The sequence below is a fragment of the Balaenoptera physalus genome (genome assembly GCF_965194825.1).
Source record: "Balaenoptera physalus genome assembly, chromosome: 5".
NCBI lineage: Eukaryota > Metazoa > Chordata > Mammalia > Artiodactyla > Balaenopteridae > Balaenoptera > Balaenoptera physalus.
In genome coordinates, this window is record NC_138884.1 from 63,679,016 (window position 1) to 63,956,612 (window position 277,597).

A 277,597-nucleotide genomic window follows, 5' to 3' on the forward strand; every position below is an offset into this window, starting at 1 on the left:
CTCTGCAATAAGTGTCCATATTCATCTTTCCTGAAGGGAGGTAGATACTATTTGTCTTACAGGAGCGGGAGGAGAGAGATACGCTAGGGTTGACTTGCCTGGCTCCTCCCTTTGTGGTACTCCAACTAATCATCCTGTCAGTTGCACCTGGGTCTAACTCCTTTTCCTAGATTTTATCTCGAGGCATGGAGTGCTTGTGTTGATGGTCTTACCTCCTAGGTTAGAACTTTCCCAAGAGAAACTTGGACTCTGACCTTTCTCTTGTCTGCTTGTATTTTTGAAAGGTCAATTACTATTTCTGCAATTCTTTTTTTGTTTGTTTTTTACTATGGCTATTTTATTTATTTTTAATATATATTTCCCTTAATTTCTATGAATTTAGTGTAAAAGGGGAGATCATATCAAATGTTTACCATTTTGAAACTGGAAGTCTGCCCTCCACCCCTTTTTTTTTTTTAAATTATTATATTTGTTTTGTACTTAATAATATGGTCAAATAATTACCCATGGAATTATCTCAAAAAATAAACTTAAAAAACCTAATTAGATTTTTCCTTTGTATTCCATATTTATTCCTTATAAACTTACCTCAGTCTTCATTCCCCAGATCTAGTTTCCCCCAAACATACACATACACATCATACACTTATAATCATATACATTTATTACAGGTAGATCTAACTATAGTTTGAAGACATAACTCTTCACTAAAGGATGATGGAGAAGCAATGAAGGCAGATCTGGTGGGTATGGTTGATAGCATTAAAACAGTTGACTTTTAACCTATGGTTAGTCATGGCTATGGAACAAAGGTGGGTGAAACATTCATTCAGATTTTAAGTTATTTATTTATAGCTTGATAATATTTTTCCTTTTAATTTTTCCTAATGCCTAAATATTAGGGTTTAGGGGAAGAAATCATTTTCTTCAGACAAAATAACAGTCCCAAAAAGCAAAGTTTTTCTTGTTTTCAAAAACATCATTTTTAAAGTTATTAATAGAATAGATCTATTATTAAAACATTTCTTTTTAACTGTAGGTATTTGGCACGGAGAGTTTAGCTGTATTCAACCTTGTTGATTTGTTCCTGCATTTGTGCAATTTTATTTATAGGTTTTCTTCAGTTCTTATATATCAAAAGCAAGTGAGAAATAGACTCTGTATGTGCATGTATTCTGAGTTTTTATTAACTGACTGAAAGAGGCTTTTAGTTTAGAAAATAAATAGTATTTGTATTGTATCTATCCTCATAGCTATTATTCTACATCCAAGTAAGTACCTTGTTACAGCTCTTATTTTTTACCTCTCAAAGTAATGACAATGAAAACGTTTATCATTTGACACCTGTCTCAAATCCTTAAGTATACCATACCCTAGATAAAATGTCTACTACTGGTAAGAAGAATGAGCTTTTTATGGGTATGATATCAAGAACTGACAAACAATATGGAATAATGGAGAACACACAAAGACAGTTCCCAGAAAAAGTTCTTAGGGATTTGTATTTCTTGTGCTTTGAATATTTTGATAACTAGCCTAAAGGAAAGGATCTCAAATCTCAGACCGGTTTATGGAAGGGACCACTCACTGTCATTATGGCTCCATGAGTGTTCATGGAAAGTCCTGTTTGGTGGGACTTATGCCTTTTTCTTACATACAAATCCAAGTTCAGTCATGCTTCTCTTTTACTTAGACCTCTTACTTCGATCCTCTATGGTTCTCAGGAATGCTGCCCTGCTGCATCCTCAGCCATTCCTTTCACTAATTTCTCATTTGTTCCCTATCCTCATCCCTGATATAGTGGTTCTGATTTTTTGACACATTGTTCAAACCTCCTACTTTTGTCCTCAGCATACTTCCAAAACAACCTCTGCCTCACAGATCTTCTGTCTTGAAAGTCACTGCTAATGTCCCCTTAGCCTGATCCAGCAATCTCTTTCTGATTCTCTTTATGGACTCAGATCTGTAGCCAGATGGCCTGTGTCCTAATCCAGTTACACTATTTACCAACCGGGAGACTTGGGGTACATTATTTATCTTCTCTAGGCTTCTGTTTCTTTATCTGTAAAATTGGGCTAATACTTGTTGTGAGTGTTAAGTGAGCTAAACGTATAAAGAACTTAGTATAGTGCTCAGCACACTATAGAAAGTTCTCAGTAATTGGTAACCATTATTGCTGTGGTTGTAAATTTTTCTCATTCATTTGTTCAGTAATATTTATTGAATTCCTATTACATGCTAGGCACTGGAGCTATAGAGAAAGGGGTCTAGTCCCTGTGTTAAAGAAGATCATAGTCTAGTTAGGAAAATATACAAGGAAAGAGAAAGTAATAATGATGTGAGATGAGAAATACATACAATGAACCACCAAAATTGACATTGGACCTAGATTTACTGATATGGAAAGATATCCATAAAATATTGTTAAATAAAAAATAGATAAAAACCCATTTTTATTACATGTTCTATTATTTTTCCTCTAAGCAATGCTGAGCACCTGAAATACTTCAAGTACATGGTAGGTACTGGGAATACAGAGGTGAGTAAGACAGACATACATATGGAGTTTGTAAATTTGGTGGTGGGGAAACTGGTACTGAACACGTAATTCCAAGTAGGATGCCTGCTATGAAGTAGATGTAAGAAATGCTATACCAGCTTTTCCAGAGCTAAACTAGATTAGAAAATCACTTCTCTGAAAATGTAACGTTTAAACTGAGATTTGAATGATAAATACAAGGTACTTCCATGAAGTGCTGGAGTAAAAGTGTTCACAGCGGAGCGAATAGAATGACAAACTCTAAGGTGGACAGAGCATGGTATGTACAAAGAGGTGAGAACTCCAATGTGGCATGAGGAGGAAGAGGTGGGGAGAGTGGCATATAGTAAGTATGGAAAGGTAAGTAGCGACCAGATCTTTCCTGGCTTTTACAGGTTATAGTAAGGGTATAAAATCTTTCCCTAAAGGCAATATGAAATTTTAAAAGACTATTAAGGAGAGGAAAGGTTTGAATAATCTATAGTTTAAAAAAGATCATTGCCTGCATTATGGAAAGTAAGAAGGGGCACAAACCACATAAGGAGGAGGATATATAGCAAAATGTGTTCACTTGTGGGCACAAAGTGAATATCTGGGATAGTAACAGATTTGACTAATTTGATTCTCTTTAAACTTGTTTTCTATATTTTTCTGAAAATTTCACAATGGATCAGTATCATTTTTTTAATAGTAAAAATCAATAAAACATATATTTAGAATGCTAATACAATATAATAGGTGCTATAGCTAAGGCAAGTACAGATTAGGAAGGACACCTAATCTAGACTAAAGGAGAACACCTACCTAGAAAAGGTGAAAGATGAATTAACTGCTGAGGGATGAGTAGTTCAGCCAGACTAAGAAAGGGAAAAGAGATCTTCTTAATAAAAAGCAGAGCATTTATAAAGATATGTTGATTAAAGGGAAGGTAGATCAGAGTGCAAAGTATGCCATGACCAATGATGTGGCTGAAGAGGCAGGCAGGGGAAAGGTATTAGATATTATGCTAATAAATTTAAAATTTATTCTTCAAATGGTAAATAGTAATTGAAGAAATTTTAGCAAGAGAGTGACATGGTGAGATTGGCATTTGAGAATGATCATCCTAGCAAGTGGGATAATGTACTGCATGAGAACAAGATCAGATACAGAAAGACCAATTCAGAGTTTGACTCATGTATTCAATAATAATAGTACCAAATGCCTCATAGGTAATAACTATTAGATCAGGCATTGGAGAAACAGTGGTAAACAAGGGAGCTCCAAGGTGCAGAATGGCTCATCAAGAATGTTTCTTCTACTTCCAAGAAAGCAAGTTAATGACATTGTATAGTACATGCTCTTAACAAAAGATCATTTTCCCCCCTTTCTTCTTTTAAAATAAGATATTTTATTATAGGTACTCTGTCTTTGGTGTGTTTTTATTTGTCCTTCTGAATCCACTGTCCATCCTTCACCCCTCTCTACCTTATTCTTATTCTTCTCTATGCCTTATTCTTATTCTACCTTTGTCCTGGGAGGCAGACCTGTTTAGACAACATTAATAGATTCTTACATCTTCTGACTTCCATTTAGTTTCAGCCAATAGGGAGGCATAGCAGTAGATCAGGGACGTGGTAAAGGATGAGGTAAGGGTACTTACCTCCTGGATCCCTCCTGCAAGTTTGCCTTCTGTGTCCTTCAACTGAAGGTCACTGCTCATCTCAAGCCAAATCACTCTATGTGACTCTTTCTCTCCTTTGACTTCTGGCCTAGGGGCTACAGCTTAGCTGTTACAAAATCTCGGGTTCCTGCATTATACCTTATAATTCCCCCACATCCACACCTTAGAAAATAGTCCCTTTATAAACAATCCTCCCTGAAAATAATCTATTTAGTTGTGCCATCTATTTCTTCTTGGGACCCTGATTGAGAGAAGAATGAATTCATTGTCTAATCCATGACTGATATTTTGAAACTTCACAGTAGAGTCTGACTCAGCTGTACTGAGGGATATCGTACAGAAAGCTTGGACTTGAAGAACACTGAGCTCAAAACATTGTATGAGGGAAGGTCTAAAAGACATGACTTTATGTAGTTTCCCATTGGGCAGGAGGTGGGCGTTTTTGGTGGCACGTGAATTATGCTTGGTGAAGACATTTTTAGAGCTATAAGCATGTCTCTGGATATGTGATAAGCAATGGAAGAATAGATAGTAGTGAATATCCACTATGGTTCTATTTTATGCCAGTAATTTTTCTTTTAATCTTATATTCATAAAATATTCTGGATTAGGACACTTGCTAATTCAGCAAGACTTTTATTAGAACAAAAGAGTATGATAGGACATAAATTTACCTGTCTGGGGACTTCCCTGGTGGCACAGTGGTTGAGAATCCACCTGACAATGCAGGGGACAGGGGTTTGAGCCCTGGTCCGGGAAGATCCCACATGCCACAGAGCAACTAAGCCCGTGTGCCACAACTACTGAACCTGCACTCTAGAGCCCACAAGCCACAACTACTGAGCCTGTGTGCTGCAACTACTGGAGCCCGCACGCCTAGAGCCTGGGCTCCACAACAAGAGAAGCCACTGCAATGAGAAACCCGCGCACCGCAATGAAGAGTAGCCCCAGCTCACTGCAACTACAGAAAGCCCACATGCAGCAATGAAGACCCAACACAGCCAAAAATAAATAAATAAATAAATAAATACATTTATAAAAAATAAAAAAAAATACCTGTCTGTGCATGAAATCCAAAATGATATGAGTAATTGAGATTTTGACAACACTCACCTTAAATTAAGGCAAGTAACTGGGGAAGTAGCACAGATGCATTCAAATTTAGTAGAACACAAATATTTGCAATATTTATGGTTTAATCATGTTCTTTTTATCATGATATGGTATTTGATATGACTATTGAAGTGACTATTCATATTTGAACTATTGTCCCTTTTCACATTTTCTTCACCCATACTAGGAGTCCTTAATAATGAATAAGAATGTTAGGGTTAAAAGAGAAATTATTGTCTAGTCTCTTTAGATAATCCTAATCCTAATCTCGTAATACAATATCCTTTTTGAAAAGATTGCATCCAGTCAAAGAATAATTGGTTAACATGACATATCAAGCTTAAAAAACCCTAAATGGGACCTTCTCAATACCTGTCTTTCCCTACAATAAGCAGAGTTTCTTGAGAGGTCACTATTTTCTGACCCTTCTGAATGATGCATGAGTATACCAGGAAGACAGTCATAACAAATCTCTTGACACTGAGCCCTACCTTTTCCTGCAGCTCAGTGGGAAGGAACTTTGCATAGCATCCTATATGAGGTGGCAAAATTGTTCTAGTATTGGCTTATAGTAACCTTTTCCCTTATTAAGAGTGGAAAAGAAGACAGTACCATGTAAAACTTCCCATGGATTCACAAGAAAGAACTGCTATCTTGGTGTCAAACCTTGAACTTAGATAAAATGGTTTTGGACATTGTTGCTATCTTATTATAGTGGTCATTCAATGGAGGGGTCGTCCTGCCTTCAGAAAGGGTACTGATATTTAGATCATGTCCTTAATGGATTCATTGATAAAGAACTTCATCCATTTGATAGTACAAGAAGATTGCAATTAAACTTTGGAGATGTTGGAAAGGTATAAGTGCACAATAGAATACTGTATGGGTATTCAAAATGATGCTATAGAAATGAATTTGTTGACATGGGCAGATGTTCATGATATATATACTTAAGTAGACAAAAAGACTAAACTGAATGAGTTAGGATGGTTTTGGCAGCAAGTAACAGAACATCCAACTCAAAATGAGTTTAACATGATGTATTTATTATTATAATTATTAGATGTGTTAATCCAATTGATCTAGTCCAGAGATAGGGCAGGCTTTACGGTTAGTTGATTCAGTAACCTAACAATGTTATCAAGGAAACTACAATAGGCAGAGCTTGTTTCTCTTTGCTCTATCACTCAAAATATCTGCTTTATCCTCCAGCTAGTTCCCCAGATAATTGTAAGATGGATTCCAGGTGCCATTTGGTATAACTACTTGATTCCTCATTAACACTCAGATGGAGAAGAAGAGAATGGCTGACTATCACTTGCTGTAAAGACTGAAGAGGAACCTTTTTAGAAGTCTCTAGCAACCACTTCCTCATTTATCATTGGCTAGAATTGCATCATATTCAGATTTCTAAGCTCATAGTTGGCAAAGGGAATGTGACTCTCTTTAGAGTAGTCAGGCTCACTCACTGAGCTAATATCAATTTCCCAAACCAGAGTATTGCCATTCAATGGAGTAAAGGTGAAATGCATTTGGAGAGTCAAATACAGTTTTAAAAATATCTATCTATCTAATGTCTATCTTTGAATAGAATAGAAAATTAATCCCACAGTATGATAGCATTGGGCAATGGAATTACATTTCTTTTACATTTTTTTCCTTTTCCTTACCTGTATGTAATAGTCTTCTATAACTAAGCATGCATTGTTTTTGTCTCTTTAACCTTTTAGTATGGAAAATTTCAAGTCAATCCAAAAATAAAGGAAATAGTATAATGAACCCTCAAGTATCCATCACCTAGCTTCAACAATTATCAACTTATGACAAATCTTGTTTTATGCATTGTTTTTGTAATAAGAAAAAAGTTGATTTTAGTTAAAAAGATGTTAAGATCTAGTCACCTACTTATTTTCTCTAACCCATAGAATTCACCTTTATGCAAATCAGTAAGATTAAGCTAAGGATAGCCCAATATTGTTCTTACCAGGTGCCTGAGATACTTCTCAAATTTTGCCCAGTGTATTTCTTTGAAAGTTTGGTTTTGCTCAGCTTCTTAGCCTGCCTATGCTTCTCAGAAATTTGTGCTGAAGTATCCCCAATATCAAGCGGAAAAACACATGACTCTAGGAACTTGGCATCAAAGTAAAGTGGCTCACTTGAAAGCATAGAGTTCTTTTGAAATTTCATTTTTACTTTTAAAATCCGTGAAAATGTGCATTTTAGTCTATGTTTAATAGAAATAGAGTGTTCTAAATTACTCACCGTTGAAGAAATTTGATACTGTAGGGAGATGGTCCATGTTGGTCTTATGGCTTTCTGTCTTCCGAGGCACCCTGACAAATACCCCTGTGAACACAAGGTCCCCAGTTTGAGAGGCACAGCCTTTTGAGAGGCGCAGGCTTTTTTTTTGCATTTCAGACCCTGATTCTTCCCTTTGAATTTGTTTCCTTGCCTTTGAAACCCCATTCTTTTTAAGGACTTCGGAATTCAGTGTTCTTGCTTTTCTCCACTGCAGACCTCCTCAGTTAGTGTACCCTACCCTAGGGACTAATCCTTAGTTGTCAGGCCTACTGACTCACCTTGGCCAGGTCTGGCCCAGTACCCTGTAGGAAGATCTTGGACCCACAAAAACACAATGTTGAAGATATGTGTTCGTTTAACAGATCTTTATTGAGTGCCAACCATGTGTCTGGCACTTAGGTCGGCCTTGGGAATAGTGTAGTTAAAAGAAAAGACACAGTTCACTGTCATTAGGGACACAGGAATATACAGACAATTATAAAATGGGCTGAGAAGAAGTGCACATAACATGAAGTATAGCATCCTATGAAGCTCAGAGCAGGGCTCCTTAAGTGGCTCAGGAATGTCTTCCAAGAATGTGATGCAGTATAACGAGAGGGGAGACAAGGAAGGAGTGGCTTGGTGGTAATTTTCTATATTTGAATGAAAACGTACTCAGGTTCAACCACACAGAACGGTTTCTTAGAAGTAAAGGGATAATCAAAAGTGGCATTCAGTATGGGAAATTGTTTCCAGGGCTCCTTTTACACTGATCCAGAAAGAAGGGACTAGCACAAAGACTTTGATTACTTAAGGGGAGAAATTAGAAAAAACAATTGTATTCCTTTCAGACTGAACTTTTTGGTCAACATCTTACAAGTGTATTGTGTATTTTATTCGAGTCTCAGTGCTATTTACTCGTGCTGTTTCTTCTTCCCGGAATGAATTTTCTTTGTATCTTGGTGAAATCTTAATCATTGGTGAGTCTTTGGCCTTCTACAAAATCTCTGCCAAGCAGAATCAGTTGCTTCATTCTTTTTCCCCTTAACCCTTTGTTTCATACCACAGGTGGAGCTTCCATCCCTATCTGCCTCTCCTCCTACGCCTTCCTGCTTGCAAAAAGCAATTAATCATTCTACCTTCTAACTTCAGAGCTCTGTATAGTATTTAAATATAATAAATGTTTTAAAGAAATTTGTGTATTAAACTGATTAAAATTTAGTTTAATTTTCATAGTCAACTGATTATTTTGATTACTCTATCATTAAGACTATACTCTCTCGGTATTCAAAAATTTTGTTTATTTTTCCTTTCTTGTTTCTCAACAAAAGAATGAGGTAGTGGTGGTGACGTTGGCATTTGTTCTGAAATCATCTTGATTAGGTGAATAGGATGTGAGACTGATTTCTCACTGAGTAATTCAGAAACAAACACACCCAAGCAATGGTGAACTCCTCTAAGGTGGAGATAGAGGGATAGGCCTGTCCACGCAGTTAATCAGGGCTGAGGAATGGGGTTGAATGAGAAAACAAGTGAAGAAAGGCCTGTGCCTACCCTTTCCATGCTCTTCTACAGATGTAGTCCTGCACCTCAAGTTACTTAAGCAAAAGACTGTCTTATATTTTGACTTTTTCTTTTCCACTGTTAGCCCTCCTTTCTCTTCCATTTCAGGTATATATCAGACACAAAAATGCTGTAGAGTGACTCTTGGTACTGGATGTTCCCCCTTAAATCTTTTTCAGACCATGAAAAAATGGCATAGCAGTTCTGACAGCCTGTTCAGGTGTTCTATTTTTAATAATTTGTATCTCATACTTCCACATGTTCCACACAGAGGGCAGATCTCATTATCACTTGTGTATTTTGTTATAACTTTATTAGGCCCAAACAGAGCCACTAATAGGTAGGAAAACATATTACTGTAATAAATTAGGATTTGGGATGGTGACAGGAAGTTGTGGCTTTCAGAGACCAAAATAGCCTTGTTTGTGATCCTAGAGGAAAACCAAGAGTTGTTCACTTAGGGCCAGTTTTAAACAAGCAGAACATCGTATTTTACAACAATATTTCTGGTAATTTTGCAAATGCTTTTGAATGATCCTGCTGTACTAGGCACTGTGTTAGATGCTTTGCAGAATAAAAGATGAATAAAACAAAGTTATTTCCTTAAAAGAGACTGCAGTATCAGTTAACCTTTCCCTTCACTGTAATCAAAATCATTTGTAACTTCCAAAGAGAGATATATGTGCCAAACACAACCTGCTAGAACTTATTTAAATAGCTATTCTAGGTTCCACAGTTCAAGTTCAATTAATTTAGCATCACTTAACCTCATTTAATTTGGACACTTCTAGTATTAGAAAATATCTTCTATACTATCATCCATCAAATTATTAATATTGTTAAATATCTTCTCCTATCTCTTTTTTAGAATGAGGCTTACATAAAACTATAGGTAAATTTGAAAAAGAAACCAACTAGGACTTTTTATCTTTGGATGTTGAATAGTGAACTCCTCCTCTAAGGCAATTTAGATAATTTACATATATATGTATATGTATTTATATATATATTCTCCTTATGATTAGCCTTATAGATTCAAAAATGGCAGTACTTTTGGTCTTGAATTTAATGACTTATCAAACATAACTTAAAGCTGGAAAACCACCAATCTAGAAGGTAAAAGTGTACTATTAAATTATGGTAGTTAACTCAGCCTATAAACTAGAACTAGACTGATTTGGCTCAAATCCAAGATTAGACACCAGTGTGTCACCTAGGTTAAGTTACATAAGTCCTGTCAACACAACCAAAAATAAACAAGTGGGACTATATCAAGCTAAAAAGCTTTTGCATAGCAGAAGAAACAATCAATAGAGTTAAAAGGCATGAGAGAAAATATTTTCAAACCATTTATCTGATACAGGGTTAACCTTCAAAATACATAAGGAACTCCTACAACTCAAAAGCAAAAACACTAGTAACCTGATTATAAAAATGGGCTAAGTATTTGAATACACATTTCTCTAAAGACATACAAATGGCCAACAGATATACAAGAAAAAACATCACTAATCATCAGGGAAAAGCAAATCAAAACCACAATGAGATATTACCTCACACCTGTCTGGATGGCTATTACAAGAGCAAAAGACATTGGTTAGAATGTGAGGAAATTGGAACTCTGTGCACTGTTGTGAGAATGCAAAATGTTACAGCTGCTATGGAAAAAAGTATGAGGTTCCTCAAAACATCAAAAATAAAACTACCACATGACCCAGCAATCCCATTTCTGGGTATTTATTCAAAAGAATTAAAATCAGGGTCCCAAAGAGATATCAGCACTCTCATATTCATTGCAGCACTATTCTCAGAAACCAAGACATAGAAACAACCTAAGTGTCCATAGTCAGATGAATGGGCAAAGAAAAAGTGGTATATAAATACAACTGAATACTATTCACCCTTAAAAAAGAAGGAAATTCTGAAATGTGTGACAGCATGGGTGAACCTTAAGGACATGATGCTAAGTGAAATAATTCAGTCACGGAAAGACAAATACTTTATTATTCCAATTATATGAGGACTCTAAAATAGTCAAATTCATAGAATCAAAGAGAATAGTGCTTTCCAGGGGCTTGGGGATATAAGAAGTTACTAATCAAGGAGCATAAAGTTTCAGTTAAACAGATGAATAGTCTCTAGAGATGTGCTGTACAATATTGTACCTAGAGTCAACAATAATGTATTATACATTTAAAAATTTATTAAGAGGTAATATCTCACATTAAGTGTTCTTACCTTAATAAAATACAATTTCAAAAAATTACATAAATCTTTGTATCTCAGTACCCTTGTCTGCAAAATGGAGATGGTAATAATGCCTATTTTATAGGGTTGTTGTGAAGATTAAATCAATAAATGTGTGAAGTCCTTAGAAGAGGCTATGGAACAGGTAAACACTCCATAATTGTTACCTGTTACTATTTTTACTTGAGTGTGAGGGCCTACTCCCTAATTATACCAGTAGTCTCCTACTGTGACACAAAGACATTGGGTACAAAAAAAAATCCTCAATAAATAATTTATCCAACAAGTATTATTTTTTTAACACCTTTATTGGAGTATAATTGCTTTACAGTGTTGTGTTAGTTTCTGCTGTATAACAAAGTGAATCAGCTATATGCATACATATATCCCCATATCCCCTCCCTCTTGCGTCTCCCTGCCTCCCACCCTCCTTATCCCACTCCTCTAGATGGTTGCAAAGCACCGAGCTGATCTCCTTGCGCTATGTGGCTGCTTCCCACTAGCTATCTATTTTACATTTGGTAGTGTATATATGTCAACGCTACTCTCTCACTTTGTCCCAGAATACCCTTCCAGCCCCTGTGTCCTAAAGTCCATTCTCTACGACTGTGTGTTTATTCCTGTCCTGCCCCTAGGTTCATCAGAACCACTTTTTTTTTTTAGATTCCGTATATATGTGTTAGCATACGGTAGTTGTTTTTCTCTTTCTGACTTACTTCACTCTGTATCACAGTCTCTAGGTCCATCCACCTCACTACAAATAACTCAATTTCGTTGCTTTTTATGGCTGAGTAATATTCCACTGTATATATGTGTCACAACTTTTTTTTTTTAACATCTTTATTAGAGTATAATTGCTTTACAATGCTGTGTCAGTTTCTGCTTTATAACAAAGTGAATCAGTTATACATATACATATGTCCCCATAACTCTTCCCTCTTGCATCTCCCTCCCTCCCACCCTCCCTATCCCACCCCTCTAGGTGGTCAAAAAGCACCGAGCTGATCTCCCTGTGCTATGCGGCTGCTTCCCACTAGCTATCTATTCGATGTTTGGTAGTGTATATATGTCCATGCCACTCTCTCACCTTGTCCCAGCTGACCCTTCCCCCTCCCCATATCCTCAAGTCCATTCTCTAGTAAGTCGGCATCTTTATTCCCATCTTGCCCCTAGGTTCTTCTGACCATTTTCTTTTTTTTTTTTTATTCCATATATATGTGTTAGCATATGGTATTTGTTTTTCTCTTTCTGACTTACTTCACTCTGTATGACAGTCTCTAGGTCCATCCACCTCACTACAAATAACTCAGTTTCATTCCTTTTTATGGCTGAGTAATATTCCATTGTATGTATGTGCCACATCTTCTTTATCCATTCATCTGTCGATGGACACGTAGGTGGCTTCCATGTCCTGGCTATTGGAAATAGAGCTTCAATGAACATTGTGGTACATGACTCTTTTTTTTTTTTTTTTTTTAATTTAATTAATTTATTTATTTATTTTTGGCTGTGTTGGGTCTTCGTTTCTGTGCAAGGCCTTTCTCTAGTTGGGGCAAGCGGGGGCCACTCTTCATCGCGGTGTGCGGGCCTCTCACTTTCGTGGCCTCTCTTGTTGCAGAGCACAGGCTCCAGACGTGCAGGCTCAGCAGTTGTAGCTCACAGGCCTAGTTGCTCCACAGCATGTGGGATCTTCCCAGACCAGGGCTCAAACCCGTGTCCCCTGTATTGGCAGGCAGATTCTCAACCACTGTGCCACCAGGGAAGCCCCATGACTCTTTTTGAATTATGCTTTTCTCAGGGTATATGCCCAGTAGTGGGATTGCTGGATTGTATGGTAGTTCTATTTTTAGTTCTTTAAGGAACCTCCATACTGTTCTCCATAGTGGCTGTATCAATTTACATTGCCACCAACAGTGCAAGAGGGTTCCCTTTTCTCCACACCCTCTCCAGCATTTATTGTTTGTAGATTTTTTTGATGATGGCCATTCTGATCAGTGTGAGGTGATACCTCATTGTAGTTTTGATTTGCATTTCTCTAATGATAAGTGATGTTGAGCATCTTTTCACGTGTTTGTTGGCAATCTGCATACCTTCTTTGGAGAAATGTCTATTTAGGTCTTCTGCCCATTTTTGGATTGGGTTGTTTGTTTTTTTGATATTGAACTGCATGAGCTGCTTGTATATTTTGGAGATTAATCCTTTGCCAGTTGCTTCATTTGCAAATATTTTCTCCCATTCTGAGGGTTGTCTTTTCGTCTTTTTTACAGTTTCCTTTCTTGTGCAAATGCTTTTAAGTTTTATTAGGTCCCATTTGTCTCTAGGAGGTGGGTCAAAACAATAATTTATGACCACAGCTTCCAGAAAGTGGCCCCTTGAAAAGTGACAACAACTTAATTGACAACATAAATTGCTGTAATTTATGTCATAGAGTGTTTTGCCCATGAAGTAAGTCAGAAAGAGAAAAACAACTACCGTATGCTAACACATATATACGGAATCTAAAAAAAAAAGTGGTTCTGATGAACCTAGGGGCAGGACAGGAATAAACACACAGTCGTAGTGTGTGGCCTTAGATCTAGGTCTTTAATCCATTTTGAGTTTATTTTTGTGTATGATGTTAGGAAGTGTTCTAATTTCATTCTTTTACATGTAGCTGTTCAGTTTTCCCAGCACCACTTACGAAGAGGCTGTCTTTTCTCCATTTTGTACTCTTGCCTCCTTTATCAAAGATAACATGACCATAGGTGTATGGGTTTATGTCTGGGCTTTCTATCCTGTTCCATTGATCTATATTTCTGTTTTTGTACCAGTACCATACTGTCTTGATTACTGTAGCTTTGTAGTATAGTCTGAAGTCTGAGAGCCTGATTCCTCTAGCTCCATTTTTCTTTCTCAGGTTTGCTTTGGCTATTCGGGGTCTTTTGTGTTTCCATACAAATTGTGAAATGTTTTGTTCTAGTTCTGTGAAAAATGCCATTGGTAGCTTGATAGGGATTGCATTGAATCTGTAGATTGCTTTCGGTAGTATAGTCATTTTCACAAAGTTGATTCTTCCAATCCAAGAACATGGTATATCTCTCCATCTGTTTGTATCATCTTTAATTTCTTTCATCAGTGTCTTAAAGTTTTCTGCATATAGGTCTTTTGTCTACTTAGGTAGGTTTATTCCTAGGTATTTTATTCTTTTTGTTGCAATGGTAAATGGGAGTGTTTCCTTAATTTCTCTTTCAGATTTTTCATCATTAGTGTATAGGAATGCAAGAGATTTGTGTGCATTAATTTTGTATGCTGCTACTCTACCAAATACATTGATTAGCTCTAGCAGTTTTTTGGTAGCATCTTTAGGATTCTCTGTGTATAGTATCATTTCATCTGCAAACAGTGACAGTTTTACTTCTTCTTTTCCAATTTGGATTCCTTTTATTTCTTTTTCTTCTCTGATTGCTGTGGCTAAAAATTCCAAAACTATGTTGAATAATAGTGGTGAGAGTGGGCAACCTTGTTTTATTCCTGATCTTAGAGGAAATGGTTTCAGTTTTTCACCGTTGAGAATGATGTTGGCTGTGGGTTTGTTATATATGGCCTTTATTATGTTGAGTTAGGTTCTCTCTGTGCCCATTTTCTAGAGAGTTTTTATCATAAATGGGTGTTGAATTTTGTCAAAACCTTTTTCTGCATCTATTGAGATTATCAGATGGTTTTTATCCTTCAGTTTGTTAACATGCTGTATCACATTGATTGACTTGCATATATTGAAGAATCCTTGCATTCCTGAGATAAATCCCACTTGATCATGGTGTATGATCCTTTTAATGTGCTGCTGGATTCTGTTTGCTAGTATTTTGTTGAGGATTTTTGCATCTATGTTCATCAGAGATATTGGCCTGTAGTTTTCTTTTTTTGTGACATCTTTGTCTGGTTTTGGTATCAGGGTGATGGTGGCCTCGTAGAATGCATTTTGGAGTGTTCCTCCCTCTGCTATATTTTAGAAGCCTTTGAGAAGAATAGGTGTTAGGTCTTCTCTAAATGTTTGATAGAATTCACCTGTGAAGCCATCGGATCCTGGGCTTTTGTTTATTGGAAGATTTTTAATCACAGTTTCAATTTCAGTGCTTGTGATTGGTCTGTTTATATTTTCTATTTCTTCCTAGTTCAGTCTCGGAAGTTGTGGTTTTCTAAGAATTTGTCCATTTCTTCCAGGTTGTCCATTTTATTGGCTTATAGTTGCTTGTAGTAATCTCTCATTATCCTTTGTATTTCTGCAGTGTAAGTTGTTACTTCTCCTTTTTCATTTCTAATTCTGTTGATTTGAGTCTTCTTCCGTTTTTTCTTAGGCTAAAATTAGTCTGGCTAATTTTTTTATCTCCTCAAAGAACTAGCTTTTAGTTTTATTGATCTTTGCTATTGTTTCTTTCATTTCTTTTTCATTTATTTCTGATCTGATCTTTATGATTTCTTTCCAATGCTAATTTTGGGTTTTTTTTTTGTTGTTGTTCTTCTTTCTCCAATTGCTTTAGGTGTAAGGTTAAGATGTTTATTTGAGATTTTTCTTGTTTCTTGAGGTAGGATTGTATTGCTATAAGCTTCCCTCTTAGAACTGCCTTTGCTGCATCCCATAGGTTTTGGATCATTGTGTTTTTGTTGTCATTTGTTTCTAGGTATTTTTTGATTTCCTCTTTGATTTCTTCAGTGATCTCTTGGTTATTTAGTAGTGTGTTGTTTAGCCTCCATGTTTTTATTTCTTACAGTTTTTTTCCTGTCATTGATATCTAGTCTCATAGCATTGTTGTCGGAAAAGATACTTGATACAATTTCAATTTTCTTAAATTTGCCAAGGCTTGATCTGTGACCCAAGATATGCTCTGTCCTGGAGAATGTTCCATGAGCACTTGAGAAGAAAGTGTATTCTGTTGTTTTTGGATCGAATGTCCTATAAATATCAATTAAGCTCATCTTGTTTAATGTGTCATTTAAAGCTTGTGTTTCCTTACTTATGTTCATTTTGGATGATCTGTCCATTGGTGAAAGTGGGGTGTTAAAGTCCCCTACTATTACTCTGTTACTGTTGATTTCCCCTTTTATGGCTGTTAGCATTTGCCTTATGTATTGAGGTACTCCTATGTTGGGTTCATATATATTTATAATTGTTATATCTTCTTCTTGGATTGATCCCTTGATCATTATGTAGTGTCCTTTTTGTCTCTTGTAATAGTCTTTATTTTAAAGTCTATTTTTTGTGATATGAGAATTGTTACCCCAGCTTTCTTTTGATTTCCATTTGCATGGAATATCTTTTTCCATCCCCTCACTTTCAGTCTGTATATGTCCCTAGGTCTGAAGTGGGTCTCTTGTAGACAGCATATGTACGTTCTTGTTTTTGTATCCATTCAGCCAGTCTATGTCTTTTGGTTGGAGCATTTAATTATTCATATGTATGTTCCTATGACCATTTTCTTAATTGTTTTGGGTTTGTTATTGTAGGTCTTTTCCTACTCTTGTGTTTCCTGCCTAGAGAAGTTCCTTTAGCATTTTTTGTAAAGCTGCTTTGGTGGTGCTGAATTCTCTTAACTTTTGCTTATCTGTAAAGGTTTTAATTTCTCCGTCAAATCTGAATGAGATCTTTACTGGGTAGAGTAATCTTGGTTGTAGCTTTTTCCTTTTCATCACTTTAAATATGCCCTGCCACTCCCTTCTGGCTTGCAGAGTTTCTGCTGAAAGATCAGCTGTTAACCTTATGGGGATTCCCTTGTGTGTTATTTGTTGCTTTTCCCTTGTTGCTTTCAATATTTTTTCTTTGTATTTAATTTTTGATAGTTTGGTTAATCTGTGTCTTGGCGTGTTTCTCTCTGGGTTTATTCTGTATGGTACTCTCTGTGTTTCCTGGACTTGATTGACTATTTCCTTTCCCATGTTAGGGAAGTTTTCAACTATAATCCCTTCAAATATCTTCTCAGACCCTTTCTTTTTCTCTTCTTCCTCTGGTACCCCTATAATTCAAATGTTGGTGTGTTTAATGTTGTCCCAGAGGTCTCTGAGACTGTCCTCAATTCTTTTCATTCTTTTTTCTTTATTCTGCTCCCTGGCAGTTATTTCCACCATTTTATCTTCCAGCTAACTTATCTGTTCTTGTGCCTCAGTTATTCTGTTATTGATTCCTTCTAGAATATTTTTAATTTCAGAAATTGTGTTGCTCATCACTGTTTATTTGCTCTTTAGTTCTTCTAGATCCTTGTTAAATGTTTCTTGTATTTTCTCCATTCTTTTTCCAAGATTTGGATCATCTTTACTATCATTACTCTGAATTCTTTTTCAGGTAGTTTGCCTATTTCGTCTTCATTTATTTGGTCTTATAGGTTTTTACCTTGCTCCTTCATCTCTAACAAATGTTTTTGTCCTTCCATTTTTTTTTTTTTGATGGGTGGTGCTGTATTCCTGTCTTACTGGTTGTCTGGCCTGAGACCTCCACCACTGGAGTTTGTAGGCAGTAGGATAGAGCTGGGTCTTGGTGTTGAGATGAGGACCTCTGGGAGGTCCAATTGATATTTCCTGGGATCTGAGGTTCTCTGTTAGTCCAGCAGTTTGAACTCAGAGCTCCCACCCCAGGAGCTCAAGCCTGACCTCTGGCCTGGGAACCAAGATCCTGCAAGCTGGTCATTGGAGGTTCCTCCCTTCCCCTTAGGTGTCTGTGGTCCCCTACTGGTGCCTGGTAGGTGCCCTAGTTATCCAACAAGTATTTGAGTGCTTATGTTTCAGGTGCTCTATAGGTCCTAGGGATAGAGTCAAAGAGAACAAGATAAAGATTTCAGCTTAAGGGCTTTCATTCTAATGAAGGAAATTGACAATAAAAAAGAAACACCTATATATAAATAATTTTAACAATTAATAAGTACTTTGAAGAAAAGGCAGGCTAATGGGATGAGGAGTGATGGGGGATATTAATGGGACAGACTGTTTCAGATGGAATGGTCAGGACTCTTTTGAGGAGACGATATTTGAGCATAGATATGAGTAAAGTGAGAGAGTAAGTGCTAGGAAAATCAATGAGAAGAAAATTCTAGAAAGTGGGAACAGCAAGTATAAAGGCCATGAGGCAGATCTGAATTCAGGGGTTCAAGAGCAAACAGAAGGCCCATCTAGTATTTGGAAATGAGGTAGGAGTAGCCAAATAATTTTGGATTAATAATAGATATATTCACTGAATCAACAAAAATGATGGAACATTATGACAAAAAATACCTCAAGAAGTATAAAATCTTATAGAAATTAGGGGATATACTAGATATATTTGTAAACAAGATTTTAGCTTGTTGAATAGGACTTTTTCTGTTGCTTATAATTGAAAAGAACAGCTAAGTAATACCCTTCCTATGAAAACCTCCAAAGAGATGCTAAAAATTGGGGTCAGTCACTGCCCTCCACCAAGGGTAGGCACACTGTGAGGTAAAATAACCTGCTCTCCTAACAACAACCAGCAGTCAACTCCTCATATGTATAAAGAGAAAACTAGGGAGAAGAGTGGTAAGAGCCAGCAACTCCTGAAGATCACAGACCTCAGAGGAAAAGGTTTCTCCTCTTCCCAAGGGAAAAAAAGAGATTATTCTCTTCTCTTCCTGAAGCCAAATGATGGCAGCCCATTGGGAGAATCATGTGTAATGAATGTCTGTGTGTCTCTGCAAGAAGCAAGAGAGGTCAACCTGGAGCTGCTATGGCAGAGCCCTGTTGTGAAAGTCTTCTTGGGGAAGTTAAGCATTTGCCATCTGATGTTTAAGCACCACCTGTGAACCAAAGACAGCTGCTCACTTCTAGTCTTCAGATTTTTGAAGAGGAGAAGCCCACTGCATTAGCTCACATTAACAGGGAAGTAAGGGACTATGGTCTGGAGTTTGTTCCTGAGAGGGAATACATAGCCCCCTCTAACCCATGCTGGTTTTCTGTGGCTCTTGGAGGGTTCAGAAGATGATGTCAGTGGTTACTTTGACTATATTTGAAGCAGCATAGAGGAAAAGAAAGGGGCAGGATAGCTGCTCAGTGAGGCGAGGGAGTCAGGAGCAGAACCGGTGTCAAAGCACAAAGTGGACATGGTTACCTTTCCCTGAGGGATTCCTCAGTGATTGGGAGGCTGGATAAAGCTGAACACCATCCAAAGAAAACTAAGCACATCATCAGCAAAGAACTCTCGATAACAGAATCTATTAGCAGTAGACAAAACTGGATTGAAACAGAGAAAGACCTGGGATGCTTTCCCACACCGACACATAGCTGATTATGTAAAATTTCCATTACCCTATCTCCCCTGTCTGACCCCAAGCTAGAAGAAATAAGCAGTGAAGAGGAGGAGCCAGACCTCCTTCCAACTTCTCTACTCCAAGCAGCCAGCATCATAGTTTATGCCTGTGTTAAGGGGAAAAGGAGGTGATCGTATTTGTATCAGATTCACTATTGAAGTTTTACACTAGACAAAGGTTTAAAATTAGACTATAATTAATAGAAAATGATCGTATGTACCAAGATTTCTTTAAGGAATATGAAAAGGAGATTTGGCACATCATGGATAGACACTTTTATTGGAATAAAGATTAACCTATTTTGCATTTATGCACCTATTGAGATACATTATATAATTCATCAAACTATGAGACATAATAATACAAACTACACAGGAGCTAATAAGGAGTCAAAGTGCACTAATCTAAAATCATAGTCTCATGGGGTTTTATGTTATTTAAAAGTAAAGTTTCCTCTAGCTCCTCAGTTTTGATAAAGTATCGATATTGTCAATTGCCTCTTTGGTGTAACAAAGTAAATTAATCTTCCCTCAATCAGCAATGCATAATCCTAACTCTCCAGGCCTTTGTCAAGGATATGAACTCAGAATCTCCTTTTCTGTTCTTATAAAGGTCTTCTGAGAGAAGTGATATTTAGGAATGTTCATCTAAGGAACATAGTATCCCTAGTTAAGGTAATTCAAGTTCTACCTTTGGATCAAGCTAGACCAAAAAGTTTTTTCTTTTCTATAATGAGAATTGTCTAAATTTCTGTTGTTATCCTTACTGCCAGGACGTTCAAAGCCAAATTGCCAGCTCTATCAAAGCAAGTATAAACAATATAGAGAGATAGGATACTTGCATTTGTAGTTTTTCTTGAATTTGATCCTTATTTTATCAATATATTTATACATCTTGGGGTGTCTACTTGCAAAGAGGTAGAGTGTAGATAAATAAATTTAATTCATATCTCAGGAAGAGTCTGTTCAGAAGACTGAAAGGTGATCCCTCAACATGAAATTGATAAATCTTAAAAAATGTTTTTTAAAGACTAATTAAAAAAAAAAGTTTTAAAATTAAGATGTGTCCAAAAATGTTATCCTCATTCACTCACTAGTTTAACAACATTAACTAGTCTATATTGTATATCCCAATACATTAAACAATAAAAAGATTGTTTTAGCATTGTTATTGTCTGTTAATTGTAAAAACCATGTCTCTGGTTTTTGCTATATGTATCACTATGTATTGTAAAGCTTAGCAGATCCTCATGTCAATGGCCAGGAAAACTATCCCTAGCATCATGGAGATAGTTATAGCAGGTGCAAAACATCTTATAGAGGACTTTTTGTTTTTCATTTTATAACACTTTATTTGATTAAAAATTTGCCTTTTCTGTGTACACTGGAATGCTTTATTCCCTATGTATTTTACAGAGTTACAATCTCTCATTTTAAATATTACCCCAAAAGTAATTTCAGAAAAAAAAAGGTTTTGTGAAACTAAACTTGACTTTTAAAAAACCATATGGACAAACAACTCTCAAACAAAACTGGATTAATAATATTTCTTGCCTGTTTAACTACATGATAGATTTCTTGTCCCTGTCCCCTTTCTCAAAAAAAAAAAAAAAAAAAACATCATGTGGAAACTAAGCTAGAGAAAAGATTCTTCCCTAAGGCAGTTAAGGGAAAGGGAAGGGCCAGAAATTTCTTTGGCAAACAATTCTATCCATAGCCATTTGTGTGTAACTGTTTTGCTTCAAGTACAGTACACTCTTTGGAGGGAAAGTGAGATGTTGTTCAGAGTGGGAGTGGTACTCTCCAACCAGCTGAAGTGCAGGAAGTCATCTACAGTCATCTACAGTCTCTTCCCCATGCTTGCGGCTGCATCTTGGAATCAACTCTGCCAACCCTATGAGTGCAATACCAGGTTAAAAGCCAATGCTAGTTTGGCTGAGATAGTCTCTTCCACTGCAAAACAATGGATAAGATGGGACTGCGAAACAACCACTACATGATGACACTCAATAAAAAAGGTTTAGGGGAGATAAAAAAAAAGGATTTCAGAGACAGGGACAGATAGGCTGGTGAAAAACAAATCACATTTTTGCTAAGAAAATTAGATAAAGGAGAGTGACAGAATGGTGATAGCTTGTTCTTCAGAGGAGCTCTGCATGATCTCTTTTTGCTGAAATAGAGGCCAAAGGTTAATTAATTATATTAATGCTCTTTGTTTTCTCAGTTTAAACAAACTAAGGTGCATGGGTACCTTCAAAACAATACATGATAAGGGGAAATGGATCCACAAATGACAATATAGCTATGTTTACTCTGATAACTAGCTCATTCACTAGTTTAACATTGGTCTGTTTGTCACATACAACCCAATAAACTGGCCAATGAAAGGATCACTTTAGCATTACAGAGACATAATCTAGGTATAACTTTGAGGGTTTCCGTAAGTTAATCGGATTACTATCCTTAAACATCCATGCATTGATATTATCAGGCATAAAAGAACTTGGTTCAAGCCAGGGGGCTTGAACCATCCATGACTAGCCACACTGGCACTATACCTCTTTAGCATATTCATCCTTGTGGCCATCAGATGCTTCATTGCTATGACATTGCTAAATATGTAAAGAACTATGGAATAGTTTGTTGGCTGGTAAAAATGCCTGTGGTCTACTTGCTATTTTACTAGTTATGCAATGTGACATATCTACTGTGGGTTTCTAAGAGACTCGAATCCACAAATATATTCCTCCTGACTCTGCTTCCACATTGCACAGAAGGACACAGGGAAGACAGATTGTCCTATCTCAGACACAAAGAGGTGGATAACCCTGAATACATTTTCTTCACACCATAGTTTAGGGCAAAGGATTGCAGAATAAAATTTATGATTTCAGAAAAACAGTGTAAAGAAAATAAATATTTGAATGAAAGACAAATTTTTGCTCTAAGATACTTTTTTTTTCCCTCTTAGAGATCAATTAATTTAAAACTGATTGGCTTTGTTTTTGTATCCCATAACTCTAAGAATGACTTTTTTTTCTTTTTCTTTAATTTTGAATTTTATTTAATTTATTTTTTTATACAGCAGGTTCTTATTAGTCATCAATTTTATACACATCAGTGTATACATGTCAATCCCAATCGCCCAATTCAGCACATCACCATCCCCACCCCCCCATGGCTTTCCCCCTTTGGTGTCCATACATTTGTTCTCTACATCTGTGTCTCAACCTCTGCCCTGCAAACTGGTTCATCTGTACCATTTCCCTAGGTTCCACATACATGCGTTAATATACGATATTTGTTTTTCTCTTTCTGACTTACTTCACTCTGTATGACAGTCTCTAGGTCCATTCACGTCTCAACAAATGACTTAATTTCGTTCCTTTTTATGGCTGAGTAATATTCCATTGTATATATGTACCACAACTTCTTTATCCATTCGTCTGTCGATGGGCATTTAGGTTGCTTCCATGACCTGGCTATTGTAAATAGTGCTGCAATGAACATTGGGGTGCATGTGTCTTTTTGAATTATGGTTTTCTCTGGGTATATGCCCAGTAGTGGGATTGCTGGATCACATGGTAATTCTATTTTTAGTTTTTTAAGGACCCTCCATACTGTTCTCCATAGTGGCTGAATCAATTTACATTCCCACCAACAGTGCAAGAGGGTTCCCTTTTCTCCACACCCTCTCCAGCATTTGTTGTTTGTAGATTTTCTGATGATGCCCATTCTAACTGGTGTGAGGTGATACCTCATTGTAGTTTTGATTTGCATTTCTCTAATAATTAGGGATGTTGAGCAGCTTTTCATGTGCTTCTTGGTTATCAGTATGTCTTCTTTGGAGAAATGTCTATTTAGGTCTTCTGCCCATTTTTGGATTGGGTTGTTTGTTTCTTTAATATTGAGCGGCATGAGCTGTTTATATATTTTGGAGATTAATCCTTTGTCCGTTGATTCGTTTGCAAATATTTTCTCCCATTCTGAGGGTTGTCTTTTAGTCTTGTTTATAGTTTCCTTTGCTGTGCAAATGCTTTGAAGTTTCATTAGGTCCCATTTGTTTATTTTTGTTTTTATTTCCATTACTCTAGGAGGTGGATCCAATAAGATCTTGCTGTGATTTATGTCAAAGAGTGCTCTTCCTATGTTTTCCTCTAAGAGTTTTATAGTGTCTGGTCTTACATTTAGGTCTCGAGTCCATTTTGAGTTTATTTTTGTGTATGGTGTTAGGGAGTGTTCTAATTTCTAAGAATGACTATTAAAGAAATACCTTGAGTGCATGAAAGGCTCCATTCAGTGGATAATTTTGTATAATGTTTCATTCCTCCTTCTTTCCCTGTTATTCTTCAAATTTATATTAAAAGGTAAGTAATATCATGAAATTTGATAACACACACTGTTAATGCTCTTTGCGTAGGGTGAATGAAGGCCTTCCACTCATCCTCTATTTACATATCCTTAGTCTCTGGTTTTCTGGTTTTCTATAATTTCTAGCTTATATTCATAGGGTTTTAAAAAAAATTCATGAAAGCCCTCTCATTCTTTTCATTTACATGTTCAGGTATACATAAACTTAAGTAACAGGACCATAGGAAGGATTTATTTGAGTTTGGAGTCTGGATTTTGGTAAAGAGAAAGAGTCATGGGGTTCTGTTAAAATGAGTCTGACAAGTCTTGGCCCAAAGTCACTGAGGAAGAATATGTCTTCCTTTGAAAGCAAGAGTATAATCAATATTTTCATAAAATATTAATATGAAGTAGACTATAGTATGTCAAGCCAGTATTAACATTTCATTAATGAGGATTTCATTTTTTAAAGGCTATGTAACAAGAACAGATTAATCTCATAACCTGGAAGTTTTTACTTCATTATTGTTTCTTCTTTATTTCTGGCTAAATTGTACTTTCAAGTGAGTAGACAGAAACATGATACTATATATTGAATAACTTCAGGTAAATATCCATGCTGTTCTTCAGTGTTAAGTGATCTCTTGGCTAGAATAAAAAGGGTAGATGTGATGCTCTCTCTACTCCCAAGTACAGTGTGCGCCAACGTAGAGGTTTCTTGAGTTACTGTTAGAGAATGATTCTAATTCTTGGCAGCCTAATCCCACACTTCGGTATGGATCCCAACTTCTACATCTGTTCAGATGAGCCATTGGCTAAATGCATCTGTTCAGATGAGCCATTGGTTAAATGGCTGTGTAGCAGTATTCAACGGTATTTATTTGTCTTCTTTATGGTGATTTTTAGGACTGGTCACACATACCCCCTTCCTCCTTCATTCCCTCTCTCTTTTCCATGCATATTTTTGAGAGCCCATATGTCTTAGGAATAAAGTTACTGTCTGTTAAGAATTCACAGTCTACTGGGGTTGAGATAAAAATAAAAAATTCTAGTACAATATGGTAAGTGTTATGATACCATGAGAACACAGAGGAGAAACACCTAATCTAGTTTATGGGGATTAGGGGAGGCAATTTAAAGATTATACTTGACACAAATACACAGATGTTTGCATATCCATGTGTCAGCACACATTTTAAAAAACTAGGTTATTATCATTTCAGAAATAAGGTAGTAATGCCTCAGTGTTGGCTGATATGCCTGTCTCTACCAGAGTAAAAGAAACACACTCTTAATTGGGGGTTAATATTTGCAAACTACTTCACTTTTCTACTAGAATGGTGGCACATAATTTTGAGATATTAATGCTTTTCTAATCTCTGTTGTATTTTCAACAGCTGACTTATAGTAAATACCAAAATAAAACTTTTATAATATGCATGGTAGAGTGGAAAGCGTGTCAGATTAGTTTAAAAAAAATAGGTGTTAGTCCTATATAGAGGAAGTAACTATGTGATTTTGACCAATTTAACTTAATTAAACCTCAGTTTCTTCATTGGAAACATGAAGAAGCTGAGCAAGATGATTTAAAAATTTTTTTTTCTATATTTAAACATCTGACTTTTATTGAAAAAAATCTGGTTTATATTAACATTTTGAAATCATTATAATAATGATCTGAAGACAATAGATTTTTAAGTTCCCACTCTTAGGAAGTGCTTATATTATTTATGTTCTCTCCCTTCCTATAAAATTTGACTTTATCTTACTAGTCACACAGTTCCCATCACACTAGCCAAGACCCGTCAGACTGGTTCTAGTTAAATCATCAGTGACTTCTTTCTTCACCTCAGTCTAGCCTACAAAGCTGCTGATAGAGCCTGGATACACACACTTGATGGCAGACCTCGGTCTCCACAGGATCATTCCTTTCTGGTCAGCAATGTATCGGTGAGTTTTCTTCTCTTTTCCTTTGTCTAAGTTAACTTGTTTTAAATGGCATGAACCACACCAAGGAATGTGTAGATCTCCAATTTATATTTGTTTAATGTGGAAAAATACTTTTGATATTTAACATGAAATTATGTCAAGAAATAGGTTTCTCTTCTTTCTATACTAGTGTTCCCTGTCCTCTTGTGTCCCATCCCAAATGTTTATGTACTTTCAGAAGAGCTCAACAAAAGATAAAGGCACATGGTGTTTGACAACTGTCTTTTAGTTTGTTTTGTTTTGAGAAAAATAGAATGTGTTTTTAGCTTGGGTTTTATTTGTCCCAAGTTATATTATATTATATTATATTATATTATATTATATTATATTATATTATATTATATATTATATTTAATACTCAAAGTTATACATGAGAAAAAAATCTAAAACCATGAAGATCAAACTTACACTTCTTTCTGTAAGTAAGTAGTATAAACTAAAAAAATTATATATGTTTTAAAAGAACAAGAAACAATTTAAGAAGACAATGTGATTAAATTATTATAGTTGGATTTTTAAAATAAATCCAATGATGTACCTGGCCACAATCAACTTCTCTAATAGAGAAGTCATAATTATTCTGAGGTTGTTTTCTTTAAAAGTTAGAAACTAAACAGTAATAAGATTTCAGTGTACCAGTTTGGGCTCTGAAAATAATTTTATCTTCATGTTAAAAATTCATTTTCTCTGATTGAGATATTGGCATGCTCTTTTTTATTAATTTCTGTTTTGAGAAGGAAACAGTTTGAAAAGTATAAAGCTTCTAATGGAATCTTAATAGTGAAAAACACTCAGGCTCTGTAGTTGTTAGGAAGAAAGTTCTACATAGTCCTCATGAGAAATTTAATACTCTCTATATTTGTTGATGAATCAACTAAGAGCTACAGACATCACAAATTAAATCAGACTTTTCAAGGCTTCTTGCCTTCTGCAAGTACTTCTCTATAATCCATGAAGGTTTTGTGTCCTACCCTTTTTACCTGGATTATCTTTAAGAACATTACTATAGAAAACAGTGCTTTTATTTAAACATATAATTTCTATCAAACTCAAGATTCTAAATTGATTTCAGGCTTTGTCTATGCTAAATCTGAGTGAGTCTGGAGTTTCTGTAGGGGAGTTATAATTCAGAGGTATTGGAAAGAATTTTTCTGAGTATAGTCTCTAATTTGAAGCAAAGACGTTTTCAGTCTTGCTTCAGAGTAGATGGAAGATACCTTTCAAGGAAAAACAAACAAACAAAAAACTCCTTCCTGATCTAAAAATTGTATACAAAGTGGAGCATATCAATGTTTGAGTCGGCCTAGGAGATGTTCAGAGAATGGGCTAGAGTGAAAAGGGATTAAATTTATTAGCACATTTGCTGGAATAAGTGTACCAACAAGAATGCTTTGAAAAAAGAGGTATATTGAGATATATAGGCAATTCCTTTTTAAGGCATATCAGAAACAGGTGGAGAGTTTTATCAAATGGCATGTTCCTTCCTCTTTGACCAAATTTTTGATAGCCCCTTCCTCACTCCACCTGTTCTAAATGAAAACCACTATGTTAGAATTTAAAGTTAGAAGAAATTTGGACCAGGTAAACATTGTTCTTCAGATGCTATCGTTTTCTCCAAACTCTGATTTTATACTATCCTTTGAATATGAAGAAATCAACACATTAATTTTATAAAAACACATACAACAGAAGGTTAAAGAAGACTTTTTCAGGTATAAGTTTATAGGGAAGAGATTTGAGAAGAGAAGAATATATTTATTAAATACATTTATTATTGATGGGAATGTCTGCCAACTGTATTCACCAGCAACCATTGACAACCAGCAACCACTGACAGCAGACCAAGTTTGTAGACATTAATATCTACATATGTTTAGATAGATGAAGGTAAACTGAGTAATATTCAAATGAAACAAAATGGACAACTATAATTTTTACTTGGTAGGGTAAGCATTATCTCTCAACATGTGACCCATGGACCCCCTCCATTAGATTCACTGGGTACTTATTAAAAACAGAAAAGTCCAGTTCTCATCCAAGAAATTCCCATGAATCTCTGGTTGAGGCACGGGAATTGTATTAAAAGTTACACAAGGTAATTCTTATTTACTGTACAGTTTGAGAAGAACTGATACAGTACAAAGCCATAAAAAAAAAAAGGAACTTGTAAGATAGAAAGAAATTAAAGCAGAAATGAAATATGTCAGTTTTTGAAGTGGTAGCTCTTTGTTTTATTTAAACTGGTATAATTATACCTCAATGGGAGGTGTTCTCTCGCAGTTTACCTTTTCCTCCAAGGGAGAAGAGTAGTCATTTATGCAACATAGTGATGATTAAGGAAAAGAGGATAATTTCAGAATGTCTGGAAAACTGAAGGGAGGATACAGACATAATTTGGGTAGTTTGTGTCAGACAGGGAGGGTGGTCTTATTTGGATTAAGAATCTATTTGTTTACGGGAAAAATCTCAATGTAAAATTAATCTATTGCAGCGACCTCTTCCTTTTTGCCCTGAAATTAGTCAATAGATAATGATACTGAAGGGTCCCTCTACTGAGGTGTAGGTCCAGAGTTGCTTTATGATAGTGCTCCAAGCGTTTAATGCTGTGCCTCACTTCTCCTTCGGCTAAGATCAGTCCTGGTCCATGTAACAACTTTTAATGAGTTCTCATTGTGTACTAAGTTCTGTATGGAAGAAAACTTTGTTGAGCACCTATTATGTATTGCACATTTTGTAAAATGCTATCTGATTGAATTTTGGCAATACTTTGAGAAACCATTATTGTTATCTCTCCTTAAAAAGATGAAATAACTGCAGCTCAGATTGTCCAGGGTTAGTAAGTGTTGGATCTAGAACCTGACCTTGGCATTTCTGGCTTTAAAGTCTATGTTCTTTCTACTGTAACACTCTGTCTTATCATGTGTGGGAAGCTAAAAGAAGAGTCTTTGGAAAGTTTGTCCTCTAACAGAGAAATGGAAAACGTGCACACATACATATACACACACAGAGAAAATGTGTATGTATGTGTAGACATACATGTTTATATAATGTATAGGCAAAGAAACAGGTCAATACAGGTTAATATGAAAGAATGCACATATATGCTGAAGAAGGAAGGGTGGTGGTATAATTTTACTTTCATTGACAGGTCTTTACAAATGTTTTGAAGAATGCACAGACTGCCGTTATTTAATTTTCTTAAAACTGTCTCTGTATTTAAACAAGATAAGAACATGACCTAACTTTTCCACACTATCTCAAAGGTGATCGGTGACTGCGAGTACAGCACTTCAATTATATCATCACTGTTTTCTAAAAAAGATTGCAACATTTGCTATTGTGTGAAAATCAAGTTCATCTTAGTGAACCATTTCATGGAAGGAATTCATCAGTCTGTTATAACTGTCTAGTGAACCTTTGTTATTTTTTCATTATTGTCTGCTTCCTCCAAAAAATCATTGCTTCAATATAATAAGGGAATAAATAGAAACATTCAAGAAAAAAAGCAACATCATGTGCCTCCTTGTCAGCACTGAGATTTATAATTATGCCTGATGCTTTTGTGCTTGAGCATGGGGCTATTGGGCAGTTGTGGAGCAGGTCTTCCAAGATGGTCGGTGGCGAAACGAGTGCTCTGTCTGCGTTTCATGGCTTTGTCAGGGTTAGATTTTAGAGGAACTCCACTAAGTACGTCTCAAAGCACACTCCTTTGGACGTATTCTCATCGAAGATGGTGGATAAGAATTGTGAAGAATGGTCTCACGGTTTCAAGCATAATTTGATAGGTTTGAAATGAGTGGATTAGAGGGTAGGAAAATTTTAAGAGGTTGAGAAAAAAAAAAGGGCTGCAGAGATACCAGGTCACGCCAGAACCTGCAAGCCCAACCTTCTCCCAGGTACATATATGGCCTGCATGGTTGAGCAATTTCTGAGATTTTTAGAATAGTAATTCTGAGATGATAGAACTAAGCTTAGGGGAATCCAAAGTATCAGTCACCATTAAATTCTACCTTGCAGTCTTTCAACATTTTATCTGAAGATGTCAGATGATGTCTTTTTTTTGAAGCTGCAAAAGCAGATACAGAAGGATTTAGCACTCTGTTTAAAGTTGAGCTATGAGTCAGTGCAGAACAAATAACAATTGCTATCATTTGTTTCACATGTACTGTGTACCAACTACTGTTCTAAAATAGCATGCGCGTTTAATCTTTATAACAAACAATGGTTATATTATTATACCCATTTCACAGATGAGGAAACTGAGGCTCAGACAGTATTTGCCCAGAAGTGATATTGGCAGAACTGGGAATTAACCCAGGTCTATCTGACTCCAACCCATGCTCTTAATCACAATGCTATAGCAACCCCACAATTCCTCCTTTATCTACCTAGGTGATGCTACTGCTATGCTGCTTTAACTGTCTTATTGTGTTAAAAGATATAAAAGTTATATTTACAAGGAACAATGTTATTGTTCAATGGATAATCTTCTAAGTAGACCTCCAAGGCTTGTAGACAGGAAGCATCTCTGTGTTCTATAAATTAAGGGATACCACAGTCAAAGATTAGGTAGTTTGCATGTGGTCACAGGAATGGGTGAGTCAGTCAATACTAAAGCTCGAATCTGTCCTCCCAGTTCACCTGTGTACCGAGTCCAATGCTGTCAAGTAGAAGAGTTAAACCAACACAGGTGTCTACCTGACCCAGGAAATATTATTGTTACTGTTATTACTATTACCGTTTGAATTTGTATAGACTTATATGGACTTTTAAAAATTGGTTATTGCACATTAAAAGCTTAGCAGGTCACAGTAAAATTCAGAGTGTATATATAGTAGGATATATATGTATATACACATATATAATGTATGTTCTTTACACATAATTCCAACATATATTCTTATTTGATACCTATCAACAACTGTGAGGCAGACAATTTTAATATTATCATGATTTTACAGATAGGAAAACCAAAGATTAGGAAGACTGAGACTTCCAAATCCCTGAGTAAGTGATTGGTAGAACTGGAGTTTGACATACATTTCTAACTCTGGTTCTGAACTTTCTAATACTCCCTGCTGCCTCCACTACATCATGATCCCTGGAATCACAAGCGTTCCCTTGGTTAAGCAGAGATAACTTTCCTTTCTCTTTAAACAATTAGCTTAACCCTTGTGTCTCAACTTTCCTAGTCTAGAAAATACCAAAGATAATAAATAATACGTCTAAAATATTTCAAACCAATCTTTCAAACCTTACAGTACATTCAAGTTGTAATTAAGCACTTGGATATATATTACTGGATTCAACAGCAAAGCTAGATTTGGGCTTCTTAAGTAGAGTTCTAAATCCTTGCACAAAACTGTATACGTCATGGCTGACCATTGGCTTGATGTATAGATTCTTAGAGCTAGAAAGGTCCAAAGATGAGTAGTTTTACACATTTTCTTTACCAGTTGAATCCCTTCCGCACATAAGGCTAATGCAAGCCCCTGCTGCGGGGAGCAGTGTTGCTCTGGATGGAGTGGGAATAAGGCTTGGGAGCCTCACCTGTTCCATCTTCTCCTTATCCCCTCAGTCACATGAGGCAATTTGAGGGATTTTTCAACCTGTTTTGAAAGCAAATTAATTCCTCATTATGAAGGAGGAATAATGATAAAGCCAACATTTGCTGTGCATGTCCTGTGTACTTGGCATAATGCCAATTGCTCTATAAGTGTTATTCCATTTAATCTTTAGAAGAACCCTATTGTTAGGTTCTATCATTATCCCCATTGATGGGAGGGGAAATGTAGACTTAGAGAAGGTGAGTAACTTGCTTGGAGCCATCTAGCTAGTAAGAGGTAGAGCCGGGGCAAAACCCAAGCTGTTTGACACAAAAGCCCAGACCTACATCCACTAAGCAAGAAAATAGAAGTCATTTGCTTAAAGTCGTAGAACTTTTTACAATGAGATCCTCAATGAAAACTTGGTCTCCTTATTTATTAGTATCAGATTTATTACTTGTATCTCAAAATTGTGCAGCTAGAAAATATTAAGTAAAAATATTTTATTAAGTAAATATATTTCTTGAATGTCCTCTTCTCCCAAAGATAATTACATTAAAAAAATCACAATTTACCTTGATTGCAAGTAATCTGTCTTGCATATTGCAATAGTATCAGCTTAGATATGAGTGACAGGAAGCTTAGGATAAGTGGCTTACATAATATGTCATTTTATTTCAGTTTAATGTAAAGCAAGTCTGGAGATAGTCAGGTAGGGGCTGATAGGGAGGTTTACCAAGTAATTAGGAATCTAGGCTTCTACTGCTGTGCTGTCCCATCAACATGAATATATTTCCTCTCAATCATGGTTTAGTATGGTTGCCTGAGCTCCAACTAGCACATCAGGATTCTACCCACTGGAATAGAGACTCCATTGGTCAGAACTTATATTCACAGGGAGAGTCATGGATAAAGGACATTATTCTATTTTCCAGGGGGCCATATGCTCAACCAAAAATCAAAGAGTCTATTATTAAGGAAAATATTTGGGATAGGCACCTATGAGTCTCTAGCACAGACATGCTTAGTTCGAATGATGAGAGGTATATCCTGTTGTGATGAACAGTAGGCAGATGAATATATGGGTCTGAAGTTTAGACAAGTGATCTGTATTTATAGATTTGGTAGCCATCAGCATTTAGATATGAATTAAAGATATGGACATTAGTGACTGAAAATATTTAGTTCTTTTGGATAAAATAATACTTTTTAAAATAAATTTATTATTTTTGGCTGTGTTGGGTCTTCGTTGCTGCGCACGGGCTTTCTCTAGTTGCGGTGAGCGGGGCCTACTCTTCGTTGCGGTGCGCAGGTTTCTCATTGCGGTGACTTCTCTTGTTGTGGAGCATGGGCTCCAAGCGCTCGGGCTTCAGTAGATGCAGCGCATGGGCTCAGTAGTTGTGGCTCATGGGCTCTAGAGCTCAGGATCAGTAGTTGTGGTGCACGGGCTTAGCTGCTCCGTGGCATGTGGGATCTTCCTGGACCAGGGCTCGAACCCACGTCCCCTGCATTGGCAGGCGGATTCTTAACCACTGCGCCACCAGGGAAGCCCTGGATGAAATAATACTTTCATAATTTTATGGTATTTTCACAGTAAATTCTACCTTATTCTAATATGAATCTGAGCATATTTCACTGTTATTATTAAAATATCAATATATTAAAGTATAATTAAGTAAATATATTTATATTAAGTAAATATATAATGATCAACTTCACAAATTTGTGTTCCATCCAAAAGTTAAGACTCAAAACTTCCATTATATTATAGGTCAGCAACTGAGGCAGGAAATTCATTAATCAAGAAATCCCTCTTTTGGAAGAATAATACAAACACTAACAGTCAATACATTTCCAGTTGTCCCTCATTGCTAAATTAATTCAGATAGGGTTTTATTATATACAGAAATTTCTAGATTATCTGAGGGATTCTTTGTGTATGGCTTACAGTACTTGCCAGGGAAACAGCAGCCAGGAGAACACCACACAACCTAGCACATGTTGCAGCTGGCACACTCCAATTTTAAGGCCCATCAGTGGCTTGCACAAAATGCAGTTTTACAAGTCTAGGAATTTTAGAACTGGCTTAGGATGCAAGTAGTCAAGAAACTTAATGACTTCCTCATATGAAACTTGGATTATTTCAAATGACTTGCAGACTCTTAATTTGACCATTCCAAATGATCTGGCATGTAGCCATCAGAAAAATAACGTGAAAAATTATGTTAAAGTTGATTGTTTAAAAAGTGCTGAATTTTAATTATAATAATGTTGAGCATTTTTAGGTTATTTGAGGCATGGAAGGCGAGCTTTGGTGGAAATTAAAGAGCAGCTAGATCAATTAAAATTCTCATTGTTTTCTAACAAATGAAGAAAATGAGAGCGTACTCAACATCATTTAAGTTGGGGGTTACAGGATGCTGGAACTTCCATGATGTTGAATATGCTCTCAGATTTCTCATCTGAGAAACTTAGGACTTAGATGAAAGGACTTAGTCTTTCAATAAAAGTTCTAAGATGGAGACACAGGTCACTGGTCTTTCAGTTCAGAGTTATTTCCACCATATCATGCCAACTTTCATTAGAGGCATCTAGACAAAGTCATGAGAAAGATTTGGTAGAAAGATACCTAATGTTACAAAAAATTTCTGAAAGGCAGTGCCAGACATTAGCAGCTTCAAGAGTGTCTCTAGCTCAGGTTTCTCAACCATTTTTTCTTCTGATACACCTGCCACAACATAGTCACACACTCCCTGTTAATGCTTTTTTTTCCTTCCACATTTTAAAGTGCATACGATTCCCTATGACTAGCTGCAACGGTGTCTCTTGTCAACATTTCTGTGGGAAACTGCTGCTTTTAAAATTGCTTACTCAGATCATTTTGACTTATTATCTTGAACTGCAAAGAGTGTGAAGAAAATAAAGCAAATATGTTAGTGTAATTAAGGGTTAAAGTAGCTCACTTTATAATTCTATAGACCCATACCTAATTACTTAATAATATCTTTAATTTTTTTGCACCCCATCTATCTGTGACTGTAAATTTCTAGAGGTCAGGCAGAGTGCCAACCTAAATCTCAGTTTGTAGTTTCCTGTGCTGCATCATATCTGGCTGGGAACTTAATAAAGAGCTAGATGATAACACAGTGGAGATCAGAGACATTCGTTATGGTTGAATTGTCATTAATAGTTATATAACACACGTGTTCAATAAAAGCCTGATGATACCATATTTGTAATCACAAATTCCTTTTAAAGTAGGTGGGAGGAAAGATATTATCACTTGAGTTTTATGGTTAGTTAAATATAGGAGTCGTTAAGCTATGGGTTTTACCTAAGTTAACAGTCAGTGGTAGGGTTTTCTTTCATTCCCAATATTTATTAAAAACTTACTATTGCATTAAGCAATACTATGCTTATTAAAAACTTATTATGGTACTAAGTAATACTATATTTTTATGTCTATGATTTCAACTTGTAGGTACTTTATAATGTGAAAATGCCACACAGAGCCATTTCAATAATTCGCAAAGTGTTGTCAGGTATTTTAAAAAATTATCTTAGAGCTTGGTATAAATAATTTCACACTGCTTCCCCCACATAAAATTGCTTTTACTGAATAGTCATTGGTGCCATTTTCCAGTACTGAGGGGCATACTAAGAGTATTATAAAACTAATTTTTGTTTCTATGCTAAGAATTATGTGGAGAATAGAGTTCATGATATTACACAGTATTCTTTTTATTAGAATCTGAAAGAATTGTATTGCGGCTAAGTAATTGATCAGTTTTAATCTTATGGGTGACATGAAGAATGTACCTGAATAGGGTTTAGTTGTTTTCTTGTTTAGTTTTGTTTAGTTTTGCTTTTGAGTTGGCTGCTAGAAAGCTACAAAGTTTGTTGTCTGACTTAAGGAAATATCTAGATAGGAATTATGATACGTAGTTTTAGCACTATTCTCATTTTGTGTTTTCACTTATGTTTTGCTTTATTCTTGCATCTCTATGTTTAATTTAATACCATATATGTAAATGTAATTTAATACTATATATCATTTAATAATTATATAAATGTAAATATGTATCTTTATAAGCTACCTTAAATCAGTCTAGAACAAAGTAGAATATAAATAAAAACATTTAGAATAAAAACGAGTTTCCCACCATTTGTCTTGGTGCTATAAAAAGAAAACGGAAACAGTTGTCTGGTAATTAGACTACCACCTTGTTATGATTGTAACTTCTCTTTGAGAACTCTTCATAGTTATTATGGTAGGGAAAGCACACATAATTCAGTCCAAGGGCCTGGCTGATGCTATCAGACACTTTATAGGTATGTTTGTATAACAGTGGACATGACAGCAGTATGTTATTTGTAATTTATTTTTTGAATTTTATTTTATTTTTTTTTTACACAGCAGGTTCTTATTAGTCATCAATTTTATACACTTCAGTGTATACACGTCAATCCCAATCTCCAAATTCATCACACCATCCCCACCCCGTGCCGTTTTTCCCGCTTGGGGTCCATACGTTTGTTCTCTACGTCTGTGTCTCAATTTCTGCCCTGCAAACTGGTTCATCTGTACCATTTTTCTAGGTTCCACATATATGCATTAATATACGATATTTGTTTTTCTCTTTCTGACTTACTTCACTCTGTATGACAGTCTCTAGATCCATCCACATCTCAACAAATGACCCAATTTCATTCCTTTTTATGGCTGAGTAATATTCCATTGTATATATGTACCACTTCTTCTTTACCCATTCATCTGTCAATGGACATTTAGGTTGCTTCCATGACCTGGCTATTGTAAATAGTGCTGCAATGAACATTGGGGTGCATGTGTCTTTTTGAATTATGGTTTTCTCTGGGTATATGCCCAGTAGTGGAATTGCTGGATCATATGGTAATTCTATTTTTAGTTTTTTAAGGACCCTCCATACTGTTCTCCATAGTGGCTGAATCAATTTACATTCCCACCAACGGTGCAAGAGGGTTCCCTTTTCTCCACACCCTCTCCAGCATTTGTTGTTTGTAGATTTTCTGATGATGCCCATTCTAACTGGTGTGAGGTGATACCTCATTGTAGTTTTGATTTGCATTTTTCTAATAATTAGGGATGTTGAACAGCTTTTCATGTGCTTCTTGGTTATCAGTATGTCTTCTTTGGAGAAATGTCTATTTAGGTCTTCTGCCCAGTTTTGGATTGGGTTTTTTTTGTTTGTTTGTTTGTTTTTTCACACACACAGACACACACACACACACACACACTGTATTTTATTTTTACAAGAGATAAATAAACTGACACCAAGCATTGTAAATGGATGACCACAACAAAAGCAACAATGATTGCAATTACCAAACACAAAACAAATTCATGCTATGTCATAATATTGACATTCAGTCCAGTAATCCTCCACTGTAACAGCTCCTTTACTTTGCAGTGAAAATTGATTTATATTTTTTTTGCCTCTGAGTCCTTGTGGGATTTTTTCTTTTTATTATTCAAACAGAAAGTCACAAAAATTATAATCATCCTCATCAGTTCACTCAGTCCCATGTAATTAATTTTTTTTATCTTGATCTTTTGTTAACACTTTTATGAATTCATCAGCTTTCCATTAGAGTTCTGAAAATGCTTATTCATTCAGTTCAGCAGTATAGTCAGTTACCAGAAACCTGTACTTGTCAGAGTCTTTTCCATGAATTCCTTGAAGATGAAACCCCTTTATAGGAACATATTTGCAAAAGCATCAGAGTGGGTTGTTTGTTATTTTAATATTGAGCTGCATGAGCTGTTTATGTATTTTGGAGATTAATCCTTTGTCCATTGATTTGTTTGCAAATATTTTCTCCCATTCTGAGGGTTGTTTTTTCGTCTTGTTTATGGTTTCCTTTACTGTGCAAAAGTTTTGAAGTTTCATTAGGCCCCATTTGTTTATTTTTGTTTTTATTTCCATTGCTCTAGGAGGTGGATCCAAAAAGATCTTGGTGTGATTTATGTCAAAAAGTGTTCTTCCTATGTTTTCCTCTAAGAGTTTTATAGTGTCCGGTCTTACATTTAGGTCTCTAATCAATTTTGAGTTTATTTTTGTGTATGGTGTTAGGGAGTGTTCTAATTTCATTCTTTTACATGTAGCTGTCCAGTTTTCCCAGCACCAATTATTGAAGAGACTGTCTTTTCTCCATTGTATAACCTTGCCTCCTTTGTCATAGATTAGTTGACCATAGGTGCGTGGGTTTATCTCTGGGCTTTCTATCTTGTTCTATTGATCTATGTTTCTGTTTTTGTGCCAGTACCATATTGTCTTGATTACTGTAGCTTTATAGTATAGTCTGAAGTCAGGGAGTCTGATTCCTCCAGCTCCGTTTTTTCCCCTCAAGACTTCTTTGGCTATTTGGGGTCTTTTGTGTCTCCCTACAAATTTTAAGATTTTTTGTTCTAGTTCCATAAAAAATGCCATTGGTAATTTGATAGGGATTGCACTGAATCTGTAGATTGTTTTGGGTAATATAGTCATTTTCACAATATTGATTCTTCCAATCCAAGAACATGGTATATCTCTCCACCTGTTGGTATCATCTTTAATTTCTTTCATCAGTGTCTTATAGTTTTCTGCATACAGGTCTTTTGTCTCCCTAGGTTGGTTTATTCATAGGTATTTTATTCTTTTTATTGCAATGGTAAATGGGAGTGTTTCCTTAATTTCTCTTTCAGATTTTTCATCATTAGTGTATAGGAATGCAAGAGATTTCTGTGCATTAATTTTGTATCCTGCAACTTTCCCAAATTCATTGATTAGCTCTAGTAGTTTTCTGGTGGCATCTTTAGGATTTTCTATGTATAGTATCATGTCATCTGCAAACAGTGACAGTTTTACTTCTTCTTTTCCAATTTGGATTCCTTTTATTTCTTTTTCTTCTCTGATTGCCGTGGCTAGGACTTCCAAAACTATGTTGAATAATAGTGGTGAGCGTGGACATCCTCGTCTTATTCCTGATATTAGAGGAAATGCTTTCAGTTTTTCACCATTGAGAATGATGTATGCTGTGGGCTTGTTGTATATGGCCTTTATTATGTTGAGGTAGGTTCCCTCTATGCCCACTTTCTGGAGAGTTTTTATCATAAATGGGTGTTGGATTTTGTCAAAAGTTTTTTCTGCATTTATTGAGACGATCATATGGTTTTGATTGTTCAATTTGTTAATACGGTGTATCACATTGATTGATTTGCGTATATTGAAGAATCCTTGCATCTCTGGGATAAATCGCACTTGATCATGGTGTATGATCCTTTTAATGTGTTGTTGGGTTCTGTTTGCTAGTATTTTGTTGAGGATTTTTGCATCTATAATCATGAGTGATATTGGTCTGTAATTTTCTTTTTTTGTAGTATCTTTGTCTGGTTTTGGTGATGGTGGCCTCATAGAATGAGTTTGGGAGTGTTCCTTCCTCTGCAATTTTTTGAAGAGTTTGAGAAGGATGGGTGTTAGCTCTTCTCTAAATGTTTGATTGAATTCACCTGTGAAGCCATCTGGTCCTGGACTTTTGTTTGTTGGAAGATTTTTAATCAGAGTTTCAATTTCATTACTTGTGATTGGTCTGTTCATATTTTCTATTTCTTCCTGGTTCAGTCTTGGAAGGTTATCCCTTTCTAAGAATTTGTCCATTTCTTCCAGGTTGTCCATTTTATTGGCATAGAGTTGCTTGTAGTAGTCTCTCAGGATGCTTTGTATTTCTGCAGTGACTGTTGTAACTTCTCCTTTTTCATTTCTAATTTTATTTATTTGGGTCCTCTCCCTCTTTTTCTTGACGAGTCTTGGTAGTGGTTTATCAATTTTGTTTAGCTTCTCAAAGAACCAGCTTTTAGTTTTATTTGTCTTTGTTATTGTTTTCTTTGTTTCTATTTCATTTATTTCTGCTCTGATCTTTACGATTTCTTTCCTTCTGTTAACTTTGGGTTTTGTTTGTTCTTCTTTCTCTAGTTCCTTTAGGTGTAAGGTTAGATTGTTTATTTGAGATTTTTCTTGTTTCTTGAGATAGGCTTGTATAGCTATAAACTTCCCTCTTAGAACTGCTTTTGCTGCATCCCATAGGTTTTGGATCATCGTGTTTTCATTGTCATTTGTCTCTAGGTATTTTTTGATTTCCTCTTTGATTTCTTCAGTGATCCCTTGGTTATTCAGTAACGTATTGTTTAGCCTCCATGTGTTTGTGTTTTTTACGTTTTTTTCCCTGTAATTCATTTCTAATCTCCTAGTGTTGTGGTCAGAAAAGATGTTTGATATGATTTCAATTTTCTTAAATTTACTGAGGCTTGATTTGTGACCCAAGATGTGATCTATCCTGGAGAATGTTCCATGCGCACTCGAGAAGAAAGTGTAATCTGCTGTTTTTGGATGGAATGTCATATTAATATCAATTAAGTCCATCTTGTTTAATGTGTCATTTAAAGCTTCTTTTTCCTTATTTATTTTCATTTTGGATGATCTGTCCATTGGTGTAAGTGAAGTGTTAAAGTCCCCCACTATTATTGTGTTACTGTTGATTTCCTCTTTTATAGCTGTTAGCATTTATCTTATGTATTGAGGTGTTCCTATGTTGGGTGCATATATATTTATAATTGTTATATCTTCTTCTTGGATTGATCCCTTGATCATTATGTAGTGCCCTTCCTTGTCTCTTGTAACATTCCTTATTTTAAAGTCTATTTTATCTGATATGAGTATTGTTACTCCAGCTTTCTTTTGATTTCCATTTGCATGGAATATCTTTTTACATCCCCTCACTTTCAGTCTGAATGTGTCCCTAGGTCTGAAGTGGGTCTCTTGTAGACAGCATATATATGGTTGTTGTTTTTGTATCCATTCAGCAAGCCTGTGTCTTTTGGTTGGAGCATTTAATCTATTCACGTTTAAGGTAATTATTGATATGTATGTTCCTATGACCATTTTCTTAATTGTTTTGGGTTTGTTTTTGTAGGTCCTTTTCTTCTCTTGTGTTTCCCACTTAGAGAAGTTCCTTTAGCATTTGTTGTAGAGCTGGTTTGGTGGTGCTGAATTCTCTTAGCTTTTGCTTGTCTGTAAAGCTTTTGATTTCTCCATCGAGTCTGAATGAGATCTTTGCCGGGTAGAGTAATCTTGGTTGTAGGTTCTTCCCTTTCATCACTTTAAGTATATCATGCCACTCCCTTCTGACTTGCAGAGTTTCTGCTGAGAAATCAGCTGTTAACCTTATGGGAGTTCCCTTGTATATTATTTGTCATTTTTCCCTTGTTGCTTTTAATAACTTTTCTTTGTCTTTAATTTTTGCCACTTTGATTACTATGTGTCTCGGCATGTTTCTCCTTGGGTTTATCCTGTGTGGGACTCTCTGCACTTCCTGCACTTGGGTGGCTATTTCCTTTCCCATGTTAGGGAAGTTTTTGACTATAATCTCTTCAAATATTTTCTCTGGTCCTTTCTCTCTCTCTTCTCCTTCTGGGACCCCTATAATGTGAACGTTTTTTCATTTAATGTTGTCCCAGAGGTCTCTTAGGCTGTCTTCATGTCTTTTCATTCTTTTTTCTTTATTCCGTTCTGCAGCAGTGAATTCCACCATTCTGTTTTCCAGGTCAGTTATCCATTCTTCTGCCTCAGTTATTCTGCTGTTGATTCCTTCTAGTGTAGTTTTCATTTCAGTTACTGTTTTGTTCATCTCCTGTTTGTTTGTTCTAGGTCTTTGTTAAACATTTCTTGCATCTTCTCGATCTTTGCCTCCATTCTTTTTCCGAGGTCCTGGCTCATCTTCATTATCATTATTCTGAATTCTTTTTCTGGAAGGTTGCGTATCTCCACTTCGTTTAGTTGTCTTTCTGGGGTTTTATCTTGTTCCTTCATCTGGTACATAGCCCTCTGCCTTTTCAACTTGTCTATCTTTCTGTGAATGTGGTTTTTGTTCCACAGGCTGCAGGACTGTAGTTCTTCTTGCTTTTGCTGTCTGCCCTCTGGATTATTTGTAATTTTATAAGTAGTAATTTATTTGTATTTCTTTAAAAAACATAGCAATGAAAACATATGATCCATGAGCATGTATTCAAAATTTTAGTTCCACCCTGGATATTTTAATAGTCTTGTTCTAGACTATAATAAGAATCTAATCTTATAAGATTGAAGATCTCACCAATGCCAGCTGATATGAGTCTTCCACAAAGCACAAAGCATCTGAAGTTTTTGTGTGAATAAGACAAGCAGGCATAATCTATAAGGTAAAGAAATGAGCTAGTGCCAAATACACAACAAAAACTGAATAAATATTTATTAACTAATATTTTAAAACTTAAGCACTGACTTAGGGAATTAGTAATGTCATAAGGTACTATGCTGTTTCTTCATTGTGGTATCTTTCCTTATGCTTTTGTTTGGATATTGTAATTATATACAGACACTGAATGACCGCAAATAAGAAGTGTCTCCTGAAATTAATGTCTCCTTATTTTCATTTATCACTTTCTGTACTATGATAACACTTTACAGTAGATAGATAAAATCATATTTGCAAAATTATATATATATATATTTTTAAATTTTATAGCTACTTTATTTATTTATTTATTATTTATTTTTGGCTGTGTTGGGTCTTCGGTTCGTGCGAAGGCTTTCTCTAGTTGCGGCAAGCGGGGGCCACTCTTCATCGTGGTGCGGGGACCGCTCTTCATTGCGGTGCGCGGGCCTTTCACTATTGCAGCCCCTCCCGTTGCGGGGCACAGGCTCCAGACGCGCAGGCTCAGTAGTTGTGGCTCACGGGCCCAGCTGCTCCGTGGCATGTGGGATCTTCCCAGACCAGGGCTCGAACCCGTGTCCCCTGCATTAACAGGCAGATTCTCAACCACTGCGCCACCAGGGAAGCCCAAAATTATATATTTTAAACAGGTGAAATAGACATATTAACCACAAAGCTTGATTATTATATAAAGTGTTTTATGGAAATCAGGCTTTACTTAAATAGTAATTATTCTTCACAATGTCTGACCTTTCTTTTCTTTTTGTAATATTCCAAGTTATTTTCTAAGACTAAGGCAGAACAGAAGTGCTTTGAGAGAGGTTGAAATCCATATTGTGGTACTGACAAATGGTCAGTTCAATTTGGCTTAATCAACTTCAATTCAATCCCCTCTGTGAATATATATTGAGCATCAGAGTGGTCAGAGAATAAAGAGATAAGTAAGGCACAGACATTATCCCCAAGAGGCTCAAACTGTATATTATGATGTGATACTTAGGGGTGAATATAGCTTACTGAAATAAAGGGGACTTTTCTGAACTGGCTCTTAAATGCACAAAGGCTTTTATGATGCAAGCAAATTACAGACTCTGAGTTACTCCATATAGGAGGCAGCAGGAACAAAGGCAAAGAGCTAGAAAGCTCATGGGGAAGAGGGGTAATGCCAGGCTAACTGAAGCCAACTTGGGTTTCAAGTGATCTCAGCCACTGGATCTATCACTTCCAGAAAGAGCACTTACTGTAATGGACAATGATTCAGAGATTGGGGAGGCAGACGAGAAACCTGTTATCGAGCTGCACGATGAGTTTTAGTGACAATTATCAGAACAAAGTTAGTGGTAATGGGATTGGAGACACACTAAATTAGATTTGCCATGCAGTTGAGACTAAAAAATGAAAAGACTATTATAACTTCCCAACACAATTATCATTGACTTGTAGGCTATTGTTTATGTCAGCCATCAGTAAACTATGGCCCAAGGGTGAAATCCAGCCCACGACCTGTTTTGAGCTTGAGTTAAGAGTGATTTTTATACTTTCTAAATGGTTGAAACAAATCAAAATAAAAATAATATTTCATGACAAGTGAAAATTATACAAAAGTCAAATTTCAGTGTACAGAAATAAAGTTTTATTGGAACACAGCCATGTTCATTTGTATATGTATTGTCTGTAGCTGCTTTTGCAGTACAGTGGCAGAGCTGACTAGTTGCAATAAGGAGTGTGTGGTCCAGAAAATCTAAAATAGTTACTATCTGGACCTTCACAGAAAACTTTGCTGACCTCTGGCTTAAGTAGTTAATGATGCATTAGCATCACCAGCTTTATAGATACTGTGCCTGTGTTCATTCAAAACAGCTCAGCTGGACTGAGCTGGTGAAACATTCCAACTAAGAATATCAGCACTGTTTACCATTACAGAGAATGGGCAACGAGTTGGACATCTACTATTAATCGGTCCATGGTGGTGGTGTTAGGAAAGCGTTTGTTCTGGTAAACTTTCCTCTGAAGCACTGTGAGCCTTGACTTATGGTTCTCCAGTGCTTGCCATGTGGTTTATTTCTGGTAGTATGTTTTTTCCCCTCCTCTTTTTGTTGTTGCTGCTGCTTTTCTTTCTTATACTATTCTAGAAAAAGACACATTAAGAAGTGATAATGATAATGCACCTCTGGACTTGTCCTCTGGCAATTTGGAGCTTATAAAAATATAACCATATTTTAACTGCTATATTCACCTGCTACATTCACTGTCTAATTACACATCCTCAACTGAAAAGAAAAATCATAGAAAGAAATCTGATACCACTGAAGCTATTAGAATTTATCCAGTCTGTCTGAAGGTGGTTTTACAAGAGGAGGTTCATATAAGTTTCAACAGGCCCCAGTAATGATTGGACAAGTGTTTATGTGAAGGAAGAGGTTAGTTACACAAGTGTCTGTTGATATGTAAAATAGATTTATTCCTCCATTTTACTAACTTTTTTTAGCATACTTCTACTACATCTAATTTGGAGCAATTCAGTATGGAATCACTTGCTGAGAAAGCAAACAAAAAAAGTGATTAAGAAACAGGGTGAATCAGTTTGAAAAGCAATCTCATACAGACTGGGAAGGGAAGAGATAATGTTTCAAATGAAAAAAATCTCAGTAATGTGGTCATTACCATTATTATTAATAATTAAAATAATGATGATAATAATAATAGTCCTTACTATTTGTACAATGATTTTCTACTGGGCAGCTCAAAGTAATGAAATACTTCATCATTTTTATCTCTAAGAGCTCATCAAGTTAGTAAGGGTCTGGAATTCTTATCCTTGTTTTTCATATGGAGAAAATAAGGGAGAGAAATGAATCTGCTGGTACCACACTATACAGTAGGTTGGTGGTCAGAATCAGAAGCATACTCTCTTAACTGTTTATTCAAAGTGTTTCTGATGGATTCTCTTTTTTCTTTATCCCATACTATCCCTATTATTTCCCTCAAAGCCACCAAAGACAGAGCAGCCCTAAAATAGTGTTGAAAGGTGGGAGACAGGAAAAGAAGACACAGCAGTACCTCAAACAAGATAGTGATAGGAACTCCATGAAAAGACATGTGTAACCATCCTCGTTACTTTCTCTCTCTCTTTTTCTCTCTCTCTCATTTAATTCGAAATCATGATGTTTCTTTTTTTTTTTTTTTTTATAAATTTATTTATTTATTTATTTATTTTTGGTTGTGTTGGGTCTTCGTTTCTGTGCGAGGGTTTTCTCTAGTTGCGGCGAGCGGGGGCCACTCTTCATCGCGGTGCGCGGGCCTCTCACCATCGCAGCCTCTCCTGTTGCGGAGCACAGGCTCCAGACACGCAGGCTCAGTAGTTGTGGCTCATGGGCCCAGTTGCTCTGCGGCATGTGGGATCTTCCCAGACCAGGGCTTGAACCCGTGTCCCCTGCGTTGGCAGGCGGATTCTCAACCACTGCACCACCAGGGAAGCCCGATGTTTCTTTTTTTTTAAAAAATCCATCATAACATAAAAAAGTACATAAATTAAAATTAAAGTTGCTCTCTTACTTCTGTTATTCCACTTCTTACTGTTAAAAATTTTGTGTGTCTTTCTATATACTTCACTATGCACCTACACATATAGTTTTATTATGTACAAAAACTGGAACATAGGATGCATATTATTCTGCAATATTTTTTCATTAAAATATATCATTGACATTTTGCATGTTAATATGGGTAGCTCTACCTCATCAATTTAATGGCTGCATTGTTTTAATTTTCTGTCTTGATTAAGAGTTATTGTAGAATAAATAGAACTTCTCTCTTATATTTCACAGTTCTACATATTCTTTTGACGATTATATCAATATCAATTGTTTCCTACATTTACAAATTCATATTCTTCATCTGGCACGTGTTGAAACTAGTTGAGAAGCCCTTCCCTCCCCATATTCCCTCCAAACTTTTGCTTATGTCTGCTATATGCATCTCCTTTCTTCTGCAACAAATGAATAGCAAGCATTCAGGGTTGAAGGAACAGGAGTCAGTTTATAAGTTTCTTATGCATGTTTTCACGTAAGAAATGTGCAGAAGAGAAGTGGAGAAGTCTTTTTATATTACAGTAATTGTCATTCTAGGAACAGGTGCTTGGAATCCCACTCAAGGGAGAACTGGAGATGGAAGAGATTGGGGAGACAAAGATAGTTTCCTCGGCTACAGCCCCATGGGGATATAACAGAAATAAGGGAGGAGACCAAGTAGAATCCCTGGAGCCTTCCACTACATTCCAGTGACTTCAGCAGGGTAGAGTCATGTGGCGATGACACTGTTGACTTCTGCAACAGTGTTCCCGCCAAACAGGACATTGAGACAGACCCAAGATGGGATGATGGTGTGCCAGGGACCAGAATGATTATGCCGCTTCCTGGTCTTGTATCATCAGGAAACGGAGTTCCCTTGATTTCTGTAAGCAACGATTATTTATTGTGAAATGCTTCACAGTTTCCAAGAAGTTTTCACATTTATGATCTCATTCTGGGTCCCACAGTCAACCATGTGCTTTAAACAGAATGGGTAGGCTGTCTCTTATTGACAGATGGACAAACTTAGTTCAGAGTCTAAATAACTTGTCCAAGCTGGTAAGGAAAGGGCTGGACTTGGAATTCTCTTTATTCTGAAGAAACCCCAGGTGCTCCTTCAGGATAACACTGCCCTTTCCCTCAGTTCTTGTACCAGACTGCTCTGAAGATAAGAACACATGCCTTGATTCTACCAACATGCTAAATACCTCAAGAAATTTAAAATAACAGCATCGTATTTAAACAACTTGGCCAACTCTGACTTATTTCATTTTCTCTAACTTTTGAGTTTGTTTAGCAGCTATTTTAACACAAGGGAACGGCAACTTTACTAATCAAACAAAAATCAGGTTGATCAACATTTTTCAGTAACATGTATTTTTGAAGGCAGAACAAATGGGAGAGGTTGAGGAAGTTTCATGCAGAAGGGATTTCCTGCAGCGTTGCTGAAGTTTAGAGGTCAATATTAGCTCAAACACTCAGGTTCTTTAGAAGAGACCTCTAGTTATCTCTTATGTGTATCCTCTAAGTTTGTTTCAGAAAAATAGTAAGAGAATAGAATTAGAAACTCTGCCCTGAACCTAATATGGTTCAAACTGTAACATATATCATAGGCCATTTAAGATTCTACAGTGGAAGTGCCTGACTTAGTATCTTGCACATAGCTGGCTCAGCAAATCATAGCTAACTCTTAAATAGCACTTTCTACATGCGAGGCACTGTTGTAGGCACTTTACATACAGTAATTCATTTAATCCTTACAATAATCCTATAAGATTGGTACTATCATTATCATCTTCATTTTTTAAAAATTATTTATTTATTTATTTATTTTATTTTATGGCTGTGTTGGGTCTTCGTTTCTGTGCGAGGGCTTTCTCTAGTTGTGGCAAGCGGGGGCCACTCTTCATCGCGGTGTGCGGGCTTCTCACTATCGCGGCCTCTCTTGTTGCGGAGCACAGGCTCCAGACATGCAGGCTCAGTAATTGTGGCTCACGGGCCCAGTTGCTCCGCGGCATGTGGGATCTTCCCAGACCAGGGCTCGAACCCGTGTCCCCGGTATTGGCAGGCAGATTCTCAACCACTGTGCCACCAGGGAAGCCCATCATCTTCATTTTTTGAACGAGGAAACTGAGATACAGAGAAGTCAAATTACCTGCCTAAGGTCAAGCAACCAGAGCCAGGAATGGCTTCAGCAGCCAGGGATTAGGGTGTGTTCTAAGACAAAACAGTACTCTTCCTTCTAACTGAGTGTCCTGAATTAGTTCCCCAGGAATATCTACTTCACCTAAAGAGTTGGTATGGGTGTGCACTGTAATATAATCCATCTGTTTGCTTTCTTTCTCAGGCCAGCTGTGGTGAGGGCCAGGACGAGAGCTTGTTTGGAGCCCTGGGTTATTGGCCTCATCACCTTTATATCCCTGATTGTCCTGGCAGTGTGCATCGGACTCATCGTTCATTATGTGAGATACAGTAAGTATGGGTTGCCCTGGCATCATGTGATTTACCTCAAATATTTCCTGATTACATACATGTTTTGATTTGCCTCAAGCTGATTCATTCATTACTATAATTTGTTTGCATAGCTGGTACAAAGAACTCTTCACCTGCCTTGTTACTCATTTAATACTCACAAGCCAAGGAGGATTCTTTCTTCTATCTTTGATGTAGCAATGCTTCCTGCTGGGAATAGCATGCTAGCTTTCATATTCATTAACAAGCAATAATCAAGTCTTAATTAAGGGAAAACCATAGGAAAGCTACAGTCCAATGTTTGGAGTTGTTTGAGGTCATAGGACAATCATCTTGATTTAAAATAACTCATTGAAATCCTGACAGCTCAATAAATTGTACAATCAGGGGTCATAGGGAAGTAGGCTTTATTTTGTACTAGTAAGTCGGGAAAATGCCTATAGTAACATATTGTTGAATAAATGCCTATTCATTATTTTAAAATCATCTTGGTATATATTACAAGTGATTAAAGAAGATAGGATATGCTGAGAATATTAATTACAAAGAGGTTCACTCTGCGGTAATCAGGTACCTCCCTGCTAGATGAACCCTGAACACTGCTATGTTATTAGAAAGGTCCCCAGGGTACTTCAGAACTCTTCTTCTAGGGCATAACAACCCTTCTGAAGTTTCCTTCTTACTCTGTCTCAGGTTTTAATTAGTTGACTCCACTTTGACCTATTTGTTTAATATCTCCCTTAGTGACTAGATAATGCTTTGATGTTCAAGACCCTGTAACCAAAGAAGCTAATCACTCGATTCTAATTTAATTGGGAATTTGCAGCAGTTGCTTTTTTGTAAAGAGAGATGGTGATCTGTAAATTGGTTATCTTCTACTAGCAGACACAAATCCAATCTTACTTTCCTAAACAAGGTGGATTATTCCTGAAAGAAAAAGTATTCAAAGATTTTTTTTTCGGGGGGGGGGGATAGAATTTGCCCATATGCAGGTCTTTGAATTTGGACTATCTGCATTTTGATAATTTCTCTGGAGCATGTTTTTTAGTATAAAAAGAATAGCTAAAATAACTTTATAATTCTACAGTTCTGTTCTGAATATATTAAGTCCCATTATGTTGTAAGCATCATTATTCCTCTCCATGGATGCCTATGTTTTACTCATTTTTTGTATTTCTAGAACTTATTAAAGAACTTATTAGGCACATATTAGATAATTAATGTTTACTGAATACTGAATGATAAAAATAAATGAATCATACCTATGATATTTTCTTTGGGTATATTTTGGTTTGTCTGACTTAACAAGGAATTCCTAGTCATGTTAGGGATCTTATTACTTCAGTGAGAGAAAATGTTCTTACTACTTCTCCTTTGCCTCCTCCCAAGCCAAGTATTATAAGGCTTACAAATCTTACTCATATGCATACAATAAAAACCTGGTAAGATTTCAGTAACCTGTTCCTGTGTACCTTATTGTTGGGATGATAAGCTGAGTAATACACAACGTCCGCTGCCCACACAGCACACCTGAATAAACAGCAATTGTTATGATATGTGTTATTGTCATATTTGTGACCTGTCTTTTGTTTAGAGATGTAACCTAAGAACAGAGTAGATATAACATGAGAATTTAGGTGCTGGCACGCCTAGGTAACCAAACTGAGCCAAACGATTCTATTGTAGAAACAGGCAGATAAAGATTGAGGTGATCAGACTGCATCATTTTGGCATAAAACCCAGGACAGCATAGAACTGTGTGTTCAGTTTTTATCCAGTGGCCTTTGGGACTGCGTTTCTGTCCCTTTTGTGATTTGAATGACAGCAAGTGAATCTATTATGAACATCATTGTAGGTTATAGAATCACAAAGCTGTTAGAAAATTATCAGCAAACTCATGTTCATCCTTATTTTTCTTTTCTGTTAATATTCTCAATAATATTTTTCAACAACTGCACATGCTGTATAATTCTGGTAACTGGAAATATGTTTTGAAACATAGCAACCTATTTGAGTCTATCAGGCAAATTAAAATATTGACTATAGATAAGTTGTTCATTTGGTTGAAGCATATAAAATTGCTGATATTTGACCATTTTTAACCTATATAAATGGCAATTTGAAATAATCCAATCTAATAACTGAAAAGAAACAGGTCTAAGGATGTAGAAGAGTATGTTCTCCTCCTCTTTAGAACCTTACTATTCAACATGTGCTTAGGTACCAGCAACATCAGCCTCATCTAGGAGCTTGTTAGAAATGCAGAATCTTGGGCCCAACTTTATTTCTTTAATTTTTTATTGGAGTATAGTTGATTTACAGTGTTGTGTAGTTTCTGCTGTACACCAAAGTGAATCAGTTATACATATTCATACATCCACTCTTTTAAAAATTATATTCTCATATAGGTCATTACAGAGTATTGAATAGAGTTCCCTGTGCTATACAGTAGGTTCTTATTAGTTATCTATTTTATATCTAGTAGTGAGTATATGTCAATCCCAATCTCCCAATTTATCCCTCCCCCCATTTCCCCCTTGGTAACCATAAATTTGTTTTCTACATCTGTGACTCTATTTCTGTTTTGTAAATAGGTCCACTTGTACCATTATTTAAAATTCCACATATAAGCAATATCATATGATATTTGTCTTTGTCTCACTTCACTCACTATGACAATTTCTAGGTCCATCCATGTCACTGCCAATGGCATTATTTCATTCTTTTGTATGGCTTTCTTATTCCACTGTGTATATGTACCACATCTTCTTTATCCATTCCTCCGTCGATGGACATTTAGGCTGCTCCATGTATTGTAATAGTAAATTTACAATACAATACAATTTACAGTACAACACAATTGCTATTGTAAATAGCACTGCAATGAACATTAGGGTATGTGTATCTTTTTGAATTATGGTTTTCTCCAGATACATGTTGGGCCCAACTTTAGACCTAAAGTAAACTATTGGTCAATATTTAGACAAATTAAAAACGTTACTTGAAATTGTGTATATTGTGATCTGCTTGCATTTCAGGTCAAACAGTCCATTCAGGGCAAGGGCAAGGTCATTCAGTGAAAGAGAGGGAGGAAGGCAAATCCTCCCTAGACCCTCATTTGAGTGGCTAATGCTCAGGAGACCCTGTCCTTTCAGTGTCATCCATCTCCTTTATGCATAACCAACCCCTCCCCAGGCCTTGTCTGAGTCTGACCAGAGACTTCCCTTTCTGTCCCAACAAATCCTCTGGATGGCTAGAATGTTCTTTTGGAATTTATTGGTAGTTTTCTTTTTTTCTTATATAACTCTCATGTAAAACTAGAGATTTCTCCTATAGCCTCAGTGAGTGTATTTGGCTTTTTCCACTCCAAGAAGCAATATATAATGAAAATTTGTGCTTTGGGAGTTAGACCTTAGCTTGAAACCCAGTTCAGTCTTTTCTGGCCATGTCATGTTGAGGTTGGGCAATTTATTTACACTTCTGAGATGGTAGTCCTTATCTGTTAAATGTGGATAATACTACTTTCTTATGGGGGTTGTTTTAAATTGAATGAGATACGCAAATATGCTTGGGACACAGGTGTCTAATGTTAGTTTTCTTTCCCTCCGGGGTTTAAGTGAGGGAAAGGATGAGAAGCAAGAGAACAACTGAGATTGATGAGGCACACTCCATTTTCCTATCATAACCATACGCAACCATCGTGTTCTAGATGCTTGGCACAGAGTCTCTCACAGAAAAGATAGTCGGCATGAATATTCATGGAATGAATCTTCTGAGCTCTGTGCTTGCTTCATGTACAGGAGGGTAGAGGAAAAGCTGTGTAGCACTAATTCTTCAGCAGACCAAAAACATGGGCTGCTTGAACTGGATGCAGAAAGTGGAGACAATGGCTAAAGAAACAGACAAACCAATTCCTATGGCTGGTGGGAGAAAATAAATGGAGTGACAAGGGAACCAGGTGAAACTAAGTAGTGTCTCTGGAGGGTTATGTCCGGTGGCAACTCTACCTCCTTAAACTTCTATATACTGAGCTCCTAGCATTTTAATCCCTACCCTCATCTCCTTATCCAAAATAAATATTCTTACACTAGAGTCCCTATGGCAAGAATTGATGTGTAGTTTATGGAATTGGAAGAAATCTACTTTTTAAATATAAAAATGCATTTACTCTTGGGAAGCTTCTGAATCTATTCCTGTTGATATGCTCAGATGGTGTGACTTACTGCTTCTTGTGGCTTACTCAGGAATGGATAACACATGACTAATTAGCCTACAGGAACACCAAGCATTTCATATGGCTTTTATACTCTAAATCTTATGATGATGAACGTTGTTGTCTTTTTTTTTCTCTTTTTTTCTGCCTTCTCTGGTTTATTTATTTATTTATTTATTTTTATATTTATTCTTGGCTGTGTTGGGTCTTTGTTTCTGTGCGAGGGCTTTCTCCAGTTGCAGCAAGCGGGGGCCACTCTTCATCGTGGTGCGCGGGCTTCTCACTTTCGCGGCCTCTCTTGTTGCGGAGCACAGGCTCCAGACGCGCAGGCTCAGTAATTGTGGCTCACGGGCCTAGTTGCTCCGCGGCATGTGGGATCTTCCCAGACCAGGGCCCAAACCCGTGTTCCCTGCATTAGCAGGCAGACTCTCAACCACTGTGCCACCAGGGAAGCCCACGTTGTTGTCTTTTATTTTGAGATAACCATGAAGGTCAGAACAGGATGATGGAGATGATGAGCAGGGTAGGGCATTTTTTCCTGTCTCAGTCTGTCTAGCAACTACCAAATGGGGAAATGATGATGCTTTACACACATCTGATAAAAAGTATGATGAGTTTTTTCCTCTACCCTTGTAGATCAAAGGACGACCTACAATTACTATAGCACATTGTCATTTACAAGTGACAAACTATATGATGAGTTTGGAAAAGAGGCTTCTAAAAATTTCACAAAAATGAGCCAGAAAATTGAATCAATGGTAAGCATTTTATTCCCATTTCTAGAGTATTTGCTATCACTTTTTACCATAATTTTTAGTATCCTAGCTTCTCAAACATCCATTCAACTGACCTTGTATATCTTGCAAAATGGGGAGAGGCCCTACCTGAGAGATATAAGACAAAACTAACAATACATGACTTGGAGGAATATGCCTTACAGGGCTAAACCTCGTGACTTTTAGCCATTTCTTTTTGTACGTCCTACTCACCCTTCCTTAGCTAGTGCTACAGTATTGATCAGCAGAGTCTAGAAATTCTGAGAATATTAGGGTGACCCAAAATACAGTTGTTGTATTACTGATTTCCTAAAGAAGAGACCTTTAGCAAAAGGACACAAGATTGAAACTATTCAGACACATACTTGAGAAGTATTTTAGTATTTAAAAACATCCAACCCTGGACAAGTTTTTGGTACATAAGTCTATAGGAAATCCTTGGATATTCATCTTTATCCTTAGGGCATCAATATTCATCCTGAGGAATGAATTGAATATTTTAAATAGTGGAAAATTTAGCAGTATAGGCCAAAAGAGCAAGAGCCTGGGTGATGACTTCTCTTCATTGTCAGACTACTTAGAGAATAATTTAGACTTTTCCTGGTAGTCTGTGAAGTAATTAGTGAAATGATGTGATGGAAAGCACCCTAAACTAGGAGTTGGGACACCTAGTTCTAGTACCGTTTACTAGCCAGTGATGTGTCATTGACATATCTCTTTATCATTCCGGAAAAATTCTCGTATGTGAAAATTAAGGCACTAGACTAGAAAATTTCCAAATTGTCTTCCAGTTCCAATATCCTGAGTGAGAACAGAATGGCAGTGGCCCACCTGGAAACTGCCTGGTAGACTAGGAGCTGGAGGATTTGGATACTTTGCTGAGGAGAGGGTCAAATCGTGGTTGTATTTGTACTTGTAAACACCAAACCAGGGAAATAGCAAATAAGCTCTTTTTAAGGAGCTATATTTTAGGATATATATACATATATATGTACATATATCTCCTTAAAATATAACATATATTAAAGGAAAGGAAATGGAACTAAAGAGATCAAGTAAAGATGCAACTATTTTCCTTGTTTTTTGTGCCATTCACTAAAATTTTTATAAGATCCAGACTGACTTAAATATATAGGAATATAAATAGGACTCTAATACTCTTAAAAATTAATAATTTTGAAATTGTTTGATAAAAAAATAAACCTTTAAATAAATATTTCCAAGTGAATGCTGTCATTAGAGAACTCATTTGAATTGTGCTGATTTGTCTCATAATTGAAGTAACTTTCCTTGGGCACGAAGACTCAGAAGTCAAACAAAATGTAAGAAAGGATAAAAAGGCTCATTGTTTCTGTCAGTCAATTACCAGCTTGTAGTATCTGTGTTTGGTAAATATCCATACAGTGAAAACAAGAAACACTTGATGTGTTTATCTTGACTTTTAATTTAAAAATTTAAGTTGGTTAGAATTCTTATTTGTAGTAGTAAGAAATACCTCCATAAAATACATTCTTCCACCCTATTAGAGTAAACCTAATAGGAGGTATTAGGCTATGTATCCCAGTTCACCTGGGCCTTCCTAAGAGCATCTTGAGTGCTGAACTGAGTGCAGATTATGACAGGATATTTGGTAACTTTTTCACCAGGTTTGAGAAACATGTGACACCATTATGCATTCATTTCCCCCTTCCAAGTACTAATCAAGCCCGACCCTGCTTAGCTTCTGAGATTAGATGAGATCCAGCATGTTCAGGATGGTGTGGCCATAGATTGTTCTTATTTTTATGACCTACCACTTGACAGAGTTTTTTCATTTCCTTTGTTTATCTACGGTAACAGTCTGTATCTCACGGTGTGGATGCTTACTTTTACTTTTCAAAACCCAATCTGTTTATTGTCTTTTGTCTCTTTCTGAGTGTAACACAGAAGATGTCACTCCTGGCCCCCCTACTATGGTCCCCCAGCTCCTATAATTCCTAAGGCAGAGTTCAGTTGAAGTCACTGAGTAGAATACAAAAAGAGATTCCTCAAGTTCAGCACATTGTGAAATGTCAGTCAATGTGTTTTGTTTTTAAGTTTTTTAAAAATGTTTTTAAGCTTTGAATCAACTTGCAGAATTTCAGAAAATTATCCTCGCTGACGTATTTTGAATATTTTTGGAACAGGTGAAAAATGCATTTCATAGATCTTCATTGAAGCAAGCATTTGTCAAGTCTCACATTATCAAGTTCAGGTATGTAGATCTAAAATGCTGACTTCTGAATATAATTTAAAACTAAAGCTGTTAACCTGGTCAGTAATAAATACTGTTTGAAGTATTAATGATATGATATAATTCAATTCAACAGACGTTAATTTGGTACCTGTTCTGTATAAGTCATGGGTTACAATGTGCCTTACTCATTCTTTAAATTCAAAAGATAGCATTTGCAAGATGATTTTGAGGGACAGAAGTATTATTGGTGGTTATGTTATAGAACTGTTTTTTTGTTTGTTTGTTTGTGTGTTTTTTGGAAACCCTAATTAGTACAAGTAGGGACCTAAGCCACATCCCTCAGTTTAATAGCAAATAAGTGTCCTATGTAAAATAGTGTAGTAGATGAGATTTTTCTTCTCCTCTTGGTTCTCCTTCCTACCAATTTTCTTTCCTTTCTTTCATTCCACTCGTTTTTTCTACAAATATTTAAGATCTCAGATCTGATCATCAACCATCAATAAATAGAATCCAGAGCATAACATTTTAAGCAAAATACTATATGAGGATCTTAAGTAATGTATTGTCTTAATACAAATTATTGGTATTTTTCAAAATAAAACAAGAGCTATTTCCAACATTATTTCAATGACAAAAACTCCAAGTTACTTCTCATTCTATTACTTAGTTGACATCTCTGAGGTGTTAGTTTGCTCACTTTCTTCTGAAAATTCCATACTGTTTGGTGTTTGAAATTTTACTTTTTCTTAGATCTTCTTCTCCAGTTCTTAAATTTTCACTCTCTCAAGGGGACTTCATCCACCCACAACATGGTTTCATGTGCTATTGAAACCCAAGTTTCTATTTCCAATCTAAACTGTTGTCCCGATTTTTAGAACTATATGCCTGCCCACGCACACCTCCACATGGAGGTTCCACAGAAAATTCTTAAACTCAAGAAAAACCCAATCACACTAATGAGAAACCTGGAAGTCATCCCACACTCCTCCCTTTCCTGGGCCCCTCGTACTTTATGAATAACTAAGTTCTACCAATTCTGTCTTCCAAATAACTTTCTATTTTGTTTACCCCTTCATCCCAGAAATCTTGCTACTCATTATTCTTTCTTCTGTTACTACAATATGAGAAGAGTAATTTGTTGGAAAGATAAAGTCAGTCTTAGAGATGTTGATTTGAGGTACTAAGGGACCTTACGAGCCTGAAATATGCATCTGACATAAGGGAGGAAATGGAAACTGAGGTGAAGACATAAATTTGCTCAACATCAACTCAAAGTATTAGAAAGTGTGGGTGTCAACAGAATTTCTCAGAAAAGGGGTAATGCAAGAAAAAAAAGGATGATGAAGAAAGCTTGAAGAACGACAGTATTTAAGGAAATAGAAGAAAATAGGGAAATAAGGAAGGAGGAGGAAAAATGAAGAATCAAGAGAGGCACCACTGAAACTAACAACAGAACGTTTCAGGGAGTGAGTGGTCAGCATCCACAAGACTCCTGAGACGCCAAGTAATGTGACTAGAAAGAATCCATTGGAAATGTCAGTGAGGAAGTCATTAGTGTTCAAGCAGAGAAACAACTGAGTGGAACAAAAGGGGAGGATGCAGACTGCAATGAAGTAAATATGAGGCAGAACGTAATTTACCCATTTAAGAAGGTTTTCTGTGATATGAAGGTGTGAGATAAATTGTATAGCTGGGGTAGAGGGAGAGTTTTGTTTGTTTTTGTCTCTATTAGCCAGCCAGTATAGGAATAGTTTAAGAGAAAGAAGAAAGAGTAAGTAATAGATTATAGGGTTGCTGAGGCAGTGAAATGGGATGAGATATATAAAAATAATCTCTTTAAAGTCCTCTTTGTTTTTTTCAGATTACAAAAATAATAGAAAATTTTATAAAATTCAAATAACACAGTATTACAAAAAATAGAAAGCGAAAGCCCCCTCTCCAATAATTTCACACCCAGAAATGATACGTTTTGTTAACAATTTATATTTAACATTTTCCCAATGACTGCATATAGATCTATTTCATTCTTTAGCTGGCTGTATAGTATTTCACTACAAGTATATGTCAAGATTGATTTAGCCAATGCTCTTTTGATGAACAGTTGGGTTGTTACATATTTTTCAGATTTAAAAATAAGGTTATGACAACATATGTGTACATATCTCCTTGCACACAAAAGAGTGTATTTGAAGATTAAACTTCTAAAAGCAGAAATGCTGCATCAAAGAAGATGGATAATCAAATTTATAACAGATAAACTGCCTTCCAAAAATGAGATTCTAATTTATATTCCCACTTTCAGTTTGGGAGCATAGGAGTTGATGCAGTATACAGTGAGGAGTAAAATTGTTTGGGGTTCTGGTTCAAGATGGTGAAGTAGGAAGAACTGAACTCACCTTCTCCCATGGACACACTGAGTCTGCAGCTACATAAGAAACAATTTTCTCTTAAAAAAAAAAGTTGGCTGAGTAAATACTACACATTGGGCAAATGAGAAGAAAACCACATTGAAGCAGGCTGGAGACACTGGGACACAATCTTGTCATAAACTCCACCCCAGCAGAGCAACCCACACCAGAAGAAAACTCAAAACCCAGAGATTCTCCCTGGTGACTGAAGGGTTCGAACCCCTTACCAGGCACCTCAACTTTTAGGACGTACACTTGAGAGATGAGCCTCCAAAACATCTAACTTTGAAAATGAACAGGGTTTGAGTCCTGAGATCCACAAAACTGTAGCCATCTGGGAGATGCCTCCTTAAAGGGCCCATGTACTTGGACTCACCCATCCCAGGGCCCAGCACTGAGGCAGCTTATTGCACCCAGACTAAAAGGGAACTGATTGCATTTGAAAAGAAGGGGTAGAGTAACTGACAGAGAATGAGAAAGTGTAGTCAAGGATGATTCCAAAAAAAAAAAAAAAAAGGATGATTCCAAAGTAGTAACTCATTCAAATAATGCTAAAGCTAGTTAACACTCTATCTTGGAAATATAATCACGTGAAGTCAAAACAACTTGCTCAAGCTTTCTAATGTCCTTAGGATTGGGAGTTGTTTAGGAGAGCCTGAGGCTGCTTAGGAGAAATCACTGGATTTAACTAAGCCATTGGAAATTAAGCCTGAAAGCCAAAGCCAGAGTTGATTTCATATTTACCATACATTTTATTTGATAATTTTGAATGGTTGACAAGAGAATTGTTTTTTTATATTAATAACCCAAGTATTTAACTAGATCCTGTGGTGGTAAAGGAGATCATGAGCATACTAGTTAGTTATCAGAGAGGCTGAGATGGGAGTTCTATATATGGCAAACAATAGGAGTATAGAAGAAAACAAATTAGATCTTTTAAAATTACATTTATGGATTTGTTTTGTGTGTGTGTTTGTGCTTCAAATGAATGATAAAGAAAAAAATAGAGTTTGATATTACCATAAATCTTATTTGGAACTTTATTTTTAAAAACCATCTTTCCCTCTTTTTTTTTTTTTTTTTTTCCTTTTTGGTCCACAGTCAGGAGGAACATGGATTGTTGGCTCATATGTTGCTGATTTTTAGATTTCCCTCTACTGAGGATCCTGAAACCATAAGTAAAATTATTCAACGTGTTCTACATGAAAAGCTGCAAGATGCTGTAGGACCCCCTAAATTAAATCCTGAATTAGTTGAAATTAAAGGTAAGTTTATTTCCTATTATGTAGTTCAATTCTCTTACATAGAATAGCTCCATGTTAAGTCTGGTCTTGCGCACTGATTTTTTAAAAAGTTTTTGGATGTCTTTCATTGTGGGGATCTTGTCACCAACAGAATAGTTCTTTGGGACTAAATTGGTTCTAATGAAGTTTTAAAGTTTTTAATACTACCTTAAACTTTCACCACCCATGCAAGTCTGTCATTAACCCCTGAGCCTGTGTTCTTTTTCTATATTGGGGCTTACACTTTAGCTATAGAATCCAATGATAAATGGAGAAAGTGGCTTTGTGTATTTATTCCTCTTCTTTTTCTTGTTGCTTACTTTTTATGTTCTGAGTATGATGGGTGGAAAGGTTCATGCCATCCACATATTTGCTTTCAAATGTCATTAATAAACCTTGTTAGCTTCTTTACTTAGGCCCTTTACTGATGAAAAGTTTGTAATTTAGTTTTTGGTATAAATTATTTTTGGTATATTTTACAACTAATTTGAAAAATCTGAGGTTTTTGTTTTTGTCAGGGCAGGGGGACAAGATAAACAGTGATAGGTCCTCATTACTAGAAAGTAAAAAAAAATAGGAGATCCTCAGGGGAAATAAAAGACTGGTTAAAAGCTAAGTCATGTGCTATAGAACAATGCTAGTCTGTAGAAATAGTGTGCCAGCCACATGTATGATCTTAAACTTTCTAGTAGCCACATTAAAAAAGTAAAAGTAAACATGTGAAATGTATTTAAATAATTTATATATTTAACCCAATATATCCAAAGTAGTACTATTTCAACAAGTAGTCCATGTAACTGACTACTGGTTGAAATACTAATGTAATTTACATTGTATTCACAATGTAATTTATATTGACAAATAGCCCATGTAAATATTATTCATGAGATTTTTTTTTTTGTAATAAGGCTTTGAAATCTATTGTATATTTTATATTTACAGCGCATTTCAGTTTAGCCACATTTCAAGAGGTCACTAGGCGCATGTGGCTAGTGAATAGAATATTGGATATGGCAGCACTAGAAACTACAGAATAGGGGACAAGTAGAAAGAATGAATACAAGTGCTGATGTAAAAGCTGACAGATGTAACTAGAGGCCTAACCTGATGGTCAGCCCCTCTACTTGCTTAGAAAAGGAGGCTCACTTGTCAGGGCCAGCTATGTAATTTGTGGGGTCCAGTGCAAAGTGAAAGTGTAGAACTCTTTGAAAAGCAATTAAACAATGCTGTTAAAGGTATTAAGATATAAGACTTTGTTTTCTTTCATGGTCTCTCTCGACTTACCATGGCATTTTTATTTGTTCATTAATGATATTCTAAGTGAAAAAATCCAAACTTTAAATTACTAGCATGAGTTTTGCTGTTCACCTTTATATTGTGAAATGTCAACTTCAAATGTAAATATAAAAGCATTTAATTTTTATTCGGAATCATGAAAATTATACAACTGTATTTCATAGCTCATCCATGCATGTATTTCGGTTCCATGCAATGGAAACACTACAGAAGTCTAGCTCAACATTTTTTATTTCCCTTCTTGATACAGGCACGTTTTACCAATGCTTTCTACCTTCAGCTTATGTGAGGAAGAACCAAAAGATCCTTCTATGTCATTATTTTCAGCTGAAGCTGTTGGTTAATACAAAAAAATAATGGGAGCAAGAAAGGATATGAGAGGGTCCCTTAGTCATTCATGTTTATTAGAATGCCATTGCCTTCTTTTGTGTTCTAAGCAAGTTCTGGTTCAAACAGAAAACAGCCTCCTGAGACTGTCACTACCCTCTGCTTACACAGTGGTAGACATCACACACTTATCTCATACTCACTTTGAGTTTGCTAAACATTGTGGGTCCACTGGAATTCTTAGTTCCTAGGATATTGTGCATGATATATACAAACGGGGTAGCAAGAATCCATGGGCACATCTATTGTGTATATCTCCTCTGCCCATGCCATCTCTATTATCCTGTCAAACTTCACTCCCAAACATGTTATGAGATAAAATTATTATGAATTTTAAGACAGTGAGCATTAAACCAAGTGAGAGGTCATGCTGAGAGCAGGACTCAGTGCAGATACACAAGTCACACACTCATGAAGTCAGCCCAGTTAGTAGTATTGTAAAAAAAAAAAAAAAAAAAAAAAGAAATTCAACTAAATAAATTTAAAAATCTAATTGTCTTTATTTAATGATTCACAAATTGTGCAGTATTCCGCCTTAGCAGATAGATAGGAGCTCTGAGGAGCTGTACAAAATGGAAGCCTTTTATAGCCAGAAGGAGGTGAGACAAGGAAGCTTTCTAACGGAGTGGACTGTGTCATGAAAGGGCATCTTCATTTGGGAGTAGGTGGGGTCTATCAGACAGATTACTTCACTGGTGCCGCCCAGGTAATTCCAGATTGACTGATTAAAGGTCACATTCCTGAGACACGCTGAAACTGCAATTAGGCTAGGTATTAGGTGGTTTGCTGATGTAGGACTTAGCACAAGTCACTCCATTTTGAGTCTCCTTATTTCTTTTTTTAACAGTATCAACATGCAAAGCCATTTAAAGCTTGTGTTTCCATATTTATTTTCTGTTTGGATGATCTGTCCATAGTGTAAGTGGGGTGTTAAAGTCCCTTACTATTATTGTGTTACTGTCAATTTCCCCTTTTATTGTCATTAGCATTTGCCTTATGTATTGAGGTGCCCCTATGTTGGGTGCATAAATATTTATAACTGTTATATCTTCTTCTTGGATTGATCCCTTGATCATTATGTAGTGTCCTTCCTTATCTCTTGTAACAGTCTTTATTTTAAAGTCTATTTTATCTGATATGAGTATTGTTACTCCAGCTTTCTTTTGATTTCCACTTGCATGGAATATCTTTTTTCATCCCCTCACTTTCAGTCTGTATGTGTCCCTAGGTCTGAAATGGGTCTCTTGTAGACAGAATGTATATGGGTCTTGTTAAATGATACAATAGACCAGATAGATTTAATTGATATTTATAGGACATTCCACCCGAAAGTGGCAGAATACACTTTCTTCTGAAGTGCACATGGAACATTCTCCAGGATAGATCACATCTTGGGTCACAAATCAAGCGGTGGAAAATTTAAGAAAATTGAAATTGTATCAAGCATCTTTTCCAACCAAAACGCTATGAGATTAGAAATCAATTACTGGAAAAGAAACTGTAAAAAAACAAACACATAGAGGCTAAAAAATATGTCACTAAATAATCAAGAGATCACTGAAGAAATCAAAGAGGAAATCAAAAAATACCTAGAAACAAATGACAATGAAAACACAATGACCCAAACCTGTGGGATGTAGCAAGAGGGAAGTTTATAGCAATACAATCCTACTTTGAGAAACAAGAAAAATCTCAAACAGACAATCCAATCTTACACCTAAAGCAACTAGAGAAAGAAGAACAAAGAAAACCCAAACAGTAGAAGGAAAGTAATCATAAAGGTCAGAGCAGAAATAAATGAAATAGAAATGAATAGAACAATAGCAAAGATCAATAAAACTAAAAGTTGGTTCTTTGAGAAGATAAACAAAATTGATAAACCTTTAGCCAGACTCATCAAGAAAAAAAGGGAGAGGACTCAAATCAATAAAATTAGAAATGAAAAAGGAGAAATTACAACTGACACCACAGAAATACAAAGGATTATAAGAGAATACTACAAACAACTATATGCCAATAAAATGGACAACCTCAAAGCAGTGGACAAATTCTTAGAAAGGTGCAATTTTCCAAGACTGAACCAGGAAGAATTAGAAAATATAAACGACCTATCACAAGTAATGAAATTGAAACTGTGATTAAAAATCTTCCAACAAACAAAAGTCCAGGACCAGATGGCTTCACAGATGAATTCTATCAAACATTTAGAGAAGAGCTAACACCCATCCTTCTCAAACTCTTCCAAAAAATTGCAGAGGAAGGAACACTCCCAAACTCATTCTATGAGGCCACCATCACCCAGATACCAAAACCAGAAAAGGTATCAGAAAAAAGAAAATTACAGACCAATATCACTGATGAATATAGACGCAAAAATCCTCAACAAAATACTAGCAAACAGAATCCAACAACACATTAAAAGGATCATACACCATGATCAAGTGGGATTTGTCCCAGGAATGCAAGGATTCTTCAGTACATGCGAATCAATCAATGTGATACACCATATTAACAAATTAAGGAATAAAAACCATATGATCATCTCAATAGATGCAGAAAAAGCTTTTGACAAAATTCAATGCCCATTTATGATAAAAACTCTCCAGAATGGGCCTAGAAGAAACCTATCTCAACATAATAAAGGCCATATATGACAAACCCACAGCAAATATTCTCAATGGTGAAAAACTGAAAGCATTTCCTCTAAGATCAGGAAGAAGACAAGGGTGTCCAATCTCGCCATTATTATTCAACATAGTCTTGGAAGTCCTAGCCATGGCAGTCAGAGAAGAAAAAGAAATAAAAGGAATCCAAATCAGAAAAGAAGAAGTAAAACTGTCATTGTTTGCATATGTCATGATACTATACATAGAAAATCCTAAAGATGCCACCAGAAAGCTACTAGAACTAATTGATGAATTTGGTAAGGCTTCAGGACACAAAATTAATGCATAGTAATCTCTTGCATTCCTATACACGAACCACAAAAGATAAGAAAGAAAAATTAAAGAAACAATCTTTTACCATTGCAACAAAAAGAATAAAATACCTAGGAATAAACCTACCTAAGGAGGCAAAAGACCTGTACTCAGAAAACTTTAAAACACTGATGAAAGAAATCAAAGATAACATAAACAGATGGAGAAATATACCATGTTCTTGGATTGGAAGAATCAATATTGTGAAAATGACTATACTACCCAAAGCAATCTACAGATTCATTGCAATCCATATCAAATTACCAATGACATTCTTCACAGAATTAGAAGAAAAAGTTTTACAATTTGTATGGAAGCACAAAAGACCCTAAAGATCCAAAGCAATCTTGAGAAAGAAAAACTGAGCTGGAGGTATCAGGCTCCCTGACTTCAAACTATACTACAAAGCTATAGTAATCAAGACAGGATGGTACTGGCACAAAAACAGACATATAGATCAATGGTACAGGATAGAAAGCCCAGAGATAAACCCATGTACATATAGTTATCTAATTTATGATGAAGGAAGCAAGAACATACAATGGAGAAAAGACAGCCTCTTCAATAAGTGGTGTTGCGAAAACTGGACAGCTACATGTAAAAGAATGAAATTAGAACACTCCCTAACACCATACACAAAAATAAACCCAAAATGGATTAAAGACCTAAATGTAAGACTGGAGACTCTAAAACTCTTGGAGGAAAACATAGGAAAAACACTCCTTGACATAAACCACAGCAAGATATTTTTTGACCTACCTCCTTGAGTAATGGAAATAAAAACAAAAATAAACAAATGGGACCTAATGAAACTTAAAAGATTTTGCACAGCAAAGGAAACCATAAACAAGACCAAAAGATAACCCTCAGAATGGGAGAAATTATTTGCAAATGAAGCAACAGACAAAGGATTAATCTCCAAAATATACAAACAGCTCATGGAGCTCAAATCAAAAAAACAAAAAACCCATTTCAAAAATGGGCAGAAGACCTAAACAGACATTTCACCAAAGAAGACATACAGATAGCAGTGAGGCACGTGAAAAGATGCTCAACATCACTAATTATTAGAGAAATGGAAATCAAAACTACAATGAGGTATCACCTCACACTGGTCACAATGGCCATCATCACAAAATCTACAAACAGTAAATGCTGGAGAGGGTGTAGAGAAAAGGGAGCCCTCTTGCACTGTTGGTGGGAATGTAAATTGATACAGCCAGTATGGAGAACAGTATGGAGGTTCCTTAAAAAACTAAAAATAGAACTACCATATGAACCAGCAATCCTAGTACTGGGCATATACCCTGAGAAAACCATAATGCAAAAAGACACATGCACCCCAATGTTCATTGCAGCACTATTTACAATAGGCAGGACATGGAAACAACCTAAATGTCCAATGACAGGTGAATGGGTAAAGAAGATGTGGTACATATGTACAATGGAATATTTCTCAGCCATATAAAGGAATGAAATTGGGTCATTTGTAGAGATGTGGATGGACCTAGAGTCTGTCACATAGAGTGAAGTAAGCTAGAAAGAGAAAAACAAGTATCGTATATTAATGCATATATGTGGAATCTAGAAAAATGGTACAGATGAACCTATATGCAGGGCAGGAATAGAAACACAGATATAGAGAACAGATATGTGGACACAGGTGGGGAAGGGGAGGGTGGGACGAACTGAGAGATTAGGATTGACATATGTATACTACCATGCATAAAATAGCTAGTAGAACCATGCTATAAAGCACAGAAAGCTTGGTGCTCTATGCTGACCTAGATGGGTGGGACGTGGGGTAAGTCGGGTGTGAGGGAGGTCTAAGAGGGAGGGGATATATATATACATATAGCTGATTCACTTCACTGTACAGCAGAAACTAACACAACATTGTAAAGAAAATATACTTCAATTAAAAAAAAAATGCAAAGCCAGAATTTTCTCTAGGAAAAGCTTGAAATAAAGAACAGGTTATTGAAATAGGGAGACTAGTGGTGGTGGTGTTTTATTTACTTAGAATAAATGGTCACTTCTTCCTCATTTTTGTCATTTTCTCCAAATATAGCCAGAATAGAGAAAGTCAGAAAGAAGCCTCTCAAGAATACAGATTTTTTTTTTTTTTGGTAAATCAATACTATTAAATACTAAAAGAAAAATTAACTTTAAAATATTTTGCATTTAGAACTCCCATCTTGCCATGTTCTAAGAAAATAGGTTGGGCCATTGGAAATCTACTGAGTCAGGAAATTTGAGTTCTTAAAGTTTTATGTATCTGTCAGTTGGTTTAGTGTTTGGATAGTATTAAGACCTGATTGTTGACAAGTCAACAAACTAAGGAGCCACTGGCTAGAGTTGAATGACAATTTGAGGGCAAACTGTCTTGCTAAAACTTCAGCAGAAAGAAGACCTGGAAAAGGATAACATTTGCTTTTAAACGGGAGTAAGGACAAATCTATGGATATGCCACTGGAATATGTTATACAGATGGAACTATGCCTATGAGTTTGGTAAAAAAAGAAAATCTGAAATAATGGTCAATAAAAATATCATCGCATCTGGGGAATCAATACTCTGGTTTAGAATAGTATGTCCCCCCAAAAGGCTGGACTACCTGCATCTTATTTCTGGCTATAAAAGTCAGATTCCTGGGTTTCAGCACAAAGCTACTGAGTCAGAATCACTGGGAAGAGGAACAGGAATTTACAGTATAAAGATGCTCTCTAGGTGACTTTTAGCCACACTAAAGTTTAAGAAACACTGTTCAAATCTCCCTTCTCCCCAAGACAATGAACGTATTCTATCTATGATAAACTAACTGTGTTGCTTTTTTTTTTAACAACATAGAGATACTATCTAATAATGGAATTGAGCAACCTTTAGTATTTGAAGTACTCAGAGGCATTATGAAATTCTGATGTGCAAACCCTGTTCTATTCACCATTTCTGTGTGTTTCAGAAATCAACAAGACAGAAACAGACAACTTTCTGAACAATTGTAAGTTTAATATATTTATTAAAATTGCATTACCTGAATGAAAAAATTTAACTCTAGATTAGTTAGGTTTTGTTGGTATTATAGGGTCAGAATAAAGTTTGATCTGTGCACAGCTCATGGTATTTTATCTTATTTCTGAGGCACATTTTATCGCAAAAGGATAAAAACTGGGAGGACTTTGGAATGGATGTATGGGGCTTGTGGCAGATGTGTAGTGGAAGAGAGTAGTACAGTTGTTAAAGAAAAGGCAAAAATACTTCTCAATGTTTTGATTGCAGATATCTACAATATATTCTCATGAACATTTTGTAAAGATTATATAAAAGTAATCTGTATGTTGCTATTTGTCAGCTAGAGGCAGAAATTTAGTGTTACTCTACACTAAATAAAATCTTGATGTTATTAATCCCTATTGTAAAAATTGCAGACAATTATGGGGTTGGAGTATAGATTGATGAAATTATTGAAGGCCCAGATAATATCTTCACCCATATTTTAAAAAAATACTGACTCAAGGCTTAGTGTTTCCTTTCCCCTATAGCAGAGTACCCTACCATGATTTAGAGAATACATTTGATATTTAACAGAATTAGTACAAAATACATTTATGTAAAAAGATGAAAGGAAGTGTGTTATTCACCAGCTCAGAATGTTGGTTAATTCACAAACTTAACTGAACATAAAACCAAAGGATAATCCCATTACCTAAATGGCATATATTTTTGTCACCAATATTTAGTGGGAACTTGCTATTTGCTAGTGCTGTGTTAGTCAATAGGGATATAAAATGGATTAGATTTACTCCTTGCTTAAGGCAGCTCATACTCAAATGAGACTAGATATATGAGACTAATGCATAAACAGAATTCTAAAATAATAGTTCTCAAACAGGGGCAATTTGGCCCCCAAGTGACTCTGTCCTGTTGTGGCATTTTGGTTATCATGATTGTGGGGGGGGGGGGATGCTATTGGTACTAGTGTATATAGGCCAGGGATCCTTTAAACATCCTATTACGCATGAGACGGCCCCCCACACAAGGAATTATCCATCTAACAGTGTCAATAGTGCCAAGATTGAGACATCCTGTTATAAACAATATCCTCATACTAATATTAGATATATATACATACAATAATATAAACTAATATATATTAATCTATTATATAGAGACATATATACACACAGAGTATTATTATTGTTATTATTATTGTTATTGTTACTATTATTTTGATGTAAGCATCAAGAAAGTCATAAGTAATCCAGTCTGGAGGCAAGGGAATTATTAGGGAAGGCATCCTAGAGAAGGTAATGACTGATTTAAATCTTACAAGACGAATAGGAGTTAAGTAAATGGAACACTACAGTTTAAGCAAAGGTAAGAACAAGAGAAAATACGTGATACTGTTGGAGCACAAAGTATAAGAAATTTGAGACGCAGTAACACAATTTGATTACTTAACAAACAACTGCTAACTAACGCATCATCTCTTTTGCAGGCTGTGGGACACGAAGGAACAAAACTACAAGACAGAGTCTCAGGATTGTTGGTGGGACAGAGGTACAAGAGGGTGAATGGCCATGGCAAGCTAGTCTGCAATGGGATGGGATCCATCGCTGTGGAGCAACTTTGATTAATGACACATGGCTTGTGAGTGCTGCTCACTGCTTTAGAACGTAAGTCCTGAACCTTGAGAATGACTAAGGGTAAGCAAAGTGCACTGGGGCTTGGCAGGAAGGAAATACCTCATGAGAGATGAGTTTAATACAAATTAAAGATCATATATATATGAGAGTGGGAAACTCATAAACCTTAGTAAGAGGTTTTATAGTTTAGAAATGGAAATGGTACCAAAGTACATGTAGATAAATTATCCATTGACAACTACACACTAATTTATCGAAGGAAGCAGCAATTTGAGAGTCATCTATCAGAGATGGAGGCTAGGTGGATTGTAGGTTTGACCCTGATAGGGAAATTCCACGTTGTAAGAAAAAATTAAATATGAAGAAATTTGGTAGTAACAAATTATACAACTGAATAGGTCGACTAGTTATATTTCAAGGAATTTCAATTCAGTCTTCCAACCCAGTGCAAAATGCCTACAGTATACAGGATGAGTAATGCTTTGTTAAATTATTGTATAACGTTTTCGATTTTCAGAGAAATGTGTGGATAGGCAACATGGTGCACATAGAATACATTCAGTTCTCTCATTCGGTACAGGATATGCTTTCCATATGTCCCCTGGAGTCAACTGATGCCCAGAAATGTCAAAAGGTCCTAGGATCTGGAGTGGGTGACTCAGCATGCTGAGTGGTGTGCATATCCTGAGAAACATGCCAAGGTGGAATTTCCACCTGATCTGACACCTGAGCCTTAGATTGGAAAGAATTTGTATCTATGCATAGAAACCATCATTTTAAAAAGAAAACTTATATTGATACTTTTACACTAAATTATTTAATATAAATAGTTATATTGGTAAAAATGGTAAAGTAGGATTTGTTCCTCATACTTTCTCCTCAGGTATAAGGACCCAGCCAGATGGACTGCTTCCTTTGGAGTAAAAATAGAGCCTCCAAAAATGAAACAAGGCCTCCGGAGGATAATTGTGCATGAAAAATACAAATATCCATCACATGACTATGATATTTCAGTTGCAGAGCTTTCTAGCCCTGTTCCCTACACAAATGCAGTACACAGAATTTGTCTCCCTGATGCATCCCGTGAATTCCACCCTGGTGATGAGATGTTTGTGACAGGATTTGGAGCACTGCAAAATGATGGTGCGCATCTGAGGAGAAAGTCAAATCATAGTAATTTAATTTGGTATTCTAAGGCATTTAAAGAATGGAATGCCATTACGCCAAAATATGTTTGTGGGTTGGTCATATGGACCTGGGCCAAGTCAGGCCCTACTTGTGAACTAAGTCATTTAGAAGACACATAAGTTCCTTCAGGCCTTAGGTTACAATCAAATGCATCACTACCACTATAATAATTGTGCTTCGTAAGGTGTCTGAAAGAGTAAATATATCTGAAATTTTTACTAGGGTATTAACAACATAAGAGATTAGGGATCATTAATACATACACCCAGTTGTGAAGATCAGAGAATCATAAAGCCATCATTCTCCCCTGCTGAGATTATCTTCTAAGCTTAACAATGACAGAGAAATTACTTAAACAACTGGAGGTTCTTTCCTAGGCACCTAACTTCATTTAAAATAGTTAGAAAAGAATTCATTTCCCAAATTTTACTGTATCTGAAAAAATACATATCCTAAGATTCTATGCCACCACCTTAGCCAATAATTAATTATAAAAGACTTTCTTCAGGTTTATAGAATATATGTAGATTTATAAATATGAAGTCTATTTTTTTCCTTTAGGAAGCAGTCAAAATCACCTTCGGCAAGTACAGGTGGATCTCATAGACACTAAAACCTGTAATGAACACAAAGCTTATAATAAGGCCATAACTCCTAGAATGTTATGTGCTGGCTCCTTGAAAGGAAACAGAGATGCGTGCCAGGTAAGTGGTTGGCTACATAACTTTTTCTTCACCTTTTATTTTTAAATAATTACAGCTTTACAGGAAGTTGCAAAGATAGTACAGAGGGGTCTCATCTTCCATCACCACAGAGGTCTGTCTCCCTTTATAATAACATCTGTTTCCCTCCCCCAACACTTTACCATCACTAACACCCGGCAATCACTAATCTGTTCGCCCTCTATAATTTTGAGAGTGTTATCTAAGTAGAATCATACAGTAACCTTTTTTTAGAATTCCATTTTGATTTATTTATTAGTGTTTTTGACCAGACTCTCTCTTTGTAAGAAAATTGTGTGGTTCCTCTAAGTTAAATACACATAACTTATCACAGTCTACTGGCGTTGAGATTTTACTAGTTTGAGTGGGGTTTAGAATAGAAAATGTACCTCCCTTTAAGTCTCTTTAACCCTTCCTCACTTATAATATTAAATATTAATAAATACAAATATTAAATATTTCCTCTCTATATGCTGAGAGCCACATCAAACAATGTTTCTGCTTCAAGTGCCAAATGTAACTTAGAAAACTCAAGAGGAGAAGGGAAGTCTATTTACTCATAATTTGTTCTTTCTTTCCTTCTGGTTTTCTAAGATTCTTTTTATATCATTTCTTTTCTGTTTCAGAAACTTCCTTTAGCCATTCTTTTAGTGTAGATCTGCTAGTGACAAATTCCCTTAGATTTTCTTTGTTTGCAAAATTCTATATTTCCTATTCATTTCTAAATCATAATTTTGCCAGATATAGAATTTAGGATTGACAGTTTGTTTTTTTTTTTTCCCCCAGCACTTAAATCATGGCCTCTGTGATCTCTGATGAGGAATCTGCTGTTATTAGAATTGTTTTTCCCTAAAAGATGAGGTGTCATTTCTCTCTTGCTGTGTTCAAGGTTTTCTCTTTGTCTTTAGTTTTCAGAAGTTTGATTACGTATCTTGTCATGGATTTCTCTGGGTTATACTGCTTAGGGCTTGCTCAGCTTTTTAATCTGCAGGTTTATGTCCTTTGACAAATTTGGGAAATTTTCAGCCATTATTTCTTTGAAAACTTTTTCAGCCTTTCTTTTTTGTCTCTTTCTGGAACTCTAATAACAGGTACATTAGCTCTTCCATTATGGTCTCAGAGATGTCTAAGCTTCTGTTCTTTTTTTTTCCACTCCTCTTTCTCTCTGTTCAAATTGAGTAATTTCTATCATTCTGTCTTCAAGTTCATTGATTTTTTTCTTCCATCATCCCCATTCTTCTGTTGGGCACTTCTAGTGAGGTTTTTTTTGTTGTTGTTGTTGATTATTGTATTTTTCAGTTCTGAGATTTCCATTTGATCCTTTATGTATGCTATTTCTTTACTGAAACTTCTAAATTTTTTCATTTATTTCAAGCATGGTGGTAATTGCTCATTAAGACATTTTTGTGATGGCTGCTTTAAAATCTTTGTCAGATAACTCCAACATCTGTGTCATCTCAGTGTCAGTGTCTATTGATTGCCTTTTCTCACTCAAGTCAAAATTTTCCTGGTTCTTGGTATTGAGTGATTTTCAGATGTATCCTGGACATTTTGGGTATTATGTTATGAGTCTCTGTGTCTTCTGTTTTAACAGGGCTCCTCTGACATGACACCAGAGGGGGTAGGGAAGTGCTATCCTATTCCCCACTCATTGTCCTCTGACACCAGGGTGGTGAATAGTGCTTTGTTACGGCTGGATGGAGGTGGAATTTCAGGCTCCTCACTAGGTGTGGGTTTTTTTGGTTGTTGTTGTTGTTGTTGTTTAAAGGTTAGAGAAACTTATTAAATTTAATTTTCTTTAAATATTTTCTTTTCCCCATCCTCACCAACTTGTTGGATGAACAGAAAAACCCCCACCCCTTCCATTTGGGGGATTCCACATGTAAAGCCTGAGATAGTGAGGATGAAGTATCAATATAAAAATAACACTCTGGATGGGGGCATCTTGTTACTGCTACCCTTGTGGTCTCCACTGACCTCATGGGGTAGTGGCCTCATCACTGCTTGGCTCTCCACTAGGTCTCTTCTGACATCACCCTAGTGGGAGAGAAAGTTATGCCTCCTTACCATTGGGTGGTAGTCCAGGCTCCCCAGCTGGTCACCACAGAGGAGGCAGAGGAAGGCTTCATCACCTGGCAGGGATGAAAGAGTGGCTCCCCACTCAGCCTTCTCTGACATAAGTCTGATGGGGGATTGGGCCTCATTAGATCCTGGTAAGGCTGGAAGTCTAGGCTCCCCAACTGGCCCTTGCTTATGGGGGTTGGAATGGGGCCACAGTGTTTTCTGTGATAGGCTGGAGTGTTTACTCATCACGCAGCTTCAACATTATCAACTCATGGTCGATCTTATTTCATTCCTATATATTTTAACCCCCCAACCTTCTTCTCCCCACCCTAAACTCTAGATCTATTTTGAAATAAATCACAGATGTATATGATTTCACTTGAAAATATGTCACCTATTCTACAATGCCATTTTGATAATAGTATTAGATGTGAATGTCTCGTAAATTTGGGGAATTAAAGAGGAGGAACCAAGTTTAGCCTTGTGATTATGATATCCTGCTTTTCTATTTCAGGGGGGACCTGGCACTCATTTTTCCCCCTCTTTTATGTCTACTCTCCACAATTTTTGCCACTTTACTGCCTCCATATATTTTAATATCTCAAAAATCATTAATGACTTTATATGCAAAAACCTTTACTTGGGTCTCCTACTCCTTCCCATCTCAGTGGCATGTGGCTACCTCCTCTTCAAATATGATCTTTTTTTGGGTTCCATGATCCTGAAATATGGTGATTTTCCCCTCCCTCCTTCTCCAACAACTCATTCCTGGTTCCTTATTTTGGTTTCTCTTTCTCTTCCTCTTCCTCTCTCCCTCTCTCTAAGCCTGGCTGTTCCTCAACACTCATTCTTTTTCCTCTCTATATACTCACTCAAAGAAATTATCTTTTCTTTAAGTCAGCTGTCACTTTAATGACTTCCAAACCTACAACTCCAAAATTAACCTCTTGCCCAAATTCAGTCTCACATTTTCATGTACTACAAAACCGTTTCCATTTATATGTTTTAAGTTGTTAGTATAAGACTAAAATTTATGTACTTACCATTTTAAATTCAACAGGCATCACGAAATGTTACCTGTTTTTTCATTTCAAGTTTCTCATTTATGTGGTTGGCTTTCATTATTCTTGGAAGCTTCTTTTACTCTTAAATCTCCTTCACATGTAATCAATTAAGTCATAGAATATTTTTCCTCTATACTATTTCTTCCAAATTTATCTCTTTGTCTTTATTCTTTCTGTTAAAACCCTACTCTATTCCTTCATTACTTCATATCTTGATCACTAACATTGGTTTCTAGTTTGGCTTCTTCTAGTTTTAAAAGTTTCTGTTGTGATATATATATATATTCTTTTTTAAAAAATTTTTTATTGGAGTATAGTTGATTTACAATGTTGTGTTAGTTTCTGCTGTACAGCATAGTGAATCAGTTATATCAGTTATACATACACATATTCCTTTATTTTTTCTTTGGCTATTTTGGGTCTTCGTTGCTGCAAGCGGGCTTTCTCTAGCTGCAGCGAGCGGGGGCTACTCTTCGTTGTGGTTCTCGAGCTTCTCATTGCAGTGGCTTCTCTTGTTGCGGAGCTCGGGCTCTAGGCGCGCAGGCTCAGTAGTTGTGGCTCACGGGTCCTAGGGCGCAGGCTCAGTAGTTGTGGTGCACGGGCTTAGTTGCTCCGCCGCATGTGGGACCTTCCCGAGCCAGGGATGGAACCTGTGTCCCCTGCATTGCCAGGCAGATTCTTAACCACTGCACCACCAGGGAAGTCCCATACACATATTCTTGAATAAACTTCCTGTTATGTTTCTCACTAGACCCACTCACTAAAAATAACTGAATTTATGGTAAAAATAGGGTTAGATACAGACCAACAGACCCCTCAAAGGCTATGCAACTTTGTAACCAGAGAATTAACAACATCGACAACAACAAAAATAATTGTACCTTGAAAAATAACTTAGACAATGTAGGTAGACAGAATGCCCAGGGTGGCTGGTGGCTGACTTAAGGGAAGTTAAAAATGCACAGAAACAACAGAGTAGAAATACTGACTTGCTGAGGCTGAGATAATGCACGTGGGAGTATAGCTCTGGGCAGAGGAGGAACTCCAACCTGCCAGGACCCAAGAATTAAGCAAGCCTGGGCTGTGCCACTCTGGGCGGGGAGAGGGGTTCCTCAGCACAGACACTCTTAACATTTTCTTAAAATAGAGCCTCAAAGGCTTCCGCCTGTGCAATAGTTGAGCTGAGGCCTTTTCTTCTGATGGTTGCAGTTCTACTCCCATTATCCTGGCTCCCCTGCCTAAGACAAAAACACATATAAGCCATGAAAACTTCCACCTTATCCTGATATAACTTCCCTATTCACCAATCGCATGTGAGCTAACTAATGTTAACAGAACCCACTATATCTGTCTCTATTTGATACTTGCTGGCATTACCTTAGTTTTCAGCTTGTAATGCTGTTAGACTCACTGCTGTCTTTTTTTCCTTAATTACTTTATTCTCAGACTCATTCACTCTTGTCTCTTAAACAAATTTAAGCTTTGTTGTCTCTGGCAATCTTCTATTTCTTTTTCCTAATCTGCTATGTCTTCACATATGCCTGGGTTTCAATTATCAAAGTGATTTGTTTTCAAATAGCTTCATATAGTACATTTTATTTCTATAAGCAGATTGTACACTGCTTGAGAGGAGGGCTCATGTGTTTATACTCTTTTTACATCTCCTACCACATATGAGAGTATAAGTAAATACTTATTGGTTAATTGATTTAAAAATTACAAACACATTATTTTTAATTGAGTTATTATTAGTATTAGTTAATATTTTTATGTGGACAAAAGAAAATTCACAAGGAAGTTAGTATAATGTAAGGGGAAAAAAAGCATAGGCTTCTGAGTTAGATCACTCTGCATATTGAATAGCATATGATATCAGGAAAACTGCTTAACTTCTGTTGGCTTCAGTTTCTTCACTGCTAAAATGGAGAAAATGAAACCTAACTCCATGTTTTGTTGCCAGAATTACATGGGTTAATGAAATAATATGTTAATTAATAGTTTCATATAGTGCTGAACACTTAGTGGGTGGTCAGCAACTAGAGACCCCAGGATTTTTCGGGAAGATCAGTCAGCACCTTGTTTTTATGACCTGTATAAAGAAACAGCCCGCTGGCTGTTTTTCACAAGGCACAAACAATTGGAATTTGTGGTTATATATAATATTTACTAAGTTCTGTTTCGCGCCAGGCTCTGTGCTGAGCACATTGCATATGCTGTCTTGCATAATCTTCAAAATTATCATTGAAGATAGGTATTATTAGCAGCATTACAAATAAGCAAATTAAAGGTCTTAGCCAGCTTGGAAGGGCCAGACTTGAGATTTAAACCCAGGTGTCTGACCCTAATGTCCATACTCTTTATCAGTAATAAATTCTTCACCCTTCTTTTGGGAGCTGTGTCAAACTGATAAAGAGTATGGGCAGTTATTTTGTCAGAAGTATCAGACTAGTACTGTCCTGCCAAGAGATGGAGTCTTTAATCTCTGTGTACTGAGCCCTGAGTCTAAGCTGTTCTCCAGGTAGGGGAGCGCCTCCTTTATGTGAATTACTGGCATAGATAGAAAGCATTGCTTCTTATTTGAGCACACTGAAGATTTTTGAAAACCGCCCCTTTCATTAAACTCATGTTAGAAAAATAGCACATTTCTCTGTGATAAACTGAAATACTAATTACCAATCTCTCCCTTCTCCTTTAGGGTGACTCCGGAGGACCACTGGTTAGTCCAGATGCTAGAGATATTTGGTACCTCGCTGGAATAGTGAGCTGGGGAGACGAATGTGGGCATCCCAATAAACCCGGTGTTTATGCTAGAGTGACTGCCTTCCGGGACTGGATCGCTTCCAAAACTGGTGTCTGAGAGAACAACCTAGAAGAATGGAACACATTTTTGTGTAGAGGCCGTTCTTAGAGATATAGAATTGCAGAAGGAGTCATGCAGATCACCTGGATGTGACCTATCGAACTAAACTACCTGCTATTTCCTTCCTACCTCTGCTTCACATAGCATCCTGCTTCTGCCAGATGGATTCTGTCTCAACTTGCAGTCACTTGTTTCCTAGGAGTTTTCTGTCATCAAATTTTGGCTTGTTGACATAAATTTCTCATGCATACATACAGTTTGAAGTGATCCCTTCCTTCATTTTCCCAGCTTCTCTCATCTCAGTAAATTTCCACTTTCAAGGTGCAGGACAAAGAGTAAAAGGAAGTATGAAAAGGAAAGAACTACATTTTTACGTACAGAAAAGTATTAGGTGTTTTTTTTTCTTTATGGAATGAAGAAAATGATCTTAATCATTATGAAAGCTCAAGCAAACAGACAGCGGCATACCAAACACTTCATGACGGCAAAAGAATGGGAACTAAAGTTAAGGAAACAAAGAGAAGCCAAGATACAACTTTATTTTCATTTCCAGCCAACAACAGAGATAAATGTGGGGAAGATTCTGTTTTCTTGTGGCCTATAATAATTATACAAACTCTATATAATGTACTTATTCTAAGTTAAAGCAAATAATATTTATTTAACATTGCACTACTGAGAATGTCAATATATAATAATAAAAAATAAATATCATCAATTTGCTTGATATTATAATATAATAATCCATGAGAAAGGGGAAGATGGGGAAAATGTCACCAATCAATTTATTGCAAATTCTTTTAAAGTCTGAGGCTAGAATGAAAATTCACTTAAGAACAACCAGCATACCTTATGTGGTAAGATTTTTGTATGGTTGGATAGGAGGAAATAAAAACAGAATCAGTGCAAACTACTGAATGAAATGGAATTATCACCAAGTGCTTGTGTATTTGTATTTAAAGCTTTTCCAAACTGCAAGGCCTTGAAGGGGAATAAGGTCCAGGTGTTAGTGTGTAGCCGTAGTTGTGCAAATGAAGCTAGAGGTCAGACCTCTATTTTGAAATGACTGCAGATTCCCCTTCCTACCACTCCCTCCCCCTCCTCCACATTTCCATTCTGTGCTTGGACCATGGGCCTCTTATACTCTTCTGGGCTCAGAGGGAAGACCTCATCACGAAAGCTGCCTCCTGCTACCTCTAGCATGACACTGCATTGCTCACTGCCTAGATATAAAGTTGATGAGAAAAAGCCTAATATCAACCACCTTCATAATTTCAGCTTTGGTAAATTATCACTGAGTTGTTAGATACACAACATTCAAGTGATCTGGGCACTATGAAGTTAGGATGGGTGCCATGGCGTACGGGCCTGTTGGTGGTGAGATTTCACGGAATCTTTCCATTACCCTTTCCTCATTGTGTATAGCTACTCATGTGAGTTCTGTATTGTACCGTAACCACTTTGAAAAAAAAATTAGTAGAAAAAAATTGACTTTTACCAACCTAAATAACACTGGTATATGAACAGATAAAATTTAGGGACTTGGCTAAAATAAGGTAGGAAATCTGATATGAATTGACAGCGTTAAATATTTTGCAAAAACATATTTCATTTAATGAACTCTTTTGAAAAAAATTGAGGAAAATGTTGAATTTTAAACAAAGACTTAAGTACATGTCAAACTTAATTTCTCTCAGTGTTCTGTAAATTGGTTCCCCTTGTTTGAGTATGTTTGGCAGTTGGGCCTCTAGGTAGCACCCAGGTAGATACAGGGAAGCAAGCCCTTGGGATGTTCAAGTAATAATGAAAACTGTAGTAAAACCGAAAGAATACAATTCATCTTTGCGAAGGCATTTAAAAATGAATCCATATGAACTGACACCATGAGTAGTATTTTCCAGATTTCTGGACGTGACTTTCCAAATTAAAATAAAATTTATAATGTGATAATGAGGAATTTCTTTGGCAAACAAACTTGAAGAGATTTAAATTAAGGAGAAATTTTAGAAGTTTAATTTCACAATGGCATCATATTTCTCAGAGAAATATCTTTGATATTTTCTTTTACAAAAGATTTGAGAAATAGAGGTTAGACCACAGTGAAAATATGAGCAATAGTTCAAATTTTATGTGCACAGAGAAATAGATAATACAGTATCGTATTTTTAAAATAACTTTCTTTGAAAGATAACTTATAAAGGGTTTCAGCATTCTTGGACATGTCTGCTTTAACCATCTCGTTGGAAAAAGTTAAGAAGTCATGACTGAAATAATATTTATTAACTGTGCAAGAGGGCAGGACATTTCTCAGCTACATCTTTTATTTCTCTTCCCACAGTACCTAATAAAATGCTCTGTATATAATAGTCTTTCAATAAGTGTTGTTGAACTGACCTTTTATTTTTGTATTATGCAGAAAATATAGCTTTGTTATTATTTACACATTGATTTAACACATTTTTGACCGGAGACATATTACGGCCACAAGCGTTAGTTTCTGCAAAAATCCCCCGGTTAATAATGTGTTAAGAAGTAATTGCAGATTTTACATTGTGTGACTTAAGCCAGTTATTTTAAACACACTAAGCCTCAATATACTCACTTATAAAACAGGGATAATAATATTTACCTCAAACACTGTTGTAGAGATTAAAATGAGATATTTTAAAGTGCTTAGCAAAGTTCTCGGAACATAGTAGGTGCTCAAGAAACGGTGCTATTATAACTGTTGCTGTAACTACAGTCTTATTTTATACGATTGCTACTTGATCACAATAGCTTGAATAAGTATTTTCAAAATGAAGAGATGAGTAGGTCAACAGAATGCGCTGACTTCTTGTTTAATTCTAATTCTACAAAAGAAGTTTTATTGGGATCATTCCAAAAGAGATTGTCAAGTTGTTCTCTGTTATTCTAATTATTCATTTCAACTTTAAAAAATGATAAACCTTATTAACCATAGAGTTACTGGATTACATGAAGATCTACAGTCTAGTTCAAATGATGCCTCCTCCATGAAGCCTTCCTTGACTCCCTCAAGTGGAGATAACATTCTTTTTTCTGAAATTTCTTACCACTTGAAAACAACATTTTATTTTCAGATAATCATAGACTCACACAGAGTTGTAAAATGTAATACAGAGAGATCATGTGTATCCTTTATCCAGTTTCTGGCAAAGGTAACATCTAGCTTAGCTATAGTACAATATCACAACCAGGAAGTTGACATTGAGACAATCTATTGACCTTTTGACATTTTATGTTTTTAAAACACGCAGTTATTTGCATGTGTGTGTGTATTTAGTTCCATGTGGCTTTATCTCATGTATGGATTTGTGGGCCACCACCACAGTCAAAATGCAGAATAGTTTGATCACAAGGACACCTCATGCTACCCACGGCCATCTGGCTCCATCCCTACCCCTGTTCCCAGTCTTTAACCCCTGGCAAACATTAATCTGTTCTCCATCTGTATAATTTTGTCATTCCAAGAATGGTATATAAATGGAATCATACGATATGTAAACTTTGGAGGTTGGCTTCTTCACTCAGCATAATTCCCTTGAGATCAATCCAAGTTGTGCATGTCACACACACACAATAATTCATTCTTATTTTATTGATGTGTAGTATTCCACAGTATGGAAGCACTGCAGTTTGTTTAACCATTCATACGTTGAAGGGCATTCAAGTTGTTTATAGTTTTTGGCTACTATGAATAAAGCTACCATAACACTTGTATGTGGGTGTGTAGGTTTTTGTGTGAACCTAAGTTTTCATTGTATCTTCCCATTTTTTTCTCAATCTTGTATAAAGTACTATGCAAACACACATCAATTGTCAACCCTAACCTCCTTTGGTGTACAAATTTTACATTTACCACTGTTCCTGGTGCATCATCCTATGTACTTACACACTTAGAAACTTCGCAGGACCAATTATATGTTCAAATACAATAAGACTATATCTTAATAATAGTGTTATTATCTTAATATCTTTTCATGTAAACATAGGGAATTTAATAATTAAATTCTGTGACGTTCAAGAAATTCACGAAACATTTTCAAAGAAACAACTTTTAGCAGAAAGGCAGTGCAGCAATGATGTTTTTTAACTCTAGAATATTTCTTTTGTTAGTTCTAGCACTTCTGGTGGTGTAAATTAACAAACACTACTGATGTTCGGGTTTCTTCCTGCAAAATGAAGCAGCCATACCATGGATTGGGTGACTTTAATAAACAACAGAAATGTGTTTCTTGCAGTTCTGGAGGTTGGGAAGCCCAAGATCAATGTGCCAGTTATAAGATAAATAAGTACTAGAGATCTAATGTACAATATTATTAATATAATTAACACTAAAAAGTAATTTTATATTTAAAAATAAATATGAGGACAGTGTTAAATAAATTGCACTCAGGGTGCCATTAAAAATGGATTTTTTTGACCTAAACAGACATTTCTCCAAAGAAGACATACAGATGGCTAAGAGGCACATGAAAAGATGCTCAACATCACTAATTATTAGAGAAATGCAAATGAAAACTACAATGAGATACCACTTCACACCAGTCAGAATGGCCATCATCAAAAAGTCTACAAACAATAAATGCTGGAGAGGGTGTGGAGAAAAGGGAACCCTCTTACACTGTTGTGGGAATGTAAATTGGTAGAGCTACTATGGAGAACAGTAGGGAGGTTAATTAAAAAACTAAAAATAGAGCTACCATATGCTCTAACAATCCCACTCCTGGGCATATATCCAGAGAAAACTATGGTTCAAAAGGATACATACACCCCAATGTTCATTGCAGTGCTGTTTACAATAGCCAAGACATGGAAGCAACCTAAATGTCCATTGACAGATGAATGGATAAAGAAGATGCGGGACATATACACAATGGAATATTACTAACCCATTAAAAATAATGAAATAATGTCATTTGCAGCAATATGGATGGACCTGGAGATTATCATACTAAGTGAAGTAAGTCAGACAGAGAAAGACAAATATTATATGATATTGCTTGTATGTGGAATAAAACAAAATGATACAAATGAACTTATTTACAAAACAGAAGCAAACTCACAGACTTAGAAAACAAACTTATGGTGACCAAAAGGGAAAGGTGGGGAGGAGGGATAAATTGGGAGTTTTGGATTGTGTGAATACACACTACTATATTTAAGATAGTTAACAATCAAGGACCTACTGTATAGCACAGGGAACTCAGTATTCTGTAATAACCTAAATGGGAAAAGAATTTGAAAAAGAATAGATAGATGTATATGGATAACTGAATCACTTTGTTGTATGCCTGAAACTAACAAAACATTGTAAATCAACTGTAGTCCAATATAAAATAAAAATTTTTTAAAAATGGACTTTTTACGGTCCGCTCTGCGGCGGGCCCAGTGAGGCCCCTCGGAATTCGGGGCAGCCGGGAACTCGGCCTCCACCCTCGCAGCCCTCTCGCTGGGGAGACCCAGGCTGGCAACGCTGGGCCCTACCCTGGAAGGGCTCAGAGCCCGGCGCCTGGACTGGGGACTTGCTGCACTTAGGCGTAAATTGCAATCGATTAGGGATCCTTTCTCAGACTCAAGTTAGAAGTGAGAGTTCAGATAAGTGAGGCTGCCACTGCTGCTTTGAACACCTCAGAAGGGGAGAATGCATTTATCAGGAGTGAAAAAGAAGAGCTTGCTAGGAGTCAAAGAAAATAATAAAAAGTCCAGCACTAGGGCTCCTTCTCCTACCAAACGCAAAGACCGCTCTGACGAGAAGTCCAAGGATCGCTCTAAAGATAAGGGGGCCACTAAGAAGTCAAGCGAGAAGGATCTTGGCAGGGATAAAACGCGAAAGAGGCGCAGCGCTTCCAGTGGTAGCAGCAGCACCAGGTCTCGGTCCAGCTCGACCTCCAGCTTGGGCTCCAGCACCAGCACGGGCTCCAGCAGCGGCTCCAGCTCATCTTCAGCATCGAGCCGCTCAGGAAGTTCCAGCACATCCTGCAGCTCCAGCTCCGGCAGCTCCCCTGGCTCTCCGAGTCCTTCTCAGCGCAGGCAGGACAGCAGGCGGCGTTCCCGCTCCAAATCCAAACCACCCAAAAGAGGTGAAAAGGAAAGGAAAAGGCAGAGCCCTTCCCCTAAACACACCAAAGTGCACACTGGAAGGCTCACCAGGAATGTGACCAAGGATCATATCATGGAGATATTCTCCACCTATGGGAAAATTAAAATGATTGACGTGCCTATAGAAAGGATGCACCCACATCTGTCTAAAGGCTACGCATATGTGGAGTTTGAGAATCCAGATGAGGCCGAGAAGGCGCCGAAGCACATGGACGGAGGACACATGGATGGCCAGGAGATCACTGCCACTGCTGTGCTGGCCCCCTGGCCTCGGCCACCACCACCCCACCCCCCCCAGCGATTCAGCCCTCCCAGGAGAATGCTGCCACCACCTCCCATGTGGTGCAGGTCACCCCCACGGATGAGGAGAAGGTCGCGTTCCCCTCGGCGCAGGTCCCCCGGCCGCCGCAGCCACAGGAGCCTCTCCAGTTCCAACTCCTCCCGATAAGCAGGGCCACCGAAGCCCTGCACTGTGACTTGCATCCCATCCAACTCACTTTTGTCACTTTTCTAGCCGAAGGAGGATCGGTAGGAAAGAAATCCCTCACTCAGGGGCAGGCTTCGAAGGTGAAGGCAGTAACTGCCACATTTCCCCTGGCGGCAGAGTTCAGGCTGCAGGAGTGTTGTTGCTTTGGGGTTGTGCTTATAAAGATGCCCTCCAGTTTTCTGGCTGGAAGGCTTCCACATTTCTAGCTCCTGAGAGTCAGTTTAGTGGCAAAGCCAGCAGGGATGAGCCAGGGGCTCCAGAAGGTGGTACAGCCCCAGCCCGGCAGCATGTTTTCCCATTCCACAGATGACCTGGGGCTGATCCGGTGGCCTGCTCATGCCCTAACCTGTTGGCCTGCAGGGTCCCACAGGAAAAGGTATGCTCTTATGCAATTGCCGTTCCTGTGAGCCTGGCCCTGCTCCCTTGCTTGAGTCCTCTTCTAACCTCTAGTGCCAAATACCCAAAATGGTTCTTTTCATGTGTACTGATGTGCACACACACATACACACACACACACACACCCAAGTCTCCCTTTCTCTCTGAAACTGGTAAGCTGAGAGTCACCTCTGTCAGATCATCACAGAAGCCCCCCGTTGTGTTGGTATTCATGGTGGTCGTGGAGGTTACCTTGGCAATGTGTACACTGCTTTTTTGGCTTTTATTGTACAGTCAGTACTATACATTTTCTGTTTTGAGTTTTGTAACTTTGTATGTAACATTTTAGGTAATATTGTGTTTGTACTTTGTTGTGTAGAGGACAGAATTGTGTTGAATAAACCTAGGATAAGAGTGCAAAAAAAAAAAAAAAAAAAAGAGGATTTTTTTGCCCACAGAGATATATGCAGGTAGAACTCTAGATGGTGCTACTAATCTGCAAATCAGACTTTCAGCCAGGAAAGAAGACCTGCTGGTCCAGGTGGAATAATTCTGAGGGGACAATTAGAATATCTATACTTAAAAACTATGATAAAAGAAGAGAATTCAGACTGAGCTCTGACCACCACAGCAACAGTCAGCTCTACCCACCACCAGAGCCTCTCATCAAGCCTCTTAGATAGCCCCAACCACCAGAGGGCAGACAGCAGAAGCAAGAAAAAGTAAATCCTGCAGCCAGTGGAACAAAAACCACATTCACAGAAAGACAGACAAGATGAAAAGGCAGAGGGCTATATACCAGATGAAGGAACAAGATAAAACCCCAGAAAAACAACTAAATGAAGTGGAGATAGGCAACATTCCAGAAAAAGAATTCAGAATAATGATAGTGAAGATGATCCAGGACCTCAGAATAAGAATGGAGGCAAAGATCGAGAAGATGCAAGAAATGTTTAACAAAGACCTAGAAGAATTAAAGAACAAACAAACAGAGATGAACAATACAATAACTGAAATGAAAACTACACTAGAAGGAATCAATAGCAGAATAACTGAGGCAGAAGAACGGATAAGTGACCTGGAAGACAGAATGGTGGAATTCACTGCTGCGGAACAGACTAAAGAAAAAAGAATGAAAAGAAATGAAGACAGCCTAAGAGACCTCTGGGACAACATTAAACGCAACATTCACATTATAGGGGTGCCAGAAGGAGAAGAGAGAGAGAAAGGACCAGAGAAAATATTTGAAGAGATTATAGTCGAAAACGTCCCTAACATGGGAAAGGAAATAGCCACCCAAGTCCAGGAAGTGCAGAGAGTCCCATACAGGATAAACCCAAGGAGAAACACGCCGAGACACATAGTAATCAAATTGGCAAAAATTAAAGACAAGGAAAATTATTGAAAGCAGCAAGGGAAAAATGACAAATAACATACAAGGGAACTCCCATAAGGTTAACAGCTGATTTCTCAGCAGAAACTCTGCAAGCCAGAAGGGAGTGGCATGATATACTTAAAGTGATGAAAGGGAAGAACCTACAACCAAGATTACTCTACCAGGCAAGGATCTCATTTAGATTTGATGGAGAAATCAAAAGCTTTACAGACAAGCAAAGGCTAAGAGAATTCAGCACCACCAAACCAGCTCTACAACAAATGCTAAAGGAACTTCTCTAAGTGGGAAACACAAGAGAAGAAAAGGACCTACAAAAACAATCCCAAAACAATTAAGAAAATGGTCATAGGAACATACATATCGATAATTACCTTAAATGTGAATGGATTAAATGCTCCAACCAAAAGACAGGCTTGCTGAATGGATACAAAAACAAGATCCATCTATATGCTGTCTACAAGAGACCCACTTCAGACCTAGGGACACATACAGACTGAAAGTGAGGGGATGGAAAAAGATATTCCATGCAAATGGAAATCAAAAGAAAGCTGGAGTAGCTATACTCATATCAGATAAAATAGACTTTAAAATAAAGAATGTTACAAGAGACAAGGAAGGACACTACATAATGTTCAAGGGATCAATCCAAGAAAAAGATATAACAATTATAAATATATATGCACCCAACATAGGAGCACCTCAATACATAAGGCAACTGCTAACAGCTATAAGAGAGGAAATCGACAGTAATAATAGTAATAATATATTACTATTACTATATGTAATAAGTAATCGACAGTAATAATAGTGGGGGACTTTAACACCTCACTTACACCAATGGACAGATCTTCCAGAATGAAAATAAATAAGGAAACAGAAGCTTTAAATGACACATTAAACAAGATGGACTTAATTGATATTTATATGACATTCCATCCAAAAACAGCAGATTACTCTTTCTTCACAAGTGTGCACGGAACAATCTCCAGGATAGATCACATCTTGGGTCACAAATCAAGCCTCAGTAATTTTAAGAAAATTGAAATCATATCAAGCCTCTTTTCTGACCACAACGCTATGAGATTAGAAATGAATTACAGGGAAAAAAACGTGAAAAGTACAAACACATGGAGGCTAAACAATACGTTACTAAATAACCAAGAGATCACTGAAGAAATCAAAGAGGAAATTAAAAAATACCTAGAGACAAATGAAAATGAAAACACGACTATCCAAAACCTATGGGATGCAGCAAAAGCAGTTCTAAGAGGGAAGTTTATAGCTATACAAGCCTACCTCAAGAAACAAGAAAAATCTCAAATACACAATCTAACTTTACACCTAAAGGAACTAGAGAAAGAAGAACATACAAAACCCAAAGTTAGCAGAAGGAAAGAAATCATAAAGATCAGAGCGGAAATAAATGAAACAGAAACAAAGAAAACAATAGCAAAGATCAATAAAACTAAAAGCTGGTTCTCTGAGAAGATAAACAAAATTGATAAACCATTAGCCAGACTCATCAAGAAAAAGAGGGAGAGGACTCAAATCAATAAAATTAGAAATGAAAAAGGAGAAGTTACAACAGACACTGCAGAAATACAAAGCATCTTAAGAGACTACTACAAGCAACTCTATGTCAATAAAATGGACAACCTGGAAGAAAAGGACAAATTCTTAGAAAGGTATAACCTTCCAACACTGAACCAGGAAGAAACAGAAAATATGAACAGACCAATCACAAGTAATGAAATTGAAACTGTGATTAAAAATCTTCCAACAAACAAAAGTCCAGGACCAGATGGCTTCACAGGTGAATTCAATCAAACATTTAGAGAAGAGCTAACACCCATCCTTCTCAAACTTTTCCAAAAAATTGCAGAGGAAGGAACACTCCTAAACTCATTCTATGAGGCCACCATCACCCTGATACCAAAACCAGACAAAGACACTACAAAAAAAGAAAATTACAGACCAATATCACTGATGAATCTAGATACAAAAATCCTCAACAAAATACTAGCAAACAGAATCCAACAACACATTAAAAGGATCATACACCACGATCAAGTGGGATTTATCCCAGGGATGCAAGGATTCTTCAAGATACGCAAATCAATCAATGTGATACACCATATTAACAAATTGAACAATAAAAACCATATGATCATCTCAATAGATACAGAAAAAGCTTTTGACAAAATTCAACACGCATTTATGATAAAAACTCTCCAGAAAGTGGGCATAGAGGGAACCTACCTCAACATAATAAAGGCCATGTACGACAAACCCACAGCAAACATCATTCTCAATGGTCAAAAACTGAAAGCATTTCCTCTAAGATCAGGAATGAGACAAGGATGTCCACTCTCACCACTATTATTCAACATAGTTTTGGAAGTCCTAGCCACAACAATGAGAGAAGAAGAAGAAATAAAAGGAATCCAAATTGGAAAAGAAGAAGTAAAACTGTCACTGTTTGCAGATTACATGATACTATACATAGAGAATCCTAAAAATGCCACCAGAAAACTACTAGAGCTAATCAATGAATTTGGTAAAGTTGCAGGATACAAAATTAATGCACAGAAATCTCTTGCATTCCGATACACTAATGATGAAAAATCTGAAAGAGAAATTATGGAAACACTTCCATTTACCATTGCAACAGAAAGAATAAAATACCTAGGAATAAACCTACCTAGGGAGACAAAAGACTTGTATGCAGAAAACGATAAGACACTGATGAAAGAAATTAAAAATGATACCAACAGATGGAGAGATATACCATGTTCTTGGATTGGAAGAATCAATATTGTGAAAATGACTATAACACCCAAAGCAATCTACAGATTCAATGCAATCCCTATCAAATTACTAATGGCATTTTTTACGGAACTAGAACAAATCATCTTAAAATTTGTATGGAGACACAAAAGACCCCGAATAGCCAAAGCAGTCTTGAGGGAAAAAAACGGAGCTGGAGGAATCAGACTCCCTGACTTCAGACTATACTACAAAGCTACAGTAATCAAGACAATATGGTACTGGCACAAAAACAGAAATACAGATCAATGGAACAAGATAGAAAGCCCAGAGATAAACCCATGCACCTATGGTTAACTAATCCATGACAAAGGAGGCAAAGATATACAATGGAGAAAAGACATCCTCTTCAATAAATGTTGCTGGGAAAACTGGACAGCTACATGTAAAAGAATGAAATTAGAATACTCCATAACACCATACACAAAAATAAACTCAAAATGGATATAAGACCTAAATGTAAGACCGGACACTATAAAACTCTTAGAGGAAAACATAGGAAGAACACTCTTTGACATAAATCACAGCAAGATCTTTTTTGATCCACCTCCTAGAGTAATGGAAATAAAAACAAAAATAAACAAATGGGGCCTAATGAAACTTCAAAACTTTTGCACAGTAAAGGAAACCATAAACAAGACGAAAGACAACCCTCAGAATGGGAGAAAATATTTGCAAATGAATCAACGGACAAAGGATTAATCTCCAAAATATATAAACAGCTCATTCAGCTCAATATTAAAGAAACAAACAACCCAATCCAAAAATGGGCAGAAGACCTAAATAGACATTTCTCCAAAGAAGACATACAGATGGCCAAGAAGCACATGAAAAGCTGCTCAACATCCCTAATTATTAGAGAAATGCAAATCAAAACTACAATGAGGTATCACCTCACACCAGTTAGAATGGGCATCATCAGAAAATCTACAAACAACAAATGCTGGAGAGGGTGTGGAGAAAAGGGAACCCTGTTGCACCATTGGTGAGAATGTAAATTGATACAGCCACTAAGGAGAACAGTATGGAGGTTCCTTAAAAAACTAAAAATAGAATTACCATATGATCCAGCAATCCCACTACTGGGCATATACCCTGAGAAAACCATAATTCAAAAAGACACATGCACCACAATGTTCATTGCAGCACTATTTACAATAGCCAGGTCATGGAAGCAACCTAAATGCCCATCGACAGATGAATGGATAAAGAAGAAGTGGTACATATATACAATGGAATATTACTCAGCCATAAAAAGGAACGAAATTGAGTCATTTGTTGAGACGTGGATGGATCTAGAGACTGTCATACAGAGTGAAGTAAGTCAGAAAGAGAAAAACAAATATTGTATATTAACGCATGTATGTGGAAGCTAGAAAAATGGTAAAGATGAACCGGTTTGCAGGGCAGAAGTTGAGACACAGATGTAGAGAACAAACTTATGGACACCAATGGGGGAAAACCGCAGTGGGGTGGGGATGGTGGTGTGCTGCATTGGGCGACTGGGACTGACATTTATACACTCATGTTTATAAATTTGATGACTGATTAAAAAAAAAAAAGACAATAAAATTATGTCATTCTGTTTCAGAAGCATGGATGCAAAAATTGTAAACAAAATAAGATATGAAACCCAGTGACACACAAAATGTATCATATTTTATTTGCAATCAAGTTGAGGTTATTCTAGAAATACAAGGTTGGTTTAACATTTAAATATCAATTAATGTAATTAACAATATTGGTCAAATAAAAGTAGAAAAATGATATGATTATCTCAATTAATGCAAAAAAAAGCATTTGGTCAAATTCAAAATTCATTTATGATAAAAATTAGCAAACTAAAAGAAAACTTCTTTAATCTGATAAAATGATAGCAAACATCCTATTTAATGGTGAAATACTGAAAGCTTTTCCCTGAAATTAGGAACAAGAGAAGGATGCCAGCTATCAACCCTTTCTATTCAACAGTGTACTAGAGTTCTATGATGTAAGACAATCAATCAGTCAAGCAACCAAAAAAAGAAAAAAGAAAATATAAGCAATAAAAAGGAAGTAATAATACTGTTTTTATTTGCAGATGTAGGTGTATGCTAAAAATCCAAAATATTATACAAATAGAGGGCTTCCCTGGTGGTGCAGTGGTTAAGAATCTGCCTGCCAATGCAGGGGACACGGGTTTGAGCCCTGGTCCGGGAAGATCCCACATGCCGCGGAGCAACTGGGCATGTGCGCTACAACTACTGAGCCTGCTCTCTAGAGCCTGTGAGCCACAATTACTGAAGCCCACGGACCTAGAGCCCATGCTCTGCAACAAGAGAAGCCAGCGCAATGAGAAGCCCGCACACTGCAACGAAGAGCAGCCCCCGCTCAACGCAACTAGAGAAAGCCCGTGTGCAGCAAGGAAGACCCAACACAGCCAAAAATAAATAAATAAAATAAATAAATTTAAAATATATATATATATATATACAAATAGAAAAAATAAATGAATTAAGTTTCCTCAATACAAGGTCAATAGACAAAAGTCAATTGTATTCTATATGTCAGCAATAAATATAACATGAAATTTAAGGAATAATACCATTTACACCAGGATAGAATAAATCAAATACATGAGACTGAACCTATGAGAACATGTATAAGACTTCTATTCAGACCCTTGTGAAACACTATTGAGAGAAATTAAAGAAAATCTAAATAAATGAAAGAATGTACCAAGTTCACAGATTGGAAGCTTCAATATATTAAGAAGTCAATTCTTCCCCAATTGATCTATAGGTTCAATGTTATATCAACAAAAGTCTAGAGATTTCTTTTTGGAAATTGATCAGTCAATGTTAAAGTTTATAAGTAAAGGCAATGGACTAAACATAGCCAAGATAATTTTGAAAAAGGAAAACAAATATGGGCTTACATACCAGATATCAAGTGTGAACAGAGAAAAACAAAGTGTTTTCTACAAGGATTAAGTCATAATCCACTACATTCGCTGACCTACTGCAATCTGAGAAGAAATTAAGAGGATGACAGGCTGAGGCTCTCTGTGTTTTGGACAAGCAGCCCCCTTAGATAGTTAGATAAACATCTCCAGAAGAATTTTAATAACCCCGGATTCCTGCATCTCCCCATACATAGAAAAGCACTAAAATTACTGACTTGAGATACCTGTTCTTTGTGATACAGTAAACTTTTATCAAGATGTATGCTTGATTGCATGTATTTCCTAGCCAAAAATCATATATAAACTGGTTTCTCCCTTACCTCTTTGTAGCAGTTTCCTCAGAGCTAACTGAGTGGCTGTCCCCAGGCTATAGTCCTCAGTAAGACCTTGAATACAACTTAAACTCACAACTCTTATGTTGTGTGTTTTTCTTTAAGTTGACACAGGACATTCTATAACTTCAATAATTAAGGTGGTGTGATATGGCACAGTAATAAAAAAATAAATCAAAGAAACAATAAAAAATTCAGAAAGAGACCTGCATTTGATTTATACTTGATTTATAACAGAGGTGGCTTTGCAGGGCAGTGGATAAAGAATTGCACATGCATGATTTCAATCAGATGTACAGGGTCAATTAATAGTCATATGGAAAAAAATGCACCTTTACTCCTACTTCATAATATACACACAAACGAATGCAATGTGAATTGATGACTTAAGTGCAGATGGTAACACATTAAAGTTTTTAAAATAAAACATACAAGTATATCTTTATAAAAGGCAAGGAATTCTTCAACAAACTACATATATATACACATAAAATATTAACCTTGAAAGGAAATATTGACAAATTTTAAACTAAAATTAAGAAATTCTGTTTTTTAAAAGTCACCAATAACTAGTTCCACTTCCAGCAATGGTGAAATTTCTTATATCAAGCCCTTCTAGAGTTAATAGTTATAAACTTTGGAAAAAATATAAAAACCATATGAAGGCAGTACAGAGTGACAAAAAACTGATAAAAACTGTCTCAGAGTCAATTCATGAAGGGAAGGGACTGTACTGGGTAAGATTTACATACATATGGTTTCTTGCCAGAGGGCACTGGCCAGTCCAGGTGATGTAGAGGAGCTAAAAAGTTAAGCAGAAAGCCACAGTCTTACTGGCTTTAAGAGTCAGAACACAAAAATTGGGGCTGCAGCACGGCTGAAAAGTGAAGTATGTGAAATAATGATCACAATGATCATTCTCACTGGTAATTAGGGAATGAAAATATAAACTGCAATTAAATAGAATTTCATTATATCAAAATGATGGCAATATTAGTTATGTTAAAATTGGTACTTTGTGGAAAGTCTTCTGTCAGAAACTTTTACATAGTTACAGCTGGTTTCAGTTGAGGAGGAAGAAGCCAGAATGATGGAAGTGGTCAAACACAGAGTTAGGATTATCCTGATTTACCACAAAGCTGTTTCTTGGGTGTACATTTTAAGTGACTATTCCAAGACTAGGCTATTACTTTTTTCTAAATAGCCAAGTCAAGGAAGTTTATCACCCCCTGGATGACTCCTATCTTGAAACCATAGAAATACGACAGTCATTAACACTAGTCGGACAAGTTTCATCTTATTTGTTCTCTATATTTCACCCAGCCCATAAAAACAAACCAACCAACACTGGATGTAGCACATAAACCTGTGAAACACTGATCATCTTAAAAGCTACACCAGAAGGCCCTTATTTTTATTACCACTATCATCACTGTCATCATCAATCACTACCCTTGTCCCAGACATCACCACCACAATCAGAACATTATGTTCAGGTAAATGGGATTTTATTTGGGAGATTAAGTCTAGAAAAGCTAACAGGTTGCTACAGAGTATTTTCTAGTTTTTTGTTAATTGGCTGCTTTTTATAATTTAGATTTTTATTTCTGGACCCATGCTATTATTTCTGAGGTCTAGAGGCCCTGTAAAGTCTCTGGGAAAGTTTCAGAAATTTGGAAAAAAATAATCAAAGTTCAGCAAAATTTTGCTTACTTTTTAAAAATAATCACTCATAAGAATACTACCATTTTTGTTCTCTAATAGTGTAACTAAAACCATATTTTCTAACTTGAATGTTTTTTAGAAATAATTTTAAAATCTGAATGCCATTATAGATTTTTAGAATAATGTACCTTACAACACAGATCCTAAATTAGCACTTGACAAACTGCAGTGGGCCCACAAAACTTAATAGATTTTCAAGTGAGTTCCTTTCCACGGACTCTCGGCTTTCCTCGAGTTCCAGAAGAAAGCTGTTGGTGGAGGCCATTTGCTTCATTTGATCATTAATTTCTTTGTTCCTTATTCACAAGCCTCTCCCTAATAATTTAAAGTCCTCTATGAAAAAAAAAAAAAAAAGGTTTATCTTTATATGATTTGAGGAATTTTGCTTTGGAATTTTTTTTAACACTCTTCACTGTATAACAGAAATCAGGTTAATCCAATTCAAATGGTTGGAAATGAAGTTTTAATAAATTAAAACTACTGTTTGTAATACTTTGCAGTTTAACTGCTAATGCAGTATCAGAATGTGGTTATAGGGAAGTCTAATCTAGGAAACGATACCTGGTATGGGCTGTAGGAGATAAATTAAAGTGATATTGATGTTTCAAAATTGTGAATAATGTAGTTACCATCATTTTTTAACATTATTGTAATTTGATTAAGGTGAATGGTTGATTATACTAGAATAGCAATGAGCCCTTCTTTGAAGTAAATTCAATCCAAAAGTGAGTCAGGTATAGTTTAGTTAAGCATATGGAGTTGGTTAAATTCATTGAAGATTAATTTTTAACCTATTCTCTTTGTTAAATGAGGGGTTCATCCAAGAACTCAAATTCCTACCTTTAAAAAAAATTATGGCCAAACATTTTTTTGATAGATGAGAGAGTAAATTGTTTCGTGAATGGACTATTTTGGATATTTAGAACATGATTTTAACAATTTGAGCTATTATTAAAAAATAATAATCAATCTTTAGAGTCCATACATCATATTTACTAGAGGAGAGATTGAATAAATCATAAACTCTTGTGATCTTTTAGATATAAAAAATCTCCTTAATTGTTTTTGACAGGAAGAAATTCACAATGAAGGGGAAAAAGCAGTATCAGTGCTATAGTCAACAATATGTATTCTTTAGAACTTTCAAGAACATCTAAAAGGGGTCTTCCAAGAAAAGCATTTTATAAGCTGTAATATAGTGATTATTTGTATAGAAACCATCTCAGCTACTTTCTGTACTATGTACATAACTTAGGCTACATAGTGTTTGAGTCCCTCAAACTAATATTCATGTCTCAGAAAGACTAAGCTACCAGGCTAAGTTACAACCAGCTAATCCAAAGCAAATTTGAGACTTTACTATCACAGTAAATTTTTCTACTCATTAGAAGACACAAATGATCAGATATTAATAAGGTTATAAATATTCTTATTATTTACTTTAATTGTGTACTCCTTTTAAAGTGTGATTTATCTAGTATAAGAGGATGAGATTAAACAAATGAATTCCAGTATAAAAGCATACATGGAATGTGGGGAGTTTCTTTGAAGAGCTTTGAGAATGTTGGCTCAGGGAAACATTAATTAACAAGTCATCAAAAGAGATAGAAGGAAGAGTAGGATTAAGAACTGAGAACAGAACAGAGAGGAATAAGACTGGGTGGAGTTGCACAGGTGTGGCATAGGTACTTATTACTCATTTTTAAAGGATCTTCTCTACCTAAAAGTTAATTAGTCCTGGAGGGATAAGAACAAAAATGTTCTCCTGCTCATAGGAAATATCTAATTTGCCAAATATATCCACTGCTTACAAACTCTTCTGTTTTGTAAGTTTTATTTAGGATAATGAAGAGATTGAAGAGATTGAAGACCTAGTTGAGGCTATTTTGAAACTTTAAATCAGATTTGTGTGTGTGTGTGTTACAGCTCTTCGTCCAAATGGACTATTTCATGACATCATGTATTTCAAGATATGAAGAATAACTAATGTCCAAACCTTATAAAAATTAGACTAAGGGTGGCCATATGACCTAACTCTAACCCTAGACCACTCTATCTGTATGATGCCAAGTTACAATATTTTCTGATTATTTTTAATCTAATTGATTGGTTTTGATGATGAAACGTATCTGTTAAATTATGTTATACAAATAATCCTTGTTTATTGTCGAAACATTAGAAAGTATAGTTAAAGAAAAAGTAAACAAAAAGAAAAAAGTCTACCCATAATCTTATAACATGGGAAAGTTGCAATTGACATCATGTTTTCTTACACATTTAATTAAACATATAAATGATGTTATATATTTGTGTTTATAAATCTATATATGTCCATGTAGATGATGTGGCTTTAGTTTGCAAAGATAAAATCAGATCACATGTAATGTTTCGTAACTTTCTTTGGATAAATAAAAAAAGCAAATCAATTTCTCCTCATCAACATGAGTACACAAACCATGCTATTTTGCTCACTGTTGTATCCCTAGCAGTTAACATAGTACTCCAGGATGATTTGTTAAATGAATGAGTATTAGGGTCTATCCTCTTTGACACATTTGAGGCTTCTATGTTTTAAGCTAATATAAAGACCTGATGCATAAGTTATAGATTGTGTTGTATGAGTTGGCAGAGAGACAGGTAGATTTAGAATATTTATCATCTGATTTGAGCCACTTTCCTCCTTTCGTAGGTACAACATATCTTCCCAGAGAAGATCTTGGCCACTGTGGATGACAATCCTTATTTTTCTTGGAGTGATGACAATCTTGGCAGTAACTTCGGTCTCCTTGTCCATTTTCTGGCAGTTGGTCAGTATTGACACTTCAATTTTCACCCTTACTACTAAATCTCTTTTAACTCTTAGAAATTGACAAGAAACAACAGAAATGTTAAATTTCTTTATGGAAACTTTCTCATCTACTTACTACTTTATTTCAACATAATAACTTTTTATATTATTTGACACCAAAGTTTATAATATTTTGGAATCAGATGCCTCTTTGATCCAGTCTATAAGTTATATCAACAGCTATGGGAGCATGGGCAAGACTGAAATGCTCAATACTTTGATGTCAATATTCATTGTCAATTAAAGTGCTTATATAGTAGGTTTGTAGTTAAGTTGTACATCTTTTAGCAAATATACCTCAAACTTTGGAGATCCCTACTCTTCTTGGCTCATTTCTGATATTGGTTGTTAAGATATAATTGATAAGCAGCAATGGATAATCCACTAATGGGTCTTCTAATAGTGGATAGTCAAGAGTAGTTAAATGGCTGAATGCTCATACTAACTTGATCTTATTTTTAATAACTTTTATTAACCCTACATCCAGAAAAGCATGTTTTTCCAGCTTATTTTTACCTTTCAGAAAAGTAAACCCTTAAATCTGTGTAACCATTTAATGTTTTTAAAGAAATTTGATATCCATTATTCTGCTTGATCCTCATACTAATCCTTTGAGCCTGGGAGGGCAGGTTTTACTATTATCCGTTATTCTCATATGCAAGAAACTGAGGCTCAGTAAAGCCAAGTGACTTCCTAGATATCACAGGCTTTTAAGTGGCATAGCTGAGCACAAACCCACATCTTAATACTTTAAGTGTATTATTCTATTGACTTTATCATGATTTTTCTGTTTTATTCCTCTGAAACATATCACCCTATACAATAATGCAATGTGGATACATTTTGCTTGATTCAATGAAAATTCCAGTTCTCTTCCAACCTAACCTCTTCTCCTTTGCTTCTTCCCAACCATCTTAGTTTCAAATTTAAAAACTTATCCTTCAGAAGCATAGTGGTTGCTCACAGTCTCTTGCCTGCCATGTCTACCCACAAACTCTCTGTAGTCTGAATCTTTCTATCCTCTTCTTGACTCTACTCATTAAAAACTAACTTTATTCACATAATTTCCTTATTGATAGTGCTCTGAGTTTTCCAAATCAAACTCTCATAAAGAAGCCCTGTCAGCATGTTAGTGAGGACCAGTAGCTTAACTAGCTATCCTTCCAAAATATAGTTTGCATTTAACATTGTTTCTTCTTCTGGAGAAACAATGACTTAGTGGAAAGGAGTGATGCAAAAGTGAGAACTACAGGAATCCTGGCTTGAGCAGGAAGTGTGTGGGATGAGAATTTACTCTTGAATTTCTCTATATGATCAACTACCTACAATTTCAGATACAAAGCTGGACGAGCTTATATTACCTGAAGTTAAATTAGTTGAACTGGGCTTCTTGAAGTAAAAATAGACACTCAAACTCTGTTGTAAAGGTTGTTTGAAGTCATTTTGGAAGATGGGTTTACTCTAGGATTCTGGCTTAGGAGCTAACACAATCTTTGTTAATATTGAGAGTAACTAGAGTTGGATGAGAGCTAGGGGAATCTCTCATTCAAGTGGTAGTAAATTAATTTCCCTGTCTGAGTATGTATATCCATTGAATATTAATTTTGAGATAAAGATATGGAGAGACTTGAGGTCACTTCCTATTTTAAAATTTTCTAAGTATTTCCTTATTTCACAGGAAAGACTTACTATTACCAAGGTGATTTTCATATTTCTGGAGTCACATACAATGATAATTGTGAAAAAGCAGTTTCACAAGTTAGCACAGATCTGAGCAAATATATTGAGACTAAGGTAAGTCAGAGATTTATCTTACTAATTTTATTATAAATTTGATTGAAACATGTGGTGGCGTTCTTTGTTTTTTTCTCTTGACAGATGTCTGATGCATTTCAAAATTCTGGTGTATACAAAGAATATATCTACTCTCAAGTCATGTTTGATGGAAGAGTCATGTACCACAATGTTCATTGCAGCACTACTTACAATAGCCAGGACTTGGAAGCAACCTAAGTGTCCATCAACAGATGAATGGATAACAAAGATGTGGCACATATATACAATGGAATATTACTCAGCCATAAAAAGAAACGAAATTGAGTTATTTGTAGTAAGGTGGATGGACCTAGAGTCTGTTATACAGAGTGAATTAAGTCAGAAAGAGAAAAACAAATACCGTATGCTAACACATATATATGGAATCTAAAAAACAAAAACGAAACAAAAAATGGTCATGAAGAACCTAGGGGCGAGATGGGAATAAATACACAGACCTACTAGAGAATGGACTTGAGGATACGGGGAGGGGGAAGGGTAAGCTGGGACAAAGTGAGAGGTGGCATGGACATATATACACTACCAAATGTAAAATAGATAGCTAGTGGGAAGCAGCTGCATAGCACAGGGAGATCAGCTCGGTGCTTTGTGTCCACCTAGAGGGGTGGGATAGGGAGGGTGGGAGGGAGACGCAAGAGGGAGAGATAGGGGGATATATGTATATATATAGCTGATTCACTTTGTTATAAAGCAGACAGTAACATACCATTGTAAAGCAATTATACTCCAATAAAGATGTTTAAAAAAAAAAGGAACTTATAAATGAGTTGCATGAGGCCTGTGGGCTTGAGGGTGTTTATCTCTACTATAAACTCTTTTGTCTGCACTCTTGTAGTCAGCCTACTATGTTAGCTTTGCCAGATGCATATCCTTGATCTTAAATTATCTATAGCAGTGGTTCTTAAACTGTGAGCTCTTAGGATCGATTTATATTCTTCAAAATTATTAAGAACCCCAAAGAGCTTTTGCTTATATAGGCTATAACTACTGATATTTATCATATTAAAAGTTAAAACAGAAAAATATTTAAAATATTTAATCCACTTAAAATAATGATAATAAACTCATTACATGTTAATATAACAGAATTTTTATTTAAAAAATAGCTAGATTTTCCAAGACAAAAATATGAGAAAAATGGCTTGCTTTATAGTTTTGCAAATGTCTTTAATATATAGCTTAATAGAAGACAGCTGGATTCTCATATCTGTTTTTCTATTAAATTTGTTGTTTTGGTTAAAGTATATGAAGAAAATCTGACATTTACACAGGTATGCAGTTGAAAAAGGGAAGAGTATGGCAATAATATTTCTAGATATTCTCCATTGAAAATATTACTCAACAAGTGGTAGTTTCTTCCAATGTGGAATTTAACCTTATCAATGAACTTTTGGTGCTGTTATATTAAAATCCATTAGAATACCTTGTATTTTGAATGAATCTTTTATCCATAAGTGATTTTGTTACAGCATTTATTAGTCATTTTGAGTTATTCATATGTTCCAAGTATTGACAGCTTTCATTATATAATACCAAAAAAATCATATTCATCAATATCAGAACCAACCTCATCATAAAGTCTTTCATTATCTGGGGGCTGCCAAGTTCACAGAGGCACATATACATTTACCACAATTCTAATTTTTCACAATAAATCTCAAATTTTATCATTAACAACAAATATTGTTAGTTGTTTTCCTTGTTTACTTTATACATTTACTTTACTTTATACATTTTCAAGATAATGTCTACCAAATACTGATTCTAAATAACCATAGTTTTCAGTCATTCTTTTCAAATAAAATGTTGTTGCATGACAAAAGTGGTGACTTCAGCTTATAAACTGTACAATTGCTCAAGTGCTTTCACTCAAGATAGCCGTTTTAATTTAGTATGCAGCAAAAGTGCTTATGTGTACTTCTCATTTTGTCATTTAGAATATTACAAAGACAGATATTGAGTGTCAAGATTTTATACAATTTATAATTTTTAATGTTTCATTCAGGGCATTCTTGATGAAACTTGATATTTTCCCCTGTGAATATGTGGCAGTGAAAATACTATGATACAATGACTCCTAGTATAGTTTGATTCCACTAACTTGATTTGTTAAAGTACTAGCAGTTTTAGTGGTTACTGCTTTCACACCATTGGTTTGATTTCACAGACCTCTTGAAAGGATCTTAGAGACACTCAGGGGTTACCAGACCACACTTTTAAAACCACTGATCTATGCTAATTGTTCTCAAGGGAAGTGTACATAACCAATTCCAAAATAATCTTATCAATCCATACAAAACCAAAAATCACTAATCTATATACTCATGTATGACAGAAGCATGTGGAAGAGGCAGTTAACCCAGAAAGGGGGATGAGGGCAATCAAAGGTTTATCAGAGGAAGTGCCCCTGAGATGAACAAGAAGATGAACAAGAAAAATCCAGGAAAAGACTTCCTGGTAAAGGGGTGGAGGTGCTTGGGAATGGCACCCAAAACAGAGAAAACACATTGTCAAACACCGTGACTGGACATAGCATCGTGTATTAGTCAAGATAGGCTAGATTATATTGTGCTAATACACGCCTAAATCTCCATAGTTTAGCACATCAAAATTTTTTTCTCCCTCATTGACTATTACCAGTAGGACAACTCTCTAAGGCAGCTGGATCAGCAACCCAGGCTTCTTTTGTGTTGTGGCTATGCCATGTGAACATGTGGCTCCAGAACCCATGGCAGAGGAGGAGAAAGCTGCTAATAGCTCCACTAATAGAACTGAACAAATATCCACTAATGCTCCTAGACCATTAGCCATAAGCCCTCAAATGTCCCCTTCTAACTTTAAGGAGGCTGAGAAATGTGAGAGAGGGCTTGGATATTTGGAGAGCCTTACATTTCTATGGCTTAACCTATTTCCTTAAAACAGATCCCTGGCACACACAATTTCTAAGAGTAAAGAGTTAAGGGCTCTGTTAATCAACCAGAATGATGACTAGTAGAAAGATCCACACTGCAGTTTCAGACCAAAAAGGAGTATAAGTAGAGGAGGGGAGATCAGATAAAAAGCGAGAGATTCTTTATGGTATAAAGATCAAAATCTCCCTCTGATATCGGAGAGCTAACTTTTTTCTTTAAATGGGTAAAAGAGGGAAAGAGAAACAGGTACTATGTAGAGAGAAGTCTAGAATTACACAAATTTATATCATAATGCTAATAAAAAAAGTTATACTAAACTACTATGTAGTTTGTCCCTACTGTGTCAAATATGCATAAAAAGACTAAAAGGAAATACAGGATGATTTCAACAATTAATTCTGGTGATATTTCTATTTTCCATAATGAGCATGCTTACATTATAACCAAGGGAAAAACTTAAGTTTCATTTTAAAAATGTCAATCTAAATGATACATTTTCTACAAATGAGTCTGATATTGAGATGAGATATTCATTAATACAGTGAACATACTTTCCCCCACCTTAAGTTGGGATGTGTGGCTTGATATAAATTTGACAAGATTGAAAATTTTGCATTAAACAGTCTTGGAAAATCATATGGCTGCATAGCCACAAAGAACTGAAAAGCTGTAATTATTCTTCTTTAAGCTCAAATGGGACATATTTATATATATGTATATATACATAACATACATATAATGTATATATAGATATACATATGTATATATGTACATAATGTACATATATATATTTTAACATACATCCTTGCTCTCCACAGAGGTGTTACTGAAATTTGTGTTAATCCAATTTCTGTAAACTGAATTATGTTTTAAATTACCAAAATAGCTTGGTATTTAAATAATGCATTATTTTGGATTATTTTTCTGTAAAAGATATATATATATATATATATATATATATATATGTATACACACACACACACACACACACATATTTGCTTAAAGGATAATAAGCATCTCATTTTTACCTCTGAAATCTGGGCTTTTTTTTTTTTTTTCTTTCTTTTGCAAACAGGAGAGAACACCTATGTTCTATCATTTCTCCCAGCAGAGCACTACAACCCAAGCATCATGCTTCACAAATTCAATCTTTACTTTGAGTAAACGAGGAATATAAGCTGAGATGATTTGTGCATATTCTTATCAATTTGTGTCAGATGTCAAGTGTGTGGAGACAGCTAACAGCCCAGAGGGCAAACAGTTTTTAATGAGGGTGTCATCACATCTAGGGAAGGTTAAAAATGGTTCTGGGAAGAAGCACAGGTTAAGTTCATTTTTTAAAATCCACTCTTGCAAAGGACAATATCAAGTTCCATGATAAATAAAGATATATCTATTACATAATGGATTCTGTTCTAAAAAACTCATGATCTAGTGAAGATAAAGTATAAATACCCAGCAAACTCAGATGCAAGATAGCTGTAATAACTGCCAGTTTTAGACCTCTAAATACCATTTCATATCTCTGGACACCCCTGAGGCAGACGCCCCTGCAGGAGAAGACAGGGCACAGCGGTGCATGTTTCTTCTTGCACTTCATGCCCAGGGGACAGCAATTTTTGAGGAAGTCAGTGCAGATCTCTGAGGGACACGTAGACATGCCTATAGGGACAGTAGCTGTTACTGCAAATCCCCTGAGGCAGGGGCAGTGCTCTCCTCAGTTGCACCTGCCCAAGTGGATGTTATAAGTGCAATATTCCTCCTTCTTCTGTTGCTTCTGCCTGGCCTACCAGACGATGGCTGCCTGGCCTGACTAGCCAGGGAGCAGCTGCAGGTGCTGGTAGGCTCCAACCCACCTGCGTGCAGGAAGGGCCTGCTGCCCCCAGTGCAGGTGGACCACCAAGTATTTTCTGAATTTCTATTTGTTCAGAACAATAAACATCGTTATTGAATCTGTTGAAGAAGTACAAAATATGTTTGCTGCCTACAAACTTGGGGAGTATAAACTAAATACTACATGAAATACCAGTGGACAAAGCAAGGCAGAACAAAGTTGGGAAGTGTACTTTCTGTAAGCATTCTAAGATGGTAAAATCATATCAAGATGGAATAGTTGTCCCAGAATGATTTAAAGCATGGATGTCAGAATCATCAGACCTGAACTGGAATTCTGTCCCTGCTGCCCAGCTGTATGAATTAGACAAGTTTCTTAAGCTCCACAAGTCCCCATGTCTTTGTCTACAAAGTAGGAATGATAATAGTACCAAGGCTCATAAATAACATAACGAATGTAAAGTATTTAACACAGTGCCTAGTGCCCCACCATACGCGTACGCGCGCGCGCGCACACACACACCCCCGCCCCAAATGGTGATCTATTGTTAGAGAAGCTTTAGGGAAGTTTAGGCCTTGATGTAAAGGGAGAATCTGGACAGGTAGAAACTGTGCGAAAAGGCTGGCATTTTGGGTGAGGGGAATGATGAACTTGAACAAAGCAACGATGGTGGCACATTTGAGCACACTAGGAAGGAAATGCACATTAGGGACCATAGGGATGGGATCTGGCATATGGGGTTAATCTAGAGAAGTGCCTCTCAGTTTTGGAGCCCTAAAGGAGGGAGTGGGATATGTAGCTATCATAAGGAATCCTCAAATCTATTAGTGCTCCAAACAATGCCTTAAAGTGAATAATATGTATTACTTCCCACTTCCAAATATGTATAGATGCTATTGAAATTCATAAAATATAAATTTATTTAAAAGAACTGTGGAATTAAAGCTATTTTAACATTTATCAAAGAATACCATTCTTCAGGTCTCAACTTAAATCTCACATCCCCAGAGATTTTTCTCCTCATTCCACTACTTGAAATAGTGCCCAGGCCCTCATCACTTTCTGCCCTCATTTGCTTTGTTTTTTAGCAACAAAACCAACCTGGAATGATGTGTTTATTTGTTTACTCCCTGTCTCCTCTCTTTGTAAGCTACCATGAAGGCAAGGACTTTGTCGTATTCACTACCAAAACACCAGCACCCAGAACAGTGCCTCTACATGGTGGGCCTCCAGTAAATATTTGCTGAATAAATGAACAAGTCTACAAAATACTAGATTCAAATGCATGCTACAAGGCAAATAAATTATGTTATATGCATCATCTTTGTCTTCTCAATGAATAATTTAAATTAAAATAGCAGCAGAAGACTCTTCACTTCCTCTTTATAGTCATCATCAGCCCTTTGCATGAAATGACAATTTCTTATTAATATAAGAGATGTCACAGAAGAATTGGCCCAATTATGACACACATAAGAGGGAAATGAGTCTTTGTTCTAAGAGGCTGCAGCTTAATCATGTGAAAGAATATTGCTTTTGAGATATAAGTATATGACTTAACTATTCATTTCAGTGCTCAAATGATAAAGACATTAATCAGAGCTTCCCCTAACCTCAGACAGGTTAAACCTCTGCCATATTATTTAAAATTAGGTAATATGTATTGTCACTTGGATGCCTAGTCATCTATTACCAATACATTTTGAACTCCTGCAACCCCAGACACCTTAAGAAAATGATTGCATGTCATGATATTGTTTAAAGGCATGATAGAAACAAGATCTGTTATTATATATTAAACAAGCAGGTCATCAAAGGATATACTGAACATTTGATGAGAAATTTGGTGTGATCCAAAGTACTCAATATATAGTATTATGTCAGGAGGCATCTGAATTTTTAATATCAGTATCATATTATTGTTCCCTGGTCATGTTTATTCATTTCCCTGACCTTTATTCTGACATAATTAGATTACCGCTAATTGTAGGGCAAAAGTTGATAGTTCCATTAAAGTATTTTATGTTACTGAGCTTCCACTCCCAAGAATTTGACAGGGTGGTTTTCACTTCATTGTCTTCCTATGAGAAGAATGTGAAAATAGTGGTCATGCTGTGCTCTTTTCTTCTCTCTAGTCTGATTTAAACACATTACATTAGCAAATTTGCTCTGGTTATTTGGCCACAAATGAACAGTATGCATTAGTATAAATCAAAATAGTAATCAAATCAACAACTACACATGGGATAACCTGTTTATCTATATACTCACCTATTACTACATCAGAGTTTCTGATATGTCTGTCCCTAAAACATCCTAAACTCTACCTCTTGCAAATCAAGTAAGATTTTTTACAGTGCTAATGACTTGAATAGTTGCATGTATAACTCCCTTCCACCCACCAAACCATCGGTTAACCTACGAAATTTGTCATGGTTCTCCTAGTAGGACAATCTCATCTACTTTCTTGGAGCCCAGTAAATATGATTCTTCTGTTCCTCTTTTATCTCTCAATAAATTAACTTTAGGTAAGTCCACAAAGATTCTGTTTCTGCAATTTAAAACTATTGCTGATTTTTTTAATAAGGTGAATAGGACTTGACTCTAGGCAGAAACCCTAATCACAGGGGATCTTAGGATCACCAACTATCTTAGTCTGGATTTCTTAGAAAACAGATCCTGAAGCAGAAAGCCTTACTTTGGGGGGTTTGCAATTCTAGGGAAGAAAGAGTGAGGGAAAGGGGCCAATGAGCAGGGAGGTATGGAAAGCAAATGCAATGAGGAAGATTACCAGTCTGGCTAGAGCTTTATATCAAGCTAATACAATATCTTCAGAATATCTACATGAGCTACTGTGTTTCTGCATAGACTGACCAGGGAGAGAGAGGAAGAAGAGTTTATCCACCTTCTCCTATCTGCCTTTGAACAAAGTTCACCATGTAGTGAATCAACAGTGACACACTTTTAGGTTGTACCACCTGGTCCTTCCAGTAGCCATGGGAAATCTAAATCCCAAGACAGCAGTGACAGCATTCATAACACCAGCCACACTGCATGAGGTGAGCTAGTGAGCAGAAGCGAGTCAGTGATACTGCCTACCTGTCCATGTATAGGCTTCAATCTCACAGACGCAGCTGGGCAAGCCAGTGCACCTCCTGTGTGTCTCAGGCAAAGGAAGAGCCCAAATGGGAAGCATGAGGTGTAGTGTAAAGAATGAGACGACATGTTGTCAGTCTTGCTTGAGAATCCTATGAACGAGGGACTGGGAGCAGTCACCTCGATGTGACTGCCTGGCCAAGCAAGCAGAATACCATGAAAACATGGCTCCCACCATAAAGACATCAGCAAGCTTTCCTCCAACAGAGTCTGAAATTCCTCTTCTACGGTCTATGCTAATGTGTAGGTGCCAGGAAATCTGGAGGATTATTAGGACCAACCAGAGAAAACTATGGTCTAGAATCCAAAGGTTGAACAAAAACTGGGTCTAGTCATAACCCAACAGAGCTGGAAGGGAGTGAGCTCATGAAAGAGTATTGCGGCCATTATAAGAAACACCCCCCCCCACTATTTATGGAAATTAAGCTTGTAAAAGAAGTAGGGGAATAAGCCACCCTTAATTCTTACCTGTTCAAACTAAGTTCATTAAAGATATCCAACGATTTTACAGTATTCACTAAAATGAGGCAAAGTAAACCAAAGCAAGTAGTACCCCAAAGAATACATACAGATGGTCAACAGGCACATGAAAAAATGTTCAGCACCACTAATCAGAAGAGAAATGCAAATCAAAACCACAATGAGCTATTACCTCACACCTGTCAGAATGGCTATCATCAAAAAGACCACAAATAATAAATGTTGGGGGGGATGTGAAGAAAGGGGAACCCTTGTACACTGTTGGTGGGAATGTAAATTGATGCAGCCACTGTGGAAAACAGTATGGAGGTTCCTCATAAAACTAAAAATAGAACCACCATATGATCCAGCAATTCCACTCCTGGGTATATATATCTGAAAAAAAATAAAAACATTAATTTGGAAGGATATATGTACCCCAGTGTTTATAACAATATTATTTATGATAGCCAAGATATGGAAGAAGTCTAGGTGTCCATCAACAGATGGATGGGTAAAGAAGATGTGGTATATATATATATATATATATATATGGTATACTTACACACGTGTGTGTGTGCGCACACACCCACACCCACAATGGAATACTACTCAGCCATAAAAAAGAATGAAATTTTGCCATTTGAAACATCATGGATGGACTTGAAGGGTATTATGCTTAATAAAGTAAGTCAGACAGAGGAAGACAAGTACTGTAGGATATCATTTATACGTGAAATCTAAAAAATAAAACAAACTAGGGCATAGAGCAAAAAAAAAAAACCAGACTCACAGATATAGAGAAAAAACTAGTAGTTACGAGTGAGGAGAGGAAAGAGGGGAGGGGCAAGATAGGAGTTTGAGAGTATTGAGAGGTACATACTACTATGTATAAAATAAATGAGCTACAAAGAAATATTGTAAAGCACAGGGAATATAGCTAATATTTTATAATATCTATAAATGGAGTATAACCTTTAAAAATTGTGACTCATTATGTTGTACACCTGAAACTTATAGAATACTGTAAGTTAACTATACCTCAATAAAAAAGGAAACAGTACCTGCACCATGGGAAATGTGAGGCACTGTGAGGTAATGAAAAGAAAACTACTTGGAAGTAAGAAAAACTGGATTCCAGTCCCAATTTTGTTACTCATATTGTGGCTTGAGAAGTTTACTCAACTTCCCTGATCTCAGTTTGCTTTCCAGCTTTGTGCTGTACACTTCACAGTGATGTGAGGATTAAAGGAAACGAAGTACTGAAAATGTTCATTACAGCAAAAGGAAATCAGCAAATCTTGTTTAAATCAGAAACTGCTCTTGAACTATATTTTGTCACAACTTTTTTTCTTCTCCAATATTTAACTTTACATGCAAATATGTATACTAGTATCTCTCACCATCTATGTGACATTAATTGGTTGGATCTTGCTATGAATTAGTTATTTTGCTTTGAATTAGTGAATTAGTGAAAAGTTCAACTGAGGTGTTACAAACATTCTCTGAAGAATGATTGTTCTCGGGCATCAATATCTGGGCACTGACAATTACTCCTCAATAACAGTATTTAACTATTTATTGGGCACTTCTTATGTAACAGGTGGTAACCTAAGTGCTTAATATAGGTAATCTCATTTAACTTCCTAGTAGCCCTATGATGTAGAAACAGGTCAACTACATAATTTGTAGGGCCTAATGAAATGTGAAAATTTGAGGTCCCTTAAGCTTTTTCCTCTGAAAACATCTTATTACTGATAAAACATAATAGGGATATCGGTGTTGCATGAGTAACATTATAAAATAATAAATGGTAAAATATATAATTATTGCTATCACAATAAATAGCAACACTTTGTAATATAATTGTTATAAAAATTTGGGGTTTACTTTTATAAAAACTCATTTGTTAGCTTATTAAAATTTATACTTTTATCAACCTTGTTTTCAACTGGTATAATTAAAATTTATGTCAGTAGCTCTTGGCAAGATCACAATTTTTTGCTTTTTTAAAAGGTAAAAAATTTAGTTAAAAGTTTATTTTAAATAAATGTAATTTTTGACAGTTGTAGGTTTACAGAAAAGTGCAGTGTCCGTGTCCCCACACAGTTCTATTGTTACCATCTTACATTAATATGGTTTATTTGTTATAATTATTGAACCAATATTAATACATTATTATTAGAGAAAGTCCATACTTTACTCATATTTCTTCAGTTTTTTTTTTCCTAATGTCCCTTTTCTGTTCTTGGACCCCATCCCAGCTACCATAGTATATTTAATTGTCATGTCTCCTTAGGATCATTTTGTCTGTGACAGTTTCTCAAACTTACTTTATTTTGATGACCTTGATAATTTTGAAGAGTACTGGGCAGGTATTTTGTAGAATGTCCCTCAACTAGGGTTTGTCTAATGTTTTTCTCATGAGTAGATTGGGGTCACAGGTTTGGGGGAAGAATACCACAGAGGTACAATGTCATTTTCATTACATCATTATGTGCCATTTACATGATTTATTACCGTTGATGTTGACCTTGTTCACCTGGCTGAGGTAGTGATCGTGTGGTTTCTCCACTGTAAAGTTACTCTTCCTCCTCACCTTCCCAAAGGGTCCTCTTTGGAAGGAAGTCACTCTTTGCAGCCACCCTTAAGGAGTGGAGAGTTACATTCCACTTCCTTGAGAATGGAGTATCTACATAATTAGGAATTCTTCTACATGAGAGATTTGTCTCTTCTCCCTCACTTATTTTTTTTTTCCAAGCATTTACTTATATCAGTATACACTCATGGATATTTATTTTGTACGTTGAGTTATAATCCAATACTTTGTTGCTCAAATTGTTCCAAATTTAACTTTCGAAGCTCTTTTTTTTTTTTTAGTAAATTTATTTATTTATTTATTTATTTATTTTTGACTGTGTTGGGTCTTCATTGCTGCACACAGGCTTTCTTTAGTTGTGGCGAGCGGGGGCTACTCTTCATTGCCATGCGCGGGCGTTTCATTGCGGTGGCTTCTCTTGTTGCGCAGCACGTGCTCTAGGCGCACGGGCTTCAGTAGTTGTGGCATGTGGGTTCAGTAGTTGTGGCTCGCAGGCTCTAGAGCGCAGGCTCAGTAGTTGTGGCGCACAGGCTTAGCTGCTTTGCGGCATGTGGGATCTTCCTGGACCAGGGCTTGAAACCGTGTCCCCTGCATTGGCAGGTGGATTCTTAATCACTGTGCCACCAGGGAAGTCCTAGAAGCTCTTTTAGTTGCCTCCTGTGTCCAAACTAGGTGACATACTACCATCACTTTTTTTGTTTTGTTTTTTGGGGGGGTTTGCTTGTTTGTCAGCACTTTCTTTCTGGAACTACAACGTACTGTAGGCTCATCTTATGTATTTTCCTGTCCCAGTTCTAAACTCAGCCATTTCTTCATGGAGCCCTGGTGCCTTTTATTGGAGAATGGTATTAGAAATCAAGATCTGGGAGCTAAGTATGTCTGTGGCTACTGTGTTTCCTTGCTTCTAAATCCTCTCAGCTGAAAGGAGGAGGAAATATGCCTACATATATACATACATAGTATATACATAGTAAATATATGTTTGTATACATATGTGTTATACACTATTTATACATATTTACAAGCATAATGTATATATAGTAAATATATGGGTGTATATGTATATATATATCCAGTGTATATGTGTCTACAAATATCTCTCTGTGTAGCAATTTGTATCCATATTAAACTAAACATGAATTCATAAATCTAATCCATTACCACACGGATCATTCTAGTCTTAACATTTTTGAGAATTTTTAATTTTGAGAAGGCTCTTTTCACTGATGCGACTGCTACTGGACCTCTTAAGAGTATTTTATACAATCTGACATCATTTAGATAAATTTCTAATAAATTATTTAAAAATATATGTTTTAGTATCTCTAGAGCTGATGAGTCTCACATAACTAAAAAGATTTTTCTAACAAGAGTTAACTTTTCATAGAAATCAGTTCTGAGTAAGTCTGAAATTAATTTTAAATTCAAATTTATACAATGAAATTTTAATGTTTCTTCAGACATTTCTTGTAACTTGTGGAGGCCATACAAAAAATTGAAAGTGGCATCATGATTGTATATAATTCAAAGTGCCTATACAAAGAAAACTTAATTTAAAAATTGTTTTTCATTAATAATCACTTCATTCAAAGTACCATGTGAAAATAGTTTTCTTTTCCATTGAATGCAATGATCTTTAAAGATAATTTCTATTTCTAAGACTATAGGTATTTGTTTTGCAATGGTGGAGCAGTTTTCAAAATTGGAGACTCTATACTTTTTTAAGAATTCTAATAACTCCCTGATATACTTTATTGCAAGGTCCATGTGTATGACTTTATTTTGTAATAATTTACTGGGAAAGTTTATTGATTGAATGCTTGCAGTCCTTCTGACAAAGCTCAGGCTAGAGAGTTAATATTTGTGCAGACTTTGCAGGGAGAGCTCTGGAACAGAAAGATGAGCTGGTCTTCTACCACCGTCTCATCCCTGCGTCCATGTGAGGACCTTTCTTGGGCAATGGCCACTACCACTGCTACTGCTACCTCTATTGCTGCTGCCACAATTGTCACTACCAACCTGAACCAAGGTCCCATTCTGGCAGCCCGCTCAGACATGCACATGTGCTCCAGACAGTGAAGCCCACAGCTTGTCACCTATACTGCCTGTGGTGCCTTGGGACTTGAACCTACAGATGTGGACACTACTGCTTGATCACAATCATATGTGCTCACTGTTACCCAGTGTATTGACTCTGCTCATGCACATGTTCACAGTTAAAATAACTAAGAATTTCAAGATGGCACAGTAGAACATTAAACCAAGTGGGAGCCCTTCTGGTAGGAAGTGTCCTGTAAGACTATACAAGTTGTACTCTCATGAACCTGTCAGTAGGATAGAGACTCTTAGTAGCCTTATTAAAAAAAAATTAGAAAACTAAGGTTTGAAAAGTCATCTGCCCAAGGTTATATAGCTAGTAAACAGCAGAGCTAGGGATTAAACCCAAATATATCTAATCCAAAAATTAAATTCTTAGTTATGTGCTGAGCCATATAGAAAAGCTCACTCCGTCTTAAACTTCTGGTTGGTCACAGAAACTGCTGATGGCTTATTCTGTTGAAGCAGTAGCACTGTCTTTCTATAGGGTAATGTCTTATTCCTAATTCCAAATAAAAATAAAAATTAAAAAAATAGGTCTGTGGTACTGACATCTGTAGTAGAGTAAATGTTATAAAATGAATGAATGGTGGTGGATGTGGCTTATTCCTTCAATTACAGTGGTGGAGGAACCATATAACCCACACTCCAGGGGTGCACTAACCAGATTTGAATCCCAGTGGGGCCACTAACTTACTAGGTGACCTTGGGCAAGTTGCTTAATTTCTCTTTGCCTTTTCCTCCCACCTGTAAAATGGTAGGAACAATAATACCTACCTCATAGGGTTTTCACTGAGAATTTAGTGAGTTAATTCCCATGAAGCACTTAGTAAGCTGCCTGGCATATATATTTAAGTACTTAATAAATGTTAGCATTTGTATATCTTTAAATTTTTATAATAATTTTATATTTGTAGGTATGAGGGGTGAAGAGAAAGAAAAATTCGGGCATAACTCAAAATTTTAACAGTGATTACCTCCAGGTGATGAGATTGTGGATATAAAAGTTTTCTTTATACTCTTATGTATTTCCAAAATTTTGTGTAACATATATACCAATATTATTATAATACAAAGAAAAATAAATTCTATTTTAGAAACATAAAATAATATTTCTTACACATACTCCACCTGGAGTCATCTACATTTCATCCCTGTCTCTCTCCACACAAGCACACACAAACACACACACACACACACTCATGACAATACACATCCAGAGAAATATATTCACAGATCAATCATACTCTGTTTAATCTGAATTTCAGTAAACAAAAAATAGTTTTTTAGTATAAGTATGTTTCAACTATTGCTTGTCCTTGCAAATAAATGGCTCAGCTGGGTTTCAAACCTGGGCTGTGCAGCTGTGGAATGTGGGAGGATGTTAAATATGGCATAAAATATACTTACACTAAAAAAATTATTTATTGCTTACATGAATTTCAAATTTAACCGGGTTTCCTACATTTTATCTGTCAACTTAACTCCTTAGGCCCCATTGATAGACTAAAGCTGATTTTCCTCCCTTTTTCTAACCAGATCTAAATATAATCAATGGAATGAATTTTTTCAAATCTTTTGATTAGAGTTGGCAGCTCAGTATTACTCAACAAAAATAAAACAAAATGCTTCAAGATTCAAACATATAATTTTTGCTCCCCCTCCAGCCCTGAGTTCTTATTCTATCATATACACAAACACACACAAAACCACACACTCAGGAACATTTCCCTCCTTCTCCACCACCTCATCATCTCCTCATCTCTTCCTCATCATAATGACCCACAATTTCCATTCTTGTGGTCTATAATATTTTTTTAAGGGAGTGAAGGAAACAGAACTAAAACATCACACTAAGGAAGTAAAGTAAAATAGTTTGAATCAGAGGAACATATCCTGTTTTTCTTGTCCCTTGTGTCTGTGAGGTGTTTTTTCAATTACTTTGTGAGTCATGGTCCTTCCTATGCTTTGTTGAATCACAGATAGTCCTTAAGTAAATGCTCTAGTGTCAGTTGTTATACTGATAAAGAACTTTTTTTTTTTTGAGAGCTAAATGAGCCCTGAGCTGAGTTCTTCATTCCTTTGCTGCTTGCTTCTTTGCTTATCATTTTCACTGGTTTCTTTTCAGCTGAAGATTCAGACAACTTGGTTAGTTAAGACTGTGACTTGCAACTTACCCCAGCTGTTCAAACTATTTATCTTGGTTGTATTTCCTTTTAAATTGGTCAACAACTGTTTGCCATTTGGGTTTCTACACTATCTTCTTCCCAACCCCATCTTTCTGTGGCATTCCCTCTTTTTAGACAAGAGAGTCATTTGAATTTTCAAAAATTGCCCTTCAGAAATGCTGACATGAGTCAGTCATTTCCATCAGGAAGTCACCAGATAGACCTGTGAGGTCCCCTATTTACTGGCTGGGATTTGACAGTTCTTACACCTGTGGAAGTAGACGCATAGGCGAGAGAGATAAGCAGTCACAAATACCACTTCTTCACAGCCCTTGCTTAAATTATGGAAAAGAAGCATATAGAAAACTTTAGTACAGAAGAGACCAACATCTATCAAGATCTCTCCTCAAATTAATAGCTGACATAGCACAATGGATAAAGCAAATGTTTATAAGTTAAAATCTTGGCTCTACCACTTACTATCTGTGTGACTTTGAGTTTATTAACCTCTCTGAGCATTGATTTCTTCAACTTTTAAAAGAGGATAGTAATACTTACCTCCAAGTGCTCTTGTATGGACTAGAAATGATATAAAAAAGCCCATGACACATGATAGAAACTCAATAAATAGCTTTTATCTTGATTATTATGGTCTCCTAATCAGAAATTTAAGGTTGAAAGTTGTTAATATAATATTTTCTTATATAAGTGGAGATACCATTGCATCTGTTAATTTCAATGTTTTCATGATTTGAATGTGTTCAATATAATTGTTCTATGAGAAAATGAGAGTAACAGTGATGTGTCATTTAACTAGTCCAAAAGGGCTATAAGCCATATGTAATTTCATCACAAGAGAAGAATCTTTCAGTGTTACTTACAATCTTAGTCAGGAAAAAACCCAAAGGTACTATAAATGTCAGTCTTGTTTTGTTCTCTCATACTGATCTTCCCTGTAGCCTAACTAAGATATAAATTAAATACATTCATATTGTGGTGGCTGTCTCATACTGTAATTACTTAATGACGTTCTACGTGTATGATTTTTGACTGCAGACTTATAATTTTATAAATCTAATAATTACATTATTGCCTTTAAGAGAGGAAAGCAAATGAGAGTTTATTATCCAAGAAAAAATCCTGAGAGTTTCAGAAGCAAGATCTTTATACTAGAACACTCTATTTCCAGTAAATTTCTTGATTAGAATTCCCTGTGACTACAATGATATATCAAAGGGTAAATCACACTTGAACATGGAAGCCTGGATTCAAGGAGGTCAAAAGAATGTCCAGTTGAGGGTCTAGATGGGAGTGGGGGTAGCAAAAAAAAGGAAAATAAAACAAGTGACTAGAAAATCTAGTGGTTTCCACACTTTATGAAAAATAGGAGATAGTATTACTCTCCAGAAGAGTCGACTCAGTATACTATAAAAAGCACAGTATTGTGGGATGTCAAGGATGGTAAAGTACATATAATAATATTTTTAAAATTACATTACAGTGCTTTTATCTTTTTTATTCTTTTGTGCATGAACAACCCCCTATCCTTGGAGCTGGAATTTTTACAGTGAAAATTTTGTTAAAGAAAGATGCACCTTTTAAAATCCATAGTAGGATTTGTTTTAGTTGAGAGAAAACAATAATTTTGAAAGCCAAGCTTTGTAAAGGAAGAAAAGTATTTTCCAAATTCTTTTAGCTCCAATTATGACTTTTAGAGCCAGGCCTGGACAAGATCATTAAATTACTTCCACAGGGTAGACAGGATATTTCTTCCTTCTTTAAACCAAACTTTGAGGCTTACTGCCTCAGGGAAGGAAGTTATGAAGCAAGGTGATTCTACATTGGAGAAAAGGAGGAAGTGAACACTCCATTCTTTCTGATTGGGTAAATTGTGTGTGGAGGAGGTAAGAAACAGAGTTGGGGAAGAGAGGTTAGATACTGTTCCTTCTTGAGGTAGAATTCCATGATGAGTGGAAAAGCAAGTAAAAATAGGAATGGGTGAGCCCAGAAATGCTGGGACTGTAATAGCAAGGGGAAGCTATGAAGGTCTAGGAGAAGCCATGTATGTGGCCTTGCTGAGCTTGATAAAGGAACGATGTTGCACACTGACAGAGCAAGGTAAGTCTATAGATAAACCTGAGGCTTGGGACTTCCCTGGTGGCACAGCGGTTAAGAATCCACTTGCCAATGCAGGGGACATGGGTTCAAGCCCTGGCCCGGGAAGATCCCACATGCCACGGAGCAACTAAGCCCGTGCGCCACAACTACTGAGCCTGTGCTCTAGAGCCCACGAGCCACAACTACTGAGCCCATGAGCCACAACTACTGAGCCCGCGTGCCACAACTACTGAAGCCAGTGCGCCTAGAGCCCGTGCTCCACAACAAGAGAAGCCACCACAAAAGACGCCCGCTCACCACAACGAAGAGTAGGTCCCACTCACCACAAGCAGAAAAAGCCCCCACGCAGCAACGAAGACCCAACGCAGCCAAAAATAAATAAATAAATAAAATTATATTAAAAAAAAAAAAAAACCTGAGACTTATTCCCCATGGCTTATTCAGGGTACAAGGGGAAAAGTTGTTCCCATGTATGCCAGTGATGAAATGTGGAGATACTGAGACCTGGACTCAAAGTGGCTACAGAAAGAAGGGAGTCAGAGACCTAGAGCAAATGGTCAGGACCAGACTACAGTGGTGGGTGCCATCATGGTATCCCCAAGGCTAGCTGGGCAAGAAAACCTCACAGTTGACCAGTCCATGGACCAGACCAGAGAAGAGAAAGGGTCAAGAGAATGCCCATGACCCTGAGGTCCCCACTGCTCAGCTGCCTTAAGTCACAAACACTATTTACTCATATATCAATATATTTGGAGAGAAGCAGGGGAGGAGTAAGAAACCAAGAAATAAAAATAGAGTAAAAATGAACATTTACCTGAAGATCAATCTTTAAACCAGCCTAATAGGAAGTTGAACTTTGAATTCAAGAAACTAAGCCATCCCAGTTAGGGCATATAAAGTAGAAAGAATTTAAGTGAAAAGACATAGGTATTTCAGTCTCACAGCACACTGCCCAGGGCAAAGGAGCATCCGGGGAAAGATGGCATCTTTGACAGGAAAAGAACATTAACCATATTTCTTTGCATATCTGAGTGTAGTGAGTAGTGTGGATCTCAGTACATCTTCTAAAATAAATAAATGAAGAATGGAGGAAAATACCTAGAGCTGAATCTCAAGCTACAGTCCCTCCTTGTACCTACCATCTCTATTGTATGATATTTATGACATATCTCCAAGTTAACTTTGCACCATATAAAAAGAAATCAAGGGCAATAATGAATAGATCCCCACAAACTTAATCTTTTACAAGCATCATTTCTCAATGGGGAGAAATGGGGACTCAACCAAGTCCAAATCATTTGATCATGAATGCAGAAAAAACAAACAGCAGGAAAAAAGGTCAGATCTAACAAAGCAAGCATCTAAAACATGAATTAATAAAGAGGAAATAGTGAACACTTGACCCATTCCTAATTTTTAATTTGATTTTACATGAACATTAAAATAATGATAACTATATCACTTGATCATCAATTGTTTTCTTCATAAACGTAAAAGTCTTGAGATAGCCATTTTACAAAAAAAATTCTATTTCTTAAACAGGATTTTTTATATACTTAGAAAATGCACAATTAATATTTGAGTTAGACAAATTATCAAACATTTTAGAATCTGTTTTATAGGTTATAGAATCTAAATTATTAAAGAAATATGGAAGACCACTGATTTGACAGGATGTAAGCAAAACTGAAAATTTTCAAACTTGCAGCTACAAGTTCTAGAAATTTAATACAGTTACATAACTCAATTATACTTATCTGTTAGTATTAACATAACCATAATTATCCAGGAATGTTTATTGTGTTCTAATAGACACAAAATTGTACCAACTGCTTTTTAAAGTTAATTTGAAAAGATACAATTTCAACAAACTCAGCCAAGTTGATTCCTGTCCCTGAACTTTAGACGATTATCTTTCCTTCTTTTCTGTTATGGAAAATAACGTGAAGACTGTGGTTTTCTTTCTGGTGTCATCTTCATTTGGGTTTTCTCTTTTTTTTCTTTTTTAAAAAATAGTTTCAACATTAGAGAAAGTTGTAAGAATATTACAAGAAATGTATTTTCTCTGCACCATTTGTAACATGCAGTCATCATGTTCAATCACTCCAGTGTAGGTTCTGTAGGGTGTATTTCCTACAAAGTAGTGCATTGTTCTAGAACAGTAAAATCACCAAAATCAGGAAACTAACATAAATACATTACTACCTTCCAATCCAAATAGCCCATTCAAGTGTCATCAATTATCCCAACCACATTCATTATAGCCAAGGGACCCAGAATCACATGTTGCATTTAGTTGTTTAGACTCATTCAATCTAGAAGAGTTCTCCAGTCTTTCTTTGACTTTCATGATTTTGACATTTTTGAAGACTATAGGTCATCTTTTCTAAAGGCTATTTCTCCAGGTGAGTTTTTGCATTTTTGGCAGAAATGTCACAGAAATGATGTTGTCGTGTTCTTGTTACACTGTATTAAGTAGAATACAATTTCATTTTGTCCCATTGCTGGTCACATTAATTTTGATCACTTGACTAAGAACGTGCCTTTCAGGCTTCTCCACTGTAATAATATTTTTAACTAATAGATAAATTGTGGGAAATATGTTTAGTCTATGCAAATATTCTGTCCTTCATCAACCTTTACTTACTAGATTTTGTATCCACTTATGTTTTTTTGCCTGAATCAATCATTGCTATGATCGTTGCCAAGAGATGATTTTTATAATTAAATCATTCTTCTCACATTCATTGATGGATATTCCACTATAATGTAAAACTATTTCTTTTTTCTGTTTCTAATAAAGAAACATGAATGTAACATTTAGTTATTTATAACAGTATTGCTTTGTAGCTTCCTATTTTACTTAATGGATTATAATCTGTTACTATAATCATTTATTTTGATACTACAATTATCCTAGATTTGACCAGAAGGGACCCCTTCACTCTGGCTTTTGTGCCTTTTTGACATGTTCCTGTAATTTAGTACTTCCATAATTTCTGGCAGGACAAAATGTTCCAAGCTCATCTTGTACTTTATGTGAGTCAGCCTTGGAGTCAGTTGTTTCTCTAAAGATCCCTGGTTACCAGAGTGGAGAATGGTATTTAGAAACCAAGATCTGAATGCTAGATGTGATCATTACTATTTGGTTATTGTTTCTACCAAGCCCTCTTAGTGGACAGAGCTAAAGAACATATGTATATCTATAACTATCTATGTATATGTATATATATATTTACATCTATATTTCTTTATCAATATATTAAAAAGTATGAATTCATTGCAATACCTCCAACTTCAATCCAAAATTGCAAGGTTCACTCAAGCTTCCTCCCTTTTAATAGTTGTAACTCTTTTTTCCTACTGTGAGAAAGCTAGCTCCTATTATCCTTGGTATTAGTCAAGCTACTATTGAGTAACCAATTACCTGACTCCTGGACAGGCTGCTGCTTCTGCTTACTACTTTCCACTCCTGAGCCCCCATGTGAATACACTCTGCTGGGCTCCAAACTTGAGCCAGGCTGCTGCCACTGGCACCTCCCTGTATGGATGCCCTCATCCCAGTTGAGCTCTTTTTAAGCCTCCACATATGGACACCTACTTCACCCAGACCCATTTAATGGATTTGGAAGTGAATTATTAAAGGAAGAAGGAAGGAAACAACCAAGGAAGGAAAGAGGAAAGCAAGGAAGTAAGGACGGAAGGGAGAAGCACATGCTTAATAGATTTTTAAATCAAGATCATGTTAACATTTAGAAAGACTTGAGGAAAAAGTTTGTACTTCCCCCAGCAGTATATGAGACTGTCTTCTCCCATATCTGTGCTAAGATCTGATATTAAAGAGATTTTTAAATGCTCATTTAATGGATACAAATGATATATCTCTAAATTTAGAATTCCCTGATTTCTACGGAGATTACATATTTTCCCATGTTTATTGGTCATTTTTGTTTCCTTTTTTTCTTGTATTTTTAATTTACTAGAAAATAACAATTCTTTATAGAAATTTTGCTCTAAAGCTAAGTAGAGAAATAAGGCAATGGCTTGGGGCGGGGGGTCCAAGGATTTTCTTTCTTTCTTAAAAATGGGTTTATCCAACATGTTTGTATGCTAAAAGGAACAATCCAGTACAAAGTAGAAAAATTTCTTATGCAGGAGAGAAAGGCCATCAATTGCTAGAGTGATATCCTCTGATAGACTAGTGGAGATCAGCTCTAGGGTCCAAGAGGAAGAGCCTCAGATAAGAACAATTGATCCATGCATCCACAGAAGGGGGAAGAGGGCAGAATGTGTGGATTCAGATGAAAGCAGATCACAAGATGAGAGTGGAAAATTCACTTATATTTCTTCAATAAATTAATAAGGCTATCAGCTGAGTGAGAATGAGGAGGAGCTATTAGAAAAGAATAGAAGGTCTGAAATAATTATCTAGGAGTGTGAGTAGGAATTGAATATAGTATTGAATATAGTATGATTATTATAACAACTTTATTATTTATTTATTTGTTTATTTTATACAGCAGGTTCTTATTAGTTATCTATTTTATACATATTAGTGTATATATGTCAATCCTTATCTCCCAATCCATCCCACCACCACCCCCCACCTCACAGCTTTCCCCCCTTGATGTCCACACATTTGTTCTCTACATCTGTGTCTCTATTTCTGCCTTGCACACTGGAGGTATTGTTAAGAGACTTTTTAAGGCAAAAAAATACTAAATGAGACTATTTCAAAAATAATTACTATAAAATATTTTTTACAATGTATAATGAATTACATTTAACTTATTAAAAGTTACCTAGTTAGAGGTTCAAAATACAAATAGGCAATGGCCAGATCATATATAAACATGTAACTCTGACCCTTTGTCTTCAGCAACCAGCCCCAAAAGCCAAACCATTATGTGCAACAACCAGTCCACGAGGCCAAACAACAAGCAATCAGCCCCAAATAACTTGGACTTGATTAATAATTTGATTAATAACTGATAACTTTCCTAATATTTTCCCTCACTTCCAACTTAGGACCAACCAGAGAAAGCTAAATATTCACTCCTTATCTGATTAAATACAATGCTTCATTTCTAGTTAGCCCTCCTATAGTTTTCCCATGCTAACAGCCTCCAATCAGGGCATATTTGAAAACTTCTTTATTTTTTTTAATACTATAAAGCTTCCCGCACTGTGCTTACTTTTGAGTTTCTGCCAAACACAAATGATGGTGGCTGATTCCCTTTCTATAGCATGCTTTGAATAAATAGCATTTACTTGTTTTCATTTAGTTGGTCTTTGTTTATTTCTATACTACAGCTACATATATATGTATTTTTTTAATTTAAAAAATATTATGTAGTGTAGTTCCAGCAGTAAGTTCCAGTGTTTCATTATTAAAGAATTGTTTAAACATTGGCCACTAAGTAAAGCTAGTGGATCTGTCTCAAAAATTAGATATTATATATAGTGTTTATGTACAAGTCCATATGAATGAGTAATTGATTAATCCATTATTTCAACAATATTCACAGCTATGTGCTAAGCAATGTTGTAAGCACTGGAGAGGTAACAATCCATGTTTTCATTCTATTAATAAATTGATAAATTAATATACATGTATATACACACATATATATTGTACATATGTATGATATATACACAGAGGGAGTACAGTAACAAACTATAAATGCTAAGTAAAAGAAGTAAGCAGAGGTTGAGGATAGAAAGTGATGGGATCACTATTTTAGACAACATGGTCAGAGAAGTTCCTTTGATGAGGTAACATCTGAGCAGATGTGAAAGAAGTGAAAGAGCAAGACTTGAAAGTATTTGCAGCAAGAGTTTCAAAGGAGAGAGAATAGAAATTACAAAGACTGAGGACAACATGTCTGGAACTGAGTGAAGATGAGGTTGGAAATATCAGAGAACAAGAAGGGAAAGACTGTGTATGAACTTGTATGTTAAGAAAAGACTTCAAATTTTGTTCTGATTGTGCTGAAAAAGCATCTGAGTGTTTTATTATGCAACTAACCTTATTATGCAAGGCAGCAACATAACCTGACCAATATTTCAATAATATCACTCTGATCATTGTATACAGAATAGACTGAATAGGGCCCATTATGGAAGCAGTGATGCCAGTTAGAAAGTAATGCAGTAATTCAGATGACTAATCATCAGATCATTGATTATGGTGGTATTGGTGAAGATGGTGACAAATGGTCAGATTTGAATACACATTTTGAAGGTAGAAACTCTAGGATTTTCTAATGGATTGGATGTGGAGAAGAGTCTAGGATGACTTCAACGTTTTTGTCATGACCAACTAGGTGGAGAATGGTGCAGTTTATAGAGATTAGGAAGAGTTGGAAGAAGCAGTTACGAAGGTTAGGGAGAATTAATTGTTAAATCTGGGACATATCAAGCATAAGATGCTTATGTAAAATACAAGTGAGTATGTTGAGTAGAGATTTAGATATGAAAGTCTGGAGTTCAGAGAAGAGATAAAGACTGGAAATGTAAGTTTAGGAATCATGAACATGGAGAGTATATTTGAAACAAAGGAAGTATCTGAGTCAGAAAGTAAGTGTGATAGATAAGATATCTGAAGGCTGAGCCCTGAGAACTTGTAAAATTTAGTAGCTGGGAAGGGGTAAAGGATTCAGCAAAAAGGTTCCGAGATGTTGCCCTATAATGAGCATTTGTTAAGGAGTCATATAACTTTTCACTGATTCATGTTTCAAGTATTAGATACAATCTACTACTGTCAAAGGTGCACTAATAGCATAGTATATAGTAGTCTGAACATATCTCCTTTGTTAATTAGCAATAATTTTAAGCCAAAATGTAGCTACAGATTATTTCCTTGGGGTATTTATTCAATAACCTTTTGAATTAGGTATTTTAATCAGGCACTAAAGGTACTGTGAATAATTTATGTAATGATAATGTCTGCTGAATTCTTTAGTGCTTAAAAGTGTGTCTTGCAATAGTAGGGACTGAATAAATATTAGTTCCACGCTGTAATGTTTCATCAGCAGATATTTAATAATTACAAAGCCATTTTATGTACTAGCAAAGAATACTCTAAAAATTATTACTGTAGGGTATATTTTCCACTCATTTTCTTCAGGAGTGTAAAGTAATATGAGTGAGAAAAAAAGGTATTCCTTGAAATAAGAATTTTATACCCAAGTTCTTTCATCAACATTTTCACTTCTAATTTACTGTAAGGCTTTGGGTCAAGGCTTTGGTCAAGCTGCATAATCCTTGTATAGAGTAGGCATAATGTTTTCTTTCTATATGTTGGGAGCTGTGGGACCTGATGGGATATGTGCTGTCCTCAGAGCTCTCTGGAAGAAAGCCAGGGATAATAATTGTGGTGATTATAGGTGTATTAGAAAATGCCTCAGTTAGCCGGCTATTGTTTTTAGCACCACCTTATGATTGGCTAAAGAAAGATGGCATGTGACTAGCTTCAGATTGTCAAGAACCATTTTGAAACATGGCCCATACTTGACTCAGATTTAAAGAGTCAGGTCCTGGTCAAGAAGGAGGTTAACTCTGTATTGTCTTTCATATATTTCAGATTTCAGAGGAAAGATTCCAGTTTCATCCCAGGGTCATTTCCAACAGCTGCCAGCCAAAGAAGTAGATGCTATCTAATGTCAGAACCACTTCAAGATCATAAACTACAAGGTATGGAAAACAATATTTACTGGGATTAATGCATATTTCAAAATCTATTTCTTTTCCTCCTTATGCCCTGTTATGGTTTCCTATGGCATGATGTTTCCTAAATTTACTTCTATGTTTACATTTTTAAATCTGCCTTGTTCAAATTTTGTTTTCTCTACTTGAACCTTAAATGAATTATTAGGCATTTTCAATGTATTGCTTAGAAGTCAAGTTTTAGTCAATTAAGAAAATATCTTGGGAGGTTTAAAATGGTATTTGTTCGGTTTGAAAAGTCTAATTCAGTGTTTCTTAAAATGGGTACCATGGACTCGGGTATCCCTGAGACTCTCATAGGCTGTTGACATCAAAACTAAAGTATTTGTGGTTTCTCTGTGCTGAAACTTGTACTGATAAAGTCAAAGCAATGATCGTTAAAACTGTTAGCATCTTAGTGCTAATCAAGGCAGTGGCACCAAACTGTGCCAGGAGTCATTATATGATTTGCTTTTAAGTATTCCAGAAAAAAAATTTCTAGTTTCACTTGAGAATGTTCTTGATGAAGCAATAAAAATTAATTTTATTAAATCTTGACCACTGAGTACAGATTTTCTTTAATATGCTAGGTAACAGTATGAAAAACATGCATAAATACTTCTGCTGTATTCTGAAGGACATTGGTTGTCTTGAGGAAAGTTCTTGGACATCTGAGTCGAAAGCTGAAGTGGCTGCTGTTTAACACAGCACCGTTTTTACTTGAAAGAGCAACTGACAGACAAAACCATGGTTATTTAGACTTTTGTAGACAGTTTATTATAAATTAATAAACTGAGCCTGTCACTTCAAGGGAAATAACTAGTAATGTATTGTTTGTGATAAAATTCAAACTCCCAAGTGAAAATTAGAATTTTGGAAAACTAACATAATCCCCTGTAAATTGAGAGCTTTTATAATGAGGTTGGTGTTGATATTGTATAATGAAATGTGTCAGCATTTGGGAGATCTGCATGACTGTGAACTAAGTAAACCAATACTTTATAAATAGCCAATGCATGATATATTTTACAAAATCATACACATTAAAAGATCCACTCATAAACTGACGGAGATTGAGGGATTTTTAACATAACAAAGTACAATTTCATTGATGTGGCTTCGTATTCTACATTGCAACAACTAACCTCTAAGAAACTACCGCTTTTCAAGATTTTGTGTAGAATCAAAGAATATCCACAATCATTTGAAAAGGCTATCAAGATACTCTTTCTTTCCAACCATATCTCTTTGTGAGACAGAATTTTCCTAAAATACTTCAATCAAAACAACACATTGCAATGAAGTGAGTTTAAAAGCAGATAGACATAAAATGAGATTCACAATTCTTTTTAAAATACAGTTTAAAAAAAAATAAAAATGTTATTTTTAAATGGCTGATTATTTTTATTTTAAATTAATAAATATTTAAAATTTTATAGTTTTAACTTTAATACAGTAAATATTGTTAGACAGCCCATATAAACCATAGCTGTTTAGCATTCTCAATAATTTTTAAGGGTATGTAGGGGTCATGAGAACAAAACATCTGAGTACCTTTGGTTTAATTCTTTGCAAGGGAGAAGTCAGCCATAACAGACATATGTAAAGATAGGGTGTTAATTTATTAGCCTTGAAGCTAGATTTTTAAAATGTATAAGTCCATAAAAATGCTATCTGTTATTTTTTCATTTAGTGACTCAGTCCATCACATATTTAACATAGTGATTATACATCTAATGACTGTTGCAGATCAGAAGCTTTAAAAAGTATAATGCTAGTGCTTCAGGTGGTATTTTTTGTTTGTTTGTTTTAATTCTTATCTCCTGGTCCCAGGCATTTAACACAATCATTTCCACAACCACACTGAGGATCTCTAAAATATACATATATTTTGATGACCAAAACTTTGTGTGACCCTAGTACAAGTCATCTTAGGTTTGTCATAGATCACATTATTAAAATCATGTAAGTATAATTATTTTGGAATAGAAAAAGACATTAGAGATGATGTAGTCCAAACTTTCTTTTGGCAGAGACAGAAATAGAGGTCCAGAGAGGGGCAGGTAACATATAAGGTTATTGCGTGACCAATTCTGAAACTGGAATCTGGTTTCTTAGTCGAATACTCTTTTCACTATATTGCTATTTATTCTCTCCAGATCTCCACCTTCTGATATGTGAAATCTTTGATCCTGAGTGCAAAATATTGAATTACAATGGTATAGCAATTCCATAGACCTAAACCAGTGATCTTCGAAACTTTTACCCACTCCTTCAGTCCACTAGGAGGGCCCAATTTTGTTAAGTTATTGTTTTGAGGCATTAAATTAGAGGTGGGAAGATTCAAGTTGAAAATAAAATTTGGAACTTTAGCTTAATTTTCCAGGTAGTTCTGTCCTAGCTGCTGCTACCATATCTGTTTTACAACAAAAAAAATTTTTTACTGTGGTTATTTGAGTAACATTGTTAAATTACAGCCTCTGAGAGATTATAGATAAGAAGCATTTGAAGAGTCATGATCTGAGGACATTCGGAAGTTTATACCTAAAGGAACATTTGAGCATTGTAATCTTCAGAATTTCCTCTGTTCCTTCTCTCATTGTCTTTCATTTTTAAATTGTTTTCTGCCCATTTTTTCTCTTCTCTACTCCTCCCCTTTCCCATCCTCAAACCTAAAATGAATTAACAATTTTTAAAATGTTACATTTATTCAATAATTTTATGTTGCCAGTTTTCATACGTAAGAATCATCTTAGCCTTGTATAAATGTGTCTATCTTTTTTTTTTTTTTTTAAATGTGTCTATCTTTTGTAATATTTTTGTGCATATCTTTGCAGTATTTTTTTCTTCTTTTTAAAATGTGTATAGCTTTCTCTACATGGCTCTTGCACACTTCTTAGGGTTATTACTAGTTATATTGTATAATTTTTGTTTTTGTGAAGGAACTGATTTTATTATTATTTATAGTTGGCTAATATTGATAAAGTTATTAAGTTTGGTATATTTATGTTTTGAATCAATTCACTCTGAAATATTTTATTAGTTTAGTAGCTTTCCATTTACTTAGCTTAGATTTTCTATGTAGAAATAGTATTTTTACCTACCAAACTTTCAATAGTTAAATGTCCCTTTACAATTTCCTGCCATATTGTATTATATCATGAACATACAGAAAACTGTTAAATAATATTTAAATTCTTCATTTTAAGAATGAGAAAAATCATGACTCAGAGGAAATGATAACCTATGTTAATACTGGCTGGTAAAAATAAATATGCATGTTAATCTGTAATCAATCCTTATAATCCCTATTGAAATAGGCTTAAGGTCATCTTCTTACTTGCAACAAAATAACTGAGTGGCGGGCTTCCCTGGTGGCGCAGTGGTTGAGAATCTGTCAGCCAATGCAGGGGACAGGGGTTCGAGCCCTGGTCTGGGAAGATCCCACATGCCGCGAAGCAACTAGGCCCGTGAGCCACAATTACTGAGCCTGCGCGCCTGGAGCCCATGCTCCGCAACAAGAGAGGCTGCGATAGTGAGAGGCCCGCGCACCGCGATGAAGAGTGGCCCCCACTTGCCGCAACTGGAGAAAGCCCTCGCACAAAAACGAAGACCCAACACAGCCAAAAATAAATAAATTAATTAATTAATTAATTTTAAAAATAAATAAATAAATAACTGAATGGTTACTCATGTAGAACTAAGAATAAATCACCTTCTTTTAAACTATCAATATGTTTGATAAAATTTCAGTTGTTTATAACAAACTTCTGGAAATTGTAAAATAATGATTAAATCCCTGTTTACAACTGGTCTCTTCCTAAACCAAAGAGTGGATAAGAGAGAATAATTTGTAATCTTTGAGACGTGTCATTAAGCATAAATTTCTAATCTTGCAGTTAATGCGTGATCTAACTATAGCTTTCATGAGGAAATCCTGACCAGTCAAGATTTGCATTATGACTGGTTTCTTTCATGAATTACGGGCATAAAGAAACTCCTCCAGCAAGAAGTACTTGAATTATGCATAGGTAGTGAGAACAATAACTAAGGGATCAGTACATTCACTAAGAGGAATGAAACAAAACACATGGTTTAGAAAGAGAGGGAGATTAATGAACTTCAGTGTTACGTGAATTTGGAGTGGAATAAGAAATTGGCCAGAGTTGAATGAGAATAATTAACATGTTATTAGATGAGGAGTAGAGTTGGGGGAGAAATTGAGAGATGGTGCTCATGTCGGGCCAGACTTGGGAATAGAATCTTCAAAGAGCAAAGGTGGGGAGTCTTTGGGTGATATCCACCTCTCATCCTGGATATTGGCTTTGATATACTATTATTTCTGTAGTCTATGCCTACGAGTGTGGAGGTCAAAGAAAGTAAATCAGTTTCTTGAATTCTGTTTTTACCCCTCAATATCAGAAAGTCTAGTTTATTTCCAATTTTGTATTATATCTAGTTCACAGGACCCCAGGGGAACTACTTAATTCATTCTAGAACAGTTTCTTGGTAGTTCTAATTTGGATGGCTAAGGATCAAATTAGAGAGATAGTTTTCAAAATCAGTGCCATTACCTGTTAGTAGTAAAGATGACTAGTGAAACATATATGTGTATCTGTGTGGGAACTTTGCTGTGATGTAAAATGTATTTTTACTGTGGAACATAATAAAAATCTGGGGGGAAAACCTGCACTAAGATGTATCAGAATCCTCATTATTGACCAGGAAAAATTTAATGCCCACAAGGATAACTTTAGAACATGATGTAGGAGGTAAGGTAGGCTGGGGACATTAGTGGGAGTAGTCAACCCCCAGCAGGAAGAAATATTTTATTAATGATGTTGTTTAGAATTGCTGGTGCATGGTGACAATAATAACCGCACCAACTTTAATCAGTTTTCTTTTGTTTTAAAATTCTTTACAGACAGTGCACCCCCCTTATTTCCTATATGCAGAATAGACAGCTTCTACAAGCCCTGACTCTAACCTTGGTGTACCACTGTTTTAGAGCAGCAATGGAAGCCCCAAGTTATTACATACCAGAGTCAGATTCTTATCAAGTTATCAATAAAGATTATAAGCCACTTATGAATAAGACACAAGCCACTGTAAAAACTAAATCACCCACAAATAAAGGAAGAAAAGTGTTTACAGGAAATGGTTATCCTGACTTTCTATTAAGTATAACTTATTAGAAGATTTTTTTTTCTTAGCAGCTAAGGAAGACAAAGAGTTATTAAAGAGTCCTGGAAAGCTAACATTTTTCATATACAGCATATTTTTTACTTCCACCTTCAAAGTAAAAAGAGGGAAAAGATCACAATTCCAACTTCCAGAAGTAATGCAGAAGGTAAAAAAGAGTTGTAGCTCGGAATGGAATGAGACGAATCAGCCAGTGAGTGTTAACTGGCCACCTACTATGGGTCTACACCAGACACTAGAAGACATCACAGAAGCAAAAGATCCAGTTTTCTGTCTTTAGGGGTTAATATTCAAAACATATAAACAGCTCATAAAACTCAATATAAAAAACAAACAACCCAATTAAAAAATGGGCAGAAGATCTCAATAGGCTTTTTTCCAAAGAAGACATACAGCTGGCCAACAGGCACATGAAAATATGCTCAACATCACTAATCATAGAGAAACGCAAATCAAAAGCACAATGAGATATCATCTCACACCTGTCAGAATGGCTATCATCAAAAAGAACACAAATAAAAAAAAAAAAAAAAAAAAAAAAAAGAACACAAATAACAAATGTTGGTGAGGGAAAGGGGGAGGGGCAAGTTGGGGGGGGAGGGGATTAAGAGGTACAAACTACTATGTATGAAATAAATAAGCTACAAGGATATATTGTACAGCACAGGGAATATAGTCACTATTTTATAATAACTTTAAATAGAATATAACCTATAAAAATATTGAATCACTCTGTTGTGTATCTGAAACTAATATTTTAAATCAACTATACTACAATAAAACATAAAATAATATAAAAGTTATCTGCTATTTTTCTTTTTCTTTTACATGATGAAGAAATTGAGGCACAGAAAGACTAAATGACTTAACCAAGGTCACAAAGTTAGTGGCAGAACAAGAATTTGAATCAAAGCATCGACACTCAGGAACTGCACTTTAAACTATCTTAAACAGTTAGAGATTTGATTAAGGAGGTAATAATTGCATTGGGCTTTTACGAAGTGTCATCTTTAAGTGGGAGAAAAGAATAAGGATAACACCCCAATGGGAAGGAGAAATTACAAAGTCATGATGTGATATATTATGGGAAATAAAGTTTGGATGAATCTGATTCTTAGAGGATTTTGAACTTCATTGAACAAATTCTTGATGAGGTGGAAAATAGTGAGCTAGTAAAAGATTTTTTTAATAGTCACACGATGAAAGCCATGTTTATGGACAGTTAGTCTTTAATGAGCATGAAGGTGAATTGGAAGGAGAAAAGAATACGAATCATGGAGTTCATCTGGAAAGCTGTTATAATATGTAAGCTTTTTTTCTGTTGCTGTTCATGAATTTGGCCATTCCTTGTTCACTGGCCATTCCAGTGATACAGGGCATTAGTTATCTAATCTTCATGATGATGGAGAAGTACATACTCTCCAGGAAGGCTTGGGGAAACCCTTCCTTGTATCACTCTTTGGCATAGTATTATTGGCCACCCTGTGATTTTGCCATTTGATTTTGATGCTATCACTATACTCAGACAAATTTTTTTTCTCTCATAAATTTATTTATTTTTGGCTGTGTTGGGTCTTTGTTGCTGCGCATGGGCTTTCTCTAGCTATGGCGAGCAGGGGCTACTCTTTGTTGCAGTGCACAGGCTTCTCATTGCAGTGGCTTCTCTTGTTGTGGAGCATGGGCTCTAGGCACGAGGGCTTCAGTAGTTGTGCACGTGGGCTCAGTAGTTGTGGCTCGGGTGCTCTAGAGCGCAGGCTCAGTTGTTGTGGTGCACGGGCTTTGTCGCACCGAGGTATGTGGGATCTTCCAGGATGAGGGCTCGAATCCGTGTCCCCTGCATTGGCAGGCGGATTCTTAACCACTGCACCATCAGGGAAGTCCCCTCAGACAAATTTTTTAAAGAAAAGTTCTTTTGGTGGAAGAATTCTCGGCTTTAAGAAGTTTGTGTTATTTTAATTTTTTCCTTATAGGCTACCCTACTATCTAGCATTTGAACTGCTTATCAAGTTGCAGATTAGGCTCAAGTTTTTCTCTTTTTAAAGATGATAAGTGTTTGTCAGTCAGTAGATACAGACTGTTACCATATAATCCCAGGAACATACATTCTTAAACTTCCTTGTGAAAAAAGTTGACACAGCTCTTACAAAGTCATTTACCTGTAAGACCAATTCTTTTTAAAGAACTACATTGAAAGTACCATAAACTGTAGATATACTAAAAGTATAACAAAAGAATTTCCAAAAATTTGACTTGAAGTTGATGTAGTATTCTAGTACAACTGAACCTACTAATATTTCGCCAGGAGTTAAACAATTTGCACTGAAAACATTTTCCAATAACATCACCCAAAGAGTGAAATTAAATGGCTATTTGATTATTAGAAACAGGCTCTCAGTGCTACTGATATTAGTCAATTCACTTCAGTATAACCACTTGCATATCTGCTATGTTCCCAACATTTAGGTAGATGATAGATCTCCAAGTATAAAAAGTGAACTCTACATATAAGAATGCAGAAATACATTTTACAATTACTTGTTAAATAACTCAAGTAGCAGTATTTTTGAATATAGAGAATGCTTGATTGTAAAGAATAAAAACTGAAATTTTATAAGATTTTGTGACTTCAAAAATTTCTAGGATATAAAAATTGATATCTTCATCTTGGATGTTTACTTGATTCTACTATTACATAGTTGGAAAATAAAAACCTCCAAAACCATGAGGAGACCATTCAAAGAACACTGTGTAAGTTAGTTTTTGAAGTCTCACTGTACTATTTAAAACTGATAATTTGTTTTAGCTACCAACACAGATATTTATTAGCAAGGACATTATTTTAGTACTTTATATTTGAATGATAATAGAATATGTCTACAACTTTAAGGTGGTTATAATGAAGTAATTAAACTATTTGTATTGAAGTACAATAATTTCTCTTATTTCTAAAGTATATATTTTACCTGAAAATAAAACTTTTTCTAAAGAAACAATTAGGTTATGAGAAAAAAATTACTGGCTTGAACATTGGTTTGAACAACTCCAAGATCTATTCTTCGAGATTTAAAAAATGCACATATATTATGTTTTGATCTTCTTGGTTCCAAAATTTAATAAGCAAATGAAATGATCCATGGAGATGAATTAATCTTAGAGTAAATGTTCCTCATTTTTCTTGCCTCAGTTGTCTGGACAAATAGTATCTTCTGATTCTTATGATATGTTAGAGAAAGACCTCTTAGCCTCTTTATCCTTAGGCCAGGGATGCATTTATTCTAACCCATAGTACATGTTTTTTTCCTTGAGGGCGGCCTCTTTCTTCCATGTTATCACTCTTGGCAAAGTGTGATCCTCCACTAAATCCTCATTATGTTCTTTCTTCAATGGCAAAGTAATACATTGAGTGCCTTAATAAGTGTAAGGTAAAACTTAAGGTCAGCATTCAAACCTTAGGCTATTAGTAAGTATGAGGTTAAATTATTTCTTTGTGATGACACTACTTATTATGTTCATAAATTTAATTTATTATAAAATCTGAATTTGCAGGGAAATGTACACAAACTTTTTATAGAATCTATTCTAAAAGGTGTGTTTTTCTATTCCTTTCTTTTATTTGGGGCACTGAAGAAACATAACATGATCAGTTTGGGAGTGCCTTAACTTTCCCCTTGATGTCCTGGTGTAATGTCATCCTATTGTTAACTTTTTCACATTGATGCTTTGCATCATACACTCATAGCCTTTTTTTTTTTTTTAACATCTTTATTGGAGTATAATTTCTTTACAATGGTGTGTTAGTTTCTGCTTTATAACAGTGAATCAGCTATACATACACATATATCCCCATATCTCCTCCCTCTTGTGTCTCCCTCCCACCCTCCCTACTCCACCCCTCCAAGTGGTCACAAAGCACTTACCTGATCTCCCTGTGCTATGTGGCTGCTTCCCGCTAGCTATCTATTTTACATTTGGTGGTGTATATATGTCCATGCCACTCCCTCACTTCGTCCCAGCTTACCCTTCTCCCTCCCCATCATAGCCTTTTGACTGATAATAAATCAATCAACAACACAGTAATAGAAACCAGTATGGTGCCTGCCCACATGTGGCAATGTGTACTGAGAGCGTTGTGAACCAAGGAAATCAAATTCACCTGTAGTAATTTTACTTCTATAGTCATTATTAATGCCTGCCAATCTTCAGAATTAGCTGATAAAGTTATCCAACCTTATAAGGAACATTCATTTAAAAATCTTCACATGATACATTAATTAGAACCAAATACATCAGTGTCTTTATTTATTACAATTAAAGCAAAGAACTAGAGACACTATGTTGCTAAAATGAGAACCATACAGACAGAAGAGTTTAGAAAATACCCCTTTTGAAGTCTATTGAAAACAATCAGCAATATAGTACTACTCCCGAACAAAAAAAAATGGGAGTTGAGAGAAAATAAAGTACCTAATTTTTGAGGGCTTTATTATTATGGGCCAGACACTATGTTAAGTCCTTTACACTTAGTATCTCATTTAAACTATGAACAAGTACTATCCTCATTTTACAGAGAGAGAAACTGAGATGCAGAAAGGTTAAGAACATTCCCAAGTTCACACAGTTAGTTGATGACAGTGCCAGGAAGTAAACCCAGGCATACTGGTGTACTGCCCCCCACCATGGTAAAGACACTAATACGAAGAATAAAAATGAGTTATTTTACATATTCACTAAAAGCAGAAGGAGGGAAAAAATAAAAACAATCAAAGAAATAGAACTTTTAAAATCAAATAGAAGATAATTTGAGAGAATGGTGTAGCAGGAAATGTTCCTGAGACAGTTGAACCTCTATTATTGAGCTTTTAAAAATAAGATAGCTTCTACTGTGATCTTTGACTGTTTAAATAATATTGTAGCTCTTAATTCTCCCCACAAGTCTTATAATTCAATATGAAAATGCTGGTTTTCTTAAGAGAAGAAATATGTACATACTGCATATTTCACCTCAGAACCCTCAAAGCTGATTCTTGTACTTACTTGGACATGCTTCTTGTATGGCATACTTTCTTCCATTAAGTCAGAGAGTTTATTTTTACTGTATTATTATTTACAAATATAAATAGCTGAGAATATTTTATGAATTTTAACAAATATCAATTATGAGACAATTTATTAATGAGAAATAATGTAAACATTAAAACCATTTAAAAAGCATATTTGTACAATGTTAATTTCAAGTTAGCACAGTATTACTATATAGAACATTAAAATAATAATGGGTTATAGTCATATACTAAAATTAACATAATTTTTCTATACCTTTTTTGTTAGGTTTTTATAATTATTTACTTTTGAAAAAAATCAAGTCTCCAGAGAACAAAAGTTGCTTTTGCTAAGTTAAACTATAATTTTCAATACAGTTAAGGTGATTTGGTTTTTGTCAACTACTTATTCAGAAATTTTTATTCCTTCTCAAAATTATATTGTCACGTCTCTTTGTCATATTGTTTATGATTGTACAAGCTGACGATCTACCTCAGTTTTTCCATTTGTAAAATGTCTTGGGAAATATATTTCATATTAATGTCTTAATGGAATATTACAATGAAAGTGTTAAGATTAGATTCATATTGTATTTATAATATTTTAGATAAAGGTACTCTGTATGAAAAACAAAGATTCATGTTTAAAGTCTTTTTTTTTTCTTTAATAGTTCCTGGCTCTGAGCCTTTAAAAGCAGCTCTTAAAACTGTAATATTCATCCTGCAACTTCACTGATCTTCATTGGAAGTTCATGTATTCAGGCTAAAATCTCTGTGGATGAATGCTGTTATCTAAAGTGAGTATAAATACTGAGGAATTCACACACACTAAATGGACTAAACTATCCCTAATGATGAGAAAGGAGAAAAAGAGTTTGATTTTTAAAAATTTTCTTTTTTTGCCTTTTTTTGGGGTAAATAATGTCAGTAAAATCTGCTATCTTTAGAGCTACAATGAACAGTATTAGAGAAAGCTAATACAGTCCTAACATTTTACTTATGAGGAAAATAAATCCCAATGAGCTAGGCAGCTAGCTCATTATCATACCACCAAGGTAGCAAAGACAAGCATCCTGGCCCATAGCCCGGATCTTTTCCGCACCACCACGTCTCGTGGTTGGGTCCCTCAAATGGGAGAAGATGTAACAATTCTAATGAAGAAGTATGAAGAACCGTCAATGTTCTCTAATGTTTTGTTGGTTTATTTTTTTTAAAACAAATTGAGCCCACACCTCATGCTGATCATACTTCCCCAACCAGAAAAGTGTAGCTCTCTGAATCATCACCGGTTGACATTGTGTGCCCTCTACTGCTTGGAGCTTCTCTACGAAGGTATTGACAACTACTTCCCTGTGTGGAACAAGCAGGCACAAAATTCATCATGTTCTTATCAGGCTATTTCCAGGCTGCAGACCTCAGCCACTAAACCAGCCAGACTTGTTTCCTTTCTTGTTGCCAACAACTCTCAATATTTTCTACCCTCCCATCCCTGACCTGGATGATAAAGATCAGATGGTGACTGAATAGAAGCTGCCCCAGTCCTGGGTCATGATGTTAGGGTAAGTACTCAGCTTTCCTCAGTCAGGGTTATCACTGGGGACAGAGGTTTATGACTGACTCCTGAGACAGGCAGGACAGATGTTGGTTGGTGGAGAGTGCTTTTAAAATGAGTTTTTCATGTGTGTTATTGTACCTTGTGTTGAAGTTTTATTTTGTTGTTTTTAAATATAAGAATTTTTTTAAACAAAAGGAGCCAGTGTGGTCCTTTCTTTCTAAATGGTAGAAGTAGAAATGATATACAGTAATAAATTGTGTTATATTTAAACATTTAGAAAAATCTATGCTTCAAAGAATAAAGTATTTAATATAGTTCATTTAATTACTTCAGTATGATTAATAGCTTGGTATAAATTTTTGTCTTATGTTGCTTATTGAAGTATATTCTGGGAAAACTTGAAATATAAATGTAAGACAAGAACCTATTAGAGTTTTTATTTCTTTAACTCTAAATAATAGAAAGTATGGTAGCAATAGGAGTACTGTATCTATCATATGAATGAAATGATGAAACTAAAATATTCATATGTAAAAAATTATCTAATTAACAAAATCTAGACTCTGTGACATTAATCATAATTGAACTCCAAAATAATTGATTAATTAATGAATTTAAGGTAAATAAATTTATATTTAGGTAACTTTAGGCTATTGTTTTACAGACTCATAAATGAATAACTGATATTTGATGAGAGTAATTTTGTTCAAACTCCTCCTTAGTCTAACCTTGCTTCCCAGAGGTTCTTAATCTCTCTATAGACACCAATTTGCCACATGTTCTGCATTGACTGTTTCAAACTTAATCATGATTTTGTGATAATTATAACTGTACAATCATTTGATTTTGTCTTCAATTAAATATAATACTTTAAGCCTTTAGACTATGACACTTAAATAATAAGTAAGTATTCTTTCCCTCCCTAATTTACTGTCTATCAGCTTGATCCTCTTCTTCCCAATTTATGGCATCATCTCTACTCACTCACTTTTCCACTTTGAAAGTATTGTTACAGACATATGAGATTTCTGTATTGAAGCCTCATCAGCTTTGATTCACAGTTTATAGTTCTGAGGATTTTAAGTATCTTTCTAATTGGATTCCAGATCAGTATTATTTTTAACACAGATATTCTGTCTAAAAATATGGATTGTGCCATAGAAATAAGGTCAGATGATTAGGCAGTGGTTCATTTAATTCACTTCTAAAGGTATTTTTGCCCAAGGGATCTAGTCTCTCAAAGAGTGAATGAGTTAGATATGTGATGGCTTCTTAGCAGAAGTTGTTTCTCATTGGTGTAGTGGAAGGAATACTAGCATGAGCTTTAGATGTGCTCTAGATCCAGTTTTGGACAAGACACTTACCTCTCAAGACTTCACTTTTATCTGTAAAATATAGGGAGACTTTACAAGAAAATAAATGGGGGCTGGGGGGTGTTGTTGACATTAATGGGACTTGAAATATTTTTTGTGGATGAGCATGAAGATATTTTTGGTTTATTGGTTTATAATTTGGGTATTTTTATATTATTCATTTTGGTTTTTTCTCTGTTGTATTAAATAATAATGAAATAATATCTGACTTTAATATTGTTATGGTTTTACTATATTGTAAGTGGTAAGTGTATTATATTGTGGAACTGTAGTTTTAAATAGATGATTACGTATATGTACCACACTGTGATGTAGAACATTTCTTACCATGGGTCATGGTCAAAAATATCTTTTAAAACACTGCATTAGAAAGCCTTAAAGTTCTTTTGAATACTTAAATTCTATGATTTCTAAAGTGCTAATAGCTAGTTAATATGGAGAACATTAACTTTCTTAGGGCTTTAGAGAACCACTTAAATTATCCTAGAGTGTAGATTGTTTTTTCATTAGTCCCTATATCTGGTGCTCTCTACAAGTGAGGCACAGATAAGAGAGATGATTACCAGAAAGTAGAGATCTTAGAGGCAAGAGGCAAATCAATAAGCCACACCCTGATGGCATGATCTGATAAATGTAAAAAAAATGTATAAACAAGGTGCTATGAGGGTGCTCAAAAAAAATCTCATAAAAGTTTCTCTTAATATGTCATGATTGAGTTTAGTTTTAAAAAGCAAGTAGGAATTAGTTGGAGGAAAGAAGGTATTCTTGGGCTGAGAGAACATAGCCCTTGCAAAAGTCAAGAAACTTGAGATACATTCACAGATGTTGGAAATTATAAAAAGGAAACTGAAGTGATAGACTATGAAGGACCTTTTGTATCAGATTATCATCTTTGAACTTTATTTGAGAGTAGAGCAAAAATTTAAACAAGAGGAAGAAATGATGGAATTTGCAATTGAAAAATGTTAGGTACTGATGAACCTAGTGGCAGGGCAGGAATAAAGACGCAGACATAGAAAATGGACTTGAGGACACGGTGCGGGGGGAAGGGGAAGCTGGGGCAAAGTGAGAGTAACATTAACATATATACACTACCAAATGTAAAATAGATAGCTAGTGGGAAGCAGCAGCATAGCAAGGGAGATCAGCTCAGTGCTTTGTGACTACCTAGAGGGGTGGGAGGGAGACTCAAGAGGGAGGGGATATGGGGATATATGTATGCATATGGCTGATTCACTTTGTTGTGCAACAGAAACTAACATGGCATTGTGAAGCAATTATACTCCAATAAAGATGTATTTAAAAAAAAAAAAAAGAAAGAATCGTTAGTGCAGACCACCAGAGCAGTGTTGTGGTTCTACTATCTTTTGGGTACAGTTGCAGAACTAAATGAAGGGAGTGGCAAGGAGAATATCTATGCACATATTGTTTCTTCTGCCTATAATGAATGTTCCTTCTCAAATTAGGTGATACCCTATGGTCTTCCTACCCTCATATCTTACATCTTAATTATTCCTGAAGCCATCCTATTCAAACTTGCATAACATATGGTATATACTTCTGTTGGCACTTCTCTGTATGATGAATTATTTGTTTACAATTATGTCTCTCTAGTTAAACAGAGAGCTGTCTGTATTCCAAGGGCTAAACACATTGCTTGGCCCATTGTAGACTTTCAAGATTTGTGTGCTGACTTAACATATGCCTGAAGCCAAAGAACAGATACTAAGAAAAGACAAAAGGCCAGGAATAAATGAAAATTTCAAATTTGCTTTTCATTACACATTTGTTCAAGAAGACCTATGGAATAGGTCTTGAGAAACAGTAATTCAGAAGGTAAATAAAAAGCTGAACAGTGGAAAGAATTCATTCAAAGTTAACTTATGTTGTGGTGCTGATGAGGATTTATGGTAGAAGACGTGAAAGCATCAAATAAATGCTTATGGACTAGATATTATAGTTTTGTTTATTTGTTTAATCAACAACTGTTTATTATTTTAGCTTAAGTGTAATAATAGCAAACTATACACATGCTATATGTGCATATCTACATATATTATATATACACATGATATGTGTTGTTCATATAAATGTGTAGGAAGACAGCATAAAAACCAGTATCTTGACCAAAAAGATAAGTCTGTATTGCTTTGAGCAGTTATTTGCAGTAGTCTTTGAAAAAGATGTTGTGTCCTTGGAATACTGTGGGGCTGGATGTGTTAGGGTAGTGGGTAAATATTTAGGGATGAGGAAGTTGTCATACTCTTGAATCATATATTCATTATATAGCCTCATATAATGATTATGAAGCACTTGAAACTTTAGCATTTCAGGAAGCTTAATATTTAAAATTCAGGTTCAAAATCCAATTAAAAGACAAATCAGACATGTTTTCATTTGTTGTTTTGGATTCTGTACAATATATCTTCTTCTAATAGTGTATATAACTAAACTTTGACTCAACTGATTCCCTGTAGTTGCCAGTATTTAAAATGTATTGACTTGTCATTAAATTATTTTGCAAAGTTCTTAAGATTTTATAATTAATTGCTTCTTACTGCTCAGAATTTGAAATTAGGCTACTTTGAGGCATTTGACAATTTATATAATGTTATCATTGGGTGAAGAGAGCAGCCCATATTTCAGGTATTTTATATAAAATAAAAATTAATTAATCTAAAATATAACTATAGAAAATACACAGCAGTATGATCTACTAGTGAGAACCATGTGAAATTGCCCTTTGTGTAGGTTAAAAATGTCTGAATACCAGAAATTTCACATGGTTCAAACTTATCAAGTCTCTTCCAGGTTTTGTTTTATTTATCCTAGAATATAATATATTGAATGAACAATGCAACTTAAAAATAACATGATTTTAAAACCTGTCAAGGCAACTTTTGAAAAATCCTTCATACTACCTAAAAAATACTAGCTTAGACACTAGAATGTCAAAAAATCTTGCACACATCTCCCAGCAGGTGAGATAAAATAGAGCAAGTTGGCAAGAATTAAGTCCTGAAAATAGAAAAAATAAAATCTATTGCAAAACAGAGTGTAAGGTGTGTCTAGACACTATTGTAAGCAAAAAAAGGGAAAATAGTCCAGATAATCATGTGATCTGCAAAATATCAAACAACTGCCTCAAGTCTTGAATCTTTCCTTCTCATACTTATTGACAGATTCTTGTTTATGCTCTGCCCTGCTTTTCATAATCAGCCAAATAAACTTGAATAGGCAGAAAGACTTAAAATGAATGAGGCCTTTGCACAATATGGCAGTGTCAAATCATATGTGAAGAACTGACAGTTTCATCTTGATGAAACTTTTCAAAAATAGACTAAATATCAGGTCAGTTATGTTACTCCCATGCTGAACTCACTGATATTTTCATACATATTTTCACACTGAAATCATGATTTCAGCCATAAGTATAGACCTGAATAAGTTGTACAGACCAATTAAGAATTGAGTTTGACATATTAGCATAGACTTCACTTTGAAATTACGTCAATGATCATCTTAGCTCCCCTCTCTATTAAGTCAGTGAGGCATTTCCTGCCCTATAATGACCCTACTACCTACCTTCTTCTCCCTATAATTCATCCTTCCATGATCATCTCTCTTCTTGGTAGTTACTACTCCCTGATTATACCTTTATTTCCAATCTCAAACTTCAGTTGCTTTAGGTGGTACTGGCCACCATTTCTGCTACTGGTAAGGTAGAGGAAAGATCAATCCATTTTTTTCATTACTTACTTATATATTATATCACTTTTAAGAACATATTAACTCATGGTGTATTGTGAAACAGTACTTGGGTTATTATCAGATAAAATGGTTGAGACAAGTGCCTTTACCTTTTCACATTTTCAATAAAGTTAATGCAAGAAAGATGTCCTCTTCAGAGGAAAACAAAGACTTAGGTCCCTTGCCTTTCATGATTCATCTTTTTGGGGGCAACTATTCCTTGCTTAGGACTGATCCTGTGTTCTTTACCCCTTGATCTAACAAAAACAGCAAGAAATACGTGAGTATTTAATACTTCCTTAAAATTGTCAAAACCATTCATTTCTCCTTGTTTTAATTTATTTAGCTGGTGAACTGCCATCTCCCTCTTACTGATATTTTTTTCCCTTACTTTTATGTTTTTACAGTAGGTCCTTGTTGTTTATCTATTTTAAATACAGTAGTGTGTACTTGTCAATCCCAAACTCCCAGTCTATCCCTCCACCCCCTTCCCCCTGGTAACCATAAATTCATTCTCTAAATCTGTGAGTCTGCTTCTGTTTTGTAAATAAGTTCATTTGTATAATTTTTTCCTTAGATTCTGCATATTAGTGATATCATATGATATTTGTCTTTCTCTGTCTTACTTCTCTTAATATGATAATCTCCAGGTCCATCCATGTTGCTGCAAGTGGCATTTTTTCATTCTTTTTTAGTGGCTGAGTACTATTCTATTGTATATATGTACCACATCTTTATCCATTCTTCCATAGATGGACATTTAGGTTGCTTCCATGTCTTGGTTATTGTAAACAGCACTGCAATGAACATTGGGGTGCATGTATCCTCTTGAACCATGGTTTTCTCCAGATATATGCCCAGAAGTGGGATTGCTAGATCATATGGTAGCTCTAATTTTAGTTTTTTAAGGAATCTCCATACTGTTCTCCATAGTGGTGGTACTAATTTACATTCCCACCAGCAGTGTAGGAAGTTTCCCCTTTCTCCACACCCTCTCCAGCATTTATTGTTTGTAGATTTTTTGATGATGGCCATTCTGATTGCTGTGAGATGATATTTTAGTTTTCATTTGCATTTCTCTAACAATTAGTGATGTTGAGCATTTTTCATGTGCCTCTTGGCCATCTGTATGTCTTCTTTGGAGAAATGTCTGTTTAGGTTTTCTGCCCACTTTTTGATTGGGTTTTTTTTTTTTTTTTTGGATATTGAGCTGCATGAACTGTTTGTAAATTTTGGAGACTAATCCCTTGTTGGTCACACCATTTGTGAATATTTTCTCCCATTCTTTGGGTTGTCTTTTCATTTTGTTTGTGGTTTCCTTTGCTGTGCAAAAGCTGAAAGCATTTCCTCTAAGATCAGGAACAAGACAAGGATGTCCACTTTTGCCACTTTTATTCAACATAGTTTTGGAAGTCCTTGCCACGGCTATCAGAGAAGAAAAATAAATAAAAGGAATCCAAATTGGAAAAGAAGAAGTAAAACTGTCACTGTTTGCAGATGACATGTTGCTATACATAGAAAATCCTAAAGATGCTACCAGAAAACTATTAGGGCTCATCAATGAATTCAGTAAAGTTGCAGGATACAAAATTAATACACAGAAATCTGTTGCATTTCTTTTTTTAATTAAAAAAATTTTTTTTTCAGAGTTGCCATAAACCTTCAATTTGTTAAAAAACAAACAAACCACAGTATCTGTGAAGCAAAATAAAGTGAATTATAATAAAACAAGGTCTGCCTGTATCTTCTTCTAGCTCCATAAGTAGGTTTTATATCTCTCAACATACAAGCTCCTATAGAATTCAGTTTTTTAAAATTATAGATACATTTTTTTTCACCTCAGCAAAGACATTGAGTTTACTTGAAATTTCTTTTTATGATCACCTGCATTTTCTTTTTTTTTTTTAACATCTTTATTGGAGTATAGTTGCCTTTGTAGCATTTCTATACACTAACAATGAAAGATCAGAAAGAGAAATTAAAGAAACAATCCCATTTACCATTGCATCAAAAATAATAAAATACCTAGGAATAAACCTACCTAAGGAGACAAAAGACCTGTACTCTGAAAACTATAAGATGTTGATGAAAGAAATCGAAGACGACACAAAGAGATGGAAAGATATACCATGTTCTCGGACTGGAAGAATCAATATTGTCAAAATGACTATTCTACCCAAAGCAATCTACAGATTCAATGCAATCCCTATCAAATTACCAGTGGCATTTCACAGCACTAGAACAAAAAATCTTAAAATTTTCATGGAAACACAAAAGACTCCAAATAGCCAAAGCAATCTTGAGAAAGAAAAACAGAGCCAGAGGAATCAGACTCCCTGATTTCAGACTATACTACAAAACTCCAGTCATCAAAGTAGTATGGTACTAGCACAAAAACAGAAATATATATAAATGGAACAGGACTGAACGCCCAGAAATAAACCCACACACCTAAGGCCGGTTAATCTACAACAAATGAGGCAAGACTATAAGATGGACTAAAGACAGTCCCTTCAATAAACAGTGCTGGGAAAACTGGACAACTACATGTAAAAAAATGAAATTAGAACACCACACACAAATATAAACTCAAAATGGATTAAAGACCTAAATGTAAGATCAGATACTATAAAACTATTAGAAGAAAACATAGGCAGCATACTCTTTGACATAAGTCACAGCAATATATTTTTTGATCCACATTTAAGAGTAATAAAAATAAAAACAAAAATAAACAAATGGGACCTAATTAAACTCAAAAGCTTTTGCACAGCAAAAGAAACCAGAAACAAAATGAAAAAACATTTTAAAAGGACATTAAACATTACTTGTAACTGATCTGTAACAATATGGAAGATATGGCTTATTAGCTGAGAATTTATTCATTCACAAACTTACGGACTTTGAATAGATTTTTTGATAGTGTTATGTATACCTATTAATATTGTGGGGATCTATTTGTCCTCACTCTCTCAGGACCCTCCATTAGTTGGAAATTTGCATGGCTGAGGTAGAGTTGCAGTTTATTATCAAGGAACAGAGTAAAGCCAATTGTTGCTGTATTCTTGCCTTACTACCCAAGTCAAATAGTTGAGCTAGGTACTTTTGCTGATATCTGTAAGCTGGAGTTCAGATTTAAGCATCAATCTACATTCCTTCAAATTAAAAAAAAATTTTTTTAATTTCCCTAATTTTTTCAAGTGGATCAGGAATTCAAGAGCACTGATGTGCATATCTCTAAACTAATAAGGATAAGAGGTGCTTTATTAATGATTGTCTTTCTGGAAGTGATTTAATAAATTTTAAATAAGATGCACTTTCATTCAACAGGCTATGTATTAGGATGTGTTCTAAATGCCTGGAACAGGATTATCTACTTTAATTATGTGTTTTCCGTTCAATTAGAATAAATGAAATAAACATTATTTAGAATCAAATCTACCTATTAGAATTGCATTTTCTTTGATTCATGTTGTATTTGCCAATGCTAATGTTAAATCTATAATGCTTAACTGCATAGGGGAAACTTCATGGAAACTAGATTCCAAATGCTGCAGTATGTTTAATGAAATATGACTATTATTATGCATACAGCTATTAAATAAGCTCTTTTTTTCTGGATGTAATTCCTTTTCAAAATTTTATCTCCAGCCAGATGTAACACCATAATAAGTTGATTAATGGATTTTCATGCAAATAAAGAAGGGAATTTCTGTTGATCTATTTATGGAGATAAAAGTAGGATCTATCAGAACATGGAATTCAATAATAGAACCCTAGTCATTCTTACAAAGACAAAATTTAGTACTTATATTGTTTAAGCTATGCACACAGTTTGTCAGCTTTCTTTAAAAGCTGAGGAGACAAAATTTAATTATTCTGTGTAATTCCATATCTATGAGGTATGTATTTTTAAACTTCTAGGAATTAGATGATTTTACTACAACAAATAACTATCAGTTAACTACTTAATACATACTTAGACCTTCAAAAAGTAAAAAATGGCTTTTTGAAAAAATTATAAATCTAATGAAATAGCATTTGGGTTGTATGGTATTTTAGTTCATTAGTCAATGATAAGGCAGCTCAGCATTTGAGGGGAAAATTCCATGAATGAGAAGCTCTTACACTTCTTTGTATGCAGCACTCTAACTTACTCATTACCTCTTTCATACATGGCGCTTCAGAAATGTGACAGAAAGATTATTGAGGCATGTTAATTTTGTTAATTTAATATGCAGATTATATTAGTTGTAAATGAGAACATTGTTGATATCTCTTATCTAGGACATTAAAATCTTAATCATATTGCCAACGAACACATGAAGAACGCTCAACATCATTAATCATTAGAGAAATGTAAATCAAAACTACAATGAGATATCATCTCACACCAGTCAGAATGGCCATCCTCAAAAAATCTACAAACAATAAATGCTGGAGAGGGTGTGGAGAAAAGGGGACCCTCTTGCACTGTTGGTGGGAATGTAAATTGATACAGCCACTATGGAGAACAGTATGGAGGTTCCTTAAAAAACTAAAAATAGAACTACCAAACGACCCAGCAATCCCACTACTGGGCATATACCCTGAGAAAACCATAATTCAAAAAGAGTCATTTACCAAAATGTTCATTGCAGCTCTATTTACAATGGCCAGGACATGGAAGCAACCTAAGTGTCCATCAACAGATGAATGGATAAAGAAGATATGGCACATATATACAATGGAATATTACTCAGCCATAAAAAGGAACGAAACTGAGTTATTTGTAGTGAGGTGGATGGAACTAGAGACTGTCATACAGAGTGAAGTAAGTCAGAAAGAGAAAAACAAATACCATATGTTAACACATATATATGGGATCTAAAAAAAAAAAAACATGGTCAGAAGAACCTAGGGGCAAGATGGGAATAAAGATGCAGACCTACTAGAGAATGGACTTGAGGATACGGGGAGGGGGAAGGGTAAGCTGGGACAAAGTGAGAGAGTGGCATGGACACATATACACTACCAAACGTAAAATAGATAGCTAGTGGGAAGCAGCCACATAGCACAGGGAGATCAGCTCGGTGCTTTGTGACCACCTAGAGGGGTGGGATAGGGAGGGTGGGAGGGAGACGCAAGAGGGAAGAGATATGGGGACATATGTATATGTATAACTGATTCACTTTGTTGTAAAGCAGAAACTGACACACCATTATAAAGCAATTATACTCTAATAAAAATGTTAAATAAATAAATAAATAAGTAAATAAGTAAATAAATAAATAAATAAGTCTTAATCATAGCGCCTCTCTCTGAATTGGATTGCAAAATACCACTGAAATGCAAACCTTTATACCAGTCAATCATACAGGAAGCTAAGGAAAGAACACTGGTTGCTTATTGAAAACAACTGTGTTTTAAAAATACATACTTATGACACAGATGTAGAGAATGGACTTGAGGACACGGGGAGGGGGAAGGGTAAGCTGGGACGAAGTGAGAGAGTGGCATGGACATATATACACTACCAAATGTAAAATAGATAGTTAGTGGGAAGCAGCCACATAGCGCAGGGAGATCAGCTCTGTGCTTTGTATCCACCTAGAGGGGTGGGATAGGGAGGGTGGGAGGGAGACGCAAGAGGGAGGAGAAATGGGGATAAATGTATATGTATAGCTGATTCACTTTGTTATACAGCAGAAACTAACACATCATTGTAAAGCAATTATACTCCAATAAAGATGTTAAAAAAAGAAAAAAAATAAATAAAATACATACTGATGCATTTAATTATTTATTTTAGCCGAGAGTAAATAGCAATAGCACATTCTCTTTGGCATCTGTGAGGTATATATGTGTATATATATGTGTGTGTGTGTGTGTGTGTGTGTGTGTGTGTGTGTGTATATAAGTATTTATATAAAATAGAGTTGTATTCATTTCAAGTTGAATTTATTGTAAGTGATAGCATTTTGTATAACTATTTGGTCTCTGAATAGGAGACAAAATTTTGAAGATTTTTTTAGGGATGGCATACCAAAAATATTGAGCATCAATAAATGTAGAAGTTATTTGTCAGAAGTTTGTGTGCTTAATCATTTATAAATTCTTTTTTAGTCATTAAAACTAGTTTAACTCTGCTTTTGTCCCCTAAGATATTCTCCCAAACTCAGTTTCAAGTAGCAGAATTTGATTTCTCAGGAAGCATTTTATGCTCTGTTGAGTAAGAATGGCTAACATTATTTTAGTTCAAGAAAGGGACTTGAGTTCAAAAAAAGAATTTATTGAGAGGCCATTGAGCTATCTTATAAAATTTTTTAAAAATTGACATGGGAGGTATGGATCCAGTCAGCTGCGTGTGTTATATAGAAGGGAAGGGAAGATTTGATAGGCAATTTCTTATAATTTAGCATTTTTCTTTTCAATTTCTCTTTTGCCAATATTTGAAAAGAGAACACCTGGGTCATTTTTGAGGACAAAACATGTCTTTTCTGTTACCTGATCTGAGTTCAAAAACCTAATGGAAAAAACTCTTGTTGTTCTCTTGTTAGGTGACAGGTTACTCGTCCACAGTTTCAGGGGACAAAGTGGAACCTTAGACCAGGGATTCTTAATTTGATTGTGGGGAGTTACTATGGTTGTTATTAGTTGATCTTAATTATATGTCAAATGTTGACCCTCCTTGGCTTTCTGAAATGCTGGCAAGTTGTGAATCTGAGGTTCACTGTGATTCATATTCCTAGTTGAAATTTTCCAAGTCAACAAAATTTTCTAAGTAATGCTATGCAAGGGCCTTTTGGAAATATAAAAGAAGCAGAAAACACACCTCTACCCTTTAGGATTTTACAATCTCGGAGACGTAAACTTTATACACATAAGGAAAAAATGAATTAGCATGCAATCAAGGAGTGAACACTGTAATAGACTATTAAATACAGGTGGAAAAGATAAAAGAATATTAATAATATGCCAGGATGTTTATATATAATCATCACAGGTAGCATTTCTAGAATTTGTATACCTTTTGTCTATATAGTTATTCCTGTTAATATGGAGTTTTTCTAACATTTTCATAATTACTACGTTTATTTATGTATTTATTTTTTAACATCTTTATTGGAGTATAATTGCTTTATGATGGTGTGTTAGTTTCTGCTGTATAACAAAGTGAATCAGGTATACATATACATATATCCCCATAATGTGATACAACTCTGTATATTTACATTATTATTTCTTAATAAACTTTATATGCTATAAAATTGTCCAGATTTATGAAGCTAATTTTCCACACTCATACACAAAAATTTTTGTGGAATAATTTTGCATTTCTTTTTGTAGTAACTATATGCTGTTTTCTTTCATGCTCACTGTGTTTCGTACACAGTGGTCTTATTTCAGTAGCATGAACTAACCAAGCTTCTACTCATCTAACACACGCTGCTTCCTCTTCTTGGGCTGCTCTTCCCTGTAAGCTTCACCTAATTAGATAATCCTTCAGGTTTTGGTTCAGATGTCCTCAGGAAACCTTCCCTGATCCTTTATTCCATTTTTTTTTATTTAAAATTTTTGTGGAAGTATAGCTGATGTACAATATTCTATTAGTTTCTGATGTACAGCATAGTGATTCAGTATTTTTACAAATGATAGTGCATTAAAAGTTATTCTAAGATAATGGCTATAATTTCCATGGCTTTTAATGCTATTGTAGGTGGTAAAGGCCTACCTCATTTTATTTCGCTTCATTTTCTTGTGCTTCACAGATACTGTGTTTTTTACAAATTGAAGGTTTGTGGCAACCTTGTGTCTAGCAAGTCTATTGGTGCTATTTTTCCAACAGCATTTGCTCACTTTGTGTCTCTGTGTCACATTTTGTTAATCTCACAATATTTCAAACTTTTTAATTATTATATTTGCTATGGTGATCTGTGATCAGTGATCTTTGATGTTACTATTGTAAATGTTTTGGGGCACTACAAACTGTGCCCATATAAGATAGCAAACTTAATTGACAAATGTTGTGTGTTCTGACTGCTCCATCAACTGGCTGTTCCCCCTTTTCTCTCCCTCTCCTCAGGCGTCCCTACTCCCTGAAACAAAACAATATTGAAATTAGACCAATTAATAGCCTCCAATTAATTAGCCTACAATAGCCTCTAAGTGTTCAAGTAAAAGGAAGAGTCACACATCTCTCACTTTAAATCAAAAGCTAGAAATGATTAAGCTAAGTGAGGAAGGCATGTTGAAAGCCAAGACAGACCAATATCTAGGCCTCTTGCACCAGTTAGCCAAGTTGTGAACGCAAAGGAAAAATTCTTGAAGGAAATTAAAAGTACTACTCCAGCGAACATATGAATGATAAGAAGCAGCCTTATTGCTGATATGGAGAAAGTTTTAGTGGTCTGGATAGAGCAAACCAGCTGCAACATTCCCTTAGGCAGAGCCTAATTCAGAGCAAGGCCTTAACTCTCTTTAATTCTATGAAGGCTAACAGAGATGAGGAAGCTACAGAAGAAAAGTTTGAAGCTAGCAGAGGTTGGTTCATGAGGTTTAAGGAAAGAAGCCATCTTCAGAAAGTGAAAGTGCGAAGTGAAGCAGCAAATGCTAATGTAGAAGCTGCAGCAAATAATCTTGAAGATCTAGCTAAGATAATTCATGAAGGTGGCTACACTGAACGACAGATTTGCAATGTAAATGAAACAGCCTTATATTAGAAGAAGATGCCATCTAGGACTTTCATAGCTAGAGAGAAGTCAATGCCTGGCTTCAAAGCTTCAAAAGACAGGCTGATTCTCTTGTTAGGGGCTAATGCAGCTGGTGACTCTAAGTTGAAGCCAATGCTCATTTATCATTCCAAAAATGCTAGGGCCCTTAAGAATTATGCTATATCTTCTCTGCCTGTAATCTATAAATGGAACAAAAAGGCTGGATGACAGCACATCTGTTTATAATATTGTTTACTTAATATTTTAAGCCCCCTATTGAGATCTACTGCTCAGAAAAAAAGATTCCTTTCAAAATATTACTGCTCATCGACAAGGCACCTGGTCACCCAAGAGCACTGATAAATAAGATTTATCATTATTAACAGATGTTATTTTATAATCATTTTTATTTTATTATTATTTATTAACATATCCATTCTTCAGCCCATGGGTCAAGGAGTAATTTCAACTTTCAAGCCTATTATTTAAGAAATACATTTTGTAAAGGTATAGTTGCCATAGATAGTGATTGGATCTAGGCAAAGTAAATTAAAAACCTTCTGGAAAGGATTCACCACTCTAGATACCATTAAGAATATTTGTGATTCATGAGAAGAGGTCAAAATATCAATATTAACAGGAACTTTGAAGAAGTAGATTCCAACCCACATGGATAACTTTGAGGGGTTCAAGACATCAGTGGAGGAAGGCACTGTAGATGTGGTAGAAGTAGCAAGAGAACTAGAATTAGAAGTGGGGCTTGAAGATGTGACTGACTTGCTGCAATCTCATGATAAAACTTTAACAGATGAAGAGTTGCTCCTTATGGATGAGCAAAGAAATTGGTTTCTGGAGATGGAATCTACTCATTGTGAAGATGCTGTGAAGATTGTTGAAATGACAACAAAGGATTTAGAATATTACATAAACTTAGTTGATAAAGCAATGGCAGGGCTTGAGAGGACTGACTCCAGTTTTGAAACAAGTTCTAATGTGGGTAAAATATCAAACCACACTGCATGCTACAGAGGAATCATTTGTCAAAGAAAGAGTCAGTCAATGTGGCAAACTTCATTGTTGCCCTATTTTAAGAAATGGCCACAGCCACTCCAACCTTTAGCAACCACTACTGTGAGTCAGCAGGCATTAACAGCAAGGCAAGACCCTCCACCAGCAAAAAGATTACAACTCACTAAAGGCTAATATGATGGTTAGCAACTTTTAGCAATAAAGCATTTTTAAATTAAGGTATATATATTGTTTTTTTTTAATCATAATGCTATTGCAAACTTAATGGGCTACAGTATAGTGTCAACATAACTTTTATATGCACTGGGGAACCAGAAAATTTGTGTGACTTATTTTATCATGATATTTGCTTTATTGCAGTCATCTGGAACTGAACCTGTAATATCTCTGAGGTATAATTGTATTGCATTTATAATTTCAATATTCATTCATTCAATGCTGATATATGGAAATATAGTTTGATTTTTATATGTTTTCTGCTATCCTGTGGTCTTTATAAGCTTACATACTTATCCCTTTCTGGTCGGTACTCAGATATTTTCTATATAATATGTTAATAAAGGCAGTTTGTTCTTTATCATTCTGTATGTTCTTAATTTCTTTTTCTTGCTTCATTGAACTAGTTAGGGCCTCCACTATGAATGAGTGATGATAGCAGACAACCTTGCTTTGATCCCAATCTTAGGGGAACGCATTCAGGTCAATATTCAAATGTGTGTGTGCTTTGTTAAATATTTAATTTCCAGGAACACAGACTCCTTTTAAATATCAAAAGTCACTACAACATCTGGTCATCACATTGCCATGACTCTGTTTTTAATTTGAAATGGAAGCATTTCTAAAAGAGACTAAAGTGACATTACCCCTTTAATTATTATTATAAGCCTATAGAATAGGTTTTGAAAGAATGAGTTTTCAATGTTAATATGACTACCTAATTTCCATCTGTAGTTCCATAAAGTGAAACTCAAACTAATAATTTATTATATCAAAAATTTTACTAAAATGCTCATTGATGCAATACTTTTGTTACATTAGTTTTTTAAAAATTTAAATGCAAATTAATGGTGATCGAAGTTGGAAAGTTCTCCTCATGAAGAGGAGCCTTTCATGTGACATGACCATCACTCTTGAGATTGTTCTAGTACCAACTAAAGGTTGTAATGTAGGTACTCCATAAACTGCTTCCAGTTAAATTTTTAGAGTTAAAATATATGTCTGAGTAAATTTAGAAGGGGAGCTATTTCCCATGGATGCTGACTTACTGTATTGAACAGAAAAAAAAATGAGTGTTAAATCAAAACTTCTACTCTTGAGAAACTTATATTATGCAGCTATGTGTTTCTTGTTTAGCTGTATGAACATTTGAAAAATAATTACAAACAACTGAATATATTTTTGACACAAACTTAGAGTTCAACCTGATAAAAAGGTTTATGCTATAAAATACTGAAAGAGCAATAAATGATTCTTTATAGGACGGCAACTGATAAGTTAAAGGTTAAGCTCATTTATTCATCATCAGATAGCTCCTTGATATCTATCATGTATCTGGTATTAAGTTAACGTATTTTAATGGAGGATACAGAAAATAAGCAAAAATAATATATATATATATATATATATATATATATATATATATATAGTAATTTTGGTAACGATAAGTACAACAAAGAAAAATGAAAAAGAATAAAGGGATAGAGAGTGAGATGGACTATTTTAAGTTAATCAGAGAGTCCTTAAGGTGAGACCTGTAGATATCTGGGGAGGGAATATTTCAAGCAAAAGAAGAACCCTTCAATGCAAAGATGCAGACTTAAAATTTTTTTAATGATTCAGAGTAAAATATTACTAAGCCAGAATAACTGGGAGATAAGACAACTTCAATTATGAAATATTTGCAAATGTAATTATACACATATGTAATATCTAGAACTGGGCTACCAAGATATTTCCCATGCATGTAAATTTAATTTAGTGGTAAGGATGAGATTAAATGTTATTTCTGAACTGTTTAAGAAAACAAACTTCTTAAATTTGTTTATTCAAAGTATTTGTTTATTCAAAGCAAAACTTCAGCAGGATTAGGAGACTCTGAGGCTTTATTGAGTTGGTTTTTATACAAATCAACATGCTTCAGTTAACTTCAAACCTTTATTCCATTATGGCCAAATTCTTAGGATTATATATTATTCCTATTGGTATTTATGAGTTAGTTCCAAATAGTATTCAATAAAATAGTGACTAGTGAAACCCCAGTTTATTATCTAGAAGCAATCATCTAGGATATTTTTCTTTGAAGTATAAGAATACAGCTGTATAATATTTAATTTAGTGAACAATATTAGAAATACAAATATTCTGAAATTTTATTTCCTAAAGAGCAAATTTTGTGTAGGGAAGATTTATTAATATATTTAACATATATTTATGAACTCAGTGAGTGATTTAAAGAAGAATGTCACAGATTCTGCCCTTTAGGAAATTATTACCTAAAAGGGGTAGAGAAGATTATTAGTATAACAGATAATTAAATAAAGTAGAATATAGTATCTACGTACTCACTCAAAAAAATGTTTATTGAACAACTACTATATACCAGGCACTCTGCTAGACACAGGAGATAAAACAATGAGCAAGATTGGTACTATCCATGCCCTTTGGAATTTACAGCCTAGCAGGGGAGGAAAAGACATTAACATAAATAAAAATAATATTTGATTATTTATTATTAATCTAAAGTTGGAGAGATAGAGGTCACTAAGGGAACATATATGCAGTAGGGAGAGCACAAGATATAACAGAAGAATATTAACCCCAAAGATGTTTGGAATTATGAAGAGAAAGATCATTTTTAGCTAGGGATTCAGAAAGCCTCCATGGAAACATATTTGAGCTGGATCTTGAAGGGTGGGTAGGACTTACGTCTGGGGAAGAGGTAGGAAAGAGCAAAACTGAGGGAGGCCACGGCTTGAACAGAATCATTCAAGTGTGTGAGCATGTTCAGGGAATTAAAGATAGTTCGGTAGACAAGCTACTGGGAACTTTAATGAAAACAGCAACCAACTGGCTGAAAAGATAGGTTTAGAGCTATGAGTGAATGTCTAGGCTTGATTTAGGAGACAGCAGGTAGCTGAAGAGACAGTTAAGTGGAAGAAACACCATCAAAAATGAGATTTCCAAAATATCTCTGTTCACAAGGTGCTGGGACAGACTGCTGGGAAGATAAAGTGAAAACAAAGGGAGTAGCTAAGATTCCATTATGACAGTTCAGTAAGGACATAATGAGGCAGGCATTACCCAAATCTCTGGGTTTAATTAGCAAAGGAAGATATGTAGAATACAGAAATGATTTGAGACTTAGAATCATAGTCCTGAATTTAAATTCTTGTCCCAATTCTTGCCAATCTTACCTAACCCAAATTAATCTGAGCCTTAGTTGATTTATTGTTAAATCAGGCTACTAATAACTGCATGACAGAATTGTTGGATGAATTTGAGATACAACGTATCAACTGCTCAGCACCATGATGGCAGAGAGGATATGTTCCGAAGTGGAAGTCACAGAAATCTGCCCTCCCCAAGGTGGCATTTGGGGAGTACCATTGAAAGAATTATAGTTTCAAGTTGATGAATAATAATTATAACACTTTCATTTAACTGACTGCCTATTATTTGTCAGGCACTGTGCTCAGAATTTAATTTATATTAACTCAATACAGTCCAGAAAATGAGAGCCATTATCCCTCCTTTTTAGATAAAGAACAGAAAAGTTTATCAAGAAGTTGTAAAGGTAATAATAAGTAGTAGAACCTACTGCCACCTGCAAGTATTGGGCGATCTATTTCATGGTCTCTTAATACAACAGGAAAGAATGTCTGAGTTGTCATAACAGTAGTCATAATATTTTTGTAAAGAGAATGTGTTTATTAAGAGATTCAATGTAAGAGAAGGAATAATTTCAGAAATACTAAACTGACATGAGTGAAAATTGTGTTAGTAGATGTATAAGCTTCAAATGTAAACTAGGCCAACAAGGTAAAATCAGGGAAAATAGACGCATTCTGGGGTTATAGTGCTGAGATTCAATTATGTTACAGCATCATGCTTAATACAATATGGAATTTATATAGAAACCATATCTAATTGGTAAGCTTCACCTAAATAAGGCATTAAAAAATGGGATCAAAATGCACGATGGCCTTGATTATTTTGAGGGCACTTAATACCATGTCTGACAAATGACTGAAGAGTTGTTACTCTCCATTCCTATCCTTGGACTTCTACTAGAGCTGTTTTATGTTTCAAGGCAAGAAAGTCAGATAAGAGTGCAGAAAAATATTCCATTAGAGTGAGAAGCAAAATAAAATGGCAATAATGAAAAGGAGGAAAGATAGTTGGATTCAGTTATTCCTGGGAAAAACAATGGGTTTTTAAAAAGATCAGCAAAATTAGTAGCATTTTAATAACAGCAAAAACTTTTATGCATTTATGGTACTTTACATATATTGTCTCATTTTATTTTCATAAGACATTTATGAAGTAGATACTATTATACACATTTTGCTTATTAAAAAAACCCTGAAGCACAGAGAGATTAAATGTCTTGCCTAAAGTCACACAGCTAGTAAGCATTAAGATGGGATTTAAAAGGGAACAGCTGGACTCCTGAGGGTACTTTTAATTACTATAGTATACTATATCTCAACTCAAAACAAACGTTACGCTCTTTAACAGACCATACAGTAGACCACAATTAAAGTCCACTGTTGGCGATTTACTTCCACTGTGTCATATATAGGGCTAAACACTGGGGAAGAAGGCTCTGAGTCTGTGGATATTGCTGAGGTTCAAAGGTTCCTTTGTGCACTCAAAACTGCATTTAAAATAAATACTGTATTAATTTTCTGTTGCTGCTTCTCTCCATTAACATGTGTGTGTCACTGTGTGTACATGTCACTGTGTGTGTGTGTATGTGTGTTTTAAGGAAGTTTGTTAACCTCAGTTAACCCATGTCATTAAAGAGGTATTACTAACCAGGGGCATTTCTAGAAATGAATGCTCTTTGGCAAGAAGAGGAGAGAGAGGAATGTGCCCAAACAGAATATATAATGTGTATCTATGCTTCAGGTTGAATTCAAGTATGTTAAGACATGTGTAAGACATAAAAAGAATTCCCCTTAGGGCTGCTTCCATGAGAAAACCTTATTAGCACATAAATATTTATGCTGCACATGGAGGAGTGTACCTTATTTACCTTAAGCTTCGTTATTTACATTTCTTTAGTCTAGAATAGTCAGATATTTAAATTCTCATCTTAATGGCATCAGTTATCTGATGGATTCACTTCACCTACTTCAAATTAATTAAACGGGGTTTCCTGGTAACATTTTAATAACATTAAGAACAAACATAGAAATATGCCCAAAGAGAAACTCATGTAAGAGTGATCGTAAGGATTTGAAAAATATTGGTCACACTTTATTAAAAGATTTTTATATAGTTTTCACAAAATAACTTCTCTTTTGTACTTAAACCCTTGGCCAACTCATCTTTCTTTCCTTTGTGTTACTGAGTCAAATTAATATATGACTTTATTCAACAAAAACTCTTGGTTCTCTATTTCTAATTTTGAGAAGCATGACTTAGTTGGTTGATTTTTAAAACAAAGCCAAAACCTTAGATTCTGAATGAAAAAAGCATACTTACAAAATTCTCAGAGAGCTGTGCTTTCATCATTTATTTTCACCTGTTGTAAAATTCCTATTAATATTTCTCAGTTACTGATAGATTATGAGAAATGCTTACTCAACATGTCCCTTATTGTTTTCTCAAGGCAGTAAGGGGATTTGGCCCATTGGTGGAAAGAACTGGAAATGTTCACCTGATTTTAATTTATGTGACAGAAGGGACCTAGATGTGTTCATCAGCAAATACCCAGTCCTATAACTGTGCTGGCCGTACAGTAGGTGTTCAATAAGAACTTGTTGAATGAATTACATGTGACAGAGGATTAGATCCATTTTATATGATCCTAAGGAAATATAACTAATGTAATGGATATAAAGTTTAGGAATGCATTCCTAAAAACCACTGTCAGGTTATTTAAAGGTAAAAGGAATTTCCTCAGGAAGTTAGGAAGGAAGGGTTTCAAGAACAGGTTGGCCAACATTATAGCAGTGATATGATAATGGGGACTGTAGCATTGGTGATTGAGTGGATTAATTATAAGTTATGTTTAACTATGAATTCTAAGCTTCTATATGGATTCCAAGGTAAAATCAAGTAAGGAGTCTTTAAATCCCTACTCCCAGACTTACAAATACATTCGTAACTGCAACTAGGCTCAGAGGACGCAGGTCTCTCTGTCAAAGACTGTTTCTCTAGATACCAGCCTTTCCTACCTCTTCTGAGGCCCTGGGACAGAGAGGGAATAAATGGCTCATGTTTATATCTACTGCTTGTCTTGTTGGTTCTTTTCTTACAGGTCAAAGCCTCCCCAAGATTTTCCTATGTTGAAAAGATTTTATAGAGGGACACTTGAAAAGTGATTAGGTGCTCCCCGGGTGTATGGCAGGTAAAGGCTGGAGAATCAAATATGAGAGATGAGAAGGGGCTGTGTAACAGATCAGGCTGCCAAGAACTCCATCATGAGGGACCTTCAGGTTGCGCTAAAGAATTTGTATGTCATTGTGAAAGTCAGCAGTTAATTCTTGCAAATGTGTCTCAATGGGGAAATTACATACTGGTAGAGTTCTGTGTACCCTCTCCATCGCAGAACAGCTCCGTCTCAAATCGGTGTTGTACATCAAAATTCCAAAGAAGCACTACTTTGAGAAAGAGGTCTCAAGGCCTTCAAAATGTTTTGTTCCCCTGCTCAGGCTAAAACACGTCGGAATCCTCCTTGCTTCTTCTCTTTCTTTCACATTCTGCAACTAATTCATCGGCAAAGTCTGTCAGATATGCCTTCAAAATACATCCTGAATCTAATTATATATTCTGATCTCTTCACTGCTAAAGTCTCACAGTCCCAGCCACCATCATCTCTCATCTGAACCACTAACCAGTTTCCCTGCTCTCACCCTTCATGCTACCCCCAACACCACCACGGGGTATTCTCCGCAGAGTGATTCTTTTAAAAGGACCATTACATTCCACTGATCAATACTCTATAATGGCTTTCCTTCTCATTCAGAATAACATAAAAAAGTCCTTAACATGGTCTGCTAGGCTATGAACTGGTATATGACTCTCTTTGACCTTATCTTTTCCCCTTTTCTGCTGGTTCACTGCACACTGGCCATATTGACATTGTGGCTCTTCTGCAAACACCCAGTCTCCTCCCACTTCAGGACACTTGTACTTACTGTTCCCTTTGCTTACAATACTTTCCCCTCAGATATCTGAATGATTCCATCCTTCGCTTTGTTCATATCTCTGCTTAGATGTCACCTTTGCAGAGAGGTTTCTCCTGATCTCTTTAATCCCACCTCATCCCTGTTCATTTGCTATCCTCTTACCTGGCACTTTACATTTATGAGTAGACTTATTTATTGCTCACTGCCTTCTCCACCAGGAGATGTGAAGGCAGAGAATACATCCTCACTCCTGCTATTTCTCTACTATCTAAAATAGTGTCTGAAATAAGTAGATCCTCAATGAACATATGTTGAATCAATGAATAAAATCAAAGGTGTCTTTTTAACAGTGTGCTTGATAGTCATAGTAACCATAAAGTCTTCTTGAGGTGAAAAATGGGATCATTTTAATGCAATTTTCATAGTCATCCAGAAAATAAAAGATTTTGAAATGCCTGGCATATCTCTGAAGGACATGGGGAAACAGTAGAAATGTTACTCATATTTGTAACATAAATAATTAAGTTACTAAATATTGTTGCTTGTGTAGCTGCTTTCAGAGGTAGAGCTGACCTTGCTGATATTATAGCATGGAAGGAGGTTGCTTCTGGATGCTTACAAAATGGCAATTACGATTTTGAAGGGCAGCTACAAAGGGGAGTAGATCTTATGCTGGCTCTAGAACTCATAGGTCTTAAAAAATTTTTTGGAAAACATGAAATTGTTGTCACTGATATCCTGAAATATCTTACATGCTTTTATATTATGTTGCGCTATGTAAATAAGATTTAATAAGACTAACCTCCTGCCTCCCCCTCTTCCCTCTACATATACAGCACACATTCCAGTAAAGGATCAAGATGCTATGCAATTTCTGCCCACACTCTGCAGCTTTGCCCTCCTCCGTTGCCTGCCAAACCAGTCACATCTGGCCGATAGGGAAGATAATTTTGACAACTAACTCATACTTGAAATTCCCCCAGTTTCCCCCCACTTTGCCAGCTCCTTGTGCTTCTGCAGTCACTTATGCCATTTACAGAATATAATCACATGTGCCTTTGGTACAAAACCAAGGACATTTCTTGCCAGAGTCCTTTGATTTATGGTTTTTGTCTTTGAAATTCTTATCAAGCTCAAGGCAGATTTTGCCTTGTCATGAAAATACTAGTGTCGTCACTACTTGGATAGCTAGATCATTTAAGTGCTGCAACAATACAATCAGTTCCTCTTTTTTACTACCCATCATTTTGCCAATGTTTTTGACTCATGTTTTCCAGTGCAGCCAAGTCTTTCCATAGAAAGAAATCTCCTGAAGAGAACTGCACTGCCATAAACTGAAGTAAATTAGACTGCTTAAACTGGTTTCCCAGATTCTCTTAAACTCTTTTCACTTCTCATCTTCTATCTGAAATATGTGAATTGTTCTCTTTTGTCATTTTTATCAATTTTTCTTTTGAGTAGTAGTGGAAAATGCTATTAATCAGGGAGTTTTCTTTGACTTTCAAATAAATCCTACGGTCATATTTCTGTTTCAAAAGGTGCTTTCATGATAATGAGAATTTGTTCTGCTTGTAAGCAAGGAGTAAAAGGGGCAGCATGTTAACCTGTATCACATACTGGAGAACTCCCTTTACCTTTCAAGTCCTGGCTCAGCTGTCATATTATCTGAGAAGTCTTATCTGTACCCATTTCTGTTCCTTTCCCAAACAACTTTTATTATTTGATCCTCTGTTTCCTTATTACGATAGTCAGTAAATCTATTATTTTCCTATGACACTGTGTTGATTTTATTATTTTATGTCTTTCTACTCTACCATAAGCCCCTTGAATACAAAGTCTATGTCGTTGTTTTGTTTTTAAATTTTTGTATCCCCAGTGTTTGGAATATATTAGGCATATAATAAAATGTTCTTAAATAGAATTGAAATAAGTATAACAAAGGGACATGTAACAACCCTGCTGACCAGATCATGGGTCATGTGGTTCTGGGTATACTCCAAGCTCAGTACTACCAGAGCTTTGTCTGGAAATACCTGACATATTTTACATGAATAAACAAATTGTATTATTATTAATATGTAGTTTTAGGACCTTTACCATGATCTCAGTAGTCACATAGTAAGACTGTGGGAGAGAAAAGTACTGGAAAAACTTCTAATCTATTTAGAGTTTAGAGAAAGTAGATAATACCTGAGTTTACAAAGCTTAGGACAAGCTTTGTCTCTGAATCCACAAATAAAGTACTGTAGTGCCTATATCCTAAAAGTCTCTCTTATTAAAAATTAAATGTGATATATATACATACACACACACACACACACACACACACACACTCACACACATATATATTGGGTTGGCCAAAAAAGTTTGTTTGGGTCCATTACATCTTACGGAAAAACCCAAATGAACATTTTTGGCCAACCCAATTTATATATATATATATATATATCCCTGGAAAGCAGTATATTACAATTAGCTCAGAGAAGCTGAGAAGTAGCCAATTAATGCTAAACCAACACACAATTATTCAATAATCTCATAAATGCCTCTGGTGAAATAACCTTAGAAAATCAAACACATGCACATGCACGTGAGCATGCACACACACACCAACTATATTATGAAGTCTGGAAATGGGAAAAGTAAGGCCAATACTTGTATTTCAGTAATGAGCTGGTTCAAATAATGAGCTGGTTCAAATCCCAATTTTATAACTGAATAAACTAAAGCACTAAGGGATTAAGTTTAAAAAGGGGCACAGAGTACTATGCCAAACCATGTGTTATAAAGTGTCTCAAATTAGTGGCTGAGGGGTTTCCCTGGTGGCGCAGTGGTTAAGAATCCGCCTGCCAATGCAGGGGACATGGGTTCGATCCCTGGTCCGGGAAGATCCCACATGTCACGGAGCAACTAAGCCTGTGGGACACAACTACTGAGCCTGCGCTCTAGAGCCTGTGAGCCACAACTATTGAGCCTGCATGCCACAACTACTGGAGCCCGCGTGCCACAACTACTGAAGCCTGCACGCCTAGAGCCCGTGCTCTGCAACATGAGAAGCCACCACAGTGAGAAGCCTGCGCACCACAATGAAGAGTAGCCCCCACTAGCCGCAACTAGAGAAAAGCCCATGCATGGCAACAAAGACCCAATGTAGCCAAAAATAAAATAAATTAAAATAAAAAATAAATTAAAAAAAAATTAGTGGCTGCAGTCGTACCAAGAAAAATAGACAGGCAGAAAATAAATCCTAAATATAAAGTTTAAATGTAACCCTTTTGTTATCTGACTCTTTAATTATGTCACCCAGAGTATACCTGGTAGTGACGTTTGGTGATTAAGGATGTTTTACTATAGCCTGGGGATATCTCTCTCATCATGAGTGTCCTCTTGTGACTTGTACAATCCATCTTAACCAGATATGCTTACATATATTTCAATTTAACTCTTTAAAAGGGAACAAATGGATTAACTTTGAAAATTCTGAAATAATAATTTAGGTACTAATAGGCTATCTTACACATTTTCATTGTCATGACTTATTTGTAACTCATTGTTCTTTAATCTGGTCAAAAATACTATGACTTTTCTATGTAGTTCCATATTTCACTGGATTTTGAACAGCTTTTATTCCATGGATTCTCACATTAAGATCAAGAATCTAAAAGATCTACCTACGCTGAGGCTTGAGGGGCTGGGACATGTCTTAATGATATAACAATTGCCCCAATGTGCCTGACATAAAAGACACCCATTTATTTATTTATTTGTACATAGAAAACAAACTTATGGCTACCAAAGGGGAGAGGGAGGGAGTGACAGATTAGGAGTGTATTATTAAAAGATATAAACTACTCTACATAAAATAGAGAAGCAACAAGCATCCACTGCACAGCACGATGCTCATGCCATTTAACGCAAGATATAGTGAAGGTAGCCTACTTCTGCACAGTGCTTCTTAAACTACACTAGTTAGAACCCCAATCGATTTTGTCATATTAAAAGCCTCCATTTTAAGAAAAGTTCAGTAAAGGAAACTGTGGAAAAGCAGCTGTGTTTCAATTGCTTAAATAAACTTAAAATTCAAGACTGAACTGGCTGTAGGCTCTCTCAAGTAAGCAATTGTCTTATGTCCAATTAAGAGCTACTTTTGATATACTAATTATAGAGCTCATTACAACCAGTGATTGGGAAGGGGCAAGCTTTCTCACCTGTTTATTTCTCACCTGTTTATTTAGGTATGATTACAGTGCTTATCATCAAAAAGTCTGCCTCTAAAAAAGGATGTAACTCTCTGGCTTAATTGCTAATCTACCAAGGTGTCATTTTGGAGGGGGGCAGTAGTAGAGGTTATATTTGCTCTCTTGATCAAAACATTTGTGAGACTCTCTAGAAAGAAAGGTGTAAGACTGAGCTTTTTTTACGTACATCTTTTTGGTCTGTGATAACATAATTTATCCGCTGTATCTAAGTCACAAGAATGAAATAGCAGCATATGCTTAGATAGAGGAAAAATATAAATAGGAGCTACCTCTGCAGTAATATAGAAGGAATTTCTTCTGCCAAAGAAACTGAAATGTTTCTATTATTAACAATATTTTAAGCCAGGAAACAGTTCATTGGTTTATAACTGCTTATCCATGATAATTTTTTTAATGGCCAATTCCAACTGGCCAATTTATATTCTAATGCAAGCATTTTGCCTACTTTCTATCTGCCAGAAACCAACTTGCAACTTTCTATACATTCTCCTCATACTTCATCTCAGCATAAATATTACCTTCGAAGAGAGGACTCCTTTACTCTTTTCAAGTAGTCCCCCTCTCCCTACCTAATCTATACAGTCTTATTTTCGACCACAGATATCTTATTCATCTTCTTCATAGCTCTTACCACAACTTTTAAGGATCTCTATGCTTACTAGTCTTATCTTTCCACTTCTAGACTACAAACACTATGACAGCAAGGACCATGTATTTTCACTTTACTCACTGTGTATTCAATAAATATTACCATCTAAAACATAGTGTTTATAAAATAATTGTTTAGTAAGTATTGAAATAACACATTTTAGAATTCTTTAGCTTTTGTATGCAAATGATTTTTCTGGATGTAGGACCTAGACTGCAATTCTTTCATTCATCATTCACTTATTCATTCATTCATTCAAAGAGCAGCAACATTTATGTGAGGAATTATGTTAGGTATTAGGGTTAGATGCAGAGTAGTAGAATAATCTATTATTTTTCTCAAATAAGCTTATGGTTTCTGACAATTTCTATTCATATAGTTCTTCAGAAATTATGAAATATCTCATATACACTTTTTTAAAATCCTTACAACCACTTTGGAATGTGGGGGGATAGTATCACCCTAATTTAATAGACAAGGGATTCTTAGAATCAGAGACATCAAGATAAAAGGTCAATATATGACTGAAGACTTGAACCTTAGATTTCTGCTGCTGAATTTCATGCTTTTCTAATACCATTTCCATATGTACTTCATTTGTGTAACCACTCAAATTTTACATCTATTCATGTTACCAAAAGACTTTAGTTCCTATATTTTGTTCCTTTTAATGCATTTTTTAAAAAAGAACAAGCTTAGGCCTAATTCTCTGTTTTAAACAGATGCAATACTAGGTACCATAAAAGGCTATAAAAAGTTCCATTTATCACCAGAATCATATTCAATGAATAAAAAATTGTAATGTACAAATCAGAAGAAACATACAGGAATAATATAAAGGGATTTTAAATGTGATTAAAATAAAACAATCTTTTTTCAAAATTTGAACCAGTTGTACATTTTTTAAAAATCTAATTTATCATAGCCAAGTTCTCAAAGCTCATTGTACACTTAACACTGCCTTGAATGCATTTTGTTTATTATGCTCATACAAACATTTCATAACAGACTAGCTAACAAATTTCTTTAAATTTTCTGAATACTTTGTTGGGTTTTTACGACCTTATTTTTCCCTATTAGGCTAAACACCACTACCTTTGCAATTAGCTAGTGTCTGCATATTGCTCCCTCCAGCTCTACTTCAAAACATGGAAATGAGTATTTGGTAAAACTTATTTCAGCTTCCACATGAGAAAAAAGTCAATATTCCAGTTATAACAGACTGAGAATAGCTGATTACCAGACAAAACTCATTTTAAAATTAAATGTGGCCATGATAAAAAAAATCTCCTTTACCATGATAGTGTTATCATTATATAATATAATATCACCCCCATAGATTTGATTTTTGTCATTTCTTGCTTCTTGAAGTGCTCAGGGTACTACAACCAAATTGACAAAGCTTAGGGAAAGAGGAAGTAAGAATTTTTAAAAATTGCAGCAACCAAACTATCTATAAACTAAATAATCAAGAATACTTAATGCCAAAGATTTTGGAAATGGAGACTTCAATTATCAGTGATTAGGAATGCATTGCATGCACGGACATAAGTAACTTTTTAATTGTTTCTGGGCTGTGTGATACCAATTTTAATAGTTACTTTTATTAGAGTTATGCAAACAGGTGTTTGTTAGTGACACAATTTAAATAAAATGAGTCAAAGAGAAGATATAAAATGGATACTTTCCATTTGGCTCAGACCAAGTATGAGGAGAGCATATTGCTCTTTATTAACAACATTTATGTCTACATTGGAAACACTTTCTTTTCATTAAATTTTCCTGTGCCTGGAGACACAATCATGGAAACAAGGGAGCCATTAATCTTTTCATTGTCCCACAGCTAAGCAGTCAACAAAGCTCAAGGACTAGAGCTAAATCCATCTCCTCCTCTCCACCCCACAGGCCATAGCTTTAGTTCAGGCCCTCACCCTCTCTCTCCTGGACCTGCAAAATGACCTCTAAACTGGTCTTCCTGTCTGCACTCTTGCTGTAATTCTCATTCATACCTCTGTGATTATTCTAAATTCTCAGCCTAACTAAAGTTTTTATTGATTCCCCACATCCTGCAGAGTCAATTTCAAGCTCTTTACTTTGGGTCATAAGACTCCTCATGAGCTGGTCCAGCCCACCAGCCTTACCATATCCTCTTTCTAGTACAACAATGCTGTGAAAGACTTGCAATCATGGATATACTTTGGGAGACCATAAATTCTTTGAGGGCAAAATCCATATTTTATGCATATATTTTTCCCAGTACTAATTATTAGTGATAAATGCTGTTTCATATCCCTAGCGTTTTTTATTTTATTTTTGTTTTTCACACATGCTATTTTTTCTCTGTTTTTTTCTCCTTTTTTATACCTGGAGAACTTTTATCACTCAAAGTTTCAATCATGTTGCTTTCTTGATAAAACTCCCTGACACAGCACTCCAAGAGGTTGTTTTGTCTTCTTGTACAAAGTTTTATTTTGGCACAGTTCACACTATATATTAATTACTTGTTTGCATGTCTGTAACCTCTTTTAAAGTGTGAGTGTCCCGCAGGCAAGGACTATGCTTTAAAATCTTTATACCTCTTGGGCTCTAGAATAGTTCCTGAAACACTATTATAATGTGGTAGATATTATTCTTAAGATTATCTCATTTAATGAATCAAGTTTAAATAAATATTTGTAAGATAAAATTAAAAACATAAAAACTTTTCCAAAAATTTCACTTGCAAAATAATAAATATTGAATCCTATTTGGGGATTCAGAAAAGAAAGAAAAATAAATAAATAAAAATTTTTAAGTAAAAGAAAATAAAGTAAAAAAAAAAAAGAAAATAAAGTAAATAAATACCAGGTCTCAAGTGGAGAAAGATAATTTAAGTGGCTTAAGATATATTGGGTGGGCAGGTAGTGCATGAGTTGGGACAAGTTAAGAGACAAATGGAAATGAAGAGTCTTCATGGGGACTGGAGTCTTATCCAGTACAATTTGCAATATGTGGTTTCAATGGAAGGTACTAATAAAAATGTGAAGAACTCTGATCAGGACTTCAAGAGTAATGTTGCTACTTTTAAAACAAGCCATTAAGAAAAATTTTAAGGTCATTAAAAAATATACGTATTAAAATCTTTTAATCAAATGACACTGATGAGATTATTATATAATTTTGTTGCTAAAATTTCCTTATTAAAATATGAAAATGTTATCTATAAATTATCTTTTTATTAAGTGAGCCTTTGTACTTCACCACCCAAATTTCAAATTGCCAATATGTTAGACAAAATATAGTGGGAAGATGTTCTCATTTGAATGTCAATATCAGTAGAGCTTTAACTAAAACATACTGGGACTGGGGTGTTAGGGGAGGGTAAACAAACTAAAAACTTGTGTTCTTTTCAAAATCTAAGTATCTTATTGTTAATTAGCAGTAGAAACTATTTTCATAGAGGAATATAGCAAGAGGACATAGAGTAGTACCATAATAAATTTTTTTTTGTCTTACTGTTTTTCTTTCCATTATCACAGACCAGGTGAATTTTCAGAAGCTGATTACCCATGAGTTGAATATCAAAGAAGACAGCAATTTTGGGACCCTATAAGGCTATCTCTTTTCACATTGGCAATTGCAGCAATCATAGGAATTGCAATTGGTATTGTTACTCATTTTGTTGTTGAGGGTAAGCATCAAGGTCACATTTCTATTGCTTAAGTGCTCCATGACTTAACATCTTGAAATTCTCTGTTGTATAAAAAATTCCATTTGCATGCTATTAGTATTTTAATTACTAATCTTTTACTGATGCTAAATTATAGTTTGCCCCTATATTGAGCCCAATGTTTCATATTTCCAGCCAGTGAAGTTTGCAATATACATTATTACACGAATAGACACATCTAAAACAAATACATATTTAAAAAGAGAAGGAAGAATGAAAAGATTATCTTTAGAATAAAGACAAATCACATCATGTGTTGAGTTTAATATACTTTTTTCAAAATCAATGTATTAATGAGTTGTCCCAAGAAAAGCTAATGATACGAGAAGAGTTACCTGAAAAAATCTTTAAAGGGCTGAAGATTAAATATTATTTTTGAAGGAAAAAGACATTGTTTTATGACTGAAGGAACAAGAGAAAACTCAGAATTCGGCACTAGGTGCAAAAATGGATAGTCAATACCACAGTTACACCAAATGACAATCAATCAAGGTCATTTACCTTTGTCTTTGGTATGTATGTTTATAATCATATGTGACTGAGACTTTGCCTAAAATTTTATAGAATTGTATGATTCATAACAATAAAACCATACTTGAAAGACTTCCTAGGAAGAGAGGAAATATTGTCCAACATGCTCAGCTTACCTTCCCACACACTTTATTGGAGGATTGATAATATCCATTTCTTAAACTCTCATGAAATAAAAGCATAAGCCATATTACCTTCTGCAGTTGTGTCTTTCTTGTTACTATCTTCTTGGGTTAAAAGGTAGTGAAGAAATTTTGTGTTTAAAATGCCCTTCAAATAAAACTAAAAACTGGTTCTTTGAGAGGATAAACAAAATTGATAAACCATTAGCTACTCTCATCAAGGAAAAAAGGGAGAAGACTCAAATCAACAGAATTAGAAATGAAAAGAAGTAACAACTGACATTGAAGAAATACAAAGGATCATGAGAGATTACTAAAAGCAACTCTATGCCAATAAAATGGACAACCTGGAAGAAATGGGCAAATTCTTAGAAAGGTATAAACTTCCAAGCCTGAACCAGGAAGAAATAGAAAATATAAACAGACAAAGCACAAGCACTGAAATTGAAACTGTGATTAAAAATCTTCCAACTAAAAAAAGCCCAGGACCAGATGGCTTCACAGGCGAATTCTATCAAATATTTAGAGAAGAGCTAACACCTATCATTCACAAACTCTTCCAAAATATAGCAGAGGGAGGAACACTCCCAAACTCATTCTATGAGGCCACCATCACCCCGAAACTCAAACCAGACAAAGATGTCACAAAGACAGAAAACTACAGGCCAATATCATTGATGAACATAGATGCAAAAATCCTCAACAAAATACTAGCAAACAGAATCCAACAGCACATTAAAAGGATCATACACCATGATCAAGTGGGGTTTATTCCAGGAACAAGGATTCCTCAATATACACAAATTAATCAATATGATGCACCATATTAACAAACTGAAGGATAAAAACCACCTGATAATCTCAATAGATGCAGAAAAAACTTTCAACAAAATTCAACACCCATTTATGATAAAAACTCTCCAGAAAGTAAGCATAGAGGGAACCTACCTCAACAGAATAAAGGCCATATATGAGAAACCCACAGCCAACATCATTCTCAATGGTGAAAAACTGAAAGCATTTCCTCTAAGATCAAAACAAGACAAGGTTGCCCATTCTCACCACTATTAGTGAACATAGTTTTGGAAGTTTTAGCCACAGGAATCAGAGAAGAAAAAGAAATAAAAGGAATCCAAATCGGAAAAGAAGAAGTAAAGCTGTCACTGTTTGAGCTGACATGATACTATACATTGAGAATCCTAAAGATGCCACCAGAAAACTACTAGAGCTAATCAATGAATTTGGTAAGGTAGTAGGATACAAAATTAATGCACAGAAATCTCTTACATTTCTATACACTGACAACAAAAAATCTGAAAGAGAAATTAAGAAAACACTCCCCTTTACCATTGCGACAAAAAGAATAAAATACCTAGGAATAAACCTACCTAAGGAGACAAAAGACCTGTATGAAGAAAACTATAAGATACTGATGAAAGAAATTAAAGATGATACAAACAGATGGAGAGATATACCATGTTCTTGGATTGGAAGAATCACTATTGTGAAAATGACTATACTACCCAAAGCAATCTACAGATTCAATGCAATCACTATCAAACTACCAATGGCATTTTCACAGGACTAGGACAAAAAATTTCACAATCTGTATGGAAACACAAAAGATCCCAAATAGCCTAAGCAATCTTGAGAAAGAAAAACGGAGCTGGAGGAATCAGGCTCCCTGACTTCAAACTATAATACAAAGCTACAGTTACCAAAACAGTATGGTACTGGCATAAAAACAGAAATATAGATCAATGGAACAGGATAGAAAGCCCAGAGATTAACCCACATACCTATGGTCACCTTATCTTTGATAAAGGAGGCAAGAATACACAATGGAGGAAAGACAGCCTCTTCAATAAGTGGTGCTGGGAAAACTGGACAGCTACATGTAAAAGAATGAAATTAGAACACTCCCTAACACCATACACAAAAGTAAACTCACAATGGATTAAAGACCTAAATATAAGGCCACACACTATAAAACTCTTAGAGGAAAACATAGGCAGAACACTCTGTGGCATAAACCACAGCAAGGTCCTTTTTGACCCACCTCCTAGAGAAATGGAAATAAAAGCAAAAATAAACAAATGGGACCTAATGAAACTTAAAAGCTTTTGCACAGCAAAGGAGACCATAAACAAGATGAAAAGACAACCCTCAGAATGAGAGAAAATATTTGCAAACGAAGCAACTGACAAAGGATTAATCTCCAAAATATACAAGCAGCTCATGCAGCTCAATATCAAAAAAATGAACAACCCAATCCAAAAATGGGCAGAAGACCTAAATAGACATTTCTTCAAAGAAGACATACAGATTGCCAACAAACACATGAAAGGATGCTCAACATCACTAATCATTAGAGAATGCAAATCAAAACTACAATGAGGTATCACCTCACACGGGTCAGAATGGCCATCATCAAAAAATCTACAAACAATAAATGCTGGAGAGGGTGTGGAGAAAAGAGAACCCTCTTGCATTGTTGGTTGGAATGTAAATTGATACAGCCACTGTGGAGCACAGTATGGAGGTTCCTTAAAAAACTAAAAATAGAACTACCATATGATGCAGAAATCCCACTACTGGGCATATACCCTGAGAAAACCATAATTCAAAAAGAGACATGTACCACAATGTTCATTGCAGCACTATTTACAATAGCCAGGATATGGAAACAACCTAAGTGTCCATTCACAGATGAATGGATAAAGAAGATGTGGTACATATATCCAATGGAATATTACTCAGCCATAAAAAGAAACGAAATTAAGTTATTTGTAGTGAGGTGGATGGACCTAAAGTCTGTCACACAGAGTGAAGTAAGTCAGAAAGAGTAAAACAAATACCATATGCTAACACATATATATGGAATTAAAAAAAAATGGTTCTGATGAACCTAGGGGCAGGATAGGAATAAAGACCCAGACATAGAGAATGGACTTGATGGCACGGGGAGAGGGAAGGGTAAGCTGGGACGAAGTGAGAGAGCAGCACTGACATATATACACTACCAAATGTAAAATAGACAGCTAGTGGGAAGCAGCTGCATAGCACAGGGAGATCAGCTCGGTGCTTTTTGACCACCTAGAGGGGTGGGATAGGGAGGGTGGGAGGGAGACGCAAGAGGGTAGGGATATGGGGATATATGTATACATATAGCTGATTCATTTTGCTATACAGCAGACACTAACACAGCATTGTAAAGCAATTATACTCCAATAAAGATGTTTAAAAAATCATTAAAAAATTAAATATATATTTATACAAAAAAAAAAAAAAGCCCTTCATCTTCAATACCTCACGTGTCCAAAAAAGGAAAAAGTAAAGGGATAATACTAATAATGGCAAAAAGTATTTTAAAAATGTCATAGAGGTTGTGTTAGGCTGAATAATGTCCCCACACCCCCAATACAACTGTGACTTAATCTTTGTAACCTACGAGTGTTACCTTATATCACAAAAGTGACTTTCCAGATGTGATTACATTAAGGAATTTGAAGAGAGATTATTCTGGATTTTCCAGATGGGCCCTAAATGTAATCCCAGTATCTTTATAAAGGAGAGGCAAAAAACTCAAAGAAGGAAGAAGTCTATGTGACAACAGAAGCAGGGGGAGAAGGGAAAAATGTGATGCGTGACCACAGGCCAAGAAATGAGGATAGCCTCTAGAAGCCAAAAAAGGCAAGGAAAAAGATTCACCCCTTAGATTCACCAGAAAGAAAAAATAACAGGTCTTGATTTTAGCCTTGTAAAACTCATTTCAGACTTCTGACCTTCAGAGCTGTGAGAGAATAAATTTGTGTTGGTTTAAGCACTGAACTGGTGGTAATTGGTTACAGCTGTAATAGGAAACTGATACAGAGGTTAACAATCAAGAACTTGATAAATCTGTCACATGGACTTTCCATGCAGCTCATTGAGAATAGCATGAATAAGGATGGAAATTTAGTAAAACAAAGGAGAAGACAGTCTGACAGAGGATAAACAAGTAGAAGGGGTAAGATAGAGGGATATAAGATGACACGCATTTCAAAAAAGTTATGTACATTGTTTTATAGCATAAGGAAATCAAAACCAAGTCAGTGAAGGAAAACATATTCTAGTAACCAAGATAACACCAAGAATAATTATTTTTAAAATGTTAATTTTAAAGAGTAGAGATAAATGGATCTGAAAAGCAGGAAATTAAAAATAATGAAATATATGAAATAACCAAAACAGAAGTAAAGATTTTAGCAGACTTGATGGTAAAACTTACATCTCAAGGATTGAAGTGTGGTTGATGAAGTTATTTTTATCCTGAGGATCTTGATAATTATAAATGACAAGTTTTCACTGTATTATAATTGTGACCAATTATCTACTCTTTAATATATGGGCAATTAAAAAATAGGGTGACTTTTAGAATATGAATGATTTGTTGATGCCCTTCAACCAAAGACCTCCAGGAACATATCTGTAGTTGAACAAGTTGGGTTATTACCTGATGCAGGGAAGGAGAGCACGTGCCATGGGGAACCACAGGGAGCTTAGTCAGAGATTGTTAGAAAGGATATATTAAAGATTTGGGTGATTTGGGGGAGAGTTCAAGGAAGTAGGTTTTTTTGCTGGATTGGATGCTGTCAGGAAGCTAGAATAATTCTCTGATTTGGTATTCTAATAAATCTCATCTGAAAAGCAAAAGCTGAAGTGATGCTAAAGCTGTAAGTGTTAGAGAAGCAGTGGTCATAATAGAATAAGGAGATGTTCTGTTTTTTTGGGGGTTTTTTTTTGCTTGCTTAGATGGTGCTTTTGAGTTCAGACATATCCATGGAATAGTCTGGTTTTTGTCATCATCTATATGGTCACGGAGTGGACCTGTCTAATACTGATGTTCTACGAAATTGTTTCTGTTCAACACAAGAATACCAAGGCCTGGGCGATAGCACAAGGCCCAGGGGCCACTTTTTCTCTTTGACAGGTTTTATATTTACAACTCCAAAAATTCTTGGGTATCACTTTACAAGATAATTTCTGTTATTAATTAAATATTAAGTGCCTGACAATATCTCTAACTTTTCGTTACTCATTATGATAAAAAGACTGACGAACTGTTGGATTCTTATTTATCCTTGTGATTTTCATTTGGATCCTCTTGGGAAAAAAACATTTTAAAATGAAATTATATTTGAACATTGAATAAATATAATAACATTATACATATGTTTTGAGCCTTGTTTCTACTCAATATTGTTCAGGAGTCATCCATCTTACTGAAGGTAGCTTAAGTCCGCTTATTTTCAATATCGACTGATATTCGTTGTCCTAAACGTGCCATAATTTACTTATTAATTTGTCGTTCATGGACTTTAGGTGGTTCCAGGTTTTAGGCATTAAAACAATACTGCTATGAACCTTCTTATACATATATCTTGGTATGTATAAAAGGGATCTTGGTATCCCTAGTCTAGGGAACATACGTAGATGTAGAATTGCTGGGTCACTGGGCATGTGCTTTTTAAACTTTATGGATAATACCAAACTGTTTCCTACCAGCACTATGTGAGAGTTTCCATTGCTCCACATACTCATCCACATTTGTTACTGTCATACCTTTACATATTTGCTAATTTGGTGTAGACTGTAGTGTTACCATTGTAATTTTGTGTTTGCCTGATTACCAGTGATGTTGGGCACCTACCCATATGTTAATTAATCATTTAGATTCCATGTTTTTATGAAGTGCCTGTTTAAATCTTATCCCCATTTTTTGAGTTATCTGTCTTTTTTTATTGATTTGGATAGTTTTTTCTATATTCTGTATATAAGTCCATTGTCAGTTGTGTATGTTGCAAATATCTTCTGCCAATGAAAAATATCATGGGATGGGGCTTCCCTGGTGGCGCAGTGGTTGACAGTCTGCCTGCCAATGCAGGGGACACGGGTTCGGGCCCTGGTCTGGGAGGATCCCACATGCCGCGGAGCAACTAGGCCCGTGAGCCACAACTACTGAGCCTGCGCGTCTGGAGCCTGTGCTCCGCGGCAAGAAAGGCTGTGATAGTGAGAGGCCCGCGCACCGCGATGAAGAGTGGCCCCCGCTTGCCACAACTAGAGAAAGCCCTCGCACAGAAATGAAGACCCAACACAGCCAAAAATAAATAAATAAATAAATAAATAAATATTAAAAAAAAAAAAAAATATCATGGGATATATATACATATATATTATTACATACACATTTAATACATATATTATTAAATATATATGTGTATATATGTATATTTGTATACACACATATTTAATAATGATACCTTCATGATTGTATAAGATCTTTTAATATTGATGAATAAAATCACCACCATCACCATTCACATGAAATATGACATTAACTAGAAATATTCAAACATAGAGTTTGCAAATTATCTGGGTTTTTTTTTTTTTAGTGACCTAGTATTATATAGTAAGTTATATTTTTCAACAAAAAATTGTCATGATCCAGATTAATTTTTTTCAGCATTATTTAGGATTACTTATTATATCTTTTGTTATGGGGTAAAAACAAATCTGTTTTGTAAAAAATTGCATTAAATGTTTTGAATAATTTAGTCTTTAGAGTTTTATTTTCACAAAATCCAGAAACTTAATTTTCTAAATTTTTTTAAAGTTTGACTTCTTGAAATCTGCAAATGAAGTCTGAATTGGGATAGCATCATTTGTCTTCCCATTCTGCAGGACTGGTTCCACTTTCAGGAAAGTAGGGAATATACTCTTTCATGAGATTTAGAGTCAAATGAACCTTAGCTTTAATCTCAGGCCCACCACATACTAGTTGGGTGATCTTTAGCAAGTTACTTTTCTACTTCACTAAGCTTCAGTCAGTTAAAACATAATTTTTATAAGGAGAAACATAAGCTAAAATAATATCAGTTACTTCTAGATGCTGGGTTATAAATTATTTCTATTCCCTTATATATACTTTTCTGTTCCTTCCAGAGTCTCTGATATAGCATTTGTAGTCTGAAAAATGTTTTAAAATGAAAATTAAACAAAAATTAGGATTAGAACAGAGTCTGTGATATATGATATCTACTATATGATATATGATAGCTATTATGCACTTATTAAATGTTGAATATTAAAATAATTATTAACTAACTCATTGCATATAAAAAGCTTAAGGTACTGTTCTTTTTACTCATACTACCCGAAATAGTGCCTCCTCTTCAAATGCAAAAATTTTATAACAATTCCCTCAAAGAGTTGACATACTAGTGGGCTAAAGTCTATCCACATTATGTTACTGTGGCAGAGTTCTTCACAGGATAGTACAGCAGCGCATTTGTGAAGTCCCTACCTAAGGCTGAATATTCCAGAGACCTTCCTCGATAAAGAGTGATGGCATGGATGGGATTTAAGCAGCGGAGAGGTCTATGAAAAGGGCATTCCTGGGAAAGGGTATTACAGGTGAAAGGGATGACATAAGCAAAATCTTAAGAAAACTGCATGATGAATGCAGACAAATGCAAGCAGTCTGCTGTAGCTTCAACATAAATCATAACAGGAATGTGACAAAGAATATGCTGAGGTAGACAGGATCTACATCAAGGAAAAACTTTGTAGTTCATAGTGAAGAGTTGAGATTCCTTCCCAATTGGCCATGGAGAAAAATGGAAGTGTTTTAATTGGAGAACTGATATTGTCAAATTTGCAATTTAAAAAGATCATTCTGCTACTATGTGGGGAATAGATTTGAGGAAAACAGAATATGAGGCAGCATACTAGTTAGAAAGCTGTTACATTTTTCCAGACAATAAATGACAAGGGAATAAACTAGAGCATTAATGGCAATAGAATTTGTGGATAGACAATGGATTTTTAAAATTTAGGAGATGAAATTTTCAGAATCTGTTGATTAATAGGAAGAGATCAAAGATTACTCCAAAATTTCCAGTCTGAGTCATGAAGTAGATTGTAATGACAGAATTTATGATAGAGAATCTAGATGGAGGACTTCATTTTTTAACAGAAAAGTCATTTTGTTTTGGATAGACATTAGCTGGGTTAATGAGGATCTGAATTAAGGATGTAGCTTTTCTAGGTGGGATAAGGGATTTGAGAGATATTAATGGGTTGCACCCATAGATCTTAGAGACTGAAAGACTGGATGTTGCAAATGAGAATTAAGCCAAGCTTTGGGTGAATATATGGATGATGGAGCTGTTCAGAAGATAGAAAACAGAGGAAGTGAAACAGGTTTGAATCCTGGAAGAGGTAAATGATTATTTCCCTTTGGAAATATTATATTTAAGGTGCCTATTGGATGTCCAACAAATAGTTCCCTGAAGATAGTTGATAAAGAATTTAAACTCATGACAAAGTTCTGGTCTGAAGATAAAAATTTAGGAGTCATCCATTGTTTAAGTAATTAAACAGGGGATTCATTGGACTGAGCTGGCTTTAATGCCTTGGTAGCCTATGTAAGCAAACCAAAACCTAAGCCAGGATCAATGCACACAAATCCAAGAAAATTAAACTTAAGAACAACCAGTCACAAACAGCCAACTGGACTTTCCCAAATAAGGCAACTGCTTAAGTTGTAGCCAATCAAATAATTTCTTTGCTTTACTTCTGCATCTTCTCTATAAAAATGTTTCCCCTAACTCCTGTTGGTAGCGTGCTCCTAACCACTTTTGGTTTGATACTGCTGGATCTGAATCTGTGTATGCTCAGATAAAGTCTTGAAAATTTAAACGTGCCTCAGTTTATCTTTTAACATCAACAAATAGCTGATGGCTGAGGCCATTATAGTTAGGATAAACAGAAGTTATTTAACATGACCAGGCCAAGGCTAGATCATTGGCTGGCTAAGGATAGAAGTAGAAATAAAGAGTTCTCCAAGGTAACTGATGAATGGCTAGGAGGAAGGAAGAAAATTAGAAGATGGTTTCATAAAGCCAAAGATGAGATTTCAAGGAATATGATTAAGGCTGCTAAGAAATCAAGATGATTAAATAAAAAGACCAAAAGAAAGGTGACCATTAGATATAATAACTGTTGTCCTTGACAATGGCAGCTTCAGTGGTGTGTTAGGAGTAAATTACAGAGAATTGAGAAGTGAATGAACAAAAAGAAAGTGAAAATAATAAATATAGGTTTCTATTTAAGTAAGTTTATCAGTAGCATAGGAAAAAAGTGATAGCCTGTTTATATATCTTCATAATACAGCTTAGCTATGATATACCTATATTATAATTCTTTAAGGAAATTGATAGTTTTTACATGACTGTCAGCAATTGCTTTCAACATTTGACTTTTCATTGTATGTTGCCTAACTGTGTGAAAATTTTTATGTGCATAAACACTGTAAATGGGTGTTCTGAAAGTACACTTTGAGGCCTGAATTTTCTATTTCAGCTCAGTGCAATGATAAAATTACAAAATATTTGAAAAAAATGACTACCATAAATTTTGTACTAAGAAGAAATAAGCTGCATTATAGTACACCTATTTCCTGGGGGTGGGGGACAAGGAATTGATCATGCCTAAGCATGGGTCTTTTGTTTATTTTTACCTTTCAGATGATAAGCCATTCTATTATCTTGCCTCTTTTAAAGTTACAAATATAAAATACAAAGAAAACTATGGAATAAGACCCTCAAGGGAATTTAAAGAAAGGAGTCATCAGATTGAGAGAATGGTAAGCCCAATAGAAATTTTGAAAGTTTATAACTGTGTTTTTCTGCCTGACTTTGAATGTAATTGTTATAGGAATTTAGCTGTTCCATGGCTCAATTTCTTCTTCTATAAAATGAGGATAATATAGCATGTAGGTCATGTGGTGTGAGGATTAAATAACTTAATGTATGTAAAATATTTAGAGTAACGTCATGCACCATTAAATGTATGTAGATTAGAGTAGGCAACTAATTAGCACCTGAGGAAATTGTTGGTTGAAACAGATATTCTCCCTAATTTTAAAATCTTGATTTTCTTTCTTAGCTCATTTTCCTTAAACTTTGTACAGATAAGAATATAGGACTGCCATGTTTTGCCTCACCACTTTGTTTACTTTGCTTTTAAAACACATAAAGGGTCACATACAAGGATATGTGGCTATGATTCTTATCAATATCAAATTTAGTTATGTCCCTCAAGTATTTTGATTTTCCTTGAAAACTTAGGCAATTATCAAGGCATTTCTAATTTTTTAAGGTATATTAGGCAAGCTAAATCCTTGTCTATCACAGCAGAAAGTCAAATAGAAGAGTCTTCCATTTTTGTTCAATGAAAACATGTCTATGGAGACTATAGATTTCTACAGTAAAACCCAGGATGTTAGCCTAGAGTGTACTCCTTTAAGCTTATGAGAGTTATTCTAGAACAAAGAAGTAATGGGTCTATAGAAAGTGACTTAATTATTATGATTTTTTATGATTAGCTATAGTCACTATCTCTTAATTCAAGGATGAGGACCTCAGCACTCCCACTCTTTACTCATTGCACTATCCTTTCTCAGAATTATTAACAACATAGGAAAGTATTTACATTTGATTTGGTTATTTATCCTTATATAGCTTGATTCTAAATGTTGAAAACCAACACTGTTTTCATCTCCACAGCTATTTAAATAGGGTTTTTCATTTAACAGGGCAGTGTTTTTTACAATTCTCTTGCCACAGTTCTTTTTCTTTTTTTTTCATTTTATTGGTAGGTGGCTTTATTCAGAATTATGTTTATATTATTTTATTTTTTAATTGAAATATAATTGATGTATAACATTATATTAGTTTCTGGTGTACAACATAATGATTGATATTTGTATATATTGAGAAATGATCACCACTATAAGTCTAGTTAACATGCAACACCACACAGTTACCATTTTTTTTCTTGTGATGAGAAATTTTAAGTTGGCAACTTTTGAATATACAATACAGTATTATTAGATATAGTCACCGTGTTATACATTACGTCCCAAAGGACTTATTTATTTTATAACTGGAAGTTTGTACCTTTTGACCACCTTAGCCCATTTTGCCTATCTCTCACCCCTCAACTCTAGCAATCACCAATCTGTTCTCTTTCTATGAGTTTAGGTTTTTGTTTATTTGTTTTGTTTGTTTGTCTTGTTTAGATTCCATATAAGTGAGATCATATGGTATTTATCTTTCTCTGGCCTACTTCACTTATAATGCCCTCAAGGTTCATCAGTGTTGTCACAAATGGCAAGATTCCATTCTTGTTTATGTCTGAATAGTATTCCATTGTATGTATAAGCCACATTTTCTTTATCCATATATTCATAAATGAACACTTAGGTTGCTTCCAAGTCTTGTTTACTGTAAATAATGCTGCAATGAACATGGGGACATGGGGGGTACAGATATCTTTTTGAGATACTGTTTTCATTTTCTTCAAACAAATACCCAGAAGTGGAATTGCTAGATCATATGGTAGTTCTATTTTTAATTTTTTAAGGAACTTCCATACTATTTTCCATAGTAGCTGCACCAATTCACATTCCCAACAAAAATGTATAAGAGTTCCCTTTTCTCCACATCCTCTCCAACACTTGTTATTTGTTGCCACACTTCTTTTTTTTTAAAGGAATTGCTTTATTTTTATTTTTTATTTATTTATTTATTTATTTATTTATTTTTGGCTGTGTTGGGTCTTCGTTTCTGTGCAAGGGCTTTCTCTAGTTGCGGCAAGTGGGGGCCACTCTTCATCGCGGTGCACGGGCCTCTCACTATCGTGGCCTCTCTTTTTGCGGAGCACAAGCTCCAGATGCGCAGGCTCAGTAGTTGTGGCTCACGGGCCTAGTTGCTCGGCGGCATGTGGGATCTTCCCAGACCAGGGCTCGAACCCATGTCCCCTTCACTGGCAGGCAGATTCTGAACCACTGAGCCACCAGGGAAGCCCCTCCTCCAACTTCTACATTCTCCTCCTTGCTCACTATTCTCTGCCCATAATGGCCTTCTTTAAGATTAATTACACATTGTCTTCCTTCTACCTGGAATTGCCCCATGATCCTATTCTTTTTGTCGCTTACTTCTTCTGATCCTTCATGTATCATGTTACCTCCCTGGAGGTAATTATAGACCCCCAGCCATTATCCTATGTTACCTTACTATACTAGTTGCCTTTTGTATTTTGGGTTTTTTTTTTGGCCACGCCATGGCTTGTGGGATTCTAGTTCTCTGACCAGAAATTGAAGTGGGCCCTTGGCAGTGAGAGTGTGGAGTCCTAACCTCTGGATTGCCAGGGAATTCCTGCCTTCTGTACTGTATTTAGTTTTTTATTTATTACCTTCTATCTCTGTATTCTATGAGCCCAGGGACCATAACTTTTTTTTTTTCTGGCTGAGTTGGGTCTTTGTTGCTGCACACAGGCTTTCTCTAGTTGCAGCAAGCAGGGGCTACTCTTCGCTGTGATGCACAGGCTTCTCATTGCGGTGGCTTCTCTTGTTGCAGAGTACGGGCTCTAGGCACGCTGGCTTCAGTAGTTGTGGCTCTCAGGCTCTGGAGCACAGGCTCAGTAGTTGTGGCACATGGGCTTTGTTGCTCCGTGGCATGTGGGATCTTCCCGGACCAGGGCTCGAACCCATGTCCCCTGCATTGGCAGGCGTATTCTTAACCACTGCGCCACCAGGGAAGCCCGGGACCATAACTTTTTGTTCATACTCTTTAACCAGTATTGTCACAGTACCTGAAACATAGGATACTCCTAATCAGTTGTGTTGAATCACTAAATAAATGAGAAAAAGAGGAAGTGACAGAGTATAGTGAAAGAGTCTTGAAGGGATGCAAAAGCCAGCATTTTTTTTTTTTTCTTCATACCATTGATGAAGATTAACCATAGTTGGAGAATCAATCAATTTAGGAAAATGTTACTGGGCACATCCCTTGTGCAAAGCTGTAAAAAATGCCAAGGTCTACAAAGTACAGTCCTTTCCTTATTTGGAGTATACAGTATGGTTTATATATGGAAGTTTATGCATGTAAGATAATACAAAAAGCAAATTTAGGTAACAAGATGATATGACATATGAGAGCTTACAAGATGATATGATAATATGAGAGTTGCCACATTGCAGAATATAATTGTCAAATATAGGACTCAAACAATCAGTATTTTAGTGGTTCAGAGGAAGTAAAAGTCCCTTTGAGCTAGCAGGACGTTTTCTTGGAGATGAAAGAGAAAAGCAATCTGTTTGTTTGTTTTTTTGTTTTTTGGTATATTTGTCCTCTGCTGGTATATATTCCTCTGAAAGGAACAGGAAATCTGCAGAACTTGTCTGACTTTCATGGGTGGACCCGGAAAGGGATTTCCTAGCTCCCATCTGATCTTCCATGAGGACTTAATCTGCATGCAGTTCCCAGCCAGAGGGAAGGCACAAGTTCAAGCTTGCTAAAGACAGTAACAGGGTATACTATTAGTCAGAGCCACACGTATTGTTTCAAACATGTTATTTTGGGTTTTGATGATGGAGTTCAAACCAAGGACTACAATTGGTATCTGATTTTAAGGTGAACATTTCATATTTCATTTTTCATTTTACTATGGGCTTAGAAACTATCTTGTTTTAAATGGAAGAGCCTCTAGTAATCTATTCTTAGGTTTGGACCATTAAAAAAAGGAAGGATACAATTAACTTTTGTAATTTGGACTAAATATAACATTTACTTATATATACTGAGCTCCCAGTAGAAAAATATAGACATGAATTAAACTTTTCCAGAAATTGGTTACAGCAATGATTAGGTATCTGAAAAGAAGTGGTTCCCTTAGCCCTGTTAAACTAGAAGCAGGAAGAAGTAACCTCCCTGGAGGTTATCTTTCATAAGGTTTAGATTCAGGAAATAAAAGGTGCTTTGAGGCCTTCTTTAAGGGCTTCCTGCCCCAAGACCTCTCTGCCCCCACCAACCTGAACATCTGTCATCAGGCATATAAGTAACTCAGGGTTGTCAATGTCACTTAATGTACTTAAGAACACAAGATCTTGAACCAGGTATCCTGGGTTCACATGCCAGAACCAACCACCTCCTATGCACCCTTAGACATTTAAGTGTCTTGAGCTTCAGTTTCTTCATCTATAAAATGGGACAGATGAGAATAGAGAAAATACTCTTCTCATAAGGTGGTATGAAGTTGACAAAGAAATTGGTCCAATGCCTACCATGTAGTATGGACTTAACACATGTAAGCTGTTATGAGTAGTTATACCAACACTGTACTGTACCAGAATCTACCTATTTTTAAAAATAGAGGTCGACTCCTCAGGGAGTCTTATTAATAGGACCATGGTCTTATTAATATCACATTTTAGTTTGAATAGACTCTTAGTACTTTCTTATACTCTGATATGAGAATCCTGATCCTTTCCCAAAGTGCCGTTATGTACACAGTTCAGAATTTCAGAGGACATTTATATAACGTGCTGGAGATCTTAAAATTAGATTATTCTCCTTGTTCCTTGAGAAATGGAAATGAAATGAGTTCAGAGAAGCTTAGTGAAATTGTAAGTGACATAACTCAGAACTGTTCCATACTCCTGGAATGACTACTCATGAAGGCGGGGAGGGGGTGGTCACCACTGGAGTCTTCTGGCTTCCACCTTGCTTTAGATTCCCATGGAGAACACAACATTGTAAAGCAACTATACTCCAATAAAAATCAACTTAAAAAAAAAAGAAAAAAATATAAAATATAAAAAATTAAAAAAATGTTTTAATTAAAAAAAAAAGATTCCCATGGATTTCTACTTACCCTTAGCAACATGACTTGCAGATAAAGCTAAAACAATGTGCCATTATCTTCTCTCCTTTATGATATTGTCAATCCTTAATTCATTTACTCATTTATTCATTCACGTGTTTATTCATCAAATATGCATTGAGTGTTTACTGTGGACCATGCAATGTGCCAAACACTGAAGATAGAAAGATGAATCAAACACACTCTCTGCTGTCACACAGCTCACAGTCCAGAGTGGGAAGGACAATTGTAAACCAGTGTGATAATTGCTACAATAGAATCATGTGCAAGACGCTGGGGTGGCCCAAATAAAGGAGTATTCAACTTTGTTTGAGGAAGGCAAGTCAAAGACAACTTAGGTGTCACTGGAGAATAACATAAGTGTCATTGAAGAAATTTGCCTGGGAAAAAAAGTGTACTTTAGGAAGAGGGAAGTGAATGTGCAAAGTTGTAGAGGTGTGAACCAGTCCAATGGGATTAGGAAAGAACAGGTAATTCAGTAGATAAGATAATAGGCCTTGAAGGTAGGGGTGTGGTAAGGCCAATGAAGGGATAAGATTGTGGAGCTCACACTGAGAGACAATGGCTTTTAAGCAGGAGTGTAATATACTCAGATTTGTGCTTTAGAGACATCATTCTGGATGCTGGCATTGTGGGCGAACAAGTGAGGGGAGGAAAGACAGAGCTGAACCACATAAACGTGCCAGTGAGGGGACCGCTTCAAAGGCCCAGGCACAGGTTTCGAAGGAGCTGATTTTAGACCATAGCAGTGCAATTGAAAAAAGAGAGGTAGATTCAATATTCAGGAGATAAAATCTACTGAGCATTGTTATTAATTTAGAGGAGTCAGGGAGAGGGAGGAATCTCTTGGGGAGGGAGAAAATATTCCCTCTTCCCAAAGGATGTAGTAATTAGAGGGCAAGATTTACCACGGAAGTGGGCCTTACATAAACTTACATGGACCTGCAATTTCTGACTTCTGACTCTCAGTCCAGTGCTTTCTTTGCCTCTTAAGGCAATGCCTCAGTAATCTTTTGGGAATCAGGTCCCTTCAGGAGATCAGTTCACTGAATATTCAAAATCCTTCAATGGTTCAGACTGGAAAAAGCAAGTAATAAATTGCTGGCAGTATGAAGTGTGGTGAAACATCCTGCCTGCCAGACAGATGATTAACAAGTGAGGGTGTCGAGTCTCATGACAGATGTTGTTACATGTTATGTCAAATGCTCTTATAATGAGATATTCATTTAAAAAATCAACAAATTGATATCAATAGGAGACTAGATGCCATATTCAAGAATAAGGCAAATTGAAAAATAGCACAGATACTTTAACTCATTTGACAATAATCAAAATGAACAGTATGAATAGTTTTTAATATGCCAGGCAAGGTGTGATATGTGTGATATACATTATTTCATTTAATCCTCAAAACAACTCTATGACGTAGATAATGCCGTTATCTCATTTTATAGCAAAAATCGAACAATTGTGGTGAGGTTGTTCAGTTTTACAAGAACTAGAACCCGGTTTTGTCTTACCACTGCAAATAATCAGTTCACAAGTCTGGGAATAAACCAAAATCCTTATCTTTGCTTCAAGTCTCTAGATAAGATGAGAAATAACACTTTTCTTAAGACTAATACTTACTTTAAATTTTTTTTCTGTTCAGATGTCTAGGATATTTCAGCATTCTTCCGGAGAGGGTTGGTTTATCAAATCACATGTTATCAAATTAACGTATGTAAACTTGGTTTGCTACTTCAAACTGGTACAGTTAGGAAGCATTTGATCAGCACAATTGCTCAGCATCCCTGATCAGATCTTTGCAGGAACACAAAGATTTCATAAATTTTGAGGCAGCTTATACTGCCTAGCCATTTCCCAGTCATGATAGAAAGATATAAAGTGCTCTATGACAAGAGGCAAGGTCAGTTATTAGATTAAAAAAAAAGGTATTCTCCAAGAGAAAAAAATACAGGAAGATGGTGCTGCTGATACATCCTGCTCCTTAAATCAGGGAATAAGTAGAATTTAGGCAAGCTCTTTTTTTTTTTTTAATTTTTATTGGAGTATAGTTGCTTTACAATGTTGTATTAATTTCTACTGTACAGCAAAGTGAATCAGCTATATGTATACATATATCCCCTCTTTTTTGGATTTCCTTCCCATTTAGGTCACCGCAGAGCATTAAGTAGGGTTCCCTGTGCTATACGGTAGGTTCTCATTAGTTACCTATTTTATACATACTATCAATAGTGTATATATGTCAATCCCCATCTCCCAATTCATCCCACCCTCCCCTTCCCCCTTGGTATCCATATGTTTGTTCTCTATGTCTGTGTCTCTATTTCTGCTTTGCAAATAAGATCATCTATACCATTTTTTTAGAGTCCACATTATGCATTAATATACGATATTTTTCTCCTTCTGACTTATTTCACTCTGTATGACAGTCTCTAGGTCCATCCACGTCTCTACAAATGACCCAATTTCGTTCCTTTTTATGGCTGAGTAATATTCCATTGTATATATGTTCTACATCTTCTTTATCCATTCCTCTGTTTGTGGACGTGTAGGTTGTTTCCATGTCCTGGCTATTTTAAGTAGTGCTGCAATGAACATTGGGGTACATGTGTCTTTTTGTAGACCAGCTCTTTTTGATTGTCCTCACTTTAAGCCCACCCAACAATCAGACTATGATTTTCTCTGCAATAAGGTTTACCTTTAATGCCACTGCATTTTTATTATTTCTAACGTCTTTTCATTTTATGCTCTGATAAAAGGCAATATACATAAATTGAACATACATGTTGTCAAAGACCAAAATAAATTACTATAATTCATCCTGAATGTGTTTTAATAGAATGTCCAAAAGGCTTGGCATTTACTGTAATAATATATCTTGTTTTCTATCAATTTTGATGAAAGTTTTAAACTTTTACTGTGGATATCAATCAATATACACACATACATATATATATACATACTATATATATACATACATATTATATATATACACATATGCTATACATGTATATACATGTATATATATATATACATATATATATTTGTAATATTTATTTGCTTCACTTTTTGATGGTAAATATATATATGGTTAAGGAACCCATGCCTTTTCTTTCCCTTTCCCCCTTCCTACTTTCCTTCCTTCCTCCCTCCCTTCCTTCCTTCCTTCCTTTTTTTTTTTTGTATATTTCAAATTAAATTCATTCTCAAAAGGCAACTAGAGGCTTTCTAGACCTACACATTAGTGTACATTTATACATTTGAACTTATCAAATGATTTCCTTTTATAACTGCTTTCTTTAATCATCCATGTATCAAACACATATTAACTGACTACCAAACCCCAAAATACCAATGGCTTAACACAATAAAGGTCTATTTCATTTCCATGGTACAGTCCAAACAGTTAGAAGTGGCAGCAGGGGATGTAGGTGCTGGTTGGGATTGTGGAATGGACTTGCCCAATGAATCGTCTACGTCTGGTTGGCAAATAAGGGAAGAGTGCAAGCATAGAGCGTGGTACAGGAGGTCTTTAAGGGCAAGGCCCAGAAGTGGGGTACATCATTTCTTCCTGCATTTCATTGTCCAGAGTTCACTAGAGAGTTTCAATAAACTGCAAGGAAGGCTAGGAAATGAAATCTAGCTCTTGCTCTGAAGGCAAAGGCAACTGGGTTTGGTGAATACAAAGCCTTGTTTCTGCCACACCACTACTGAAGAATAATGACCTTGGTTACAACTGTGTCTCAGAATGCCTTAAAAAGAAAATCATTTAAGTGCATGTGAAGCATGATTTCATGAAATCTCCTTCTCCCACAACCTCCTCTAGACGATGAGCTAAGTTAGGGGTGAGAATAATTTTGTTCCAGCTATGTATCTTAGCCGGTAGTCCTAGAGATAATTTAGAAATCTGATACACACATATGCTACTCAGCTACTCACTATGTTTCTTTAAATTTAGTATGAATCCTAATATGTAAAAACAGTTAATGGTTAGAGAAGTCGCTTTATTATGATTATCTCTGTTTATCTGCTTTTTTGCTCTTCAGGCCAGATGAAAACGGTGTGAACATTCTTATGGTGCTCATGTTTCAACACCCATCTACTGATAGTGCTAAGCAAATCAGGACAAATATTGAAAGGATTCTATATCAAAGTCTGAAGACAAAACAGTTGCCTTTGACTGTAAACAAACCATCAATTACACTCACATGTAAGTCCTTTTACCATCTTTGTGGTTCCCTCCCTTCGCAATCCTCTTTTTATTTTTCATAAGCATTTAGGTCAAAGTATTCTCTCATTTCAAGAATTCACCCCTGATGAACATACGTCAGTGTGGAATAAAGCTAAAATAAAAATTCACTATGAGGTAAAGTTTAGTTTTATGATTTTTTTCATATTTGACTTGGGCATTGCTATGGGTTTTTAATTTCCCCCCATATATGTATTATCATGTTGGATCTTTTCAGAAACATGAAAGGGTAGGTGTTATTTCCACCATTTTAAGGAAACTAGACTCAAGTAAGATGTCAGACATGGGACTAGCAAGCCTTGGGGGAAGAATTAAAGTACAGGTATCCTGACTCCCAGAGGTCTTTACTGGTCAGTTATGGGGGTTAGCTTCTATAGTATCAAAGAAAAGACATCTTTATGAAGGTTGACCCCTGTTGGAAGAACCATTGACATGAACTGTAAAGAGGTTCTCTAGTTTATTTCCAATTGAAAACAATTTCTTATTCATCTCCTCATTGATTCCTCACAACACAAACTCAGAAAAGTTGTCATTTTATTTTCCCCCAAAAGTGGAAGAAAATGAAGTTCAAAAGGTTATGAAACTAAAACTACCTCACAACTAGCTGGAAACCAAACTGAGAGACATTTCTATTTTTCTATGCCAACATATAATTAGAAAAAGTAAAATAATGTGTTTCAAATAAGATTGTAAGTGCCAAGGTAAGGGACTGTGTCTTTATATTTTCTTACTCCTTCCCCTGAACTCTAGTATACATCTCACAGGCATTAGGTGTTCCAGCTCTGTTCACTGCTTCCAATTAAGTATTTCCAAGTGTAGTTACTTCTGACTTAATACCAAAAAATAAGGCTTGTCCTTTGGACCTAGAGTCTTTTCCCCTCCCAGCAGCCATGAATTGAAGAAACAGATCATCTAAAGTGAATTTCTCTATTGTTAGACATCAGGAAAATCCTTTAAATACATTTTGAGATAGAATCTCCACACATAATAGTGACAACTTCTTCCTGAAGTAATTAGAAATGATGTAGAGTATGGTATCTACCTTTATTTTTAATCAATTATATTCCAAAGAAAAATATGACATTTTCCAGAACTCTATAAATGGCAATCTCAAACTAAATCTCAATTCCTAATAATATAATTTCCCTAATACATGATTATATAAGCTAAAGTAAAATATCCACCATAAAAAATGTTAAAATTGTAGAGTTTCTTATTTTACAATTTTTAAAAATCATTTTTCAGCCTTCTTGGTCATGTATACTGACTTGTTACTATAAAGGTTGTTTTAATATCAAAATAACGATATTCTATGACCATCCTCAATAACCAAAATTCTACCACATATATTTTCTTCTGCCACATACATAGCTCTCATTAAATGAAGAGAAGTGAAATGTCCAGGAAATCTATTAATCTATTAATATTCTTTTTCAAAATATCATGTTCCATTTTATCCCAATATTACAATTATTTACCCATCACTAAAGACTCTTGTTATATTTTTACTATTTCTCATTCTTGAGTCTTGATTTAAATTCACCTTTTTGCTTGCTAAACTCTATCCTCAAGTTATTTTTTTTCTCTTTTGTTTCTTTTTTTTTAACATCTTTATTGGAGTATAATTGCTTTACAATGGTGTGTTAGTTTCTGCTTTATAACAAAGTGAATCAGCTATATTCAAGTTATTTTTAAACAAGAAAATTATACAGATGGTATATTTTCTGAGAACTTGCATGTCAGAATCTCTTTCTACTTCCTTTTTCTCATTTTATAGGATTATTGGACCATAAACTTTCCCAAATAATTGTATATACATTATTGCCTTTTATTCTAGTGTTTTTGTTATAGAGTAGAAGTCTAAGGCTGGTGTGATTTTTATTCTTATATAGGTTACCTTTTTGGTTTCTGGATGAAGGTAGGAAATCTTTATCCTATAACTTTTTATCTTTCTTTCTTTTTTTTTTTTTTTTTGCCAAGAGATCTAGATGTGGTTGTATTTGGCACTAAACTTTGGGAAATTATGAGCATTTTCAACGTGTACACTATTTTTTTTCTCATTCTGGAAAAATGTTCTTCCTCTATAAATCTGATGATTGACTCTGTTCCAATTGTTCTTTTTTTTCTTCCTCAGGAACACAAATGATTTATTACCTGAATGTCCATTTTCTGCCCTCCATGTCAATCATTATTTCTAGTTCCAGCTCAGGTTACTTTCCTCTGCATTCTGAAAGATCTCATCAGATCTATACTCCTGAAAACCACTTATCTCTGTTACCTGGTGTCACTTTTTCTTTTTACTACTTTTACATGGATTTTATATCTGTTATGACATTTCTGTAATTTTTTGAATTTTCTTTAGTGACAGACAACTCTTTCATTATGTGTACTCTTATCACAGCATATTTTCCCCTTATGTTTGGCTACTTTTGTTTAATAAGATCATGTTTTCTTGCATATCTTTGCTGATACCAAGCACATGTCCTAAAATTTTTTGAAGAAAACTTTCTGAGATATGTCTGCCTTCTGAGTTTATATATCATCTGATTTAGAGGACCTTAACCATGCCGTACAGTTAGATGCAGGATTAATTTCTGATCTTACAAATACAGTATATGAAAACTACATCAACCACCCATTTTAGAGTACCACCAGCTCCAGCATTCACTGGTGCCAGTGCTCTTTCTTTCTCTGTTTAAATTGCTTTTCATTAGTCCATTCCTTGTGTGATAACAAAATACCATAGATTGGGTAGTTTATAAATGGCAGAAATATATTTCTCACAGTTCTGAAGGCTAGAAGTCTGAGATCAGGGTGCCAGAGGGTCCGGTGAGGGCCCTCTTCTGACTCAGACGTCTTGCTGTATAGTCAAATGGTGGAAGAGGCTAGGGATCCCTGTGCACACTCTTCCATAAGGCCCTAATCCCATTCATGAGAGCTCCACCCTCATGACTTAAGCACCTTCACCTACTAATACCACCACCTTTAACGGTTAGGATTTCAACTATAAATTTTGGGGTACACGTTCAGACCATTTAATAAAATAACTACATTTTCATAGAACTTTTCATCTTTCCTGTGTCCCTAGATAGGATGGTGTGCTGGACAGTGTGGCTTCTTTTGAACACACTTAGAGAAAAGACTTGGTGGGTCACAGTTGGATGGTTCAAACTATAGTTTCTATTTGGCTAGCTTTATTCCCTGGGCTGGGGAATCACAACAGCGGTGGCTTTGTCGGAATTGTTGGGGTTCTCCACACAATTCTGGTTCAGGGATATAGCTTGGGTAATCTAAGAAGTTGCTTTTTAAACCAACCAACCGAATACTGCAGTTACTGAAAATTACTACCAGAATTTATAATTTTTCTTATCCTTCCTTAATTACTGGTGATTTTTCTCTTTTTGCCTTTGAACAATACCTTAGACTCAATTTTTTTCTTCTGCAATATGAAGATAATAACATCTAACATAGAGGGTTGTTATAAAAATTAGGGAAAATATATGTAACACTATGTACAGGGCCTGGCTCATAACTAGTAGATATTATTTTTATTATTATTATCTTCATGCTTACTTTAAGGGGAAGTTGGGAGAGGAAGTATTAGGCACTACTGATATGGCACCATATTAACCTAGACACTCTATTTGTTCAATTTTATGGTCACCTTAAGCTAAAGCTATTTAACACTAAGGGAGTTATGATAAATTTGTAAATATGATTTCAGGCAACTATTTTTTACCTGTTTTTGAATAAAACCCCTTTTTGTAAAAAAAAAACAAACTTGTATTCTTAACAAAATATAAATAATTAACAAGCACATTAATAAAGTATGCTAATATACTTTCAAGTATTACTTAAGGTTGATTTGAAGTCTAATCAATTGAGGGTTTGCTATCAGGGAATCAGAATTTTTTTTTAAACTAATCTTTTAAATCTTAGAAAAGCAAAAAAGTCATTGTATTTAAGACTTAAATTTCAGTGCTTTTCAAAGACAGTCTACAGATTCATGTCAAGGCAGAATCATGACCGACATTCAGTGTTGGGCTCTCTCTCAGTAGTAAGAATACAAGCTTTGATGTGGATCCTTCTAATTTTATATACAGCTCTGTCACTTACCAGCTGGGTGACCTCCAGTAGTTTACGTTCTCCTCCAGAGCCGAGTTTTCTCATTTGAAAAGTGTTTTGCTATAAATGTATCTGAAACCCTTAGCAGAGGATCTATACATTTTTATGCTCAGTAATTTATCTACCTACCTATTTATTCATCCATATATGCTTCATATGGAGACCGAAGTTAATTCCTGGTTTGGATGCCTTGAAATGTTGGTAAGTATTTTCTGAACCTCAATAGGATTACTAGGACCCCTACAGAATAACCCCAGAGACTGAGTTCTAGGAATGGGTTAAAGAATAGCAGGTTCAATGGACTGTCTAACCATCTGCACGCAGTGCAAATCAGGATGTGCTTTTTTTCCACTCCTTTTCATGAAAACAAACTAACGCATGTTTCTATGACAGACTGGAATAAGGATGACATCTTCATACATGCCATTACCAGCATCCTCTTCTACTGAAAGGATTGTCCAAGGAAGTGAAACAGCTATGGAAAGGCAGTGGCCATGGCAGGCCAGCCTCCAGCTCATAGGGGCAGGCTAGCAGTGCGGAGCTAGCCTCATCAGTAACACGTGGCTGCTCACGGCGGCTCACTACTTCCGCAAGTAAGTTTATTACAGCTGTTGCTAGTCTTCCTTACTCGGTTATTAATTACCATCAATTTAGTGCTGGGAAGAGTCCAATCTCACCAGCTTATCCTCTACTCCATTCTGGATGGACCCTGTCCCCTAAATACATTATGGTTGCTCTACGCCCCAATCATACTCATCCCCTCACCCTTCTCTCCATATCTATCGTGTTTGGTTTGCATCATTCTTATGGCTCTTACCACATATTCTCTTGTAGCATCATGACACCAGTGTGATCTTTTCTACGATACCATAAATTATTTTCGTTTAAAGACTATTATACATGTAACAAATTTAAACTCTTCTACCTATTTAAAGAGAAAATTCAGCCACTTTAAAAAATATTATTGCATCTATCCTCCAACTATCAACATCCACCATCACTTTAGTTAAGTGATGAGAAAAAAATCAAATAAGGAAAAAGAAAAAAATCAAAGGTATCACTCTTGAAGCTCTCCCTTCCAATTGCATTATCCAAGAACTGTGTGGGCTATTATGGACCAGAGAGGTGTGTGGATGGTGAGAGAGACCAGCCAGCCCTTATCACTGCCCTCATAGTATGTAAGACCAGTCATACACAACCCAAAAGGAGTTCTCTGCTTGGGCTTTCACAGCTGTAGCTCTTAACACTCAGCTATATCACTTCACATACACAGACATGCACAGGCACGCTACTGCCCCAAGATCAGGGACACACTATCTTTTCTCCCTGAGGTTTCACCATCAGGGTACAGAAAGTTTTTCCTTTTAAACCCTCAAAAGACAAAAGCTCTGAGTAAAGCCCTGGCCAGTGGCACTGTTCACACACCCTTTCAGAGGAAACTATCCTTGGTGTGTCTAGGATGTGCTTGATCATCCTTCTGCGGTAACACCCAAATTGTTTCAAGATGCCTACACCTTTATTTATGGAGCAGATGTGCAATGAGAATGACCTAATGAATTTAAGGTGATTGTCTGTCACTCTCTCATGAAAGAAGAGAAAAGGGACTCACACAAATTCACAACCCCGAAAATAACTAGCATCATGCCTTAGGTAAACTTGAGTCTCACTAATTTTTCAAGGCTTTCTGATTTTTTTTCATGTTTACAGAATCCTCCAATCTTCACACTTGTGTTTGGGAGTGTCATCTATTTTGCTTTATCTTTGCTTATATAAATTAAAAATAAATAAGCCCAGAATGTCAATGCATTTAGTGAAGAATATAAGCTATAATGACTGAGATACATTTTCGGCAGGTCCAGTGCCATCTCTGTGTGTTGGTAGAATGAATTCAAGAGAGAAAAGAAGGAGAAGGATTGGATGTAGTGAGTTTAGATGCCACTTTCAAGGAGTTTTTACATAAATGGGAGCAGAGAAATTTGACAGTTGGGGGTGGTTGTGGACTCAAAGGAAGGATTTTTTAAAATATGAGAAATGTAATAGCATATTTTATGCCAGTAATAATAATAATATAAAAGAGTTGGGAAAGGTAATGATCCTGGAGAGAAAGGGTTCCATTTCGCAGGTGATATAATTTCATGTAACTGCATAATGCAGTGTACTGTTGTGAAGGAAAAATAAGGATTCTTTGAAGGCAATATCACAATTATCCAAATATTTTTAAAATTTTTATGTTTTTTTCCTACAGAATTAGTGTATTTTTTAAAATTTTGTTTAAGACAAATGTTAGTACTTTTATGTCCATGAAAAAAGATGCCAGTCTTTGTGAAACAAGAGTGTGTACGGAAAAAGTTCTTGACAGGATATCATGAGACCTAGGCCATCTCTCTCTGACAGTAACCAGGTGGATATGTGACTTACCTGGGCAAGCCATTTAACTTCTTAGTAAGTCTCAGTGTTCTTATCCACAAAACATATTGAACTGTGCCTACGACTGGAGACTCCCTTTCTGGTTGATGATGCATGAAGAGATGGGTATTCCTGTTTTGTCCACTCCATTAGCTTACAAGCTCCTTAAGGACTGAAGTAACATATGTCTTCGTAGCTTCCAGAATTCTAGTTTTCAAATGAATGCTTCAGCTCTAAGACTTCTGCTTTGAATAAAATCTTCCTTTAAAGTGTAAATAAGTAAAACAGATGAGAGGCACTTCCCTGGTGGTGCAGTGGTTAAGAATCCACCTGCCAATACAGAGGACACGGGTTCGATCCCTGGTCCGGGAAGATCCCATATGCCGTGGAGCAACTAAGCCCATGCACCACAACTACTGAAGCCTGTGCTCTAGAGCCCATGAGCCACAACCACTGAGCCCACGCGCCACAACTGCTGAAGCCTGCGTGCCCTAGAGCCCGTGCACCACAACTACTGAAGCCCCCACGCTCTAGGGCTCACATGCCTCAACTACTGAGCCCGCGTGCTGCAACTACTGAAGCCCGCACGCTTAGAGCCTGTGCTCCGCAGCAAGAGAAGCTGCCACAATGAGAAGCCTGCACACTGCAACGAAGGGTAGCCCCCGATCACCACAACTAGAGAAAACCCGCGTGCAGCAATGAAGACCCAACGCAGACCAGAAAAAAAAAAAAAAAGATTATATACATAACCAAGTGGAAATTAAAAAAGAAACAACAACAGATGAGAGAGGAGCCCTCCCTATATCCCAACACCTCCGCCCCTAGGCTCGGCCTGCTCATCCCTGGGGCAGTGCAGAGTACTCTGAAAACCACTGATCTTTCAGGTTTTTCATTATACTTAAAAGTTTATGATTCACCAACACAGTAATCCTGCATGAACAAGGAAATCCCCTTTCTGAATTCTCTTCTGTGTGATTTCCTTTTAAATAATTTTCTTCTACATAGAGAATTTCAAGTTTCTATATATTTCTAGTCATTCTTGAAAGGGATAATTAGACAAAGAGGGAACTGGGCTTTAGATTAGAATAGGGAGGTAAAGAGATGATAGGAGTAGACAGAATTTGCTTGTTATGTAACCTTGTGGTAGAGAAAAGCATCTGTGTTAAGGAAGAGCCTCAAAAATAGTAAGAGGGACTGACTAGGCCAGGTCAAAGGTTGTGGGAGCACTAACAACATGACACTGAATAGGGCTGCTTAGCCCTTGAGTATTGGGGCAGAGTATGGGCCTTGGGTGGAGAAACAATCCTGTGTACATATGAGGGTTTGCGAAGCAGACAAATTACACTTTATCTCAAAGATCAAGGTAAGACCCAGTAAACAAGAACTGACGGGTGAGTCATAAAATAAGAATGGATGGAGTGTCTCATACAGAAGGCAAATACCTCTTATGGTGCATAATATCCAAAACAAATCAAAATTAATTTCTACATACTTCACTGAAATTATAGAAGAAATCAAATTTGAAGAGTTTCTAATAAACAAGGAATTAAAATATTAGAAACTAATTGTATAGTACCCATTACTATTATTATTCCAAACATAGCATGGAATTCCATTTAGTCACTGTACTCTCTTTAATTTTAGAGTATGTAAAATATTTTAAGGGCTTTCATACTCTCATTTGTATCAATATTTTAACCTCTTTTTTCCATAAGGTCATCAACTGCAAATTCTCTCACCCTAGGGATTTTTCAGGAGCATAATTCCAATAGTTGGGGAGAATATGGTCCCAATCATTTTTCAAGGATACAGTTAAGCATCACACATCTTACCCTTTATATTTTGCAGACATAAAGACCCAAGTCAATGGATTGCTACTTTTGGCACAACTATAACGCCACCCACAGTGCAACGAAGTGTGAGGAAAACTACCTTTCATGAGAATTACCATAGAGAAACAAATGAAAATGACATTGCTTTGGCTCAGCTTGCTACCCGAGTTGAGTTTTCAAATGTAGTTCAGAGTTTGCCTCCCAGATTCATCCATAAAGTTGCTGTCTAAAACAAGTGTATTCGTCACAGGGTTTGGATCCATTGTGGATGATGGTGAGATGTTCAACATAATTTACTTAGTACAATTTTATCCTGGGATCTAATGAGGCATCTAGGGGATACCTCTTTAGACTCTTCATTAAAATGTGGATGTTTCTGGACTTCCCTGGTGGCCCAGTGGTTGAGAATCTGCCTGCCAATGCAGGGGACACGGGTTCGAGCCCTGGTCTGGGAAGATCCCACATGCCGCGGAGCGGCTGGGCCCATGAGCCACAACTACTGAGCCTGCGCCTCTGGAGCCTGTGCTCCGCAACAAGAAAGGCCGCGATAGTGAGAGGCCCGTGCACCGCAATGAAGAGTGGCCCCCGCTCGCCGCAACTAGAGAAAGCCCTTGCACAGAAACGAAGACCCAACACAGCCAAAAATAAAAATTAATTAATTAATTAATTAATTTTTTAAAAAAAGTGGATGTTTCTAATGTGTATGGCTGTGAGAAGAAAAAGGTACTGTGGGTTAAAAAGTAACAGGAATCAGATACCTGTCCTTGAGGAGTTCACAATTAATTGGAGCAGTGGTGAGGAAAGGGAGAGGTCAATAACATGATGAAAAGAACAGACTGTTTTAGATAGTATAAGAAGGAACAAAATGCTATGGGAGTACAGGATTACAAATTGTATATTTGCCAGATGTAAACACTTCCGGTTAGCATATACTTCATATACTTTTTTTGGTTTAAATTCTTCCTAATTTTAATGAGGATATATAATGATCATAAACATGAAAGTGTTTTGTGAATGTTTTGAGACTCAGTTGTGCAGTATTCTCTCCTCCTAACCACTGGCCTTGCTCTCTGCTGGTGTCATATTGTTGGTGTATCTTGGGCATTTGTTTTGTTTCTCATGTTTTGAAACACCTGAAGTAACATGCAGGGGTCCCCCACCCCCAGGCCGTGGACCGGTAGCGGTCTGCAGCCTGTTAGGAACCGGGCCACACGGCAGGAGGTGAACAGTGGGCGAGCGAGAGAAGCTCCATTTGCTGCTCCCCATCGCTCACATTACCGCCTGAACCAATCCTCCCACTCACTGGTCCATGGAAAAACTGTCTTCCACGAAAACGGTCCCTGGTGCCAAAAAGGTTGGGGACAGCTGCTATACAGCATAGAGTAGGGCAAATAGACCTGTGCAGCTTGTATCCTGGTTTCTTCTTGAGTAGCTTTTGGAAAATCAATGAACTTCTCTGAGCCTCAATTTCCTTACATGGAAAAATGTGAAGTTGGACAAGATCAGTGTGATGAACCCTCTTCTCATGAAAAAAAAGGGCATACACACACAATATTGCATGTAGTTTTGAGGGTTCCAATAACTCTTGAAGAGCCACAAATATGATATAATATTGGGTCATGTATGTGTATTGTTCCTTGAATGTAGACATTTATGACACAGGAAATAAAATTAGGCAATAATTAAGTAATAAAACAATCTTAATGTTTTGCTCCTAGGAATATACAATTTATGTGTCTTCTGAGTCTTAGATATAGCTCTATTCAAAGAACATGTTTTTCATTTTTACATTTGTTTGTGTAATAGGACCTACACAAAATAGACTTCAGCAAGCCAGGGTGGAAACCATAAGCACTGATGTGTGTAACAGAAAGGATGTGTATGATGGCCTAATAACTTCAGGAATGTTATGTGCTGGATTCATGGATGGAAAAGTAGATGCATGTAAGGTTAAGTCCAAAGTCAAGGTCAAAACTTTAAAAGGAAAGTTTCTGTTAACTATTTCTAATTTGGGCATATACTTTACCTAGGAGAAAAAAATGACATGAATTTTACCAAAGACTCAGTTTGCTTAAATAAACATGATAACAAAAATGATTGTACTGAGTGTTTACTACGCCAAAACAATGCTAAGCACCTTCTATACATTATTTCATTTAATATAATGAGATTGAAGCATTATTATAATTATCCCTATTTTACAAATTAGGAAATTAAAGTCTATTGCTCCAAATTTCTGGTTCACACAATAACTCTTATGCTCTATTGTTATTTTCTTAAACGAATTTGTGATCGAAAGACAGAGAAACCTCTCCTCTGAAGACCACTTTATTCAGCTCTATCATCATCTCTCATGCATCTTGTTTTTATTCCCCCACCTCCAAATCTCTCTACTTTGTCCCTTTCATTCTTTCATGACTGACACCTGAAACAGATTTCGTCTCCATCCCAAGGCCTGCAATATTAACGTCAACTCATTTAAACGCTGGATTCTTAGTTCCTAGATCTCCTAACCTCCAGTGATCTTCACTCCTCCTCAGTCACCTATTCTTAGGGTCACACCTTGAGCTTTGTCACCAAAAACTATTCCATTTCCAGCAACACTAAATCCCCAAGTCATCCTATTTAACAACAATCCTCAATCCTTCTGCCTGCTTTTCAACTACTTCTGTTTCTTTGGCCACACTCTGTTACACCCCAACCTTCCAACCCTCACCCCCCAACATACACAACTTACACATATATTCTTTGTGTCCCTTCTCTGTTTTATTTTTATCTTTAGCTCTTACACCATTCAGCACACAATATATTTTATTTAACTGGCTTATTATCTGTCTCTTTCACTAACCTAGAATGTGAGTTCCATGAAGGCACACATTTTAGAGCAACTATTTTATTTTACTGCTGTATTACCAACACCTAAAACATTGCCTGGCACAAATATTTGTTGGCTGAATATCATCCTTCTTCAATTTCATAGAGACCTGTAGAGCACAGCTTCTCTGCTATTTCACATCCCATTAATCCTTTCCTTTCTTCCACCATCCACTTGTCCAATTTAGATTTCACTGTGATCATTTTTTTTTTTTTTTTGGCCACGCCTTGCAGCATGTGGGATCTTAGTTCCCCCACCAGGGATCAAACCCCTGCCCCCTGCAGTGGAAGCACGGAGTCTTAACCACTGGACTGCCAGGGAAGTCCCCGTGATCATTTTTTAAACACTTTTGCTAATACCCCAAGTCCACCTGATGCTCTCTCTTCCCAGTATTTCTGTCTGACAAAGTCCCAAACCTGGAAGAACTCAATTATTTAGTCTCTCTCTCTCTCTGCCTGTATCTGGGAAGTCAAATGCTCCTGGAAAAAATACAAGAGAACCCATGGTTACACTATAGGTTCCAGATAACAAAACTGACAACCTTACTCTTTTTGTTAGTTTGTTTTTTTCTAAATCTACCTTTCTCTGAATTCTTCTGCCATTTTCTACTTTCCTTAACTTCCAGTTTCTCCTGCCTGTTTATTCTCAACTGATGATTTTGTTTCCCAATTTTCAAAGAAAAATGTAAGTCAAAAGAGGGGAGTTTCCCCATGTTCCCAGCACCAAGCATACAGACATGCCTTCATCCGGACCCTTGTCATCCACCTTCAGCTTAGATTACAACAGAGAAGTTGCCTCTTCGCTAAGGCTGGTCCCTTCTCCTTTGCTCCATTTCTTCTTCTTTCTGGCCTTTAGGGAAGTTTACACTGGCAATTATGTCCTCTCTCTCTCTTTTCAGACTCAACATTTCTCTTGTAACTAGATCTTTCTCTATTCAGATCTCTTAAGTTAGGGAAAAAAAGAAATAGCCAATTCTTTTTTGACCCATAATGCCTCCAGCTAGCTTCTCATCTTATCTCTTTACCACCAAATATTTGCAAAAATGTCTCTACCCATGGTCTCAATTTCCTCACCTCCCACTAACTCCTCAAACCATTTCAGTATGGTTTCTGCCCTATTACTTCATCAAAATCTCTCTTCCTGATGTTTTCAATGAACCACTAATGACGCTATACAAATTTTTTGGTCTTCTTTTATTTTTAACCTCTTAACAGCATTTAAAAATGCTTACCACTCCCTCTTTCTTGAAATATCGTCTTCCCTTGGCTTGGAATGATTTTTATCCTACATCTGTCTGCTCCTTCTCTGTCTCCTTTTCAGGCTCATTCTCTTAATCCCATCTAATACATGTTAACCTATCCTATGCCTGTTTCTTTTTTCACTCTATACTTTCTCCCCAGAGAATCTGATTCTCTTTCATAGCTTCAATTATCATCTTTTTGTTGATGTTTCATAAATTTATACTTTTAGTCCTAACCTCCCTTTTGATCTCCAGACTTATATATTCTATTCCTACTTGGCAGCTCCAGTTGGATGTTTCTAAGGCATCGCAGATTCAAATATTGTACCTGATTCTGTTCTTATTCCCCTCCCCACCTGATCTTCTTCCTATGTTTTGTATCTCTATGAATGGCATCCCCTTTCATTATGTTAAATAAGCCAGAGTCTAGAAATCATTCTAATTTCTCTCTTTATCCCATATCCAATTGATTACCTAATCCCATGGGTTTTACCTCCTTAAATCTCTCTCCACCATCTCTTGCCTTTCTCTCTTCTCTCAACCTCTCTCTCCTCCCCTTCCCTTCCCTCCACCCCCCAACCACATTAACCATCTAGTTTATCTCCCTTATATTCATTCTTATGCTCCTTTAGTGCATTAGTCAAATGAATGCCAGGACAGTTTCTAACAAGATGTAATCTGATCATGTCAACCCCCTCCTTAAAACGCTTAAAATTTCAGTGGTTTACCTTTGTTTTTATCTTATGATAAAAATCAAAACCGTCTGTAAAAGACCCACAGGGCTCCATATAGACTAGTCTCTCCTTACCTCTATGCCCTCATTATGTACCACTTGCCCCCTTGCTGTCTTCTCTCCAGTCCCCCTTTCTACAGGCCTTTGCATATGCCAGGCTCCTTCATGCCCAGAGCATTTGTCATGCTGTTCCCTCTGTCTAGAACACATTTCATCCACACCTTTCTTTTCATGACTTACTTCTCTTCCTTTAGATACCAGCTCAATTACATCTCATCAAGGGAAACATCCCTTTCCTCCCTGACTAGTCGAATCCCCCTATTGTATGTTTCCATAGCACTTATCACAGTTGTCATTTTGCATATGTGTAGGCTTATTTAATACATATTTTTTTTTAACCTAAATGTCAAGCTCTTATGAGCATAGGGACTGTTCATTTTTGGTCATCGTTTTATCCTCAATGTCCATCAGAATGCCTGAGACACATAATAGGAATTCAATAAATAGCTGATAAAAGAAAAAATAAATGAAGGAGGTGGAAGAGGCACAGAGAGGTTACCCTGTATATCTTACCTCAGGTCACACAACCAGTAATTAATAGAACTAGACCTGAAACTTGGGCAGTTCAACTACTGAGATCACAATTTTAACCTCTACACTTACAACTGTTTATTTACTTAATCTTCCTTGATCCAAAAGAGATTTAAGAAGGTCTATATAAAATTCAGAAAGCAAACATAAATTAGAACTAGGTGAGTAACAGAAAAGGAGACCAAGATTAGGTCCATAAAATACAGTCAAGCTAAGACATTCAGAAGAGATCACAAAAAATTTCCGCCTATGCACAAATACCAACCTCATGTTAAATATTTTAGATAAATGCTTACTAAACCCCATGCTTAAAGGGTCTAATATAACTAGCAAAAAAATCTAGGGATGCTGAACCAGAAATAATGTAACCATTCCATATGAATGTTAGTCTTTCTAGAAGACAATTCACTTTAAAGTTTAGCACAAAATTTTAACTCAGTTGAGAGAAACATCATATAATCTATCTCCAGTTTGCTGCATGTTCTGTGTACCAGTTTCCATTTTTCCTGTGGAAGAGAGATGATTGCAGTGACCTTCCTACTGAATTAAATGTTAACAATTTTAAATATATTTTTTTCTCTAGGGAGATTCTGGTGGACCTCTGGTTTATGATAATCATGACATCTGGTACCTTGTCGGTATAGTAAGTTGGGGACAATCATGTGCTCTTCCCCAAAAACCTGGGGTCTACACAAGAGTGAGTCAGTATCGAGGTTGGATTGCCTCAAAGACTGGTATCTAGTGTGAATTGACCATGAATTTTATCCATGGCACACAGAGCTAAAACTCTTGCATATTGTGTATTATTTATATTCTTGTGGTTTGAATCAGTGCTTGTGCTGGATGTCAAGAAGTCCTTCAGAGTCAGACCAATCTAATATCATGAGGTGGACTTTGTGTACATGTGACAGAAGTATTTCTCTACCCTAAGCGAAGAAGACACAGCAAATGACAAGTAGCACCAACTCCTCACTCACAAGAGAAACTGTGATCTTATTAATCAGATGAATATTTATAAATGGTTTCCCCCAAGTGAAGATGGGGAACATCACTTTCCACAGGATATGAAGAGCTGCCAGGGCTGTCAAAATCTTACCTCATACAGTACTTGGAGCACTTGGGATTCATATAGCAAAATATCAAACAGCAATCATCCCTGAGGATTCAGGGCTTCAACATTCTAGGACTGATGACTGGACATTCAATGGCTAGAATGGAGAAGTGTGGGATTTGTAATATAATTTGAACTCTAACCTGGGTTTATAAATAGTAATACAGATCATTATCATTAACCACGAGAGTCGCCGTTTAAAAGATGTTTAAATGTATCTGAACTTGCTGTTAACATTGGGTTATACACACAAGCACTAGCTTCAGGATGCATGTTGTATTGTTACTAAGCATTTCTGATTTATTCTTTAACAGCATCTTGCCATCCATGCATCATTTGGAGTTAGACCAAAAAGGAGAATAAAGACAACTCTTGGGAACACTCTTCCATGGGTAGAAGATAAAAGGAACCAATGGGACCTAGGCTAGAAGAGTTGAGTTTCAAATGATTAATAACAAAACAAGCACTCTAGATTTTTGATGGAAGGAGACATCCAATTATTTATTTAGATATACCTACATTAGCATATGGTGCTTTTATAAGTCTTCAGTTCTCTGACAAGTCAGACGCCTACCAGAATGTCAGGTTAGGAGAGTTGATTTGTACAAAGCACTTAGTATAGTGCCTGGCATATATTGTACATTATATAAAGGTTTGTTATAATGGAAAGGAATGCCTCTATGAGTTTTAAGGTAAATAAACTTAATTTGTCAAATGAGTGAATGACGTTGGGGCTTAAACCAGCCCCAGGTCTAGGGGTGGAGAGCACAGGCTTTGGCACCAGGCTGCCTGAGCTTGAACATTGGCTTTGCCACGTATAAGTTGTGTGTCCTTAACATCTCTGTGCATTAGTTCTTTCATTTCTGCAGTGAGAATAAAAATAGTACCTACCTCAGATCATCATGAGGATTAAATGCATGCTTACAAATAAATTACTTGGAACAGTGTCTGTACACAGCAGGCTCTCAATATAGACTAGCTGCTATCAACTATTATTCATTTGTTTAGGACTCAATAAAACAATATACTTTTTTAAAACTGTATCTTTCTTCTTTAAAATCATGTACTTGATTTCAGAATACTTTAAATTACATTGGAAAAAAAATTAGGTGAATTACTAGGTTTTCAAAATCACTTTTTATGTCTCATTAATGTATGTTGAACCAAGGCTTCTTATACACAAGTAGTCATAGGATACAAGGTCATCTGTCACCAGGGTTGTGACTACAGATGCAGCTGTATTCACATCCAGGTCTCAAATGTAAGACCTCAAACACTAGACTTGTTGTTCTGATTTATCGGACAAAAATTTAGCCTCTTAGTTTCTTTAATAACTAAAACTTTTAATTTACATATATATGTGTTATATGTAGTATATGCAAACAAGATAAGTATAACTAAAAAACTCCTAGTTATTATTTAATATCAATATTAAGATATAATAAACATGAAAGGGTCATTATACACACTTTCAAAAAGAAAAGGTCACCAAATTTCTGAGTTGATGACTACTAACAATTAAATATCAATAGGAAAAACAGAGTAAAAATTTAAATTCTTATGCTTCCTTTTGTACGTAGAGAAACAGCCAAAGCTTTCTGGAGAATATTTAACATATTCAAGATGTGTTTGACTGATGATATATCTTTTTTTATGTTAAAGCCTAATGCATCATTTGGTAAAAACAAGAAAACAAATCTGTCTACAAAAAAATTATTTTCTACTAATTAATTTCTATAAGAATGGATATATGCTTTTGTGTACCTCTATTTATATTTCAGAAGACTGTGATAACTTTTTGCAAATGTCTGTGAAACTATATATACTTATTTAAATAATTATATGATTATTTTAATTCAACTCAGTGACATTTTAACACAAATGAGAAATGCAAAAGGCTACAGGAAAATCTAAGAAATGGAAAAGTAGATTTTAAAATAGGATTTATGTGTCCTATTTCTAGTTTGATCCTGACTTATTGAGCGGTGTTATGGGAATCATGCGATAACTTTTGACTCATGTTTTCCATCTACCATAAGGGACATTAAGCTATTTACCCCATGGCATTGTTGTGAGGCTTTCCTGTTGAATAATAAAGTTGAAAAGTCAAATATTTAAAACCTGCTCAAAAAATGCAAAGTATATTATTGCAAACTGATATCAGTACAGATTATAAAGAAGGTGACTTTTTTGTTTTAGTGTTAGCATGTTTATTTATCAGTAGTATTGCTTGGTGAATTTTACATATATATTGTGGTTAAAAAAAAAACCTGGGTTTTGTCTCTTATTCTGTGAATGCTATAATGATATATCTTTTCATAGGGAAAAAACCCTACAATTTGTCTGACTCGTTTTAAAAGACAGGTCAAATCCATTAAGTTGACAGTAAATGATACAGCACATAATCTCTGTGGAATCCTGATAGAATTTGGGGTGCCATGAGAAAGAAAGGGTTAGTTTTTAATACTAGAGTAAGAATTGAACCAAATTTTTTGCAATGCTTAACCACTTCTCAGTAAAATCTTCATGATTCAATAACAATAAGAACAAAAATATATTAATAGCAATCACCCAGTGAACTTATTGCTTTGTTCATATATTTATTTGACAGAGAGGGGATGTGTGCAAGGCATTCCTTCGTGCCATCATGGAAATGAAAAATAAACTTGTTACAAATTATTGAAGTTAATGCTAGAATTATAGCTGTTAGAGCTGGGAGAGACCTAAAAGACTGTCTATATCAACCTCCTTTTTTGACTCATGTGAAATCAAAGCCAAGAGAATTTCCCCAAAGAATACAGTAGGTGATAGCCAGTAGAGGAACAGAATCCAGGAGCTCTTTCATCCAGTTCAGTCTTCTCTCCACTACTCTGTGTTATGCACATTCACTAGCCAGGGATATTGCAGCTCTAGAAGTCACTGGCATTAACTGATTGTTGCCAAACTGATGTTTCTCCTTGGAAAAAATGTAAGTTAAACTCACATGGTGTTTAGCAAAGTACACCATTTAACCAAACCAGTTTTATGGTTAAGACAAACAATACCACTTAAAACTATATCCAACTATACCTAAGGAAATGAAGGATGATTTTAACATAGGCAAAGCTGCAGAGCCAATTAAATCGGCAGGTCAGAACACTCCATGGAAAGTTTACCCTCCAAATCTATATCTTACCCCATCCCTTTCTCACCCTCCACACTAAGCTTTATAATTATGATGTAATTTAAAGACTTGATGTGGTATAAATTATATACCATATTTTAAAATGAGGAGCAGCAAAATAGTTCAAACCCTGCTGAAACAACAAAAGTTTGTTTTGAACTTTGCTCTTTTTAATGCCTTATTAGAAAATCTGTTTTATAAACAAAACTACAGGAAGCACACTAAAATGCAGCAAACTAAAAAGTTTTGATTAAGATGATCTTGTAAATACTTACAGTAAACATTCTTTTACAGGTTTCAGTATTTTTCTTGCCTGAAAGTTTTAACTATGGCTAATAAGAAATGAGAAAAATGTAATCTTGTCACACAATTAAGAAGAGAAATACATCTTTACTCCCAACTGCCCTTATCCTGTCAAAGGGAACTTAATCTATCTCCTCACGATGTTTGAGGCTTTCCTCTTGAATAATAAATTAAAGTCCAAATTCAGAGAATGTTTCAAACTGTTTGAAAAGTGCAAAGTATATTATTATAAATTGGTATCAGCACAGCTGATGCTGCACATGCACTAAGATTGTCATTGTTTTCATACAATGTCAGCATTTTCATTATCATTAGTATTGCTTTATGTATTTTGCAAATACCACTGTTTTGTTGAAATTATATTTAGCATTTTCTTGAAGAGAAATAATATATAATATAGCTCATATGGTTAATATTAATTTATCACAAAAAGAAAAGTACCAAGCAAATCAAATTAATTGTTGTTCACTTGATAGCTTTAAGACTGAATATAGTCCCAATTCATTTTATTTATAGCATATTTTACGACAGCTTGTTGGAGAACTCTATAATCAATCACTGTATAGCATAGGGAACTCTACTCAATACTCTGTAATGACCTATATGGGAAAAGAATCTAAAAAAGAGTGGAGATATTTATATATAATATATGTAATATATTATATATATGTATAACTGATTTGCTTTGCTGTACACCTGAAACTAACACAACATTGTAAATCAACTATACTCCAATAAAAATTTAAAAAAAGAAAAAATCAACTGGGAACATTGTTAAAGCTATTACATAGCTGACAATGGAAAATACCAAAATCATTCCAAAGTCAGAATTTAACAAAGTATATTTTAAAGACTCTGCTTAGTAATATCTTAGTCTACATTCTGAATTATTAAAGATTCTTTAACTTAAGTCACAGAGCTATGTAATTGTGAGTATGCTAACCAGATGTCATAGGTTTCCTGTGAAGTTCTATTTTTATACATTTTGTTCCATTGTCAGAATCTATGTCCCAACTTTTATTTAAAATTTAGTTTTGGAGATGAGGAGATCATCCTGTTAGATCTTTCTTCTCTTTCCATTCCCAAATGTCAGTGCTCTCCATGAAAGATGTTCAGATGCCCCCCTAAGAAATGGTTTCAGGAGGAGAAATTTCAGAAATGCATAGGATTACCTTCCTAATGGTTTCAGCTACCCTTCATCTGTGTTAAAAACAAGTACTTTCTGCTGAACCTCAAACCCATATTTTCCTGTTTAGATCTAGGTGGAGATTACTGAATTCTTGGGATAATTTTTTAAATCCTCTAGTGTTTGTCCTACAAGTTATAATCCTTAGAGAAAGAGGATTAGGAAGTTGAATGAATAGGCTGAAAGGCACTTTGAAGAAAAGAAGAATTTAAAAGTGGAGAGGAGAAATAAATAGAATCTGAAAGTTAAAGCCATTGGCAAGACAAATATTAAGCCGCAGCTACTTTATAAAAGTTTCGTAGGAAAAAAAATAGTTGCATTACATAATAAAAGTTTTTTTTAATTAAAGGAAATGAATGGGATTTACTTATCCCACCACACACACACACAAAAAAAAACCCTGTGGGAACATTATAACTAATACTTTTTAGAGGGAGAGGGCAGACAATTGTATCAACTTATAACTTTTTTTTTTTTTAACCTTCCTATTCTTGTATATATACCTACATATATTTGACAAAATTGACATAATAGCATATATAAAATTATGTATTTCTCCATCTGACACTATATATTTTCCAATGACCACATGTTTGATATTATTATCATTTTTAATGGCTATCTTTGAGTTGATACATTAAATAGTTACACCACATAGACCTTGGCCAGAACATTAGGATAGCCTGCTAGCAACTAAATTTTATACCAGGGTCATGAATCATAAGGTATGGTGTCCTACCATTCCTCACTCCATGAATCCTCTTGCACTGCACCAAATGAAGACCACTGTGATCACCTATCCTTACCTCTGCTTTGCTTCTTTCTCATAATGCCTGTGGTTTCTTCTCCCTCTCACTACGCTGCTCTTTGTCTTTCCCACTGGTTTAACACCTCACTACTACCCTTTTTCTCAGCTGATTCCATTTAATCTTTCTTGTTTTTTTTTGTTTTTTTTTTAAATCAAAATGTTCCTATACCTTCACCCTTTCACAGAATGCTCCCTCAACCTCTTACTCAAGTCTGGATGTCCCTATCAAACACACCCTTTCATTGTAACCCTCTCAAGTGATTGCTCTTTCTCCCTGGCTCTAATACTAAGTCAAAATTCTTCCAACACCCATTTAAAAGCTTCCAAATATTTGTGTAGTCTTCCAACAATTACTGCTGCACAACAGTATAAAAATATAAACTATTTTTAGTATATAGGCTCATGCCTCTAACCGTACCACATATTGCCCCTCCTAATCACTTCCAAGCTCTGGACACCCCCCACATTAACTGAGGTACTAGGCACCTGCTCAGAATGGACCTATGTATCTGACTCCTGTCTTCATTGTTGTCAGTTTCAACATCCAAGTAGATAATCCACACCTAGCCTCAATTCTTTGAACTCATAAATCCAAATGATCTTAACTTCTTTTCCACTTCCATCATCTCCTTCTGAACTGTTGGAAGAACCTCAAAATGATCTTCTTTCTCTAAACTTGAAGTCCTATAGTCCATGTCCCTGCATTTCTAATTTCAAATACCTCTAATTTCACCAACTCCTACAGAAGATGTACTTAATCTAGAAAACTCCTACAGAAGATGTACTTAATCTAGAGCACAACTTGGAAAGGAAAAAAATCTTCTTTATCTTCACTAACTTTTAACAGAAACTTACTATTTCTTTCCATTATAAAATAGGCAAAAAAAAAAAACCCCAACAACCCAGTAACATAAGTTGTATCAGTGACTTTGTCACCAAGAGAAATCATAGATATTTTAATTTCATTTAATAGTTGTTGCATATGTATCAAAATATATTTATTCTCATTCCAACTTTGAAATTATGTTATTAGACTCATTGCTAAATCCTGTTATTTAATATGTTAAAAGAGAAGCATATTTATTTCTATTCAAAATTTCAAAACTATTTTGATAACTACATCACCATATATTGGTTTTAGTATAATTCTATGTATTTTATTTTATGCTTCTAAAAACATCATTATGAGAAGGGGTCCATAGTCTTCACCAGACAGCCAAAGATGACCATGGACATGGCATAAAAAGAAATTAAGAGACCTTAACCTATAGGGTAAAGACAAAACATAGTTTCTAGATGTACAAAACTTCCATGATTATCCCCTTCCTATTTTTCATTTTAATCTCTCATCTTGGCTTCTTTCCTTTTGCTATTCTTCTTAATTTTCATTTTTTAAAGAGGTATTCTAGTGCTCTAAACACACTATAATGTTTCATGTACACATGAATCCCTTCACATAAAAGTTCTTCCCTCCTTATCACTTAAATAAGTTTGCATTCTTGAAAGAGTTGTACCAACTGACTATACCCCCAGAGTATGTGAATGTTGAATTTTTACTAAATATCTAACATTATTAAACATATAGTTTAAAAGGGGGAAAACAATCATTTTTTTTTCAGTATTGTGGTAGACAGAATTCTTTTTTTTTTAAAATCGTCCTCCAAGATCTTCTGCCCTAATCTTACTATAATTATAATGAGAAATCATACCCATGCTTATGTTACATTACATGGCAAAAGGAGTTTTGTAGATATGATTAAGGTTACTAATCACTTGACTTTGAGTTAATAAAAAAGGAGATTTTTCCAGGTGGGTTTAAGTCTAATCCTTTAGAAGTAGAGTCCCTTAGAAGCAGAGAGTTTTCTTTTCTTGGTAGCAGAAAAATCAGAGATTCCAAGTGTGAGAAGATGCACCGCTGTTGGCTTGAAAATGGATGGGACCATTTACCAAGGAATTCAGTTAGCCTCCAGAAACTGAGGGAAGCCCAAGATGATACGGAGCAAAAAAACAGGGACCTTAGTCCTTCTGAAATGAACTTAATTCTACCAACAGACTAAATATGCTAGCAAGTGATTCTTTACCACAGCCTCCAGATAGAAACCCAACTGAGCCCACATCTTGCTTTTAGCCTTTAAACACTAAGCAGAGAACAAAGTTGGGCCCACCTGGACTTCTGACAAACAGAATAAAAACAAATAATAAATAGCTGTCATTTTAAGTGGTTAAGATTGTAGTAACTTGTCATACATTAATAAAAAGTTGACAAAGGTATAGAATTTTTATTTATTAGCCAATTTGAACATTTTCCCATATGTTCATTTATTCATTGTAATTTTATGTGCCTGTTTTGCCAAAAACTTCTTCTCAAAACAAAAGAGGAATTGAAATATGAATTTAAATGTTGACTGTCAAATTGACTAAAAGAAAGATTCAGTAAACATTGAATATCAAAGTATTTACAGAGGTGCTAATAAGTTCATTCATTCAAAGATGTCACAGTTTCTGGCCTCAAATCTTCCACTGTCTAAAAGGAGGAATATTTTGAAAATAAAGAAAACTAAAACTAGGTTCCTGCTTGAAGGGAAAGCATGGGTCAAGGGCTATTTGGACAGTAGGGAAATTACAGGAAAACATCCAGGAGGAGTAATCTTAGAGCATAGGCTTTCAGAGTCTAGGGACCCTGTGTAATAAGATTCTAACTAAATGTCTTGAATCTTACAGTGAGGTGGATTTTTAATTGAGAACTGTATTACAGAGAAGGAAAACAATATTCTAGGCATGTGGGCAAAGACCCAGTGGGGGAAAAAAAAGATCTGATGGACAGAAAAGAAAACTCAAAGTCAATAAAAGTAGGCACTGCTGTAGTTACAAAGGAAGTTACAAGGAGAGTTGGGGAAGTCCTTGAAAATGGCAGTTGGCACAAATACATTTTCACTTTCCCACCTTAAAGTTGGATTCCCCTTTAAGCAGATACAAAAGAATTACTGGGCCAGACCCAGACATGTACCATTGCACTAAGAAAAGCAAGTCAAGGGCTATCAAACCTTTTATGAAAATCTCTGATCTTGTTTCACACTGCTTCTAAAAGGAAAAAAGGCAGGGCCTGAAGACCAGAACGTACTGACTCAGAACAAAGAGTGCCATCTCTTGAAAGACAAACACAAAACTGCTCCAAGTATTCAAGGGTTTTACTTAGGTTTTGGACATTATATTGTTTCTCATTTAATTAGCCAGAACCAGGAAATATTTACTTCCTACAACAAAGATTATCAAGTGATTCTTCACCTCAAACCATACTATTGGTTAAAGTTTACCATCCAAACTTGTTAAACTGGTTTATTTTAAATCCTTAAGTATATTCTTTCTTTAGTCACCTTACAAGTCTGAAAGAATGTCCACATGCTACTCATTTGATGAGAAATCACAAAGAAGCACAGAGGTGGAAGAGTGTGCATTCTCAACAGTGGATGATATATCAGTAAGTTTAATTTTATTTCATGTTTAAAACATTTGTTTCAGATTTGTGGTTTCCAATTCCGGAAATTATTCTGAGTAGTGAATTTAAGAGTTTTTTTTTTTTCTCTACCACTGGAGAAAATATTAACTTGGTAATGTTAATATTCTTTATTTCAGGAAACCATGCTAACAATTTTTTATTTAAGATTTGAAAAGTTTAACATGTTGGATTTTAATTGGAAAATTTAATGTGAAAATGACATAATTACAGAGAAAGGGAGGAAAAACATAGAGCTTGAGGTAAAATTGTGTAAGTTTGCAGGCATAGAAAGATGGAGCAAGTAAGAAAGTGTTTTCTCACCCTCATCCCAGTTTAGAATATATAATGCTGTGTGTGATCTTTCTAAATTATGCATTTAGTTGATACACTGAAAATAGAAGAAATATATAAGTTGTATAAGAAGTATTATATTTTAACCCGCCTACTGAAATTCATAAATATAATCAAAATGTCAAAAAATAATATTTTAATGTCCTTTGAGAAATTCTTTGCCTTTTAAAATAAAAAATTAAAGAACAATATTAAAGATATTGGTTCAAAATGGCACAGTAGAAGGATGTGCACTCACTCCCTCTTGCGAGAGCACTGGAATCACAACTAGCTGTGACAACAATCATCAACAGGAAGACACTGGAACTCACCAAAAAAGATACCGCACATTCAAAGACAAAGGAGAAGCCGCAATGAGACAGTAGGAGGGGCACAATCACAATAAAACCAAATCCCATAACTGCTGGGTAACTGACTCAAAAACTGGAGAACAATTTACCACAGAAGTCCAACCACTGGAGTGAAGGTTCTGAGCGCCATGTCAGGCTTCCCAACCTGGGAAAAAGCAGTTCTAAAGCAGTTCTAAGAGGGAAGTCTATAGCTATACAAGCCTACCGAAAGAAACAAGAAAAATCTCAAATAAACAATCTAACCTTACACCTAAAGGAACTAGAGAAAGAAGAACAAACAAAACCCAAAGTTAGTAGAAGGAAAGAAATCATAAAGATCAGAGGAGAAATAAATGAAATAGAAACAAAGAAAACAATAGCAAAGATCAATAAAACTAAAAGCTGGTTCTTTGAGAAGATAAACAAAATTGATAAACCTTTCGCCAGATTCAAAATGAAAAAGGAGAAATTACAATGGACACCACAGAAATACAAAGCATCATAAGAGACTACTACAGGCAACTTTATGCCAATAAAATGGACAACCTTGAAGAAATGGACAAATTCTTAGAAAGGTATAACCTGCCAAGACTTAACCAGGAAGAAATACAAAATATGAACAGAGCAATCACAAGTAATGAAATTGAAACTGTGATTAAAAATTTTCCAACAAACAAAAGTCCAGGACCAGATGGCTTCACAGGTGAATTCTATCAAACATTTAGAGAAGAGCTAACACCTATCCTTCTCAAACTCTTCCAAAAAACTGCAGAGGAAGGAACACTCCCAAACTCATTCTACAAGGCCACCATCACCCTGATACCAAAACCAGACAAAGATGTCACAAAGAAAGAAAACTACAGGCCAATATCACTGATGAATATAGATGCAAAAATCCTCAACAAAATACTAGCAAACAGAATCCAACAGCACAGTAAAATGATCATACACCATAATCAAGTTGGGTTTATACCAGGAATGCAAGGATTCTTCAATATATGCAAATCAATCAGTGTGATACACCATATTAACAAATTGAAGAATAAAAACCATATGATCATCTCACTAGTTGCAGAAAAAGCTTGTGACAAAATTCAACACCCGTTTATGATAAAAACTCTCCAGAAAGTGGGCATAGAGGGAACCTACCTCAACATAATAAAGGCCATATACGACAAACCCACAGCCAACATCGTTTTCAATGGTGAAAAACTGAAACCATTTCCACTAAGATCAGGAACAAGACAAGGATGTCCACTCTCACCACTATTATTCAACATAGTTTTGGAAGTCCTAGCCATGGCAATCAGAGAAGAAAAAGACATAAAAGGAATCCAAATTGGAAACGAAGAAGTAAAACTGTCACTGTTTGCAGATTACATGATACTATACATAGAGAATCCTAAAGATGCCACCAGAAAACTACTAGAGCTAATCAAAGAATTTGGTAAATTTGCAGGATACAAAATTAATGCACAGAAATATCTTGCATTCCTACACACTAACAATGAAAGATCAGAGAGAGAAATTAAGGAAACAATCCCGTTCACCATTGCAACAAAAAGAATAAAATACCTAGGAATAAACGTACCTAAGGAGGTAAAAGACCTGTACTCAGAAGACTATAAGACACTGATAAAAGAAATCAGAGATGACACAAACAGATGGAGAGATATTCCATATTCTTGGATTGGAAGAATCAATATTGTGAAAATGATTCTACTACCCAAAGCAATCTACAGATTCAATACAATCCCTATCAAATTACCAACGGCATTTTTTACAGAACTAGAACAAAAAAATCTTAAAATTTGTATGGAGACACAAAAGACCCTGAATAGCCAAAGCAATCTTGAGGGAAAATAATGGAGTGGAGGAAGCAGATTCCCTGACTTCAGACTATACTACAAAGCTACAGTAATCAAGACAATATGGTACTGGCAAAAACCCAGAAATATAGATCAATGGAACAGGATAGAAAGCCCAGGGATAAAACCATGCACCTATGGTCAACTAATCTATGACAAAGGAGGCAAGGATATACAATGGAGAAAAGACAGTCTCTTCAATAAGTGGTGCTGGGAAAATTGGACAGCTACATGTAAAAGAATGAAATTAGAACACTCCCTAACACCATACACAAAAATAAACTCAAAATGGATTAAAGACCTAAATGTAAGGGCACACACTATAAAACTCTTAGAAGAAAACATAGGGCACACCCTTTGACATAAATCACAGCAAGATATTTTTTGACCCACCTCCTAGAGTAATGGAAATAACAACAAAAATAAACAAATGGGACCTAATGAAACTTAAAAGCTTTTGCACAGCAAAGGAAACTATAAACAAGATGAAAAGACAACCCTCAGAATGGGAGAAAATATTTGCAAATGAATCAAAAGACAAAGGATTAATCTCCAAAATATATAAATAGTTCATGCAGCTCAATATTAAAAAAAAAAAGAACCCCATTAAAAAATGAGCAGAAGAGCTAAATAGACATTTCTCCAAAGAAGACATACAGATGGCCAAAAGGCACAATACAAGCTGCTCAACATCACTAATTACTAGAGAAATGCAAATCAAAACTACAATGAGGTATCACCTCACACCAGTTAGAGTGTGCATCATCAGAAAATCTAGAAACAATAAATGCTGGAGAGGGTATGGAGAAAAGGGAACCCTCTTGCTCTGTTGGTGGGAATGTAAATTCGTACAGCCACTATGGAGAACACTATGGAGGTTCCTTAAAAAACTAAAAATAGAACTACCATATGACCCAGCAATCCCACTCCTGGACATATATCCTGAGAAAACCATAATTCAAAAAGAGTCATGTACCACAATGTTCATTGCAGCAGTATTTACAATAGCCAGGACATGGAAGCAACGTAAGTGTACATCGACAGATGAATGGATAAAGAAGATGTGGCCCCCCCAAAAAAAAAAGATGTGGCACATATATACAATGGAATATTACTCAGCCATAAAAAGAAATGAAATTGAGTTATTTGTAGTGAGGTGGATGGATTTAGAGGCTGTCATATAGAGTGAAGTAAGTCAGAAAGAGAAAAACAAATATCATATATTAACGCATATATGTGGAATCTAGAAAAATAGTACAGGTGAACCGGTTTGCAAGGCAGAAATAGACACACAGATGTAGAGAAGAAACGTATTGACACCAAGGGGGGAAGACTGGGGGGTGTTGGTGGTGGTGTGATGAATTGGGAGATTGGGATTGATATGTATACACTGATATGTATAAAATAGATAACTAATAAGAACCTGCCATATAAAAAATAAAATAAAATTCAAAAAAAAGAACTTCCAATACAATGTTGAAACATGAAAAAAGAAAGAATATAAGAATAATTTGTACATAAGACTATAAAAAGTGAGAAGCAAAAAAAAGTGAGAAGCAAATAAATAATTCTAAAATTTTTGTTTTTTAATACATTTGAAAGGAAGTCTATAGATAAATCTTAAATCTTTTTAACCCCCATTCCTCTGTGTGATCTATTCTTCCTTTTTCTACATTTGGAACATTAATTCTTCATAAACAAATATGATGTCAATGAGTACAAACTGCTCAAGGTAATAAGGGAATTACAAATGTCTTTTCTAATGACTTTTAACTAGAGTTGCACTCTTTTCTTCATTGCTAATAATTGTATATAAAACTCAAACACATTGATTTCTGGACCACAACCCCCCCAACAAATTCTTTACAATCACTCAAAATGTTCCCCTTTTCCCCTGTTCACCTTAGAGCCACAAATTAAGGTTTAGGTTGTTAAGAAACATAACAAATCAAACAAAAACAACTTTCACACTTAATTGCCTGTATTTCTAGAACTGGCACACACTAGGATTTTCTTTTCAGATGGACAGTAATATAAACAGGATGAATACTCTTAATATTATTTTTATTTTTACTTCAAAGTGTTTCTAATCTGTAGGAAAAAAAATGGTTATTCCACACCAATAAAGGTAATTCAATTAATCCAATTATTTTTTAAACTTCAATATCTTTAATAGTCATGTATTTACTCAAGAACTACCATGTACCAGTCACCATTTTTGGCATTGAAGGGATGGGGATAAATAAACATAAAGTTTTAATTCAGTTTATTTTAAGGCTTATGTAAATATCAATTCTGGTTAAATGTTATAGCTGGTTAATGGCAAAAGAAATCTACCGGAAAGATAAGGAGAGAAATGAAAGTGACATAAAGAAAAAGAGACAGGAAAAATAGGCTGAAGTAAAAATCTGAGAAAAGCAAAAGACTTACATCTGGTCAACAGACTAAGAAACCATTTAGACCTCTCCATTCTTATTACTTTTCCTTTTCAAGATTTTCAAAATTTTCCCCTCCAGGTCCAAAATCTTTAAAAATCCAATGGTCCCATTCCCTATTCAGACACATCAGTATGCCTACTCAATAGGTTTTGACAAATTGACTTTGGCTTCCTTGGCTTTGTGGCTCACAGGAATAGTAAGGGATGAGGGTGCTGGGATGAGTGGAAGAGGTGCTGTTAAAAAGCTATCTCTACTCTTTCCATTGATGATCCACACCCCAGTGTAGTTAAGTCTCAGGGTTTTCTCCATTTGGAATACTACACAAATAAACATTTATTTATTAGTTTTCGTCACCCATGACTAAAGTGAAGAAAATATATCTTATTTGTTGTTGTGCATGCCAGGACCAAGTAGAACACCGGGCACATAATATGTTAGTTGAACCATTTAATTGTTCTTCAGATTTATTTGGGGCTAATTTCCAACTAACAACTCATCAGCTACTGGTTGTTTGGATTTCTTTATTATCTTAAAATCCATTTAACTGGATTTCATACTACTTTTAAAGACTCCTTTGTACACAGAAATATTTTGACTACTTTTCTAGTAAGCCACTCTGTATTTAGATATAATGATATATATAGGTGTAAATATATTTCTAATATTTAGTCCCTTTTTCTTTCCTAAAAATGAGCTACTCTGAAATATATTTCTTGGATTATTGCATTCCTACAGTGAGGTTCTGAATAATATTACATTTCTCTTTACCTCACACAGAAATATGAGTTTCTTTTCTTTTTTAAAAAAATTAAGATATAGTTGTCATATAACCTTATAGTTTCAGGTGTACAATGTAATGATGCGATATTGTGAAATGATCACCACAATGTCTAGTTAACATCTGTCATCATACATAGTTACAATTTTTTTTCTTGTGACGAAAACTTTTCAGATTTACTCTTAGCAATTTTCAAATATAAAATACGGTATTATTAACTATAATCACCATGCTCTACATTACATCCCCATGACTTATTTATTTATAACTAGAAGTTTTTAGCTTTAGACCCCTTTCACCCATCCGCCACCCCCACCTCTGGCAACCACCTAGAGTCTCTTTTCATGTAGTAACACCTGTCAGTGGATTTTAAGTTATTTAAAATAAATTAAAATTGATTGTTTAAATCAATTTTGGGTTTTATTCCAATAGGCATAAAATAACTGTGCCAAGTGAAAACATATCAAAGTAGAAATCAGGGCCTAATGATTTTAATTTGAAAACCAAACTTGTCATTTAAATGAGAGGTTTCCCTCAGCTTCTGTAATAGTGTCTTAGGCTCTAGGACTTCAGCATTGTCAGTGTAGGACTAGGAATAGATACCAAAATAATGAGACGACAGGTGGCCCCCAAACTGAGTAAGAGTAAATTAATATCTCTGAAGTAACATAATTTCTTTAAAATGCACTTAAAGCTTTACCAGAACTTTTAAAATCATACATATTTTTAAAAATAAGACTTAAGATACAAACATATCTGTTTTATCTATTAAGTATTTTTACAGGAAAATATCATGATAGATTGTCTTTAATTTAAATCTCTTCTGTTTTAAAATGTTTTTAATCTTGGTAAAATTGACACTCATATTATAAGAAACACTGCAATAATGACCATCCCTCTGGCTAATGTTTGCATACATGTAAAATTATTTCCTTAGGATAAATTATCTTCTGCACTTTCACAATTTCTGGAGTGCCATCCCATGATTAACAAACTACTCTATGTCCCAAATATATTTTTTCACTGAATATTGCAATATACGCCTGCAAAATTCAAATACAGTTCTTTCCTATGGACACAGCATTTTTTATAGCCCTCTCAAGTATGAGTTTATTATCAAAGATTGTCTTGTCCTCCTCACTCCTTACTGTCACCTTGGATCATTACTTTCCACGGCCCTGTAAACTGCCTTGTTCCTTTGAGGCTCGCACAATTCTGCTCTCTACCCCTTTCCTTCCTTATCACTGTCCTCGTGGACCTATGATCATGCCTTTCATTTATTAAAGACTGAAACTTGTTTCCCCATCTCGTTCTCTATTCCAAGTCCTATATTTACCCTACGTAGCTTCAGTGTCCGTGTGGTTGATCTCCCACATTGCAATCATTTGTTTCCTTAACTGTCTCATCACTATAATCTTCTCTTCAAATATTACTCTCATGCTCACACCCTAGACTTTGTCATGACTTGGAATTACTCTCTCTGAATCATAACTTTGGACAATGATAACTATCCTAACCTTCCTTCTTACAGTCTTAGTTACTTCTAGTGCATAATGCATCCTTTTTTAAAAAAATTATTATTCATTGGCTTTTCCAGTCAATGAATTCTTCATATCCTTCAGTTGCTACCTCCACCAAACACACATACACACACAATCATCTTTTTTTCTGTCATGATCCTTAGGTTCACCATTCCAAAAAAATTTTCAATGATGTCTTAAACTCTACTAAATTCTCTTGTCCCGTATTTCCTTCATCATTCATACCTGGATAAATTCTAGAGAGAACAAAACTATCTGAAAAATGGCTTACCTCTGCCCAGACAGACCACTGAGTAATGCAACAAATGTGCACGAAGTACCAGTTCATCTGAGTCCCCAGCTCACTAACTACTATTTCTACTACATCCCCTTACTCTATACTCCGGCTTTCTATGACTGTTTTCAATTTCTCGTTTTCAACTTCTCAAACTTCCAGTTCTCACCACCTGTGCTCTCATGTTTCTACTACTTCAAATCAATGATCAATTACATGAGAATTCCTTCAACTTCCTGATGTCAAACTAACAAACCTACCTATGTCCATTCATACTCTCAAGAGGATGACTACCATTTATCCAAGCTCTCCAATCCATTAGGTTGAACTGTATGAAATTGTCAGTATATGACCACTTTTGTCCTACACAAATGGCAATTTCATATGTGTGAACTTAATAGTTTAAAATTCATGATCCTTCAACGTGCTCTCACTCCCTCTTGCAAGAACACCAGAATGACAACTGGCTGCTGGACAATCATCGAAAGGAAGACACTGGAACTCACCAAGGAGGATACCCCACGTCCAAGGATAGAGGAGAAGCTACAGTGAGACGGTAGGAGGGGCGCAATCAGAGTAATATCAAATCCCATAACTGGTGAGTGGGTGACTCACAGACTGGCGAACACTTATACCACAGAAGTCCACCCACTGGAGTGAAGGTTCTGAGCCCCACGTCAGGCTTCCCAACCTGGGGGTCTGGCAACGGGAGGAGGAATTCATAGAGAATCAGACTTTGAAGCCTAGTGGGAATGGAGTGCAGGACTTCGACAGGACTGGGGGAAACAGAGACCCCACTCTTGGAAGGTGCACATGGAATAGTGTGCACATCGGGACCTGGGGGAAGGAGCAGTGACCCTGGGGGAGACTGAACCAGACCTATCTGCTGGTGTTGGAGGGTCTCCTGCAGAGGCGGTGGCTGGCTCTGTTTCACCGTGGGGACAAGGACACTGGCAGCAGAGGTTCTGGGAAGTACTCCTTGGCGTGAGCCCTCCCAGAGTCTGCCATTAGCCCCACCAAAGAGCCCAGGTAGGCTCCAGTGTTGGGTTGCCTCAGGCAAAACAACCAACAGGGAGGGAACCCAGGCCCACCCATCAACAGTCAAGTGGATTAAAGTTTTACGGAGCTCTGACCGACACAGCAACAGTAAGCTCTACCCACCACCAGAGCCTCCCATCAAGCCTCTTAGATAGCCTCAACCACCAGAGGGCAGACAGCAGAAGCAAGAAAAACTACAATCCTGCAGCCTGTGGAACAAAAACCACATTTACAGAAAGACAGACAAGATGAAAAGGCAGAGGGCTATATACCAGATGAAGGAACAAGAAAAAACCCCCAGAAAAATAACTAAATGAAGTGGAGATAGGCAACCTTCCAGAAAATGAACTTAGAATAATGATAGTGAAGATAATCCAGGACCTCGGAATGAGAATGGAGGCAAAGATTGAGAAGATGCAAGAAATGATTAACAAAGACCTAGAAGAATTAAAGAACAAACAAACAGAGATGACCAATACAATAACTGAAATGAAAACTACACTAGAAGGAATCAATAGCAGAATAACTGAGGCAGAAGAACGGATAAGTGACCTGGAAAACAGAATGGTGGAATTCACTGCTGCGGAACAGACTAAAGAAAAAAGAATGAAAAGAAATGAAGACAGCCTAAGAGACCACTGGGACAACATTAAATGAAAAAACATTCACATTATAGGGGTCCCAGAAGGAGAAGAGAGAGAGAAAGGACCAGAGAAAATATTTGAAGAGATTATAGTCGAAAAATTCCCTAACATGGGAAAGGAAATAGCCACCCAAGTCCAGGAAGCACAGAGAGTCCCATACAGGATAAACCCAAGGAGAAACACGCTGAGACACAGTAATAAAAGTGGCAAAAATTAAAGACAAAAAAAAAATTATTAAAAGCAGCAAGGGAAAAATGACAAATAACATACAAGGGAACTCCCATAAGGTTAACAGCTGATTTCTCAGCAGAAACTCTACAAGCCAGAAGGGAGTGGCATGATATACTTAAAGTGATGAAAGGGAAGAACCTACAACCAAGATTACTCTACCCGGCAAGGATCTCATTCAGATTTGATGGAGAAATCAAAAGCTTTACAGACAAGCAAAAGCTAAGAGAATTCAGCACCACCAAACCAGCTCTACAACAAATGCTAAAGGAACTTCTCTAAGTGGGAAACACAAGATAAGAAAAGGACCTACAAAAACAAACCCAAAACAATTAAGAAAATGGTCATAGGAACATACATATCGATAATGACCTTAAACGTGAATGGGTTAAATGCTCCAACCAAAAGACACAGGCTTGCTGAATGGATACAAAAACAAGACCCATATATATGCTGTCTACAAGAGACACACTTTAGATCTAGGGACACATACAGACTGAAAGTGAGGGGATGGAAAAAGATATTCCATGCAAATGGAAATCAAAAGAAAGCTGGAGTAGCTATACTCATATCAGATAAAATAGACTTTAAAACAAAGAATGTTACAGGAGACAACGAAGGACACTACACAATGATCAAGGGATCAATCCAAGAAGAAGATATAACAATTATAAATATATATGCACCCAACATAGGGGCACCTCAATACATAAGGCAACTGCTAACAGCTATAAAAGAGGAAATTGACAGTAACACAATAATAGTGGGGGACTTTAACACCTCACCTACACCAATGGACAGATTATCCAAAATGAAAATAAATAAGGAAACAGAAGCTTTAAATGACACAATAGACCAGATAGATTTAATTGATATTTATAGGACATTCCATCCTAAAACAGCAGATTACATGTTCTTCTCAAGTGCGCATGGAACATTCTCCAGGAAAGATCACATCTTGGGTCACAAATCAAGCCTCAATAAATTTAAGAAAATTGAAATCATATCAAGCATCTTTTCTGACCACAATGCTATGAGATTAGAAATCAATTACAGGGAAAAAAACGTAAAAAACACAAACACATGGAGGCTAAACAATATGTTACTAAATAACCAAGAGATCACTGAAGAAATCAAAGAGGAAATCAAAAAATACCTAGAGATAAATGACAATGAAAACACGACAACCCAAAACCTATGGGATGCAGCAAAAGCAGTTCTAAGAGGGAAGTTTATAGCTATACAAGCCTACCTAAAGAAACAAGAAAAATCTCAAGTAAACAATGTAACCTTACACCTAAAGGAACTAGAGAAAGAAGAACAAGCAAAACCCAATGTTAGCAGAAGGAAAGAAATCATAAAGATCAGAGCAGAAATAAATGAAATAGAAACAAAGAAAACAATAGCCAAGATCAATAAAACTAAAAGCTGGTTCTTTGAGAAGATAAACAAAATTGATAAGCCATTAGCCAGACTCATCAAGAAAAAGAGGGAGAGGACTCAAACCAATAAAATGAGAAATGAAAAAGGAGAAGTTACAACAGACACCGCAGAAATACAAAGCATCCTAAGAGACTACTACAAGCAACTCTATGCCAATAAAATGGACAACCTGGAAGAAATGAACAAATTCTTAGAAAGGTATAAGCTTCCAAGACTGAGCCAGGAAGAAACAGAAAATATGAACAGACCAATCACAAGTAATGAAATTGAAACTGTGATTAAAAATCTTCCAACAAACAAAAGTCCAGGAACAGATGGCTTCACAGGTGATTTCTATCAAACATTTAGAGAAGAGCTAACACCTATCCTTCTCAAACTCTTCCAAAAAATTGCAGAGGAAGGAACACTCCCAAACTCATTCTATGAGGCCACCATCACCCTGATACCAAAACCAGACAAAGATACTACAAAAAAAGAAAATTAGAGACCAATATCACTGATGCATATAGATGCAAAGATCCTCAACAAAATACAAGCAAACAGAATCCAACAACACATTAAAAGGATCAAACACCACGATCAAGTGGGATTTATCCCAGGGATGCAAGGATTCTTCAAGATACGCAAATCAATCAATGTGATACACCATATTAACAAATTGAAGAATAAAAACCATATGATCATCTCAATAGATGCAGAAAAAGCTTTTGACAAAATTCAACAGCCATTTATGATAAAAACTCTCCAGAAAGTGGGCATAGAGGGAACCTACCTCAACATAATAAAGGCCATATATGACAAACCCACAGCAAACATCATTCTCAACGGTGAAAAACTGAAAGCATTTCCTCTAAGATCAGGAAGGAGACAAGGATGTCCACTCTCACCACTATTATTCAACATAGTTCTGGAAGTCCTAGCCACGGCAATCAGAGAAGAAAAAGAAATAAAAGGAATCCAAATTGGAAAAGAAGAAGTAAAACTGTCACTGTTTGCAGATGACATGATACTATACATAGAGAATCCTAAAACTGCCACCAGAAAACTGCTAGTGCTAATTAATGAATTTGGTAAAGTTGCAGGATACAAAATTAATGCACAGAAGTCTCTTGCATTCCTATACGCTAATGATGCAAAATCTGAAAGAGAAATTATGGAAACACTCCCATTTACCATTGCCACAAAAAGAATAAAATACCTAGGAATAAACCTACCTATGGAGACAAAAGACCTGTATGCAGAAAACGAGAAGACACTGATGAAAGAAATTAAAGATGATACCAACAGATGAAGAGATATACCATGTTCTTGGATTGGAAGAATCAATGTTGTGAAAATGACTATACTACCCAAAGCAATCTACAGATTCAATGCAATCCCTATCAAATTACCAATGGCATTTTTTACGGAACTAGAACAAATCATCTTAAAATTTGTATGGAGACAAAAAAGACCCCGAATAGCCAAAGCAGTCTTGAGGGGAAAAAAAGGAGCTGGAGGAATCAGACTCCCTGACTTCAGACTATACTACAAAGCTACAGTAATCAAGACAATATGGTACTGGCACAAAAACAGAAACATAGATCAATGGAACAAGATAGAAAGCCCAGAGATAAACCCACGCACCTATGGTCAACTAATCTATGACAAAGGAGGCAAAGATATACAATGGAGAAAAGACAGTCTCTTCAATAAGTGTTGCTGGGAAAACTGGACAGCTACATGTAAAAGAATGAAATTAGAATACTTCCTAACACCATACACAAAAATAAACTCAAAATGGATTTGAGACCTAAATGTAAGACTGGACACTATAAAACTCTTAGAGGAAAACATAGGAAGAACACTCTTTGACAGAAATCACAGCAAGATCTTTTTTGATCCACCTTCTAGAGTAATGGAAATAAAAACAAAAATAAACAAATGGGGCCTAATGAAACTTAAAAGCTTTTGCACAGCAAAGGAATCCATAAACAAGACGAAAAGACAACCCTCAGAATGGGAGAAAATATTTGCAAACGAATCAACGGACAAAGGATTAATCTCCAAAATATATAAACAGCTCATGCAGCTCAATATTAAAGAAACAAACAACCCAATCCAAAAATGGGCAGAAGACCTAAATAGACATTTCTCCAAAGAAGACATACAGATGGCCACGAAGCACATGAAAAGATGCTCAACATCACTAATTATTAGAGAAATGCAAATCAAAACCACAATGAGGTATCACCTCACACCGGTTAGAATGGGCATCATCAGAAAATCTACAAAGAACAAATGCTGGAGAGGGTGTGGAGAAAAGGGAATCCTGTTGCACCATTGGTGGGAATGTAAATTGATACAGCCACTATGGAGAACAGTATGGAGGTTCCTTAAAAAACTAAAAATAGAATTACCTTATGATCCAGCAATCCCACTACTGGGCATATACCCAAAGAAAACCATAATTCAAAAAGACACATGCACCCCAATGTTCATTGCAGCACTATTTACAATAGCCAGGTCATGGAAGCAACCTAAATGCCCATCAACAGATGAATGGATAAAGAAGTTGTGGTACATATATACAATGGAATATTACTCAGCCATATAAAGGATCGAAATTCAGTCATTTGTTGAGACGTGGATGGATCTAGAGACTGTCATACAGAGTGAAGTAAGTCGGAAAGAGAAAAACAAATATTTATATTAACGCATGTATGTGGAAGCTAGAAAAATGGTACAGATGAACCATGTTGCAAGGCAGAATTTGAGACACAGATTTAGAGAACAAACGTATGGACACCAAGGGGGGAAAACTGCGGTCGGGTGGGGATGGTGGTGTGCTGAATTGGGCGATTGGGATTGACATGTGTAAAGTGATGTGTATAAAATTGATGACTGATTAAAAAATAAAAAAAAAAGAAGGAAAATGAAAAAAAAAAAAAGGAAAAGAAAAAAAAGGACATGCCTAACGCGCAGTATAAGGAATTATTAGCCACATGCAAATCCAACCTCCAAAAAGGTTTCAGCTCACACCAGTCAAATGACCATCAGCAAAAAAAAAAAAAAATTCATGATCCTTCAAATACGCTCTCTATCTAATCCTCCTCCCAACTTCAGGGTCTCTACTGGTTAGTTTATACCACTGTAAGTATACCCAAAACTTTTCCATTCACAAGAAAAAAAAACTTTCATCAACCCCATACACCTTGATAATTTCTCTCTCTTCCCATCTATAATCTAACTCATAAAAAATTTGTTGAGATCCATTGTCTCATCTCCTTTCTTCCAATTATTCCTCAAACCCCTGACATTTGGTTTGTAACTCCACTGCTCTGTTTCTTTTCCTATTCACTGAATCACCATGATTCACTATGTTTAATCCAATGGGTATAATAAATTTTTATCATATTTGATTTCCCAACCACATTTGACACTGTGGATCAATGTCTCCTTGAATATCTTTTATCCTTTGTTATCATATCACACATATTTTCCTCCTTATTTCTTCTGGATTTTACTCTGTGGTTTTCAGCCTTCTTCATTCTTTGCCAATCTTCATTCTTTGCCTATATCTTAAATATTAGCCCTCTTTAGGATTCTTCTCTTGAGTCTTCCTCCTTTCCTATTATTTCAATTAAAAAATATTCTTTAGCATCTACCATATTCCAGGTGCTAAAAATACAATGATGAATTTAACACAGTACCTGACATTTTTAAATGGTAAAGTAAATTGCTAGATTGAAAGGAATGCATATTTAATGGAATTTTATTCATGTTGATAATTAACCTACTCATTTTCATATTTGTAATATATAACTTCCAATTTGTCAGTTGATTTTTATTTATGAAAAGTTGATATATAGAAGATTTGATGCTATCATTAGATTCCCCGCCCCCTTTTTTTTTAAGTAGTCGAATTATTAATTTTTCTCTTGGTAACATCTACCTCCATATGTTATTTTTAGGAAGTGGAGATCTCATTCATAAATAAGATGGCAAAGAGTGAAACTAAGCCAAGATCAAGTGGAATTAATTCTTCTAATCTCTTAGCTCCAAGGAGTTTATAAGCAAAGGCAATAGATAACCTAAAACAGTAAAAATAGACAATTTAAAAAAATAAGGTAGTTTTTAAAAGGGGAGTTTTCCTCCTCATGTGGTATTTAAGTAGGACACAATATTTTTTAGTTTTTGTGAATAGCGTTGATATAGTACACTACTTAAATGTCCCTGTGGGAATAAGTAATGTGCAATAATTATTTTATTTTATAGATGTATAAAAGAGTATTTTGTAGCCTGAAATTACTCTTGCCTAATCCATCCACAATTAATCTTGTTTCACAAATTCACAGTACAGGCTATATTCTTTTTACCAGATCATTAATCATCTAAAGGGAAATGACTGCCAAATTTCCTAGGTATTGACATATTACTGAGTTAAAATGCAATCTCAGTTCTGAGGTTTGGTAAATGAACCAGACAACTTCAGGTCATACATAAGGATCATAGTGAGTGAATACTGAGAATATTTCTTATGCCAGCCAAGAATCTAAATAACACTAAGATGAGCTCAGTGCTATTTCATTTCAACAATAACACAAAAAGGTACTCAATTACTGCCAAGGACAAGAATTGTAACTGAACACATGGTAGAAGGATAAAAGAAACCTGGTGTCTGTTAAGGGGAAGAGAGAGAACAATAAGTAGTAAAAAATATGATACTATTTAGAACTTAATAAATGTTAAGCACAGGTATAATCAATGTACTTTAGCAGCATTACCTAAAAAATAAAGCTACTATGTCAAACTCAGTATTTGGTGGATGTCATTGCTTAGGGACTGGCTATATTAAAAGTGGATCCGGGTCTGGGCAAGATGGCGGAAGAGTAAGACGCGGAGATCACCTTCCTTCCCACAGATACAGTAGAAATACATCTACACGTGGAACTGCTCCTACAGAACACCCACTGAACGCTGGCAGAAAACGTCCGACCTCCAAAAAGGCAAGAAAATCCCCATGTACTTGGGTAGGGCAAAAGAAAAAAGAAATAACAGAGAAAAAAGAATAGGGACGGGACCTGCACCAGTGGGAGGGAGCTGTGAAGGAGGAAAGGTTTCCACACACTAGGAAGCCCCTTCACGGGCAGAGACTGCGGGTGGCAGAGGAGGTAAGCTTCGGAGCCACGGAGGAGAGCGCAGCCACAGGGGTGCGGAGGGCAAAGCGGAGAGATTCCCGCACAGAGGCTCAGCGCCAAGCAGCACTCAGCAGCCCGAGAGGCTTGTCTGCTCACCCGCCGGGGCAGGCGGGGGCTGGGAGCTGAGGCTCGGGTTTCGGTCGGATCGCAGGGAGAGGACTGGGGTTGGCGGCGTGAACACAGCCTGAAGGGGCTAGTGCACCACAGCTAGCCGGGAGGAAGCCCGGGAAAAAGTCTGCAGCTGCCGAAGACGCAAGAGACTTTTTCTTGCCTCTTTGTTTTGCGGCACACAAGGAGAGGGGATTCAGAGCGCCGCTTAAAGGAGCTCCAGATACGGGCGCGAGCCGCGGTTATCAGCGCGGACCCCAGAGACGGGCATGAGATGCTAAGGCTGCTGCTGCCACCACCAGGAAGCCTGTGTGCGAGCACAGGTCACTCTCCACACCGCCCCTCCCGGGAGCCGGTGCAGCCCGCCACGGCCAGGCTCCCGTGATCCAGGGACAACTTCCCCAGGAGAACGCACAGCGCGCCTCAGGCTGCTGCAACGTCATGCCGGCCTCTGCCGCCACAGGCTCGCCCCACATCCGTACCCCTCCCTCCCCCTGGCCTGAGTGACCCAGAGCCCCCTAGTCAGCTGCTCCTTTAACCCCGTTCTGTCTGGGCGGGGAACAGACGCCCTCAGGCAACCTACATGCAGAGGCGGGTCCAAATCCAAAGCTGAACCCCGGGAGCTGTACAAACAAAGAAGAGAAAGGGAAATCTCTCCCAGCAGCCTCAGAAGCAGCGGATTAAAGCTCCACAAACAACTTGATGTGCCTGCATCTGTTAAATACCTGAATAGACAACGAATCATCCCAAATTCAGGAGGTGGATTTTGGGAGCAGGATATATTAATTTTTCCCCTTTTCCTTTTTTTGTGGGTGTATATGTGTATGCTTCTGGGTGAGATTTTGTCTGTATAGCTTTGCTTTCACCATTAGTCCTACGGTTAGGTCCGTCCGTTTTTTCTTTTTTTACGTAAAAAAAATTTTTTTCCTAATAAATGTTTTCTTAATAATTGTTTCCTTATTTTCTATTTTTAAAAATTAAAAAAAAATTTTAAATAAGTTTTTTCATATTTTTTATTTTAAAAAATTAAAAATTTTTTTCCTAATAAATTGTTTTCTTAATATTTTTTTTCTTATTTTTTATTATAAAAAATTAATAAATCTATTTTTAAAAATTAAAAAAAAATTTCTTAATAAATTTATTCTTAATAATTTTTTTCTTATTTTTTATTATAATAGCTTTATTTTATTTTATTTTATCCTCTTTCTTTCTATTTTTTCTCCCTTTAATTCTGAGCTGTGTGGATGACAGGCTCTCAGTGCTCCAGCCAGGCATCAGGGCTGTGCCTCTGAGGTGGGAGAGCCAAATTCAGGACACTGGTCCACAAGAGACCTCCCAGCTCCACATAATACCAAACGGCGAAAATCTCTCAGAGATCTCCATCTCAACATCAAGACCCAGCTTCACTCAACGACCAGCAAGCTACAGTGCTGGACACCCTATGCCAAACAAATAGCAAGACAGGAACATAGCCCCATCCATTAGCAGAGAGGCTGCCTAAAATCATAAGGCCACAGACACCCCAAAACACACCACCAGACGTGGATGTGCTCACCAGAAAGACAAGATCCAGCCTCATCCACCAGAACACAGGCACTAGTCCCTTCCACCAGGAAGCCTACACAACCCACTGAACCAACCTTAGCCACTGGGGACAGATACCAAAAACAACGGGAACTACGAACCTGCAGCCTGTGAAAAGGAGACCCTAAACACAGTATGATAAGCAAAATGAGAAGACAAAAAAACACACAGCAGGTGAAGGAGCAGGGTCAAAACACACCAGACCTAACAAATGAAGAGGAAATAGGCAGTCTATCGGAAAAATAATTCAGAATAATGATAGTAAAGATGATCCAAAATCTTGGAAATAGAATAGACAAAATGCAAGAAACATTTAACAAGGATGTAGAAGAACTAAACAGGAACCAAGCAATGATGAAAAACACAATAAATGAAATTAAAAATACTCTAGACGGGATCAATAGCAGAATAACTGAGGCAGAAGAACGGATAAGTGACCTGGAAGATAAAATAGTGGAAATAACTACTGCAGAGCAGAAGAAAGAAAAAAGAATGAAAAGAACTGAGGACAGTCTCAGACACCTCTGGGACAACATTAAACGTACCAACACTCGAATTATAGGGGTCCCAGAAGAAGAAGAGAAAAAGAAAGGGACTGAGAAAATATTTGAAGAGATTATAGTTGAAAACTTCCCTAACATGGGAAAGGAAATAGTTAATCAAGTCCTGGAAGCACAGAGAGTCCCATACAGGATAAATGCAAGGAGAAACACGCCAAGACACATATTAATCAAACTATCAAAAATTAAATATAAAGAAAACATATTAAAAGCAGCAAGGGAAAAACAACAAATAACACACAAGGGAATCCCCATAAGGTTAACAGCTGATCTTTCAGAAGAAACTCTGCAAGCCAGAAGGGAGTGGCAGGATATACTTAAAGTGATGAAGGAGAAAAACCTGCAACCAAGGTTACTCTACCCAGCAAGGATCTCATTCAGATTTGATGGAGAAATTAAAACCTTTACAGACAAGCAAAAGCTGAGAGAGTTCAGCACCACCAAACCAGCTTTACAACAAATGCTAAAGGAACTTCTCTAGGCAAGAAACACAAGAGAAGGAAAACACCTACAATAACAAACCCAAAACATTTAAGAAAATGGGAATAGGAACATACATATCGATAATTACCTTGAATGTAAATGGATTAAATGCTCCCACCAAAAGACATAGGCTGGCTGAATGGATACAAAAACAAGACCCATATATATGCTGTCTACAAGAGACCCACTTCACACCTAGAGACACATACAGACTGAAAGTGAGGGGATGGAAAAAGATATTCCATGAAAATGGAAATCAAAAGAAAGCTGGAGTAGCAATTCTCATATCAGACAAAATAGACTTTAAAATAAAGACTATTACAAGAGACAAAGAAGGACACTATATAATGATCAAGGGATCGATCCAAGAGGAAGGTATAACAATTGTAAATATTTATGCACCCAACATAGGAGCACCTCAATACATAAGGCAAATACTAACAGCCATAAAAGGGGAAATCGACAGCAACACAATCATAGTAGGGGACTTTAACACCCCACTTTCACCAATGGACAGATCATCCAAAATGAAAATAAATAAGGAAACACAAGCTTTAAATGATACATTAAACAATATGGACTTAATGGATATTTATAGGACATTCCACCCAAAAACAACAGAATACACATTTTTCTCAAGTGCTCATGGAACATTCTCCAGGATAGATCATATCTTGGGTCACAAATCAAGCCTTGGTAAATTTAAGAAAATTGAAATCGTATCAAGTATCTTTTCCGACCACAACGCTATGAGACTAGATATCAATTACAGGAAAAGATCTGTAAAAAATACAAACACATGGAGGCTACACAATACATTACTTAATAACGAAGTGATTACTGAAGAAATCAAAGGGGAAATCAAAAAATACCTAGAAACAAATGACAATGGAGATACGACGACCCAAAACCTATGGGACGCAGCAAAAGCAGTGCTAACAGGGAAGTTTATAGCAATACAAGCCTACCTCAAGAAACAGGAAACATCTCGAATAAACAACCTAACCTTGCACCTAAAGCAATTAGAGAAAGAAGAACAAAAAAACCCCAAAGCCAGCAGAAGGAAAGAAATTATAAAGATCAGGTCAGAAATAAATGAAAAAGAAATGAAGGAAACAAAAGCAAAAATCAATGAAACTAAAAGCTGGTTCTTTGAGAAGATAAACAAAATTGATAAACCATTAGCCAGACTCATCAAGAGAAAAAGGGAGAAGACTCAGATCAATAGAATTAGAAATGAAAAAGGAGAAGTAACCACTGACACTGCAGAAATACAAAAGATCATGAGAGATTACTACAAGCAACTCTATGCCAATAAAATGGACAACCTGGAAGAAATGGACAGATTCTTAGAAATGCACAAACTGCCGAGACTGAACCAGGAAGAAATAGAAAATATGAACAGACCAATCACAAGCACTGAAATTGAAACTGTGATTAAAAACCTTCCAACAAACAAAAGCCCAGGACCAGATGGCTTCACAGGTGAATTCTATCAAACATTTAGAGAAGAGCTAACACCTATCCTTCTCAAACTCTTCCAAAATATTGCAGAGGGAGGAACACTCCCAAACTCATTCTACGAGGCCACCATCACCCTGACACCAAAACCAGACAAAGATGTCACAAAGAAAGAAAACTACAGGCCAATATCACTGATGAACATAGATGCAAAAATCCTCAACAAAATACTAGCAAACAGAATCCAACAGCACATTAAAAGGATTATACACCATGATCAAGTGGGGTTTATTCCAGGAATGCAAGGATTCTTCAATATACGCAAGTCAATCAACGTGATACATCATATTAACAAATTGAAGGAGAAAAACCATATGATCATCTCAACAGATGCAGAGAAAGCTTTCGATAAAAGTGGATCCATTTAAAAATTTAAGAAAATCAATTTAGAGGTGTTAGTGCTTATGACAAAAATTGTGATGATTGCAACTGAAATTTGGAAAAAACTTTAGCAACTCAAAGAAAGAATAGTTAGTTTCAAGCAAGACAGAAAATCAACACTTCAAATAGAACACTTGGATGAGGTCTTAGAGATAAGTATATTTCTTGTAAGTAGGGAAATAGGAGAGGGCAATTGTAGACTGGGATTATTAGACTAACAATGCAGAATGCTTCCTTAGTTCATGTAATAGGTGTTTTGTTCTTTTTTGTTTTGCTTTTGACCAGGTTGACATCCTCAAGAAAAATGCAAATTACAAGCCCTTCGTTTTAAAACAAATATTCGTTTTATGTGTTTATCATAGCAGGTATTTACATGCTTCAGCAGTCATAAAATATATCACAAACAAGGCAAGAAAATTTGTACAGATAATTTTATTTTTAAGTTTCATTGTTATTATTATTGTGGGCTCAATTGACTAGTCTTTTATGTTCTTGGGCAAATCCCTTTATCCACACTTTAAAATGAGCCTAATAATATTCACCATGTGAACCCCACATAGATGTTGGGTGGATCAAGTGTTACAGCGTATGCTAAAGCTCTTTAAAAGCTATAAAATGTTATATAAATAAAAACTATTATCATAATCATCATTATTGTTGGGGTGACCTGTGCTTCACCCTTACACCCTTGGACTTCACCCTTTGCTCTCCCAAAACTGTTTGGAATAAGGTGGGACAACCCTGAGTAAAAGACCACTCCCTACCTTTTCAGGGGCCCTAAGAGTCTCTAGAACCACCCTCATGAGGCTCTGATTACACTGTGCAAATTTATCAAACACAGACAGAAAGGACTCCCAACAATTAAGATAGCTCGTCAGGTATATACAAATGCCATTTATATTTAACTGAAGTAATATAGTCACCCTGTGGCATGTATTTTTCCACTGAAATGTGAGGGTGAGCAGTAAGAAACTGGGGACAAAAGAACTGGACAGGGATCCCTTGGTTACCATATGGACAGGAATCTCCAAACGTGTGCAATTTCTATGCAGTGACTGGACTGCCTTGGTCACAGCAGAGTGTTTGTACTTTTCAAACCATCTAATTTTGTTCAGCAAGGTCAGCCAGTCACAGCCATTTCTTTGATCATGTCTGAAAACAATAGCTAAACCAAGTGACCACTTACTATCTCTTTTAATTCTCCTAATATCTCTGTAGGGATAATCTGTATTTTACAGATTAATAAACTCAGGCTTTAACAAATGAGGTAAGGTCACATGACTAGTGACTGCAAAAGCATTCTGTCTGAAAACAACCAGGCTCTTTCCACCATACATGCCACTTCTCTTCAGAGAGCCAGTGGGGCTGCTGTAACCAAAGCAACCTCTTAAGAAAAAAGTAATGTGAGAGAAATATTGTTTATTTTCTGTTCAAGACTATATGAGTTAAGCAGGATGGCTAGAAGAAGTAGAAAATCATGTAAAAATGCATAAAATAGTGTATCACGACTTTGTCTTCGAACACCTTCTTAAGATCCTGACCCATAATAGTGTACAACGCATGCATTAAGATGAAACCCAATAAACAGGTAACTATCAGCTTCTTTCTTGCCCATGAGGTAACAGCAACCTAGAGGAAACTTTCTTATTATGTGATAGATCACATACAAACCAGGTTATGCAGGTGAATGGGAAATTGAGAAAACTACCTGGGCAGTTAAGAGAAAGTAGGAGATTTTCCTCTTAATTATCTAGATAATTGTCTTAATTCTTGATTTCCTCTTCTCAAAATGATTCTGACAAATTGTAGGAGCATAAGCCTAGAATCCAATCTTTTCACTCCATATCCTATACTCTCTTCACTTAAATTTCAGAGTCTCTACAGAAAACACAGCATTACCATTTCAACAAAACCAGAATTTATTGCCCAACTTGCACCAAACACTGTGTCAAGCATTATTGTTAAAACAAGAAAGGCAGAGAACACGGACACAGAAATAAGACATAAAAAAGGCACAACAGGGATGGCAGATGGGTTAGTGGGAGTTTGTGGGTGTTCTCTTCTGATTATTTCTATTTTCTCAGTGAAATGAAAACAAGGTCATCAGCTGAGGCTGAGGATGAAAAGGAGGTATTGGAGATTTGAGAACAGAAAGTATGAAATAATTGTTTATTCCTTATACTAGGAGAAAGAGAGAGTAACGAAATTAATATGGCCAGGAAGCCCTGAGGGCCAACTTGATGTTAGCGGTCCTGCATTTAAAATGAGACTCATAAGCATAGTTGAGCATTTTTCCCCAGCCACGTTTGTGCAAATGCAAAGTAGGTAGAAAGTTGTATTTCACTAGGGTCGGAGTTTTGTTAGATGATTATGACAAAGTAAGAGAGGACTGCAGGACTGAGGGTGTACACCAGTGAATGAGTATAATGAGGGTTCATAGGATTTACGGTGGGTAAGAGACCAATGCCAACATTAGGGTAATTGGAGACAGTGAAAAGATGGTAGGATCCACAGATTATAAATCCCAGTGGGACTGAACTCAGGGTATTAAGGCAGTGAGCTGGAAGGATGTGTCATGGCAGTTGAAGAGTTAGATAATTAAAATTTAGATTATGGAGAAATTGAAGCTCTTGGTAATGACAAGATATAGAGCCTGACTATGAAAGTGCGCAGCTGAGGTAGAGAGAAGGACAAGATCATTGGCACAAACAGTCAGAACATAAAACAGAACATGATCAATACAACAAAATAGACAGCAACAAAGCAGTATAGGAAACTTCAAGATAGTTGCTAACTGGGGTGGGATAGCTGTGAAGAGAACTGGCCCTTAAAGAAGACTTTAGAGCAGCACACTGAAAGGTTTTCAGAAATGGAAATTCCAGCCACTGGGGAAAAGGAGGTTAGAAATACAGAGGAAGAGAGGACATTTTAGGCAGGGGGGATGTTGTGAGCAAAACAGGGGTGGGTAGCTGTAAGGAATAGAATAGCACATGTGAAGCGAAGTACTAGACATTAAGAACCCAAAAGTGAGTTAGACACAGCAAATGAAAGACCCTTCTTTTAACAATGTAAATTATATCAACATCCCTCCCATATTTAAATTTGTCCAGTGGGTTCCTATTACCCTTAGAATTAATAACACCTTGCTATGGGCTTCAGGGACCCCATGATTTGGTCCTTGCTTGTCTCTCTGGCTGAACCTTCTCTACTTTTCCCTGGACCCACCGTGATCCAGCACACTATAGTCATTTCTTTCAGGAACTCAAAAAACTCACTCTTGTTCCAGCTCTAGGAAGTTGTTGCCACTAGGTTGCTCCTTCCCTAGTTCTTCTAATGGCATCTCTTTGGGGATGACTCCCTCCTACCCAATTAAGCACCCTTTCTCCCTGGCCTCCAGTCACTCTCTATTTATCAGTGTGTTTTACTTTCATGAGTTGAACCTTATTCTTTGGTTTGTTTATTTTCGGTCTCCTTCCACTGGCCTTCGAGCCCCATGAGAACAGGAAACTTGTATGTCTGTTCACCACAGTTTTTGCAGCAACAGAATCAGTTTTTAATACAAAATGGGATTTCTATAAATATTTCTTGAATGAATACATGAATAAATGAATGAACACTAATCTAAAGAGTCAGTCTAGGAGGAGCTTCAAGACGGCAGAAGAGTAAGACGTGGAGATCACCTTCCTCCACAAAAATACATCAGAAATACATCTACATGTGGAACAACTCCTACAGAACACCTACTGAATGCTGGCAGAAGACCGCAGATTTCCCAAAAGGCAAGAAACTCCCCACATACATGGGTAGGGCAAAAGAAAAAAGAAAAAACAGAGACAAAAGAACAGGGACCGGACCTGCACTGTGGGGAGGGAGCTGTGAAGGAGGAAAGGTTTCCACACACTAGGAAGCCCCTTCATGGGCAGAGACTGCGGGTGGCAGAGGGGGGAGCTTCGGAGCCACGGAGGAGAGCGCAGCCACAGGGGTGAGGAGGGCAAAGCGGAGAGATTCCCGCACAGAGGATCAGTGCCGACCAGCACTCACCAGCCCGAGAGGCTTGTCTGCTCAGCCGCCGGGGCGGGCGGGGGCTGGGAGCTGAGGCTCGGGCTTCGGAGGTTGGATCCCAGGGAGAGGACTGGGGTTGGTGGCGTGAACACAGCCTGAAGGGGGCTAGTGCGCCACAGTTAGCCGGGAGGGAGTCTGGGGAAAGGTTTGGAGCTGCTGAAGAGGCAAGAGACTTCTTCTTGCCTCTTTGTTTCCTGGTGCACGAGGAGAGGGGATTAAGAGCGCTGCTTAAAGGAGCTCCAGAGACGGGCGTGAGCCGCGGCTATCAGCGCGGACCCCAGAGACGGGCATGAGACGCTAAGGCTGCTGCTGCTGCCAAGAAGCCTGTGTGCGAGCACAGGTCACTGTCCACACCTCCCCTCCCAACAGCCTGTGCAGCCCGCCACTGCCAGGCTCCCGTGATCCAGGGACAACTTCCCCGGGAGAACGCATGGCGCGCCTCAGGCTGGTGCAACATCACACCAGCCTCTGCCGCCACAGGCTCGCCGTGCATCTGTGCCCCTCCCTTTCCCCGTCCTGAGTGAGCCAGAGCACCCGAATCAGCTGCTCCTTTAACCCTGTCCTGTCTGAGCGAAGAACAGACGCCCTCAGGCGACCTACATGCAGAGGCGGGTCCAAATCCAAAGCTGAACCCCGGGAGCTGTGCGAACAAAGAAGAGAAAGGGAAATCTCTCCCAGCAGCCTCAGAAGCAGCGGATTAAATCTCCACAATCAACTTGATGTACCTGCATCTGTGGAATACCTGAATAGACAACGAATCATCCCAAATTGAGGAGGTGGACTTTGGGAGCAAAGATATATATATATTTTTTCTCTCCTTCTCTTTTTGTGAGTGTGTACGTGTATGCTTCTCGGTGTGATTTTGTCTGTATAGCTTTGCTTTTACCATTTGTCCTAGGGTTCTGTCTGTCCGCATTTTTTTTTTTTTTTAGTATAGTTCTTAGCACTTGTTATCATCAGTGAATTTGTTTTTGGTATGGTTGCTCTCTTCTTTCTTCCTTTTTTTTATTACTTTAAAAAATTTATTTTTATAATTATTTTTTATATTAATAATTTTATTTTACTTCATTTCAATTAATCTTTTTCTTTCCTTCTTTCTTTCTTTTCTCCCTTTTATTCTGAGCCATGTGGATGACAGGCTCTTGGTGCCCCAGCCAGGTGTCAGGGCTGTGCCTCTGAGGTGGGAGAGCCAACTTCAGGACACTGGTCCACAAGAGACCTCCTAGCTCCACATAATATAAAATGGCAAAAATATCCCAGAGATCTCCATCTCAATGCCAAGACCCAGCTCTACTCAACGACCAGCAAACTACAGTGATGGACACCCTATACCAAACAACTAGCAAGACAGGAACACAACCCCAACCATTAGCAGAGAGGCTGCCTAAAATCATAATAAGGCCACAGACACCCCAAAACACACCACCAGACGTGGACCTGCCCACCAGAAAGACAAGATCCAGCCTCATCCACCAGAACACAGGCACCAGTCCCCTCCACCAGGAAGCCTACACAACCCACTGAACCAACCTTAGCCACTAGGGACAGACACCAAAAACAATGGGAACTACGAACCTGCAGCCTGTGACAAGGAGACCACAAATACAGTAAGTTAAGTAAAATGAGAAGACAGAGAAACACACAGCAGATGAAGGAGCAACATAAAAACCCACCAGACCTAACAAATGAAGAGGAAATAGGGAGTCTACCTGAAAAAGAGTTCAGAATAATGATAGTAAAGATGATCCAAAATCTTGGAAATAGAATGGAGAAAATACAAGAAATGTTTAACAAGGACCTGGAAGAACTAAAGAGCAAACAAACAGTGATGAACAAGACAGTAAATGAAATTAAAAATTCTCTAGAAGGGATCAATAGCAGAATAACGGAAGCAGAAGAACAGATAAATGACCTGGAAGATAAAATAGTGGAAATAACTACTGCAGAGCAGAAGAAAGAAAAAAGAATGAAAAGAATTGAGGACAGTCTCAGAGACCTCTGCGACAACATTAAATGCACCAACATTGGAATTATAGGGGTCCCAGAAGAAGAAGACAAAAAAAAAGGGACTGAGAAAATATTTGAAGAGATTATAGTTGAAAACTTCCCTAACATGGGAAAGGAAATACCTAATCAAGTTCAGGAGCACAGAGAGTCCCATACAGGATAAACCCAAGGAGAAACATGCCAAGACACATATAATCAAACTATCAAAAATTAAATACAAAGAACAAATATTAAAAGCAGCAAGGGAAAAACAACAAATAACACACAAGGGAATCCCCATAAGGTTAACAGCTGATCTTTCAGAAGAAACTCTGCAAGCCAGAAGGGAGTGGCAGGACATATTTAAACTGATGAAGAAGAAAAACCTACAACCAAGATTACTCTACCCAGCAAGGATCTCATTCAGATTTGATGCGGAAATTAAAACCTCTACAGAGAAGCAAAAGCTAAGAGAATTCAGCACCACCAAACCAGCTTTACAACAAATGCTAAAGGAACTTCTCTAGGCAGGAAACACAAGAGAAGGAAAAGACCTACAATAACAAACCGAAAACAATTAAGAAAATGGGAATAGGAACATACATATCAATAATTACCTTAAATGTAAATGGATTAAATGCTCCCACCAAAAGACACAGACTGGCTGAATGGACACAAAAACAAGATCTGTATATATGCTGTCTACAAGAGACCCACTTCAGACCTAGGGACTAGGGACACATACAGACTGAAAGTGAGGGGATGGAAAAAGTTATTCCATTCAAATGGAAATCAAAAGAAAGTTGGAGTAGCAATTCTCTTATCAGACAAAATAGACTTTAAAACAACGACTATTACAAGAGACAAAGAAGGACACTACATAATGATCAAGAGATCAATCCAAGAAGATACAACAATTGTAAATATTTATGCACCCAACATAGGAGCACCTCAATACATAAGGCAAATACTAACAGCCATAAAAGGGGAAATTGACAGTAACACAATAATAGTAGAGGACTTTTAACACCCCACTTTCACCAATGGAGAGATGATCCAAAATGAAAATAAATAAGAAAACACAAGCTTTAAATGATACATTAAACAAGATGGACTTAATTGATATTTATAGGACATTCCATCCAAAAACAACAGTATACCCTTTCTTCTCAAGTGCTCATGGAATATTCTCCAGGATAGATAATATCTTGGTTCACAAATCAAGCCTTGGTAAATTTAAGAAAACTGAAATCGTATCAAGTATCTTTTCCAACCACAACACTATGAGACTAGATAGCAATAACAGGAAAAAATTTGAAAAAAATACAAACATATGGAGGCTAAACAATACACTACTTAATAACCAAGAGATCACTGAAGAACTCAAAGAGGAAATTAAAAAATATCTAGAAACCAATGACAATGAAAACACGACGACCCAAAACCTATGGGATGCAGCAAAAGTGGTTCTAAGAGGGAAGTTTATAGCAATACAGTCCTACCTTAAGAAGCAAGAAACATCTCAAATAAACAACCTAATCTTACACCTAAAGCAATTAGAGAAAGAAGAACAAAAAAACCCCAAAGTTAGCAGAAGGAAAGAAATCATAAAGATCAGATCAGAAATAAATGAAAAGGAAATGAAGGAAATGATAGCAAAGATCAATAAAATTAAAAGCTGGTTCTTTGAGAAGATAAACAAAATTGATAAACCATCAGCCAGACTCATCAAGAAAAAGAGGGGAGGATTCAAATCATTAAGTTAGAAAAGAAAAGGTGAAATAACAGTGACACTGCAGAAATACAGAGGATCATGAGAGATTACTACAAGCAACTATATGTCAATAAAATGGACAAACTGGAAGAAATGGACAAATTCTTAGAAATGCACAACGTGCCGAGACTGAACCAGGAAGAAATAGAAAATATGAACAGAACAATCACAAGCACTGAAACTGAAACTGTGATTACAAATATTCCAACAAAAGCCCAGGACCAGATCACTTCATAGACGAATTCTATCAAACATTTAGAGAAGAGCTAACACCTTTCCTTCTCAAACTCTTCCAAAATATAGCAGAGGGAGGAACACTCCCAAACTCATTCTACGAGGCCACCATCACCCTGATACCAAAACCAGACAAAGATGTCACAAAGAAAGAAAACTACAGGCCAATATCACTGATGAACATAGATGCAAAAATCCTCAACAAAATACAAGCAAACAGAATCCAATAGCACAGAAAAAGGATCATACACCATGATCAAGTTGGGTTTATACCCGGAATGTGAGGATTCTTCAATATACGCAAATCAATCAGTGTGATACATCATATTAACAAATTGAAGAATAAAAACCATATGATCATCTCAATAGATGCAGAGAAAGTTTCCAACAAAATTCAACACCAATTTATGATAAAAACCCTCCAGAAAGTAGGCATAGAGGGAACTTACCTCAACATAATAAAGGCAATATATGACAAACCCACAGCAAACATTGTCCTCAATGGTGAAACACTGAAACCATTTCCACTAAGATCAGGAAATAGACAAGGTTGCCCACTCTCACCACTATTATTCAACACAGTTTTGGACGTTTTAGCCACAGCAATCAGAGAAGAAAAAGAAATAAAAGGAATCCAAATCGGAAAAGAAGAAGTAAAGCTGTCACTGTTTGCAGATGACATGATACTGTACATAGAGAATCCTAAAGATGCTACCGGGAAACCACTAGAGCTAATCAATGAATTTGGTAAAGTAGCAGGATACAAAATTAATGCACAGAAATCTCTTGCATTCCTATACACTAATGATGAAAAATCTGAAAGTGAAATTAAGAAAACACTTCCATTTACCATTGCAACAAAAAGAATAAAATATCTAGGAATACACCTACCTAAGGAGACAACAGACCTGTATGCAGAAAATTATAAGACACTGATGAAAGAAATTAAAGATGACACAAATAGATGGAGAGATATACCATGTTCTTGGATTGGAAGAATCAACATTGTGAAAATGACTCTACTACACAAAGCAATCTACAGATTCAATGCAATCCCCATCAAACTACCACTGGCATTTTCACAGAACAAGAACAAAAAACTTCACAATTTGTATGGTAACACAAAAGATCCTGAATAGCCAAGGCAATCTTGAGAAAGAAAAACGGAGCTGGAGGAATCAGGCTCCTGGACTTCAGACTATACTACAAAGCTACAGTCATCAAGACAGTATGGTATTGGCACAAAACAAGAAATATAGATAAATGAAGCAGAATAGAAAGCCCAGAGATAAACCCACACACATATGGTCACCTTATTTTTGATAAAGGAGGCAAGAATATACAATGGAGAAAAGACAGCCTCTTCAATAAGTGGTGCTGGGAAAACTGGACAGCTACATGTAAAAGAGTAAAATTAGAACACTCCCTAACACCATACACAAAAATAAACTCAAAATGGATTAAAGACCTAAATGTAAGGTCAGACACTATCAAACTCTTGGAGGAAAACATAGGTAGAACACTCTATGACATAAATCACAGCAATATCCTATTTGATCCACCTCCTAAAGAAATGGAAATAGGAACAAAATAAACAAATGGGACCTAAGGAAACTTAAAAGCTTTTGTACAGCAAAGGAAACCATAAACAAGATGAAAAGACAACCCTCAGAATGGGAGAAAATATTTCCAAATGAAGCAACTGACAAAGGATTAATCTGCAAAGTTTAGAAGCAGCTCATGCAGCTCAATATCAAAAAAACAAAAACCCAATCCAAAAATAGGCAGAAGACCTAAATAGACATTTCTCCAAAGAAGATATACAGATTGCCACCAAACACATGAAAGAATGCTCAACATCATTAATCATTAGAGAAATACAAATCAAAACTACAATGAGATATCATCTCACACCGGTCAGAATGGCCATCATCAAAAAATCTAGAAACAATAAATGCTGGAGAGAGTGTGAAGAAAAGGGAACACTCTTGCACTGTTGGTGGGAATGTAAATTGATACAGCCAATATGGAGAACAGTATGGAGGTTCTTTAAAAAACTAAAAATAGAACTACCATATGACCCAGCAATCCCACTACTGGGCATATACCCTGAGAAAACCATAATTCAAAAAGAGTCATGTACCACAATGTTCATTGCAACACTATTTCCAATAGCCAGGACATGGAAGCAACCTAAGTGTCCATCAAAAGATGAATGGATAAAGAAGATGTGGCACATATATACAATGGAATATTACTCAGCCATAAAAAGAAACGAAATTGAGTTATTTGTAGTGAGGCGGATGGATTTAGAGTCTGTCATAGAGAGTGAAGTAAGTCAGAAAGAGAAAAACAAATACTGTATGCTAATACATATATATGGAATCAAAAAAAAAAAGAAAGAAAAAAAATGGTCATGAAGAACCTAGGGGCAAGACGGGAGTAAAGACACAGACCTATTAGAGAATGGACTTGTGGATACGGGGAGGGGGAAGGGTAAGCTGGGACAAAGTGAGAGAGTTGCATCGACATATATACACTACCAAACGTAAAATAGATAGCTAGTGGGAAGCAGCCGCATAGCACAGGGAGATCAGCTCGGTGCTTTGTGACCACCTAGAGGTGTGGGATAGGGAGTGTGGGAGGGAGGGAGACACAAGAGGGAAGAGATTTGGGGACATATGTATATGTATAACTGAATCACTTTGTTATAAACAGAAACTAACACACCACTGTAAAGCAATTATACTCCAATAAAGATGTTAAAACAATAAAATAAAATGTTTTTAAAAAATCAAAAAAAAAATAAAGAGTCAGTCTATGTAACGATAAATATTTGCAAGTTTTTGCACTAGAGGATCACATCAGAACTGTATATTTAGAAGATATTTCTAGCTGTAACATTGTAGAATGTATTTGAGGGGAATTTATCTGGAGATAAAGAGATCTATTAATGGCTACTGTGCTTGTTCAGGTAAGACACTTTGAATGCCTAAGGTAGGACGGTATTAAGGAAACGGAAAGAGAACAAATAAGAAAGACAACTCAGAGGTAGACTGATTAGGTGAAGGGGTTGAGGGGAGGGAGAGATCTGTGATTTCAGAGAATGGGTAAATTGAAAATTTAGAAAATTGCGAATAATCCTATTAATACATATGTTTGTCTGTTTAATTTGATTAACAGTTAATGGGAAGTAAGGGTGAGGGGAATAAGAAATGAAGAGACTCAGGTGGAAAGAGTGATATAATAAGAATGAGGCAGAGCAAGAAAAGGAAGATGAAAACCACTATGGGACGGCAAAGAAAAAAAAAAGTGAAGATGTAGAGAAATTATAACTTTTTAAATGGTTGATGGGAATGTAAAATTATGTAGATACTATGCAAAACTTTAGCAGTTCCTCTCAATGTTAACCATAGAGTTATCATATGACCCAGAAATTCCACTCTTTGATATATATGCAAAGAAATGAAAATACATGTCCATACAAAACTGAACATTAATGTTCATAGCAGCATTATTTATAATAGCCCAAAGTAGAAAAATCCAAAATCCAAAAATCCAAATGTCCATCAGCTGATGAATGCATAAATAAATTATAGTATATCCATAAAACGGAATATTATTTGGCAATAAAAAGTAATGAAGTCTTACCTTCCACTATGGAAAACAGTATGGAGGTAATATATGTTATCACACTGATGAAATTTGAAAATATTATGTTAAGTGAAAGAAGACAGATACAAAAGACCATATATTATATGATTCTATTTACATGAAATGTCAGAATAAACAAATCCACAGAGACAGAAAGTAGATTAGTAGTTGTGTAGAGTTAAGGGGTTAGGGGAAAACAGAGAATGACTATTAATGGGTATGGGGTTTCTGTTTGGGATGATGAAATGTTTGAAAATTAATTATGATAATGGTTGCACAACTTTGTGAATATGCTGAAAAGAATTGAATTGTATACTTTAAGTGAGTGAACTGTATGGTATGTTAATTATATCTCAATAAAGCTCTTAAAGAAAAAAGAACGGAAAGAGATAAAAGGAAGGAAGAAAGGCCAGAGGGAAGACATCAAAAGGTTCTAGAAGTTCAAAAGTGTGTTTTCATTAAATGTAAAAAGCTCTTGACAGCTATTGTTCACTGAAGCTGTCAGTCACCTACCTATCATTATCCTCCCCATTTGGCACTCATGTGACTTCTACAGCAGTATCAAATAGTTCTCTCAATAGTTCTTTCTGACTCAAGAAAAGCCTTAGTTAATTTTCTTTTTGCATTTTAAATTTTATTTTTTCAAATAAAACTACCCCCCAATGGTCAGATACAGTGACAGTAGAACTTGTTCATTAGAAAAGATTTGTAGCTAATACTTTAGTGCATGTTTCAGTGTTCAAAGAAGCCCTGTGTCCTTGTGGAGGTCAAAATTTGTTGTTAAGTAGCAGTGGGAAGAGACATAATGAAAGATAAATGATGCTTGATTGAAAACATGAGTAAGAAAGTAGGAAACTGTACCCAAGAGAACTGAAGCCAAAGTGGGTGGGAAGTACTGCTCTGGCTAATCATCTTCAACAGCCCAGGTCAATGGCATATGCATTCTTTTTGGTCCTCATCAGGTTTTAATTACCTCAGTATTCTAAAATTCCTTTCAAGGAACAACTTCTCATGGAATTTCACCATACAAATTTGCATTAATGAGCAGAGCTCTGAAGAGTAGCACTCTCTGAATCTGTTTATTCCTTCTGAACTCTTATGAACTAAAACACCAGTTATTTTAATTATATTTTAATTATGACATCCATCAACTTTTCATTTATGAAACATTATGTCTCTCTTATTTGCATAATATGGGGTTATGGAAACAAGACACACAGCTTGTCAGAACATGAAACATAAAAGGAAGCACAAATCTTCATTTAATCTTTTGCACAACTTTGAATATTTCTATCCACATCACAGATTTAATGAAATATTATTAAATATTTGTTATGAATAATAACACCACCACCTCCTGATATTTGCATAACCACAGCTTTCTTCCAGAGTTATTCTGTCGTCCTTAGGCAATGAATTAAAACCCCAGCTAGATGATTGACCCATATTGTTTTGCCTTAAACTTTCCCATATCCACTATTTTTGTCCAGTAATTCTTTCCCCATGGATGCTCCACCATGTGCTCACCGCATAATGTCTACTTTTGAATCCTGTGATTACTCTTCAAGGCTCTGCTGTCTTCCCTCCCCCCAAGCTTGGAATTATTTTATCTGCTGTAACTCTCCATGGGGATAAGCAGGGCTTTGCTAGGCTCCCAAGCTGCTTCCCTATCTCTGTGTATTTTGTGTCCAGTGTTGCCACTCAGATTCCGAGGTCCTGGATACAAGTCCTCACCTCTTTTGAGAAGCACATCCACCATCCAGCATGCACTTTCCACCAGCTCACTCCACTCCATCTATGCACAAACTCCTTGCTAGTCTTTCTCAGTTGCTTTTGATAATAAAAATAATGAAATAATCAAAACTCCTAAGTCCTCACCATGTTTTAGTTACTGTTCTAAGTGCCCTTTCATATATTAACTCATTTAATCTTTTCAATAAATCCCACAAGGTGTGTATTATTACTCTCATTTTACTGATAAGAAAGCTGAGGCACAAATAAGTTGAATGACTGCCAAAGGTCCTGCAGTGGGGAGCCAGGATAAGAACTCAGGTAGGCTGGCTGCAGAACCCACACTCTTAACCACTATGCTGGGCAACCTCTTTCAGAGACCATGAGCCCTTCAAATCATGCGGCCATTGCTGTGCCAGAAAGAAATCACTTTATTCCTCATTCTTGAATCATTGAGTGACAACATTTTGATTAAATAAAGCATTTGAAAAAGCTCCAATAAAAATAACAGATGCTCAGAGAGCTAAGGTGAAAGAACCTGAAGATGTACCTTGGTAAAAATTGTAACATTGAAAGAAAACGGTTGACATTGAAAAGAGCAAGAAGAGTTCTTTCTATTCTGAGTTTTGGTTCAATACCTCCCCATGAGACAGTCTGGATAATGAGCCCCTCAGAATTTAAACGAAAGTAAGGGAGGGATTAAAAGGATGACACTTTTCAAAAATGTTTTGATTCTTTGTGAAAGGTTTTCTAGACTGACCTGCTGAACGGATAGCTTTTGTCACTGCTCATCTTCATTTTGGTGTGAATACCTTAAAGGTGAGGTCACTTAAAATTTTCTTTTGTTTGGATGCCAAAGCCTTCTCTAAGGCTGGATATTCCTACACTACAGTGAACCTGTTTAGTCATCTTGTTGGAATAGTCTTACCAACAGACTCTTGGTTTCGAGGGAGAAACAAAGAAGGAAAGAGGAGAGAGTTGCCCTTTAGCAGTACAAAATTTGTAAGTGTATCTTGATTCCAGATAAAAGCTTAATCTCATTTCTCTTCCTGCTGTGTTTGAAGCAATTCATCTCTAGCAAAACTCTCTACTAAAAATAGTTTTTGTGTTGCAAGTAGTTTAGGGCTTCCTACTACTTTATAACACAATATTTTATTTAGTAGACAAATATTTACCAAGTACCTATGAGGTATAAGCTCCACCAATATGGAACAACCACTGAAATTAGTCAATGTTTAAGTTAAAATTAGGTTAGGAGTAAAAGAAATTAGGGAGAAAACATTCTTTTCTTTTTTTGAAAAACATGTAGTAATGAATATTTTAGGGCATGTCTGCATGGTTAAGGAAATGAACTCAAACAATTTTTCACTTGTGACCTATACATAAAATGGTAATCCAGTCACAGTGATGTTTCTGGAGTTAGAACAGTTCAACAGGAAACCACATCCTTTTGATGATAAGAATTTTGTTGCAAAACAAGCTCCCTCTTTATGAATGGTTTTCTGTATCTGATGCAGAGGGGAGCAGAGTGAGAAGATGGGTCTGGCATTTTCTTTTTATTTATTTATTTATTTATGGCTGTTTTGGGTCTTCGTTTCTATGCAAGGGCTTCCTCTAGTTGCGGCAAGCAGGGGCCACTCTTCATCGCGGTGCGCGGCCTTTCACTGTCGCGGCCTCTCTTGTTGCGGAGCACAGGCTCCAGATGCGCAGGCTCGGTAGTTGTGGCTCACGGGCCTAGTTGCTCCGTGGCATGTGGGATCTTCCCAGACCAGGGCTCGAACCCGTGTCCCCTGCATTGGCAGGCAAATTCTCAACCACTGCACCACCAGGGAAGCCCAGGTCTGGCATTTTCAAGTTTTAAAAAAGTATCATTATTTTTCAGCCATTATTTCCTCCAAAGAGAAATCATTAGTTTTTCTCTGAAATTCTCTTAGAAATGCTTTGCAAATCTGGTACAATTTGTGTGCACTGTGCTTCTCCTCTAAAAGACCATAAGTTCCTTGAGATGAAGACTGATTGAAGGTTCTTTTCTATGCTCCCCTGTGTTTCATACATAGTAATGCTCAATAAATATCTACTGAGTTAACTAATTACTCTGCATTAATTAACTTCACCTTCATTCTCATTCATGAACTCTACTTTCTCTAATATGTTCCTAAGAAATTCTTGGCCTTGTCTCATGTCTCCTTTTCTTTATTTATGCTGTTCCCTCTGCCTGTGGCACATGTCATTCTTCCCAATGCCGCCTCCTCAGCCTTCAAGGCCCAGTTCAAAGGACTTCTCTAAGGCAAAACCATGTACCCACTCAGCCCCCATAGCATACTGGGCATAATTCCATTATGACATTTATCACTTTATTATAGTAGTTACTTAATACATCTCTAGATCACACATCCTTGAAGAGGGGAGCCTATGTATTATTCGTTTTTGAGTGTCAAGCAGAAAGTGTTTGGCACACAGAAGAAACTCATTAAATTTCAACTGACTGAGTTCGTGGTCTTCTATTAATAAAGGTGATGATTATGTTCATCAGCACTTGCCTGTGCCCCAGCAGGATCCCATCTCTTTTAAGGATACTTCAGGTGTTTGCACATGTAATACTCTTGTCTTGCCACCAACCAAAGAGTAGCAGGCCAGAGTAACTTTAGATCCTTCCAGAAACACAGCAGAACTCAGAATTAGTGCTACCTGAGATACTTATCAGAGGTCGGGTTGATGTTTCTGGGGTGGGGAAACTGCCTCTACCTTCTTGCCCAGATACAAGGATACAGGAGCATCCCTAATCCTTCTAGACCATTGATGACAAAAGGTAGACCCGGTTGATATCTTTAACTTTTTAACTGGGGCCTATTTTCCACTTTACCACTACCAGCTACCAATCCCAGGGAAGATAATTCCTTCTTCTTTTCCATGTGTAATTTTTAACAGAACAAGAACTGGTACCTTTAACTTTCAAAAGAATATTCCTGTTCAGTTCTCCCATGGATTAGATCCTGCTGGACAGGCCATGTCCGTCTCAACTCTATAATTGTTCAGAATTGTTCTTTAGACTGTGGGCCCTGACACTGGGCTGGAGACAGAGCTTTGTCACATTTCCCTCATTCCACAAAGTTTCCCAAAACATCAGTCATTTGCATTCCACTTTCATACTTTTTGTTATATTTGTATACTGCTGATACTATTATTGCCTTAATATTTTTCTTTAAATTGATTATTTACTCAAATAAATATGGCCTTATCCTGTGCAATATTATCTATAAAAGTCAGGTTTGAAATCTTATAACCTTATGAAATAGATGCTCATTATACACCACCAGTGGTTCTCACACCACTGAGTTCCTGGGTCCAAAAACCTGAGCTATAACTATTTATTTATTATAGTAATGATATCTCTTGGTTCACATATTATTTCTTTCTTATATTTCTCTTCTATTTTCTTTTCTTCAAACCTGTCCTATTTTAGATGCTCTTCGTATGCATTACAGATTACTTGCTTTATAAATGGGGATTACTGGTTTAAGAGGTGTGAAAAGAGCCCCAAAGCCCACATCCTAGTTCCAGCTCCTCTCATACCCAACTTTGAGGATTTAGTAATCACTCTGTCTGTTCATGCTAGAATGAGAGGAGTGTCCCAGAGGCCCTCGGTCTTTGAGGCTTATTGTGATTTGAAGCACATAAACAAAATATATGGTATTAGTTCATTTACAAAGACAAAAATATTTCAGAACATCTAGTATAATGGACCTGGAACATAGGAAATAGTTGTCAACTGTAGTATAATTCTGACTTTTAAAAATTAAAATGTAAAGTCAAATGTCAATGAGATTTTTAACAGTATTTTTTCTAATTTTTTATAGAAAAATATATTTAAATGTTACTAAGTGCAGTAAGGGCTAATCATGAATTTCAGAAAGAACATTCTATACCAAAACTATGTGAAATTGAGATTCTAGTGTTCAAGTTCTGTCTTTTTTTAACATGCAATTCTTTCTCAAAAGTCCATCAACATTGGGTAGAAGAACAAGTTCATTGAAACCATGGATGATTGCCCTTATTATTGCAGCTGTTGTGTTGGTTCTAGCAATAATCATCAGTCTCCTTGTTTATTTTTTGGCATTTGGTAAGAATCTATCTCACTGTATTATTTTGAAAATTTAAAGATCTAGTCAATTTATTTCAAAATCTTAATAGTTTAGAAAACCTTTTGTAATATCTTAAAATGTAGTTTTCATTGCAATAATTTACATAATGTATATATACTTTGTACAATTCGATATTTCTTTGCATAAATTTGTCTACATTTGGGGAATGATCATCCTTTATGTATAAAAATTACTTCTACTGTTTAAAATTTGACTTGATTCATATAACATTTCCTCTTGAACAGTGAAATAGATTCATAACATATGTTATTGTATGGTTTAATAATATTTAATGTACTGAGAGTAAAAATTATTTTAGTAGTAATTCTAACTTTGAGGTCAGCTTGTGGGAATATAATACATTCTATTATTATCATATAATTAGCAGCTTAAATTTATGAATTATCACTAACAGGTGATAATTGTGTCAGGATACAACTGACAACCATGTGACTATGAGAATGTGTGATCTTAAAAAAGGTGTTGGCCATAGCTGTTAAGTGTTTAATTCTCAACAGTTCATCAATTATAGGAGTATTTTGCATGTCATCCCTTCTGATATTTATACAACTCAAATGAGCTAAAGAGAAACCATCCATTTTTGTTCTCCCTTCCAGAACAGAAGTTTCACTATTACCAAACTTCCTTCCAGATCCCCAGTATTGAATATAATCCTGATTTTTCAGTGGAACATTCAAAAAATAGGACAGACTTGAAACAAAATATCAGTAATGAGGTAAGCCTGAGCTTTGCTGGCATCATTCCTACCCTGACAATAGTATTGTGAAGGAGTTTAAAATAAAATAAGAGGCAAGTTCAGAACACACCAAATTGCACCTATGTTAGGGTTGCCAGAAAAAATACAGAATGCCCAGTTAAATTTTAATTTCAGATCCTCCTGAACATATATTTCATGCAATATTTTAAACATGCTTATACTAAAAAATCATTCATTGTTTATCTGAAATTAAAACTTAACTGTATTTTTATTTGTTAATCCTGGCAACGCTAACCAACATTATCTCAGGAAGACTGGAAAAATCATTGGACAAAGGATAATTATACCATATACTGAACAACATAAGCCCAACAGAAAATAAATAGCTCAAATACAAAAAAGAAAAAGAAAAAGAAAGGTATTAGAGTTATCTGGAGACATAAGTTAGTCAGGCACAAACAACATTACCACATACTATATATTAAACACCTACTGTGTGTATGACCTGATACATTTCCCATTAGGCAACTTATACTGAACATTTATTCCTGAAAATATACCACAGAAACACACAGACTAGCTCTTTCACTGAAGACTTCAGTTGTATACACAGCTTCTGAGCCTAGCATTGACTAAAGATGACAGATCTTTGCCAGGTTCAAAAGTACTTCTTTAACCCTTTCCCAACAAAAATCAGAAGCTGAATGAAATGAGTTGAAGGATGCAACCAAGTGGGATTGGCATGCCTCTTCAAAAATACATCCTAAGGAATAAATGATTAGGAGAAAAAAATCAGGGCAGGATATAAAATATTTTGTTACAGGAAGTAATATATTGAATTAGAGAGAGTCAAGTCTTTTAAGTCAGAACATCTACATCATATCCCAATTTTACCCTTTGTCAGCTTAGCAACTTTGGGAAAGCTATTTGACCCCTCAAAATTTCAACTACAAAAGAGGGACAATTTCATCTACCTTCCTGAGTTATTCTGAGGATTAGTTTATGTTGTGAATAAAAAGTATGAAAAATAATGTCTAAGTAATGTTAGCATCTCTTTCTTGTTCTGAGAACTTTTCATACACCTCTGCTGGAGCACTTACCACTTTGTTACAGCATTATTATTTTATATGTCTATGCCCCTCTGGATTTTTGAGGGGATAAGTCTACTTATTCTTGTGCCTGTCACAGTATCTACCACATGGTAGGACCATAAAATACTTATCAAGGAGATGACCAGCAAATAAATGGCCAGTTCATTAGTACTGGTTCTGTCCTCTAGAGTATAAATGGAGACAACATGAAGAAGGGCATATATTGTCTTATCTTATTCTAAGTAAAGATTTAATGCATTTTTCTTGATGAATATATTCATTTTTTAAAAGTGCCCCTAAAATATTCATTCTCCTCCTCTTCCCCATTTACCACAGCATCAAAACACAGCCTGAAAAATTTCACTAAAGCCTTGAAACTTATCTTTTAATCACATCCATGAGAATGATAACTGAGCTTGAATGATAGTCGTTGATAAGTCTGTACATATCAAGTGTTCAAAGAAACTCAGTCTCTGTACTGGCTGTTGAAATATCGAGCTTAATTCAACTCTTTATATCATTCATCTTTGACCGGGTGAAAAGTTACTCAAATATCAACATTCAGTTACAGGGATGACCTTTATGACAACAGATTATGCCTAAATGAGCCTTCTGGGATAGTTATAAACAAACTTAGAAGTAAATGCTATTTGAATCACTGCACATTTTATAGAGGTATTTTTGTGATATATAGAAATTGTGAAATTCATATTTAACAAAATTCTATACTGTTGATTTTTTTTCTTTTCTCAGATAGATATTTCAAAGATCCAGTTTAAATCGTCATTACATCAAGTCACATGCTTTCAACCTTACGTAATTACAGCTACTTACTTTGATGAAAAGGCAACTTTGTATTATTTAGTTATTCTTCAATTATTTGCATTTTGATAGGATCTAAAAATCTTAGCTATACCAAGAGCAAAAATAATTTAATATTATTATATTTAATTGTTATTTCTCCTGTACACAGTACCTGTAGGGAGAGAGTGTCGTAACTTGGGTAGTGATGAAATATATTCTACTGGCTGTCCTTTTAAAGTTTTTTGCATTTCAGTTAAAGATTCTTACAATCATTGAAAACTCTTCTCAATTTTACTTACATTTTAAACAATGAACAGATATTATGGATTTTTTAAAATCAAGAAAAAAATACAAAGTTGATGAATTTAACATGTGCTTTTGATTTATTTTTTCAGAAAAAAAAATTCTAGAAACCTCAGATACTCTCCCCTTCCTAAATATGATCAAGTTTTACAAGCAGGAAATAATTCAGGTATTAACACCGATATGATAAAGAAAGGGGAAAAAATCCATGACAATAAAGGTATAAAATATTTGTTGTATTTTCTTGAAATATAACTAATACTTAAATAATAAGTTATAAAAGTAATAATTACTATGGCTAGGTCCTCACTCATTTATTCTGGTGTTTTTGTTTTTCAGGTCAAGTAATGATGGTTTGAAAACAGATGTATTGTTCAAATTTCAGTTTGCTTCTAACAATGCAGACACAATAAAAAGACAAGCTGATAACATTTTGCATCAGAAGTTGAAATTAAATGAAGGGTTCTTGAAGCTAGATACTTCATTACCTTATCTTAGAGGCAAGAAATACAATTTTTCTTTCCTTGTTACAGTTTATCATTTTAACAATCTTCTCATCTACAGAGAAATCTTTATTTTACCCTTAAAATGAAACCACTTTTCATTTTTAAGTCTCTTATTTACTTGATAATAAACAAATCACACAATCAGCACTAAAGCTTATCTTCCTTTGGTTTGTATGGAAACAATTATGAAACAAGAATTACATGATAATCTAAATATAGTAGTATTTCTTACTTTTTTAAAAAAGAGATCTTAGTAGAATTGTTTGAACTAATTAAGCATGCATGTGATAAAAATCTACACTGTGCTACTGATCTAGTAATCCATAGTGCCCGGCTGTTTCTGATGCAATACTCTCTCAAATCTGAATTCAGAATGTAAGAGTGGTGTGCACACAGAAATCACAATATGTGAGGCACAAGTGTGATTTGGCTCCGGTGAAAAGAAGTCTGATATTTTTTCTTTTACTCCCATAACACTTCCTAGGCACATAGGATAGGATTGGCCAAGGACATGAAGGGGATAGAAGGAAGAGAAAGATGACAGGCCCCAGTAGTATACTTGTATCAGGCATAAAGACACCATCTCATTTACAACACAGATATTTATCTGGGTGATAAATGTTTGGGGTCTGAGATTAAACAAAGCTCGTTATAATTCGAAGACAACTGTTAGCCTTCTATAAATTAACTTTAAAGTTGTCATATTTTACCAGACTGTGTAAGTTGTGAAATGAGATTCTAAAGCTGACAGATAAAGCAGACAAGTTACCAATAAGTCTTCCCTTGGTACTTTTTCTGCCAAATTGTTCTAGAGTACTAGAGCAAGTATATTATAATCTGTTCAAAGAGGAGAAAATTGCATCACAGTTTTGGCCGAAGTCAGAAGGAAGAAAAATAGATTGAAGATAAGAACTTGAAGTCTCTGTGAGTAATGCTCATCATTCGGTTCTGCTAGTCATGCAGATAGAATAGAGTAGACTCTGAATCCAATGCACTGGGCTTAGATAGCAGAGACAAGGTTGCCTGAAGGAAACATTTTGTTGAAGAGATGTAGGTATGTAAAAAATTTTTATTTTCAAAAAATTTAATTTTGATTTTGAGCTCTCATTAAGCTAAATGTTAGAAACTTAAACTCCATCATTTCTGGATCTATCCCCCACCCTCATCACCACTCTGTGATGTTAGGGGACTTAGGTCATATACAGTGTTGCTGGACCAGGGTGGGGGACTGGTCCATGCAGGCATCTGCTGGTGATCACAAGCTCTTCAGTTGCCTGTCTAAGCAAATTACTGTTAAGACATTCCTCATTCCCATGGAAAGGTCTCCTCAGATTCATAATTTATCCTGAGACACTTCTGTGATTCCCAAGAGAGCTTGGAAATTAATTTGTATATTTTTAAAATTTTACTTCTCTCTGCAAAAGACTGGTAATTCCTTGAATACGGGAAATGCGTCTTCTGTAGATATAATCACATCCCCAAGATTAGCACAGAACTCAGCAAAGGGCAGGAACAGGGTATTTAAAGACAGTTAAAGACAGGAACTGTCTTTAACTCTGTAAACTAACTCAGTGTCTTGAAAGTGAGCATGAAACAAAAGTAGTCTTTTAAAATTAATAAATACCACAGAACACTGAGGAACCTGAAATCATTCCTTTTCCACCTAGAGTTTTAGAACTATGCTTTAAAAAGTGAGAGGTTGTATGTATAAAATTTAAAAACCAAAAGTTGTGTTCCATAGGGTAAGATAAATCATTTAAATACATACAGTATAAAGAGAATATGCATGGAATGCACTCTAGGAAAGACTGTAGGTGGTAGTGGAAAGAAACCAAGACTTAGAAACTAGAAGACCTGTGTCCCAGCAGTAACCAAAGTTGTAGCCTTGGATAAGTTGCTGGATCTCTGTGTCTCAGTTCCTGTTTTGCAAAATGAAAATAGTAAGTAGAGTGTATTCTTTAGGAAAATGTAAAAATGCTTTGAAAAGTACAAGTACAAACAAATTAATGTAATGTAGTATTTTATGGACTTTCTCAGATATATTTAACAATGCTGATCCTGGGAAGTTAGAGAATTGATTAACTTGTCTCCTAAAAAAGAGAGCTTGGAAACTAAACACACATATGGTCCCAAAACACAAATATTGGAAGTTAGCTGAGAACATCTTGGGTCCAGCAGAAATCTATTAAGCTTAATCTTTCAAAAGTATTTTTTACAGTATTATAATGTAGCTCAAGGAGAAGCTTTGAGTTTAACTTTCAGAGGTAATAAAATGAAAGTCTGATAAATAGTTGTCTATGTAATGTATATCTTCTTTAAAAAAAATTGCAGAATTTGAAATGTTCATGTATAATTAGGTAATGTTTTTCTAAAATGTATAGCCTTGTGACAATTTCTTCTCATTTTGTAGAAGTCGGAATTCTTTCCAGAAGTTCCAAGTGACAAGGTTTTAAAAGAAGGAAAGAAGACTAGGGTTTGGAAGGAAGGAAGGATAGAAGGAAGGAAGGAAGGAAGGAAGGAAGGAAAGAAAGAAAGAAAAAGAAAGAAAGAAAGAAAGAAAGAAAGAAAGAAAGAAAGAAAGAAAGAAAGAAAGAAAGAAAGAAAGAAAGAAAGAAAGAAAAAAGAAAGAAAGAAAAAGAAAGAAAGAAAGGAGGAAAGAAGGAAAGAAAGAGAGAGAAAGAAAGGAGGGAGGAAGACAGGAAGAAAGAAGGAATGGGAGATAGAGGGATGGAGGAAGGAGAAAAGGAAGGGAAGGAAGGAAAGGAAAGGAAAAGGAAAATAATTAGTTGAAAGAACAAATTAAGATTTTCAATGTTACATGAAAGTGTATTTTCAATCATTAATTTTACCCTGTTACAACCTTGTATGAAATTATTAAGTAACTTTTATTGATCCCAAAATATGTCTCTATTTCTGTTTCTCTTCATCATTTAAATATATACAATATAAAGAAAAGGTGCATGGAATTTACTTGTAGGGGAGGAAAAATAATTTTCCCTCTATCCTTCTGAGTTCTGGGCTAAAACCTCTGTAATAAAAAAACAGATTAACAAGAGAAAAAGAAACAGAAATTTGTAAACATGTATACATGGGAGATAACCAGGGAAAAATGAGTAAATCAAAGAGGTGGCTTAGAATTCAGCATCAGCATCTTCATCAAAGAACAATAAATTTGTGGAGAAATGGCAGGACAAAAGAAAGTTTTTGTCTTCCAAGGGCGGAGATAAAGGCTAGTTAGTAAAGTGTCAGTAATTTATATCTAGGCCTCTCCTTTTTGTAGAATTTTATTTAAATTAAGAATTTATTGACAATTCAGTTCCTCCCAACCAGAAACATTCATGTCATGTAGGCAGAGAATTTTAAATTATAACTGTTCCATTGCTGAGCAATCATTTTGTTTTTGTTTCCCAGATATGAATAAAGTACAAGCAGAGCACATTCTGAACAGCTGTAAGTTAAAGAATATTATTGAGATGTATATAAATCAAATAATAGAACCCAAAACACTTTTGGAATACCTCTATTCCCATGTTTACTTTTTTCCCAAAAGTATATAACATCTCCGAATGGATACATAATTTAACTCTCCCTAAGGGAAAAGAAATACTACTAATAATTGGGAATGTCTATATGGACAAACTTGCTCTTCCTCAAAGAAAGTTTCACTGATGACTTTTTTTTACAATTCCCTTTCACTTTATCTTATTTATTTGGCTCACTTTGTTAAAGCAGAAAATTTTGCTTAGAATTTAATGACATCCACTAACTTTAATATGTGAACTTTGACATTTGTGCTCTAGTAGTATAATAATTATAATACTAGACAAGTATTTTAAAAGAGTGCTGCTATAAGTAGTGTACATTTCACACTCAAAATTGTCAAATATCACTGGGGTAAACTGCTGCCTATAAGAGTGTGACTCAGAAAATTATATAAAAAAAAATTTTTAAGTGAAATTGCTGTAAGGGTGTGTTAAATATTTTTTTAAAGTTAATCCTTTTTTCAATGTAAATAATCATTATTCTGTCATATAACTTTGTTAATTTTGCAAAGTAAGGCAAACATAGATGTTTCCATCTTTAACTCTGGCACATTTATAACTCTATAATAACCATCTTATTCCCTCTGACAGTTTGCGGTTTAGGGAGGGAGTTCCCTTCCATGGAAAGAATTGCCGATGGTAGTGTTGCAAAGAAAGTTGACTGGCCTTGGCAAGCCAGCCTGTAGGTGGATGGCACCCATTTCTGTGGAGCACCTTTGATCAGTGAGGAGTGGCTCCTGACTGCTGCTCATTGCTTTGAAATGTAAGTCTTCAGTCTGTACCAACCAGATAACAAATTTTATCTCTTTTTCTTACCTTCACTTCCTATAATTCTTATCCCTTTTTCATTGATCATCTTAGGCCCTAAAATGGTGTTCATAATTGTCCAGGAGACTTAGAAGAAATATCAGGTAGTGAAGAATAGTAGAAAAAATTAGAGTATTTTCAGCTCCAGTTGAATACATATTCTCCATCAACCTCAACTTTAAGAACAAGTCAACACCGCCAAAAGTTAAACACACTCACCAGTTTTCCTGAGATATATTGTGAATTTTTTTAAAGACTCAGATAATAGTATCCTAACCCACAAACTTACATCTGATTATACCACATAAGTATCTTTGGTGCTATGCTTTTATTATTTGTATGCTTTTTGGTGATTTAACATATGGGACACTTGGAGATAATAAAGAGATACAGTGACCCTATTGAAATTCATATAAAACGGGAAAATATTCTGGATAAATTCTAACCAAAAAGAAAGGATGTGAAAATATATAAAGTGTGGCTTCCACTCTCATTCCCTCTCTGTCTCTCTTTCTCTCTCTCCCTTCCTCTCTCCCTCCCTCCTTCTCTCCTTTCTTCCCTCCCTCCTTTCTCTCTCTGTAGACATACATGCATTTATATAACTGTGCACAGATATGAGTATATGTGTATGTGTACATGTAGGTACATATGTCTAATTTTTATTTACTTATATACTCAACTAATCTGAATTACTTTTGCAACCAAAAATGGCAATAATATAGTTTTCTTTTAAAAAAATACAAACTTCCCCTCAAGGAGAGTAATTTAAGCTATTTTAGAATGGGGGCTGCTTCCCACTAGCTATCCATTTTACATTTAGTAGTGTATATATGTCCATGCCACTCTCTCATTTTGTCCCAGTTTTTTTATCAGCAAAATGAAAGCAAAGCAGTCCTTGGGGAGAAGCCTCAGATAAGAAGGTGGGGGGATCCCAAACAACTACCACCTTAAACAATTTGCCCTTCTCCTGCTCTAATGTCCCATGCAAATCCAGATTCCTGGGCAACTTTAGATCAGAAATGATCTAAACCAACCATAATCTTTTTAATTTGTGATCAGTTACAAAAACCCCAAACTCTGGATGGCTAGTTTTGGAACAACTCTAAGCCCTCCACTAATGAGAAGAGAGGTGCAGTCGATTATCATTCATGAAAACTATGCTGCCCATAAGCATGACGATGACATCGCTGTGGTGAAGCTCTCCACCCCCGTCATATTTTCGGATGAGGTGCACAGAGTCTATCTCCCAAATGCTACTTTTGAAGCCTTGCCTGAGAGTAAAGTGTTTGTCACTGGATGGGGAGCATTAAAAGCAAATGGTGAGTATCTCACTAAAAATATCTAGGCAAAAAAATGAAAACCCATCCCCCACTGGAATGGAGATATATTTATAAAATAAGATATAAAACCAAAATATAGAAAATAAGAGATGAAATCAAGATGTCCCATGACAAATATGGCAAAAACGACAAATAAACCCAAATATAGTGAATTATGAAAACTAGTATTACTATTACATATTATCTATGTTCCACCATCTTCTTTATGGAGTATTTTGGAAACTAATTATAACTTTCTTTTCAAAAATAATTGGAGCATATTTTTTCATATGATCTTTTTCTTTCTGTTACTGCCTTTCATATTTGAGATTCTGTTATTGTTGCATGATTCTTAAAATATGTGATTTGTGAGCAGTAATAATGATAAGCTTCTGTAATGTGTCATACAGCTAAACAGAAATAGCCTTAAGCAAGCAATTTGAATGGTGTTCTTGATGCTAAATATTAATGGGACCCTTCTTATCCATGTATCTATGGAACAGTTTTTGAGCCTAAGACTTTATAAATTTGACAAATATGACATTTACTATACTTAATAATATACAATAAACTGCAAAGATAGGCCTTTAGATCCTGATATGAGTTTCCAGTTCCTATGTCTCTTGGTTGGATTTATTACATATGGTTTAATCTACCCTTGAATTTCTGACTCTTATTGTAGACTCTTATTATGGCATTATAGTCTTGTTTATGTACTTGCTCAAAGTATAGCTTTTATCCGAGTCTTTATCAGATGGTGGTTAGTATTTTTTAGCAGTAAGTTTTTTTTTTTAATTAAGGTGTATATATATATTTTTAGACATAATGCTATTGCACACTTAATAGATTACTGTATAGTATAAACATAACATTCTATATGTACTGGGAAACCAAAAAATTTGTGTGACTCGCTTTATTGCAATATTAGCTTTATTGCAGGAACTGAACCTGCAATATCTCCAAGATATGCCTGTATAGCTGTGTCCTTTGTGAAGTGATGAGGCAGATTTCCAGATAAGGTGAGGTGAACTGTCATAGATTATCCCAGTGGTGAGAAATGCCCTGGGTTTAAATCTAATATTATCTCCCATTTAGCTATGTGATCATGGCTAAGACTCAAAACCAGATGAGCTTTGGTTTCCCCATCTGAAAAAGAGAATACTCATATCTATCTTTGGTGGTTGTTGCTAGGATTAAATAAGATAGTGGGAGTAAATGTGCCAAGCATGGTATCTAGCACATAGAAGACACCCTAGAAATAAAACTTGAATCTGAACACTGTCATCGAGTCCAGAGTTCTATAACCTCAAGAAACATGTTTTATCACTGGTCCATCCTTTGCAAGAAACAACAATTAACTGTCATAAGCAATAATATGGAAGTTCTTCATCTGTTTATTTTTTCTCTTTAGGCCCCTTTCTCAATACTCTGCGAGAAGTTGAAGTAGAGATCATAAGTAATGATATATGTAATCGAGTTAGTGTATATGGTGGTGCTGTATCATCGGGAATGATATGTGCTGGATTCTTGAGAAGAAAACTAGATGTCTGTGAGGTAAGAATAGACTTAGTTCTACTAAATGAATCTGTTAATAGAGGTGGCCTTCCCCTACATAGACCAATATCACTTCGTGTGACTCTATGAAATTAAATTGTGGGGGAGAGAGGAGAGTATAAAATATAGGGCTATATTTAAAATAGATAACCAACAAGAACCTACTGTATAGCACAGGGAACTCTGCTCAGTATTCTATAATAACCCAAATGGGAAAAAATTTTGAAAAAGAATACGTGTATATCTATAACTGAATCAGTTTCCAGTACACCTGAAACTAACACAACATTGTTAATCAACTATACTCCAATATAAAATAAAATTTTTTTTAAAACTTGAAGAAAATTTTTTAAAATAGGCATCATTAGAAAATCAAAAACAAAAAACAAAAAACAGGGAATGGAAGAACCATATGAAATAGTTCTTGTTTATCACCCTATTGGCCAGGGCCATATGTAAAAAATCATCACCAGCTGCAAACTAGGGCTCTGATTAAAGAAAAGGACTGCAAGTAAATAATAGAAACCAAATCAGAAAGACACACAATCATTGCTTCAAGCCATAGTCATACCCTATAGTTAGGTATCTAATCCCTCTAATTGTAAGGCAGTGTGGGATGGGATTTGCAGATATCTCCATGGCCAACAGAGCCTCATCCCACCAGCACTTGAACCTTCGACCTTAAACAGTGTACATCAGATAGAATTACACTATTTAGGAAAGAAAATATCTACACTTATTCATTTTAAAGTGTTACCTTGCAAATCATGTACAAAAACTAATTAAATAAATGGCATTTTCCCTCAACCATATAAAACATTAATTTTAATTATTAAGCATTTAAAAATAATATGGCTATTTAAAGGACTGAAACTAAATAACTAAAATAATAAAGATTCTACCTATAGCATTTGAAACTGAATCCAACAGTTTAGCAATTCTATGTTTAGAATAGACTCAAATCCACAAAAATGAATCTGTTGAATAGAGAGTTGTATTTGAGTTTATTCTGTAAGAGAGCAGATGTTCTCATTCTGTTGGTCCATGCTCCGTTGCTTCTCTCACCTCTAGTATACTAAGAACCTAAATTAGGATTTAGGACTATGAGAAAAAAGCTGACAGGGATTGCTTTTGGTAGACCAGGGTTTTTATTCTCTGAGTATTCAGAGACTGAGTATTCAGTCCACTGAGCACTGGAGTGTACTAAGAAGCATGTGAAGGGAAGAGAGTTAAAGGCACAAGACTCTAGGACCCCATGCCTACTTCAAACAGCATCATTTCTCTTATTTTTTTAAAAAAGTCCGTAAGGGTCTTCCATATAATACTTCTTTTAAGTGAATAGTTTCATTGTTAAAAGATAAAATTAAAAATCACTTGTCTAAGGGTTAAATATATCAGGAAAGTCCCCATGATTCATTCACTCAAACCAATTCACTTGGTAGCAAAATCCTTTGTGTAATAAATGGAACACACTTATTTGGAATGTACTCTGCATATCTTCCTCCTCCCAAGCCTACTGCTGCACAGTATACAATGCCCCAGACACCTTCCCATCAACTGGTGTGAGTGGAACAAGGTGAGATTCAAATTCAAAGCAAGAGTTATTCCTACCTAACAGAGTTAGGAGAGGCTTCGTGGAGGAAGTGACATTTAGTTGAGCCTTGAGGTCACATTTATGTAAGAACTGGATGCTTGGACTTAGGTTCAATTTGTTTCTCTCTGTTGAGACGGAGCAAAACTAAAAAACTATACAAGGATAAAACTGAAACCTTAGCTTTATTCACACTACTTTCCAGATAAAGACATTAATAAACAGAGATAATAAGATAACGGGTAATAAGTAATAAGCTCAATTATCATACTAACATTAATGGTAAGTAAAAATAAAATTAGTTTTCCATACTTCAATTCAAAATATTAATTTATTAGACATCCAGATTTTCTGATTAACTCATATTTATGACACCCCTTTATTTACTACACTGATTTTTTTTCTTCTTCCTCCTTTCCAAGGTGATTCTGGGGGACCTCTTGTTATAGCACGTGATAGAAACATCTGGTATCTTATTGGAATAGTAAGCTGTGGAATGGACTGTGGAAAAGAAAATAAGCCTGGAGTTTATACCAAAGTGACTCGTTATCAGGACTGGCTTAAATCTAAAACTAACATCTAATGTAACAACCACTTCTACATCCAAAATGTAAATGCCATGTGTGCTCTCTAGCAAATTGTGTTTAGTATGTGCTGCCATGTATATTGTCATCAAGTTCAAGATGCAAGTAAGCATGATCTGGCTAGTCTCCCCTTAAACATGAAGAAAGCAGGCTTTCTTTCACATCACCCAAAGTGTTTCACTGACCATGAGCATATAACATACTGCCGACTCCACAAAGATCTGCCATTGCTGCTAAGTGTCTCTGACTACCTCCTGGTTCACCTTTCTGTTCCTACTACACACTTCCCATTTTAGAAAAATCCAGCAGTTTAATCAGTTGAGTATCAGCTGGCTAAGTATTCTTTATTTTTTTTCCTGACAGAGCATACTGTCCTTCCCTGACTTCACAGTTTTTAGCTTCCTCCTCAAATAATCCTCATTAAGAATCTGTAGGGACTTCCCTGGTGGTGCAGTGGTTAAGAATCCACCTCAAAGTGCAGGGGACATGGGTTCAATCCCTAGTCAGGGAACTAGATCCCACATGCATGCTGCAACTAAGAGTTAGCATGCTGCAACTAAGAGTTAGCATGCTGCAACTAAGGAGGCTTCGAGCTGCAACTAAGGAGCACACGCGCTGCACGCAGCTAAGACCCGGCACAACCAAAATAAATAAATAAAATAAATAAAATTTAAAAAATAAAAATAAAAAATCCAACAGAGTCCATAAAATAAAATTAAAAAAAAAAGAATCTGTAAGTGCAATGCACCAGACAAATCAAGGTAATTAGTTTTGGCCAATGTTAACACAAATGATGGAGGGGCACTAGAAATGAAACCAGGACTTAACAGGTGGCACTACTGTGAGTCCTTTCCCCTTTGCCCTCAGATGTGCATTTAACCTCTCTCTGAAACTTGAAAAAAATTAACATTTAAATTTACACCCAATAGTGCAGATTTTAAACTCTTTAAACAACTGCACTAATGTTTACTTGAGAGCAATGAATAAATTGGATCAGATGGTAGGAAAACAGGAAATATTGTCTAGGACAGGATTTTGTTCTAAATTATGTAAAAATGCCTTTTACTATTCAGAAATTAAAAGCAGTTCCTTGGCCTTTTCGCCAGGTAGGAAATGAGAAGAGGCAAGGAATCAGTTAGAGAAGCTACTTTCCATCCCTGAAAAATGGGAGAAGTTCCAATTCTGGTGCAAATTTACTTTTCACTTCCGTTTAATTATTTCCTAATGCAGTTTATTTGCTAAACCATTTTCTTTCTTTCTTTCTTTTTTTTTGGCAGCACACAGATAATCATAAGTTTTATTATCAATTTAGAAACCTAAACATTTCATGAGGACTAGGAGGCTTACCCATAAGATCCGCCCTCCTGCATTTCCAACTCCCACACATCCATGCCTCACCGCACACACGCCCCAATGATGTGCAATCCGCAGCACAGCGAGTGTCCTTTATTTGCACTATTGGTAGAAAACTGGCATTTAGATTTCAAAATTTTTATTACAAAATTACCAGCAGTTTTAAGCATTTCAACAATGCTTATGAACTCTACTTTGCTGACACAAAAAAAGGCTATTCAAAAAGCAGGACCTGTCTGAAGTGGACTATTGTATGTCCTGAGATCCTTAGAGGCCACCCTGCTCAGGACCCATTTGTGACTGTGTCTTCTTCCATCTCCTCTTCACCATCATCAGTGGGGCCTGATCTGTGTTCTCTGCCAGGTATCTAACTGGACTGAAACAAGCCCTTCAGCTGCTCCACTTCAGCCAAAGTTGACACGTTTGCTATAGCATTCTTGATTGCTTCCACATCCCCTAGAGATGGCCCACCTTTCTTTTTGTCAGTTGGCAAACAAGCACCTGGATTGAAAGTTTTGCTTCTCCTGGCAATATCCTTTGCAAGTTGTGCACCCCGTTTGCCCTTGAACATTTTCTCTGCTTTCTGCCACTCTTTTAGTTTCACCTTCTGGAAATTCAGTACTCTGACTTGTGGAACTTTATAAATCACATATAGTCTGTAATGCTTCTTATTTGTTACAGGATTTCTTAGAATACTTAGATAAGTCAATGATTTGAGAGATGCCAAAGGGTCCAGATCACCCAATTCCACAAGACTGTTGTTGGTGAGAATGAGTTCTGTCAGACAGGGCAGAGCCTGATCAAGTCCCTCACCTATACGGCATATTCTGTTGTTCACTAATAATGTTTCCAGTCTTCTCAACGAAGGAAAACCATCCCAGTTTCCAGATTTCATTGTCAGAAAAATCAAAGGCATCAAACTGGTCTAAGGTAGCGCCTAGACTTTCAATGACAGGAATGTTATACCTCTGCATGTCCAGCTCATGGTCCCGCACGGTGTTGGTGTACTGCGCCGACTGCTCAATCAGCTCCACCGTCAGCTTCACCATCCTGCCACCTCCCGCCCGCCACGTCGCCCGCTCCTCTTGCAACCATTTTATTTTCAATCAATTTCAGAACACTTAAGGGACCCACAGAATGAGAAGCCAATATAAATTATATATTCATCAATAACTTAGAAGCCAGTAGAATATTAGACACTCATAGAAAGTTTGATATGAGTTTAGGAAAGACCTTATTGTATAATATTTAAATTTACTGTTAAAAATGGTAGTCATTCTTTGAAGAATTGTATCTATAAAGAATTTTCAAATAAGAAAGCATCTTTGGAATGGTTTAATAATTATATAGTCATTCTCATATATATATTTAAATGCATATTTCTGGGACTGTACATGACCACGGATTAGTGTTCAGCAAAACTTAAACTTTACCTGTGCATCTAAACCTTTATTTGCTTTCCCCCTCCTTTTACGATTAATTGAGTTAATGAAATAATTGCCATGTTAAGACTTTTCGAGTTTCATATCAAGTAAGAGTCTCTCTTGCCCCACATAATATTACATTGTATAAATTAAAATATATTTCTAATGGTAAATTCAAACTCATTCTCTTTGAATCCTTACTACAAGGCAGGGTTTCTCAATCTTGGCACTACTGACACTGTGTGAGAAAATTCTTTCTTGAGGAGGCAGGGGCAGTGGTGGAGGAGCGGCAGCATCCTCTACATTATAGAATGTTTAGCAGCATTCCTTCCCTCTATATACTAGGTGCCAGTGGTAACCCTACCAAGCTGTAACAAAAAAAAAGTATCCAGGAGCGGAGGGGGGCAGACAGCAGAAGCAAGAAGAACTACAATCCTGCAGCCTGTGGAACAAAAACCATATTCACAGAAAGATAGACAAAATGAAAAGATAGAGGGCTATGTACCAGATGAAGGAACAAGATAAAACCCCAGAAAAACAACTAAATGAAGTGGAGATAGGCAAACTTCCAGAAAAAGAATTTAGAATAATGATAGTGAAGATGATCCAGGACCTCAGAATAAGAATGGAGGCAAAGATCGAGAAGATGCAAGAAATGTTTAACAAAGACCTAGAAGAATTAAAGAACAAACAAACAGAGATGACCAATACAATAACTGAAATGAAAACTACACTAGAAGGAATCAATAGCAGAAGAATGGATAAGTGACCTGGAAGACAGAATGGTGGAAATCGCTGCTGAGGAACAAAATAAAGAAAAAAGAATGAAAAGAAATGAAGACAGCCTAAGAGACCTCTGGGACAACAATAAATGCAACAACATTCACATTATAGGGGTCCCAAAAGGTGAAAAGACAGAAAAAGGACACGAGAAAATATTTGAAGAGATTATAGTCGAAAACTTCCCTAACTTGGGAAAGAAAATAGCCACCCAAGTCCAGGAAGGGCACAGAGTCCCAGGCAGGAAAAAGTCAAGGAGAAACATGCTGAGACACACAGTAATCAAATTGACAAAAATTAAAGACAAAGAAAAATTATTAAAAGGAACAAGGAAAAAAATGACAAATAATATACAAGGGAATTCCCATAAGGTTAACAGGTGATTTCTCAGCAGAAACTCTACAAGCCAGAAGGGAGTAGCACGGTATATTTAAAGTGATGAAAGGGAAGAACCTACAACCAAGATTACTCTACCCGGCAAGGATGTCATTCAGATTCGATGGAGAAATCAAAAGCTTTACAGACAAACAAAAGCTAAGAGAATTCAGCACCACCAAACCAGCTCTACAACAAATGCTAAAGGAACATCTCTTAAGTGGGAAACACAAGAGACGAAAAGGACCTACAAAAAAAAACCCAAAACAATTAAGAAAATGGTAATAGGAACATACATATCGATAATTACCTTAAACGTGAATGGATTAAATGCTCCAACCAAAAGACACAGGCTTGCTGAATGGATACAAAAATAAGACCCATATATATGCTGTCTACAAGAGACCCACTTCAGACCTAGGGACACATACAGACTGAAAGCAAGGGGATGGAAAAAGATTTTCCATGCAAATGGAAATCAAAAGAAAGCTGGAGTAGCAATACTGATATCAGATAAAATAGACTTTACAATAAACAATGTTACAAGAGACAAGGAAGGACACTACATAATGATCAAGGGATCAATCCAAGAAGAAGATATAACAATTATACATATATATGCACCCAACATAGGAGCACCTCAATACATAAGGCAAATGTTAACAGGTATAAAAGAGGAAATTGACAGTAACACAATAATAGTGGGGGACTTTAACACCTCACTTATACCAATGGACAGATCATCCAAAGAGAAAATTAATAAGGAAACACAAGCTTTAAATGACACAATAGACCAGATAGATTTAATTGATATTTATAGGACATTCCATCCAAAAACAGCAGATTACACTTTCTTCTCAAGTGCGCAAGGAATATTCTCCAGGATAGATCACATCTTGGGTCACAAATCAAGCCTCAGTAAATTTAAGAAAACTGAAATCATATCAAGCATCTTTTCTGACCACAATGCTATGAGATTAGAAATCAATTACAGGGAAAAAAACGTAAAAAACACAAACACATGGAGGCTAAAAACTACGTTACTAAATAACCAAGAGATCACTGAAGAGATCAAAGAGGAAATCAAAAAATACCTAGAGACAAATGACAATGAAAACACGATGACCCAAAACCTATGGGATGCAGCAAAAGCAGTTCTAAGAGGGAAGTTTATAGCTATACAAGCCTACCTAGAGAAACAAGAAAAATCTCAAGTAAACAATGTAACCTTACACCTAAAGAAACTAGAGAAAGAAGAACAAGCAAAACCCAATGTTAGCAGAAGGAAAGAAATCATAAAGATTGGAGCGGAAATAAATGAAATAGAAACAAAGAAAACAATAGCAAAAATCAATAAAACTAAAAGCTGGTTCTTTGAGAAGATAAACAAAATTGATAAACCATTAGCCAGACTCATCAAGAAAAAGAGGGAGAGGACTCAAATCAATAAAATTAGAAATGAAAAAGGAGAAGTTACAACAGACACTGTAGAACTACTAAGCATCCTAAGAGACTACTACAAGCAACTCTATGCCAATAAAATGGACAACGTGGAAGAAATGGACAAATTCTTAGAAAAGTATAACCTTCCAAGACTGAACCAGGAAGAAACAGAAAATATGAACAGAGCAATCACAAGTAATGAAATTGAATCTGTGATTAAAAATCTTCCAACAAACAAAAGTCCAGAATCCAATGGCTTCACAGGTGAATTCTATCAAACATTTAGAGAAGATCTAACACCCATACTTCTCAAACTCCTCCAAAAAAGTGCAGGGGAAGGAACACTCCCAAACTCATTCTATGAGGCCACCATCACCCTGATACCAAAACCAGACAAAGATACTAACAACAAAAAAAAAAATTACAGACCAATATCACTGATGAATATAGATGCAAAAATCCTCAAAAAATACAAGCAAACAGAATCCAACAACACATTAAAAGGATCATACACCATGAACAAGTGGGATTTATTCCAGGGATACAAGGATTCTTCAATAAACGCAAATCAATCAATGTGATACACCACATTAACAAATTGAAGAAGAAAAACTATATGATCATCTCAATAGATGCAGAAAAATCTTTTGGCAAAATTCAACACCCATTTATGATAAAAACTCTCCAGAAAGTAGGCATAGAGGGAACCTACCTCAACATAATAAAGGCCATATATGACAAACCCACAGCAAACATCATTCTCAACAGTGAAAAACTGAAAGCATTTCCTCTAAGATCAGGAAGGAGACAAGGATGTCCACCTTCACCAATAGTATTCAACACAGGTTTGGAAGTCCTAGCCATGGCAATCAGAAAAGAAAAAGAAATAAGAGGAATCCAAATCGGAAAAGAAGAAGTAAAACTGTCACTGTTTGCAGGTGACATGATACTATACATAGAGAATGCTGAAGATGCCACCAGAAAACTACTAGAGCTAATCAATGAATTTGGTAAAGTTGCAGGATACAAAATTAATGCACAGAAATCTCTTGCATTCCTATACACTAATGATGAAAAATCTGAAAGAGAAATTATGGAAACACTCCCATTTACCATCGCAACAAAAAGAATAAAATACCTAGGAATAAACCTACCTAGGGAGACAAAAGACCTGTATGCAGAAAACTATAAGACACTGATGAAAGAAATTAAAGATGATACCAACAGATGGAGAGATATACCATGTTCTTGGATTGGAAGAATCAACATTGTGAAAATGAGTATACTACCCAAAGCAATCTACAGATTCAATGCAATCCCTATGAAATTACCAATGGCATTTCTTACAGAACTAGAACAAAAAATCTTAAAATCTGTAGGGAGACACAAAAGACCCCGAATAGCCAAAGCAGTCTTGAGGGCAAAAAATGGAGCTGGAGGAATCTGGCTCCCAGACTTCAGACTATACTACAAAGCTACAGTAATCAAGACAATATGGTACTGGCACAAAAACAGAAACATAGATCAATAGAACAAGATAGAAAGCCCAGAGATAAACCCACGCACCTATGGTCAACTAATCTATGACAAAGGAGGCAAGGATATACAATGGAGTAAAGACAGTCTCTTCACTAAGTGGTGCTGGGAGAACTGGATGGCTACATGTAAAAGAATGAAATTAGAACACACCCTAACACCATACACAAAAATAAACACAAAATGGATTAGAGAACTAAATGTAAGACCAGACACTATAAAACTCTTAGAGGAAAACATAGGAAGAACACTCTTTGACATAAATCACAGCAAGATCTTTCTGGATCCACCTCCTAGAGTAATGGAAATAAAAACAAAAATAAACAAATGGGACCTAATGAAACTTAAAAGCTTTTGCACAGCAAAGGAAACAACAAATGAGACAAAAAGACAACCCTGAGAATGGGAGAAAATATTTGCAAATTAATCAATGGACAAAGGATTAATCTCCAAAATATATAAACAGCTCATGTACCTCAATATTAAAAAAACAACCAACCCAGTCCAAAAATGGGCAGAAGACCTAAATAGACATTTCTCCAAAGAAGACATACTGATAGCCAAGAAGCACATGAAAAGCTGCTCAACATCACTAATTATTAGAGAAATGCAAATCAAAACTACAATGAGGTATCACCTCACACCAGTTAGAATGGGCATCATCAGAAAATCTGCAAACAACAAATGCTGGAGAGGGTGTGGAGAAAAGGGAACCCTCTTGCACTGTTTGTGGGGATGTAAATTGATACAGCCACACTGGAGAACAGTATGGAAGTTCCTTAAAAAACTAAAAATAGAATTACCATATGACCCAGCAATCCCAGTACTTGACATATACCCAGAGAAAGCCATAATTCAAAAAGACAGATGCATCCCAATGTTCATTGCAGCACTATTTACAATAGCCAGGACCTGGAAGCAACCTAAATGCCCATCGACAGATGAATGGATAAAGAAGTTGTGGTACATATATACAATGGAATATTACTTAGCCATAAGAAGGAACGAAATTGGGTCATTTGTAGAGATGTAGATGGATCTAGAGACTGTCATACAGAGTGAAGTAAATCAAAAAGAGAAAAACAAATATTCTTATTGACGCATATATGTGGAACCTAGAAAAATGGTACAGATGCACCGGTTTGCAGGGCAGAAATTGAGACACAGATGTAGAGAACAAATGTATGGACACCAAGGGGGAAAAGTGGTGGGGGTGGTGGTATGATGAATTTGGAGATTGGGATTGACATGTATACACTAATATGTATAAAATGGATAACTAATAAGAACCTGCTGTATAAAAAAATAAGTAAATTAAAATTCAAAAAAAAGCAGACAAAAAAACATAACAGTCAACAAATTTAGAAAATGATGACATACCTTTTCTGATTCAGATTTTAATAAATGTTTTTATGCATACCTACATAGTTTTATTATATCAATAAATGTAATCAACTCAGAAAAAAAAACCCCATTCAGGATAAAACCTCAGCAAACAAAGAAACAGGAAGGAACTTCTTCAACCTCATACAGGGCATCAATAAAAACCTACAGCTATCAAAAAAGAAAAAAAAATGTAACCAGACATTGCCAAATGTCATCTGAGGGGCAAAATCACCCCAAGTTGAGAACCACTGCCATCGGGTCAGTACTCAGAGGAAAAGAGTCACTCTTAAAAATCATGCACCCACAATTTCCTTACATGAGTTTGAAAATATCTTTCTTCTCCCCTTTTATGTAATGCTGATGCACTGAGAACGCTAAAAGACCATCTATCATGATCACACTCGTATCTAAAAAAATCCTAGCCAAATTAAGATCATTTGGAAACTGAACCTTGTTGGAGAAAGGAGGCAGTTTGAAGACTGAGTTGCTACAAGCTAATAATTCATCTCTAGATGGATGAATGTATGTATGTATGGATGGATGGATGGATAGATATAGATGTAGATAGAGAGATCTACCTATATAGAGATACTGAGAGATTATGTAGAGAGATATCTATATAAATATGTAGCTAGTGAAATGTCAAGTACATAAATCCTGCATAATTGCCTCATGTCAAGTACATATGTCAAGTACATAAATCCTGCATAATTGCCTCATGTCAAGTACATATGTCAAGTACATAAATCCTGCATAATTGCCTCATGTTTATCTATTCAGTATCCTCAAAATGCATAAACAGATACTATTTGAAAGAGTATTACATAGTCAGCTGAGGCAGAATGGCTCAGTCCATCATTCACTAACATTTCAGAGTGGAGAATAGAAAATCATGTAGCATTACTGTATACTAAAATCTGTACTGTCCAATATGGTAGCCACTAGCTAGATGGGGCTATTTAGATATAAATTAATTTAAATTAAATACAATTAAAAATTTATTTTTCAGTCATACAAATCACATTTTAAACACAAAATAACTACATGTGGCTAGTGGCTACCATATTGGGTAGCACAGATATACATGATTTTCATCATCGCAGAAAGTTTTATTGGACATCACTGACCCAGAGGATTCTACGCAACTACTTGCATAATCAGTTATTCATCTAACAAACATTTCTTAAACCTCTATGTGTCAGACATTGGGTATTCTATACAATGGGTATACAGTTTTGTATAAAACTGAGTCCTTTCTCAAGACTACATAAGGAGCCAAAAGTGTTTTTGATAACTGCTGTTAAAAGTAGCAGACCCTTTGGAGAGTGTGGTTAGCCAAGCATAGCATGACCACTTTTTGACTCTCCTTCCTCTGGGGGTGCTGGTCCACTAGTGGAGAGGGGATCTGTATGAGCTACAGAAGGCCCACCAAGGACCCACAGGTAGAAATTGTTTTTTTCTATCTCCCTCAGACAAAGATCCCAGAACTTCCCCCAAATAATGGTATATTAAAGAATCAACGAGTGTTTTTGGTTGCTTTTTAAATCAACAGGGAATTTCCTGTAACCCCAAAAGCTATGTTAATGACAACCAAACACAAGAGTAGCAAATAGTGGAGGAGTATCAGAGTGACTTAGTCACAAAGGTAAAAAATATCAAATGATAATTTAAGCAAGAAGCCAACCCAAATAAAACAAGGATTGGATTGTGCAATCAGTTAATGTTGATTTATTATAGATGAATCTAGGAAATTCAGAAACAACAGATCACTGTGACCCACACCTATGTTCATTTAAATGCTGCAAGGCACTAAGAAACTTAGGCCAAAGGTGTTAATATGCTGCCACCTCCTGGTCCATGTTATTTTTAAAATATATTTTATTGTAATTTCATTTCAAGAGATGAAGTTACATGAGCTGTTTTCTAAACATAGAGTAGTATAAAGAAAACTCTGGCGACCTCTCTCCAATTTCCTCTTAAAATAACCCAAGTTTAAAATTTCATATATCCCTTCATATCGTTCCGTCTGTATACAAACATAAACAGATATATCTGTTTGCTTATAAAGGGCTTACCCACTTTTTATTTTTCAAAAATTGCATTATTTTTTACACTCACATAGCGTGCATACACACACACACACGCACACACACACAATCACATGAGTATATCTGGGCTTTTGTTTCTGCCAAAATGGTAAACTAGCATAGGATACTTACTCCCTTCTCCAAATCAATCAAATCAGATAAACTAAGAATAAAGAAGTAAACATGGATTCTAGATCAGGAAATCATAACAAAAGTGAGACACTGGGAGATGGGGCCATCTCGAATGGGAGTATGTAGGAAGGGTGGGTGGCTGAAGCCTAGAATTTAATGAGAGAATAGTTGAAGGAAAAGCTTTTTAAGTTTTACTCTGTCCCCCAGCACCCTGACTTGCCCTGTATTACCTTGAGACAACGTTCACCTGCTTTTCATACCAGACTAGACTCAGCAATCCAGACGACCAATTTTGGAAGCATCAGGGTAAATTCATACAAAGGAGAGGAGTTTCTAGAAAAGGCAGCAACTAATCAGCCGCTTTCAGGTATTCTTTACCTCACCCTCACTCCTCCAAACCTCCAGGGCCAGTGAATTCAAGTTTAAGAACATGGTTCCCCCCCAGTACTTCTTCACCTTGAGAGCCCAGCTCTGTAGCTGTTAGTCTCACAGTCAGCTTTCACCTGCAGAGGAGAGCCAACACTGAGCTTCTCAGTCATGCTCGAGTCCCTCCCACCAGCTCATTTCTAGTGGCTTTGGTAAACAACATGGGCCTGTCCCTGGTACATATCCACAGATAGGTCTTCTGGCTTCACATAACATACCCATTCCAGAATTCCCATTTCCCTCAGCCTCTATTTTTTCCTCCAATGTCTGCCTGGGCAACTAGGGAATTTCTGCTTCACTCAGTCCTGACTATTGCTTCTTCCAGGCTGTTAAGATCAACCCTTGCAGCAAGTGTGCCCAATCTCCTTGGTTCTTCCCAGAATATTAAATTCCCTACCTCAAGAAGGTCAATAAATTCTTACTTATTCCAACTTCAATTCAGCCCTCCTTCATCATGCACCCTCAAAACCCAATGCCAGGACCAGGAGTACTCCTCTGTCAGCACATACTCACTAATTCTTACAATTTCTTCAGTGTGTAGTCTCCTTCCTCCTTTCTCAGGCTCAGCACATTCCTAGCTGAGTTACTGGCCTGATTGTCAATTGAGGAGGAGAGAATATCTCTTGAGGAGGCATCTGTTGCCTTGTGGGGGAGAGGGCTCTGCAGCATCTTTCACCATGGGAGAAGGGCTAGCTCTTACTAAGGAACAAGGGACTACTTCTGCAAACGCTGAGGTTCAAGGAATCTGCAGGACCAATACCAGTATCTATCCACCTGTCTCCATTTTACAATTCAAGGTCCCAGATTTTTCTCTACCGGGTCCCAACCTAAGCATAGCAGATCTGCTTTGACTAAGCATTCAAACTCTGGGAAACTAACTATTAAATCTTTAGTCTACTCTTCCTCTGCAGGAGGTAAGCATCTCTCTGCAACTGGTTCTCATGCTTAGCCTTAACTGATTTTAAACAACCCTCGTTTCTCCTTATCTCTCTGTGGGGCAACAATACAATTTAGCAGTAACCAGCCAATTCCACTATCTTTGTAGGCATTCTTCCTTCTCATCTCTTTTAATTGCCTGAACCATCACCCTGCAACAGGGTCCCCTCCACCAGGAAGTTTTCCCAGATCACCACTGGTGAAGTCTTTAGCAATTCAGTTGTCACCTTATGCTAGGGATTATCTGTGCCCTGCATGCCACTCAGAATGTCCTCTTTACCCAATAGGCAGGGAAATGAGTTTGTTGGTCCTCAATTTTCTGAGATCACTCAATCAGACCCCAAAGTTGGATTTGAGGTACAAGAGATTTATTGGGGAAAATTTCTGTGAAGAAAATGAGATACGTGTTGGAGGAGGCAAAGAGACCCCTCAGGATGCAGTTCAAGTCCAACATTTGTGCCGGAGAGGAGAAAGGGAGAAGAGTTAGAAAGAGTCTCACATGGCGGTGCAGGTCCAAGAAAATTTGGCTAAGCCTATGGGGAGTCCTCAAGTTAAAGTCACCCATCAGAGAAGCCCCACATTTCCTAGGAATATTCCTGCCCTAACAAGCCTGCTGTGTTGGTCCAAGGCCAGGAGAAGCCTGTAGGAAGCATGGTCTCAGTATGAGTGCTGTGGAGGGCTCAGAGCACAGAAGCTGGGGCCATCTGTCAGTTACATTCTCCTAGATGGGAGATCTCAGAAGCTCACTTCCACCATCACCACAACCATGGATCCCTGCCTAAAACTACGCACAAAGGTAGACTCCAGAAATGGAGTAGAAACATAAGTGAGAGGGAAAAAAAGATGACGAATACAAAAAAAAAGGAAGAATGTCTTTGTGACCTAGGATAAGGAATAGATTGTTAAAGTAAAACACAGGGAATATTAACTATAAGGCAAAAAAAAATAAAAAATACTTGTGACTATTCACTGCTTCTGTTAGGTAAATAACAGTATGGATAGAATGGAAGTAGATATTTAAAATATTTAAAACTGAAAAGGTAGTGATAACCTTATCAAAATACTCTTGCAAATCAACAAGGAAAGGAACAACCACATTAGAAATTTGGGCAAAAAATACAAAAGGGCAATTTTTAAAAAAGAAGTAAGCATATAAAACAAATGCTCAAAGAATTAGTGTTCAGAGAAATACAATGAAAATGAAAGTAAGGCATCATTTTATACCTAATAAGCAAGTAGAATAATGGCAAAGTGCAAGCAAGGATGTACACCGTTCATGACTATGGATGTTATCAGTCAGTTTTAGTTAACTTATGTATACACATGTCCTCTGACCCCCAAATTCTATAATCTATCATATCATGCACAAAGTGAATTTCAAATTGTTTCTTTCTACATTTTCTTCAGATCAGATTAGCTGGAAAGGTTTCCAGAAATCAAGAACACAGGAAGTTTTCATTTAATAATAGTTTAGCTATGAGAATAGGAGACTTACAGCAGAAGGAAAAACATACATTCTCAAGTAATGCTGTCAACCTTCACAGTCTTCAGAATTGATGACCCATCTCTATGTAATTGTTGAAGGACGGAGGGTGTTTTCTCAGAATAAACTTCCCTAGGTTGTTAGAGTAGGCAGCAAAGGATGACCCTAGCATTCTGTGCAAAATAAATGACATATGTTTCATCTCTCAGTGGTGCAGGGAGTAGAAGGAGAAAGGTTTTGTACATTATTCTTTTAATTTAAATAGATTCTCATATTTATAACTAATACCTGTAACTAACTGCACTAACTGGCAATTTTGATTGAAATAAATACATTAACACATTTTCTTCTTTTTGTTCTACTTAATGCAAAGTATAGACAGTATGATATCTATGCCTATGATATTCCTAGATTATAATCTAAGCCATGTCCTTTCCTTTCCACAGAACAGGGTAAACATTCTCCTGAAACCTCTAGGGCAATAGCTTTCATGGGGACCATCTCTCAGGAGATGGAGATTCTAAGTAAGTGGGATTCCAGTTATGCCCTGCTCACCTCAGCCAGAACTGCTTCAGTGTGATTTGTTTCATGTATTTAGCTTCAGCACAAAATTCATTTAGAGCAAATAGTTCCACTGCTTTGTCTCCCCCACCCCCAATAACCGTTGTAATTCCTTGTTTTAGGAGGACATTTGTTATATTTTGTGACTTAGTAGAGTTGGAGTATAGATTCTTATATAATGAGAAGGTGATTTTGAAGAGAATAAATGCAAGTCATGACAATTCAATGGATGTGGGAGACCCAGGAATGGATGGAGGGGAATTAGAGAACAATATCTTGTTTGGGCATACTGAATTTGAGATATTAGAAACAGATCCACATAGGACTATTCCAGGAGGCAGAACTTTAAGTCAGAAGAATTATAACAAATATTTTAAAAGACTTGTGGGTCAAATGCACACATATGATATTTAAATCTGTCGTAGTGGATTAGAAAGCACAGAAGATAAACTTCATGATATGAATTTGGAAATGACTTCTTGGACATGACACCAAAAGAACAGGTGACAAAAGAAAAAATAGATAAACTGGACTATGTCAAAATTTAAAAATTTGTGTATCAGTGAACACTATTGACAGAGTGAAAAGACAACCCACAGAATGAAAGTTAATATTTGAAAATCATACATCTGTAAGGGATTAGTAGCCAGAAATATATAAAGAAACTCTACAACTCAACAACTAAATTCAAATTCAAAAATGGGTAAAGTACTTAAACAGCTATTTCTCCAAAGAAGATACACAAATGGCAATAGACACGTGATATGTTGCTCAACATCACTAATCATTAGGGAAATGCAAATCAAAACCACAATGAGATACCACTTCACATCCATCAGGATACAAAAAACAAAAAACAGAAAATAACAAGTGTTGACAAAGATGTGAAGAACTTGGAACACTTCTGCACTGTTGGTGGAATATGAAATGATATAACTGTAATGGAAAATGGTATGGCAGTGTCTTAGTTCATTATGGTTGCTATAACAAAAATATCATAGACTGGGTGGCTTGCCAATAAATATTTATTCCTCAGAGTATGGAGGCTGGGAAGTTCAAGGTCAAAGTGCAGGCAAATCCATGACTGGTGAAAGCCTGCTTCCTGATTCTTAGATGGCCATCTTCTTGCTGTGATCTGACATGGCAGAAGAGGTAAGAGAGTTCTCTGGGGTCTCTTTTATTAGGGTACTAATCCCATTCATGATGGCTTTACCCTCATGACCTCATCACCTACCAAAGGCCCTACCTCCTAATACCATCACATTGGGGGTTAGTATTTCTACATATGAATTTTGAGAAAACACAAACATTCAGTCCATAACAAGTTGTTCCTCAAAAAGATGAAACAGAATTACCATATGACCAATGATTTTACTTCTGGGTACATATCCAAAAGAACTGAAAGCAGGGACAGATATTTGTTTTGGGTTTTTTTTTGTTTTTCATTTTTCTTTTTTAAAAAAATCTATTTTATTGAAGTATAGTTGATTTACAATGTTGTGTTAATTTCTGCTGTACAGTAACATGAATCAGTTATACATATATATTCTTTTTCATATTATTTTCCATTATGGTTTATATCAGAATATTGAATATAGTTCCCTGTACTATACAGTAGGACCTTGCTGTTCATCCATTCTATATATAATAGTTAGCATCTGCTAACCCCAAACTCCCAACCCATCCCTCCTCCACCCCCCCTTGGCAACCACAAGTCTGTTCTCTACGTCTGTGAGTCTGTTTTTGTTTCGTAGATAAGTTCATTTGCGTTATCTTTTAGATTCCACATATAAGTGGTATCATATGGTATTTGTCTTTCTCTTTCTGACTGACTTCACCTAGTATGATAATCTCTAGGTCTATCCATGTTGCTGCAACTGGCGTTATTTCATTTTTTTTATGGCTGAGTAATATTCCATGAAGAAAATCTTTATGATAAAAGATGGAGGAAGTTCATTGTGGTGTCCAGATTATTATATATTCTCTAAAACATTGACCCTTCAAGGGTTGGGAGGTTGTTTAGGACTCTTTTCCTTTATTGAGTTTGAAACCAGTAGCTGTACTTTTTTCCCGTTACACCTTCTTTTCTCTCTTCTCTTACTCGTTATTACCATTGCTATTACTACAACCAGCAGCCTTCTCCCTTCCTCTCTTCTCAGTTCAGCTTATTGAATCAATAGCTATTTATTAAGCACCTAATGTGTGGTTGTGAATCTGCTCTAGGCTTGAAGAGCTGACATCCCAGCTGGTTAGACTAGAGTTTAAAGCATGAGACACACCCATGGAGTACGGAATCATTGATTAGTAAAACAACAACACTTCAGTGCGTGGATTTTGCAAACTCTGTTTTGGATTCAGAGTGAGCAAGTAGATGCCTGGCTCTCCGCTGTGATCCAGAACAGCTGGTTGAAAAACTGAGCAGGGGATGAGTTTGGTACCACTGAACTTACAGCCTCTAGAAGAGAATTGATAGCCTGAGTGAGGAAAGGATTTGCTTCATTCTGCAGTGAAATCAAGTTGCAATTTAGTATCCTGACTTATTTTCTCTTGATTTTGCCATTAAAGCATGTTGTCTTCTTATAATAAATCATTAATGAGGTCACTAAAATAATGGAGGAAAGTAAGGTAAGAAAACCATAAAACCATACTTTGCTAGGACTAATGATGCAATATTGCCAAGAAATTAACAGTCTTTTTTCATTCCTTTATAGCAAGGGAAAACAAAAGGAGTGACCAGTTACATAACCTTCCTCATGAAAATTTTCATACAGAAAATGTACAGAATAGGCAATGTAATACCTCCAGTAGCGACAGAGTAGAGATTTCTCTTATCTAAAATGTAGTAATAGCTCACATATCAGTGTTTAGGGCAATAAACAACTACATCATTAATTTCTACCTTAGAATCATGAATGATTTCACCTTCTGTCTCCAAAAAGGGACAGATATTTGTATACCCATGTTCATAGCAGCATTATTCTCAATAATCAAAATGTGGAAGAAACTCAAGAGTCCATTCACAGATGAATAAACAAAATGTGATATGTATGTACATAAAATGGGATATAATTCCACCTTTAAAAAGAAGAAATCCTGACACATGCTACAACATGGAGGAAACTTGAGGACATTATGCTAAGTGAAATAAGCCAGTCACAAAAAGACATACTATATGATCACACTTACATGAAGTACCTATAAAGTACTTAGGGCCATCAAATTAATAGAGACAGAACGTAGAATAGTGGTTAGAGGCTGGGGGAAGGGGGAAATGGGGAGTTAGTGTGTAATGCGTACAAAGTTTCAGTTTGGGAAGATGAAAAACTTCTAGAGATGGATGATGGTGATGGCTGCAGAACAATGTGAATGTTCTTAATGGCAAAGAACTGTACATTTAAAAATGGTTAAGATGGTAAATTTTGTGATCTGTATATTTTATCACATTAAAAAAGAGAGACAGAAAAGGAGGGAACAAAGAGAGAACAAAGAAGATATCCATGTCAAGACTGAGACAGAAATTGGAGTTTTAAAATACAAGCCAAGGAACTCCTGGAGCCACCAGAACTAGAAGAGGCAAGGAAGGGCTCCCTTGAGCCTTTGGAGGGAGTGCAGTCCTGATGACACCTTAATTTCAGACTTCTGGTCTCCTGAACTGTGAAAGATTACACTTCTGTGTTTGTGGTAATTTGTTACAGCAGCCTCTGGAACCTAACACAATGATGTAGGAATCAAGGTCATCAGCTAAGAGTGAGAAGTGAAGGGGTTTGAGAAAAGAGGAGAGGTGAGAAATTGTTGACCAGGAGTGTGGGAAAGGGAACAGCCTACAAACTATAAAATGACTGTCTGTAGCACTAGGAGCCCACTTTAGGATCACGGACAGGAATTTAAAATTAGATCAGTCAGTTTGTGTGTTTTTCTAGAGGCTGGTTTATCTGCACAAGGGTACAGGTGAGGAATCATAAAAAGTTGGCTTTATCCAAAGTTATCTTTTCATCAAGAGAGTACAAAGTAAAAGAGAAGTAAAGGAGTTGACGATGTTTGTAAGGAAGTAATTTTAATAAATTTTTTTAACTGCTCTAATCTCCAAGTACCCAAAATGTACCCTGGCACATCATAGGAACTGGGAAAATATCTATTTAATGAATTACTGAATGCCATGATGTTACTGTGTTAGGCTTCTCTGAAATAACCATCACACAATGGAGTCTGAGCTACTATGTACAATGACTCCTAAGCTATGTGATGCTTTCCATCTGTTCATTTCCAACATGACAACACTTGTTTGTCACCTGGTATCAGTCCTGTAATTTCCCCTTAGCAGAGAGGACAAAAATATCAGTTGAAAAGAAATATCATTCAGAGAAATATCTTACATCTCACTCAAGAAAGGTATATTGCTATTGTCTCATGATATAATCCTTATGCATTATAATAGTTTT

General features: G+C 36.0%; 3 protein-coding genes and 2 pseudogenes across 5 annotated transcripts; 4 read left to right on the top strand and 1 right to left on the bottom strand.

Moving 5' to 3' along the window:
* Positions 1 to 13,975: 13,975 nt before the first annotated feature.
* On the top strand, positions 13,976 to 75,978 carry TMPRSS11E (transmembrane serine protease 11E; the record flags this gene model as incomplete). Its single annotated transcript, XM_082463847.1, has 10 exons — positions 13,976 to 25,989; positions 47,757 to 47,881; positions 52,731 to 52,852; positions 55,036 to 55,103; positions 58,595 to 58,758; positions 66,400 to 66,438; positions 67,936 to 68,113; positions 68,967 to 69,226; positions 69,833 to 69,975; positions 75,817 to 75,978. The coding sequence occupies exons 1-10, from the start codon at positions 25,937 to 25,939 to the stop codon at positions 75,976 to 75,978; spliced, it is 1,314 nt and encodes a 437-aa protein (XP_082319973.1). The 5' UTR covers positions 13,976 to 25,936.
* A 5,655-nt stretch (positions 75,979 to 81,633) lies between these two features.
* On the top strand, positions 81,634 to 82,719 carry LOC309661814 (RNA-binding protein with serine-rich domain 1 pseudogene; annotated as a pseudogene). The gene has a single exon. The product of its transcript is annotated as an RNA-binding protein with serine-rich domain 1 pseudogene (transcript).
* Positions 82,720 to 114,193: 31,474 nt separating this feature from the next.
* Positions 114,194 to 226,420, top strand: LOC309660869 (transmembrane protease serine 11F-like; the record flags this gene model as incomplete). The annotated part of the gene is given in 13 exon segments (XM_082461945.1): positions 114,194 to 114,216; positions 164,349 to 164,379; positions 164,383 to 164,500; positions 174,762 to 174,880; positions 181,613 to 181,680; positions 184,014 to 184,230; positions 188,735 to 188,869; positions 188,873 to 188,934; positions 192,596 to 192,766; positions 192,768 to 192,853; positions 194,386 to 194,528; positions 198,602 to 208,067; positions 223,839 to 226,420. Coding segments are annotated over 12 exon segments (1,332 nt in total). The 3' UTR covers positions 198,761 to 208,067; positions 223,839 to 226,420.
* An 11,079-nt stretch (positions 226,421 to 237,499) lies between these two features.
* Positions 237,500 to 259,791, top strand: LOC309660870 (transmembrane protease serine 11G-like). The gene is given in 10 exon segments (XM_082461946.1): positions 237,500 to 246,395; positions 247,035 to 247,195; positions 248,984 to 249,042; positions 249,673 to 249,833; positions 253,251 to 253,289; positions 253,973 to 254,064; positions 254,068 to 254,144; positions 255,248 to 255,507; positions 256,919 to 257,061; positions 259,074 to 259,791. Coding segments are annotated over 10 exon segments (1,296 nt in total). The 5' UTR covers positions 237,500 to 246,253; the 3' UTR covers positions 259,236 to 259,791.
* Positions 259,791 to 261,684, bottom strand: LOC309661823 (U2 small nuclear ribonucleoprotein A' pseudogene; annotated as a pseudogene). Its single transcript has one exon. The product of its transcript is annotated as a U2 small nuclear ribonucleoprotein A' pseudogene (transcript).
* Between the last annotated feature and the right edge of the window lie 15,913 nt (positions 261,685 to 277,597).